The sequence below is a fragment of the Neodiprion lecontei genome, chromosome 3, assembly GCF_021901455.1.
Source record: "Neodiprion lecontei isolate iyNeoLeco1 chromosome 3, iyNeoLeco1.1, whole genome shotgun sequence".
NCBI lineage: Eukaryota > Metazoa > Arthropoda > Insecta > Hymenoptera > Diprionidae > Neodiprion > Neodiprion lecontei.
Window position 1 is genome coordinate 19,986,637 of NC_060262.1, and position 243,793 is coordinate 20,230,429.

At 39.1% G+C, this 243,793-nt stretch overlaps 1 protein-coding gene across 7 annotated transcripts; it reads right to left on the reverse strand.

The window, feature by feature from the left end:
• Positions 1 to 22,294: 22,294 nt before the first annotated feature.
• On the reverse strand, positions 22,295 to 238,506 carry LOC107223203 (limbic system-associated membrane protein). Of its 7 annotated transcripts, XM_046734358.1 has the most exons (8): positions 237,984 to 238,506; positions 174,275 to 174,362; positions 121,029 to 121,580; positions 52,270 to 52,448; positions 43,115 to 43,325; positions 39,885 to 39,996; positions 38,082 to 38,260; positions 22,295 to 24,066 (listed from the first exon to the last, which is right to left on the reverse strand). In XM_046734358.1, exons 3-8 carry the CDS (start codon positions 121,096 to 121,098, stop codon positions 23,957 to 23,959), a joined length of 861 nt encoding a protein of 286 aa, XP_046590314.1. In that variant the 5' UTR covers positions 121,099 to 121,580; positions 174,275 to 174,362; positions 237,984 to 238,506; the 3' UTR covers positions 22,295 to 23,956. The 7 variants fall into 7 exon arrangements, with proteins under 7 accessions (XP_046590314.1, XP_046590317.1, XP_046590316.1 ...); XM_046734361.1 differs by lacking the exons at positions 174,275 to 174,362; positions 237,984 to 238,506 and adding an exon at positions 123,923 to 124,073; XM_046734360.1 differs by lacking the exons at positions 174,275 to 174,362; positions 237,984 to 238,506 and adding an exon at positions 123,910 to 124,073.
• Positions 238,507 to 243,793: the final 5,287 nt, after the last annotated feature.

Here is a 243,793-nt window from a genome sequence, read left to right on the forward strand (position 1 = left end):
CTATAAGATTATTCATAGCTACTGAATTTGTGCGTGCACGAAAAATGAATTGAAATAATTTATTGTAACCGCAACAAGTTTGTAATATTTCAGATGAAATATGATTACAATTGCCATCAAATATTATAAGAATATTAATTAATCAATTAATAATGTAATAAATTGTATAAGATTATTCATAGCTACTGAATATGTGCTTGCACGAAAAATGAATTGAAATAATTTATTGTAAGCGTGACAAGTTTGTAATATTTCAGATGAAATATAATTACAATTGCCATCAAATATTATAACAATATTAATTAATTAATTAATAATGAAATAAATTGTATAAGATTATTCATAGCTACTGAATATGTGCTTGCACGAAAAATGAATTGAACTAATTTATTGTAACCGCGACAAGTTTGTAATATTTCAGATGAAATATGATTACAATTGCCATCAAATATCATAAGAATACTAATTAATCAATTAATAATGTAATAAATTCTATAAGATTATTCATAGCTACTGAATTTGTGCGTGCACGAAAAATGAATTGAAATAATTTATTGTAACCGCAACAAGTTTGTAATATTTCAGATGAAATATGATTACAATTGCCATCAAATATTATAAGAATATTAATTAATCAATTAATAATGTAATAAATTGTATAAGATTATTCGTAGCTACTGAATTTGTGCGTGCACGAAAAATGAATTGAAATAATTTATTGTAACCGCAACAAGTTTGTAATATTTCAGGTGAAATATAATTACAATTGCCATCAAATATTATAAAAGTGTTTTACTCACCCAGCACAAATCCTCGTCCTCCTTGTCCTCCTCCTCGTCCACCTCCGACCACCTTCAACCACCTCAGGTTATACCTTGAATAGTAATAAATATTTTCACTATAAGAACACATCGAAAATATTGTGTAAGGATTAATATAATTGAGTAATTGATTAATTAATTAATTAATAATATAATAAATTGTATAAGCGTATTCATAGCTACTGAATTTGTGCTTGCGCGAAAAACGAATTGAAATAATTTATTGTAAGCATGACTCGTTTGAAAAATTTTAAATACAACATAATTACAATTGCCATTAAATATTATAAGAATAATAATTAATCAATTAATAATATAATAAATTGTATGAGCTTATTCATAGCTACTGAATTTGTGCTTGCGCTAAAAATGAATTGAAATAATTTAATGTAAACATGACAAGTTTGAAATATTTTAGATAAAATATAATTACAATTGCCATCAAATATTATAAAAGTGTTTTACTCACCGAGCACAAATCCTCGTCCCCCTCCTCCTGAATCACCGAGATTACCCGCAACCACCCCTAACCACCTCCAACGAAAACCGCCAACCCCCTCGAGTTATACCTCGAATACTAATAAATATTTTCAGCGTGAGAACAAATCAAAAATAATGTGTGAGGTTTGATATAATTTTTTCATCGACATATTTCACCGAAAAGATTATGAGAAGATTGTAAAGTTATAGAAATTTCATTAGCGCACTGACAGCTACTGAATTTGGGCTTGCGCGAAAAACGAATTGAAATAATTTATTGTCAACGTGAACCAGGAACCACGGAGCGCTTATCCTGGAAGTCGAGTTTCACCGCGTAGCGGACCCGAAGCGCGGGATCTGGGAGGTTGAGAACCCGTTACTCGAAATACGTAGCGGACCCGAAGCGCGGTATCCGTGAGGTTGAGAACCCGGTACTCGAAATTTGCGGAGCGCGACTCTCATCCGTCCGCTCTACTGCGCGGTTGTTTCCCGACTGAGGAATTCGGCTAGCTGATTTCAGATTGGTGACGTCACTTTCTGGACATCCGACATCAAAACTATTGATTCGAACTTTGATACTATCTATGATGATGTATGATGTATGATGTATGATATACAATGATACATGATGTATAATGATTGCAGATCTCACATTACATACAGGAAATACGAACTTCATCTTTGTTGTCGATTCCAGACTCAAGCGGCCAGGCCCTTCGATAGTCAGATGTTGACTAAAGATATATTCTTCAGTTAACGGGTCAGCTAATAACGCTGCCGTTCTCCGACAGTTGGATGATAAACTTTTTGCTCGTACCTCCCGAATGTGTGTTAAAACGTACTAGAAGTTTTAAGAAGCTTCGTTCTTTCTTTCCGTATCACCTCTCCAGGTCTTCAAACCACTTCGCTGTTTTTGCTGCGTTTTCTGAGTTCCTGAGGGTCCAATTAGTCAGATACGGGTCATTTGAATCGAATCCGAAACAAAAAATTTTCCGCCCAAAAACTGAAGAAAAAGTAAGGCTAACCCCTTTGCATTTTTGGCGAAAATTCTGGCGATTTTGAAAAGTGCTGGAATAGAGTTTTTCATGCACTATTCGGACGTGATTTCGCAAGAAAAATCGGTTGGGCGCAGTTCCAATACGCTGCGATCGGCGCGTCCAAAGTTACAGCCAAAAAACGAAAACCTGTGTTTTCTACATTTTTCAGGAAGTGCTTTCTCGCTTTCTCGCTCTACTATACCAGGAACAACCCGAGGTGGTTATCGGTGGTCGTTGTAGGTTGTTGGAGAGGTGGTTGAGCTGGACGATGAGGAGGATGAGGAAAGACGAGGAGAACAAGGTGGACGAGGAGGACGAGGATTCGTGTTCCGTGAGTGAAACATTCCTATAATATTTGACGAAGTAGGATCAGGATCAGGAATAGGAGTGGGATCAGGAGTAAGTGTAGAAACAGGAGGAGAAGTGGGAGTAGTAGGAGTCGGAGTTGGAGTAAGACTAGAAGGAGTAGGAGTAGAAATAGGAATAGGAATAGAAGAAGTAGGAATAGGAATAGGAGTAGAAGTAGATGTAGAAGTAGAAGTAGATGTAGAAGTGGTACAAGTATGCGCGGAGGGGAAGAGAGGAGAGGACAGGAGAGGACAGAGTATGGTAGGGTAGGGTAGGGTGGATATAGTAGGGTAGGGTAGAGGGTGGGTACTTCTACTCCAACTCCTACTCCTCCTACTCCTACTCGTACTCCAACTCCTACTACAACACCTAACACTCCTATTCCTACTTTTACACCTACTCCTATTCTTATTCCTACTCCTACTGCTTCTACTCACCAACTTCTACTACCTTCGACCACCTCCGGCCTCCTTGTCCGCCTAGTCCTCCTCTTCGTCTTTGTCCTCGTCCCCTACGTCCTCCACCTTCGCCTTCTCCACCTTCTTTAGCCACTTTCTATCACCGCTAACTACCTCTGACCACCTCCGACCACCTTGGGTTAGACCTGGAACATTAATAAACATTTTCAGTATGAAAATACATAAAAAATATTGTGTGAGGAATAATATAATTAATTGATTAATCAATAATATAATACATTTCATTAGCGCATTCATAGCTACTCTTGTGCTAGCGCGAAAAATGAGAATTTTGAAAAATTTTAGACACAATATAATTACAATTGCCATTAAATATTAGATAAATGTCAAATTCACCGAGCACCAGTCCTCGTCCACCTCGTCCACCTTGTTCTCCTCGTCTTTATCGTCCACCTCGTCTACCTACAACCACCACCAACCACTACTATCGACCACCGCCAACAACCGCGAGTTATACCTCGAATAGCTATAAATATTTTCAGTATAAGAACACATCAAAAATATTGTGTAAGGATTAATGTAATTAATTACCTTATCAATTATATAAAAAATTTTATAAGCGCATTTACAGCTACTGAATTTGTGCAACCGCAAAAAATGAATTGAAATAATCTGTTGTAAACATGACAAGTTTAAAAGATTTTAAATATTATGTAATTAAAATGGTCATTAAATATCATAAAAATGTTTCACTCACCGTGCACAAATCTTCGTCCTCCTCGTCCTCCTCCTCGTCCACCTCGAACACCCGCAACCACCCCTAACCACCCCCGACCACCTCCAACCACCTCCAACGACCACCGTCAATCACTTCGGGTTATACCTCGAATACTTATGAACATTGTCGGTATAAGAACACATCAAAAACATTGTGTAAGGATTAATATAATTTCTTTATTAACACATTTTACCAAGAAGATTGAGAAAATTATAAAAAACTAGGCCCTTCGATGGTCAGCCGGTGACCAAAGATATATTCTTCAGTTAACGAGTCAGTCAATAACGCTGCCGTTCTGCGACAGTTGGATGATAAAAATTTTTGCTCCTACCTTTCAAACGTGTACCTTTCAACAAATATAAAATTCATAGTATGCATCACATAGTAATCGGGAATGGATCATATAGGTATATTCATATCATACATGGACCGCATATACATATACATATACTTTTTGGTGGCTGATTATTGTATTTCGCGCCTCTTCGTTCAGAGATCAGACTATGTAGTATCCCCACTTCATCCCAGTGTCGCCACGAATCTAAAGTAAAAAACAAAAACCACCTCTTTGACCCTTATGGGGCCTCCCGAGCGTGCCATAGGATGCGCGGTCGGTGATCCTCATTCTTTCGCTTTGTGTCAGCGTCGTCACATCGAAGCTGCAAAACGCAATAAAATGGGAAAACACAAGAAACGAGATCGTTCATTATCGAGGGAGGATACGAACAGGAGGCTATACAAGAGGACGAAAAGATTGATGGCAGAGATTGATCGCAGTTTCAAGGAGCGTTAGTAGCTTTTTGAAAGATGATTAGAGACATCGCTCTTTAACACGCCTAATGGTTAGTTGTGCCAGCGATTTGATTGCTGGGCACCCTGTTTTTGGTTTGACCAAGATCCACGGCTTTGTTTGACAAATGGTTGAAGTTAATTTTGTTCCTTTTTCTCTGGGAGTTTGACTCCAAAAATAACAAATTTTCATTTGATGGAAACAGGACATTTTTGTTTGTATCGCGACTGTCTTGCTTTTCAGGGAAAAGATCAGTCTCTAGCGATCATCGAGATTTTTCTCGAGATCGTCATAGTCGACGAGGTCCTAGTGAGCAGAGACGAGGATAACCGCATGAAGCCGTTACTACTCAGACGTTGTCCTGTTGGATAAAAATAATATTGTCAAAAAGCGGCGTGGATGTAAACTTTTTTACCGCATATAGAACACGTCATGCTGCTACGTCAGCAGCCAAATGAGCGGGTGTAAACATAGATATGATTAGAAAAACGGCCGGTTGGATGAAAGATGCCGCGACCTTTGGTTGATTCTACGACCGGGAAATTGCATCGGATGAAATGCATTTTGCGTAGGGCTTTCTTGATGCTAGGCATTAAGTTCACTTATTATCGTCTGTTAAAAATATACGACTAATAAGTTATATCGAACCATTATTTTCTTGCGGTTTGTTCATTTATTCAATACTTTTTTCTAAAAAGAAGAAACAAATAAATAAATACGAATAACTATACTTGTGATAGTTTTTATTTTAGCCGTAGCTTGCTCTAAACAACTACATAGTCTGATCTCTGAAGGAAGAGGCGCCAAATACAATTTACGATTGAACTTCACTTAGGTAAGTTCGTTTAATCGTAAATTATTTACGATCTATGTATACATTCATCTCTCGGATACCGATACTTTAATTAAATCACTGTTTTGCGACGAATTTTGGAAGAAATTTATTCTCATCATTAATTTCTTGTATCGTCGATAAGTCGGTAAGTTCACACAGGCCTCCCACCTAATAAGTCCCTGAGCGGAAGAAACACTTTAAACGGCCTTTTCTCCCGCCTGACACCTGAATGTATGTGGCTGTATGACGCAAATTTTAGCGCGTTCTTTCAAAATTACGTATGATCGTCACATATGTAACCAATGGAGTGAAGTTCATGAACCATTTTGTAACAGACCATCACTGATCACGATCAATGGCTCGACAAAAACCTCCGAATAATGATTATTTTATCAAAAGTATCAATTATGTTGATTGAAATAACCTCAAGGCGTAATAAAAGGAAGAAGACTTTTAGACGATGGACGATATTCTATAGGATGTCTAGAGTCAAGACATATATATGACTTCGTTTAGACACGTTTCAGACAACCTTCGATTTCTACAGTCTGGTACATAATTTTCCTAGTCAGTTACGATTGAAACGGACACAGATTGTAGTTCTCAAAACCACTGTTTATAATTCCAATATTTTTTGAAAAAAACGTATTCAGCTTTGTGCTACAATTTATTATCGTTTTTTACTGCTAGAAATTTGTTTCTGGCTTCTGGAAGATGTGGTTTGAAACCCATTGCCATCTCGGCAGGAAAAATCGCTCTGGGGAACTCCAAACCTCGTCCCACTAGTCTAAAAATAAGCAGTCTTGGATCCATCTAAAATTCCCACAATATGTTTCCTGACAGCGATCTGACTAAGCGTTTGAATTCATTCGAAAATCCTGTAAATAAAATCCTTAAAGCAACATGAAACCCGATTCAAAATCTAACTTAGAAAATTATATCCCTAAGAAATGATTCCATCTACGTTGAATGATTGCAGTGCTATACGGCAATCGAATTTATTGCCTGCAGGTAAGAATCGTCGCATCATGGAATGCAAAGGGATCAAAAGAGGAGTGTCGTGCTCAGAACAGTGTGCAATAACTGTATATTGCGGATATGCATGTCTATGCGCATTAGCGTATAAGAACATCGATTAATCGTCGGTCAGGACGCGAAACGTGCAGGACAAAATAATTACACCCACACGACATGTCTCGGTGAAGTTCCCGCCCACGATGTACCAGCTCCGAAGAAGGCACGAGAACTGGCTGTCTGGAAAGTGAATGATCGTCCGCTCCTTGCATGCACATGACGACATTATAGAGCTTAACGGGGTTTGTATACCTACCTACTAATTTTGGCAATTTGTATCTCGAGATTAAATAATGCAACTTTATTAGAGGTTGTTTTATTCAATAGTATGGAGATTGAGCTTCGCTTCTCGATTTGTTAATTTTTGTATATTATTATAAATCAATAGGAAGTATCGTTACTGATGATAACGTCAACCGTTTCGATAGGTGACATATATTATTGACCCCTCAACATTTCAAGAACGGATCGGATGGTTGACTTCAAATTCGGAGACTGCATTCTTATGTACTTGATACTCTTTTTCACGTTCCCGATTTTTCAGTCAATATGTTTATTTTTTTTTGTCGATCAAGTAAAAAAGAACAGTCGCGAAATTTGAAACGAAAATCGAATTTCAATTTAAAACCATCTCCATTTTGTAGAACATACAAACAAATTAGAAAAAAAAAATAAAACAATACATCGGATCGCCGATTGAAAAAATGCGTAAGCGAAGCTCGATCGATGTAATTTTGAATAAAACGAACCCCAATCGAATTGAATAATTTGTAGTCTAAATATAGATACCCGAAATTCGGCAACTTTTTCAGGCTTCTGCTCGTATAAATCCTCTTAAAACTAGCTCGCACGACATTCCGCAATTCGCAGGAGATTCTAAAAACCAGATACAATATTTACCGCTTTTTTTCTAAAGAGTCTGCTCGCAATGAGGCAATGGAAGCAAGTGATTAAAGGCCGAGAGACTTGCATGTGACCGTCGAATACTGGAATAGCATGTCTGCGCCTGGGTTCAACTCGTAGCACGGAAAAGTTCACGTCCGAGTCAATACAGCGAGTGGAAAAACTTTCTTGTGTGTTGGTTACATGTACGTATATTAAACCGAACGAAGAGAGAGTTTTTCTGAATTTCATGTCAACGGTGGATTGTAACTGAATTATTATTTTTCGAACGACTATTCATTTGCAGGGGTTTGATAAGTTCTTTTTTAATTCGTCTTGTTTTGTTTTCGGAAATTATTCCAGACAGTTGATCTCTGTGACAAATCATGTTTCAATTCCGGTAAAACTTTAGCGTGATTATTATTCTTTTTTTACAGAAAAGTGAGTTGGGATGAGTTGATTTTGACTAATTTGAAACATAAGTTCATCACAATGTAATTGGTTTTTCAAGAAACATAACTTTCATACCTGTTTGGAATAGAATCAGTGAGGTGGATTGAAGCTTATTATTAGACCTAATGATTAGATTGGTGATAAGATTTTAATTATTAACAATTCTTCAATATTAATTTGGTTGTCACGCGGTACCGAAATTCAGGCCCTCTAATTCTCTAACGAAGTGGCCTTTGATGATTGAAGTTTTTTTTTCCAAGTACTTCAATTTTGTTCTGAATATTTGCAAATTTCGGAAAAGAATCATAAATAACTTCGTTCAAAATAATTTCATTAAAATTTAATCTCTTTTGGTGAAAGGGTCTTTTTTACGAGAAATGAAAGTTCTAAAAATTAATAGAGATTTTATGAGAAAAAAATCCCTTCTTCTGATATATGCGTGAAGTAGAATATTTTAAAGTAATAGGGTCATAAGTTTTCATTTTCGTTACAAACGATAACTGCAGAGTTACTTGCAATTGAATTTCACTGTATTTCATCTAGGTATACGTATATCGGTGTAGCGGAACTCACACATTTTTCAAACCTGCCGATAATTTGCTTCAACTTCGTTTCGTACGTAAAGGGAAAACGAATGACCCAATTATTCTTCTCCAAACAACCTAGAATTTTAAATGCAATAAAAAAAGTTTACAAAAATCCCATATTGAAGCGTGACTAACGATTAATTTTCGTTCATGTGGATCAGTGAAGTATAAATAAGTCACACAAAGCCGAAAGCTTAATTTACGTGTCGCCGAATTTCGCTCGCGGATGTAAAAAATTGATTTATTGTACTGTAAATAATGAGAACGTGACTAAGCCTATATTTTCTGAATGACGTAAATTTACACCTCAACTGATAAAAATAATGTGAATATTTGAATTTTATACACCACATATCCGTACACGCATCACAATGACAAGCTAATAAACAATCGAGTTAATTGTCCTGGAATAGCGGTTTTCAGTCAGTCGCTGAGTAGACAGGTCGGAGAGGGAGTTTTGAGGGTGACTCTTAGGGACGGGGGTGGAAAATTTATTCAAATTGTTAGCGAAATAGAGTCCCGGGAGGATCCAAAGCAAATATACATCTGACATAAATCCTCGCAGAAGGTATTCAGATGCGAGCCGAATCCTCGAGCAAACAATAAATCCTCTCGTCTTCACTCGCCACCGTTATAGAAGAGCGCTCGATGTACAGCTGCAGGTTCAAGTTCGAGTTTAAGTTTTGGAGTTTGACTTAAGCCCTCTGCTCCCTCGAGAAGAATGCTAATGGATCAAGTAACGTAATGCAATACACAACACAAGAGAGAGGAACGCTCCTCTCTCTGTCTCTTCAGCTGTATGAATTTGATTTTGCAATCTCCGGTATACACGTTTTGAGTAATTCCTAAGTTTGACGGTTCTGCCTAGTCGCAGGAGTGAGTTAATTGTGAGCAGTATCTGTTTTGCTTGGTTTATTTTGGTGGCAGCGGTGGGATGAAAGCCTTCGGCGAAGCGTCGACAAAACTGGGCGAGAATCGAAAGGTTTCATTTTTGCAAAATTTATTGATACAGCATGGCACAGAGAAAGTTGAAGTTACCTGCTCGTCTTCAAACAAAAGACACCTATACCTTAGATAAGGCAACACCGAGTTTAGCATTAATGATTGAAGAGCCGCTTGTTCAGTACGCCATGTCATTAGCCGGCGCTATTTCTTTGTTCAATTTCAACGCAGAACGGAATGAATATTCGACCCAAATGCAACAAGTTACAAAAGACAACTTTGATACCGACTCGGAAGTTCTAACATTTTATTAAGTCAAACATTTACATTTGTTTGAGAGAACAGAAGCCTTTCACAAATTGTCGGGATATATTTCTGCATATAGACGGAGACTGCATAAATTAGTTGAAAACCAGCGAGGAACTTACTGCAGTTTGCTGTTTTAAACATTAATAGTCTTTGTCGTTGAGGTAGGTTGTTATAATTTCCCTCAGAATTCTGTGAAGATATTTGTCTAGAAAGATTAAAGCAAAATGAAGACTTAAATTTGTTAACATTGTGAAAATATGGTAAAATTTTACACATTTTGTACAGAACAACTGCAACATTGCGTTAAGAAGTTAATATCACAATTCTGTGACAGTTTTGCTGAGTTTAGTATCAGAAAACTGGTAAGCTGCATAAATCACAAAGAAAAAAAAAAAGAAGAAGAGAGAATACTAGAATAGAGAATGTAACTGAAGAGTGCGATAAATTAGACTAAAAAAAAAAAAAAAATTTGGTTCATAGCAATGATAAAAAAACTATACAAGAATACCGTTACCAAAATAAATCGGTTTTGTTATTTTCGAGATGTCACGAACACCGCAAAACGCGTCAACGACGGAAATTGTCTTTCTTGTCAATAACGATGCTTCCTGTTGAAAATGACTCCCCCCCCCTCACTCGCACGTAAAAAAAAAAAAAATATAAATCAAACTTGACCTACATTTGAAATTTGGTTACATTCTCAGCCGACTGCAGTCGTAGATATATATTTACCCCCTAATCGGTGATTCCGATTCGGAACGAGACATGGATCTAAAAACTGGCTGCAATTCGACCTATTACAACTTAAACCCAGAGCATTAAGATAGAGGCGAAGGGTTTTCTACTTCCCAAAATCTTGAGCCCGATAACCGGAGCAAAAGAGCAGAACCCGAGAGAAGATCTCTGCTGTGGGGGGGCGACGACTTACCTTTTATGTGGCAGATAGTCGGGAGAGAGACCGCCCATCCATAAATCCAACCGCTTTTGCTCCCGGCTTGCGCAACAAAAATTTTATTCTCTGACGGAAAAATGTCGCACTTTCATCCTGCCCCTTTCCTCCCTCTCTCTTTCAGTATAATACCGCTGTATGCCTGCAGTTCTATTCTGTCCGTATCCACCGCCTACCTCGACGGTTTACGGTTATGCCTCGCGAGTTGCAGATCCAGCAAAACCCAAAATGAGAAACGGTCGTGCTTATTTTCACTCGACGAGACGTGCATGTAGCTAAATATATTACATACGTATGGAAGTAATATATTTGTACACATATGTGTGTACATACGCAGGTCGTACATCACACCCCGGTAAAATTAGGCTTCAACCTCACCAAGGCGCGAGTACATTTTCTGAAAATGTACAACACATACGAATTCACCGGTGCGATGTAATTGCTTTCAAAAATTGGCTTAGTTATATGAATTCTGATGAGAAAAAGTTAGATATCTTAATGAGCCAAGTAGAAAGGTTTACACATTCGGTTTATTTTTCCATCGACAAACAGTTGTAACGACGACGTAATATAGAGATGAAGATTATACTGTTTTCCATAAAAATATTCCAACTACTTGTTATGAATCGTAAAGGGTCGTTAACTTTTGAGAAGAGAAATTTTTGTTGCATGAACGCTGAAATTTTTATTCGTAAAACACTTTTACAGAATATTTGTATAAGTTTTTATATAATTTGAGAATTATTTGTACTTTTATATGATCAAAACAGTGCTGAATCAAAGGTATTATTCAAACAAGGGTTCAAAAATTTGCAAATGGAGGTAATTTATTAGTACTGTTTGAGAATTGGGGCGTGTAATTGAGTTTAATTTGATCAAAGCAGTATTCTCCGCAATACGGTAAAACTTGGAAATTACAAATTTCAGCTAAACAATAGAGTTATTCATAATATTAGAGAGGTAACGTAAAATTTACCGATTTTTTAAGGTTGTCATTTAACGAAACAACTCTTTCATACATACATAAGGATATTTATTGTTAGTTAAAATGTGATTAAAATGAAAGAATTTGTTATATCGATTCGTAAAGCTACGGATAAAATGAGCTGGTAAAATTAGTCAACTCTGTATAAAAAATTAGGTTTTGCTTATTCGGAGAAAATAATGACAGAAACGTAAGATTATTGTTGGCGTCGATTGTGATAGATTTTTAGTTGAAATTCGTGCTTGAATATTACTTTATTCCCGACTCGACTATAACGTCAACTTTTCCGACCTGAAATGCGGGACGAAAGTGGCATATTTTTCCTATAAATCTCGTTTTTCCCACAAATGCCGGGAAGAAGTGGACTTTTCTCCCGCAGAAAAGAAGATACAGCTGCCAAGCATTCCTTTTATAAATGTCAGACAATTATTTTCATTGTATTTACAATTTTTTTAAAACTTTATTTTACTTTCAAACACCCCCCAACTCCCCTGTAGTGGCTTCGCAGGGCTTGCAGCCTTGAAACCGCTTCCTCGCCCCAACCTTCACCGACCGACACCCACATACTAATTGTACACAATATTGAAAATGATTTTTTTCGTTATTAAACTACGTTCTCAATTTCGCACCCGATATTGCGAGGGATACATCGTCCTTATTTTCAAGTCAATAATGTGGCCGGAGTTGAGTCGCGAATAAAGCCCTGCATATGTAACACAGGAATAAAAGTCGATTATTCCCTTGGGTGATTACTGGCCGAACGAAGAGCGGGAATAATCTCCGACTTTATTCCCTAGTTACATATGAAGTGTTTTATGCTATTTAGCGAATATCGTTTCAACAAAATTCAATTTCATCGATTTCACGTACACCTCTGGAGCCTAATAGTTTGTGGTTTTTTTCGTTATGATGTAATCATTACACAATCATAATTCAACTAATAATCAGCTGAGATTTTACTATAGTCGATTGATAGTTTTCTGAAAGATTTAAAATGAGTCTTACGAAGTCAAACGAAGTTTATCTCTCATCATGTCCTGTTTAATCAACTCGTTTCCAGAAGTTGATTTGTAATACCGTTTTATTACCCTGGGATAATTCAAGGGATTCGAATGATAAAAACCGAATTAAATTGATCTTTTAGATGTTCTCGAAGAGACAAGAATCAACCGCCTCCCGGGATCTAATTACCCCCGGGAAACAAGGAGGCATTCTTTGCTAACAGGAGGAAATATTCTTCAAGGATCTTGGCTTGCAAGGGAAACTTGTGAATTGAAGGATAAATTGAGCAGGCGGGAAACGGGGGAAGCGGAACTCTAGACGATCGGAAGACGGGACGGAGGGAATCAATTAATCTGATAAACCTGCCGATAGTTACTTGACGAGGGGAAAGTTAATTAAGCTTTCCCTTGGGAATGAAACAATACGGAGCCATCCTACCACAGCGAACAAGCCTGCCGGCTGAAAACGATGATGCAATACCTCTTTCACAGTTGGTTTATAAAACCAATCTTCCTTATACAAATTACGTCCTAGGCAAAACTTCGAAATTTATCAACCAGCGGAAATCTATGCGAATTCGTGTCACCGAACAATTGATCATCTTGTGCACGTTTCACGGCGTACATAAAGGGTGTTTCCAAGAACAAATATCGGTAAAACAGACCTACCGAGTCATAATCACTTTATTAAACTCAAGTCGTGTTATCACTTCAACGTGATTCCGCGAGGCGATCACTGAAACCTTTGCCATAGGGTACAAACATCGAAACAACTGCTTGGCTAAATCCGCACAATTTGGCAGCACACTTGCGAGGACTTTACATGCGTTACCTACCGATTGGATCCGCCATTTTGAATTTCGAAATTTTGAGGTTAGATTCGTAATCAACGACCCAAGAATCTCCCCTGTATTAAATTTCATCGGAATCAGTTTGGGAGATTTACCGTTCTCCGTAAAAGGATTAAATGGGGAAATCAACCCTCCGGCGTGCACGGGTTCGAGTTGAGATAAGAATCTTAAAAAATAAAGCAATCATTTTTGAATCATTTGGAGCCGATTTGGGGGGTGAAATAGTCGAAATTCAACATAGGCCTTTTTTAAGGACCACCCTAATACACATATATATCTAGGCATTTTGAATTTCTACTCTGTCATGCAGAATTAATTCTCGATGGTTAGAAATTTTGATCACGGAAATGAAAATGCAATTTCAACAGCGATTTAAAAATTTTTCAATCCAATGCATTGGAAATTTCAACTAATCACGTACCTATTGAATTAAATCCTTGCGACATTCCTGCACTTGACTGAAATTTGAAACACATATTACAAAATCAGATAATCGCTTAGGAAGAAGAAGAAAGAAATTACGGTACCCTGAGGACAAAAATTTTTGTTCTCATATCGTGGAGTGTTTTTTACTTAGTATTTTTATTTTTTCATACGGGACAAAGTGCCGCGTCTCATCTGCGCTAAGCCAGTTGGGTATATACTTTTCTTTGACGCGTGCAACACTTTGTCCCTGTTTTTTCAATATCGTAAAAAGCGTCATATATTTCAAAGCGTATGAGTGCAGGGGAGGTCCTGCTGCTGCCATGCTGTATCGGATGGGATAAAAATGGCAATTTTTTCGCTCAAACTGCTGGTCTAGAAATTAGATGCGGCTAATTGGCTTTTATATCTATGAATTTTCGATTATACCATTGCAAAACGGTGTGTTTGTTTGAAGATTTGCTATTGTGAAAAACGGCGATTTGAATAAAAGCTATTGCGTTCCAATTTACAGACTGATTAGAGAAAAATAACATCTTCTGCACGTTTTTTCTATCTAAATGGTGAAACGTGGAATTCCGAGGGTAAAATTTTCAAAATTTATTTAAGAGATATTCTTTCGCGAGGATTACTTTTGGCTATATGCAACAAGTCTATCAAATGAAAATGCCGGAAAAAGATTTCGTTAAAAAATGAAACTCCCGAATTATAGGTATTATAGGTATGAATTTTTGTACCAATGCAACAATTTGTTTTTATCGAATTCTTTTGAAATTTTATTACACCTCTTCGCATCTTATTTTATTGGACGATTATTCCCAGCAGATGAAAAAGTAACAAAAATATTTTTTTTTCACACCGAATCATGAAGTTGCTTTACTCGGAGACATACGAATATCAATTATTAATTCGTCGAATCAAAAATTCACAGTCTGGGATATATCATATTTCCATGAATGTTAATGCGATCACGTTTCGACCTCGGCTTTTGGATCCCGATTTTCCTGCAGTCTTTTTCCCGAGCCAGTTTTTCCTGCTCCGTTCTCCATTTCCGATTCGTCTTCATCTCCCAGACTCTCCAGCTGTGCGTTATCGCTCTTAGCCGTAACAACGAACAGCTGTTGTCTCTCTGACTAAGGGTAAAAAGCAGCACGTGGATCAATCAATTTACAACGTATAGATCGCTGATTGTGAGCAAGCCTTTATCCCGCTTCTCTTTCGGCTTACAAGCCGGAATCACGATCGAAAACTCTCTAGGGAAATGGTAATTTGACTTCTTAGGGAATCGCGAAGTGGAGAAAGGCACTCTGGGTGCTGTTTTTGGGGTGGGGGTAGAAATCAGAAAAACCGAAAATCAGAATGGCCAAAATTCCGCGTTTAATAAACTCGAATAGCAAATATGAGAGAACAGATACTATCAGAAATTTTAAGTCCCGAATGGTGCCCGATAAAAAGCTGCAGTTTACATAAAATGTGTTCAGTAGACTTCAGAAAACGTTAATTTGAGAATTCAGAGTTCGCGGTTTTGAGACAGCGTCGGTTCGGTAAAAAGTATGTAGCCACCTTTTCACTATCGGCGTTCAAGTTGAGTTCGAATAGCCGGTACTGATGTGAGAATTGGCTCGGTGGGAAACAGCTGAAAGATACTAGTTGAATTTTTGGTTTAAGCTTTTAAATTTGAAAAATGGTCTGTAGTTTTTTATCAAGTATTTGTTATCACACCATTGATGTGGAAATTGCTCCGTTCGAAAATAGACGAACGATACTAGTTGCGTCTTTATATTAAATTTAAGTTAGGAAAGTGTTGAGAATCGTTATTTTGAATAAAACGAGTGAAAACTTGAACGATCATGGACGATTATTCAGATTTCAAAACTTGAAATAAAAGTTGTACTAGTGAACGTTTATTTACCATAAGTATTTTGGTTTCAAAAATTTACTTTTCGAAGATTCTTCTTATAGAATTTTTTTTAAAGACTTCTTTTGTCTTAAAAACTGCTTTTAATGCGTTTTCTGATTCTCACATTACTGTTGGTGAAACCTCTTCTACAGATTTAAAACTAATATGAACACATATACTACTTTGTAAAGTATTCATTAAAACTTTCACCTCGACTAATTTTACAATAAAAAAAAAAAAAAAAACATTATTAATCGCCCCTGTATTTCTAGAACAACTATATTATTTAACGAGCACTGCAATTATGTTTTGTCCATTTCTCATCGCTTTAAATTCTATGAAAAACTGGTATTTTCAATTCAATTTCGTATTCGAACATGAGTCACTGAACACGCGATTTTTTTTTTCGTCCCAATGCGTTTACAGAATTTTTTGGACACGATATCAACCCAGCAAGATTTTTTCTCTTCCATATTCCCAAATTCAGTCGAAAATTGAGTTAGAAAGAGATTCGCGTGCCCGGTCACGGGGGATGTTTCGGCGAAAAAGCTGGGCGAGGCTTGTGAGGCTCCGTCTAATGAGGTGGAGAACGGGTCATGTTCACCTGCCGATAAAATTCGACGGTGTTCACCGATGGCCAACAAGATATATATGTATATATATATAATACGTGTTATACCTGCGATCCCGTCATGCTATTTTTGGTCGGAATTTCTGACCCATTAATTTCAGGGTGGAATATTCAAGGGTTTTGAATTATCGACAAAAAGTGTTCGTCGAACGATTTTTTTACCCCGAGACACTCTGAACTCAGTAATACGCGAAAAAAGAAAATATATCATGAAATTGGCGAAAATTCATGATTTTATTTTGCTAGGAATGGTTTTCAAGCAGTTTATGTATGGAATTTAGTAAATTTAATGATAATGAATGTAGGACTGGGAAATAGCGACAATTTTTGTCAAAAAATTGATTCAAGTGCTATGAATATTGTAGAGTCACTGTGAGGTGATCAAAAAATGTTGGAATAGTGTTTTGGGATTACAATTTATTTTAACACATCGCACATTCTTCACGTCAGGGAAGTTGTGACTTTGAAAAAAAAAAAAAAAATTCCACTTTGCCGTATTTGCTAGACCTTTATAAAATTTCTATAATTATAATATACAATAAATAACTTTTGACGATTATTGAAGCTAGTAAGAAAAAAAAAATATAGAAAAAATTCAGGAATTTTGGCATCACGTTCATGGATCTAAAATTCCTCGATCAAGATGAATTTCTCGATCAGAAGTAATCGCGAATGTTCGAAGTCGTTTGCCGCAGTAAATCGCAGAAACGCGAACAACAGGAAATCGTAAAAACAGTATACGTTGTGGGAGAACGGAAGTCGCTTTAAAAAGATTCACGTGCCTGCTAATAAAACATATATGTGATATGTATATTCGAAAAGCAAAAATATTAGCCGGATTTGTGTTTCATGCTTTTACGTGACACAGATCTATACAATATATTGCATTATAGACTTTGGCTACAATTTCTGATTCGGCCACGGTTCATGATCTTTTACGATGTAAGCCATAGCTCGGATTTTCGTTCCTCTTTTTTTCATTTCAACAAACGAAATTATTGTCTGCTTTCACAAAACTGCGCCGCAGTCTATAACTGGAACAGACTATCAATTTCCTGTTCACAGCGTAATGTCTCTATTTTCTCACGTTTCAATTAATCTTCTTCTCTATTTATCCACATCTATTTTGCAATTCGTTATATTTTATCACCACACGTCGTATGTTTTGACTTCAAAATTGATTCGACATTCAATAAAGTTCTGACGAACATGCGAATATACTTGATTCTCAACTTTGCGACCAAGTCTTGAGTTATTGATTCACGACTGCAGTTCCATCCCTCGGATATCATTAATTTATTTAATTTTTTTTTAACAAAAAGACACGCAGCAATGTCATTACTATACTTTATAGCAGAGTATTTATTATTCAACAATGAAAAATTATATCGAAATCACTTGCCTATGGAATTTAAGTACCTGGGAGGCAATTACTTACCATCGAGTCACGGTACATTATAGCTATACATATTAATATGTGTATATAGCTGGTCTACACACGCCGAGGTTCAGAGTCGAGGGAGTTGTGTCACAGCTATTGATTTACAATTAGAATTTATACGTACCCGTTCCTACATACTCGTATGAATTACACGCACACACACATATATATATGTATATATATATATAATTGCATTTAAATACAAGTATACAAATATCTACACACCGCGCCAGGAGTTCAAGGTGATAATCGGCGTTCCGTTTATTAATTAATTACCATGTATATCAATTATTTCCTGTTTTCTTCGGTTGGTATTTTCTGCTTGTTGTTTTATTTCTTACCTTATTTACGGTGCCACGTTTTTTTTTCCTCAATTCATATTTGCAGAGCATGAATAATTTCCGACAGTACTAGTCGATAATTATCACCGACATTGTTATAGTGTTATATTACATTAATAATATGCGTATGTATATACATATATATTTTTTCATCTTCTTTTATAATCGTGACATCGTTAATTAACATCTCTGCACTATGTGTCCAGTTTTTCTTTTTTTTTTTTTTCCTCATGTACCCCTTCTTTGTTTCTTATTTTAAATTCATATATACTTATGATTAGATTCATTATCGATCGAGATATAATCACACCGCATTATCAGACAATCTGCAAGTCATCACTTTCAATACTTGTATTATAATCTGAAATGATCACGGTTTCTGACTGTTTTGTGTAATTCAATTGTCCGACGTGAAAATGTAATTGCTATTTCTTAAATAATACAATGCATTAAACATAAAATATATTCGTATCATTAGCATTGCCCGACAGTCACAGTATAAAATTATACACATACATATACGTACGTGTAGGTACAGATGCGTTTGTGTGTTTTTGTGTGCGTCTCATGAGTTACGATTATAATGATGTACGCATGTCGTCGAGAGGGAAATAACGGTGAAAAATAAGAACAAGGGTGAAAAGGAAGGTGGAGTACAAATGGAAAGAGGGACGAAAAAGAAAAAAAAAAAAAAATAGCGAGAGGTTACAACGAAATAATTGAAGAAACATTATTCGGAGTGGCGCAGCTGGTGCTGCTGTTCTACAAGTAGCTTTCATATTTCATTCGTCCTTCTTAATTAGAGCCTAATTTAGACCCTGCTGAAGGAAAAGAAGATGGCCTGCTACGCAGATACATTTAGAACTGCGTTGCTGCCCGGAATTTTGTGAATATATACCGTGAGTATACATTCAAGAGCGTGGAATTTATGTATTTATGGGTTCAGGTTGTATACGTTCCGAGAAGGACAACATCTGATTCGTGGTTTTCAACGATAAGGAGGGAAATCGCGGAGATTTTTGCAGAGTGCCGGATCACGACGAGGATTTTTCACCCCTCGAGGCGCGCCCTTTAAACCACAGCTTCGTCACTGAATATTGTATCCACGTATTCTTTTACCCTAAATTTTTTATTTTTTTTTTTTTTTTTGTTCGCTTTGGAGGATTCGGAAATATTCTTTTACACGTTGTTTTTTCACACTGAAGTTTATTCGCTGAAATAAGATAAGTTTTCGCTCAATATAGGAACTAACAACGAAAAAAAAAAAAAAGATTTTTTACTCTCAAATCCGCGCGATTTTTCATTTCACTGGAAATTACGTATTGTGTAAAAAGTGGGAATATTTTACAAAAATTTGAATGGTATCGGACACGTTTACGAATCAATTAAAAAATCCAATAAACCTCTAGCCGTGAAATTGATGCTACGTGAAACAATATAAAATAGTCGAAAATGATTTGAAAAATGAGGTTTTTTTTTTTCTCTTGACAGCGATAATCCACCAATCCAGACATACCTTATTAAATTTCAAATTTTCACTTTCACGATTGAGAATAAATCTCGAAACAATACTGTAATAATAATGGAATTATTTATTCTACGCAAAGTAGAAAATAGAATATTAATTTTTCTGAGAAAAAAAATTCTTCTCGTACAAATTAAAAATGAAAATCATTGTGCTCTCATTTGTTGTAAAAAAAAGAAAAAAAAAAGTGGAATCGGATTAACATAACTAGGAGACAATTAGCAGCTGAGATAACTTGAATATTTTCTGTAAAACATTGTCTCAAGATCGTATTTTGTCTGCACGATCAACTGAGGAATTAGACTGTAGTTTCTTTCTTTCTTTTTTATTTAATATATATATATAATTTTACGTATTCACAGAAATTATGTAAGGTCTGGCCAATCACAACGTAATCTAATTTAGCATCGTGAAATTGCCGGTGCAATTAGGAGTCGACATTTTCTATACACATACGTACATATATATAGTATATACCTATGTATTCTCACGTTTGTAGAAGACTTATTTTAGGTGTACAACATCGGTTGTTATATTTATTTTAATTAATTGTAGGAAATGTATATTTACAGTGTTACGATTAATGTTAAGAGTCAGCGCGTTAAACCGATTCCTCGGCTCAAAGCTCCGTCCTTAATAACCTGAATGATCAATTTTTGTTTCATTTCTTCGAGTACGTGGTAACTGAATAAATGTAGATTCACACCGGCTTTGACTGAATCACCGTGAAACCCGTTTCAGTATCAAGTAGTTGCTGGCAGAAAACTGATCAAACGTGAGAAGTAAATTTTTTTAGAAAAAAAAATTATATTTAAAATTAAACATCGGAAGGATGTTACTTACTGAATTAACAATTATCCAGAATGATCTCGTACTTGGAGATAGTTTGTGAGTTATTGAAGCAAAAAACTGTTCTTTAGAAAAATTAGACTTTGGAAAAATGCCGTTCAACTTGTTTTTTCACATACCGAGAATATAGGATGCCTCGAAAGTTTCATCTGGAAATTGAATTGCTTCGAAGGGCGATTAATTAAGCAATATTTTTCCAGTAAAAAGAGCGCAAAGCTTCGCATGATAAAAGTTCAGGCGTTTTCACTCTAGGCAGCGTTTTGTAACAACGAATTCGCTGCGTGTGACGTACACACAAACACACCCTGCGTTAAAATTGATAAAAAAAACATGCCGAATTTATTCTCTCTGGCTCGTTTTCTCTCTTTCTCTCTCTTTTATGTACGCTTGTTAATTATCCGCAGCTCGAATTTTATTGAAATTTCCTGCGTAGATCGGACTCGAGGGGTTTGCTTTTGAAGATGAAGGGCGTAATTAATAGCGGCGCAACTTATATGTAACGTTTAAAGCAATGAAACCCGGATTTTGATTCGGTTTATTTTACCATTCGTTGGATCGTATGGTTTGCTGCGAGTGTGAAACGGCAAAATCGTGTAAAAGCGAGAAATAGCGAGAAAAAACACACCGCATTTCACTTATTTTCAGTCCATTTAATTACATTTGATTTCGCGTATTTTGCCCCCGGCCGTTTTTCACTTATACTCGGTGGGTGTTTGCCGAAGGTGATCCGGCAGAAAACCAGCACCATTAACAATTTTTATTACAACATTTTGAACCGGCGAAAGTTGACAGCCAAACGTTCGCTGATTGAATAAAATTAGGTACGTGAGTTCGGATAAAATAATGTCATTTTTATTTGGCCAATTTTTCTTTTCCCTTTTTTTTAAGATCCGTCAGGAAAATTTCACGTCCTCGATATCATTACATTTATTTAAATATAAATGGGGGTTGTAGATTGATGCTGTATATTTTGCAACAAGTGACTCGCCTCAAGGGAAATTTGGGTAAAAATGACAAATTTCCATCGTGAGGTAGCTGGATCGTGAACGATATTTGAAAATAGCGAAGTAGGAATTAAGATTTACAATTACAATATATTTTTCTTCCAGCAACCGAGTGCAACGAGTAAAACATATTTTTTTAAAGATCATTGAACAGTTATATATTTCAGAGAAACTTTACACGAAACTTTCGTGACTCAAATTAACAAAGGCAAAGACGTGGCTGAATTTGATTGGAAAATAATTTCCCTTCAAAGTCGATTCAAGATGACTTTTTTCATCGTGCAATTCTATCATTGTGCAATTTTTTTTATAAAGGAAAAGTCACACCCTTTGTCTGGAATGAATTCTCGATACATCTAACCTGAAACGAATTTTGAATAACATGGATACGTTCATCGATGAAGCATAAGTACAAATCATAACAATGATTTTATATACAAGGTACTTTGGGCTTATCCGCATGAGAGCGAAAAAAATTAATTTCAGGCTATTCGTAGACCAATTTCGTACCTAATGAAATAACGTATAACGCATTGAAATTATGGAAACAGTGGCTTTTTAGAAATGAAAAAAAGTTACGGTACTACATTTGTTCAAAAATTATTCAGTCATCGGTATATTTTTGGTTTCCTTTCCGACTGTTCTCCCAGTTTTCAAGAATACTGTACCCTAATTGTTTTTTTTTTTTTTATCATTCCGACACTGATTCGTTTATACTGCACGTGATAAAGGAACAAAGAAAGGATCAGTACTTGAGTTGATGCGGGCGGGTTGAATGATGATAGCGAATGATTGGAACGCCTAGTGAAATTTTGATGCACTTTGCATGATTACGTAACTTTTCAACAGCATACAAAGATTTAATCACTGCGATAGAAAATTCTCCTTAGACAATCCAGCCCATGAAAAAATACTTACAATTGTATTTACAGAAAAAAGTGCCTCATTGACGAGGCAAAAAATTGGAAACCATGCTCGCCGCTCTTTCAAGATTTCAGTTTTTCCTTTCTTTTTGTATTTCTTTTCTTTTTTTTTTGTTTTGTTTTTTTTTTTTTTGGTTTTTTTTTTTAAATACAGATTTACTCTACTATTACACACGATGGGTAGTCGGTTAACAGCGAAGCCGATAAAATACGTCCTAAATATTACAAACTATATTATACATGGATATGTCATGGTCTCGTGAGTAGTAAAACAGTCAATTTCATATAATTAATATTTATAATATATAATATACGTAAGTACGTAACTCTATGTGTGTATATATATATATAATGTAATATATAATACGTCATACCGTTGGTACACAACACCGCACAGAGGATTGGGATCTTATCGTTATTTAAAGTATTAAATTTACACCCACGTCTGTTGTTGTTGTTGTCTTTTTTCGTTTTTTTTTTTTTTTGTTTTTTTTTTTTATATCATATTATCAACAGTGGAAAACCCAACACAAGCCAAATTCACCAAATTCGGTATATTCAATTCGCATGCGGTATTTGCAGGAAAAAATTACTGACGATACGGAGAGCGGAAAAATGCGGGTTTAAATTAAAAAAAGAAAAAAAAAAAAAAATAACGCTGCTTCGCATCGTAGAACGATCGATTACTCCAGCGTATCGAGCTCGGTCGCCGTACAAGCGTCTCTGCATCAATTCGACGAGATTAGTTATGTAAATGACACGTTAATTAAACTATCATTATACAGCCACTAATTCATACTTTGGTATTCCCTTCGCGTTAATACGTCGCATTCGTTTTATCATCGTACTAACAGTTATCATCGAGGTAGACATATTTACACAATTTTTCGCTCTAAACACTGTCCCTATATAATTAATTCACTTTATCCCGCCGCACGGTCACAAATTTCTCTGCACCTCATGCGGCAGAGCAATAACATTAACAACTATACATATCATCGTAAATTTTACTCATTTATCATTTCAACTACCGTCACTATTCGGTTATTATGTTATAGTTTACAATTATCATTATCGTACTATCTTTACCATTATTTTTATCGTTATCGGTACAATTATTATTATTATTATTGTTATTATTATTATTATTATTATTGTTATTGTTATTATTACTCACAATTTAACCGTTACGATCATCGGGCTTTTTTTTTTCACAGTTACGACGACAAGGAGGGCGCTGATTCGTCGGGCGGTAAATTCAAGGGAAACTGCAGTCGGGGTTCCGTTGACACGGGGTCATCGAAGGGATGCGAATCGGGGGTTCGATGGGCTCCTTGGTTCTGGGCTGATGTAGTCAGTGGTTCAAGCTTCCGGCCAGTCACCTTGCAAACGAACCAGCGTGCAGGAGCAGGAGAAGCAGGGCTAATGTCCTTGTCGCCGCTCCGCTATTACTCGAATTTCCGTGCTGCATAGCCGCCGGATGCTCGCCTGGAATCAAAACGGAGTCAGTGATCATCCGTATGTATAAATGACAGATTCCGAGTTGAGGGATTATCGTTTTAATTCGGGTGCAGGAAAATAATTTGGATCAAAAGAATTTTTTTTTTCCTATTTCATAGTTTGCGCTAAGCTATAGGTAACAGCAGCGAAATTGGTTTCTTAACTGTAACTGTTTGTATATAATTGTTGAAATTGAAACGAAATTTCGTACTCCCGATCAGTGTGATTATAGTTGTTGGTACTAAATTTCTTTTAAATGTCATCATGGGATTAAATACAAAAAATATCGAGTTTTAATTATTTTGAAATTCTTAGTTACAAAATCTTTTCTCAGATTTTGTTTCACCTTAGATTGTGGTTTTCAAGTTCGATAAGATTTGTTTCTATTGGTTATTAGCGAGTACGAATGACACGAGATTCTCTGCCATCAGCGCGAATAATATTGTTTAAGATTTGTTAAATGATTTTTTTCTCTCTATTTACTCACGACTTAGACCGCGGGTCCCATTTATCATGCAATCAAACGATTTTGAATATGTCAGAATTACCAAAAATCCGAAATCCGGGATCAGATATTCTAGAATTACGTCGTGACATTCAGATTCAGCACTTTTAAAGAGCTTTGAGTATATAAATAGTTTCATAAAAATACGGATACACTATCGGCAATGTGTTCTAATATAAAAGTGTTCCATGAATCAAATATTAAATGCATAGCTGTAATCAGTTGAAACACGTACGATAATTTTGTGAGAAAAAATACTTTGCACGTAAAAAAAAAAAAATAATAACGAAAACTATAGTGCCACTAGTATTTTGCACTAAAATTTGCAACAACAGCGGTGAGATTTATATTACTGCGTTTTACACGAAAAAACGTTCGATGTATGATCCAAGATTCTTTTTTTTTACCGTGTTATCTGTACCACCGGTATTTATCATTTTCACGTGGTTCTGCTCAAAAAACTTTGAGCCCTTAACCCGCACATCTTTCAAGTTTGTGAAATCAAAAAGATCTTCAATAAATAAATCCAGGGATGGGGAAGAAAAATAGGGATTCGAGAATTGCATTCGCGCTCAAGAGGTACACAGGTGAGTATCCACTATCTCAAGTTGTCCGTCGGAGCACTTTACGGAAACCGGAAGTACCTACTGCAAGTTGGGGAAATAATAGCCTGTCCAGATAATAAATCGTGGTCAGTCTGCAAACTACTCGGCGGATGTTTACCGTTCAAGCTCGCAATGGTTTTCCAGTGATTCGGTCAAGCTGGTTGGTTGCGAAGCCACAAAATCTACCAGAGGGAAATAAGAGCCGAGAAGAGCTCCGCTCGTCTCTCCAGAGCAATACATTATTTTCAAGCTCCGAAAGTGAAACAGCGCTAATAAAGAGAAAGGTGAAACAGAGGGAATGGGAGAAAGAAAACGTAGAGGGTAGAAAAAACGGAGGCAAGCTCACTTCGGGATGAGAAGATGAATTACGCAGAGACAAGTCACGGAGACACACCGAGAGGAAACGGCAAATTTTATCAGATTCAAGGTTTTGTCAGATCTTTAGGCAGGCTGGTTGCTTCGTGTTTTAGCCGTCAAACGTTATGTTCACGTCAAAGGTTATGTTCAAGTGAAGCGAATTTTTTTAGCTTAAACGGGTCTCGAACAGCCAATGTAGCGATTTGGCAAGGTTTGGTAAACTTTTTATTGTCAATTGACCGACGACTGATTACCGCTACAAGTCATCGCAACATTATTTCGATTCGCCACTTGACGCTGGTGAATTTGACATCTCGCGCTCCGCTTCGGGTAAGTTGGCTCCCTGTCTTACCGATGAAAGTATTACCACCAGAGTTAGATCGTTCTGCGCATGCGTAGTCGATCACACAGCCGGCTAAGTGTCACAGTTTCAAATCTTTACTTTTAACCACAGTCCTGCCAGCTGGGTTTACGTGCGATTTATGAGTTCGTCCAATTGCCGCAAGGACTCGGGGCCGCGACGTCGGGCAAGTGATAATTTTTCACTGAAACGAGCGTCAGCATTCACCGTCGCCGTTATGCTTCGTTGCGGAAGGGAAAAAGAGCCGGAAAATAAAGAGTAGAAGAGAAGGCGAAACAGGAACGAAAACACGAGGTAGAGAAATTTGCTCGTTACGATGTTGTACGTCTCGCTACGTTGGATTCTCCGGCAGCTTATACATGCAAGTTTTTACGACGTTGAACAGCACAAGTTGTTCATTCAATGCAAAAATCGAACGAATATCGAGTTAACTTCGCATCTCAGTACTTGGAAAATTCATACATAATATGAGTAAAGTATGTAATATTTACAACAGTAATTTTCGGATTGACATCAGATGTACAGTTCAGCTAGGATAAAAAAAAAAAAAAAAACAAACAAACAATGTATTATATGAAACAAAAATGTGATGTTAGGTATTTTTGATCGCACTTTTTTGCCCAGACTGTGAATTCAGCAAAAAACGATGCTTATTGTAATAATTTTTTTTAAATCCATTGTATAATCTGAAGCGAAAATATGTTCAAACTGAGCAAAGTTTTGTGAGATCTCGCAAAATGCAACAAATCTGCTTTTTTTTTTTGCGCGACAGCAAAAACTATTTCTTTGAGAAATTGAGTTGATTAGGAGATAATTTTCCGAAATGAATTTCACTTTCGAGATAAATGCTTCGTCAAGATGTAGCATAACAGTTAATGGGTCGTATTGCTGAAACAAAAACCCGATTCCTTTGTCTGAAATAGGCGTGAAGAAAGTTGGATAATAGATATCATTTTAAACTGTATAAGGAATGTCTTAGATTCTATGGCAGTAAAATAAGCTTTATTCGTTTGAAACGCTTTGTTAAATTGAGATGAACTTTCCATTGAGTATACACTCTATATACATCTTTCAAAAACAGCTTACGTCAATCAAAAGCGTTTGGAAATTTCGCATTGAGATGCTTATTTCGCCTTGAATAAAGCCTCAAAGATCCTTTCCGATAAGGATCTGGTGTGAAAAAAAGGAAAAAGGAGAGAGAGAGAAATGTTCTTCAGCAACGATCCGTTTCGATAACGAGGTAAGCGGATAATAACACAGTACTGGTGTGAGAATGCGGATTGAATCAGTTCTCGAAATTCTTCTCCGCAATAATGAGAAAAGGAAATGAAATTGGAGTGAGGTGAGGAGTTAAATTTATATTCGCAAAAATAAATTAAGCATTACAGGTAATCTGTGATTATAACAGTGTCTGAATATAAGAGACGCGGGGTAAACGGAGGCATCCGCACATCGGTGAGTTTGCTCAAAAGAGCTCGAGCAGGAATTAGGAAGGAAGAAAGAAAGGAGTGGGGAGGCGATAAGGGGGGAGGCGAGTAATACACTTTGAGTGAATAAATTTTGAAGGTAATTGGCTGCTCGACTGCAAAGGCGGCTGGATGTCGGTGCCCGAGAAGTAAGAGGCGCACCTTCTTCGGGGAAACTTTTAACATTATACCAAAAAACGAGACCGACGTTGGCCTTCCAACTCCCCGGTAACCGACAAGGGCTGTCAGATCCATTAAGGCGTAAATCACCAATAAACTCTGGCGTACAGCTGGACGATAATGAAAGAAAGCTTAATTATCAATTTTACAAACTTCATTTCGAACCGGAAATTTTGAAAAAAAAAAAAATTTTCATTCCGTGTAGGAAACCGATTGGAGCTGGAATATAAAATAATACTTCGTGAAACTTGACCGATGAATCTCACCCTTTAAAATATGCTGATGAATCACCGAAAACGCGACGGTAAAAAAAAAAAAAAAATAAAAATAAATAAAATAAAAGAAATAAATTTGTTCGGCTTATGCAGGTGAATTAGGGATCTGAGCTGTGGCGCATTTTTTAATCTCAATTCCGGTAGGGGATTAAATTAAACCTTCCGTAAGGATTGCGGGGTGTAAAATACGTTGGAATAAAAGATGAAAAAATAAAAAAAAAAAAAAAATAAAATAAATAAATAAAAATAAAAACAGGAAACAAATTGAAAAAGCTCTTTTGAACGACGGTACTGTTGCCTTATGATGTACCGGAAAAACACTTGCTTCACTCTCTGCTCATTAGGCAACGGTAGCATTCGGTAGTTGCCTCATTATTTTCTGAGATATGTGATAGGGTGGCTAGAAACGCGATGGATGGTGAAACCGGCGCGTTCCAGGCAGTCAATGAGATCGTATTTCGCGGTGACAATTTATCGTTTTAGGTATCGCTTGTGCAGAAAATTGGCGATGAGACGGTGAAACAATTGCCAATGTGTATGGCAATAATTCAAGTATATTCTGAAGTAAGAATCAAATTTGATAAGACAATTACAGCCGATCCTGATAGAGGTGTTGTACATTTCTTTCTTAACTGTATCTGAGTCGTATGTGGGACAATTGTTTAAAAAGAAAGGTAAGTAATAGGTTTGACTAAGCTTAAGTTATACCTTGGTGAAAACTTTTTGTTTTTTCTTTTCTAAGGTTGTTTAAAACTCGGAAAAATTTGTAAACCTCAAAGTTTCAGATAGATATACAATCAAAAGCGATTAGATAATTCAAGGACATATGTGAAATGCCAAAGTAAAGGTTTTCAGATTTTTCGAGGCAACTCAAGAATGGAAGAGCTTAAGTGAAGAAATTATGTTACAGTATTCGAATGTGAAATTGATATAATATGAAAAATTTCCGAAGTTTATCTCACCTACAATTTCTTTCCGAATTACATATCGACTCGATATTAGAGTCTCCCAGTGTAAATTTAAAAGAAAAACATTCATATGGCCAAAAAATGTATAAGCATGAGAATATTTCTCAATTTTCGCGCAAGCTCAGCGAAGGCAACCTGTAAGATAATACGGAACTCATCGTGAGACAACGATAAGAATAGTTCTCTTAGTTATCTGGTATCGGAGTCTTCTTTTATTATTCTCGATCTTCTTTTCTTTTCTGTTTTTTTTTTTTTTCTCGTTTCTTTAGATGTCTTTTTTTTATATTTTGAAAGTGAAGAGGAGCAATCTGGGGCAGCAAACAAAAGAATCATGCCGCGCCAATAAAGCCATGATCGTAAATTATTCATGGGAATACCTACCGGTGAGTAGCTAGACTATCGGCATTGTGTGTAAAAACCGTTACTCCACTCGAGTGTCTGCAGGTAGTTATATAGCAACATAATTTACGTATTATAAACGGTGCTCGAGAGATTCTTTCGTCCGGAAGATAAATGCCGACCATTAACAGTTATGTAGAGCAAGAGCAAGAAAGAGAGAGAGAGAGAGAGAGAGTAAGTGAGGGAGAGAAAGGGAGAGGGAGGGTGAAAAAACCCATGAAAATTGATTAAGATTCCCGTATACATACACGAGTATAATTATCCCGCTATAAAGGGTTGAAAAAAATATCTGGTAATTTTACAACGTGCACTCTGTGTACAGGGTAAAAATGTTAAGCTTATAACGAACATGTTCGTTCATCGTCCGAGGGAGTGAAAAAAAAAAAAAAAAACTACCCAAACCGCTACTTTTTTCAAGGCACTTATAATTTGCTAACTTATACCTGCATTAAATCTATTGTAAAATAGAACACTCGTTATTCATATATGGGATCTAATATTACAAAGTTACCGATTAATGCATTATTCTTCACAGATTTATGAATTTGATTCCTACTTCGGTATTTCATTGTCGTTACTTTTCCGAATTGAGAAATTTTTCATTCAAATTGTCAATTGGACGTTAGCAGTAAGACAAACGCTCAGTTTCGTATTTTCTAAAATTTATATCTCTCATCAGACTCACGATAGCATAGCTACTTCACCGTGTGTACGTTCGTCAGACGCAAAGACGTGCAATTTCGGAAGGATCAAAAAGCGCTGCTAATGTGTAAGCGCGACGTTGCGGATGGGGAAATGAAAAACGTTCGTATTTACCGACCACCGCCGGCACAGAGCGCTGTGAGAGCGAGATAATTGGTTTAGTTATTATACGTGGAATATATCCTCGAAAGGAATTGTGCAAAACCCAGGGAGAATTTCACCGCAGGCTCGCCTCTTTCCCATTCGCCTCAAACTCGGGCAATTCGTTGGGACATCAGTTTGAAAAAAATTCAAAAAAACATGTTTTTTGAATCTCGACTCGGGGTCGAGGGGTCTATTAATCATTTGATTCACCGGCGTTTTTGTGCGGTAGCGAACCGCGTTATCTTTGTAAGCATCGCGCCCGATTACATATTTTATGGCGGTTGTGCGGTTTTACGCATCGTGCAGAATGGCGGAAAGAGGCAAAGAGAAGTCACGTGATGATTACTTTAATCTCGCGGAATGAACGCGGAGAGGGAAAACAAACTCATTAGGGAATCATTTTCCGCGTCATACCGTCATCGCCTTTGTTCCGACGCTCCCGAGCTTATGCCGTGATGAATTTTTTAAATAAAGCTCCCAGAGCGCAGTTCTGCTCTTCGCCCCCCCCCCCCCCCCCCTTGCCCCCCGATTTTCTACTCGGCTAACATGTACCTCGCAGGCTTTTGTTCGGGATCAAAGAACGTTATCCGTTATAACAGACGTTTATTATTTTGCCAAAATCGACCTGCTGCGTTCTGCAAGCTCGCCGATTTGATGGCCGTGCATGTTTCGCTGATGTTGCTACAACGTGGATCACTTTTCTCCGATAAATGGAGATAATATACAGACAGGAGACGGGGCAACTTATTAGCAGGTTGAGTGATTTACCGCGCATGCGCAGAACAATCGAACTCTGTCGGTAATATTTTCGTCGGTAAGGTAGGGGGGAGCCAACTTACCCGAAACAGGGGACGAGACTTCAATTTCTCCCACGTCAAATGGCGAATCGAAATGATATTTTTATGATGTCTCGTAGCAGTAACAAGCGATTAGTTCAGTTGGCAATAAAAGTTTGCCAAGCCTTTGCGAATCACTGCATGAAATATTCAAAGTTTACTTTCCTTGAAAAAAATTTGCATCGAAAACCTACTTAAGCCGCGCTTGAAGCTCGAGGCAGCCAGCCAGTGTAAAAATCGAACAATGTTTAAGCATGCGCGTTCAGATGGTCAATTTGATAAGTTTCAACATATGAACTTCAATCAATTTTATTAAGACTAGGAGGGGGAACTTTAATTTTGTATAAATACTGATATCTGTAGTACTGACAATCGAAGGTATTATTTAACTATACAACTACAATATTCATCCGTCATATTTTTCTTATATTTCAATACTAAACAATCGAAAGCCAAACCTGCGCTAGCTTTTACATGGGATGTTTGAAAGATGTCACTAAATTCTAACTTTGTTGATGTTCGGTAACAGGGTGACTGCAGGGGTCAGGGTAAGGATAGAGTTTGGTAAAGATTTATCCAGGAAACTCTGTAAGAAAAGGAAGAAAATTTGGGAAAAGTCAGCCGGGTTTACCGCGGGCAGGGAGAAGAGGTTGCATGCAATATTAATATCTTTTTGTAAAAAAATCTGTATGTCACGCGGTGAATATTTATTCAGGATCGCAGCTCTAGTTGAGTGAAGTGAACGTGCAGCTTTTATTGCGAAATGTCAAAAACTTTGCCTTCCGGACGAGTTCTGACGCTCGCTGTCAACTCCAAAACTCGAGAAAGAAAATAAGGAAACGTCAATCTGACAAAGTTCCGTACCGCAGCATCTCATAATTGAGGACGGATGGGCCCCGACGCCTGAATCGAAAGTTAGGAAAGGATAAAAAACTGTTTGAAAAATTTCTGATAGTGTTATTTATTGCCTTAATGAAAAAGACAGCGATGGAATGATATCCTTATGGTGTAACTAAAATCAATCTGAGAAAATTCGAACAGTACAAGCCAATTATGTACCAGCCATTTCAGGAGAAGTTACATAAATCGAACGAAACCTTAGTTTTTTTCGTACGATTCTCATGTTCTCAGGTTTATGTTCTGTTTTATCGTACAAGCTATTTTACAACAACCTTGGGTGTAAGTTTTGGAATTTTTTTTTTTACAGAAGCTTTTCGACGATCTCTATGATAAACAAAATGAGCTTAAAATCTTAGAAACGGATCAAAAACGGCAGAGTTTGATCATCTCGAACTTTTCATGATAAAACCTTTCGTCAAATTAATTTCCATTTCACATTAGGGGCCTTGTTTCTATTGTCTCTACTATCACTGACGCACATAATGTTGCTGAAAATTATTTCAACGATTTTTTTCTCTTTTCCTATAACTTGCATCCGAAAGGTCTGATCATCTGTAACTATTTTTAACCAAACTAACCGCGCTTATATTACGTCTCGATCAAAGCTAGTTGAAAGGACCAACAGGATGGAAGAAGGGAAAACAAATTCTAAATAAAATAAAAAAATACCAACATCCGTTTCCGCTGCGCGCAGCTCGCACTTGTATGGATTATTGGTTAACTTCGTTTCATAACACGATTCTACATATCCGGGTGTATTATAATGCATCGTACATTACGGCTTGGTGCGGTTTTAATGATACAGTCGTCTCTTGTTATGCAACGCCACCGGCGCTTAGCTTTTCAGGCATAAAAAAAGCTTCCACATGCTCCCGGATGATTAATTAACGGCTAGTGAAGGATTATATTCCAGATATTCTTATGCCGATGTAAGCCTACCAAGGATTACATCTCGTGCATTAATTATCTCATTATTTCATACGTTATTAATGAACCAATTATTTCTCGTGCGAAAATTGCTAGATGCTCCAGTATGTTCATAATCTGCAGCAGATGCGGTAAAGCGGACAAATTTTACTCATAATTATCGAATTTACGGCATAGATTTTATCTGAATTGCATTTAAAGAAATGCAAAATGTACGCATGGTGGAGAATAAATTCTACATCATTCTATACTCCGATGTTCGGCTCTTTGATCAGTTTCATCCTAACCTCGTTGAGTCGATTTTCTGAAAGCAATGCAGACTTTCGAATACACTTTGAAAAGTTTTCCGTGTAACTTTTTTCTTGGGAAAAGTGATCGACCTTTTCTCTCCCTCTTCACCTTCAAGTATTCTACGTATCGCAGCTTGGTAGATCATCAAAATGCGGGAGGGTCTGCGATGCCACCGATAGAAGACAGTTTCTTTTTCGTAACTTCAAGAAGCCAATAGTTGATAAGACTTCGCTATTTTAAAATGCGAGTATTGTAGTACACCTTCCGATTTCAATTACGCAGTCTAATAAAGATTAGTTTGTGAAATTTGTTGTGAAAATAGCCTCGTAAATTTTATTCTTAGTTTCTGTATTCAGCTCATAAATTTCGGACATCTCTATTTTTACACATTTGCAGGATGATCTTTGGCATATTCCTCGGTTCAGGATTTAATCCAACTCACAAGAACTGTGAATACATGGACGTAACAATCGGTGATAAAGTTGATAGAGAATAAAGTCTGTGCTCGAAAAAGAATCGACACAAAAAATTGAAATGATGAAATTAGCTAGAAAGGAAAAGTTCAAACGATGCAATCGATCAAGCTAATTTGGTAGAGCCGCTAAATTTTTTATCATAGTAAACGAACGAAAAATATTCATTTACAACAATTCGATACACAGTAATTCGGATTTCTTTTAATTCTAATTTCTGTTTTTAACGGTACCGAAACAAAGGAATTGAATGTCGGATAAAATCTGCGTCATGTTAACCCTTTCATGCATGCAGTCTTCCTTACATGCGATTCACTTGAAATTTTGCGTACATGTGCTTCTGGGGTCGTTAATTACGAACCTGAACTCGAAATTCGAAAATTGAAAATAGTGGATCCAATGTGACGGACAAACAAAAACAAGGACAAGAAAAATTTGGAAAGGCATTCGGATTTTCATGGTAGATCGGTAGAAAATGCTTTTTTCTTGTGGAAAAGTACGAATTTCGCCTGTTTCTTTACATGTCCCATCTTTGCAATAAATAAATAAACAACTTTTATATTTTTTTCAGACTTGCCAATGTTTCAGGGTCCGTATGGAACTAAAAAAATTCGGCAATTATACCAAAAAGGTAGTTTAATAAATAAAAAGCTGCAAAAAAAAAAAAAATAATAAAAATCTACGAATCAAAGGTTTCGTTGGTTCGAGCTCATAGAACATGCTTAAATTTTCATTCAATGGATTCTGAGTTTGGCGAATAAAAAATTGCGTGGGCATCGCGTATCTCGAATCGATTATCGTGCAGCTCGACGTCATTTCCACCCGTCAAACTTCTGAACCCCGCAATACTTTTCCTCTCCAACGATATACCGACTCGAAGACTCCGGCTGCAAGTTTCCGTCCAACTTTGGAGTACGGTTCAGGATGAAGACCGAGGGTATTGGCACCCGGTGCCTCCACCTCCGCCACAGTCATCGCCGCCCGTCGCTTGACTCTAAAAGACGCGGGAAGGTACGTGCTTAACTTGAACGAAGCTTTTCACGCGAAAGTGTATGCAAAAATGCAGCGTAGCCGGGGGCTGGAAAGGGGTTGGACGAGGTGAGTGCACCCCGTGCGGAGGGTTTTCGTATGCGATAAGTCGTGGAAAAAGGGGATGAGGAGCCGGAAGTGCCGGTGAAGAGCGGCTCGGTCTAGGGGGTGGCATCGGGCGGAACCCCCGAGTTATTCTCCTGCAAGACGCGTAAGGCACCGAGGAAATAAATCCTTCGGATACGTTCCCCGACTTCTTTTCACCTCCGGGGCTTAAGGGATAAATCAGCCGAGATATTGTCCCACGCAAATCCAACCCCCCTTTTCTCCCCTTTCTTTCCCTTACGCACCGGTATTTTCGAAAGTACCATTCGCAGGATCGTGAGTCGGGTTGTGACTCTTGTATCATTTAACGGAGGTTGATTGGATCGAAATCGATGCTTTTCATAAATTTTTTTACGAGATAATCGTACACTGAGTGAATTCATCGAGTTTTCTTATTTGTGAGCAGCGAAGATCGATTTGAAAATAGTGGAAGTATAAAGAGAGATCCGAAATTTTATTTTGAATTTCATTTTACGATAGCACGTTTTCTGTAGAAGACTATTCTTTACGAATTCACTGAAACACATGATCTTCGTCATATCGTCATCACTGGATATTTAGTTTTAGAAAATTGCACGGAGTCAATAATAATCGTCCCGAAAGAAACCTGTTTCAGTGACTTCATGTAAAAATGTTATTTCAATGAAATAAGCCATTTTAAAGTGAAATCGAACGAATATACTAAATTTCCAACCATTTTAAAGCGATTTAAAAAGAAGCAACGGTATATTTAAGATTTTCTTTATCAGACCAGTATTTTCTATTATTGTATTTTCAAAGAAATCTTCGCAGTTTCCCAATATAATGATTTGATAAGTACTAAATGAACGAATACCTTGTAATGAAATTGTTAAAATTCATCATTTTTGTCAACTAAAAAAGTTCAAACATACATACCTTTAGAGCAATTACGTTAATATATCGCTGGTTTATTTAATATCTAAAAAGCCCGTGTACCTTAAGATCGAATTTTAGCCAATTATGGCTCGGTTTATTTTTCAAGTTATGAACAGCCAAGCTTCTGATATTTCAATTTACGTTGTTTCGTTTTTTTTTTCTATGCTGAGATTATCTACAAGAAAATTGAACTCCGACAGCTCTACTCTCTCTTAATAAGCCCTCATCCTGTCTTTATGTTTGCTTGTTTCATTGAGATCCTATTACTACATATTGAACGTTTTAAAAGTTATGTCGTGAAAGCCATAAAAAATATCAGCCACGAAAAGTAACATCACAGTCCATAGAAATTTGATGGGTGGTAGTTAATTGAACCACATTTGCAGTAATTAGTGCCTAAAATAATTCGCCAAGTAGCTAGTATAAAAACACGCTATTGGATGAATTTTTCTACGTTTACTTATTGCTGTGAATAATATTTGTCGCAGCTATATTGAAATATAAAGACCAACTAATTAGATTCTAGTTTACGAATTTAACCATCACGTTTCCGTTGGAAATACGGCATCTTGATCAATAGCATATTTTTCAATGCGGAGCGCTCCGATTTTCATAGAATTCGGTTTCACAGTTCGTTCAGAGCATATCTTCATCTTCTCCACTGCACACTCTCTAGAAAGCGAGAAATCGGCCCCAAAATAGCTTGAGAAGGTCTTTCCGCGTTAGCCGTGACCCGCGGCTTGCGATTCGTTACGCGACTTATCTCGTTTAAGCTAGGCGGAATTAAGAGGTAGTGCTTTTGCATGAAAGCTATCTGGGGACTTGGATCCGTTATACAATAGACGTTTCAAGTGAGCGCTACTCAAGTGTGTCAAGGCGAAGGGATATCGACTTTCCTTACAACATCTTATAGGACCGAGTGTATAAGCGAATAAAGTACGACAGGCTGTTCTTTTCTTGTTATAGTCTCAGTTTTATTTCTGAAAGCTTTTACTCCGATTCCATTACATTTCATAATTAGGTACAACGAAAGCAATATAACCTGAGACTGGTGAATTCGAATTTCAGAATCACATTTCAAGTTCGTATATTTCTTTCTTCCGAGGACATTATACCGCCGTTTTGTATTCTTTTCAGTAAAGAAATCAAAAGTAACATTTAAGTTCAGAGAATGCTGATGAGATGTTCAGAATTCTTATTTCTCCATTTCAAAATTCGGTTTGTGGTAGCGTTTTATCGATCAACTTCAATTCGTATTTTCCATGATTTCGAATGACGGTAAAACTAATAATCCCTCGTCAGAGGAAAATTGAAAATAAAAATGCATATCTCAATTAAACAAGCTGAATCACTTTACAGAGAAAAATTAATAATTTAACCTGCAGTCGGAATGTTCCGATTTGCATCAAGTAATAAAATACATACATTTGAAATAACCATTTATGAAGTAAATATTTGCCAGTGTCGAATCAAACGAATATGAAATATTTAACATCGACTGTTATTTCACTCACGATAAAACAATTTACAATAGCATATTTTCACGAGTTATTTTCACGTTACATAAACGTAAAACACTTGTAATCAGTTTTATGAATACTGGAGTTCTTTGACTGGCTGTTACGCTCAATAATAAAGAATAAAAGGAAACCAAATACCCAAGAAACAACAATTTTGGGTGTTTTATGAAAAATCGATTCACCAGCAAAGTACGAAGACACGGTTCATCGAAATTGAACGAACGATATGCTTGTTCAGTAAAAAAGAAGAAGTAGAATAATGTGAGTAGAATATCAAGAAGAGTTCTGGATTCAGATTCGTTTACCGAATAATACTTCACTTAAAATTAGCCAAGACACAAACGCTTTTCTAGAATTTTTGGGGGTGGGGGGGATATTACCATTCTGACTGACTGACTTTATCGAACATCGAATCATTGTTACACGACGTTATCCATCATTCAATAATTTCATTGCTTTACCTCGCTGAAAATTTGCCTGCCTTACCACGCTTTTAACCCTTATCGGGTAAAATTCCGGAACTGCATTAGCAACACGCCTACCTTATCGAGCAAGATTGAGCGATTTTACCCGGTGAGGCATGAAACTGTGGTAAGGTAGGAAAACATTCAGTAAGGTAGAGCAACGAAATTATCGTACGATCGATTCCGTCGGATTCGATGATCGATAAAGTCATTCAATCAGAGTAATTATATCCTCTCAGCTGCAAGAATTTTAGAACAGGGTTTGTGTTTTGGCTAAGTAGAGTGTCGGTAACCGAATCTGTATCCAGAACTCTCCTTCATATTTCACACTTGTTCGATTGGAAAAAGTGTAGTAAGCCAAACAAACGTATTTGACGACTATAACCACATTAAATAGTTACTAAATATACCAAATTTCCTTTTGGATAGAACAGTATTCAAACAGTGGGTGTAACGGTATCCATACACTGAGAGAAATTTTTAGTTCCGTTTACCGCTCATTCCTGAACTATTTTCATTTTTCACCACAATCGAAAAATATAGTTCCAGGTACAAAATGATAAAAGAAATACAGGAGTCAGGATAGACGACTCACCCACCATTGAGTACGTGCACCATGACGCTGGCTGACTCGGCCGTCGAGGGTGCGCAGGTGTAGTTTCCCGAATCGGCGGGTAGCGCCCGAGAAATTAACAGCTTCGAAGTCCGCGTCTGTTTCTCCGTTACGACGCTGATTCCACCCCGCTGGCTGTAGTTTATAACGTGTTCGCCCCTGTACCTTTGGGGGCAGATGAAAGGAAGGAATTTATTAAGAGTGACCTCAGGATCGCTCGATTGAGCCTTGCGTGCAAAGCCGTATTGCGCAAATGCGTGAAGTTGGTGAATCGCGTACGTGCAGAAATTTTGCAAACTTGTGTATTAAATGGGAATTCCATTCTCGTACTTTTCCAGAAATTGCCGAGGAGCTATACCTATACGTACATACGCTATACAGGGCGAGATTAAAATTTCCTTTTCGTCTTCCGGCAGCTTTCTCCGGGAAACAAATAGCTTGCCAAAAGTTTTCAAACAAAGTCTCGCTAACTGCTAAAGTTACTTCTCTCTCACCGTCAATGAAGCGGGCAAAGGAGCGCCCCTTACCTTTTAAAAACGATCCACGAGTAAAACCGTACCTTCGCTTTGGGCAGCGATTTCTTTGCTTACTTATTCATTTCTCTATAGATCGTCACGCCGAGGTGAGACAATCGACGTTAAATTACATTCAAAATCGAGGTATTATAAAATACTGATTTAAGTGAGGCGGAAATTCGGTCAGAAATCAATCGAGGCTGTACTCAAAGTCCCTTTCATTCGCTTCAAGTTATATTCGTTGCGATTTGAAATCAGTAGAATTCAATTTGGGTAATTTACATTCGAAAATCCAATCAAAACAAAAAAGTCTCAAGTGAGACTCTATCCCGAAATGATCATCTCCTTATTAAAAATTTTGATCTCGCGTAACTCGAGTTGAAACTTCCAAATCTATGTACGGAATACGGTTTCAAGCAGATTTTACACAGACAAGCAGAATTTCCACAAACTCTAACCAAACAAGCATAATACAATTATCGATGAAGAGAAAGAAGAACTATTTTTAGAAAGCAAAAACAGAGCAAATTGTTTGCGCAGCTCTTTCTTCAATCGTGACCGCGAAGAAAAAAAAAGACCAATCGACGCCACGCGAATAAATTAATAAAATTAAAAGATTAGTGACAAAAAAATATGAGAACAAACTCGTTCATAAATTGTGTGAAACGAAAAAGAAGTCGATGATACGGTGGCAAGTCGAGAGCGTTGCAAGCTCCTCGGGGAACGCTTTATTTCCGTTGGCGGCTACATCCGGGAATGCTTGAACCCGGGTGCGCTGCACGTTTAGTTTGGAGCGTTTGATGTAGTGCAATCGGTGAATTTGAACACGTATACGATTATCAAATCGAAGTATCTTCCGGGGTGAAATACGCCGATTCTGATAGCACATATCAACCTTATAGCCTCGGATAGCAGCGCGCGTCTTAAAGATATTACGATAAATCGGGTAGGATTTTGAAGGTCTTCGAGAGTTGCAATTTTGTTTTTCTCAAAATCTCAGCACTAAGAAAAAGGCATTAATTTTGTTATTGCAGAGTTAACGTGGAGTGGTATAAATTCGATGCAGATTTCAGAGTTAATTATATGTTTGTTTTTTTGTGTTTTTTTTTTTATTGATATAAATTTTTGCCAATTAGTAAAGTAATTGAAAGAAATAACGATGGAAAAAGAAAAATCAGTGCAGAGGCTTATTTTAGTATCAGAGTTTCTTAAAGGTATGACGATGAAACCGTTGAACGAATCCTGATACTTTGAAGGAGTTCAACAGGACTTACCAATAAATGAAGGACGGAGGCTCCGGAGTCTTGAGCACGGTGCACGTCAGGTTTATATCGCTTCCACTTTTGATGTAGAGTTCAGGGTTCCCCGTGATCATAGCCTTCGAAACTGAAAGAAGCCAGACGAAAGGTGTGAGAGCCTAATTGATCCTGGATGAGAAAAGGGCGCTGGTCTGGAGGAAAAAATTGATTACATAACGAAGAATAAAGGGAAAGAGAGATTAGATTTTTTAGAAAGATAAAGAGAGAGAGAGAGAGAGAGAGAGAGAGAGAGAGAAGGGGAGGGGGGGGGGGGGGGGGAGTAGAAAGAGGGAGAGGGAGGATGGAAAAAAGAGAAACAAGCGGATACAAAAAAAAAATTCAATCACGCGGGAGAAAGCCAAGCCCAACGACCCGGCGCGCGCTAATATTATTTTTGCATCCCGTTGGGGATCGAGTTAGTATTTTACATTAAACCAAAATGAAGGGCAGCAAAAGCTCCGACCATATATATGTATACCGTTGCGCCGTTAATGCAATTATAGGGGTAATACGGTTCGGGCTGATCTGTACGATTAAAACTACCTTATGCAAATCCGAATAAGTGTCTGTTCATGTCTTAAAATCCCGTACCCGCTACTCGAAACAACCTAATTTGAAGGTGAGCTGAAATTTTTCCTTTCTTCTTGCTTTATATTTTCGTAATCTCAATTTCACGGTAAAACAGTCTTTATACATCGCAGATCGGAAGCCGGATCGATCGTTGGTCAAGAAGAGCGTTGCGTAATTTAGACTCGTGGTTCCAGCTCGTTGATTTCAAGTGGCGAATCAGCTCCCAATCAGCTAAAAGGTAAAGCAGATCGTTTTACTCGATAATAAAGAGCTGAATTTTGGAATAGTGCACTTGATTTATGACCGATTTGTCTCAAGGGCACTTTTGACTGACGAGAAAAGCATCACGCCAGTTTTTTCAATTTTTGGAATATTTTTAGGTAGATCAAAAAACATGGGTCACGTATTTTCACTTAACAGTGAAATCCATTCCCAAAGTTTATTCCCAAAAATCGGAGAAAACTTTGATCTTCGTGATTTGAACGGCTCAATCAGCGTGTCAAAAAATACGTGTCCAACTGTTTTTGACGTGCGGCAACATGTCACAAAACGAAGAAAATCGGTAAGGGTTATTTCGTTCTTGGGACTGCGAGTTACTGCTTACGTAATTGTCAGTAATATTTATTCGGTGAATAAGCGTCGATACCAATGACGCGTTAGAAACCAGTTGAACCTATTCACCCGGGTTGACATTGCGTGTTTTTCTACGGGTTCTATGAGCGTTGTGTAAAAAGCCTGTCAGTCGATTGATGGAACGGCTTATCCATATATCACGGACTCGTGAACGGACGGTTCAAAGAATAGTAAATCGAGAATATAAAAATGGGGAAAACGACTAGAAGTGGAGTGTAAAAAAGGAAAAGTAGAATTAATATTGACTGATCGTTAGACGGTAATCAAAGCTTCGTACATTGGGACGAACGACTGCAAACAGATTAACCTCGGTTGTACTCGGAGGCTATTCATCACGGGGTAATTGGTTCTGTCAGGCAGCATGGCTTTCTTCCCTCAACGCCGGGTTATAACAGCTTGCGGAAGGGAATGAAATGGGAAGACCAAAATGGGGAAAAAATGAAAAAAGAATGCGGAGAAATAAGCAGATTCGAAAGTGACGAATTGCGGATTTGCCGTCGGAGAAGGAAAAGGAGGAGGCGGAAATCTACTCTGCTTGGTGCACTGCAAACCAAGGTGTACAAGGTGCGAGGCACCGAACTACGGCACGCCACTTGGCGCTGCTTCGCAAGTTGATGTGTGTATTCAACCACCCACCGCGAGTCTAACCGTCACCTTTGAATGGTGCCTAATACCTGAGGGACATGAGAAGTGAAAAGAAGAGCAGAGGCGAGGAAAGAAGAGAAGCGAGGGCGGTGGCCATCCTCGAACCTCAAGCTGCACCTTTGAAGGATATTTTTCTCCAACACATAGCCTCGCCTCAGCTCTTGGGCATCGGTTATTGCTTTGATAACCAGGCCGCGTGTTCACCAGTTCACCCACACACGCCAGACACGTCCTGGAACCGTTTCAAAGCTTTTTCCTACAGCGCAAACGTTTCCCGTCGATTCCGTTTGATGTCGCGGACTCGGTACCTCGTCGTCTAGTCTGGGTGCCTGTTTATTCCAGAGTGAGGGAGTATGCAAATCGCCGACCGAGTTCTGCTCTGCGAACTCACGAGACCAGGTGCTCGGATCGCTTGCTTCTCTGTATTCACGAGGGAATTATGTTATCTGAAAACTCATCGATGACGCTAAGGATCAATTTAGAGCAGGCAGGGTCACAGAGGTCTATAAATAGGCAACGTTTATTTGGCGCCACCTCACTGTTGAACTTGATTCTGTTGGTACTATGCATGTATTCAGTTGTTGAGTTGATTACGAAAACGGTCTGTTAAAGGAATCATTACACAGAACTTCTGAGAAGATTATTGTTTGATCAAAGCTGACATTTCCACACCATCATCATCTTTGCCCATATCTCCATTTAGGCGTAATGGATATGGCGAGAAATGGATCAGTCGATATGTTTCAAGTGTCCAAACATAGCACATCTACTCTGATGGAATCTTAAACTCGAGGATGATGATATGGTCGGACAATATCAGTCAAAATGTGTCGATGCAGAAGAAAGAATTATTGACGAGTCACAGGTTCAGAAGCCGGGGAGCTGTATTTGAATTCAGTCAAGGTGAGTTTAATTAAGTTACCATCTTCCGTGGTATTGCAAAGGTAAAAATTGAACGATCGTTTCTCTTTGAAGTATCGCTCTACAATAGAACAATTTTTCTGCTCAATTCAGAAATTCACTTTCGGATAGCTTGACATTGACATCAAATTATTTTTTCGTACAGTGTACAATCTTGGCTTAACAGAAAAAACAAACGTGCTACCGCAGTTTAAATGCTTCGAAACGATTAGTAGCCTATCTTTTCGTTCGGAACCCAAGTGCTTCAATTTAGTTTTCAAGTCGCTCAAATTGAACTTGACTGACTTCAGTCAATAACAGTATTAGAACCTTTTCTGCAGTTTTCTTTTTCCAGTCTATTGCTTTTATGATTACACTGCACATCCTGATGGGCACAGTAATTTGACGAGAATTTTGGGAAAGGGAAAGAAGCCCACACAAATCTAAAGACAACTCACCGACTACACTGAGGTGGTAAGCCTGGCTGATCTTGGGCTCCGTCGAGACTTGACACTCGTAAACGCCGCTGTCTCGGATCTGGGGTGAACTGATCTTCAGGGTCCACTCGTCGCTACCGTCACTGTGGAGCGACTGAAACCGCTGGTCGTTCGTGTAGGTCAGAATGCCGACCGTCAGAATGTGCAGATCCCTTTTTCTGATCCACGAAACCTGGAAGAAAAATGACGATCGATGGATTCAACGTCAGCGTGATCAATCTATTACATGTATATTGGGGTGGTTCGAAAAAAGTTTTTGACTCTCTCTAACCCCGTCAAATGGTAGGGTTTTGAAGCAAAAAGAGCCTGCCAAAAGATGAGTTCTTTAGCTCCAGTCTCTTGGTTTGCGATCTTGATTTTTATCTCTCGTTCATTCGACACAGGGAAATTCCACTTTTTTTTAAAAGTTAAAATACTAGTGAATTGTTCAATGTGTTTTTAAATTTATGCTTGAAGCTGATTCTTCAAAATTTCCAAATCTGTATCAAAGCATAGTTCTCGTCGTTAGAACACACGTTACAATCACCTGGAAACTGCCAATTTTCTCTATTTCGATAAAAAATTTGAACTTATAAGAAAAAGTGAAATTTTCCAATTTTAACTGAATGGGTGATAAAAATTAAGCTAGCAACCTGTTGGACTTGAGCTAGAGAGCTCATTTTTTGGAGGGATCTTTTTTCTAACGAACACTAACACTTGAGAGGGTCAAAGTGAAAAAAGACTGTTATTTTTAACCATCCAAGTGAATATATTATTTTGTTTCTTTTCTTTCATCGATCTTTGGAAAACATTCTAATTTAGAATATCTACCAATTCGCTGGTAATTTGCAAGTGTCGACATTCCACGCTTTTAAAACACTGCATAAACCAGCGGAGTGAGTAACACAACCTCAATAATTGATGTATGCATAATGGCCTCTGGTAAGAAGCATATTCAGCACTGAATTTTTTTTTGCGTTTCAGCTACGGAGAAAAAAACGCCTTTCTGCAAGTCATATTTGAGTCACCGTATCTTCACAAAGAGCAGAACAAATCGTTTCAGCGGGTTCAGTGGCCTCGTTTTTTCAAATAGAAAGTGAAAAGATCTGTTTTGGAGGTTACGTTACCCGCTCCACTAGTTAAATCAGCTGTTCAAAAATCAGAAAAGGGTCGATTTATATTTGCAAATTTGAAATTATTTTTCAGATTGGCGAAAAGCAAAACAAATTAATTTATACTAGTTTTAAAACACTCGCTCGCTAAACCCCGCTCGGGGTCAAATGCCTAGTGTAACTGGTTTTGGTGTTCGTACGCTTGCTTACTCGTTGTCAGTGTTTTATTAGATGACATAGTTGTAGGGGAGACTCGGGCACGATGACTGCCCAAAAAATTCTGGTATTTGCTTCACAGTATACAGAACGAACACTGTCTTTGTGCATGTGACGCAAACCGAATCTGCCCGTAAGATTTTTTCTATATAATGCTACAAATCACGTTTACACATGCATGTAAGTATAACGTATCGAGATTTTATGATAATAAATTTCGTCAAAAAATACCACAAAACAATGAGCTAAGTGCTGACGGATTTGAAATACTACGCTCAGCAATTTTAGCTCTAATCGAACGACGTTATTTTCATGTATTCCTATGTATACAATGCCAACCACTCACCAATTGCAATTTGTTGATCCTGGTCGTTCGGTTTTTTTTCTGATTCAAAATGTTATCTGAAGCATGCATATTGGTTTGATGGTACAAAACATGACGTTTTCAATAATAAAATTTGTAAACTTGAAAATTAGTCAGGAAGGTTAAAAGTCATCAGGTCAAGGACCTGGACCGCCAGAACTACGGAGTGCTTGTCCTGGAAGTCAAGTTTCGCCAGAAAGCGTACCTGGAACGCAGAAACTACGCAGCGCTTTTCCTGGATGTCAAAAACCACCAGGTGGAGGACCTGGACAGCCAGAACTACGGAAAATTAGTCCTGAAGGTCAAAAGTCACCAATACAAGGACCTGGACAGCCAGAACTACGGAGCGCTTGTCCTGGAAGTTGAGTTTCACTAGGTAGCATAACTGGAGCACAGGAATCATGGAGCGCTTGTCCTGGAAGTTGAGTTCCTGCAGCCAGTGGACCTTGAGCGCAGAAACTACGGAGCGCTTGGCCCGGAAGTCAAGTTTCACCAGGTAACGTACCTGGAGCGCAGGAACCACGGAGCGCTTGTCCTGAAAGTTGATTTTCACCAGGTAGCGTACCTGGAGCGCAGAAACAATTCAGCGCTTGTCCCGGGAGTCAAGTTTCACCAGGTAACGTACCTGGAGCGCAGGAACCACGGAGCGCTTGTCCTGGAAGTCGAGTTGCATCAGGAAGCAGTCGTGGAGCGTAGGATTCAGGAGGTAGAGAACCCGATACTCGAAATCTGTGGAGTGCGATTCTCATACGTCCTTTCTACTGCGCGGTTGTTTCCAGACTGAGGAATTCGGCTAGCTGATTTTCGTCGTCGACGATTACTATAGATCGATGACGTCGAGAGAGAAAAAATTTTTCGTGACGTCACTTTCGGAACATCCGAACATCCAACTGTGGTTCCGAACTTTAATACAATGTATGATGTATGATTTCGTGAATAAGTTCTCGAGTTGCACATATCCTCGTGAAATGAATGCCTAACTACAATCCTACGTGTTTGCCTCGGGCCAATGGTTAGGAAGCCAACGAACCCGATTGGCGTAAACCTCGATCGACTGGCAAATTGTTTACAGACAGGCGGCGGGCGGTGCCTGGACTGGAATGCCAAAGTTGACACCGCTAACGCCAACACCTTGATGAATAAGTTGTCTCGATAGTCCGGACTTCAAGGTGCAAGTTGCCATTTGGCAGAGCTGCTTTCACGGGCCATCGAGTAGATCGTTCTAAATTAACCAAAACCCGGAATTCCGAACTTACGAGTCAATTCCCCTACATAAATTGCAGCTATATTCGACATTTTGCAAATTGATGTGCTTCGGCTTTGAACGTGGTGTGGCAACGTCAAACTGAGAAGGTGTACTGAAATCGATGCAAGCGTTGGAATTTCCATTCACACCAAATAATTGAACTTGATCTCCTCGCTCAGCATCCAACGATAAATACCAGTTGTTGCATGAATCCAAAGTCACTAGCATATCAGTGGGGTTGACATCAATAAATCGGAAAAATACAGTACCACCGTTTCTTGCAACGAGATTTACTGAGATCGTTGAAAAACTAACAAGTACGAATGTAACTTAAAAACTTGAATAATTCCTAGAGCTTATGCATTCGTGCTCGATCATTTTTCAGCTATTCCGCGAGTTTTCAACAACTGAAACGGCGATCCATTTATTATATATCACGATCGCATTGCCAAAGTGAACTATAAATTTTTCCCCAGCACGGATTCAGTCGAGTCGTAATGTCACCGTGAAAAATGCGACTGTTCGAACTAAAATAAAAACCAATCGTACATTTTTCATCCGAAAGTGACGTGAGAATGTTTCGTCGAATGGTTTCGTATTCATGTCGGTACAGTGTGTTACGTGCTCAGTCCCTCTTCGCACTCGCAACTCATTCTCCGTCCATCTTATCTAGAAGCCCCTTCACTTCATTAAACTAAACAATCTCTCGCACATCCTGTGCATACCTGACTATCTCCTCTCAACCCCAGAACCCTGATCACTCACTTTGCTTTGCGCACTCACCGACGCTTCTTTCTGCTCATCCCAAGTCACTTCATCTTCACCTCTCGACCCGCGCACTTCTCATCTACCTTAGAAACTGATCGCTTCGTCTGTATATTTTCGAACCAATCAATAAATATGAATTTCATGTTCTAATAATACCACGCATCTGTTCGACTGTATTGCTCGACTTCCCGGTTGCTATTAAGGATAAAAGCAAAGTTCAACCCCATCGCACTGTATTCCTTACCGCTCGGGAATAAACGACCCTAAAATCGTTGCAACTGTATACTACGATATCAATGGTGAAGCTTTTTTCCGCACTTTTTTTTCTATTATTTAAAATGGTAGAAGAACGAAGTTTCTCAATATTTTGCAACCCTCCGCGTCCCCAAATGAATAAAAATGAACGAATAAAAAAAGTTGGTGAAATTGATATCAATAGCCGTAAATTGCGAGGTCCCGGGATGACCGAGCCCTAAAATTCCGGACGGACATAATAAAACAAGTGTCGTGCAAACGTTTGAACATTTGTTTCCAGCCAGAGATGCGAATACTGCCGTCCAGCACGCAGACACGTTTTATATACACAGCAATTTTGGCATCGAGGGAGTCAGGCGTGTCTGAATGCAGCGGCGTAGATACAGTCGATATGTTTTGATTTATCATCGATGAAAATCAGGGATCAAGAGAAGGGTTCTGGGCGTCATTTGGATGATGCATGAAGCGGCAGATAATAGGCTGAGTCACCTAAATTATACACAACCACAAAGTTGTTATATATTGTACCAGGGACGGTTTTAATCTCGTCTGGTCGGAGCAGAGGGTCGTGATTCTAAAAAAAAAAAAAAAAAAAAAAAAAAAAAATAGAATAAAAAATGGCATAATGGAGTAAAAAATCCACTCGGCTAATGGGAAAGAAGAATTTGACGAAAGGGTAAATAACGGCCTGTTGATAATAGGAGAGTTAGTAGGTTTTGGTTTGTGGACATGAGCCAGCGGAGGGTTTGCACGGAGGCTCGGAGGCGTTACAAAGTTATTATTTCCACTCCTCGCAACTCGAATCTCCATTAACAAGAATCACGATCCTATAAAGTGCATGAAATCGACGAACGTCACGCAAAACGGACATCGCCATATCCTTTCACCGCGTAGAAATTCAACATCACAGAAAGAAAAGAAAAAAAAAAAAAAAGGACGGGCTAAAGAAATATTTGTCGCGATTGCCTTTTTTTAGCTATATATGTATATATGGGTCATTCCATGTCAAATCGACCAATAGTTGGAATCGACCCCCTTCGATTTGGCCGAATTTTGTTCAGGAGTTTTCTTTTATCCTATTACGAAGTTATGCCAAAGGAAAAAAATTTTTTAAATTTTTTTCAAAAGAAATGAAGAACTCAAAATTTCACAATTTTTCCTATTTTTAAACTTATATTTTAAATATCTTGAAAACTGTTGCAAATTAAGAAATGATCAATGGTTAATTTCAAAGAGGATACTTGGGGCTGTAAAAAAAAAAAATTCTCGAAAAAAATTTTGAAAAATCTCAAATTTGTGAAATTTTGAATTTTTAAAAGTTCTCAAAATTGACGCTCGACAATAAATTTTTGACTCAAATTTTTTTGTATACCATCTTGAACCAACCTTAAGAGATCCTGAAATTTTTGAAACTGTGTTTTTAGATTTTTCCATAATATGAATTTTTGAATTTTACTAAAAAAATTATTTTCTTGAAAAAATTTTTTTTTCATTTTCATCTCAAATGTGTTCAGTAAATCATGTTAGTTTGTAATTTTGAACAATCAAAATTTTATTTAGGGGCATAATGATGAGCAATAAGAACATTGATGATATTTTAGTAATGAAAATTGATTCCGATCGATTCCAACTATTGGTCGATTTGACATGGAATGACCCATATATGATTCAACTAGTTTTCATTTTATTCTTTATTTTTGTTTTTTGTGCTCGAATACGCTGTATACTCACGTAATTATACTTAAACTCTTTATAATTTAGCGCGCCCGATTGTTTCATCCAGATTTATACTCGTTGAAATTGTTTGAAGCAGATTTTTATACTTTTCAAACTATTCGAAAATCGAGTCTTATTTAATTTGGATTGAAATTTATATTTTGAACTTTGAGTTAAATCCGGAAAGAGTTGTACATTCGGCGAACTTTAATTTCGGCGAAATTTCGTTAATTGTTTCAAATCTTTTCGAATATATTTTTTATACTTGTACAGATCTTTGGTAGTGACTGACTCCAATATTCCACGTCCATCTTCGATGCTTGAATCTTAAAGAATAAAAAATTCAATACCGATCTCTTATACATCAGTTTCATCCTCAGACACCAATATAATTCGGAGTTACGACGAAGTGGATTCGATGAGTTTGAAAATGATCCATATTCGGATTGTTAGATCGATGGGGCAAAGAAACCCTTCTTAGCACAATCGACCTTTATTTCTTACAGATTCGATTAAATGAATGATCAAAATGTAGAAATGATGACACATGTATCTGCATTGAGAACAGAAACTCTTCAACCGAAATGAACAATTACTTGATTATCAGCAAACAAATATGTGATTCGATCAAGAATCATTACATACGTGATGCTAGTGTTGAGGGGACTGTTAATCAACTAATTACAAATTACGATTTGTAGTTTCAATTGGTAATTATGAAAACAAAATTAATTTGAAATTACAAAAGTCCACCCCAATATAGCGCGGAAATTTGTTATTACATGCGCCCAACACTTCTCGACGCGAATATGAAACGTTATTTGATTTCACAGGCCAATACACAGCATATTGTTCGAATCAGTTCGAATTCAATTGAACTCAACATAATCGTTAAATTCGAAACAAACCAAAATAATATTTTCCCTGCTGTTTCCTAAACTTGATTGGAGTAAGATGAAAAAAAAAAAATGAAGAAAAAAATAACAGGGATCAAACCTCACGCACCTTTTTTTTTTTTTTTTTGAAAACCGGGCTTCGCTATCAAATCATGGAGTTAGTCTATAATGTCTGAGTTGTCGGGGTACGACGAGAGTAATTTTCTAAAACCCGGTTCCGGCCCGAAAGAGACGTGTTTCCAACCTGCAGCGAAAGTGGGTGGGATTCGTTTGCTGGAAGAGCGGAGTTGGTATATTTATCGAAATCGACTTTCCTACATCGGCCGTGAGAGAGAGAGAGAGAGAGAAAGAGAGTGGAAAATGTGTACACGCAGCAGAGGGATCTCGAATGGCTATCGCGGACGGGGGTTTATACGGGCTGGTCGGAGGAGAGATTTGAAAAGTTTAAAAGTCAATAAAACGATTCCGCTGCCAAAGTAACGGCGACCGAACGATACTCGCGTACGTAGACGCGTAACTGCATCCGCTGCTCCGGCTATATACACGGAGAGTTCATCCCTTGGGATCAAAGTTATGGCTGTGCGTTACGTGTGTCTACCCTCATACTTTTCTGATACCGCGTCGCGAGAATATTTGGATAAATATTTAAAGACCGAGCTCATCCTTAACTGCGTAAGTACCCGCGCGATGATCAGAAATAGGTACACGCTATTTTTACTCACGTTTTTAAACTTTGATAATCGATTATGTAAGAAGGTGGTCTCTGTGTTTATAGCTTAGAGGATACACCGCTGGAGGGAGCTGCCATCCGATCGACTTCGCGAAAAATGCAGCCGAAGTGATGCGAGAGAAAGATGTTCATTAGGGTTACTCCGTTTGTCTCATTCCGCATTTGATTGGCTGAGATGAAAGGTGTCGAACAATCAGGTGTGGAGCGAGAGAGACAGATTGTGACAAACATAACCTCACTCCTTTTCACTCCTCCGCTACACGTTCCGTTTACGCGAAACTATCTACGGTAGTTCATGCTCTAAGGTTTATAAGGACCGAGCGCGAGTACAAGGAGCGCCTCGAGTGGCCAAATTTATCACCGTCGGTGGGACTTGCACTAACCTTGACGAGTCGTCTGGCGGTTATTCGTCATCATTTTTTCGAAACAACAAACCATTGTACGAAAAAAATGTCTTCTCTCGGTGTGAGCTGAGTGAACGTTAGTTGTTGCGCTGTAAGTTGTTTCAATAGTTTCAGAAATACCGAGTAAACCGTTATTTACTGTGTGACAGGGTGATTCAAAACGATTGGTTGATTTCGTGACGTGGCGTAGCCACGGAAGATTATGATTGGCTCAGTCATTGGCGTAGAGAGAGGAAAATGCCCGTCGGTTGGGAGAAATACGGTCGATTTGGCGCTGTCGTCAATTTGACGCACGGTCTCTTATTTGTCGTGACGGCTGCTTGTCATCAGACCCCGCAATTGCGTTTTTTACATATTAAAAAGATCATTTAGCTACTGCAAAGCTTGTACGCTATTTGGAATCTGAAAGTATCTGACTTTGATCTGTAAATACGCGTATCTTGCGTAAATATAAAACCCGATGTAATATAAAAACACTAGCATAGCGTTATATTTTAATTCCACACACCTAAATACCTGAGAAAAGCATTATTACTTAAGGGTGAAATGAAGGGTTATACTTGGCAGACCTGTGTTATCAATTTACCATCAACAGCCTGTGATTTTTTGTAAGGAAAAGAGAAAGGAAAGAAGCTTTGGTATTAAGTAATATACATAGAACATATGAAGTGGTACGACGATATAAAATTTTAAGTACAAGTTGTTTTTCCTCAAGATCGATAATACTCTGTGTAAGAAGAAGCTTATTTCTGCGGCAGACGCAAGATTCCAGCCTTGTTATCGAAATTCTTGACTTTTCCTTCACTTTTTCATGCTGTAAGGAATTTCATAAGTTTTCCCGGTTTTCCGATTTTTCCCTGTGCGTACGTACTCTGCACTGAGTTTTCGCATATTTTTCCCACAGATTGCCACGTTTACATAAAACTCAAAAAAAATAAATAAATAAATAATTCGTGAATTTGTCAACTACGGCGAAATAAATGCGGTTCTGATTGATAACCTAAATTATTGTCCTGACAACTTTTTTGTTGAATCAAATAACATTTACGTAACAAAATCTTCCGTTGTTAGGTATTTTTGAATCTCCGACTCCAAGCAAGACTCCAACCATCTCTGATATTCTCGTATTTATTTTTTTGCTCAGTGTGACGCCTTCGATTTTTCTTTGAAAATCAAGGAGCCTACTTTTTCTAAATAATCAAATACGTTTCTCCAAGTTTAGATACTTATTTTAAAAAAAAGTTTATAATTTTTCTTCCAAATCTTTTTCATTCGACTGCCAAGTCCTATCACTTTCAAATTTTACACTCGGTCGTGTTCGAATTCCCCGCAAAAGTTTGTCTGACGGATCGACGCACTCTTCTCTTCTCGACAAAGAAAGGCTTCGCGGATTCGGGTATCGGTTAAAAATGATAGTTGGTCAAACTCACCGCTCGATCACCGAGGTTCCTGACCCTGCAGTGAAGGTAGGCTGACTGTCCAACGGTGGTGGTGGTTTCCCTTCGGGTGGTGTTGTCGAAGTAGGGTTGGCTGAAGGGTGGCTGCTCCCAGTAGGAGGGCTGGTGGTGCTCGACGACGTTGCCCCCGTTTCCGTTTTTCGCGGCGCATTCTAAAACCGAGAAAATCCCACCAATCTGTTAGCAGAAACGACGCCGCATCTATTTCTTTGGTGATTTTCCGCGCTGGTCGGAGAGGCAAAGGAAGATAATAAAATTCGGAATGAGCGAGCAGGCTGACATTTTTCTTTATATCTTTTCCTTTTTTATCTCTATCCTCTACCCCCCCTTCCACCGTTTACTTGTCTTTTTTCCTTTTGTTTTTTTTTTTTTTTTTTCTCATTCACTTTTGCCCCTCTCGGCCCCCTCACCGTCCCGCAGAAATTAATAGCGCAGACGTTACCGAGCTCTTATACGCTTCTTAAGTAGCGAGGAGATGCCGAGGCTCGAGAAAGCGTCCGTCCCTCGGGAAGTGTTACTTAAAATTCCACCGTTCAGCAGTATGGGATGCCGAGTGGTGGAGAGGGCGGGGAGGGGGGGGGGGGGGGAGGGTCTGAGCGATGCCTGTAAATGTCTTCATTTCCTGTAAAAGTCCCCCTAATTCGGTTGGGCTCTGACGCCCAACGCGAAGAAAATTCTGCCGCTCAGGTAATAGACAGACACCTGAGGTGAAGCTGAAGTTAGGGATGTATATGATAAACTGTTAGAAATCGCGGGAAAAAATTTAATTTTTTTGTTTTTTTTTTTTATCCGCTACAAAGCCTATATTTTAGCTAAAGTCTAAGAGTTGCCTCGCTTGTTCATATTTAAAAAATATCTAAATAAGCGCTTGTTCAAGTTTCGTTCAACGGTAGCTTACAAAAAACAAATAAAAAAAAAAAATTAGGAGCAGCTGGATCTTGTTTGGATGTAACAGTTTGGATTATTAAATTGTGTTCAATACTGACGTAATATTTTTTTCACAGTAGAATAGTGAGAAACCAGATACTGAACAGCGTTACGATTTTCGTATCTGTTGTTTAAAATAGACCTAGGCTGATATTCCAAGGTCTAAGAATACAATGTTATTATTTTTGAAGCCACAAACCGTACAAACTGGAATGAGTATACCTTTTTGACAGTTCGTTTGTTGTCCTAGTCGGAAACGATGTACGACGAGTAAGATCTAAACAGTATTAAAACAATGAAGTGAGGAAACGAATGTTCGAAAAATGTCACTGAATTTAGTCTAGCTAGATCTGCATGTAACCGACAAGTAAAAATATCCCTGTCACATGGAGAAAAATTTAAGAACACGGATTTCAAATTGCAGGATTTCATTTTATTCAAAAGATCAAAAAAAAAAAAAAAATCGTTATTCTTCTACTTCTTTAAATTCATATGAAAAATATCGGTCAGAAAAATTCATATTGCTCGTCAAATCTGATGAAAAAAGGTTTATTCTTTTCGTAAATCAATTCTCCACAAATCTTCTCGGTTTGACTTTAAATTAACGATAAAGTTGTTCTTGCTGAGACGTAAGTTTGTTACGTATAAATTATATTGATTGTGCACATATGATTTTTTTTTCATCGACTGTCGTTCAGTAGGAGAAAAATTCTACGTCAGAAAATTTGTAGAGAATTTGTAAATAAAACAAGCGATTTATACCCTTTTTTTACTAACGAAAAATTGCAAGACAATGTGATTTCTTTAAAGTTATCAAAAACGAGGTTTTTACAGTTGAATTACGGTTTTCGCAAAATTTTCGGTCTGGATCACAGGGAACTCTTAATTAGACCTGGCTTGATTAACTTCAACTGTACTTTCACGCCATGTATTGTCATATATTTGCACTGATAAATATTGGGATTCAGGAAATCGAAAATTTCATTTACAATTGTAACATTATATTTAACAACTTTGATGCAATCACGTTACTGAAATCACCTCTCAAACAAAAAGATCGTGCGATTCGATCAATTTTTCCAAATTGGAGCTCATTTAATTCGTCAATTATTTGCATCAAGTCACCGTGACGTCAGGTTCGTTATAACGATGAACCATTTTCTTACAAAGCATATTATTCCATAATATTCAAGAAATAACAATAATTACACTGTAATTATGAGTCTTTTGATCGGTAAAGAAGATTAATAGAAAATATAATTCCAACAGTTTGTAAAGAACTGAGAGTTGACTGTGATTAATTAAAATCGAACGAACGCTGCATTCGTGTAGCATCGAAAAAGAAATCAGCATCCAACAGTGCGGATGTTCTAACGTGATGAATGAATCTTGGTTAAAATTCATGGGTTTCAAAGAACTTTCTACGTCAAGATATTTTCGTAATCAAAATCCGCTTGATTGACTCGAGGCAAGAATGTGAAATTTTTGTCTTGTCGTTTTTTCGTTTCTGGTGTTTTCAGCGAACCGTGAAAACCAATTTTAGGTCAATAAAATAAAAAAAGGGCCGAAACGTCAAGCAATTTGACAGTATTCGTTGACCTAAGACGCCAAAAACCTACTCTCACAGAATTTGGATAAGGTCGGGTAAAAACACTTCAATAACAGGCTAATATTGCACTCACAGAGCTGCGCCAGAATTGGCTCCTTGTTTTTCAATACGACGAAGCAGATTCCACGGTCTTGCTCTTTGAGCGATTGAGGGCGAGTACTTCGCTCTGAATATTCTTCGAGCGTGCATTAACTCAGGAATAAAAGAAAACTCAGAATCCCTACGGGATGCTGCACATGTCAAACGCGAACAGCTTCGATGCAGAGAGAATTCCTGTCGTTTTTCCAATACTTACATTTAGATTCCATCTGTGTTAACGTGGCTTTGTTTTTCATGTTTTTGTTTCCAATGTAGGGCACAGGGTTCGCTGCATCAGTAAACGTCAATTCGTGACTGATCTGTACATGTATACGGTCGTTCGTGGATTCAAGAAGAGGGTGAAATCGGTGAATATTGATGTCTGAATGACACCTCTTGTCGGGAGGAATTTGGAGTTCCGGAAATATCATGCCTTAGATCCTCATTTTAACAGTGAGATGTTTTGATTTATTAAGTTGACCGTAACAGAAAGTCCCAGAGTATATAATTTATGTTCAAACCATCTCCGCGTGATGTTTGGAGTTTTTAATAATAATAACCTAGCAACCGTCATCGACGTCTTGAGAAACTCTCTCACCACATTCGACGATGGATTCGCATACCCGTATAGATTTTGATCGAAACCAACGTGGCACGGTACTCAATTAGCTTCCACCTACGCGCATAAATGGGGAAAAGTATAGTTCGAAGTCCGTGCGCAAGTGTAGAACGGGGTGGAGATCGGTAATTGAGATACCGGTTCAACTCAGCATAATATGCTGCTGTTTGATTTCGGTTGGATAAATTCAGGGAAAGGAGATATAAGGGAGATTTGTTCAGGTAACTGTCGGTGATTACTTGACTAAGTCAAATATAACGGTCAAACATGCCAGAACGACCATTTTCATGCATAAAACAACTCAGCTTTATTTGAAAAATATATAGAAGCCATTTGTTCTCAGATTTCTGTTTCGGGTCACGCGGTGTCGTTCAAAGTAGCAAAAATCTTACTAAAATATTCGTGTAATATAATGCAAATTGAAATGTGAGATTTTCTAACAGCCAAACGATCCGTGCGCCTGATGCAGGCAACCGCGCAGTATCGCCACATTCTATTTTTCATCATTTTCCACATTTCCTAATATTCAGGTTATTTTTACAAATAACGTTTAAAATTTCGAATAGTCACGGTGGGATACGATGATCGACCTGAACACGAGCTGTATCTCTGATTGACTTGCTAAGGCGCACAAATCGTTACGCTGTTAGAAAAAATTACGGTACATTTTTGGTTAGGTAAACGTTTCGATATGCTGTGACAATGTCAGAAAATTGAACACCCAAGTGTGCATGCGACAAATTGATCGTCTGTTTAGATAGGCTGGCTAATTTTATTTAGATAGGCGACGACGCGAACTGTTAATATACGCAAGCTTCTCGAGGTTATGTTGACTGAGATAAAAATTCTTCACATTTCGGTTACCTCAAATTCCCAGCGCAACATAACCTCGGGGCGCCAACGAATTTTGATAGCTATAAACGTCTAGCCGCGTGAACTGAGTTGGCAATCCTGACAAGCAAACAAAAAAATAAAACTCGGCGGGAATCGGTTGAACCAATCAATGAAATCACGTGATTTGACGCCTGCGCATTTGGGTGTTTGGTTTCCCGAAACTCTCACCGATACGTGCCACAAAATTTTTCTTCCTCAGTATTTCGTATTTGCATAAAAAAAAAAAAAAACACTCGATTCCTTTTTCTTTGCGAAACCCCATAACGACATAACTGTATTGAAATACGTATCATCGTTCTGATAATTTGGCGAAAATTTCGCAAAACTAATTGCTTGTAAGATGAAGTGTCCGGCAAGCGCAGCTGCACAAGTGGGAGAAACGATTAGCGTTTGAGGAAGGGGGATGTGTTTTCAGTTGAATGCACATCGCATCGCGTCGACGAGGCCGAAAGTGTCGGAAAAGCTTGCCTGGGTCAAAAAGCTCGCGGCGAAGAGCGGCGAGCGGTGGGGGGGAGGGGGGGGGGAGGTTGCGGCGTTTGCTAATGACGTCAGGGCAAGACTGCTAGGTATACCTATACGGTTTCCGTTTGATGGATGCGTGTGCGAGGGGGCGTTCCTCCCCCTCTCCCCCGTTCCGTGCTTTTCCCCCCCCTTCTCGCTGTATCCACCTTTCGGTTTTCGGAGGGTTCTTCCGCCCCGCAGGAGAGTGTGGTTTGCCGGGGTATTTTTTTTTTTTCTCGCTTTATAAATTTTCCTTCTCTCTCTCATTTTTTTTCTCCTACTTTCTTTCCCTGTTTTTTTTTTTTTTTTAGTTTTTTTTAGTTTTTTTTTTCATTGTATTTGTTTTCTCTACCGCCCCCCTCTTCTACTACGGTTAACTCCCTCGCAACATTTCATTACTCATTCGCAACCGAGCCGCTCGCTCTCATAGCTTAGGGCAAAGAGATGCCGTGCCCTGCGGTCGCGTACCTCATGTCAAAACTTGAGAGGCTACCCTTGCGTTTTAACCGACAGCTGCTCCTGCCGCTGCTGTTGATGTTGATGTTGATGCTGATGCTGCTTATAACGTCCATAGTGGGGCGGAAAGAAGGGAGTGAGGGAGCGAACAAGCCCATGGACAATTATTTTTAGGCATGGCATAAAATGACGCAGCGAAATGGTAGGTACATGATTTATTTTTCATAGATAGCACCGGCATATGCAACGATCAATTTTTAATCCTACGTTTTATAAGCTTTTGCGTGATATAAAACTTACACCTTCGGATTTCTTTCGATACGCTCTTTTTTCATCAACAAATTAGAATCTTATCGAAGTTTATAACTCTTCTGAAATATTGTAATATATGTACCACGTACTTCGAGAAGCTATGTTTAGCTATATATGGAATAAATACAATTAAAACATTTTTTTTTTTTTTTACAATTGTATTCGGAATATAATTTAATGATAACTTTTCTACTCGAGTAGAATGGCAAGCGCTCCACGAACCGCAAGTATTTTATCATCGCTGGTACAATATGAAAGCGGCAGGTAACGTCAAAAATGTTGCTTCAAATTCAAATGTTTGTAGTCCAGAATTGAAGTAGGATATTCAAGTATGAAAAAATTGTTGAATAATGTCAAAATGTCACTCAAGCTCGTATCCAGTTACGTGTGCACGAATCCGCTCATGTAGACGTACATTATGTATTACATTATACATACCCAGAACGGGGATTGTGTCAGCTGAAAATTAAATCCAGGATCACCTCTGACGTCGTTTATTCAAACGCAAGAGGAAATAAAGAAAAATTTCACTGTACGTACGAAATTAAAGATAAAAGAAAAAACCACGTAGATCCTACAATTATATTCGTCGATTGAAGTTATTTTCACCTCCGTGAAATAGCTTGTAAAGTCTCGGCAATTAATATCGAAAATCAAGGTTTATGAATCTTAAGACCATAAAACGTAAAGCTTAAAAAAATAAAGCTTCCCAACGTAAAAATATATATTCTTTAACAGTTAGATTTTTAAACCCCAATTATTATGAGACTTGAAGAAGAATACTCGTGAATTTCGACAGCAAGAAATAAAAATCAATCACAATTTATTTAATCGTTCCCATTGTTTGCTTCAAAATAATCCACTTTGAACTACTAGAGTACTTTTCCTATTTTTATAGAGTGTTGTGCGTTTTTGCGGACACGAATCAATCGACTTGTTTTTTTTTTCTGCAAGTTGGCTGATTCAAAGAGCTTTGGATTTCGGACTTAGAACGAAGCCGCACGCAGAAAAGGCGTCGATGTAGATTGCGACCGCGGCACGGTAGCTGGAAAGGGGGGGGGGGGGGGGAGGGTTTAGAAATAATCCTGACTGACGCATGACGTGAGCATGAATTTTCACAATATTTTTTCCCTCCCGCCGCTGTCACACTTTTTCCTGTCTCTTACATTCTACCGAATTTCTATTGCTTTAGTCTGGTTTCATCGTGTAATTTAATCGTATTCAAAATATATCATATCCGTTGTTCTCTACTTCTTCTATCAATCTACTGAATCATCTTGTTGTCATACGGTGTGTAATTGGAATCAAGGAGTGCATAATATAATCCTAATCAATCGATTGAAGTTTTCTAAGTGGAAATTCACCATTTAAGGTGATCAGTTAACCAAGGATCGATACCGTTTCATGATTTTTTTTACGAGATTGGATATTTGTCAAATCATTATATTCATAAGCAACGAAGATCTATTTAAAAATTCGAAAATATAAAATACATGCTTCATAGACAAAAGTTTGGATGTCGGTGCTATATTTCAAATGTTTTTATATTAAAAAAAAAAAAAAAAAAACCTAGCAGATGCGCCCGATTTCACTTTACGCCGGTTTATTTTATTCAGAAAATTAGTTTCTACAGAATCCACCGAATTAACACTTTCTAAAATCATTTTGGAATCGTTAAACGTTGAATTCTACAACAATACACCGATACTGATAACGATTAATAAATTTCAGTATCGAAATAAATATTGTAAGAAAGAAAATTTGTTCGAATGACTTTAGGGGAAAAAGTATTCCTATATCTATTTCCAGAGAGATTCTCGCAGCTTGGTAATGCAATATAATACTTTGAAAAATACTCAATGTATGAACGATTTGTGATAAAATTAACACAAAGTATCGATTTTCCACCAATCAACCAACCTTCTAATTAACATTCGGCCGCGTCTGACTTCAACGAGCATTTGTACCAACCTTCTTAGGGTTATCATCAACGTTCCTTTGTCTCTCGAAATGATTCATCTTCGAAGAGAATAGCCTTCGGTATCGCAATTGCGCGTACGAATTAAGGCATTCGCCGTCTCAGTCCTTGGAGTAATCGTACGAAGCACGTACGGATGGAGAGTCGAAACTGGTTCAAGTCGGCTAATGAATCAAATTTATACGCGGTTTGCGCAGCAGAATTTCTACTTCCGGGCAAAACGCATCTACCCTCAATGTCGCCGTAGCCTTTCACGGTACACTGCGAGTACAAAACGTGCCTTTCGATGCTGCTTTAGTATAGTTTGAACCTCTTCCCCCCTTTCCTGTCTACCTTACAGCAGGTGAAACTTTCAATGTAGTCAAAGGAATATGGCAGAAATATGTAGACTGATAGTAAAGTAAAAGATTTATGAGAACAAGAGCAGTAAAGTGGAGAAAAATGAACTAAAAACAAGAAATAGAACAAGTCGGACAGAGATATCTGGTTATCACTCTCCCTTTCTCGTCGTTCAATCTTTTACTCAAGAGTGAAGAGTGAAGAATTTCGTACTGGCCATATAGTGTGTTTCGAGGAGGTACGAAATAAGAGATGAAGATGAAAATGAAAAATGGAAGAAAATCAGAGATACCGCGCCTGAAAAGTGAGAGAAAAATAAACTATTGTTAGAACAATCTTCGGGCACTTCTCAAATAATTTTCTATACACCTTACCATGATTTTCCTGTCTCATTTTATACAACTTGATCAAAAATCTTGTGCGCAAGAATAGAGAAGGTAGGAGACCGATGGAAAAAACTACGTATCACGTCGCACATGGCACAATGCCAATTCTGTGATGCTTGAATAGATTTTATATATTTTGCGCATTTTTTCATGCGTGTTTTTCGTACGCAAAATACCCGTTTCTATGACGGTAAAGTGAGTCTGCGAATGCGCATGCGCGGAGTACGGAAAAAATCACTTTCAAGTCGTGGGAGTTAAAAGTGTACTTTTCCGGACTGCGCGCATGCGCTGTCGCGATAAAATCTGACATTACGCGATCCTAACCTCAATTTCGTGCTTCGTGAAAAAACGCGTAACATACTCTTTTTATATAAAGAATCGTATATAAAAAGGCGGCAATAGTCTTTTCACCTCGCGTATTTGCAATATTCGTCTTCGGTTCGCCTGCGACTCATATTGCAAATTATAAATAATCCAAATTATTTCTCAAAATTGTCTTATAACTTATACATCGGTCCAAAGTCAAATAACTACCGAACGAAATTTCCCGACAAATTTACATTCACGTAAACTATTCAAAAATAGCTTAGCTAAATTCGTTCGCAATCCAATCAATTCCAACTCACGAAAAACTGCACCGATTTTCTATAACCGTCAAAACATCGAGATCAAGTGTAAACTTGACTTTTTATTCCCCATTTGACTATCGTAACTTCCTTTTTTTTCTGAACACGTATACAGTGCCAGAAGTAACAAAAAAAAAAAAAACTGCTCCGTATATCATAAAATATTTTGCCTTTTTCGTCCCAGTTTTTTAACCTCTAAATCGTCCTATACGTGGCGCTAGTAGACTTTCGACACTTCTGACACACTTGCGGATGCCTTTGAGGTTATAATTCTGCTCATTCTGTTCATTCTGCTTGTGCGAAAATTGCGAATGGTGAATGTCACGATAGTTCCGATCGTATATTTAGACATAACACGTATAACCCACATAACGAATTCTGAGGGCACCGAGAAAGTTTGCCAAAGAACAACTAGCGCCGCTAGTGGCGGAATTTGGCGAGGAACGTTGCGCGCGCCACTTTAGCAGCGAGTGACAAAGGTTTGGTAAAAACCAAGCAGCCGGCGGATTTCGGGCATAATGCCTGTCTGCCATCGCGATTGCGGAGTCAGGCGATTCGTTTGGGTCGGAAAGTAGGATTAGCGGTAAATGCAGCAATGCAGGACTCGAAGTACTTTGCTGCAGCGGTTAAACGACGCGAGGATTTATATATACCGACTAAGATTTTATCGGTTGGGTCAACGACTGGCCAGCCAGACGGCTCGTAAGAGTCGTAAGTTTGCGCAAAGAAATTGCCACAGGTATTATACGTGTTTTCAACAACACGTGAAATCTGTTTGCAAATCGCAATGGTAATTACTCACACGCGTTTACCGAGCAATTTTATCCCCATTTTTTATCACTTCGATCGTAATACGTTTATTTTCAGGCTGATCAAGTATACGTATAGTTGATGCATGAGTTTTTTCTATCCTAAAATCTGTGGAAAATATTTATTAATAATTTGATACACAAAATGAAGGAACGAAATTTGCACTGAAATTGATTCTATTAAAGACAATAGCTGTATCGTGTACGAAAGAATAAAAGTTGACAAATTTTCTAAATTATCTGTGAAAGAAATATTTTTTCAATTCGAATAAGTTTAACTTCACTTGATAATACAAATAATTGTTTCACAACAATTTTCACAAAAATTATCGATCATTAATTATTGTGACAATTAGGTGGTGACTCGCGTAACTTTTCTTCCCTACGCTCCTCCAATAGCTGTCAAATCTTTTCAGATCCTCACTGCGAGAATCGTAACGCAAAGAGCTTTTCGAAAAAAACCACTTTCTGACGTTATTCCAAATAATACCTGGACACATACGAAAGGTAGTGAAAACCACTTGTTTTCCGGAATTCTATGACGAGTTAAAATTTTAAGCTAATCGAAAAATTCTAGACTTTCACCGACGTTCTCTTTCAACTGTCAGCAAGATTGTTCAAGCTGAATAAAATTATCATTTCATGCTAGTAATACATTATATAATTTACTCCGAAAATAAAGTCCCGCAAAGTATTTCCTTCAGGGCAGCGTGCAAATTTCGCGTTTCTTTTTTAAAAATGAGCAAAATATCGTTAAAGTAAATACCTTGCACCATAGCAATCGACCGGAGCAGCCATATATAATCAGGCGATTCGTCTCTGGAGCATCGCGGTGCAAAAATGAGGGCAGCCGGGCAGCGGGCTTGAAAATGGGGACGAACAGAGGCGAGGAGGAGCTTTCGTAGCTTCGGTAGGTTGGCGTAGGATATGGAACCTGGCCGGTAATATGCGTATGCAAATATCTCAATTCCTATGCCGAAATTTTGCCCATAGAAAAGGTTCGCGGACGCTCGTCGGTCCGGAGGTAGGTATTACTAATATTTTCCGAGTTACGAGCGTCAATATATTCCGAGTGGGAAATGATAATAATAATAATGACAATAGCGGCTCCGGTTACGGTAATAACGCCAATAAGATTCGGCTGATTTATCGGAATTTTTGGGTCCCCCTGCTGCTTATATGTAAAACGCCTCCGGGATCTTATAACAATTTTATTATATCCATGCGCCCATCCATTGAGCGGGGAACATGACTTGCAACGGATATATTCTGCAGGGTACATTATACCCACTCCGCCCAAACCAATCCCACAACTCCTGCATAATAGCTTGCCTCAAAAATATATTGCTTTTAATAACACCGCCGCGCTTCCTTTTTACTTGTATCAATTTCTGCCTAACGTTATGCTTACCACCGGGAAAGAAAACAGGGTTATTATCTTGCGGTACTTCCCCAAGGACGACCGTAACGATCGAGTCACAGAATTTTTCGTGAGTTGGATTTTTTTTTTTCATCGATTTTCGAACCATCGGTTTTATGGAATATGAAAACAGATTCGAACGATTTGTTCGACCTATGTCAATGGTGGTGGGTGAATCGTTCGTTTGATTCAATCTCGAGAAACGTAAAAACTGACGAAAAACGTAGAGAGAATCTGTTCTAAAAGTGCGCGATAGTTGGTGATCACTCATTTTCTCGGAACAAATAAAACTAGGCAATCAACGATTTGTCTTTGACATAAAGTTTGGGCTGGGTTGTTTGTACGGAAATGTTGTCACTTTATTCTTTCCCTATTTCCTATATCAATTAATTTAACATTTTTTCACGAATGTGAAAATTGAATCGGTAATCTAAGTATAGTTCAGATTGTGAAACTTGGTAAAAACGTCATTATTCGTAGCTTATGGTTGCGGGTAAAAGAGAAGGGCGTCCACGAGATAGAAGAATTCTCAAAACACGCGAATTTTGAAATGTATAGGACAGTAAAAATATAAAATTCTGAAGGTAAATAAGAATATAGCAAGTGAAAACTACGATTTGATAGTTTGGATTTCTATACTTCACCTTTCGACATTTTGACTTTTCCATTTTGTATTCCAACTTTCTACATTACAAAATTCTATAGAATAGGTAATGGCGTTTTGGAAAATCGGATACTGTGACTATTCTGTTCTCTAATCCTTCTACATGTTCATTTACACCCATTCCTAATTATCTAAATTTAATGGGTTGATTAACCACAAATTCTCATAAGAATACTGATCACAATTCTCAATTGAAAGGACCACCATTGCGATAGCGCACCTTTTTCAGAAAAGTTTTCCTCCTTCTCGCGAGCTTTCTCGTTCCATTGTGCGGAGAAACAACTCGGTGAAAAAGAACCGGGATTTTCGAGGATCGAGGTTTGACCGGTAGCTTCTAATTAGGGCCAATCCTCATCTAATTATTGTTTCGAGCTGCATGCAGGGTCTTAGATCCAACTTGAAGCCTCTCGCGAGGGACGATGGGAAACCGCAAAAAAAGCCTACGGGTTTCTTCCCTTGTTCATTTCTCGGCTATGACCATATCTGCCGCTCGGAAACTACTCGTATCATACATACTTACAGATTTAGGTATATACCTATGTATACATACCTTATACCTACACGTGCGTGAATGGCACCGACAGTTGAGTCGCGACGTTATTAACCGGCAATCGTCTTATGGGAGTAAAAGATAATCGTGCTTTCTTGATTGAGATTCTTTGTTTTTTACCTCTCTCGATCTCTGAGATTGGTAGTTCAACTCCGCCTTTTTCAAAGCAGACTTATCACGTTTGCAGAGTTCTGTGAGAAACCTAACAACTTGACCGTCAACATTTTTTACTTTTACAAAACTTTGCTAAGCGATGATAGCATCTTTGAAACCCATTGATTTGTAGTTGTAATATTTTTTTCTTGATTGAGTTCTTGGAAATATGTCTTTACATTACATAAAATTTTACTAGGTGGATTATACAGCAAACTTTCAAAAATACAAGAAAATCAGGAAATGAAGAGTTACCGGGTAAAAAAGAAAAATTGAAAGACACATGTCACATTAATTTTGAGTGACGTTCGATTATGGAAAAAATTTTCTTAGGTCTCCTGTTTTTTCTAATCTCATTTTCAGTAGCTGAAAGTAGGTAATAATTTCCATACACATACAGAGTGGATTCCTAACGACTGCGCGGTCCGTCGTTTGCTAAAATTTAATGCGCACGCGCTGCATTTCGAGAGCGATTGTTTTGCCAGGGCAACCAACCGACAATAAGTTTAAACGAGAGTTCGCGGTGTATGTTACCTGAATTTTTATTTCACAGATGTCATTGTTGACCACGACTGCCAGTAACGAGCACCAAAATTTTTGAGGTTAGATACAGTTGGTCACCCTGTCGAACAACCGCTCTCGGATTGTGGCGCATGCGCGTGAAAATTTTATCAGACTTCGAACTACGCGGTCGTTAGGATTTCAATCTGTATGCATATACCTGCTCCACGTTGCCTCAGAGATCAATTCTGAATAGATAAACGCGCGGTGAGCTGCAGGGTGTATTTGAATGAGGTGTAGAATAATCTATGCGATGAAAGCGAGATCAGCACAGCCGGCGTGTTGCATGTCTCGTGTCATTACAGGCAGCGGCACGAGAGAGCGTCGTTACTACGCGAGAGCCAATATCGCGCCCGTTTGTCCATAATCTCGGCGATCGGATCGGATCGTGTCGAAAAAGTAAAAAAATAAATGTAAGAGAGGAGAAAAAAAAAAGGAGGAAAGAAAGAAGAATGGGAGAAAAAGAGTGAAGGAGGGAAAGAGGGGGGGGGGGGGGGGGAGGAGGAGGAGGGGGAGATTAACGAACGACGCTGCTGATATTAGCCTCGGCAAAAGAAGAGGGAAAAATGGGAGGAAAAAAAAAATGGCATCCATCTTGGCCTGGAGGCGATGATCAAATCCTTGAAATAAGCGTAAGCCTTATTTTACGCGTCGATATTTTCAGCTTCGGTTCCGAAAAAATCCTGAAATCCCGCAAAAGCTCAAGCTTTTTTCAGTTCCAGTTTGAGGGGAAACTTTTCCTCTTTCTTACGTCGCATGGAAATCGCCGGCCGTTTGTCATTTATATTCGGTTCTAGATATACGGGTCCGCGCTCTTGAACAAAACGAATTTTCACACACGGCCAACTTTTCCACGTTTCACGCGGCTGATATCAAACTGTAATAACGGAATCGTACAAGTGTGAATAACGTTATGGATACACGAATGCCTAGCCAACCAGACACTTTTTTTCTACCCACACTTTTAAGAATCTGTCAAACGTACAATTTAACGAAAAGACAGTCGATACGAAGATACGGCATCGACTGAATTCAATAGACCTGGAATTTCGGTGAAAAAATATCACGTTCGATCTCGGAAAATGGGAAATTTTCAAATTACGCCTGCAATGGAAAAATTATTAATGTTACTTCAGAGAAACGAAATTATCTTCGATATATATTTGTTCGACCAAATTTGGTTAACGGAACCAGTTCATTTTGTTCGTCAATGAATTCTCGATGAATAGGTACAAACCGGGTTTTCCCTAACGACAAAGTATTTTTTATTAAAAACTTAGGATATTATGTCAAGCCTTTTGTATTAATTATGTTTTTCTATCAGTCACAGGTGAAATTGTAACGAGTCGATCACAAGTTATACAAATTACAAATATAATTTGCTGTCTCAATTAGAAGTACAATTATCGACACTTTATTTTGTTTCGTTTGTACTTTTTTCAAACATACAAATTGCAACTAGCGTGTTTTTTCACTTCAGCAAAACGCACAATTGCAATTTTTATATTATTTTGTCCCAATTTGAAAACAGGAATATAATTAATATTTAATTTCACTAACAAATGAGATTTTTGTTCTTTCTGTCGATTACGTAAAGTAAAATAAATTTCAAAAAAAAAAAAAAGAAAAAAAAAGAAAAGGTTCGAAAATGTGATCTATTCGATAGAAGTTTCAATAATAATTGTGCGATTGTGAACAACATTCGCGATTTCCAAACTTTTCCCAGGGACTGAGTGACATATTTCCTGAAATCGCTTGCATGTTTTTATCGCTGCGAAAATCTACCAACGTGCGGACCAGAAATAGTGAGGAAGAAAATAGGAAAACGGGCTCTGCAGCCACCCCGACTGCAATTTGTCAGAGCCGTCAAGCATCGGGTGTGAAATTTCCTCAGCTGAATATTCCTATGCCTGTAACGTGAGAGAGTTGCAGTGTAGGAGTGCAAAATTACTCGATGTTCAGCAGGGGGTTCAATTACAGTGCGAGTGTGTTTTTTCGAGCGAAAAAGAACGCGGTTGAATCTCTCGTTGCCATCGCTATAAATTACATCGAGTCTCGTCGTCAAAGATTTAAGATTTTTATTTTATTGTGAAATTTGTTTACCTTCAAACTTTTGTAAATCAACAATGAAATGCGCATTTGAATGAGCTGTATATTAACGTGTCAAATTTTTCCTGTATAAAAATATACATTCTCGTTGAATAATTAATTATTTGAGGAAAAAACTTGGGGGTTTCTTTCTCATCCGTATAAGATACGATTAAAAATCGATCGTTTACGTGCGATTGTATAATTGAAAGAGGCAAGACTTTTCGGAATATTTGAAAATCCCGTAGATTGAATAAAAAAGAATATTGAATAAGACCAATTTGCCAGAAAAACATAGTGAAATTTGTTGTTGCAATTCGTTCGTTAATCTTTCCGCTAAATATTTTCTTCCTCCGCTTGAAATCATAAATTGAATCCCGAGCGATTTATATTTATTACCATACCTTCCCACCGATTACTTTAACTGTAATACCGTATTTTTTAAACTCTACTTCCGTACAATTTTGTTCGAAAAAGAGTTTTCTAAATTTTTGTCGCCCTGTAACGACGAAGCACCTCCTCTATAAATACCAGCGTCGTCTGGCGTCTTGAGCCGAATTCGTTTATGATAATCTTATTCAAGATACGCTGCACCTTATTACTTATAATGCATTGAGAAGCGGAGCGACGAGGGATGGAAAAGCACGGGGTGTGCGGAAGATGGGAAAACCAATCACGAGATTATCCATGCGATACGCACGCACACACACACACACACACACACACACACACACACACACACACACACATTACACATATATTACACACCCCCATTATAATCGCATGATGGGCTAGCAGTTGACATCAATTAGCCAGATAATTCGCATGGGCCGAAAAGGGGAGGGGGACTGGGTGGGTGAGGGGGAGGGAGGGGGGGGGGGGGTGGTGAATTGATTGGGCGGAACACGAAGAACCAGGTGTTGTATAAGGGTTAAGAGCGTGAGGGAAAAGGGAAGCATTCTGCGGTTAACGAAGTAATGGCCTGTGCACGTGACCTGAACATTGACGTCTAATGGGTCCGGAAAAAGACGGATGATCGCCGAGAGAACGACCCTTGGAACTCTCTTTTATTCTCCCCAAAACTTTTCCGAACTCCTTGTTTTTGGAATTGTTTTTAGGCGAAGTGTTGACCGCTCTTCGCGATTGATATTTAAGTCAACTTTGAATAGGCGGGTGGTAAACGTAGATGAAGCAAGCGCGGAAAGATACTGGTATTTAATTTTGTTTTAGGTTCTGAAATTCGAGAACGGTCTATTAATTTTCAACATTTTATTCGTATCATTCCCGATGTAATTATTTAAGCCGTGTTTGAATTGAAAGAACAAAAGCTTAGAAGAGATTGGTTGGTTGAAAATCGATACTTCAAGACAATTTCATCATGAGATTGTCACACATTGAGTATTTGTAAAATTAATGGAGTTATAAGCTGGGGAAGATTTTTTTTTTTATGGTTGCTTTAAAAAAAGAACGAATGGTCAAAAGCCAATGGATACGTTTGATTTCACTTGGTGATAGATTTATTATGTTAAGAAAACAATTTTTCGCAAATTCACCGACACATTTTTCTTCTCTCAACAATTCATTCGATTCTGGTAGTTGTTTATAAAAATCAATGTCAGTGCAATTATGAATAATTGAACACTTTGGCGTATTTTGTACTTTCTTACTTTACTTCAATTTAATGAAATTCTCGTTATATTAATTTGACAAATATAAAGTATTTGTGCTAAATGTGCAGTCGTCTGGCAATGAAATTTAAAAAAAAAAAAAACGTCTATGGATTCACAACTAAGTATCATCAAATTTCTGTACAAGTTATATTCGACTGGGTCATAAATGAATCCTTTCTCTCCAAGTGTGAAAGTGAACAATTCGCGTACCCAGATTTCACCCCAACAACGTACGAGGAATGCACAAATAATCAATGTACGTACGCGTGTAGGTACAATAACAAGGTTTTTCGGAACGCGTAAAAGCACCCCAATTGCAACATTCTTTTGCACAGTATCGTAATTAGTCCGCGGTTTCGGCATGCCTATATTCAGTTCCCGTTTCGAGGGGGATGAAAAGTGGTTGGGGATGACGGGAGGGGATGGGAACGAGGCCAATTTGCGATGGTATTTCGTAAGCCTTCGGATGTTGCATCGAGGAATTCGAAGGGAACGGAGGACATCCCATTAAAACTTTCTTAAACGTTATTCCGATGCAATGACTGAAGATTACCGTTGCTAGGTAGTTTTCTTCCGCACCTCGCCGTTTCGCGAGGGGCTTAGCAGGGGGGAAAAAAGGGAAACAAGAGGAACCGGAAAGAGCACGCGGGCTTAGCAATTGTCGTCGATTCGAATCACGGAGCAGGTAGCGAGAGGGAGAGAGGGAGGAATAAGAACTGTCAGAGGCAAACGTTCGGTCAATTATAACTTGCTTTGGCACGTGATTCGCCTTCTAAGAGTGCTTTTCCGACTCCGTGCAATGCGTGATATACATACACATGCGGGGAGGAAAAGCAGGGCGTGCGAAAACTCGGTGCGGGGCAGGTACGTAAGGCCCAGAGGATTTTGAACGTCTTCCGATCTGCGGAAGAAAACGAATTCAGCGTCCTCTTTTTCGGTCCGGTTCGTGATTGCGATCGACTTTCCTTCTCATTGTTAGTTGGAGTCGCGATTGAGGCGCGTTGTGGTGCGGCAGGAAGTTAGGTCGTTGCATTCGGATAGTATACATTGTGTAAGAAGTAGGCAGACTCGGTCTTTTATTTTTCGGCCAGGCGTAAGTTTGCAATGTGAGCTGGAGACGAATGTTGCAAATACGCGAGGGGAAAAGACCGTTGACTCCTTGTTGCGCACGATTCTTTATACAACAAGAGTACGTTACGCGTTTTTTCGCGAAATTGAGGTTAGGATCGCGTAATGTCAGATTTGTTTTCGACAGCGCATGCGCGCGGTACAAAAAATGCCTCTTTTAAAGCCTAGGACTTAAAAGTGGTACTTTCAGTACTCCGCGCATGCGCGTTCGTAGACTTGATTTACTAACATAGAAACGAATACTTTGCGTATGGAAAGCATGCACGAGAAACGCGTAAAACATGCTCGCAGTTTTACACGCCGATAATAATGCAGGCACGAAAAATAATTAGATCATGTTTTTCTTATTTGTATCAGACAAGAGTTGAAGCAAATTTGTGGCGGACGGGAAATAGGTGAAGGTAAATCTGTTCGTTACCAAATTTGTAAAATTCAATTGCTTGTTTAACATCTGTAATGTTATATCTCTGTCGAAAGAAAAAAAAGAAAACAAGGGAAACCCGACCTGATTATTTCGTGTTTCTACGCTCCATAAATTTGTAATTTTTTTTTTTTTATTCTGTCACGTAATGATACAATTTAATCTCACGTGTTGGTTCAAATTGAACACCATGTCATGAGAATTCCAAATATGCTGTCGCCGACGCTGTGATTTAAAGAATGAGTAGGTATAATGCGAAGGAACGTTTCGGTCCCAAAAACAACCGCAACCAAGCTTTCTTGAAATTGTAATAAAATCACAGGAAATTCTTTCAAATTACACGAATGAAATTAAATTTTTGTCAGGAAAAGTAGCTGGAATAAATTAATGAAATCAGTGGCTAGATTATTTGAAATTGGTGGAATCGTTGATATTTTGAAATCACGAGAACAATAGATAGCAATAAAATTTGGAATATTTGAAATATTAATATCTTAAAAATGTTCAAATAATTCAAGTGCTGCGATACCTACACAAATCTCTGGAGATCTAGAAAGCTTGAGAACGTTGAAATCTGGAGAAAAAAAAAAAAAAAACTTCTTCGACATTATTTATTGAAATTGAAGAAGCGTATCAAATACGATGAAATATCTGCCGATAAGGATATCAAAATAAATACGTCTCTGCATTTTTTTTCGACGCGATACAACGAATACTTGCTGTTCGAAGAAATGGTCATACTTGGCGATGTACGTCGCAAATAACACAAGTCGCTGAAAATCCGTCCTGCAGCCGAAAACACCAGAGTTCCACTTTTTCATTGTAGGTTCCTCGAGTCGATTGTAGCCTGCGGTTTGGTTATTTATACCCCCAAGGCGTAACGAAAAACCTCCCCATATTAGTCGACTCTGCTTTATCCGACCCGTTGAGGAGGGTTGATCTGAATAATACCCAACGTCGTAGGGGTGGTGGTCCTAATTTGACATGCGAAACTCGGCCGAATGCGCAGGCGTCCGACTCTTTATGTACACGCGTACGGGAAAAAAGGGTGGGGGTAAGAATCCTGCCGAAATATTCCTTTCTCTTCCGTTGGAATTCAAGAACACCGTCGTCTCTCCGCTCGCTTCAGACAATTTAGAAAGTTAATGTCGCACGCCGATGCATCCAGCATTTCTCAAACGAGGAGCTTAATTTGACTTTCTCAATTAAACGGATGAAAGAGGTTCAAGCGGGATTTTATTTTTAATCTCCCTTAATTAGCCAACAAAACTCACTCTTCTTTCCTTTATCACTTTTAATTGAAAACCGGGGACACTTTTCGTCAATGAATCGATACGTTTTCGTTTCCATATCGCGTAATCAGACATTTATTAATTTCGTGAAACAGATGTTTTTCTATTCCAGCTTGATATTTTTTTATCTTTGTGTCTCGTTTCTATAGAAGCTACCTCATTTATTACATATTTATCGTTTTAACGAGTTGAAAAATATAACAACCAGCAAATCGATTATAATTATATAATTTCACACGTGAATATGGCAAGAGCATTATAAATATATTAATGAATGGAGAATGAAGATAAAGAGCTGCGATTCACGGTCGAGGCTGGGGATAAAAATTTAAGGGATAAATCAAAATCCAACGTAGAATTGTGGTTTAGAGAAAATTTAGGGGTAAAATAGGAATGAAATTGTGCCTATACGAGGTTCTTGAATATAAGGCTTATACAATGTCCATTACACAGGCGAGCAATGTTATTCAAAGGTTTTGTCGTATAAATTAGGCGGGTGTAATTCAATTACTCGCTTCGTAAATTAGCTGGAGACAAAAAACCGGAGGGAGGTGGAGAGGACGGAGTGGAAAAAAAAAAAAGAAAAAGAAAAAAATTAAAAAGGAAAAAGGGAAAAAATTTTCAACGTGCAAGGGAGGAAGGGAGGGCAAAGGACGGCAGGATGTGTAATTAGACAGGCGGGGAGATGTCCTTAGAAAAATTAGAAAAAATTGCCAACATTACACCTGCAGCGCGTTTCGTCGTAATTTGGAAAAAGCGCAAAATTAATGAAAGCGAAAATTCACAAAGACGTGATATTATTTTTGCGAACGAACCGCCATCCTCGACTCATCCCCCTTGCTTTTATTTTCTCCCACCCAAGATCACCGACAGAAAATAACTTTCCTCTCTATCTCGAGAAGGAGAGTCATCTTTTTTTTTTCTCCGACCTCCGGTTTCTCGACTTTACCATCCCCAACCATTATTGCAATTTATTAGACTGATACGTAAATGCCAACGAGATCCCCAACGGGACTCCAAGATTTTTATTATCAGACTACAGGTTTTTGTTTTACTGTCACTGTTTGTCGGCTGTGGCGGTTCTATCGTCCTGAAATCGTTGAAGAGAATATCAAACGTGCGGAGCAGAAAAAAAGTAATCAAGTTAAATTATTGTAATAGAATTGGAAATTGAAAAAAGTAACTGTGTTGCTTATTCGGGTGAATCTTATTAAAGCAATTCCTCTCTGATGCGTGAAGAGAATGTGAAAAATCGAGCATTCAGTTGGTCACAGATTTAAGAAAATTGTATTTATTTTCAGTCTTATTTTTGCAGAGGACAAATTATGTAATATTGACGGACGTTCATTTTCATTGGGTGATTCAAATTATCGGGTGCGAGTTTCAACATCGTTCATAATTTTTTCTCTACGAAGCTTCAATTTATCAATTCAGTCACCTGTTATTTTTTTGTGCATGTAAAGATTTTTCGATTAACTGAAGAACCGAGAAACAACTTTATTCTCGATGATTCCCAGATAATGAATGTGTAACGAATACTCTTTCGGAAAAATTTCTTTCACACGGGTTTAGAAATTGTTGCTTTTCAATGCAGACATTTCCATCATTCATTGTCAGTTGAATCAAGAATTTTCTTGGTACAAATGAGAAATTTTATTCCAAAAAATGTCGATTTTTTTGATACTACATCGATGATTGATGAAAGCTGTCTCGAAAATTCAACACGCGTTACGAAAAAATAAAAGAAACTTTTTTGGAAATTTAAAAAAAATCAACGATTTAAAGATTGACGAAAGAAAATATATTTATAAATTACACTTATGAGTGTTTACAAGATATTTGCGTTCAAGTTTTATCGTTCCTATTGATATAAAATATTTCCCGCATAATCAAGAACAGATTGTTGTCTCACTCAACGTGGCACTGAAAATCTTAAACGCGGTAAATGATAAAAAAAATTCTCTCAACGAATCTTGAGTGTTCTCAAAATGAATCGAATCTTATTCCGCACAGCAATGAGACAATGCCAGCACACGATGAAATTTTCCGAGGCTTTTTTCGGCTGTGATTCAAAACCGTTTCAGACTAACAGTATGACTTTGATACCATGAAAAGCGAGACAAAAAGCCCGCCAGCCGTTGTGTTTAGTTTGTGCTTAGCTGGCATGTATCTACTTGAGGATTAGGCTGCTAAAACACGCAGCGCTGTAGATACTCGCGTCTGCATGTTTATTAGATGCAAACAAAAACAAGAAAACTCGAGTGTTAAAAAACAACGTGGCTGTAATTGACGTGGAAGGTCTCGTTATGTATACCGGGACAATTTCCTGAAACTTGAAAATCAACTGCGCATGCGCGAGTTTTATCGGCTGTTCGCGCAGGCTGGCCACCCCGAGTTTTCAGCCGTAAAACTGTTTCTGGCGGCGATGCAGTTGATACGAATTTTCGAGGTTATAATCTGAAATAATTGAGGCAGTGACACGGAAAGGTTTGGGAGGCGTTTGTTACTGGATCGGAAAGTCGATTCTTCAAAGAACGGTCGGTATTTGATGCTTATGCTCATTGAAAATTCAAACCTAAACATTTTTTGTACGTAGGCCCGTCTGCATCGCAGAAAAAAAATATCGCTGCGTGAAGATTTCGTCGACAAATGAGATTGAATCATTTGGCGCATGCGCAATTGATTTTCAAGTCTCAAGAGATTGTCCCCGTATAAGGATAAATTACCGAAGGCGAGTACCTTTGCCCTGAGGTTATTTTTGCGAAAACCTATTGCGTTAGGTGTTGGAAAGTACACGAGAAAAGGAGGTTCGACGGAGGCGGAGAGCTTTTCCAAATTGGATAAAAAAAAAAAAAAAAGTGCCGACAATGAGAAGAAGAAAGAGAGGGGGGGGGGGGGGGGTGGTTGCTACAATAAAAAAATTTGCTGAAATTTTCCATTAATATTCTCGCATTAAGCGAGTTTCGCTCTTCAATCTTTTCATTTCGTTCGCCGTTTCCTCTGCGTCCCTGCAGCCAAGCCAACCCCAAATCACCCCACGTTTGACTTTAGAAGCCATTATTTCTCCGACTCAGAACCACGTGGCATGTCTTGTTCATTTTTTTTTCCCTATTTCACCTTATTCCTGCTAAGTTTCGCGAATTTTTCTCATTTTCTGGCCGTTCGTTCGTTCGTTCCTAAAAATACACATGAAAATAGTAGAATTGTACATCAAGGGTGGAAAGGAGGCGATGATGAGAAGTGTGAAGTTAGCCGCTCGAGTGAAGCGAACGACAAATCTATACTTTTTCTAAATGAATATTTATTAAAAAAACGAATTTGCAATTTTTTTTTATTTCAGTTTTTCTTTCAAAACTTTATCATTTGGCTGTCAAGTCTTATTAATTACAGATTTTTCACTCTGCTGTTTTCGAGATCATCGCGGAAGTTTGTCGGACAGACCGACAGATTCTTTTCTTTTCACGATGACGAAAAGTATCGCGAAAAAACTAATTTTCCGGCATGTTTCTTTAACTATCGTCACTCTTGCTACATGTTCCTACAACTATTGCGATAAATTGATGTTGGTGCTATAATCAACTGATTTTAAGACCTTATTTAATTGAAAACAACAATATTCAAACCGATATTGTGACGATGCATTTTACTATAATTTTTCAGAAACTACATCCAGCGTAGATATTTATTTATGCTTTTGAATCAACTAAATGAATTGATACGTTTCGACGATTCTCGCTATTCAATATGGGCTATTTTTCCTGTCGATAATTTTCGCTTTTGGTAAAATAAACATACATTATATGTTAGCCTTGTCAGAATAAAAATGCGTGCTTTCTTCAGACTGCCGGGATTTTAAGAGCTTTATTCCCTTTAGAAAGTCACAAAATCTTGTGTCCGTATCTTATAACATGTCAACCGTGCCGATCACAGGCAGAGACTAAGTTCAGACTTGCGGGCAATCTAGAGGTTAAATAGAATGCAAAAATTTTGTAAATATGCTTGAATATGTCGTTGCGAAAAAAAAAAGTTGAAAAAAAAAAGAATCATTCATCTTCGTCGTTATATCACAGCTATACGAAATGTAACAAAATTGAAGAAGCGTTTCAATCGAGTGGAAGTATTGATTCTGAATAAACGGGAATAAAGAAACTCAACATTTCCCGTCACGCATTTACGACCGTCGGAATATGCGTATCGTCACCGAGTGTTCACGAACCGGGAATATTCGAACCATCGTTTTACATCCTGCGGGATTATTTGCATTTACACCCACCGCTGAAATACTCGTAAACTTTTTTTATTCACTTCCCGTTTTTCTCACCACCCTTACTCTTTTCTATTTTTATATCAAATTTCGCATTCCAAAGGACTCAAACTCCATTCCAGTTCACAAGCATCAATTTGAATGCTCCATGGAATACGTACGTTTCCGTTTCGCATATCGGAAAGAAAAGAGTTACTTACCGTGGCAAATGTCTCCTTCAAATTACTTCGTTCAATCTCGAGTATGTAAAAAATATCTTCAGCCTTTTTCGTCAAGGAATTTTATTGATCTGATAAAATATTTCTCAGATTCAGTTCTCCCAAATAAATACTTTACATTGGTCAATCAATCGTATTGCCACAACAAAAAATGTATTCATTTGTGTTAAATAAACAATATAGGGTAAACAAGATATTAGTTCGAATTGAATTAAAATTTGTTCAAATGTACACAACAGTACAAAAATTTGGCGGATCTTAGAAATATGAATGAATTTGAGTGAACTTTTATCTGACTGTGAGTGAATCATGCACAAGAACGTCCGCAATTTGTGCGAATTCTGCGCCTCTGTCGCTCAAGCTGATCAAGAGAGGAACTTTACACCTGCAAGCTCGTTAAGTAATTGAGTTGATGGACGAGCTTGCAGCGTAAATTATCCGCTATTAGAGCAGCGGACTTCAACCTGTGGTTTCGTTTGTTACAGAAACTTGTGGATAATTTTTACCGTCATTCGTCAACGTTGATGACGCGAACGTGCACTCGTGCTGAAAATTTGTTCTTCAAGTATTTTATAAAAAATTTCCCACGTTCCGGCTGGCATCATTAGTATTGTATATACCGGTATTCGCCAATTATCGGCAAATTATATCGGCCTTCTTTTTCCACCCCCCCCCCCCCCCCCCCCCCCTCAACAGGGCATTGATTAAAAGGTACGTCTCATTTAAATTCACCGATCCATTTAGTCTCCGTTAATGGTTCCCGGAAATTCTGAATTACACCGCAGTGAAGAGGAGAACATCTCCTCAGAATATCACGGTTTTGACGTTTCGTTAAATCGAACTTCGAATTCGTTTGTGGAGTAAGAAAAAAAAAAAAAAAAAAAGGAAAGAAAAATCTACGTTATTGATTAAATACAAAAAGTATGAGAATTCTGAACGGTGAATTACACTTTTCCGAAAAACCTCTCAAGAAAGTTCATTATATTTTGAATATGATCTCGCTGAAACATTGAATCACGACTCGATATAAATTTTTCCACCTTGCGATTGACGAGTTACTTTTTTTTACGAACAACTTTCCCGGAGAGAGTATTATCGACTATTTTCAATTTACTCCAACAAATTGTCAGCATAAAAGTTGGAAAAATTTCTCTACCGCTTATACAGTTGATAAGTCATTATAAAACTGCAACAAGTTTCGAACAGTCGGAATCTTAACTTTTCAAAATTGTGTCAAGTTCAAAAGAAGGCATCCGACATAATCCGGGTTTGCTCTCGCTCATTATTCGAAATCTGAAGCAGGGTGATAACCGATAAGCAAGTTGTACTCTTCGCGTTCCGATCCCGATAAGCCACTCCGTCGAACGTCGCCCATTTTCTCGACCCTCGAGAAGCACAAGCTTTTAGGTTTTCTTTGACCGATTCTCCCGGCCAATTTCCTGCCCGCCTACATTTTATTTTCCTTCATAATGATATCATTAGACCGTAAATGCGCTCGCACCCTCGACTACAAAGGAATTCGAATTCGGATACGCCGAGGGCTTCAATCTGCCCTACCAGCCTCTAACCCCGCCTCGTGTCGCCTCGCCCAGATAAGAAACAATATCTTACACCGCGTCTTTCACGAGAGATGAATTGCACCGAAAGCCATGGAACTGGGCCCGATATTCACTCACCGATTTCCTCAATGCGAACAATTTTGAATCGGAGGTCAATTTTTCCGAAACCAAGTCGATTATGCTGCATCCATTTGCTGCTTGGGACGCTAATCGAAGTATGTTTCGATGGTACGAGACGAAGAACTTATCACTGTACTCAAGTTTAAACATCAATAGAGTTACTGTATTGTCAAGTAAAACACTTCCTTTATTCGTCGGGAATGAATTGTAAAACGATGTGGTTTTTATGATTTTGTTTAACTGTTTCTGAGATCAAATGACAAAAAAAAAACGCTGCGGCAATTTATTACACCCGTCATTTAAATCTGGTAAATTTCAGATCCTTTCAAAATTTCAGCTCTTAAAGGCAAACAAACGGACAGACATGTTCCTAGAAACTTGTTTGTGAATTCTGTAAACGTCCAAAATCCTTAATATTTGTTGTAATTAGAAACTAACTAAGCGATTGTTAACACAAAATGTAATTCGATTTAATGAATCCAGCATGGAAATATATTTGGATCAACAATTTGTGTTTTTATTTTTATAATGGGAGCTGAAGATCGTCAGCACTCGGCAGCTGTCTGACCGAAACGTTGAAATAATAAACTCTCTTTCTGACCACACACTGACGAAATTCAACAGTCAATGACTTCCTGATCATGAACTTCAATACATGTAATTAAAAAGTAATACTCTACCGAAACCCACAATTTTTTCGTACGTATCACTGTAACAGGCAATAGAAATCAAAATGTTGATCATAGAAAAACGAAATTTACAACGTAACGATGAAAAAATCCGCAAATCACACATGCGATAATTGAACAAATCCTGTTAGAAAATGTTTATTGCATTTAACTCTTTACGATTATTGAGAAGTTTTGACAAATATACGCGTACAACAACATTGGCGAGGAAAATGCAAGTTTTCAAAAACGTGTGGCTGGAAACTGTGTGTGGTATTAAGGTAGGAAAAAACGATGCTTCTGGCTCGCAGTTTGCCCAAGAAAATGGCGTTTCCCTCGAGGAAGAAACTACCGCAGTTGGCAGTAAGAAAATACCGTTATTGGAGTTTGAATACAGTTTCTTCAATGGATCGTCGATAGTACTTTTGCGTTGTCGACAGATCTTTCCGAGTGTTATGCTGCTGTATTTTACTGCCAAAGTGTAATAAACATACGTTTGAAGTGTTATTACAACCACCGATCAGAATTTAGGGCAATCGCCAACGTGTTTTTCTCCCTTATCCTTATAGTCTCAACTTATCCGTGGTGCCACAGGCTCAAGTTCTACGTCAAAGGCTAGTAACTGATCAGTTTTCACAGTTTTTTATTTCCCCGTGTACAATTGCGAGCTTTAGTTTCGGAATCGCTGAATGCCAGGTTTAGTTTAACGGTCAGTGACGATGACTCGCCAACAAACTCTCGTCACTCGAGTTTCATAGAAACGATGTTTTGTTACGATTTTGGTATCAATCAACAATAATGCTGCTAGTCAAAATTGGGAATGTAAAACAATCGAAGAGGAATCAGATAGAGATCGAAATTAATTTTTTAACGAATGCCGTAGAGGTTGGAAAATAGTTTCTGATTGGGATCAAAACATTTTCAAACGCTCCCGATTTACAAATTTTCCCTCAAATTGCGTTCTTAGAATTGTTTCTCTTTCGCCGAACAAATTTCAACTAAGGATTGAGATTTGAGACTTGCATGTTCAAGAGAAATAACTTTGGGAATTCGTTTTCTACAAAACTCTAATGGCATTATCAATTATTTTCCACAATCAGAACAAAATTGCAAGGTTTTGATTACACTTCGGTTAAAAAAAAATTTTAAACAATTGTGAAACATTATTGGAATGTTCATCGGAATGTAACATTCGTCATTTTGAAATACTGTCCAACTACCGCGTGAAAATATGATGAGAATATAATCTAAAAGTATAAAGAATCGAGTGGAAAAATTTTACAAGTATACGAACAATTCGTAACTACGTATAACAAGTTTTAAAGTTCAATCCAAGACGTCGATCCAAGAAGACCTGCCGTGGGCATAATTTCCGTAAAATCTCAAAAAGCTGAGAAAGCAGATTGCAAGAATCCCGCCTCTCGACTTCCGCCTCTCGGTAGTTCGACGTAAACTAGGCGATGAATTCGGCAAGAATAAAGAAAGTACTGTCAAGTTGAGATATACATACATACAGACGCCCACGCAAAGAACAAAGAAAAAGTAAATGAAAAAGAAGGCAAAAAAAGAAAGAGGACGAGAAAAAAGTTCCGCAACTATTCCGGTCGACAATGAGGGAATGAAATTTGACGCTTCAATTCGCAGCAGTACGTCTCGCTTCCTTTCTCTTTTGCTCTCTCTCTCTCTCTCTCCCCTTTTCATATCCAACACGGTTAGTGTGCCAAGGGTCGAATGACTTTACCGCTCGGAGGTCGGGGGTGCGAAAAAGTTTGATAAACTGAGATATAGCGAGTGGCCATATTGTTTCCAGTTCTCACCAATCCCCCCCCCCCCCACCCCCTTCACGATCTCATGGCCATTAAATGTGTCCCCGTCTGTGCCATCAGGCTTTCTCTCTGAATTCTTTTTTCCCCACACCATCTTCATATTATTATGTTCGTACCCCTTGTACAGGTCGAACAAAAGTAGGCGTACCAAGAACGAACGATGAAATTTACCCGTGGCGGATTGAGCGTTGAACTGCGCATGCGCGAGCTTTTTCATGCAGGCTGGCCACCATCTCAAGTTTTAGTCATCGCACGCGACTCTCGGAGGTTACGTAGGTGATGCGAATTTATCTCAAGTAGTAAATGCAGCGATTCGGAAAGTCTCGGGAAGCTTTTATACATTCTCAACTGACTGCAGACGAGTAATGACTACCACGATTCATCGTATAAACGTAATTTGAATTCGTCACTCGATGCGGGAGAGTTTCAAGTCAGTTGGTTGGCATGCCTTGCGGATAAAAATATTCTTGCGGTAAGATATTGCCGACGAATGGTTTAATCACTCTGCGCATGCGCAGTCGGCCATTCGATGCGCTAATCGCAAGTTTCACCTCTTCCATATATCACCTATAATACAGTTTTCGCTCACTTATATTATACGTTTATTAATTCTTCTACGTCAAAAATGATAGATTCTTCCATCAAGTTAATCGCTCAGAACTGGGTCAAAGGCTTATCTCATCTCTACAGCCTCGTGAATAGTTTCATGAAAAGAGACCGCTGTAATTGCGGGAATGTTCGATTACACTTACTTCTTTTTGGGCAATATGCGCAAAATCTGCGTAATCAATGTGACAGATACCTGAATCAATGATTTATCACACAATTTTGGTCACCCTGTACTTCTTCATTTTCCATTCCAACTCGTTGTTTCTGCCAATAATTGGCTTTCTTTGTCATCTCAGTACGCCTTGGACTTTTATTCTGGTAAGTACGTATATATATATATATACATATTCTTATACTTTTGTCCTTCCTCCTTGCTACCCTTAATTTCCCCGTCAGCTGGGCCGACTCGTTCGACCTGACAAAGGAGCTGCGTTTACAACAATACCGGGCTTTCGTGATTATCGTTACTGTTGTCAAGGTATCATTAGTTCGCGTCTCCTTCGTTTTTCTTTTGTTTGTTTTTTTTTTTCTGTTTTCTTATTCACTTTTTTATTTTGTTTTAGCCTGGTTTTTTTCTTCTACTTTGATCGCCAGACAAAAAACACCGTCAAATAAAAAAAACTGATAAGGGGAAGGAGAAAAGAAGGACCGACAACACGGAGGAAAAGATGAAATTGCCGGTGTGTTTTCACCCTAACGAGCCTCCCTCTTAATTTCCAATTACACGGGAAATCAATCCGATGATCTTGTACGTCGTTACCCGAATCCTCGGACCCCTTAACGCGTTGCTTGGATAAATCGGGTTACTACCGTTATCCACCCGATTATCCCATAGAGTTTGAGGGTGCGCACGCCTGATTGAACCGAGATTAGAAATATATGTATATTGCACATCCATCCTTTCCTCCTCTTTTCCCCTCGTCAGCACGATACTTTTATCAAGAAGCGTAAATTTCGTCGTAAAATATCCGATCAACTGATACATACATATATATAAATATATATGTATATATATATGTATTGTATATCATATATATTACACCTTCACACCATTCCATAAAGCCCATTGCACGATGTAACACGATTCGAGGAGTTTTGGCGGTATCGATTTTATACAGAGTGTTTTCGAGCAAACGCCGCGGCATGTTGGGTTGCCTATCACTGAGGAGCACAAATATCGGTAAAACAGACCTACGGAGTCGTAGTCAGTTTAGTGGAGTCAAGTAAAGACATATAATCAATTTAACGTGACTCCGGAACACGATCGCTGAACGCTTTCGGTATGGATTATAAACAATGGAACATTTGCTTGGCCAAATTCACACAATTTTGCAATACCGGTAGTTCCAGCTAATTCGCGAGGATTTTAAATGCGCTACCTGGTGATGGTTTTTACCGATATTTGTTCCCCTCGGTCGTAGGCAACTCAACACACTGCGGAGTTTATTCGGAAATAAATAATGTAGTGTTTATGTACAAAGAAATTTATTCGATAAACAGTAAGCGAGATGAATTACAAGGGGGTGAAAATCGCTTTGTCAATAAATATGACACGCTTCGCTGAATGCACAATCGATGAGATATTTACTTCTTACAATCGCGTTTGTATTATCCACATGAGTATAATATTGTAAGCTATTTTACAGCGACGATGAAAAACGGCATAACTAGACAATAATTACTTTCTCAATTTTTTTTTTAGAGCTATCACACGAGTCGCAGGTTATTTATTATAACTTATGTTGGCAGTACATTTACTGTATCGTTTAACATGCCTGTTATTTTTTAATAAATGTAGACAGATAGTTATGTTGCGTTCAGTGACTGAAAAATAATGCGAATAATATAAAAATTTGCATTACTAGGCATAGTCATTGATGACACTCACTTCATTTCATTCAATTGGAAAGTCAGTAATTCTTATAATGTCCATTTCGTGTTATATAGTTATTATTTTACTGTCGAGTGAATGATTAATGCTCGTCGTTCAGAACTATCAGTTGTTCTAATTTGTGACTTACTTACATTTTGACCCCCGCACATATTCAAATGAAAATAGTATTCAGCGTTTCCGGTTTCGCTCTGTTCAACTTCAAGCAATACAAAGCAGCGACTTGTATTGTATCGGAACATCTGGGCCGTCTACTGTGGTTACTTAAGGCGAACCCGAGCAAGTTCAGAGCTTACGTTCTGAGAAACTTTACACTCTCATTGCCGAATCAGCGACTGTGAATTAGTCTTTTGCAGGTTCACCGACCCGTTACAGACTGACTTTGGAGTTCTTCGCTTTGAACCTTCGTTTGCTAAGACAGAACTTTACTGTTCCACTGAGGGAATTTATACGATATCAATTTTACGAAAAAAAAGTAACCGCAAACAGCCTCGATTCATTGTTATTCAAGGGTAAAAAAATCAGCCTGAATCTTACTGTGCATCTTTATCAACCTCTGGGCTAAATCACGAAAGAACAACGACAACGTTGCACAGAAAAAAGTTTAGACTTTTAGATAGATCACAGCGTTGCGTATATTTATTTCATATCGAGAAAGAAGAATTTGCGTTAAATATGATGTGGTCAAATTTTAAATAAACACGATCAATCAATAATCGAATTGTCCCGTCATCAAAATAACGAAGCGATGCCCCATTATGGTGTTATTCAAACTTTGATGTTTGCCTTGAATATAAGTAGCTTACTGAATAAATTTTGTGGATAGCGCGTTATCGATTTTTTAAATACTCACGTCAATTTTGCAAACTAACATACATTTTTCCGTAACTGTAACGACTTTGGTTTCTACTAAAAAATCCACGCAATAAAATCAGAAAAAGAGTCAAACACATAAAATCAGACACCAAGAGAAATTGAATCTTTTAAATAATTTTTGGAACTTCTATTTTTTTCATTTACTTCTCCACCCTTTCTTAAATTTTTTATTTTATTGTTACGGTATAAAAGGGACACTATTTGTCGTAGGTCTAACAAACTGTTTAAAAATTAATAAAAAAGATTGTGAGTGAAGTCTTCGTATTCTCTGTATTATATTCCGTTAAAATTTCTACCTGGCCAGGATTTACGCTTCAACTCAGTGTTACGACACGTCTTATATTATCGAACTACGTAGATCTACCAAACCCTGTCGACCCAAACTCGTCTCTCTCTCTCCCTCCCTCTCTGTCTCGTCTCCTATTTCCACTACGAATCGTCACATAACGAACATCGGAATCGTGATATAACTTTTTTGCAAAAGAGCAAAGTTATTTTTTCTCATTGTAAGGCAACGTCGTAATCTGCGTAAAGTTTTTGATTTCGTCGATAAAGCGTTTTGGCAAATAAAAACGAGAAAATAAAAATAAAAAAATCCTTCGTCAAGAATTATTATTTTCCCGAGCGATGTGACGATTGTTGCTGATAATGCTGAACCGAAAAATTTCTCTTTCCTCCTGCGGATCGATCGATGAAAACTAAACAAACTATGACAAGTCTCAGATGAAAAATAAGAATTACAGAAGGTTTCGAATCGAGTTGTGATCGGGGCGTGATTCTCGGAGTCGCGTGGCGTTGGCGAAGGGGGTAAGATAAGGGAGAAAGAGACTGCGGGGAGGGGGGGGGGGGGGCTAAATCAAAGTTTATCAGTGAGAGCAATAAATTGTGCAATTAATTAGACGGGTAATTAAATGCAATCAGATGGTGTACGGATTTAGTATACGAGGGCGTAAATCTTGCGGGTGGCAAGTCGGGGGAATTTCAGGTGGAAAAGGGGGGCGATGCGTGAGCGGCGGCAGTAAAAGTGCGGGGAAACAAGGGGTTGCGAAAAATCGCGTGGATCGCGCGAGTTCCCGAGATGCAAAGGTGCGGGTGCGTGAATCGCGGCCGTTTCGGCGAGTCAGCGACGGGAGGACGTCGCTTCGACGATGTTAAAAAATGCCCACCCGCTGCGAGATGCAGGACGAATTTATGCCCGGCATCGATGCCGACAATGGCGACAGATACGAGGGCCGGAAGAAATGACTAATGGCCGGATCACACGCCGGCAGAAACTGAGCGGCTTCCGGTGTGGTGGTCATATTCGTTTTCAAATCAAGCGAGTGATTTCAATTCATTAAACCTCCGCAGTCGCACTGGGTAGAATCGATTAGTCGATCAGCTTTCGGCCTAAATACTACGCTACTATTTTTCTCTCTAAAAAATATTACATCCAAGGAGTAGCGTATCAAAGTTTTTGTTTGAAGTTTAAAAAATTGTCAATGATGCGATTTTTCACGCATTGTCTGTTTCTGAGTTTTTTACTACGATTTTTTTTCTCAAAAAGATCACGTCCAAGGACTATCACCTCCAAATTTTTGTTGAAAATATAAAAAATTACCATAGTTATGATTTTTTGGGTGAAAGAAAGTCCTCTTTGCGCATTGACATCTTTATGATTTCGTTGTTCTTTGCTATTTTTTTTTTTTTTTCTAAGTATCACATCCAAGGAGCATCACCTCCATGTCTTAGTTGAAAATACAAGAAAATTGATAGTCATGATATTTCTAGTGAGAAAGTGTCCTTTTTTTCACATTGATTTATTTACGAGTTTTTTTTTAACATGTTCTCACTTGATTTTTTATAAATCGATTTTTCGTAGTTATAGATTTCTTACGATCGTTCCTTTAAAAAATGGGTGGGTAAAATCAAACGGTGCGACTGCTGAGGATTCACATTGATTTTGCGTGACTTATGTTGATTTCTACCTTACCATGCGATTTTCGTTGACTTCCAGAGTATACAAAGTGATTTTTTCTAATTTTCCAGCGTTACAGAATATTTTTAATGATTTCTGGATTAGATGTAATCACAGGAAATCAGTTTTGACGCTGGAGAATCATTGGGAATCAATGAAAGTAACTTGGTGAAACGGAAACCACGAAAAGCACAGGATAAGTTGCAATTAAATGGAATATCAATAAATTGAAATCGTTTAGCCTTCACCAAAAATCTTAACAACGATTTCCACAATTTCATACATTTTCAACACGATACCTTCAACGGCATCAAGCAGTATCAACCGATTCGCAACGATTGCAATGGTTTCAGTTACCTCGATTAATTCCTCGTTACTTCAAAGAATGTATCGTCGGCAATAATTATAGTTTATCTGATTTAAAATTTGATTTCTAGCTGATGAATCGATGATTTCCTTCGGTGAATGGTCTCTCGGCTTCCGGCGAAACGGCCGTCTAGCTGGCACTCAATGTTGCCCGACTTTCCGGACACGAACAAGTTTTGGAATGGATTCTCCTCGCCGCAAGTTCAGGATGGGTTTCAACGGCGGATCCAACCTGCACCTGAGCTTGTACGCAACGCAATTATGGGGGGAGTGGACGACTCGCTCCTACTGCTTCTAGGGGATGGAATTATTTATCTCTCTAAGTAGCAGAGCTAATGGATATCTTCCGCTCACTATCCTGCGTCTGTTACAAGCATATTGACGGTGCCAGACTTCCTCGGAGAGAAATTAAATACCCGCCGTGAATTAACACGTTGAGAATGCTCAACGTGATCTTTGATGGAGGTGAAGCGAAGATTCGAGAAATAAATAAACAAATAAATGCGTCAATAATTTTCAAACTCCAGAGCTTATTCGTTAGATTGCTAAGTCTCGTAACTTTGACGTACGCTTTCTACATAGTTTTGTGAAATCTTTAACGCAATTTTGTAACGCTTAGAGAAGTAAATCAATATGTATACGATATTATTTAATTACACAATGTAGTTAAAACTCTTAGTTTAATTGATTTCGTTTACTAAAACAATGTTCACTTTTTGGTTGGTGATAGTTTTCGGTGTTGATAGATTTTAGGAGTTTTTCTTCGAACAAACTCGATTATACGAGAATGTAATAGGTGGGGGTTAAAAAGTAGAATGACCGCAGAATAGACCGAAACACAATATAATTCTCATTCATAGGATTTCGGAACACAAAAAATGAAAACATAGAGCCATTGGAATCTTGATATTTTTGATTTGACGATTCTTCGTTTTGACTTTCCATGTCGCAACTTTTGTTCATTGCTACTTTTCGATAATTCGACTGATTATGCGGTAACTGACATTTATTTTACAGAACCAAGTACGAACTGAGAGAAATTTCATCTGTTACAGTAGCCAGAAGATTCTTGTTAAATGAGTGTCGTGACAATAACGATTTGAACGTTGTTGAAATTACAAGAAAATGTACTACGATTAACCATTTAGTGTGATTATATCTGTCAATGCTATATTTTCTGGTTCTCGCAAGCTTAAATCTGTTTGTTTCGTGACTCACAATTTTTTTAGTTGGATACGACCTTGACATCAAATTGCCGCAACAGTAACAAGAAAATCTATAGTACACTGAGAGAAATTTTTAGTTCCGGTAACCGCTCAGTCTTTAACTATTATCATTTTTTACCACAATCGAAAAATATAGTTCTGGGTAGAAAAGGAAAATTAGTTTTCTAGCTGTTACCAGAAAGTCTAGTATCCGTTACTATTCTTTTTCATTACGATCACCGTTACTATATTTTCTTGCAGCTGTGGCGAAAATTTAATGCTTGCGCAACGATAAATTGACGTTAAAGCCTTGTTTAACTAAAAAACTATAGTAAATCGAATAAACTGACTTTGTTTTTCAATTACGTTGCAATATTCAAACAGTTTTTTTTAACGATACCTGTTTTACTCAATTTTACTAGTTACTATAACAAATGAAATTTTTCTCAGTGTACGAGTGGCCGAAAATAAAAAAAAAAAAAAAAACTATCACGCATCAAATATTCTGGTTACAGCCACAAGACTCATTTTCATTTCGTACCAAAAAATGTATTCTTCGATTACGATGTGTAGTGAAAAAAGTTGAAAAAAAAACTGTATAGAGACCAACACCAGAAATCTTTCTCGACGCGACGAATCAGACTCCACGATGTATCGACGAACAGTAAAAAAAAAATTCCCTCATTGAAGTTACATCCGGGTTGTTCCAGTGCTGCAGGATTCCTGCGGTAAATCATATCCAACATTGGAAAGACCGGGGCACCTGGACCCCGTCCTCTAAACTAGGCCCCCCACCACCGACGGGCACCTGAACTAACGTCGTTAATTAAACCTCGGACCCGCGGTTGAAACCAAGGAACCAAAAGCGTGCTGCGCTCGCCGGGAAACTAAACGCAGCGCAAAACGGGGGCCGAGGGAGAAAGGAGGCGATAAATGCCGAGCTTAGGAGAGACTCGCAGTATATTAGCGGGGCCCGCAGTAAGCTGCGCTTAAAGGAGGCTTCGTCTTCCCCCTCCTGCGGAGGCGCTGAAAAGCGCGGCGCTTCCTGAGCGCGTAAAGCAAAGAGTTAGCGCAACTGGTATGGATCGTAAAATCTTATTACGACTTGCAACAAAGTGCTCGGCCGGAGTACCGTCACGTCGGGCGGTACAGATTTTATTGGTCACAACCCAGCGTTCCATTTTATTCCCCCTTCTACCACCCCCGCTTATGGCCACCCTTTCGTTTAATTGCAGGTACGCAGTCACGGGAGGGATACTCGTTCCCCGTATTTCTGGACTTCGTCCGCCGAGGGTAGGTACTTTTTGTTTTATTTATATGCCGGAGGATCTTCATGCCGTTCACTGCAATTGCAACTCCTTCCAGCTTCCAAACTTTAATTACCTTTCTGCGAGTCGCTTTCTCATCGATTTACACGCCTCCCGAAGAAGAAACTTAATTCTCGAGGAGGAAATGCACGCTCAAGTTTGTGTCTCTGCAGATATTTTTATTACCTTCTTCGCTTCTGCGGATTAGTGAGAAGTTGCACCGTAGAATGCCCCGATTCGAAACTCCAAGGAAAAATGAATGGGTAGCATCCAATGTTTAATTAGGTTCGTTAGAACCTCCCTGCCCGAGGGTCTTGAAATTTCTCGTGTGAAAACGAAAGGGTTTCCGGTCAAGTTACTCGGTGTTAATTCACTGCAATGATGGCTTTGTTGTTGGAAGGTCAGATACTTCTATAATTTCTCTGGATGAGTTGAATTCTGCGAGAAAGAATCAAGGCTTCGAACTACCGTAGTTTCTCAGAGGAAACCCGCTGATGCTGAAAACGGAGAGTTGAAGCATTCGAACATCTTCGAAAACTTACCCCTTATGCGTGTTTACAGCTGGATCTCGGACAGCAAAGCCTTATTAATAAAAATTTCAACAAATATCTCGGAAATTGACTGTGAAAGTAAATACTTGTTGAATCGAGTGAGTCTCAGCCCAATAAAACGAACAGATCAGTTAACGCGAACGATTAACAGCTCTCTCATACTCGCCATAACATTGTCCAGTGAATGTTCAGTGATCACATCGAATGGTATTTCTCCAGTCGCACATTTCATACATCAATCCCATCACCTTCCGATATAAAATGAAAGTAACCACAAAATTCTGCGGTCCAACAGCTATTTGGTTAGCGTGGTTCACTCGCGGTCCTCGAAAGAAGGACTTTGGAAAGAAGGCAACTTTGGTACCGGTTCATTTTCAAGCCTTTTACAATGTTTCGAAGGTACTCAAGCATCGGGTTAACCAGTGACGGGGGTCCGAATATCGAAGGCCGATTCACGGTCCAGTCGAAGCCACAAATGGGAATTGAACGCTCGTTTCACGATGGTAGCCGGAGTTGTGCTCGAGGATGTAACATTCTCGTCAAGAGGCAGCGATCCGTGAATTGGTCACCCAGTTGTCGAGCATCGAGCCGAGGCTTTCGGAGCTGAGGGTGGAGGAGGACGGCAACCGAAAGCGATTCATTTCTTTGATGTTTGTTCACCGGCTTTGACTAACGAACCAGCCCAACGAACCCATGCCCGCAGTATAGGCTTCAGCGATACCCAAAACCGTCGCATCGCTTCGTGCGGATTGTCCTAGCGAAGAGTACCAAAGCTTTGTGCAACGTTCGGCCACTGCATACGTCGGCCTGCTTGTCCAGGGAAAAGGATTAAATCCGCTTGTCGGATATTCTTGCACGTCCAAGTTTCGTGGCAGGTTTTGTGTTCGTCGAGGCTTAAAATCCACGCAATTCAAACCGCGCGGTGTTGCGTTTTTGGCATTCTTTTTATGCTCTCCGTGTCCTACTCCCTATCTTTTTTTCACTTTTCATTTCTTCTTACGGTTTGAAATCGGAATTGCTCGTCGATGAACCGTGAAAGGTTTAAAGTCGGGCCGACCAAAGAGCTCGAACTTTTCTCCGGCTTTGTGTCGGTTACAAAAGTTAAGTGTACGGTTAGAGCTCGCAACCCTCCGGCCAGATTGGCACTCGCGACAGAGTCGCTGTTAAAGGAAGTGCGCTCAAGATTTCTTCCCTCCATTTTTATTTATTTATTTTTGTCCCTTTTTTGCTCACATCTCTACACTGCTCATTTCTTGCTTCTATTTTGCCACGGACGATATTGTGGTACTATCGGAGACATAATTCTACCGTCATGGTTTAATTTCTTCCTCTTTTTACCCTAAAGCTGCAAGGAACAGATGATCTTGCTCGATGGAATGCAACTTTTTCTATTGGGTAGTGTAACATCATGATTTTAATTTTTACCGATTTTCATCTCAAAATTTGTACCAGTCGAAGGAATATTAGAAACTCAAATCTCTTCTGATTGGCACTTACTCGGAAAAGCCATGAATTAAGCAGATTTCTGTGACTTCGCTTCGGTTTCAGATTTCTTCGTTAATTTTTTGCGTCGTTAAACCGTTCACTTCAAATTGAAAATATTGACTAAAAATTCCTTTATTTCAGTGAAGAAACACTATTCGGAAGATCTTGAGATGTTTCGGACATGTTTCAGAAATTGGATTTTATTTTCAAAGTTTACCTTTATCTCGCAATGTGAGAATAATTCAACGAAATAAATAGCGGCAATCGATTTTCGAGAAAGTTTCACCCCTGTTTCATATACTTGACAGTTAGCTACATGCGGTATACCTCGAGAAAATCATAAACAACGGAAATCAAGATTGTACACCATAGCGTACAAAAAAGGGAATGGGTTAAGCGATATCACGGTCATTAATACACGCACTTGCGTCTTGCCGCTTTAGAGCTTGTTCAACTACATTCGTAATTTTTCATTCGTTGATCATTTTCTCGATCGATCTCCTTCACGATTGTGAAACGAGTTTGTTGTAATATTTTTTTTTCGCCAAGCGAAGAATCACACGAATAAATATATTTACAATCTCTGCGAGTCATTCGCAACTTTTGAGTTTGATAGCACGTAACCAAAACCCACACTGAGGAAAATTTCATATGTTATAGTAACTAGAAGAATTTAGTGAAACAGGTATCGTTAAAAAACTTTTTAAACATTGTTGGAATTGCGAAAAAAGAGGTATATCTAATCATTTTGCGCTATCGTCGATCCTTTTTTGATAATTGCAGCGCAAAATCAGTTTGTTCGGTTTACTCTACTTTTTTAGTTGAATAAGGCTTCAACATCAATATATTGTTGCACAAGTATTAAATTTTCGCAACAGTTACAAGAAAATCTAGTAACAATAATCGTAATGAAAAAGAATAGTAACGGATACTAGACTTTCCGGTAACAGCTACAAAACTAATTTTCATTTTGTATCTAGAATTACATTTTTCGACTGCGGTAAAAAATGAAAATAGTTAAGGACCGAGCGGTAACGGGAACTAAAAATTTCTCTCTGTGCAGTAAATTCGAAAGAATGAACAGTGATTCTTACTATAAGTAACACGAATGGATGCTCGATGGAAAACTTGTTTAAGGAGTGTAAAAGCGAGCCGACCGTGCAAGAGAACCGTTCATGTAATTCAACATTGAGAATAAGCACGTTAGCATTTAAGGGAGGTCAAAGGCCAGACGATCAATGGTGACCGAGGTGCTTTCCGTCCCGTGGGAGGCCAGTATAAGCAAGTACTGGTCAATGCGGTTTTCATTGTCGGGCAAAAGTGAGGGTGAGAAATGCCTCGGGTTTCTTGATATCTACAAGGTACAGAAAGCATCGCGATACGCGTTCAACGGACGCGGTTCCGGCAGGTCAGAATGGTAGGAAACACCTCGGAACTTCCGGAAGGCACGCGACTCGGCTGCGAGGTTGGTCTGTGTTCAAGAATCACGTGCACATTCGGCTGCGCGGCAAAGTTGCTTCTGATCGGGATTCCTTGATTCCGCATAAATTAACCCCTCGGTAAATCCCACGAGGAATTTACTCACGCACGATGAAGTTATCAAACGACGAATGCAATGGCCCGAGAATTACCGTTCGCGCCATTAATTGACCCTCGATTATACCGACGCGGAAAGTTGAAGGTGTGTTGCGTAATTGCAGGTTGAACGAAACCGCGATTCGATCGCATTCGGGAAAGTTGTCGCCTTGCTTTCTCTTGTCACGAACATGAAAATATCAGGAAAATATAAGGATGAAAGACCAGAGAAAGGTCTCGCGGTTTAAATTTCTTCAATCTCATACACGTGTTACGGTTTATTCAACCCTTGGATGGAACTAGGAGTGAAAGGGAATGAAAGAACGATTTTTTTTTTTTCGTAAAAATTTAGGAGAGAATAATGATAATGCTTGTAGTAATAACAAGATGTCGGCGGGGTCGAGGTCCTATGCGATATGGCTAACCGACCGAAACCCTCCTCCGCAACGGTTCGGTGGCTACGTGGCACCCTAAACTATTTCGGTTCACAGTTTACACCCAAGGCATTTCTACGGTCCTCCAACCATTTCGTTGTAGTACTGGAGTACCAACCGCATCCATGTTTATGGCCACCGCTCTGACTGTAATTTCGCCTTAAACTTGACGGCTTGTGTATTCAGCCTGCTACAACGACGAATGTTTGGGTTGTAGGACAGAATAATTGATTAAACATGAATCGGTATCGCTGTTTGAATGAAAAGTTGATGGAATAGAATAACTCGTTCTAAAAATCTCCAGCAACGTTATTTTTTTCATCAACGATGAACGTTAACGAAGCAACATTACATATACTATAAATTTGTGTATCACAATCAACTAGGGTATCAACATTTCGAGAAAAGGTCTCAAAATCAGAATGTCTGGAATGAATAAATTCTGATTTTTGTGACATCATTTCAGTGTTTTCGGGTTCATTTTAGACACTGACTAGACTCCTACAAATCGTTAGAAAGACGTTCAAGTGCTTGTGTTCGATTAATTTGTAGGGATAATATTACCGAAGATCTGCATACGGATTCCTCTTCTTTTTTTTTTTTGCTTTCCATTTGAAACGATCGAATCATCCTTAAATCCTAACAGGTAAGCAAAGTTCGAGAAGACAGCAACTATGCTCAACTTCTCGACTGATTACTGGACTGACAAGAATAGTATCAGACTCCTAGATCATAGATTCTGTTGAAACTTCAAGAGTCGTTTCCTTGTTCTAGAATATGAAGCCTGTATGCGATATGTAGTTTCATTTCATATACCTGTCTTTATTTCGCCTAAGATTTATTAAATCAGTAATTTGATACGTAAAATGTCATAACAAATAAAACCTGTCGCACAATTTTGCCTTGAATATCAATTTTCGTTATTCTCCGTTAAAGTCCCGATGACAGGGTCTCATAGATTCAAGTTTAGGTGGATAAATTATTACTTCAGAGTCACAGTGAAGTATGAACTGCGAATTTTTGTCAGTCTGATATTTTCTAAATTGAGCGAAAGAAAGCCTAATAGATGAAACAACGCTTCAGAAGCTCCATATTTTGGGCCGAAGAAACTGCTATACAGAAGTTTCATCAGGAATTATAATCTGAAGGTCTGATATCACGTTGTAAGAGAAAAATATGGTGTATGAATTGTTGTTTAGAGTATCAAATTTGATTTCTGTTTTAACTCATCCAAAACATGGTAGGGGAGACGGGTCCTAGTTGTCACAAGGTCTATATCTCCGCCGTTAGATATCGGAACGAGCGGCGCTACAAATTGAACTTGTAGTTCAATGTTTCAAACAAATGAATTGTATTAATTAGAATATTGCATCATATGCGGCTTCGCAGTGATCGAAAAACTGAAATTGGACCCGATAAGTACACTGAGAGAAATTTCAAGTTCCGGTTACCTCAGTCCTTAACTATTTTCATTTTTTACCACAATCGAAAAATATAGTTCTAGGTAGAAAATGAAAATTAGTTTTATAGCTGTTACCGGAAAGTCTAGTATCCGTTACTATTCTTTCTCATTACGATCACTGTTACTATATTTTCTTGCAACTGTTGCGAAAATTTAATGCTTGTGCAACGATAAATTGACGTTAAAGCCTTGTTTAACTAAAAAAGTAGAGTAAACCGAACTAACTGATTTTGCGTTCCAATTACCAAAAAAGGATCGACGATAGCGCAAAATGGTTACGCGAACCTCGTTTTTCGTAACACCAACAATATTCAAACAGTTTTTTTAACGATAACTGTTTTACTGAATTTTTATAGTTACTGTAGCAAATGAAATTTTTCCCAGTGTAATTATTTCCCACTTTCTAAATATGTTTATCTCATTTTCTTAGTTGCATTTGGATATTTTACTAAAAGCTAATCGGAATCGTGATTCTTGTCACTTTCATTTGATATGTATGTTTTTGACATTTGAATAGCGGATCAGCAAGATATGCACATTTTTAAACAAAATCGTGGATTAGGGTAAGTTGTCACATGTGACAATAATTTCCCAACAACTTGCCCCATTTCGACTTTTTCGTGGTTTTCTGAGAGTCCGGGTTAAGTTTTTCGAGATTTTACGAGTCTGAGGCGAATTTTTTATAGTTTCTGGGCTTTTCGGAGTCTAGGTCAACTGTTTCGTGGTTTCCAGGAAAATTGCAACGAAGGAAAGAATTATTACTTGAAAACATACATTGAAAACTCGAGTTTCTTACATCGAAAGGAAAACAAGAAAAACGAAGGTGCAAAATAAAAAAAAATAAGAAAATCATACATAATTTACTCCCCGTTTTCGTTATTTAAAACACTTGGGATAATTTTCCCCGCCTTGAACGTAAATTAGCACACTCCGCAATTTTTGTCGAAAATTGGAAAATCCCTATTCAGACTTGTTTTGGAACAACCGCGAATTTTCTCAATGTGCTAAAAGGATAATTCTATGTTGCCCCACATCCGAATGAACTAAAATGTTATCCGAAAAATTTAAAAAAATCGGAGACTAAAAATTGTGGAAACCATGATCCGTTTCCCCTACTTTTGACCAATTTTACGATCGTTATTGAATTCTTAACAGCTCATTTTGACTTTAATCGAAGCTTGAGAAAAATTTTCACAATTTTTCATCCGTTCCGTATCGAGTTATGAAATCAGCTGTGGAAACCTTGACCGCAGATTTTCCGTGAAAATTCGGCACCAACTTGATTGAAATTGGTGAATATTTTTGTCTCGCTACATCGTCCCTCCATAACACATCGCGATGCGGGATTATTCGAGGGTGTTTCGCGGCTGTTCGTGGGAATTTTTCACTCTCTCGAAAAATCGCGCCCCGAGCTGAACATATCGGACACCGCTAAAGCGCAGCTTGCCACAGACGGTGTCGTCCTCCACACACATCGAGGCGTAATACACCCTCCGCGTGATCCGTGTTTATAACCTGTCTCGATGCTCGACCGTTCGGAGGATGAGAGAATGCCGCTCTAAAATCCAGGATTAATTACTATCCGCGGCGAGACTTGAGGCGGGGGATTAGCGGGGTATAAGTGGCGGTAAACTGGAGGGCTGGAGGGTGAAAGGGACGAGCAGCCCTTCTCCGGCTCTCGGTCTCCCAAAAGACCACCTGTCACGGTCTAACCGGCAACTGACGCGAACGGAGCTTAACGTTCGCATTTTGGCTGCAGGGCGAGAAACGAAAGGAAATACATTTCCGTTACTTAAACTAGCCCGCTTACTTACGCCAGCGATACATGGGTTATACTCATACACCTGCATCCACCACCCATGCAGGCGAAATCTCGACCGCGGAATTCCTTCGGGAACCAGGGAACAAGGGGGAGGAGTATAAAGCTATTCGGGAAATAAATCACTGCGTATGCTCCAGACGCGATATTAGAAATTATGACCCGGTTATGCAAGGTACATGAATTTGAGTGATGTACGATTGCTCGTATCGTGATTTGTGTTTTTATTAAACTATAAAGGGTAAGAGAGGTGAGAATGGATCGTTGTTAGATGAGAATGACGTCGGTTTACAACGAAAAAGGAAATGAAAAAAAATACACAAGTTGTAGATTCTAGAAAAATTGCGGTTTGACACGCGGACGAAATTTGGTCGTAATATTGAGAGAAAGATACGAATTGCTGTGCAAATTCATAACTTCATTCCAAACAAATAAAGAAGCCATTTTCAGCTGAGAGAATTGGATTCTTTTTAATTTCTCTTGACAATTTCTCAGTAATTTTCTTATCATCGAATAAATTTAAAATTCAAGGGGAGAAAGATCGCAAATTTCATCAGGTCTTCTAATTTTTCCCATATTGCGTGGATTTTAAAACGGCTTTGTTTTTTAATAATTTTTTTTCCCGCCAGATTTTCAAAACTGCAGCCAGAAAAATCGGGGTCTTGTGATATCCAGTAAAAACATTCTGTGCAAAGTAATTTTTTTTTTTTCAATTATGCGGTATGCTATTCGTTAAAATTATAAGAAAATTGGGAAATGTAACAATCCGATGCTTATGTAAGTTGATAACCAAACGAAATCCTCCGACATACAAAGAACGTGTTGACACATTTTTTTTCGGGTAACGTAGTTTTCGCGGTGGAACTTGTAGAAAATTCACAAAATCAATAAACTAAAAGTGATATAAAAAAAAAAAGCGCTCATCTCTTTTTGGGATTAAACAGTCACCGCGATTATCTTTTGAAACTTTGAACGCGGTGCTTTATTGAAAGATAACGGATGAGGAAGCCGTATGACAGCGGAAGTAAAACGTGGGAGAAACAAGAGTAACAAGCAAAACAGAAAACGGAACTTGAAAAACGGAGGGGAGAGAGAGAGAGAGAGAGAGAGAGAGAGAGAGAGAGCGAGAGAAAGAGAGCCAGGCAGGATAAAACGGCTCGTCGTGCTGCATGGATGCCCGCTTTGTCTTTGCTCGTTGCGGCAAGCACTGTAGTATAAGCTGCAACCCCCTGCAGCCAGCCACCCAACTTCCGGATTATTTGCATAAATGCATACACGAGCAATTGATATGCAAAGGGTGCGCACGCGGCGGTGAAGCCTTGTTGAATAACCAAAATAGATATAAAGATGAACAAAAAAGAAAAGAAAAAAAAGAAAATAAAAAATGAACAAATAAAAAAAAAAAAAAAAGACCAAGCAAAAGGAAATGTCAACGGTGTAGTAGAGCGATAATATGCGAGCAAAGAAGAGTTGCTCGAAAGAGAGAGAGAGAGAGAGAGAGGGTGAGAGAGGAGGGGCAGAGGGAGGCAGGAAGGGTGCTCCATTCATTCGGGGATGTTTTATGGAAATTGCTTCCGCTACCGTCGCGTTTCTGCTTTGTATTGCCATTGCCGGGGGTTCGCCGCTATATATACCGATTGTCTGAATGCACATGTGGGTATATCATGCAGCGCCCGCCAAAGGGGGATGTAAGAAAATTGACGGAGAGTTATTGCACGGGGATCGTGGACGATATTCATCTTTATTCGAAAATTGGCCACACGCTCTTTCCAACAGACTCGACTTTTGGATTTTTTCAGGACCTCGGTACGTTTTCGAGGGTCGGAGGGAACGAAAAAAACACCGTATTTTTGTCCTTAGAATGGGAGATGAGAACGCGTGAATAGTTATTTCTTTCAAGATTTTTTGCCGCAATCGAAAAATATAGTTCTAGGTAGAAAATGAAAATTAGTTTTCTAGCTGTTACCGGAAAGTCTAGTATGCGTTACTATTCTTTCTCATTACGATCACTGTTGCTATATTTTCTTGCAACTGTTGCGAAAATTTAACGCTTGTGCAACAATAAATTGACGTTAAAGCCTTGTTTAACTAAAAGAGTAGAGTAAACCGAACAAATTGATTTTGCGTTGCAATGACCAAGAAAGGATTGACAATAGCGCAAAATGGTTACGCGTACCTCGTTTTTCGTAATTCCAACAATATTCTAGCGGTTTTTTTTTAACGATACCTGTTTTACTCAATTTTTCTAGTTACTATAACAAATGAAATTTTTCTCAGTGCAGAGGCGATTTTTTTTCTGTAAATCCCCCCCCTCATATGCCTATGTTTTTGTCCTAAGCTTTAAGGTTTCAGCAACTTTTGACCGGTGGCTGAAGAACTGTTTGACATTTTTTCTTAACCATTCTGATCTTCGGAGTTCTGTCATACTTTTAATCGAAATGACGATAGTTCAATTCAATTTTCAATGTTAAAAAATTGATCAAGCTGCTTCATAAGCTCAAAGTTTGGGGTGTGAACTCTTCTGTTGAATTCATTGCTCAACGAATTATGAAGAGACAATTTCAGCGATTTGCTGGTTTTGTTGGGAGTTTATCATTCTTCAAAATCCACTAGTTTCGAAACTGCGTTTCTTTATCAGCCACAGACCAGAATTGAAAAGAAACATGCAACGAAAATATGACTCGCTAAATATTGTGTGATACTTTTATAACTGTAAACACTGTATCCGTTAGAATAAAAAATTGGTTATACATTCGGAAAGTGGTTTCAATTGTTTACTATCTATAACTGTCATGAGCCGGCGATTTTCACAGAAAACTCCTACTGCAATACAGAAGCACCAAAAGAGAGACCCTGCACGAAAAAAAATCTCCTTAAAAAAAACAAAATGTTGTTAATTTTGAGTATCGTGAAAGATGGCCGCCAGAGGTCTCGGTGAAGGCTTTCACCACCGATCTAACGAACAAAGTTCGGCCATTTCGCAGGTTAAGAGTCGTCGAGCCGTCCAACATCGTTTCTGCCTGCATTGTACGGGGCGAGTGGAGATGCTAGTCAAGAAGGAACTCCTGAATAGCCCATTTCACTAGCTCTTCCGGCTCTAACCCTTTGCCTCATCGTCGTACAGAAGGCGATTTCAGCCGAGGGAGAAATAGGCGCTCGTAAATGATTAGATATATGGATACGAGCGCGCTATGCCAGCGAGAAGCAAGTCGGCGCAGAGTGGATTTGCTTGATAAAATTATTGCTCCGACACGCAACGGCTATTCCTCCGGCTACTCGAGATGCCTACATCGGTCTGCAGACCATTTGTACCGGTGGTGGGCGATAATTCCGCTGTGTCTGTTCCATATTTGCGAGCCGTTTTATGACTAGAGATAAAGTGGCGTTCACCTATTTTTCCTTTCCATTTTTATTCTATCTCTTATCTGTAAGGTATGCGTAGCATATACACGAAAGAAAAATATCTTCGTTCACAACGCGAGCACGTTTTAGGCGCTTCCGTACGCAAAGTACCCGTTTCTGTTACGGCGCATGCGCTGTCGCGCGAAAATCTGACATTACGCAAGTCCTTTCACCTCGCGGAATAACCGAGTTTGTCCGCTTGTTACACAATGTACTATTATAAATGGAATCGTGTGCACGTTCTGACAATTCCAATGAAAAGATATTTCATTCGTTATTATAGTTGAGATAAAAAAAAAAATTCTAGTTCAATTGATATCGTTGGATTAACTGTTTAAATATTATTACAAACCAAATATCGTACAAGTGACTATAATTTGGTGTAATCTCATAGTTGTCGGTACTACATTTTATGATTATTTCAACAGTATATCAAATTTTTTTTTTTTTTTATCGTAAATTTCATAACACAATACAGTACGAGTGATCATGAATAAGGATTAGTAACGTGTACTACATTTTTTGGTTACAGTTGCGAAACTCATTTCCATTGTAAACCCAGAACTATATTTTTCAGTCAGCAAGTAATGGCCTGATTTATTTTTGTTGTGAGACAAGGAATCGATTCGCTTTATCTGCACTAATGCGCATTTCCATTTCAAGGAAATATGACGCTGGGTTTCTTTTAAAGTATGGAAAAGGATAGAAATTTGAAAACAATTGGGACTTTTCGACAAAAGTGATGAAAAAGAAAATCATAACAATTCAACTTACCATCAAAGAAGACACGTTGAAAGGTGCTTTTCAGTAATAACAGCCAAGTGTGAAAAGTAATTTTCATATTTACAGAGATTGCTCAATAATGTAATGGAATTAATGCTGTTACAAGTATGAAAAACCTGAAAACACCTGCAGAGAATTGCTTTATAATTGCCGAAATCGCTCTGAAAATTCCTTAGGGCATTGGTGAGGAAAAAAAAAATCTCATCACGGTAAGTATACAGCCTGTAAAGAATTCGCTTTGTTTTAATAATGCATAACGAGAAAAATTATTCGTTGATGTTAAATAAAAAAAAAAAAGAAAAGAAAATACGTATGTTGCGACGTAAAAATTACAACAATTCTTTTTTCAACTTTGATGTTATGTAATTTCTCATGCCATGGATTTCCCCGTGAATCGAGATGAGAAGCGAAAAGAAAGAAACAATTCTGCAGCTGAGAGGCTTTGTTAGATTAACAAAACTCTTTTTCTGCGAGTCCGATTCCCAGCGTATAATATATACATACAATATACGTACATGTTTATTTTTATACCGTGGGTATATTTTTTCTTTAATAAAATAAACCCGCGTATATATATGTAAGAATCGCCTTCCGCTCTCTCAATATTTGCGACTTGAATTCGCTTGGGGAATTCAAACAGACCAGGACTTTGAAATTTCGTAAGGTTAGGCAAACGCTGTGGAAAAACAATTTCTCACCGTCGATAGCAGAGTTTTTCTCCTTCGCGTTGTCGTTTCCGTTTCCGTTTCTCTCCTTTTCTTTTTCTTTCTCTCATACTTCTTTGACTTATTCATAACACCAGGCGCGTATCGCTGACTTACGAAATGCACCGGCAGCTATAAGTTTCCCCCTCGTCAAATCGCCTGAAACCCTCTCCTGAATCTTTATCTGGTACATGCATGAACTTATTCCGGGATGTGAGGAATCGGACCTGGTTCGATTCGCGATTCCGCTTGCGAATAAAATTTATCGAAGGGAAGGATACTTCCAAGGGAAATCACGAGGTTCAAGGTATCCCGATGTTGAAGTACCGGAATATTGTTAAAAATATCACTTGTGTTCTTGAATATTCAAAATTGCTTTTCAAGTAATTGACTTTGAAAAATATTTTAATTATATTCTGCCGTGTTATATGTTCACTGAATTTCAAACCATTCTAAAGTTGGGAAGTAGCAATTTAAAAATAAAAAATGTAACGTTACATATTTATGTACAATTCTTTTCGGGAGATCGAAATTTTTAAGCAAAGCCAGTAAAATAGCTTAAGTACTACAGTTCAGCATTTGTATGGCAACAATAAATAGCATAAGATGAAGGGAAAAATGTATCACTGAAAAGTTGAATCTTTATTCTTCGTACAGGACAAATCTAATAATGAGATTTATAGTTAATCATTCTTGATAACAAAAGCAATTGTCGATTGGTCAATTATCTCGAACAAATAACGTCGAGCAAAAATACTTCAGGTAATTTTGAACGTACTAGATTATTGATTTCTTTGACGTACAGCAATTTTCGTCATGTCCTTTGGTGGATTGTAAAAAATATTATGCTTATATGCAGAACAAATTTCTGGTCCAGAAAAGATAGATTCTTATGTGGTTCGAATACTAGATCATTATTTTGATCGATAAACAACGAATACAAAACTTATAAAATATATAAAATCACAAGAATTCTGAAATTTCTGCAAAAGACGTTCCAACTGTTCGGCTAGTCAAATTTTCCCTACTTTATTGTTCGTAATGAACAGACGTTCTGTATCGGAAAAAGTTTGAGAGTTTAGTTCCGCGTAAAAGAAATGCGCCTGTTTCAATCTTGTAAAGTGAAATTGAAAAATGTTTCCACCGTAAGTCAAAGAAATACAGCAACGTAATTTTATTTCGAATCTTAACCGGGTCAGTGATTTTTTTCCATTCGTGAAAATTCGGTTAAGGAAATGCAAAGGGGCGGGGAAAAGGTTGACGAAGCCTTCGAAGTTTAGGGATGAAAAGCCCGGGCATAATTTGAGCGGCCGCATCTAATCTGGGAAAAGGCGCGTAAAGAGATATCTGCGTGCCTGGAGACGTTAGTCGAACGTGATACTGGTTCGGCAAAGAAATAGAGAAAGTAAGAAAGAAAGAGAGGGAGAGAGAGAGAGAGAAAGAGAGTGGCGGGATGTCGAATTTGCGGGGCGCGTGTTCCGCAGGATCCGGCAGGATCACCCAGGGGAAGAGAAAGGAAGAGGCGATGGAGCGACGCGCGCTGATCGTTCAGCCGCTTCCTACGTGATCCGAATTGTCATCCGATTGGTGGCGAACGGCTCACGCGCTTTTTTCGAATTCAAAGTCAAGGGGTGGGAAATTCACACTCGCCATGCGATCGAGATGCTCCACGATTATTCGACCCTGATAGAGATTAGGCCGCCGCGGGTATCGGAGAAACGTACACTGAGAAAAATTTCATTTTTTACTGTAACTAGAAAAATTGAGTAAAACAGGTATCGTGAAAAAAAAACTGTTCGAATATTGTTGGAATTACGAAAAACGAGGCACGCGTAAACGTTTTGCGCTATCGTCGATCCTTTTTTGGTAATTGCAACGGAAAATCAGTTTCTGAGGTTTACTCTACTTTCTTAGTTAAACAAAGCTTCAACGTCAATTCATCGTTGCACAAGCGTTAAATTTTTGCAACAGTTGCAAGAAAATCTAGTAACAGTGATCGTAATGAGAGGGAATAGTAACGGATACTAGACTTTCCGGTAACAGCTAGAAAATTTTTTAAATCTTCGAAATACAGGTGATGAGAGAAATTAGTGACGTGTAGTCAGGGCGGCTAGGTGGTCTAGTGGAGTAAGTCTCCGGTAAAGCATCTCTAGATACCAGGTTCGATTCCTGGCTCAACTCAAACCAGCTTGGGCGTTTCTCATTTCAACGATGTAATTGGGTAGAGTTGAAAAGTTTTAGTTATCTATCTATACCGAACCATCCCAAGTATAATTCTCAATTCATAATCAACAAAGAAAAGACGAAAAGCTCGTTCTCACACCAGCGAAGATCACAGCTGATAAGCACTTGTGAAACTGGCACCGATCGCCCCGTAATACGAGTTCTCATGCATACAGATAGAATTGGGTGAGTGGAGAAGAAAGGGGTCGAGGTGGGAGAGGAAGAGATAGGAAGGCGTGGTAAACGGAAGGGATGCCTATTATTTCCGGTTATCGCTGTTAATGGAAAACACATATTAGCTTAATCAGAAAGTTATTCTCGGTCGACAGAGCGGCGTCGGTTGATTGGGGTAGAGGGCGAAAGCCGAACAGACGAGAGTCTGAACACAGACCAAGGGTTCGACCCAGAAATTTAATAAAAACATGCTTCAAAGGAGTGTTTGTCGTGGAGAATGTCAAAAGTTGAATAGCAGCGAGACGGCGGAGGTTTGGCACGGGAATCAAATGAAAACCGAGGCGTGTGCGGAGGAGGAGAAAAAAAAAAAATAAAATAAAAAGATCGAGGCTAAAAACCGAGAGGAGACAAACAGCGGTGAGCACTTTTCGCCAAGGCGAGCTTTTGCGACGTTGGACGCGCGGGGGAAAAGTTTTGGAAGCCGAAGCGAACGAACGCGGTGATAAAGTCCAAAAGTCACGGGGCTTGAGGAAACGTGCCGAGGCGTCGGACCGGTCGGACCGACGTCTGAATAAACGTCAACGTCGTTACTCTGAAAAATTGAACGACGCGCGATAGTAAAAACGGGGCGGAAACGCATTTGAACGCTTCCGCGATCCGCTCCGTTTGCAAACTCCATAACCGATATACTTTTCGCCAGCTCTCGCCGATGGCTAACGACCCCGTCTCCAAAGCCACGAATGGGATTCGTTTCAATTGATTCCAGTCGAACTCACCTACCGAAACCACTTTCGAGATTGTCCAAACTTTTCTTTTATGCGACCCCTTTGTTCGGGGCATCGGGGGTGGTGCTTGCTCGAGCGCTAAAACTGCGCGGACTACAACCCTTGTTCAGCAATTACCTTTCGCAAATTACTCTTATCGCCGCGATACCGCGTTGCCTTGGATTAACACTTTTTGTCAAGAAGAAAAGCTGATGTCTGCACTTTGTGCGGCTAAATCCGCAACGAATGCAGCTTGCAACGAAGAGATAACGGTTGCAACAGAAATCGCAGGTATTGTTCGTCCTCGTTATGATTTCGCAGTTTTCAACGAATCGTGAGAAATTGTAATCGTTTGTACGAAAGTGGTCAAAGTCGGGTGGGATCGGAATGGAGGTCGGCCCAATATCCAAAATCCAACCTTCCAAAACCCAAAGTTCTGGGAACTCGAATGTCCTGAAAGCGTAAGAACTCGAATTTTGCCGAGTTTCGAAGAATAATATCCCGGAAATTGATTACCTCTCTACACTGAGAGAAATTTTTAGTTCCTGTTACCGCTCGGTCTTTAACTGTTTTCATTTTTTACCAGAATCGAAGAATATAATTCTAGGTACAAAATGCAAATTAGTTTTCTAGCTGTTACCGGAAAGTCTGGTATCCGTTACTGTTCTTTCTAATTACGATCGCTGTTGCTATATTTTATTGTAACTGTTGCGAAAGTTTAATGATTGTGCAACAATAAATTAATGCCAAAGCTTTGTGTAGCTAAAAAAGTACAGTAAATCGAACAAAACGATTTTGAGTTGCAATTACGAAAAAAAGGTTCGACAATGGCGCAAAATGGTTAGGCGTACCTCGTTTTTCGTAATACCAACAATATTCGAACAGTGTTTTTTAACGATACCTGTTTTACTGAATTTTCTAGTTACTGTAACAAATGAAATTTTTCTCACTGAATGGCCAAAGTTAACCCAAAAGACCAACAGTCTGAACGATCAAACTTGGAAGGTCCAAAATCCCAAATCTCTGGACTGTGGAATCATCGTGGCTGTGAACAACAGAGTTCCGATGTAGCATAGTTCATGAAGTTTGGTCGATAGGGAAAAGAATGCACCAAAGGTGCAGGATAACGAGCAATTTCAACTAGAATTAATTTACCTCACAATTTCTCGAAGAATTTTTAATCTGCAGCAAACCTGAGGATCCGTAAAGATATCCGTGAAAACTGTGCCGATGAATTTCCGAACGTTAATTTAATGAGGCTGAAGTTTCAACGTTAATGTGAGGATACATTTTGACAAAAAGTCGTGATTTCGCAATTCTAGGATTGTGTGAAAATCGGTAAACCGTAATCAAGTAGAACATCAGGATATATATTCTAGAAACTTGTAGCATCCTTAAAGTCATTGTAAATTCACAATTTAGTGGTTTTGCTTTCTCAATGTTTCATTGGGATAATGTTACACTTGCTTGAACCTTATTCCGTATAGTCAAAATTTAAAGTAGCTAATACTGTTGCAATTTTTTCACAACACCATTGCGTACAAATGAAATTATTAATTCATTATTCTATGCTACTTTTTCAGAAAACTGTCGAAGTAGAATGTGAAAAATTATGGAAAGAATTTTCCGTGCAAATTCTATCGGTCGAATAATTATTCTCGGCCATATTGGATTGGCTATTTTGATCAAATTTTTAGTCTTTATTCAAATTGAACAGCTCTCCGATTTTTCTATCTTTTATCTTAAACTTGACAATTTAAACCGTAATCAGCGACGCGAAAAATGCACGACAATCAATTTGCGAAGATTCAAGTTCGCAATTTACAGTTTCGTGGATTAGTGCACTTGTCACAATATTTATCTTAAAACAATCATGAACACCGCCTCAAAATGGGTTTAGAAATCGATCGGTGCGACGATCAATTATTCCTTACACATTCTAATTATACAACAAAAATACACCGAATTTGAAGACCCAACCGTAATTTCGGATTTTAAAATTTGAACCCAAAGCTTGGAAAGAAGAGTCGACAACTTCACAGTGGCAAAGCAGCAAGTTTTCCTGACCACGGAGATGACGCTGCGCGATCTGAAATCCACGATCAATCATTGCGACGGAGTAATTAAACGCAGGGATTGTCACTTCGGGTTGGATCAGTACCGGGCAAAACAAGCGACGGCAACTAATAGACACGGAGACGGGTTGAAACCTACGTCATGAAAGCATCCGGAGTTTCCCTAACTCGGACTAGGACTAATCCAGGTCTGATGCTGAGAGCAGCGAACCGAATATATTCCACCTCAACGTGAAGGCTCGGGTCATCGTCCACTACCTCCAACTTTGTAGAAATTGAATAATACCGCGGTTATCCGCAAAGATATCCTGCGATAATCACGCGGCGAGATGAACGATGTTACTCGATCACCGCTAAACGCGACTGTTGGAAAGACGTTTTCCTTCGCTGAGAAACACTCGGTAGAAATACAACAGTCACAAGAAAATATAATAGTGGTGATCGTAATGAGAAAGAATAGTAACGGATACTAGACTTTCCGGGACAAAAATTTCCGCAGTAATCCGATCCAGCATTGGTTTGACCAAGATCGTTGGTCTTTCCACGTCGGCTGGTTTTAATCGGCATCGTTTCACTACCATTTCCCTGAATAAAAGCTGAGGAAGAACCTGATCATAAACATGGACGCGATGGTCTCCTTGCCGCACCCGAAAAGCTACGGAAAATCCGCGGATCGATACGTATGGCCTCCGGTTCAACGGTTGATATCGTCGAGCACTTCTCGGATAGAAGGTAGAGGAGAAGGTGGAGAAGGCGTGGGTTACGGGCGGTAAGAATTACGTGCATGAGCCCGTTGTTCATCCTCTGGGAAAACACGTGCGGAAACGCTTGTTATAGTCCTGGAAGAGCGTGGTGCAACGGCGAGTTATCCTCCTCTCAATATCCAGCTCATGCTTCATGGACCATCGCTAGGTACGTACAAGGTAGTCGCAACCCTGCTGCTCGAACTTTCGCAGGGAAAATTGTCTGAACTCAGTAGCGTATGGTTTTCACACTAGCGAATAAACAGAAGTTCGAAACACAGTGCATTATAAAGTTACAACTCTGGCTGAGTGGTTATTGTCTATGCGGGTTTAATTTCTTCAATTATAATTATCACGTCCTTGGTTTAGTCCGCTGGAATTAGGACAATTAACCACCGTTATGGCGTACAAACATAAACGCTACAAGCTATTTGAGTTCCAGCTTTACCATCACTCAGTTATAAAAAAGAAACTTCAAGCCATGCGGTCGTGTTGATATAGACCAAAATTTACTGGTGTGGACGGCTAAAGAATAATCGATGTGGTCAGATATAGTTGGACTGACACCAAATTATACAGTCTATAAAAGTTCGACACTAGAATTCTTCTTAAAGCACACGAACCTTAGGATGGTCCTTCAAAGGATGATTTTTCGATTTTCACCCATTCGGCCCCCAGATCGGTTGTAAATAAGCAAAAACAGAAGAAAAAATTTGCGTAAAATTTGAGACTCCTATAGCTCAATTCGGAGGAGTGTATGTAAGCATGTACCTTTTACAATTTGAATAACATGAGAATCTGTCATACATTCAGCCCTTATTTTTCCGCAAGTGCAATATATACCTATGTAATCTATAATTCTCTGAATCTAATGTAAAAGATTTCTGCTATTTGTCATAAAATTCACAAAAACTACCAACGACACTGTTCATGCTACTATGGACCGATCAACTTGAAGTAAATTTTTTTTTTTTTTTTTGGGGTGAATATATTTCATTTTAGTAGCCAATTTGGATTGTTACTTACTTCCGATTGTGGGCTGATTGAATTTTTCTCAATTTTGAATGCATTTTTGAAAAAGTAAAAAAAAGATTGAGACACAAGTTCATCGATCCGTAGTAGTATGATCAAGGTGGTTGGAGGTATGTGGATTTTATGACAAATAGCAGAAGCAATATACACTGGATCCATAGAATTATAGATTTTTTAGACGTATGTTACACATTCTGAAAAATAATGACTGAAAGTATGAGAAAATCTCATGTTATTCAAACGGGAAAAGGTTCGCGCTTACAGGCACTCCTTCCAATTGAGCCAGGAGGCTCAAATATTGCACAAACTTTTTTCAGTCTTATTTGAAACCAATCTGAGGCACGAATGGATAAAATTGAAAAAACCACGCTTTGAAGGACCAGCCTGGTGAACACGCGAACTTAAGTGGACTACAATTTGGTTTCAATTGACCCCAATTCACCCGATACAAAAATCACTCGGTAGTATCTGAAACTGGCCGATACGAGCACCAAATGAAAAGTGCTCGAAGCTTGCAATGCGCGTTATCAGGGTTCGAAGTGCACGTGTCACGTAATATTTGTGACACGTCAAAAAGAGCGGGGTAAAAGCACCAGGTGGGTGCAAGGTCCGTACAACGATTAGGTATAACCGGCACGGCCCAGTTTGGCACTACAAGTCTCGGTACTCGCTTGGAGAAGTGGCAAGGTGACACGGATAGGTCAACAACATGCCATTAAAGCGCAAAGTTGGCCCGATCCCGCGATTCCACGGTACAGGTTATGTTCGTTCACACCTCTCGGTGTCCGGGGGTGACTTTAAGTTCGCAGGATTGGCTGGTGCCGGTTCGAGTATAGCTTCCGAGTGCCCTACAGTCTCCTTTCAGCTCTCTCTCTCTCTCTCTCTCTCTCTGTTTCCGGTCTCTTTGTCCCGCTAAAATCGCTTTGTTCGTGGTGTTCCCGACGTTTCGCGAGCAGGGATTCCAGGGTGTGTTACGTAGCCGAGTTGATTTTCGCTGAAGTCATGAAAACGATTGTCTTCCGCACAAACGGGGCTCGGAGAAGGTAAGGAGGGTGGTAGGGAGGGAGGGAGGGAGGGAGGGAGGGAGGGAGAGAAGGACGTTGTGACGCTGCTTGTGCCAAGAAGGGTTCCGCCTGTCCATGCAGCGTGCATTGCACGACACACGTTACGGAGCGGAGGGAATATATAATTCCAGATCGAGGCCAGCCTCGAGGTGGAAAATGCTGTACAGCAGCCGGTTGACGATGATCAAACGCAGCACACCGTCGGCGTTGGGGAGAGCTGGCGAAGCAATCTTCTTAAGATTCGTAAAGCAACTGGGTGAGAAGAAATGAAGCGGAAGGATGATAAAATGAACAAAAAAAAAAAAGAAAAAAAGAAGGCGAAGTAGAAGATAAAAAAACAACAGACAAACAGAGGGAGACGTAGGACCGACTCGCTTTCTCTCTATCCTCCTCCGAGATGAGGACGTCTCTTAATCAATACATACTTTTTTCCCTGTCCCCGGGAGATTCGTTTTCTCCTTCATTTGCATTGCGCCTCTCGACTTAAGCTCACAGATCATCTACATCGGCTGTCAATGGACCGGTTCGCTGAAGTTCCATCGAGCCACGGACAGACAGACAGACAGATCGGGAAATAGACTTTCATCTTTCTACACTGAGAGAAATTTTTAGTTCCGGTTACCGCTCAGTCCTTAAATATTTTCATTTTTTTACCACAATCGATAAATATAGTTCTAGGGAGAAAATGATAATTAGTTTTCTAGCTGTTACCAGAAAGTATAGTTTCCGTTACTATTCTTTCTCGTTACGATCACCGTTACTATACTTTCTTGTAACTGTTGCGAAAGTTTAATGCTTGTGCAACGATAAATTGACGCTGAAGCCTTGTTTAACTAAAAAAGTAGAGTAAACCTCACAAACTGATTTCGCGTTGCAATTACTGAAAAAGGATCGACAATAGCGTAAAATGGTTACGCGTACCTCGTTTTCCGCAATGCAATCAATATTCCAACAGATATTTCAACGATGCCTATTTTACTGAATTTTTCTAATTACTGTAACGAATGAAATTTTTCTCAGTACAACTCCACCAAACAAATATTTCTGGATATTTATTCGGGTGTATAAGTTCTATGAGTACGCGAGTTGAGGCAGATATGTACAGTTAATTAATCAATTGTTTATTCACGTTAGTTTGGTTACAGCTTGTGTTTTGTCAGTGTTGTGCTTAGTACGTACTTATTTCAATCGTGTAAATAATCCCACGTTACATATCGTGCATTTTTCAATGATCCTCTTTGATTTATCGTTCGACTATGTTCGTGCTCTGTTTTGTCTTTCGACGAACTTGGCCTAGTCTTGGAAATTATGTTTAGAGTAGTAACGACTTGGGATAGGGGGCGAGATGTATCGAGTTACATGTGGTTCGATATTCTTGCAGTGTAACGCCTGTATACCTATTTTTTGTTTGTCAAGTCTGCACATGAGTTGCCGAAGACGATCGTCGAATGCCGAATGCGAAACGAGAAGTGCTTTCTGCACGTTAAAATCGGTGTCGTGAACACTCCGATACCTGATGTCGTTCAGTCCATTTGTCAATTCGTACGTGCGTGTCTTTCGAGGTGACATATTTCCGTGCGAGGTGAAGCGATATTAATTTTGCTTGGAAAAAGAATCGCAAGCAACAAGCGACCATTGTAGATCGGAAAAGCTCAGATTTTTGCGAGACGCGCTGTTCGCAATTATTCTTTATTTGGGTGGGAAGCAGTTGCAGACCGACTCACATAATCGAACGTAAAAAAGAAATTCTTAAAAAGCTATTCAAATGACGGATAGTTGCATATTGTATTTTAGAAATTCGATTACTAATATCTTAAAGAATGTAGAAGTTACGGATTTTCTAAAAGCTTGATCGTTCTCCGTTTTAAAATCGGACGAGAAGCAGGTCCGACAAAGTTACCAGAATATTTAATTTTCAAGTTTCACTTGTACCGGTAAATTATGTCGAGATTGACACGATCTTAATACACCATTCTTGAGACATTTTGATCATGAATTGGAAAACCCGACTTTTTATGAACTCGTAAAAAAAAAAAAAAAAAATCAATTTTTTTACCGGTGAAATGATCGGGTCTGATATTGTTGATCTTTTTTCTTACCCACAAATCAGAACCGCATTTACCTACATTTCTATCGCATGAATGACGGATTGAATTTCAAGAGATTCTCTTGTCCTCGCAGCAAGTTGTCAATAATGGAATTAAGGGAACGATTTTATTCGACATTTCTTTAACTCCGCGATTGAAATACGAAAGTACTTACTGCCTCTCCGGTAAATTTTTCTATACTCACTTCAACCTCTCTGTTCGTAATACCTCCTGGGAAAAATTCCATCTCAGACAAAAACCGAGATATCAATAAAATCTCGATTTAATTGCGGCCACAAGCCTTGCTTTTAAAACTCGTCGCATTGCGATGGTTTTTTTCTTCTTCTTTCTGTTTTTTTTTATTCTTTCTCTGCAGGTCTAGAATATTGAATTTTATTACGGCACGAGAATAGCTTGTAACGAGGTTTTATTGATCGCTTTATTTATTCTCATTGTGAACCGGGTTACCGAAATAACCCAAAACTTGCGAGTACAATGAAAAAGATCGTAATTGAGTGGAAAAAAAACGAGATAACACAGTAATGTAAACGTGAGAGAATAAATTCGGTACAAACATTTTATAATAACTGTATTACGAACTCATCCGTTGAATTTATCTTCCATTTAATACCGAAGCAATGTACCTGCCATCGCAGCTAGTTGTACAGCGCGCAGTATTATACGAAGTAAAAATATGCGGCTGTCGTTTAGGATGTAAACTTTAGACAGCTGCCACGGCAGCATCTGGCCAGTGGCAAATAAAAAATGATGAAAAAAGAACGAAATGCACGAGTTGCTCATACCGTGGTATGGAAAATTTGTTTGATACGTTGCAATATGCCGCTCTATCCCTGATTGAAAAGAAAAACTAGCCATTTTTTGCTCTATTCACGGGCACGTCCGTTTGATTTCAAAAGAATTAGATGCAGCGAATGGAATTGGAAACAAAAGAATTATTTAAATTATTCATTCAGCGGACTGATTAGTCCATTTCCTCTTAATCATTGGGATCATTAATTTCGAAATACTCCCACTCAGAGAAATTTTTAGTTCGGGTTACCGTTCAGCCCTTGATTACTTTCATTTTTTACCACAATCGAAAAATATAGTTCTAGGTAGAAAATGAAAATTAGTTTTCTAGCTGTTACCGGAAAGTCTAGTATCCGTTACTATTCTTACTCATTGCGATTATTGTTACTATATTTTCTTGTATAACTGTTGCGAAAATTTGTTGCTTGTACAAGAATAAATTTATTTCAAAGCCTTATTTAACTAAAAAAGTAGAGTAAACCTGACAAACTGATTTTGCGTTGCAATTACCAAAAAAGGATCGACAATAACGCAAAATGGTTACGCGTACCTCGTTTTTCGTAATACCAACAATATTCAAACAGTTTTTTTTAACGATACCTGTTTTACTGAATTTTTCCAGTTACTATAACAAGTGAAAATTTTTTCTCAGTGTGGGATCCGATTTTGACTCCGAATGAAAATGTACGAATTTCAAAAGGGTTTTGAGTAATCGTATACCTTATAAAGCAAATTATATAATATGTAATATGTAACGTCATATTTTAACGATAATATATCAAATTATACAGATGGTGAGTTAAAATCTAAATTTTGGCACTAAAAAAATTACCTTTCATTTTGTACGAAATATACAGAAGAGAGATAAAATTTGCTACTGAATTTCAATTCAAATACGTTACAATTACACTTTTTTATGATATATTTGACCCCATTTATTACGTACTGAAAAAACAGTGTATTCAGGAACTGAGAAAGTTTAAAAATTGTAACTCACGAGTATAACAATGTACATTGTTTGTTGGGTATCGCTGAATCACGTTTGATTTTATACATTTTATTACATTACGTATATTGTACGCGCATATTTCGTTGGAAAATGAATTTGACGAGTTTTTTGTGTAGGCATCGGGAGCATTATACACTGTCCCATGAGGTGTAATTTATATTCGCAGGCTACAACCATCCAGGATGGCGTAAAAAGAATTATTCGCACCGTCACGTTTCGAATGAAGTTTCAAAAGTCATGCCATCACGATTCCGGTGGAATATATATATAACATACGGGGCTTTCCACGCCAACTTTGTAAAAGGTTTGATCACGAAATTTTTTAATTTCATCAAGCATTTTTCCCCATGTTAGTGAGACCCTTGAAAATCGTCGAAAAATATATTAAAATTTGCTCAATCACTGATGGTTGCCCTACAAATTTTTAAACCCATCTCAAAAACACCCAAATCGACTTTTGTTAACCAGGAAAAAAACGTTCCATTTTCGGAATAAAACATTTTCATACAAGATTCAGAATGGAAGAACGTTTTTTTTCAGTTTTGTTTTTTTTTTTCAATAAACTATTAAAAACGGAATATAAAAAATGATTTAGAGAATAGAGATTATCATCCTTCTACTCTGAATCTTGCGTGAAGTTATTTTTTATCTTTAGTAGGATAATCGTTTTGGTTGTTTTTCAAATGGGGTTAAAAAATTTATAGTCTTAAAAGACGTGATCGAAGAAGAAAAAAAAAAATTTTTTCAAAGTTTTTCAGCGATTTTTACTAACATGGGAGAAGTCCTTGTTTAAATTGAAAAATGTCATGGTCGATCGTTTGTAAAGTTGATGTGGAAAGCTTGACATACCTGACATATACCCTGGTCAAATTGTCTTTGCAGTCTCCGTGAATTTAAATAATTTTTATATATGACCAATTCACGTACATCAACAATTTGATGACTGAATTTTAAAAAACATTGCAAGTGGGGGAAAATAATTCCGTGATAATTTCATTATTTGAGATTATATTCACCAATAGAAAGTTGCGAAAATTTTGCTATCTCGGATAACCATGATTCCAAGTCGATATTTCTTATAAGGGAAAATTACTTTTTTTCTGTTTATCCGATTATACTAATATTTAATCAATCGAATCGAATCTTATATTGTTAAACTTCACGGTTCGTGAAAATAAGGAAAAAATAATAGTAAATAATATTGTCAAAACGAATCAGTCGAAAAATGGAATTTTAGATCGAGCGTGAAATATTTTTGAGAAGATTATTTTTTTCAATGAAAAATAGACTTCTTTTCTCAAAGACACTAGATAAGAATGATCATCGTTCGATCTGAACAGAATATTTTTGTGATTGTCTCAACATCTTTTTTAAATTACAAAATTCTAAATAACAGCGCAAAATTCCGTTTCAATAGATGTTTTTTATTTTTAGTTAAATCCGTGAACAACAAGTGGCTATGAAATCAATAGAACGTCAAACCAAACAGAAGCGATGCACTAGAGACTCTTCGTCATAAATTATATTCCGGTCATCCAGGCCTGTCAATCACCAGCGAGTTCATTGACAGAGTTTGAATAATGGTGTAAGAATCTGAAAACAATCGCTGAAGAGCTTATCGCGATTTGGGACGAGTTGACCGAGCTTCGATGCATTTCGTTAATTTTATTACGAGTCAGCCGTGCAACGAGTATCAACCAAAATAATGTATCCGTCGGATACGAGGATCTGTTTAAAAATACAAGTGCAAAAGAAGCTCGAATTTTCGACAAATTTAACGCAAAACTTTTCTCCTATCGTTCTTTCATCGTCAAATATTTAAATTTTCCAACATCAAATGGCAATTTACATTGAATTGACTACGGTACTGAGTTACGGGAAAATTTCATTTGTTGTAGTAACTGGAAAAATTCAGTAACAGGCATCGTTGAAAAATCTGTTTGAATATTGTTGGAATTACGAAAAACGAGGTACGCGTAACCATTTTGCGCTATCGTCGATCCTTTTTTGGCAATTGCAACGCAAAATCAGTTTGTTCGGTTTACTATACTTTTTTAATTAAACAAGGCTTTAACATCAATTTATCGTTGCACAAGCATTAAATTTTCGCAACATTTACAAGCAAATATAGTAACAGCGATCGTGATGAGAAAGAATAGTAACGGATACCAGACTTTCCGGTAACAGCTACCAAACTAATTTTCATTTTGTACCTAGCACTATATTTTTCGATCGTGGTAAAAAATGAAGATATTTAAGGACCGAGCGGTAACCGAAACTAAAAATCTCTCTCAGTGTACATTTTGAATAATTATCAAAGCGATTTGGAATAAGGGATCAATATTTAAGCCTTTTGCAGTACGGTTTTTTTAGCATTGACTATTAGTGGTTATTTATTTCTTTGATTTTTTTCAATTACTCGCAGCTTTCACTGAATGCGTGGCTCGACTTTTAATCTTGTCAGGCTGGCTGCGAGCCTCGCAGTTTGATCCCAGACCTCGATAACCGGCACCTCTATACGAGCCTCCGTAAAAAGTGCACCACTAATTATGCTCGCCGGCTAACGAACACGTTATCGCTTCTCGCGCCAGCTTGTTTCGCGAGAAAAATAAACAGGGGCACGAAATTAGTCGTGCAAACATTTCGCTCTGTATGCCCCGCCTATTAGAGACACATTTTTCGACACCTGCTGCTTCCGGATTCCAACAAATCCATTTTGTAAGTGGACCTTGGCACGCTCGCTGACAATTTGAAGCCTCGGATTCCGGGTTGGGTGAAAATAATGCGAAATACCAGAAAGACGCGCGACGGGACAAAATCCCGAAAGTCAAATTACCGACGAACAAAAACGTAGAATGACCCCCAATGCGTGAAATTGTATTGTAGAAAAATAAAAATCGAGGTAAGCTGAAATTCGCAAATAAATTAGAACCGAAATTTTATTTGGAAATGGGTAAGTTTACGAAGGGCAAAATGTTGGATTGCAAAAATAACGAAACAGTCAAACAGCCAACTTTTCAAATCTCAAACTCGTGCATTTTCGAAAATTCATGAATCCGAACTTATCAATAACGACTGCCGAATGTCTCGAAAGGTTAAAATCCCGAAACCCACTGAGACAGAATGGAAAAAAAATTGTTCCTTTTTAAATAAATTTATTTAGAAACGGATTCACTTTTTCCAACGTCATCAGTTTCAGCTAATAGATGGCGTTTCGCTTGTGAAATGACACGACTTTTTTTCTTTAATGACACAGACGATTGTCCAATTGAGCTAATCTTGATAAAACTAGCATCGAATTGACGAATTTCACAAATTCCAAATATTTTTCAGGAACTCCGTTATTTCGTCCTTTTGGGATTCTGATTCCCCTGCATTTTATGGATCGAAATTTTACTCCTTCTGAACTTTGATTTTCGACAAATAATTTTTTTAGTTTTTTGACTGTTCGAAGTATTAAACGCTATCAATTTTTTATTTCGGAACTTTCATTTTTCTACATCCTCACATTCTGTGCTTTGTTCATTCGGAATGCAGACTGTTCTGAAAATACTTTTTCGTATAAAAGATCGTTCGGATAAATGAAATATCGAATTTTCGATCAGTCGAATCTTGGACTTGGAAAAAATGTAGTGCTGATAACGATTCAATATTTTCTTGTACATAAACCTACTTTTATCATGTCGGTAGTAGTTTCTTCGCGCGTTTCAAATCCTTATGCACCGTGAAAAGAGACAGGAATTCGCAGAAATAAACCATTCAATCATATTTGTACCTCACTAATTGCGAGACGATTTAACGACAGTCCTAAAAAATTTCTACACATTGACACCGAATGATGGTAGAAAAAAAAAAAAAAACGGAGACACCAAAAAGGCCTGATTGGCGTGGATTTGGAACAGGGTCCATTACCCCCGGAATCTCTACCTATATCGGATATCGAAATTGAATTATTCGCGATTATAAATTCTCGGAGATGGAAAAGTTCGCTTAAAATTCTTTTTATAAATTTCAACATCAGTTGAATTACCGATATTCGTGAAAAAATAATTCTGTTCTCCGTTACATTAACCTTATACGTAGGTTAACTCGCATGACAAAAACCCTTCGCTTCATATGATTACCGAGATTAGATGCTGTTAATTTGTGGGGTTTACAGCTGAAGTTAATTCGAGCCATGCAGAGGGTAGATAACGGCTCTTGGAGACTATTCAAAGTGAGAGCTGCACGACGGTGGAAAAATATGATACTGAAATATGAATAACACCCGCGAAGCGAGTGATTAAAAGTACACGCAAAACCGGTTCACGAGTATTTCACACGAGCCTTCAACCCTCCCTTTAGCTCTCCCCTGTAAAAAGAATCACTCACATTAATGTCCGTACTCAGCGACAAAGATTATTATCGCTGCCGGTTAAAGTTTAAATTAAAATACAAGCACCGACCGTGTCGCGTTTTGAATTGATAAGGTTTCGTGTTTAAGACAATTTTCGAATTTCAAATCAGAAAAACGTTTATTTCGAATATCCAAAGCTAATTTTGAGATCAATATACTCGTACAAGCCAGCAAAACGTTGTATCTAATAAGAGTTTAAAAATGTTTTAAGACTCGGTATCTTGTGCAACAAATTGATTTAATAACAAACTGTACGAAAAACTTCAGCTGGATCTACTATTTTGATAATGATATGAAATAAGTGGTAATTCATCAAATGTATCACATCGAAATCGCCGGTTTGTATTAGAAAGTATGTTTCACTCGATCGAAAATTTGTTTTTTTCTCCCCATTTCACAATTTCGAAGAAACTATCCGATCGAATCAGGTAATTGTAAAATTAATCGAGTCGTTAACTACAACGAGAAATTGTCCTGCCCAGAAATAATTTTCAAAAAAATGTGACGAGTAATTTATTTGGTCGAAAATAAAAGTCTTCTATCAGCGTGCAAACTCTCAGCGCTGTTCAACCATCGCAGCATTCGGTTCGCGAAACAATGTACATTTTTTTCTCGAACACGGTAGCCACGCATTCAGAGCGAACATTGGAGCGCAAATTTCAATATTCTGTTTTCATTTCTATACGGTTTTCGGTTCCATTCGTTCAATTTTAACGTGGTGGTGAAAATCCCCCCACCCTTGACGACCACAGTCCGAACTTTTGCAGCGGCGCTAACGAAGCGTGATTTTAAAACAAACGCGTATTAATTGCCAATCGGCTGGCTAAACTGCAGGCCGAATTCGGTAGGGCAATTCATAATCAATTTCCGTGTATCGAAGCGCGCGGAACGCGTGTTCCGGAAAGGTGACAATGGGGCGGGGTTGAAATTCGGAATTTAAAAACTTACGAAAGCGCCAAGTTCAGAATTTTTTGGTGGCGGAAGTTCGAGTAAAGAAATCAAACTTTGAATAAATATCAAAATTTCGAATAATTCGAAAACCGAAACTCAAAGTTTCGAAAGGACAAAATGCCGAAAGGGCGTAACTCCGACAAATCAAAGTTTCAATCATTCTGTGAATTTCTGATTCGGTGAAATTTCACCGCTTCGTTCCTTCTTTGTTTTTGATTTTCGATATTTTATGTTCAGAATTCCGGTTATTCCGACTTTCTGATTTCTTCCACCCACTCGTTAAGTAAACTACGCTCTGTGAGTATATTTTAACACTCGGAATTTCACTGTATCGAAATATTATTTTCGAAACTTTGTGTTTTAGAACTTTGAGCCATTGGGTTTCCGAACATTCGAAACTTTGTTGTTTTGTCAAAGTTTGATTTCTTTACTTCAAGTTTCGCCACCAAACAATTCGGAATCGTGCGCTTTCGGAACTTTTCAAATTCAGAACTTCAACCTTGTGCCCCAAAAATGTAGAAAGAGAAAAAAGAAAAAAGAGAGATAAAATATTGCGAAGCAGAGATGGTGATATTTTCATCGTTTTTTTTTTTTCTTCTCCATGTCTCGCCTCTCCGATAACAAATGTTCACAATAACAGCACAGTTGAAGGGACAATTAAAGCACTCGCGAGTTACTCTCGATTCAATCTCTTTGTTGGTCGTATACATCGGCTCACGCGCTTATTTCATATTCGTAATAATACGTTCAGAACATATTGCGAAGCTTAGGATATATACGCACAATATTAAGGGTGTGGAAAGTTTCGTGTGCGAGAGAGAATTGCGCAGCGTTGCGTACCTTGACGATTGGAAAAAGCTTCTCTTAACGAGAGAATCTTTCAGGCGAACTTGGAATGAAAGAAAATGAAATAAAAAATAATGTACCTTGGGTATCTACTGTCGGATAAGATTTTATCTTAACAGAAAAAGAAAGATACAGAATTTTAGAGAGAATATTGAAAGAGAATTCTTATGCGGTAAAAGCGATATTCTCGTAATGGACACCGTGTTTCAAATTTATGGTTTTATTTTACCTTTGTCGCGAAATAAAGTGAATTTTACGGTGATTCTACGTTTGATCTTCCAATTATCCGTGTTCACATTCACAGTGGATAAAAGAATACGTTACGAAAATTCACGGAAGACGGAATAAATGCTACGGCAATTGTTAATCTTCTCACGTTGTAAATAGTGAAACAGATCCGAAGAATCGATATTTTTTTTTCACCCTCGGTTGTAATCCTCAATCGAATTGATGAAGACGAGACTGCAATAAGTAATCGGAAGTCTGACACCAGCGGACAAGCTGACTAAGTCACGTAGACGCGAGAAAATCCATGAAATAGAAAAGAAGAAGATGCTGACGAAAATAAATATCGAATTTAATCGTACAATAATACTTTCTTCATGTGGAAGAAGAATTGCGAACTGAAAGGCCGATGTATTTTTATGAATATAGAAAAATCACGCTTCATGGTATGACTATTTCTAATAGCGAAAATTCCCCTTGACTACAATTTTATAAAAAATTGTCTCTTATTCTGGCTCCGTCGACACGTTCATTTATTTATGCATCACAGTTCAAATGACAATAAGATTCAGTCACTAAAGAAATCAAAGACAAACTTTATTTTTTTAAAGATATTGACAGCTGAACTGAATTCTGTAATCAAATTTGCTTTTTTTTTTTAGTTGCACTTCACGTGAAAGAAGCGCTCGAGATTTTGTTTCATAAAAGCTCACTGAAACTATGTCAGAAATGGAAGTGCAATTTGTATGTTAATCATACTGACCATCCTGATTAAGAAATTTTTTTTCTTACGCGACGTCCATTATTATAAACAAAAAAAAAAAAAAAAAACAAATCAACGTTTCGGTTATTCTTGAACAAATTTCAGTGAACTCTTCTTGTAATGAATCACAAATCGAACAACATCCCTGACGTGCTTAAAAGCTTATTTTTGTTATTTCCAATTCTCTCGAACACTAGTCAACGTTAGAAGAACAGCAAAAATAAGTTTCTGATGCTGGAAATATGCTCAAGGGTGTCGTTTGGCCAAAAGTCGATAAACTTTATTCATTTCACTACGAGATGGTTGTACATTGAGTATCCGTTTGACAAATCATTATATAACGCTCATAAAAATTTCGGTAGAGCATCTCAAATAGAATATATCATTGTTAGTCAAATACGAGCTCTTTGGAGGTGCCTATTTTGTTTTTCTCCATTTTCCATAGATAAAAAGTAAAACCTTCTGAATATTTTTTCCTCGCATACGGCTTGACTTACAAACTATCTAGATACAGATTGCTGCAGGAAGTTTCACGCTCTATAAAAAAATACTTACACCAACCGATTAGGAGATATACAAAATGACTCAATGTGTATAGGCGAATATATCTCAATCGATTATGGTTGGTAAAATTCTGTCAGTACTTTTTTACAGTACGTAAAATTTCCTGTAACAATCTGTACTTAGATAGTTTATAAGTCAAGCGTTTACGAGGTAAAAGAAATTCTAAAATTTTGCAATTTTTGTTTACATGTTATTTAAATGGAAAACGGAGCAAATGAAATAAGCACTTATAAATATCAATATTAAAAGCTCATATTTGGCCGACAATGAAGTATTCTATTTGAAATAATCTACCATAAATATCGATGCGCGTTTGAAGAATATTTTTTTTTTTTTTGGTTTTTGGTTTGAACACCCTGATCTACACGCATAGGAATCACGGCTTCCGTGAACTTACAATTGATGAACAAAAAAAAAAAAAATGGAAAATTCAAAATTACGAACCAGACTGACGAGAAAGCAGCGCCAGCAGAGGCCAGAAAGCGTGGAGCCAAAGGTGTGGAACGGCCTTCATCCTGCAGCGACTTCCGGTATTCCTTCCCGACTAACCGGACTTCCTTTCACCTGCAGCACTCGAGGGCAAAAGCTCTGGCACCCACATCACTGTCACTAGGTATCACTGTCACAATTACTGCTTCCCGACAGCAGCAGCGGCAGCAGTTGCAGCTTGCGGTTAAACCGGACGAAGCTTTTCTTCGATTTGAAACTGCGCTCCGACCAGGCGCGAAGGATGCATTTGATCGAGGCTGATCAGTCACAGTCACAGTCACTGATGTCGTTCACAATCCTGTGTCACTTTTCCACACCGGAACTTATCACACCTTTAACCAGAAACGGGAAGAGTTTCAACGCTCGGTTTTCTCGCATTTAACGGCGCACTTCACAGGGTGATCCGATCCGCGATTAACAGAGATGCGATAATCACCGGGCATTTTTTCACTCGTATCACTGATATCTGCATCACTGTTGCCTCGTCCGTTCGTTCGATATGCGATTCTGGAACAGAAGGGTGAAACAGTTTGCTTAGATTCTCGATGCCAATTAAATTCGAGAGGATCTATTTCACGGTCAACATTTCCCTCCGGGTGAATTTTCCCAACCCCCGTGAATAATAATGAAGGGTGAAATTGAACTTGAATTCATATATTTGAACGGGTGAATTATTCATCAGGTTCTCCTTTCGGCACTGGGATGAACATTTTTCATCCACGTATGTAATCGATTCAATCAACGGGTTCAACGTAAGCCTTGAAATTTAATGTTTCATCCCTTTAGGAGAACGCGGGGCGTCAAATTCATGCCGTTAGGTAAAAACTTTATCAGCACATTTCAAGGGCCTCTCTCGCTCTTGGCGATATTTCAATATTTGATCTGGGACATTCGACGTGCGCGACTGTCGATGAAAAGCTCATCGGGAATAAAATACTCTTGTTTCTTGCCGCGCGTCGTCCCGAAATTTATTTCGGTTAAGCAATTCCCCGAACTTCGAGCTTCTCGAGCATTTTGACGATACATCGAAGTTCAAGGCACACACATGCTCGCTAGTAAATCTTTAATCACCCCGTGGCGTTGGCAAATAGATTCAGAAGTGTGTTATACAAGCGCGATGGCGAATGAATTGATGAATAATTTAGCCCTTAACTAGATCGATCAAAAACCTAGTACGATTTGCACGCAGGGTATAACCGCCATCAACAGACTTCCCGTCGATAGTTATCGAGAAATTTCGTCATCCAAATAACGATCAAGATTCCTCGGCCGCGAATTCGGTGAAATAACCTATTAATACGTAAGTCCGAGATCGATACGGAGAAAATTTAAAGCTCTGGTAATTTTCCACATTTTCAAGAGTAATGAAACGCGTCGTTGAATTGACTTGAGCTAAAAGGAAGCAGGAAAAAAAATAAAATAAAATAAAATAAAAACGAGGTTGTTGCCTAATTACCGAGCCCCATTTTCCCGTAATGAATTATATTTACATAATCGACGCGGCTGCCACGCCAGCAGATTTTCGATTATCATGTTTCCAGGGAAACTCGAGCCGCGATGAGCTTACGCAAGTGAAATTTTTCAAATTGGTAAGACAATGGTTACGGCGGATATTGGTCGAGGTTGTTTACATCCGGCTCAGTATGGATCACCCGATAATTTCCCGGCGGCCCATTGTGCCCACCTTCATCATCCCCTAGAATCCCGTAGCCGAGTTTCTGCTAATGACTGCTAATTATCCGAGGGTGTAACAAGACGTGAAAAAATACTGTCAGCGGGAGGACTTTGTTTTCAAAATCTTGTCGCGACGTTTATCCGATTCTTTTTTCTCACGCTTTAATGCATCATCGGGGCTTGATACACACTTGGAAATTATTGAAAAGAAATGGGAAAGACAATAAGATTACGAAAGAAGTCTTTCGCCAGCGTGTGGTGTAAAAATTTCATCCAACCCAACGGTGTCAATTGGTTTCCAACAAGAAACGTATCCGAAGTGTAGTTCACAGATTTTCTTTACTCAGTGACATTTTACGTAACATCAAATACCAGTAAACATATACGTGTGTTTCCACTTAATTTGGCTCGTTTCAGAGACAGAAACCACCCTGAAAGTTTACCACGTAAAATATGAGGAAAACAACCCGAAACACTGTGATAATTACCGTGTGTTGAGAGTGAATAATGTTCGATTAGATTTATCAAAAAGTTTTACTTCGTTGTAGAAAAATATTTGAAAACCGAGTAAACTTTGGGGATTTTAAGTGCTAAAAAATGAATAAAATCGGTGAGGTACACTTCGGGTTCTTTCCTTACAATTAGTGGTAAGCGAATTCTCGATTCCACGTCGATTAAAACTCATACCCGAACTTCAAATAGACCCAGAATACTCCGGAGGGTGAAGTCGTAAGTACACTGAGATAAAAAATTCGGTCAATTAACTAAATGTGCGGTCACGGTCGGCGGAATGAATATTTATTTGTCTCGACTCAAGATCCGTTGATCTAGCAAAACGTTTACTTGAACTATTTGAATGAACTGAAATTTTTGTCAGGTACCGACAAATCTCGAAGCGCCACAAATAAATATTCATTTCGCCGTCCGTGATCGTACATTTGGATGATTCAACTTCAGACTTCTTTCTCTCACAATCAGTTTGGCAGGCGCGCTTTTGCGAATCGTCGTTTCGTCGTTTGATATACATCGAACCTTCTTGCACACATACCAAAGCATTCTTACGAACATCAAACGGCAATCGTATCCACAATTGAAAAACCACACAGAAGAATGAAAAAAATAGATACAACACGGTCACACGGTGTGGTTGTCGAATATTCACGTCGAGCTGTTACCCCGCGATACTCGAACGATGCAGCGAAAGCTCCTCGGTGGCTTTGACGCTTCGTTGTTAAACTCATCGGGGATGAAATTTGGCGCCCCGCGATCCTCGCGAATTAATCGACGCGTCCCGTTCGGGGGAGAGACACGAGACGACGATATCGCGTGGCGGTTTCTCCGCAACTGAGGGTTTCTGCTCGGTGTTCCTCGTTTGGTTCGAAAATCTACCGCCAGAGCGCCCTCGGATCGGCTTCATCGTCGTTCCACCTCCACCCCCCGTGTGACTCGAACGACAAGCCCTTAACGAATCGGGGGGAAAAACAACCCATCTTCATCCCCGATGCGCCCGGCGTATCGGGACACACTTTTCAAACCGACCTGAACTGCGAGACCGGCGGCTGACCGCGCGCCGACTTTTACTACTAGCCGCGTTTTGGCCGTTATGCGCGATGCGAGATGATGATTGAATTTTATTGGTTATAGGCACGCTTCGGTTTGGCTTTAGTGACAACTTTTTGGAAACTGCTTGTACGGGGGAATTCCATTCCAACACAACCAACGCCTGATTCTCGCAATTTTTGATTTTCTTCAAGATTGTTTCAGCAACTGTCCCGACTCTGAAACAGTACCATGAATATTTTCAGATTTTTTCGATCAACTGGGCAATATTTATAAATACTAAGAGCGATAAGATTGAAAAGGACCTTCTTCAAAATTCTCAAAAACTGTATTTCCTTTTCCAAACATTCCAAGACCGGGCTCATGATGGATCGATTTATAAAAATTTTTTTTTAGCACATGTAATCTTTTCGATCGACTGAAACAACGTTTGGACGGTTTGAAAATTTTCAAAAAATTCTCAAAACTTCTGGCTGTCACTTAAAAAATTTCTAGACCGGTTTCATTGTGTTGTTGATACAAAAAAAAGTCGAATGTGCCATAAAAAAAAAACAAAAAAAAATAGATGTAAGTCACTCCATTTACGAACCGGTCTAAAAATATTTCAAGTGAGAAATAGAAGTTTCAGGATTTTTATGGGAATTTTTCAGGCCGATCAAACAGTATTTTAGCTGACTAAAAAAATTGAAAGTGCTACATGTTTCGGCAAGGTATCGAATAGTTAAGTGTGTGTCTCGCGACACTCAAAATCGTCCGCGCACATGTACGCACACTCGCGTGCAATGTTTACTTGCCGTCTCTGCGTCAAATCTCGCCGCTTGCCCGTGTCGCGACGCAAAACCCATCAGCTGTATCTCATGTATTGTCTACTATCTCGAAATCATGTATGTGTATAATCTATGTGTTCTCTCGCTCTGTAAAATCATCACTCTCTGTAACGTTCTCTTGCGATACGGTTTGTATCGCCTCATCGAAACCAATGAAAATCTCAATTATCGGTATTCACTATCTCTCTCCATCTCAACATCACTTTCGTTTCATTCACACTCGTTCTCATCACTAATTCGCGGATCCCACGTCGATGATCCATATCTTTTTGCCGTCTTTCTAAACACTACATAAAATCGAAAAAATTGACCCATCATGGGCACGGTCTCGAAATGTTTGGAGTAAAAAATACACTTTTTGAGAACTTTTTGAGAATACTAAAAAGGTCTTTTTCAAAATTAATTGGAATATTATTGAATAATTGAGCAGTTGAATAAAAAATCTGAAAAAATTCAGGGCACTGCTTCAGAGTTAGGACAATTACAGAAAATTTTATTAAACAAAATCAGAAATGTTGACGGTCGGACGTTGGTCTGGGTATCACGGAATTGCCCATTAGTATCATATTTCACTAGCTACAGTCACGCTTGACGCAAAAAAATAATTCTTTTCTTTTGTAAACAAATTTTTGCGATGAATCAAAATTTTGTTAATTTTTCAAAATTATTTCGTATAATTTTGTTTTATGTAATGTCACTTCTTTGGTACTATTGTAGGAATTATTGATTGCACGAAGTCAATAAATTTCAACTTATTTCAATCTGATGAAATTATGGAAAACTTCATTGCAACTGATGACAGTAATTTTTTTTGGTCAAATAACGTATATTATAGTCAAAGTGAACCAAATTATTTCATATAATGGAACAGTATTATTGTTTAGGAACGGTTTGAGGTATATTTTTATTACGATTATAATTTCTGAATAGTTTAAAATCTTACGGCACGAATTTCGTGCTACTTATCGGAATTTAGACTTTTTCAACCAGTCAAATTGCCACCTTTTTCAAACTCATGTAAGTTACATCGTCGTTACGATATTTTATCGTGACTTGAATTCAACTTTTCAATGCTAATAATTGAACTGACGACTTCTTTCTACTTGGTTGGCATGATTCAGAAGTCTTTTCTTTCATTTTACAAAATTTTGCTACTCTATTATCTAGTGGCGGCGAAAGCTTTTTAAATTTTGCACTATAGGTAATCGTCAAAAATCATTTCCCAATTTAGAAAAAACTACATCACATTCGCTCTATACATCTCAAAGTAGAATCATTTCAAAACATGTCAAAGAAAGAAAAAAAGCCTCCGAAACAGGCTCTTCAAATTCTAAGTCTCGCTATTCACGTAACCGGTTTTAAAATTCTCCGGCTAACGTCAATGACTCGCACGTCTTATTTTTCAATTCCGATGATTCAATGAGATAGGAAAAAAAAAAAAAAAAACATTCGCCGCACTTGTCGAATTTGCCAAATGAGCAGAACTCGATAAATTCAGACACAAAAAAAAAAAAAAAAAAAAAGCTCAATACTACTCGCAAGATCCAAAAGTTTAACTCTTGAATTTCGATCCCGCGTATTTCAGCTGACACAAAGTTGACATGCCGATTGTCGATCGTCGATAAATCAAGACGCACCGCCGTCCTGCATGATTTACCCGGTGTCTGTTAGTACCTGGCTAGACGATTATATTGGCAGCTGTTGGCTCGTGGGGGCGATAATTAATTGGATGACGTGACGAATTGATGAGGAATGTGCTTCGGGGACGGGACGATCAGGGCAAGTTCGTGCGGATGTAACCGGCGTCACGGCTTAGCCAAGCTTTTAACAAACCCCCAAACACACACCGAGAACGATGTACAATTACGGTATACCGACTTCCCTAACGAATGTTTTCTTGTCACGAACTCGGGGGGAGGGGGAGGAAGACTGGCCGACGTTATCTTCTTCTCTGCATTGCCAGACAGACGATCCGAACCACCCGGCCTATACGGGACGTGAAAGAAGGGCTCGAAGCCCGGCTGATTCCTACCGAATTACGCCCGTTAATTTTACCCAACCTCATTCCTATCGGCCAAAGCAACGCGCCGAAATCAGCTCCTATTTTTCAGAGATTACCTCCCTCTCTCTCTCTCTTTCTCTCTCTCTTTTGCTTCATTCGTACACGCATTCTGTAGTATTCACGCAAGAATGTAGATATGTATATGTCGGAGAGAATTGGGAATGATTTATGGGAACATGGTATCGGGCATGTAGGGGTGTGTACGGCAATTTATCCGATTCAAATTATATATAAAAAAAAATAAAAATTATATATATAACAAACAAGATTTAAATTCTCCTTCCCTCGATGGGTGTGGTTTTCCCATCGAGCTTAAAGTTTGCGATGAAAAATCCTGTGATTTTTCTTTTTCAATATCGAAAAAGAAAAAGTTGACCACAATTCATGCTCTGTGATTTTTTTTTTTTTCACAAATGTACGAAAATAAAACCACACGTCGAGTGAGCTCGAGTAGCGTGACAAACGTTGGCGACGATTCGAACAGCTTTTTAATTCCTCATCAGTCGTCCGTCCGAAGGGTAGCTGTATAATTTAGAATCCCTTTGGACACAATATGTTTTCGAAAGTCACGAGGGTCATAAGCACTCAAGGTCCGCACAAATTCTACGCTCTAACGAGTTCCTATCAGGGTTGCGTGAATGGAACAACTGTTTTCAGCTTTGAGATATCGGCTGTGATTAAAATAATAAACAGAAACTCTAGCTGCGTCAAAATCCATCGTCTGATTACCTTTCCTTCGCCCGATGTAACGATCGAACAAATTATAATTCTTTATTGCGACACACATTGTGCTGTGCTGTAATAATTCACTTTATATATCGAATTACTTCGAGCCCTGAATTACATCATTAGCTTTTTATCAGATTTCCAAAATCAACCGCTGCCCTTGACCCTGCATTTATTTCCTATTTCGTAACTAGACTCAACCGAGATTAAGACTGAAAGATGATCTATGTAGGCTTTTGAAGGCGAACGTTGAGAGTCGATTGATTTTTTGAGAATGAAGAAGAGAGAAATTTTTAATTCCGGTTACCGCTCAGTACTTAACTGTTTTCATTTTTTACCATAATCGATAAATACAGTTCTAGGTAGGAAATGAAAATTAGTTTTCTAGTTGTTACCGTAAAGTCTAGTATCCGTTACTATTCTTTCTCATTACGATCACCGTTACTATATTTTCTTGTAACTGTTGCGGAAATTTATTGCTTGTGCAAGAATAAATTGACGTTAAAGCCTTGTTTAACTGAAAAAGTAGAGTAAACCGAACAAACTGATTTTGCGTTGCGATTACCAAAAAAGGATCGACGATAGCGCAAAATGGTTACGCGTACCTTGTTTTTCGCAATTCCAAAAATATTGAAACAGTTTTTTTCAACGATACCTGTTTCACTGAATTTTTCTAGTTACTATGACAAATGAAATTTTTCTCAGTGTAGTCAAAGTATGGTTTCTTGTGCTTCGTTGAATCATCAATATCGAAGACCAATTGGTTTATTTATACACATAAAAGTCAAGATTGACAGTTTACTACGAATAGAATAATTTCTTTTTCAATTGATTTCGTAAATAATTCTTTTCATACAGTATTCTAAAACCACCATTTCGAAAAATGAAAGTATCGGTGGATCCGAAATAATTCCAGCAATAATCCAAACGACGCAAGTGGAAATAAAGTATTCTACGTAAGATATGAAAATCGTTCTCGGTGGATGAAATTTAAATTAGGGCAATTGAAAAACACGTCTAATAACCCATCAACGGAATGTAAGCGCGCGTCGAGGAAAACGGTTCGAACCTGAAAGCTTTACATATTATAAGCGCGTCTTAAGTTAACGCTCACAATTAAGGTAACTGCGTCCAATAACCCCGGTGTTACCGTACATTTCGACGCGATATTAGACCGAAGATTAGTCAAATTGCCCGAACCATCTGACCCAGTTACATCCCCATTGACCGAGGCGCCGCCTGCGCGGTTCTACTCGAGTGACTCGAAGCCCCCGGGGGGCATCGAATAAAACTAATAAGGGGGAACTCAGCTTCCGACTTGGAGTGCTTGCACACACGCGTGTCACTCGCCCCGAGCATACGTCGAGCTCGTCCCCCTTTCGGCCTCGATAAATAATTTTATGTCGCCGCAAGCATATTTCCCGATACGCGGTTGCGACCAAGCAGTTGAATTCATGGAAGAAAAGTGCCGTCTGACGGGAATTTTAACGGTATGTTACGGGCCTGTATGTGATATGAAAATCCCACGGTTTGTAGGCCTGGGCCCGGGTCGAAGTTCCGATTTTTAAACGTTCCGAAAGCGTCTAATTCCGTATCGTTTGGTGGGGAAATTTGAAGTGAAGAAATCAAAATTTTACGAAATAGCAAAGTTTCAAATGGTCGCAAATCCGATTTATCAAAGTTCCGAAATGCAAGATTTCGAAGAATAAAGTTTCGATGGAGCGGGATTCCGAAAATTGAAACATACTCACACAGCGCAGTTTTTTCAACGAGTGGATGTAAAAAATCGGAAAAATTCACACAACTGATAATCTTTGATCGTTCAGAATTTCGATGCATCAGATTTTTAAATCTTCTCATTTTTGCACTTTTGGAATTTTGAGAGTCGGGTTTCGGGTCATTGGAAACTTTCATGTCTCGTCAAAGTTTGATTTCTTTACTTCAAGTTTCGCTGGCAAAAAATTCGGAATTTGGCGCTTTCGGAACTTTTCAAATTCGGAATTTCAACCCAACCCTGTAGACCTTACCGTAAGCTAACAAAAAACAGTTTGATCAACTTCATTCTCGTTTTTGACATTGACATTTTCGGTTTGACTTCGAAATTTTAACAATCATGTCTGTCGGCGTTTGGATTTTCATTTGACGAAATTCATGTTTGGGTATATCCTAGAGAACTACTATAAAAACATGTTTTTTTACGTTTCGAGATCAGAAGAACTAAAAAATGAATCGTTCTCACTTGATCGTGTGCCAAAGTAAGCATTTTCGAGAAAATCCCGATAGTTTTGGACTGGATTGAAAATTAGATCGTAATTAACGATGAATCGGTACAACTGTTCCAGGTATCTTCTATGTTCTTAGAATATTTGTACCACTTACATATTGCCGGAGTGAAAATAGACTGAAGCTACGAAGGTGGAAATATCAAAATAATATTATTATTAATTGGCAGTTTATGGGAATCTTAAAAAAGGATTTCATATTCCGGCAGATGAGATTTTCTCTCACACAATCCAAATAATCGTAAGAGACACGTGTGATTAAATTTTTTCCGATCACGGGAAGTGCTGAAAATTTGAAGACGAAGGTTCAATTGGAAAACGCTATGAAATTTGTGACTTTAAAGATATTTCAAGATATCTTTAATGACGGGTGGTCAAAAATACGCCATTTAACTTCGGGCCGCCGTAATAAAGAAGGCGATATCGACAGTAGTCCGGAAGTAACCCGAAAGGGGAGAAGACTCGGGGTTGGTATTGAAGTTTAAACTTTCACAGACGAATTAACAAAGTTTTGACACTCGCGCCGGACGAGGATAATAACTTGTTCATCCGCAGATGTTTGAACAGATTTGAGGAGGCGGGTTACGGGATGACTGCATTAGAAATTGCGGTTTGGGATCCGGGATTTAACAGCGCGGGTTTCCGCGGAGAAAGCGCCGTAGCATTGGACGATAAATAAAAAGTGACAAGGAAAAAGTGAAACTGAAAAACGTAATAATATAAAAGAAAAATAAACAAGGAGGACACGAAGAAGAAAAAATTGTAAACAAAGTTTCGACAATTCTGGTATATGGTGTATAACTTTATCGCTCTCTTGTTGGTAATCGCTGGATAGAACGAGGCTTATTACAGCTTACAAGTCCGGCTTGAACTCCGCGTAAACTTTCCACCCTCACCGCCACGTTTATGCCCTCCGGCTTTTTTCCCCACGTGCAGAGGTAAGCGTGTGTTATACTTTGCCCCCCTTGGCTTGGGGGAAAAAAAAACTCAAATAAAACTAAATAAGAGCAATGAAAAAAAGGGAAAGGAATTTACGGGCGAACCTCGAAAGTGCAAGCCGAAACCGAAGTTATCACCTCTACGCGTGAATAAATTCTTATCTCTTCGATGCATTCATACATACTGAGAGTTCTTCTTGAAAGGACTTGCTCGACAATTGCAACTCGTCTAGTTTACAGGCGTGGCTAAGTTTGAAAAGATTTTGCTCACACGGTAGGGGTTGATTACCAGGGTGTCCCATACTTGGGGCTTTGAAAAATTTTTTCAAGCATACCCCCCAAATCAATTTCAAACAATTCAACAACAATTGCCTAATTTTTTCAGATTTTTATCTCAACTCTAAGCCTCACCGACAACAGGGTAGATTTTTCAGTTTAAAATATACGCTTATTGGACACGTTCGCAGTACTTATTTTATTATAAAAGTGACGATGTTCAAAAAAATCTGTAACTGCGAGGATTTTGTAGTCATCAGTGCTGAAATCTGAGAAGAATGTCACATAGTCACGCCATGCAATTGCGACGAATTGCACACCCTAGAAATCCAACTTTTTTGCATTTAGAGGAAGCACAAATTCGTCGAGATTGCTCACTATGCGAGTAAAATTTTGACAAAGTTGGCTAAGCTTATAAACTATACAAGTTGGAATTGTCAAGTGATTACTTTCAAGAAGAACTCTCGGCGTGTACAAGGAGTAAACATGATCGCTGGGGAAATGTGTATAATCAATGTGAAATATCTCGCTACCAGCGAGTGGATTTGACTCGATGAATATAAAAGATGCGATGTGACGTGAGGCGAAACGTCTCGTATTATAAAAAATAAAGTCGTCGAGGTTATACACCATAATTTGTCACAAGCTGTCAAGTGATACTTTTATCTTCAGCTTACTGAGTAATGATTGGAATTCAAGCTGAAATTTCCATCTCAGAGTGAAAATTTTCCAAAAGTTACTTTTTAGATATTTAGCTGGCGAGTATTTATCGAACGGAGACTTACGGAGCGGGTATTTATCGAGCTGAGACTTATGGAACGGGTACTTAACGAGCGGGCACTTACGGAGCGGGTATTTATAGAGCGGGCACTTATCCAATGACTGGTTTGCTTTTTTTTTTTGTTTCTATATCCGTTGACTCATATTTCGTTGGTTATAAACGGGATTTAATTGCTTAATTGCTTTCGTGCTTCTGCAGAAACTGAGAAGACGAAGAAGAAGAAGAAGAAGAAGAAGAAAAATAGCTGTATAAACGGGGACGAATATGAGTAAAATTTTAAACCAGCGGAAATTTATCGCAGCACGGTGTGAAGTGCAAGTTGGCGCAAGAAACGAAGACAAATGCAAGAAAGACAGAAGGCGGAGGGACTGGAAAGCGTTATGAAGAGGAAACACGATAGCTGGTAGACATCTCTGCGCGGCTCTTAGAGCCGGAGGCGAGAAGCTCCTTCCTTTTCACATCTTCTTATTATATGTATTATGTACAATACTCGAGTATCAAATTTCCTGCTTCCACCGCTTTTGGCGAGGGGAGTAAAAAATTTATGAGTGCTTTTCGAAATTGCGATACCGCAGTTGGGGTACCTTAACTGCGACCTGCGACAAACCAATCGGCTGTCTCGAAGCTCTGAAGCCTGCGAAAAAATTGAGTTGATGTGTCATTTTTCGGTTTGGCGAGAAGAGAGAAAGACAAGCTGTCACACCAATTTTGTGAGGAATCGGTAATCCGCCAATTAAATGTCAAAGCAGAAAAATTGTCACTCTGAAGATCTATTCGCGAGTCTGCAAGCTTTCCTATCACCAACTTAATAGCTGGTTACAAATTTTTTTCATCTATCATTCGTTCATTCGATAAGTCAATGAATAGTGAAAAAGATGAATTTAATGAATTTAATGAATTGAAATTTGTATGCTGTGAAGAAATAAATATTTGAACCTCTCTGTGTATCCAAAGTTAAAATTTTCGGAAGGAAAACAGAATTGTTTCGGTCCTTCATGAAAAATTATCCCAAACAGTTAGAATTGAAGGAGAAAACGACGTTAATCGTCTTCCCACTCGTTAACTTAACGTCGATGTAAAAAATATTCATACATTCATCTTTTAATGTATTCATTAATTTTTGACAGCAGTTATCGCCCGTCGAATCTTGATAAAAATCGAAACTCGCAAACTGTTTATTAATAAAAAAAAAAAAAAGAAACAACACAAGCAATTCTCGTTTTCTGATGTGTTTTTAACAACGAAGGACGGACTCCCAAGTGGCTCGTATATAACGCCCCGACTTGACTTACCCATCTAAGTGGGTCACGCGGGGAAGTGAATTTTTTTTCTATTTCTCATTCCTTCGTCAAATTAAGGTTGTGGACATTACTTCAAGTGCCTTAAATTGCTTCGACGAGTGAATTTTTAATTCATAGTACAGCTTTACGTGGATTTGATTCTCCGAAGATAATCGATGAATTTTATTGGGTGTATTTGCTGGCCTGCTCCACGTACCTTACATCACAGTGCTTGCTCTAAACCCGCTCTTCGGCATTGTTGAACAACGACTAACATCACTCATACAGGAAAAAACAACGTAATGATCGCGGTATTCTTTCCGCAGCTGAGATACGACGTAAATTTTAACTTCGCGAATTTCTCGTACCCCTGCAGTGAAGCTGATTCTTTGGATATTTCAAGTGACGTCGTAATCGTCTCTGGGAATCATAATAATTCACACCCAAGAAACGTCTATAGGACCAGACAGGCAGCCGAGCGTGCTTCTGTGCGCGTCTGGCGGATGTAGCCGCCCACGCAGTTATACAAGAGGTAACAAAAAAGTTTATACTGCACTGAGATCTACTGCGTCTCTGTGGAACAACAGCGATACGAGGATACGAAAAAAGCTTCCATCGAAAGCGGAGATAATAAGAAACGTCCGCGTGACCTCTCAAAAACTTACGCCTCGGTTACTGCAGATATTTCCTCATTTCCAAACTCGGGATATTATCCGCCGGAAATTGTTTGTTAGCGTTTTTTTTTTTTTTTTTTCTTTGTCAAACGTCATTACTTTCAAAAAACTTTCGTCCCTTCCTAACTTCATTTTCAATCCTCAAAGTGCTCGTTCTTTATCGCGGTAACAAATTTACCGAACAAATTTTCAGAAAAGATTCGTTGGCCAATGAATTTTCCACCAAGAGAAGGTTTACCGTTTCATGTAAAAAAAAAAAAAAAAAAAAAAAATGAAAAGTAAAAAAGACGAACAACCTCGTAACGATTCACATAGTTTAAATACAACTGTTTTTCATACTTTTCACGAGTAGTTTTTACTGTCACCAACACATGTGTACATCCTTTTAGGACCAATCGCTCTGCACTTCACAGCGTTCAATTCTCGTGGTCCGAGACCGAAAAATACTGTAAACCATCATTTCTTCTTTTCCATAATAAATGCCAAACGTTGAAGCGTTTAGAGGGAAGAGAATTCCGAATCAAATCATCCCGGATGTTCGCCATTTTGATCCAACGGTACGCTTGTCAGGGCGCGTTGTCTCCGCTTCGTAGAGCCTCCACGAATATTTGGGGAAATTGGTCGAGACGGAACACCGGGATTACGCCATCCTAGCCGGCTAATCCAGTTGCACTCGCCATTGCACAGCCGTTTAGCCCCTGGACGGCACATCGCGACTAATTAACACCTAGCACCGGATCCCCGATTCAATTGAACCGATGTTCTCTGATCAGAATGGACTCACTGGATCCCAACAAAAGACGACAATGTCTCTGTTTTTCGGTGTTTGTTTTCGATTAGACTCAGTAATCAAATCCAAGACTTTCATGGCGTTGCAAAATTTGATCGATTCGTGTTTTTTTCCAAAAAGTATGTTCACCATCCGACTCGTATTCTTTCCTCTCATGCTGGGCTCGCATCAGCGACTCGATCGCTCGTTGATGGATAGAGCTTTCCGATCTAAGCCGCATCTCGATCAGGGAAGAATTGGGGCGTCATCGATTGAAACTTTACGGAACAGGTACGTTGATCGTTGAAAAATCCTCGGTTCGTATGTAGCCGCTAATCCTTGCCAAGAAAGCGCTCGTTAGCGAGCGCACGAAGAGGAAGACCGTTGATTGCATCGCTAGGTAGTTTTGGCGGTGTGTGTGCGCGGCTCCGAGGACCTCTAAAGAAATAATAGCTCGTAAAGGAGGACCGCAGCGAGTCGGTTCCAAGGATCCGAGGATCCGAGACTCGGCTGAAGCCCCGAGGGGTAAAGGAACGAGAGAATCGCTGTGAGAATTAGCAAGGAGCCAACTCGGTCCTACGGTAATTGGGAGCTTTCTTATCAGTAGTTAACCGCACAAAGATGAAGAAAGCACAGAGTTTATCCCGGATTGCATCCTGCACACCCTCCGAGCCGCAAAGCTCGCCTCGTTCAGCTCGAGTACCCCTGTATTACGGCTCGTAGCTTGCATATCTGCTCCAATTTTCTCCCAGTTAGGTATTGGCCGATGTAGTTACCGCCTAAGCTTTCTCAAAGTTCGACGCTCGTATTTCCTGCACCTCTAAAACTCCAAGTATACTCGCTTTTTCCAAAACACAGTCTCGTTGCATATATTCAAATGAGTGAATTTATTTGCGTTTCGATCAATAACGAATTGGGTTCAAATGTGAGGCAGGTACACAGGAATGTAATAAATTTCATAATTGTAAATTCAATGCAATGGTTGTTTGGTTTGATTTTTCTTCCTTGAATTACTTGTACGTAGGAATATTATTATTCTTTCACAGTATAAGGTGTGTCGAGGGTTTGGATAAAATTATTTTACAAGAGATACGATGCATGGAAGAAACATAAACGCGCCATTTCAGCGGAGAATATGTATTACGTACTTGAGAAAGTCTGCCAAGTCGGTGAGGTCAGATTTTAGTTTCCTGTTTATCTAAACTCGATGTAAAGTAAAACCTGGAAGAATGTCACGAGTATTTTCCCACAAATCTTCTGTTACATCTTTCATACGTTTGCGGACGTGTCGTGAAATAGTGAAACGGGTTGAACACACCGAGAGAAATTTATAATTGTAATCGCTATGCAGTCCTCAACCAGTTTAATTTTTTACCGTAACCGAAAAACATAATTCAAGGCTAAAAAGTGAGAATGAATTTTGCTGCTTTTACCTAAAAATTCGAATATCTATATTATTATACCTTTTAGTTCAGGCAATCTGTTCGATATTTTTCTGTAACTGTTCCTATAATTTGATGTTGGAGTAGAATAAATTGATGTTAACGTCTTATTTGATTGAAAAAAAAAATGTAACGACATCGGAATAACAATATTCCAAAAATTCAGTATATACAACTATAATTACACTAAACAAAGTAGCGATATTTTCTAGCAATACTAATAAGATTCAAACTACCATTGTAACGATGCCCATTTTATTATAATTTTTCAGTAGATACACTAGATAAAACAAATGAAAATTTTCTCAGTGCTGTAAACTCGATCTGGATAAGTCCCTGCCATCGGGTGATGGGTGTGGAGAGTTCTCGGAAACCGTGAAGTTACGGAGAGTCCACCGTATTCGGTGTAAGCTGGAGCGTACGACACGGATTCTCTCCGTTTGGTGTTACAGAGTAAACTTAGTTCCATCGGATTTTTACCCAAGAGGGTATTTGTCTCAAGTAGCCTAATTAGTTTCCCTGGCACTCGTAAAACTCGAATTCACGTCCTCGCGAAACAAATTCCTCGAGCGATGCCTTTTTTTCGGAAGAGAAGCTGCGTCGAAGAGCCGCAGAATGGCCATAATTCATACCTGGTGAGGTCCGTTATCTCGGGTAAATTTTATCTGTCCCTTGTTATACACAAGGTCATCATTTCCGGCGACCGCCAACGATGACGGACTCGCGTTCATCGCGGGTCCGGGAACAAACAAGCCGCGCATTTCGCTGACTTCCGACCTTTAATCGGCGGCCGCTGACGTTTATACGTCGTCAATTTCGGATTTCAGAGCTTGCGGCTTCGTCGGGACACCACGCAATCAATAACGAATCGTATAAAACTGGCGACTTATACTTTTGGGAAAAGATCACTTTCTACCGTCGAGATAAAGTGGGGGAAAAGTGACCCCTCGGGAATCGGAGAGATGGGTATTAAAAGTTAGCCACCGTATCGCTCTTCCATCCCTCGATTCGACCTACCCAGGTAAACCTCGATTCCTGGCCGTCATCGTTACGCCAACTTTTGATGCGACAAATTTACAAAAATTATTTAACATAATAAACCTTTCGCGTGAGTTCTCTCGCGCAATTCTACTCGCACTGAACACACTTCGATTAATACAGAGTGAATTCATAAAAAGTAAACACTCTGTCGTCTGCTAGAGTTTAAAGCACTTGCGCTGTAATCGGACATCGTTTGTTAGTCAGGCTGAACGACCATTAAAAATCTGACAATCGAGCCCAACTGTAAAAATTTTTGAGGTTAGATACATCGCGACGAACGTTCATGATAAAACTTCAAGTTTCTGATCGTTGGTATTCCTGAAAAATACGCAGTGTCGACTGGCTGTTAGAAATTCACTCCGTACAACCTTATGTACTCATAAAATTATTTTGCAAAACTGTTTCTAACAAAGTAAGTTCTGACTGTCCCAATGAAGAGGTTGAATATCGGCCGAAATCGAAAGCTTAGAGATAAATCGAAGGTTAAGACATAGAAAAAAACGTGAACAAAGCCTCCAACAATTTTATTGGGGCCAATGATGGTGAACATGAATGAAACAACATCCGTGGCAATGGTTTCATAACGAAAATCTTTTGATCGTAAGTCTCTTTCTCCAATTGTCGATATCTTACAAGTTTGTGTTATTAGACAGTAGGGTAGTTGTTTCATTCATAATCATCACCATTGACTCAAATGACACCGCTGATTTTCTAAACTGTTTTTATCTTTTCCCCACTTTCGATTCAGAAAGTAGGACCCATTAATCGTTAGGTAGACTTTTCCGTTCCCATATTCTATCGATTCCAAGGATGCAAGAGTAGACGGACGAGTTTCAGGCGTGCATCGTTGGGCACCAAGCAACAAGTGCATCGTCAGTATGTCCAAGAAATCTTCCCCCTTTACTTTCCGTCCTCGTCAGTCTCACGTGGAATTTCTCAGAGAGTATTTCGTTGATGGAAAATATCAAAGTTGGGGTATCGTGCCTTTGAGTTGTTTAACCAACCAGTTCGGGGTGGAGATGATGGAAACTGACGGGGAGAGCAGAAGTTGGTTTCAATGAGCCGAGGGATGTGTATGGTCGAATTACCGAGCGTATTCGGCGAACTGGCTATTTCGCCTGGGGTCCGTTGACGGGTCCACGAAGCGATGGCAAGAAAGCTTTGAATCTCCCCAGAATGACCCTAGAGAGCCTCTTCCCTGAAGGGCACGGCTTCCTTGCGGTCAGCCCCGAGCTAGACGAATAGCAGTCTAACGACACCCAATAACATTCCTCGTTAATCAACTGGCTACTGCTATTTTAACTGCTGGTCAATATAATGTGCACGATCCTGTTTCCCATCAACTCTAAATTGTTGGGACTGTACCGCAGACCCGTTAACCCTTAACGTTTGAAATACTCTACTATCTTATTCTTCGGCCCAGCTTCTAATTCCAAGGTCTAACTTCAGAAACAAGAATACTTTTCTGGAGTAATTGTTTCCATGTGCCTCAAGTTTCGATCGATAAAGTTTGGTCGAAAAGAGTCATCGTGATAAATCGTTAGACCTATTTACCGTTTTATTCACTCGTCAGCAATTTGTCATCAAATTTCAGTTGCCGGTAGCAGCTTGAGTTTTCAATCAAAATTCACCGCTCCGCAATTCAACTAATTTTATACTCCTCACGACTATGAGTATGTCTTTTCAATGATACGGTAACATTTCAAGCATTGGTGATCGGTATTCCGGTCAAACACTCAGGTGCTTGATATTTAGAGACTTTTTCAAATGTTCAAGTCTTTCAAAGTGGTTCTGAACAATCATATTATACCGAAGCTGCTTTACAATGTCCAAAAGTAAATATACGGTACTAAACAGTTCAGCTCGTGACAGAATAATATTTTCAACCGATTATAAGTAACATTCTCCGCTTCTGTACTTTTAATTCATGCTGATAGATAACTTGGTTCGTAATGCAATTCAACTTGAGATTCTCCTGAAAATGTGTTAATTACACTATTCAGGTATCCTTTCGGCAATAATGTGAAAAGGCTTTTTAGTATCTTCCGTACTGCGTTAATGATCAATACCTGAGATTCTGTAGTGAGATTTTGGTATATCCAACTTAGCGTTTTCAAAGGAAGCAACTATGGAACTAAAAACCATAATTTTCCGAAGATATCCAGCCTTACCATCTGCCGATACATACATCGTTCAGACGAACGAATCCCATTTGTAAATGAAAGTCAATCGTTCTTCATCCCCATCGCATAACAAGATCTACATTTCTCTATAAATGTCAAGAGCAATATAATGGGTGGTTGAGAAGCGAGCAATATTTCGATTAAGGCAGTGAATTTCTCGCATAGCCCGAGTTATGGGTACCTAATGCAACGCGATGATGCAGAGCAATGGGGTCGCAACAGGAAAGGAAAGATAGATAGCTAGAGAGAGAGAGAGAGAGAGAAAGGGGGTGAGTGATGATGGGCAAGAAGGCTCGAGAGGAAGAGCAGAGTCGAACCGGGTTTGCCCGTCCAAGGAAGCAATGGTAGGAAGCAATTAATAACTTTGTCCTGGCAGGTGGGCAGGTAGCGAGCAACGAAATAGGGAGAAAAAGAAAGAGAGAGAAAGCCACGTTGCAATAATTACCGCGTCACGCCTCCCGCCCAACCTAATTAACTTATGCTGTATGCTGGCCGCCTTGTACGCATTACACCATCCAAGGGGGATGATTTTTTTTTTTCATCCAATTTGGTTGTATTTTTTTTTTTTTTTTCTTTAAACCAAAGCTCGCAGTTTTCTATGATGTATATTTTTCTAATTTTTTTTTCTTTTTTTTTCAATTTTTCTTTTTTCTTTCTCCTTTCGGCATACGAACGTTTCCGAAAGTTTTGTAATTGGAAAACGTGCAGCAGTTGCATTTTTCCCTGCATTGGCAGACAAGCTGCGTATTATTTTACCCGTTATCGGAGGATGATTTAATGTCTATGCAGAATAAGGCGAACGAGTAATTCTTCTGTTTAAATATAACCGCTCTAAGCTCCCGCCATTCGCTGTTATAGCAGCCTGAGGAAGCCAGCCTTGTTGTAAAATAAATCTTCACTTCCGCTTGCGGCTCTGAAATATACACACGTGTCATTCATTTTTCACTCATACCAGTCCGTCTGTAAAACATCAATCGCAAGTGTCTGCAAGATGAGGTATGGCAAAAATTCTCTAGTGGCAACAAATATCTTTCAATCACTACTGCACGCAACTCGTGTAGAACATATGCATTCTTATTTGAAAAAACCAAGTTGTTGGGATAAAACTGATTTTAAACGTTGACTCAAATAGTTCACGACGATTCGTAAAAGAAACAAGAAATATACATATTGTTTACACAGAATAAAAATAACGACAAATGTTACGCCAGAGAGATGAGATTTGTTGACAAAGAATTGTATTTTCACCATTTGAAGAAACCGAAAACCGTGAATTCCGTTTCGATGTTCATCCATTTTCGATAAAGTCAAGAAAAATTTGACTAAACTTAGCGAGAGAAAAGGGTAATAGAATGACGTAGACTCGCCGAGTACGAACCATTTTCCCGTACGACGAGCCATGGTCACAGGTGGGGATGACCTGCAGGGAAAGGTAAAAGTTCCGGGTGCGGAAGTTGTAAACAACAGCGCGCCTCCGAGATAAATACGTGAAAATAACCCGTTGTTACCGGGCAGGAGACAACCCGGACTGGCTGTTGTAGGCGGTTTCAATAAATTTCTATTCAACGAAAGAAAACACGGAGGGACAGGTTATGGCTCTCGAGCACGCCACCCCGAGCCCTAAGCCGAATGTAAATCACTTCGAAACTACCGCCGGCTATCTAAACGGTGATCCGCGAGTCTCGTCGAATCGCGAATCGCGAATCGCCTCGATTGCACTCGCTAATTATGCGCCTCCTCGTGGTCCGAGGGACACTGGTTGATCTGGTTGGTTGGACGACGGGCTGGTCCTTAATGTGGTTGTTTTTGAATTTTTATCATTATTTACGTTATTAATTAACGAATTTGATCGAACTTTGAACGATAATTAATATGTGAACGCTTTCGTTCGCGAATTTTGAGCATCGGAGCTTTTTTGTAGAGCGTTCAAGTCTCTACACAAATATGTAGTTTCCAGAATTTTAGGTACATTTGTAAACGATTTATAAAATTTCAGAGAGCAGAAATAGTTTTTCACCTGTCATTTTCATGTGATATTTAGATCACAAAAAGGACTGTCTTAGAGTTGATGTAAAGAGTTCAAACATTCGGGGAATTTTTTTTTTTTTGATATTAATTTGAAAGCGTTCAAGCCCCTGGGAGCATGAAAATTCAAAAACAGCCCTATTAATAATCCTGACAATACTCAGTACCGTTTATTGGTTTTATTTCCAAACGGATATGAATGGAATAATTATTGGATTATTTTATGCGAAAACAGCGAAGATATCTTTAAAAATAATCCAATAACTTGTAAAGAAAAGTTTAGAAATTCACGCTTCGTGGGGAATCGCTTCAAAATTGTTAAAAAATCTGATAGATTCGGTCGATTTTATTCTACGATGGATTATTTCATTCGGAAGACTATCCAATCGTTAACATCATTTAAACCTTATCACTGCACGCTTGAGTCACTTTGCGGAAAAATTGCCACTGTCCTTTACGTTTCTTTCACCCAAATGGAAATTTTTTTATTACTCATAATTACTCATACTTTTTCATCCCATATCTCAGTCTTCATATTCTATAATATTTGACGAAGATGCAATCGACGAGATTAAATTCTTTCGCGAGTTTCTAAGATAATTCTCAAATTTGTTCAGATAGAAATTAAACCTCTGGTATATAAACGTCTGAACTCCAAAAGAATTCCATTGAAGTTCACTAGATTATTTTGTGCATGATTTTTCACTTTAAACATTCAAGCATATTCTTGAAACATGAAACGAGTTCTCATTCTTCAATGTTTTGTCATCTACAGCGAGTTTTTTTGGAAAACACAGCGTATATGGGATATTTATACGCGGACGATGGGAGGAAGCGAGATTCGGATCGCTTGAGAATATACACGTCGACACGTCGAGTCCTATTTACGGAAATGAAGCAATCGTCGAAGGCACTGGGCTTATTGCTTCCTAGTTCCGTCCGATCCCGAATCGTAATACCAGCAGGCAACCGGTTTCCCTTTTCCATCCCCTCCAGCAGCCGATCCTCCGCCGTGCCGGACCTTCGGGAATTCGATAACTGCCCCGACCTCTTCGTTAGTCTTCCTACATTTTCCTTTTTTGTTTCCTCTCCCTTCAGACGCGACCGTATCGCCGTACCTTGGCGGAAAGCTCAGTTTTTTGATTTGAACGAAACCGCCCCTCGAGGTCAGTTTCGTCGCTCGAACTTGTGAATATCCCTTGGGAATTGGAGAAAATGAATAAGGGTGCGTTGATCGGGGTGAAAATGTTCAAAGGTTAGAAAATATGAGGGTTACAATATCGAATTTTTAAAGACACGAAAATCTGTTTCATCGAATTTTGAAATAAACGAGACTCAAAATGTATGTAAAAGGCGGAGTGTAGTAAATAAAAATACAGAAATGTCAGAATTTTGATGATTTTCTAATCAAAAGAATACTTCTATTTACTAAACTATATATTACTCGTAATCGTAATTCTCACTTCCACTCCTTATGGTTCTCAATTTCCACAAGATACTCAAAAGTTTCAGTAACGAAATTTACCTTGTGGGGTGACTTTGTTCGAATCAAAAACCTAAGCCTTTCGTTATAACTGAGAATCTTCGGATCTTTGATAGACCTGTAGAAGTATCGGAAAACAGAAGTGACGATAAAAAATTTTTAAATTGAAAATTTATTGAATAGATTTCGAAAATTTGAAAAATCGAAATACAGAAAAGTCATCGAATACGGAGAGGTCAAAGTGTGAAAGCCAAGATATATACGTATATGATCGATTTTTTTGTCCGACAATATCTCGAGGACAAGTTGCCGAATTTAAATGATTTTGATCTCAATTATCACCGCTTTTCCAAACTTAGAACTGATGAGAGTTTGGCTTCAAACGGCCGAGTTCTTTTCGAGTTCTTGAAATAACATGATCTTAAACAGTAAAAATAATGATATATTGAGATCGGATCAAAATATTTTAATAAATTTTGGTACCTTGACGTTTTTTCAATCGCTGATCACGAATCCGAGGTTAGATTGTAGATATTACAAAATGGCGGATCCAACATGGTGGAAAAAAAGCCTAATTAAATCGATTTGGACAAAACTCGGTGCTCAGAGGTTTTCGAGATCGCTGATCACGAATATGATATTAGATTTTGGAAATTCAAGATGGTTGATTCAGTATGGCGGACGAGAAACGAAAAATATGCTCTTTGGCCTGAAAATTTCGTAACTCGGGATTTTTTTCGGACGCTAATTACAAATCAGATATCCAACTGTTCGTTTTGTGAACTTGAAACCTGCAGTTTGAAAACGGGCTCACGGTCAGCCTCAAGCCGCTTGTTTTTTTTCATTCTTTTCTTGACCTCTCCTTTTCTCAAGTACCTTATACAAGGTGAATCGAACACCGTCCTGTTCCATGGATCTTTTCTCAACGAAATTTATAAGCCGAGAGATCCAAGGAAGGCCCACCAGGAGCAGTTTCTGTTGGAGAAAGGTAAACTAATCGTAAGTAACGCCGTTTGCTCGATCGTAGTCGTATTATAACGTCGGCTCGAAGAGATAAATTTAAGACAGGGCTATCCTCTCGGTGATTTGGGGTGAAATACAGTCGGTCCCGGGTTTTCTTCTCTTTCGTCCCACCGGGTAAAAAAATTTTCTCCCCACCCATCGTTCCTCCATTTTACAAATTTGCGTTCTTTTTTCTCGACGGCTTCTCAAACAGACTCGAAACCAAAGATATGTAAGAAAGATACTGTTAATTTCTCAGCGTTCACCTGCCAGCAGCAGAATTGAGATAACGATCAACTTTCGAGTGTGATAAATTTTGTTCAACCATTTCCGACGATCGGCATCTTTGAGTACCGAATGACGAACAGATTCCTTTTCCTACCCCTTTTTCGCGTCAATTTTTTTTCGCACTGTCTGGACAAGAAACGAGGCGAAGACGAGCGAGCGCGAACGAAGCTGCCGACGCGACGGAGAACAGGAACCGTAGAGAAAGATATGGTACATGGCTTGGAAGGGGATGAAAAAGTGGCAGGAAAAATACGACGGGGATGAAAGAGCGTCCGCTTCCAAACGACGAATTGGACCGGAAACAGGATCTCAGGATGAGACAGGCGAACATGGACACCAGCTGTTTTTCAAAATTCTCTGTTAAAATTCAGCCAGATTCCTTTCGCGGAAGTCTGTAATGATGCGTTTGACACCCTTTTGTACAAGACGCGAATTCCGGCAAGTCGCAGGCCTTCGTCGAATCGTATTGGCTACAAGTGGCACGTTGAATCGGCCTTTTTCCTCTTCCTTAAAACTAGCAACTCGAACACATTCACCCTCTATTTTAAAGATTCGGATTTTTTCCAGCAGTGGCCTTCTTCTTATTTTTCTTCTTCTTATATTTCACTTTCTCCCTATAACAATCAAGCGGTATCAACGGAGTTGGTAATAAAGAGCCTCGATTGGCGGGGGATTCGCGTGAATAGAATTACCGCCATTCGCGGAGGCGAGCTGTGGATGAATAATATTACCCACCTCGAATCGGGCACCGAGCGTCAATTTCAAAATGAGCAGGAAAAACGTTCGCCTTTTATTTCTTTCGTCCCGTCATTCCCATTCTTTCTTTCACGGTTATCTTTTTTTCCTAATCGAGGATATTTTGTCAAAAAATCCGGACACGTGAAATATATGTTTTTACGCCAGTGAGATATTGTCACGTCGAAATGAAAATTAAATGGATCACACGAGCTTTTACCCGAAATGTTTTAACTCAATTTCTGTGAAAAATTCACGCTTGAAGTTAGGAAAAAAATTGAAGCTCTGAATGAAAAAAATTTTGGATAGTAACGCGGTTGAAATAATTCAATTGACGTAACGACATATTTTGTAAAATAGTAATATTTTTCAACTTTTGATTTACTTTAACCGAGTCAAGCTTGCAGAATGTGAATATGTTTTGATACAAATCCCAAACTCAAAAATGCCTCAATTTTTCAAATCATTAAAATAATTATTAGACTGGGCCAAAAAAAACGAAGAATTTTTTTTTAGTGTTTTTTTTTAATATTAATATTAAGGGCTCAAACTTTCAGGATAATTTTTATTTGTCGTCATGAACAATGTTTTTACAGTACCACTAAAAAAAAATTCTTATATATTAATATTAAGGGCTCCAACTTTCAGGATAATTTTTATTTGTCGTCATGAACAATATTTTTACAGTACCATTAAAAAAAAAAAATTCTTCGTTTTTTTCGGCCCAGTTTAATAATTATAGAGACTGGAAAAGATATAAACGTTTTTTTAGAAAAAAGCAATAAGGAGGAAAAAGTATAGGTTTGTCGATAAAACATTGAAAATTGATGTATTTACGGTAGAACCAAAAGTTCAATACTCAACCCGCAAGCAATAATACTTTTCTAACATCACCAAAGATGATGAAAAGTAAAAAATCGTCGCACCAACTTAGCCGGAAATCAAACGTTCCGTGTGATACGGCGGTGAATGTTTTCTTCGAATATAACCAGACCTCGACCACGGCGGTATGCCGAACAATTCTCAAATCCGTCCCACCGATTTTCGCGGTTGAAGAAGGTCTGCGAGAAATGGGCAGACGGCAGCTGTTCCGAATAGGAGAGTTGAATCACGCAAACCTCGAAGATTTGCCGAATGGTAGCCGAGCAAAAAAGTTATGCTCCGATGTAGGTTTCAGCGCGAAATTAACCAACATCCCACACGAGCTGAGTTTCTTTTCACGCTACTGAAAAAATTGGCAACGAATTGCTCGTTCGGTTTCTCAGTTTTACGAATAAAATAAAAAACGCGTTACTTGTCCGCGTCATTTTTCCTTATTTTTTTCCTCGCTGTTTGGCTACTTTTTTACTTACATTCAAATTTTGACTAGTCCTACCGTTACCTGCAAGAAACTGAATTCACAAAACGCAATAAATAATGTATCTCGTATTAATTATTTTTTATACCATCACATGCATGAAGTAAACCTTGTCAAGATTTTTGTTTTTGATCAAATAACGGAAAAAATGATGAACAAATAAGTACCTAGGTTGAAAAATGATAATAAATTAGTCAATTCCCGAAATACCTGACACGGTATTCGATCACTTGTTCCATCCCTGTCTTATTTATTGTCTTCATCTCTCTGTCTTTTTATTAACTTTATTTTTCATACTTTTTTTTTTTTGCACGAAAGGTAGACGCATCCCCCGAAGCAAGTACGAGCGGACTCTGCTATAAACTGGGGGAAGAGAAATGCAAACGGACTTATCATGTGCCGGCCAACTTCTGATCCGAATAAGAAGACTGGAAACAAACTCGACCCATTCCTAATGGCGCCCCGGGGGCCTTTCAAACGGTAAATGTATATCTTCTCGCTCTGCCTTGCAGCTCCTTTTTCACCCCCGCCCAAACTCCGTTTATCCATCCATCCATCCGACCATCCATCCATCTGTCTATCCCTTCGTCCGCGTTCGCGTAGTGCAGTTTATTCCGACACACAACTTCGGCAAAAGTGATGGAATACTCATGAGTGGGAAGTGAAGGTTCATTATGCCTCCCACCCAGACTCGTGATCATTTTTTGCAGACGACAGACGGAAGTCAACTTTAAAAAATCCACTAAATAGCAAATTCGTTGCGTTGTGTTCTAATTATTATTTCAAAATGTACTGCACCTTGGCACTTGCGAAATATAAACAAAATTTAAACTGTAAAATTGGACGAGATGCGGGTCGTAAGGAAATGAACAAGAGACAGTACACGCTACTGAATTTTGTTGGCATCTCATAAGTTAATGAAAAACAATTTCAACTAGAACAATATTCTGATAGTACGACTTGGAGAAAAATAAGAAATCGAATAGAAGAACTAGAAAATTTAATTTCAGTACGTAGTGTAAACAACTTTAGAAAAATCACACTCGCAAAAGAATTGATTGTCCACATTCTTGTTAGTGAATTTTACAGAAATAACTTGACAAAAATTCTTCGTGACATGTTATTTTAAGTTTATTTTGATTATAGATTTCTTGACACTTTAATGTGTCCAGCCTTGAGAACTGAACTAGGTTATTTGATAATCAAAATAATCGAGTATTACTTTTTTCAATGTTTCACTTCTTTTATAGAAAAAGGAAAATAATAACGAAGTCGTTACACAATCACCCAGAAAATAGAAAGCTGAGTTTTTACAAATTCTTACGGTTGAAGGTTCAACGATATCTCGAGAGTGAATCAACCGATTTGGATGATATCGGTTTCAATCGACGAGACTTCTTCTAACTTCGAACTAATTAGATTTTAGGTTCGATTGATCCAGTACTATTCGAGTTAATCAAAAGGTAAAATCGATAAAGAAATAATAAATAATATATTATGATATAATATAATCAAAAGGTAAAATCAAAAAAGTAACGACAAAAATAACGATATCTCGAAAATGATACCTATCAGGGTCAGCCAAATTAACCACTTGTTGATTTTCGTTTCATTTTCTACTTGACTCATTTTATTCAAATCTGCATAAACTGTATCTGAAATATATTTTCGTTCCTGAGAATAGTTCGGTGTTTGACTATTCGTTGATAAACTTCGGTAACTAATATCGACTTGAGTCGCTTCACCGCGTGTACTGCAACCATTGGATCGTTAAAGATTTTTGGACCCTTGCAATTCCTCGACATTCATCCACTCCGCGATGAATTTAGCCGGTAAAAAGCAATCGATCTCTAATAAACGCATATATTAATTTCATCGATCTTGTGTAATTTGTTACTATTCCGGTAACAAAAAATTGATGTTAAGACAGAGATGTGAAAGGTTGCTGAAAAATCTGAATCGTCTATCGGCTTCTTCACTCTCATATATCACATTGGCCGAATCGAACAATACAACTCGTGACTGCTGGGAGTAAATGTTTAGTAATCGTGACTGGGTATCGAAATGAAAAGAAAATACGAGCTCAAGTCGAGTAAACGCGTTGGTGCCGGGAATAAAAGAACGCGGTGAGGGAACTCAACCCCGGACTTGAATCCGGGAGAATAACGAAGCCCGTCGTCGTTCCTGTTCCCGTCGCACGACGCCGACGACGCCGGAGGCGACGAAGACCCGAGGCTTCTTTTTTCCTCCCGGCCAAGTCCCGGAGGCGAACCAACTAGTCGCTGTTCTATACGGAGTGAATTGCTAACGACGGAATGTTCTGTCGTCTGCTGTTGCTTTATGCGCATGCGCCAGAACCCAGGAACAGTTGCGTGCCAGGGCAACCAACTGTCATGAATGTAACCTCAAAAATTTTTACATTTGTCGCTGGCAGTTGCGCTCAACACCGACAACTGTCAGAATCTTTCAGGTTATATTACATACATCGCGGTCATTGGGTTCTATGATAACTGTATTGCTGACTTCGATGCTTCCAGGCACACGGCAGCTCGTGACGATTTGATGCTCAAAAAAGTGATACTAGCGCAGCGATATCCAAAGTTAAACTAACGGGTCACGTGGGTGACAGCCTATCAGAAATAGGTTAGATCACATGGTTGTGTAACTTTAACCAATGATATACATGGTGAATCACGTGATTCGTTAATTCTATTGAGGCTATTGAAGCGTTGGTGGCGATTTCGTCTGCTTTTAATAGACGATAAAAATCTAGTAAATCAGTTTGATTTCTCTCTACAACGGTTCATTTTATTATAGATACTATTTTCTGTAAAAATATTTTTTTAAATAGTACAAGTATTGGATTCTATTACATTAATCGTAGTGTTTTTATTTCAATTGTGATTAAAAAGTAAGCGTTATAATTTGACAGATAATCTTCGGATTGAAAATTAGATAGAAATCTTTGTATTTCAGCTGCTATTCTCGTATTTCCTTTCCTTTGTCTACAACAACAGCATAGATTACCTACATGTGAAAGGAATTACAAAATGAAAATACATTTTCCTTAAATCTGTTCTACGAAATATCGGATTTTCACAACTGTACGATTGTGACGAAATACGGTAAATTAGATTTCCGAAAAAATCTGCAAAAACCTTAGTGGTAAGAAGGAGGCAAAACCGACTCTCCTCCTCCTCAAAAAAAAAAAAAAAAAAAAGGAAGGAAGAAAAAAAATGATTCACCTTCTTCGTTATACTCGGCCAGATTGAATATCTGAATATTACCTCGAGGGCGGAAAGAGGGTTTGTAATACCTATGTATATATATATATATATATAATATGTGTACGTGTATATATATATATACACGCTCACACGTACACACACATATACCGCAAAGACAAAGCTCTCCTCCGAGTTTGCCTGATGATTTAGCGCTCGACTAAAGAAGGATCAAAACCGAACTCGTTCCACGTTTTCAAATATTAATTCCCTTTTAATTAGCCTCGGCTATCCAAGACGGAATATGGAATATAACTCGGTTCCCCGACGAGGTCACAACCGTCAGCAAAGGATGAGTAGAATTATTAAAAAATCGTACGTATATACACATCTCTAATTGGTAAACATCTCGCGGTGGTTTCGCTTTCGTTCGCAGTTCTTAATCTCGTTTGCAAAAATATCTCTGCAGCATCGCAATCTGGGTATCGTATTATCGCATCGATGAAAGCGAGCTTGAATCAACAATCGAAAGGTAAAGGCTGCAGGAATGAGGAGAGTAAAAAATAAGGAAAAAATGCCGGTGAATATATTTGTGCGCAAACAGCAGAGTCTGGTCCAGGGGCAGTTCGATCGGCCGATCGCAGCGCTTTCAAGCTCCGGAGCCGGAGGTCGTGGTTCGCGAAATTACTTCAATCCGAGTTTATTGTGACTGTCGAGACGCCCGCGCCGCCTCCGGTCATTCGGCGACCCCCGGCGCAACCTCTGCAAATAAATTGGGAGAGAGGAAGTTCCCCGAGATTGTGCCCAGATAGACAGCAGCTAGTTTCGGAGCCTCGAGAAGAAGACGCGCGTGGCTGGGCACGGGGCGGGTATAAGAAAAAGACAAGTGATATGGAAACGGAGGAGGAGGAGGGAGGACGAGCCACCCTCATTTCCCATGACTTTTCCAATTTCGATAAAACCGGATCCCAGAGTGTACCTCCGCCGATCGAGTCTCACTGAAACAATCTGTTACGGTTTATTCGCTCCGTACGCGTGCAGTGGACGGGAATCAGGAAAGGGCCGAGATTACCCCTGAGCGGATCCTGCTGATCGGTTATTTGCTTTATTCCCCCAACTATACACGTTGTGTCGATAAATTGGTAATTAACTTTGACATTTTCTTCGGACGGAATCTTCGGAGGTTGCCGGAATCACGTATCGGTATAATCCGAACTGGGCATCCGAACGTACACTCGGGGACAATGAATCTGAGACGGCTGACTTTTTTATACTAGACAGTTATGTTGGCAATACAGACAAACCTACAGCGCCACAGTCGGCCGAGCGCGAAACAAACTCAATCTCAATAAACGTAACATAACCCATGACCGTCGGATCTAGCCTTAGAATACGTGTCGATCCAACAAGTCATTATCCTCACGGTACGTAATACGTAACCAGTTGATAAAAATCGTCGAACTATTACCTGCTATGGTGTATATAATAAAATTGTCGTTATTTGTATAAAATGTATAGAATATGGGTAAAAGGAATATAAATAAGTGTATATGGTAAAGTTATCAACAGCAATCCAAGTCTGATTCTATCCTCGTGTTTGTCCAGTTTCGTCCGTTAATTTATTCGACTACGCTGTGTTGTCTTTCCGTATGGTCCTTCAATATACATATTTTTCCTTTTTTTCTTTATGTGTAATTTAAGTGACTATGCAACTTTAAATTCAGTGAATTTTCAAATACACAATTAGGTTTTTTTTTACAAGCTCACTCCATTTTGATAAGTATATCTATTTTTATGTGTTGACCCATGTTACTAGTTTGGTTGCCGTCGAGGGAGTGAGATCGAGAAACGGTGAAGAGGAAAGTTATAGGCTACGACGGTCAAGCCTTTACATCCACATTAAAATCTTATTATGATTTAGGCGGGCTTATTCGACTGTTACAACACAATGTAAAGACGTCTGATTCAGACAGAACGAGAGGCTGCTACAACAATTTAATTAAAATACAACCAACGTGAAATCTTTTTTATGCGCCAATTATCTGAATTTAAGTTCTGTAATTTATAAGTCGATAACGGCTGACCAAATAGTAGCCCAATCTTTGATTTAATTGTCCTATCTATTTTGATCCTATTGGCTTTTCATTGTTTCACTTTTACTCTACAGGGCCCACATCCGAACGCTAAATAAACTAACAATAAGATGTAAAACCAGCTTTACAGACACGCTTAAATTTTGACACATTATTTACTGCTGACAATGCGGTGACCCAGTTAACGGCTGTTGAAAATTTCCGTTCGATAGAGTTCGCTTTGTAAAATTAATCGCTCTGCAGTGGATCTGTCTGAATATACGATGACACAACATAATCATGAGTAAATAGATAAAAGGAGACAACGAACCCTAAATAATCAGAAGAAGATATTTCCAATAATTCTCTCCAAGTATTCTACGCTCTACTTATTTACAAGAATAATTGAACATTATTTTAGAAATGGTACCGTAAACTTCTTTCGAGTCCAATATAAACAGAAGTTATCGGAGTGGATTAATGGCGAAGTTTTGATCAAGATTTGATAAACCTGCCACGTCCCGGAAACTAATACTCTCAACTTGAATGATAACCGGATTCTGGATCCGCACTTGAAATTCGCCGAGTTGTACATATTCCTGATTGTTAGAAGGACGTGTTTAATTTAGTCCGGAACTGCGGCATTGGTGGTTTACTTATCCACTCACTATTCAAAACATGATCAGGTGTTAGAAATGTTCAAGAAATCCACTTCTTTTGTTTGACCGCACTTTCTTTCGAGCTGGTTCTCCTTCTTTCTCTAGTCTGATCCTCGTCCAACGGTCATTTTAGTTAGTTATGCACAAACCTTGCACAAACGCACTTCGTAATATGACAAACGTGTTCGAAGCATATCTATAGCCGAATTCCAAGCTGCTCAAATCGTATCTATTTTATCTATTCAACTGTTCATTGGCAATGTTTGGTCCACCGAGTAGCACTCGTGGGTAATCCCTTTAATTTTCCATGGACTGAATGCGGTCTGGGAACGAATTACCAATTGGCCTGTTCAGCGAGCGACACTCGCGTCGTGACGGTAAAATGTGTAAATCTAATTATTTTACTCGTTATCCTAGCCAAACAGGGACCTATTCCTTACCAACAAGTGTTCTATTCGTCGATTACTCAGCGAATCGAAATAGACTGTCTACTTCTGGCCAAGTGGTCTGCCAGCCTAACGAACCAAGAGACTGCGAGGATATTTAGCTGGGGAGAATTGCACTGAGTAAAGAAAAACAGGGGACGCAAAGCGACACCTTGCTGATCCTGGCTACGCATCCATCCGTTGCCAGCACTTGAAAAATAACGAGCGTCGTAGCGAGAGGGAGGAAATGATAGCACTATCAACCCAGAGCTCTTCGCGTTTAGTAACTACCAGTCTCCGCGGGTCGGTTGCACTAGGTTAGAAGCCGCATTTAATATCACCGTGTCCACATAAATTCGCGTAATATTTCCGGGCCACTGCTCGTATTTGCTCATATTACACGTAGTAAATGGTATTTATCTGGGCTCAGCCCTCGTAATGGCCGTTTCGCAGTCTCCGCATCTGTTACAAACCCCGGCGATGGAACACGCGGATTACAATTTTATGATTCCGCATCTACTAGGGACGCACAGGTGTCAGAACAACTGGACATAGACAACCCAGCCTTGGTTCCAGCGGGTTAGTCTATGGCAATTTTCGAGTATAACTTACTGTGAGACTGTGATTGGCTGTGGAATTTCCTGAAGAAATGCTGCGAATAAAGGAGAAAGTTGTTGGTGACCCTGCTTCAGAATTCGGAAACTTCGAGCGGGACGAATGAGGACAATCATCGAGGGGTCACGATGTCCTTGGTCCTTCTTTTCCCACGAAGAATAAGTAAAGATTTGAACAAGAACTCGGTACGTTTTCCGCGCCGAATCCTTGGAGACTGAAGAAACGATTAAAATTTTTTTTCGGCATGTTTTCTTTACATTATACGAGTATACCGAGATATTACGTGGATGCGCGCCGTAAGAATCAGTCTGAGCAGCTCCGAGGTCCGCCGTAGCGACATCCATTTAGGTATAAGAACAGAGTAGGGGAAGTATAGGGCTCTCGTGTAAGCGGAAGTGTATCCCTACCAGAAAGAGAAAGAAGATGAAAGGCGGCTACCTTTCTCTCTCTACTGGCGCATGCGCACCGTGATCGCAAGCATCTGAATCGGTGAGCGCCAGTAGCAGGTTAGTTTGTACAGCTTGTTGACATACAACAGTTCGGAAGGTTATGTTTGGAAGATAGTTTCGAATAATGAAATATGCATGTTTCTACAAAAGTCTGGTGGTTTCATTCGGTTCTCTTGCCCGATCTTTGAATGTGCACTACTGCGCTTGCGCCAGTAAATAGAGAAATGTTGATGGCTCTCACTCTCTCTCTCTCTCTCTCTTTCTCTCTCTCTCTCTCTCTCTTTCTAGACGGGGGACATCATAGACTTACGGAGATAGTCTACGCGGTCCGTGTACGAAGCTGAAGCCCTAATTAGAAAGACAGCGCAACAGCGGGCGTCCGACCTCTCACTCTGATCGGTGACTTGGCGGGGGAAACACCTAGCTTATACAAGTATGTCTCCCCCCTTGCCTTACTGCTTTCCCCACTCTTTCGACCGTGCAACAGAGAGGTCGGACTCCCACTGTTACTTTCTCTTTTTAGTTAGGGCTTCAGCTCGGTGCACGGACGGCGCGGTCTATCTCTATAAGTCTATGTAGGTGACACTTATTCTTATACCTCTATAGTCTATGGCGACATCAACCGCTTGCTAGCGGCTTCGATCCAAACAATCCAAGCATCGGAAACTGGGAGCTCTGCTCAGAGTGTACACTGTAGGTGTACCTTGAATTTCACATAATTAGAGATCCTTATAGTGCACATCCGTGTAGTGTCCCGGTATGTACGCATGATATCGAATGTTCAATATATTTTTATGAAAGTCCGCCGATCCATACCCGGAAGAGGAACGTGGTGGATGTTTATTTTGAAATATCAGAGCTTCTGGCTATTGGAAAAATAAATTATGATTTGTTTTCTTTTTCCAACCTCATTTCGATTCTTTTTTTGAACGAAAATTCTTTACAGATATTTTGTTTCTGGTAATATCATAAAAAAAATACGAAACATACGTACGGGTGTTAAAATTTGTTGCATAAATAAAAAAGTAATAATTTTAAAACGCGAGATATGTAAATGAAAAAAAAAGAGATAGAAGCGGAAAATCTCTGTGAGATTTTTTTCAAAGGTTTGCAAAAGAAATCTGCAAAGACTGGTGAAGAAAAAATGTTCACCCGGGAAATTCTGTATACCATTCGTTACCCGGTTATACGATAGGTATTTTCGAAGGCTTGGCTCGTACGCGAGGCGGAAAGGCCGACTGGGGCTTCGAAGCCCCGTGATTGTATATTGAAATCGTATTCAAATCGACTGCGGAATGGAATCGGTTTGAATTATACGCGGATAACACTTATTTACGGGCTCAGAATCTACTCTGGAATTCCTGTACCAGCGCCACGTACCCGTTCCTGAAAGAAAAAAATGGAACCTGACAAAAAAAAAAAAAATGAAAATAAAAAGAAAACAACAAAAGTAAAAATTGCGGACCGCGATTTCGAACGTAGGCGAATTGGAATTGAACGTTATAAGCACCGCCTATCGGTGGCGTCACCCAACTAGCGAGACCTTTAAACGGAGGGCGAGCAACGATTGGTTGGTGAGTTCGAAGACTGCGAGATATAGTTCGTACATCTCGCGGAGGTAAGGCGAGCATTTCCAAGATGAAAGGATGAGCGTGTGAGACGTTCATCGGCAGAAATTGGACACGGGTGAGAGAGGAACGCGTAAAGAAGGAGAGGATAAAAAATATGTACATCAAAAGGATGGAAATAAAACGACCTGAGAGTGTAGAGTGAAAGCATTTTCAATATCGTTGAATATTTGAACGGCTTTTCGGCTGCTGGCCGTGATCGGCGCTCTTACGAACACCGAGGCATTTTTCACGCTCGTTGAGTGAACCTCGATCGAAGGCAATACGTAAACAGGCGCCATGACGCTGCGACGTTTTTCCAGCGGTAGCTAATTCCGCTCACTCGTTACCTCGTTTCCGGTTTCGCGATAAAATAGCGATTTTAATTTTGCCCCGGTGATATTTATTCCCGGTAGTAAAAATGTCCCGCGTCGTACAGCAGTGGGTTTATCGGTCAAGTGGTAAATGATATTCCGGGCATGCGCATGAGTGCCTTTTCAGCTACGCGATTTTAATTGCACAATTCTCGTTCGGATTAATATCACGGGGAATATAACCGGGTAGGAGAAACTGGGGCTGGAAGGGTGGTGGAAGCGGGACTTCATGACGTCGTATACGCCGGTAGGAACCCGCAGAAAACTCAATGAGAAGGAACAGTGAGAAAACGTGAGAAAAGAAGAGATGCGAAAGGAGAGGTGAACGATCGGGGTTTAGTTTGAAGGCGTACTTCGGTAAACGATAGGACGATAAAACGCCCGAAATGAAAAATATAAGTCTATATTATTGTATGGGTGGTTCTTCTGAAGCTCGAGACACTTTTTGACTTTACGACTGCCGATTCTGTTTTCAACTGTCGAACACGTCTCTATGAAATATCGAACGATATATGTACGTTTGACGTGTTTTTGAATCGATTTTCATTTAGTCCAGTAGATTTTATGGGAAAAACAATAACTCAGTAAAAATTAGAAAGAAAATTGACTTTGCCCGAATAACTTTTAGCTATCCAGTAGAGATGTTGAAAAAATTATAAGTAAATTCGTGTTTCAAATTTTTGCGAAATTGTCGTGAATTATTCGTGGAAATGAAGAGAGAAAATCGACTGAGGGAAACGTTTGAGAGATCAGGACTTAGGACTGCGCCCCCGATACCGAAAAAGCTCTTTGAGGAAGGCTCACGTTGTCCGAATCGTCCCCTCGTTGCGAAATAGAACCACGCTAGGCTCTGATCGTGACACTGCGGAGACGATTCCAAAAAGACGAGAGAAAGGGGAGAGCCATCTCTTTGAGATGAAGGTAAAGAGTATTCAAACGCAATCCGAATCATGAGTACGACTGGTACCTGGGTCAACGATTTTGTCTTCAATTTTCTTATTTGTCTCATGTTTTCGCACAAGTGAACTCGACGCATCTGTTTTAATTTCATTTTGTGATTGATAATAAATCTGTTTCTTCAGTAGATTCAATCAGGCCTGCGTGTTGATCGGCGCATCAGAATTGAACAACCCGGTGTGAACGCAAGAAAGAAATTTATTGTCGTTAATCAATGCCACTACGTAGCAAGTAGGAAAATAATTAGTTTGAATACGAACTAGATAGGTCAAATCTCAGCACAAGTAAATTTAAATTATGGTGTAAAATAAAATATTTCAAACCTGTGAACTTTCGTATTAAAAAAGAACAAAGCGATCTTACTTCTACTACCAAATGCAGCTTTAATTTCGATTATTCTGAAAGTTTTGTAGAGATCATGAAGGGAAATTTGTGAATTGTGAAATAGTGAAATTTCCCGGCTAGTTAATATTGGAATAACTCTTCTTCTTGTCACGTGTACAACGAATGCTGAAATTGCTTTTCTGTGTAAAAGGAAAGTAAATAAGAAAAAAAAAAAAAAAAAAACGACCACACAAGAACGGATGAATACGATAAATTGATTTCAAGTTATTAGTCCAGAATTACATATACGATGAGAAATAATTCCAAGAATCGTGAAATCACCCAGGGGAGGAAATTTTTTATTCTAGACGCTACCACCGCGATCAATATTGACGAGTTATTTCCCTCGAGGAAAACAGTAAAATTCTCGTGAGTTTAGCATCTTTTTCGCATCCGTTATTTTTCCACTCGTTTCGCCTTACGAATTATCTATACACAGCTCCGAATGATTTGATTTTTCGAGAAAGTTCCCTCCGCCTACTCGGCTCAGGTTCGCACAGTATATCGCCTAATTAGAATTTGAAAAGGACCTAGCGGTTTTTTTCTCTTAAAAAAAATTTTGGTGGGTGTTGCGAAAAAATATAATTAAGTGATTAAACGTCGATCACGAACGGATTCCTAATTGAACGTGCTCAAAACAATTATAATCTGTAGTGAGTTGGATCTAGGGGACTAAAATCTCTTCAAAATGGAAGGATCGGCGGCCTAAAATGAAGAGGGCACAGGCTGGAGACGAGAAAAAATGAAGGGAAGCTTCTGATGATCCTGTCGTCTTAGGAGAGCGAGTAAAGCAGGACCGAAGGCTTTCATTTCTTCCGCCAAAGAGACTTTTTACCTCCCACGGTAGCTGGGCTTAATCTGCAGACCGCAATCTGCTGAGTGCCGTTGGATATATATTACACCGCTTATGCTGAGAAGGAGCAAATAATCATATCGTGTTTCGCATTTTCTACGACTACTGCAGCCTGGAAGACGACTTCGCTACGCGACATTGCGAAAGCGCAATATATTTATTCTCGCCAAAGAGTTGGGCAGATGTGATATTGCACCTGCTTCCAGAGAAACTGAATAACACGAAAGGGTGACGGGATGTATACTGAAAACAGAAAACAAATGAAAATTTTTCGAGAAATTTCATAATCCCGAAAGATCTTTCTTGTCCAGATTTTGTCGGAGTAAAAAATACAATCGAATTTAGGTAACGGTAGAGATTCAACCGTGAAACGGGATCAAGCCACGCCTCGTTGGCCGCTTTTTAAGAATCCAAGGGGCTTAATTTTAATTGACAATTATTCGATTTAATCTTATCGAGTTATCGGAGATCAACCCTGAAACCCCGACCCTGGACTGTCGACAACAGGTTTACCACCCACCTGAGTTTCGATATCACGGTCCGCTAAAACCTCCCTCGCGTTTCATGTAAATCGTTCTTTTACCACCGCTACCGTTTCGTCGAGACGCCTGGAATACGTCGAGCAGCTCTTACTCAAATTCGAAACTCTCCGAGGGGCACGATAAAAAACTTCCTTGCATTACCATTCTTTTCATTTCGTTTTCTCTCTCTCACAAATATATCATGTACACTTAGGGACAATGAATCTGAGACGGCAAATTTTCACACTAGACAGTTATGTTGGCAACACAGAGAAACCTACAGCGCCACAGTCGGCCGAGCGCGAAACAATCTCAATCTCAATAAACATAACATAACCCATGACCGTTGAATCTAACCTAAGAATACCGCGAGGATAATGGCTTGTTGGATTGACACGTCAATTCTAAGGTTAGATTCAACGGTCATGGGTTATGTCATGTTTATTGAGATTGAGTTCGTTTCGCGCTCGGCCAACTATGACGCTGTAGGTTTCTCTGTGTTGCCAACGTGACTGTCTAGTGTAAAAAAGTGAAAATGAACGATGGAACCACTCATATCCGAGCGTCTGACTGCGCATGCGCGAGCTTTGCCAGAATTTCACGCAGGCTGACCACGTGAACGTTCTGCTTTCAAACGTAGTTTATGAGGTTACGGAGATAACGTGAACATTTTTAGATTAAGTGGACTTCAAATAGTAGATGCAGGGATTCGGCAAGCAAAACTTTTACTATCTGCTGACTGGTGTCTGATAACAGCAACGAATCATCGTAACAACATCATTTCAATTCGCAATTTTACTTGAGAGAGTATGGCGTCTCATGTTCCATTTTGAGTAAGTTGGTTGCCCTGCTTTGCAGACGAAAATAGTGACGTAGTTCGATCTCGTCGGTTAATGGAGTTCAATTATTTCGCGCATGCGCAGTCGGTCATTCGGCATGCTGAGTTTCATGGTATCCTCTCGGTATATCCGTGAACAGAAGAGTGAATGGCGCACTAAAGAGCTTTCATCTGAACTCTCATGTTCGTCGATAATTTAGATAGGAAGGCAAAGTCGTAAAATCAAGATCCAAGCAAGGAGAAAATCACAAAATTTGAACTGCTACATACGTAACGCATTTGACACGGCTATCCAGACTTGACGTGAAAACTGTGTCACCAGTGGAATGGTCTCTGGCCGCTTATGTAAATCCTGAAACGGGGTTCGGTTTGCTTACAGTGAAATTTTGTCGAGTCAGGCTCATCGATCGAATGGAAATTTCATCGGCAAGTTTCTATATTGGTTTTTCTGCCAACCTATTTTTCCAGAATTGTTTTTTGGCCCGGTCTGCACAAAGCGAGTAAAATCCAATATATTGAACCAACACGAGCGTGTGCGATAACATCGCTTGTCGAACGTATCTCTTAAAATTGAAGTGACTATAAAAATTGCGAATGGAAAAGGAAATCCACATTGAACTAATTTCACTCCTTCTAATCCGAACAATGATTATTAGATTGTTGAAGACATGTCACAGCTGTTATCGGTTTACAGAAGACTGTACAAACGAATGCTCAGAGTAAAGAGAAGCAATAAGTAAACGTAGCGTGAGGGATTCAGGGAATAGAAAGTGCTGCACATCATTATCAGTAAACAGGTTTCACTGATCCAATTTTCTTCGCGAGAGCACCGCACGAGCAACAAAAAGACTACGTTGTCTCTGGCTAGAAGAATCTGAAGTGGTGTTGCCCGTACCCCGAGCTCTGACATGTAAGTTACAACCCGATGCTCTCCCGCATCGTTGGCTTCGTACGTACGTATACAACATACGCCCCTGCAGGTTATCCACTCGGAGTTTGCAGAAAGCTAAGCTGGGCAGCTATCAGGCCGGTAGCCTTCTGTAAAATAGACAAGTGCACATTTCTATGCGATATCTCTGCCCGCGCTTTTGAAAAGACCTCCCTTATAAACGTTCGCCATCATCACCGCCGCTCTACGCCCCCTGAGGTACAGTTTGCGGATAAAAAGCTCCGAGGGGGACCTAAATGAAGGCATTTCAATGCTTTCAACTCCCTGCGACACGGGAATTTGCGCCTGTACACCAACGTTTCTGCATTTATTAACATATTTGTCCTCTGTCACGCGCCGTCTGCCTTCCGAGGAAACCCAATTCCGTTCTGTTTTCAGGATCGTTTTCGATTCGTTTCTACCCATCGCCACCGGGTCGCGCTCTCCTGTCACTTTGCAACTACGAAGGTACTCGGGGAAATTTTAAATCTGGGTTTCATTATACGCTCATTTATTCCTCTTTAGCTTCCTACAGCTGGCTGGGTCACTCAATTTTGATTACGAAAATCCGGAGCAGTATATTCTCCATAACTTTCTACCTTCAGACCTATTCGGTAAACTATTTCCAATATTTTTTTCTACAAGTGGATCGTCAAGATCATCATGGTGAGCATAATGAGTTTAAAACATTATGACTGGCTCCAAGATACCAAAATTTCCAATCAAATCACGTTCAAATATTCAATGACTGAGCTCAGCATATTAGAATTCCACCTGACAGATTTCTTACTTGTATTTCAAGTTGAAACGTTGTTTTATTCACCATTAGCGATACTTGTCCTGTGAAAATACCCCTGCGGATGTATGTAGCGACCTCTTCTCTTGTCCTAATTTTCAAGGTGATCGTTGCGACGGGCGAATCCTCAGCAGCGTTCATTGTACCTACTCTACGGACTAAAAAGACGGACGGTCGGACCAGACGGTCGACTCGTACTACTTGCGACGGTCTCATTCAAGACGGCAGGATGCAGCGGGCCGGAAATTCGCTGTGAAAACGGCCCTCCAAGTAAAAGAAAGACAAGAAAGAGTGAAAAAAGGTAGCGTGGAGGAGCAAACTCTCTGATCACTAAATTCCATTTAACGTGGCACGAGCTGCGTGCTTCCTGCAAGACGCGTTAACGCGAGGCGACACGCTAAGTATTGGCTTGTCGCAAGGGCGATCGAATCAATCAACCCTTAGGCGAGTGCCGCGAGATATACGTTGGTCGTAAAAGAAAGACGCCCCGGCGGCGTCGGCGTCGAACAATGTGAAACGGAAAGCCCGCGAAGCTCGACACGCGGCGCGGAGCGAAGGAGTGTAATCCACCCTTCGCCTCATCTTTATACGCTGAATTTCAGCTCCTCTCCAGGTGCGAGGTACTCGTAAATCGCGAACTGAGGCGTCCTTCCCGTTCTCTCTCTCTCCCCCACTCTCTCTCTCACTCTCTCAACGCTCTCTTTTACTGTCAAACGGAAACGAGGTTTGTTGTTACTTGATTAATGACCGGCACTTCCTCCTGCGGTTCTTCATTCATTAACTTCCGGCAATGAAGAACAACTCGAGAGAGTAGGAGAAGAAGGAAGAGGAGGAGAAGGAGAAGGGAGAACCTCCTCAGAGACCACTTAAGACAAACAGGTTGCCACCCTTGCGCTTCTCGGCAGGCAACCTTGCGACGCTTTGCTTCTCTCGATTGAAAGAAAAATTAGCACAGATCTAACCCTCGGTTGACGGTCTCTTTTAATGTAATATTATTATACCATGTACCTTAGCTGCTTGCTCCAATCGTGGTATGGCGGGAAAATTGTTTTCCACCATTTCAGCCCTCAATGAACTCGGCTGCACCCTTTACACATGGCAAACTTCGGCCGAGTGTCGCCCCATTGAAATAACCTAATTTCTATTCACAAGAAGAAACGAAATCCAAGCCCTTTCGATTTACATGGAAATGTTTCATGAAATTAGTATTTTCCTGACTGTTTGTATACGTTGTATGTATTCAGTCTCTTCCTGGATATCAACTTCGAACGACGTCTAAAATTGATGTTCTGCAAAAAGCTCTTGCAATGGTTTCACAGTTATCTTAGTAACGGGAAGTACAGAATATGCCATCCGACTTTCCGTCAGATCAGGTTTTGCAGAGGAACCATTTCACGGCATTTGGGACACAATAAACGGTCGCGATTACGAAACTGCAGAGAAAATATGTGCGATTAATAGATACGTACGTGTATACATAATATGTGAAAGGTATAATAGTTCTTGGACTCTCCCCTGCAAGATGAAAGCAATTTGCAGTTCGTGCTAAGCTATATCTCACAGACGACATTCCTCTTTTTTATCACGACATCCAGGGTGCACTTATATTGGTTCACATTCGTTACGTTTATTTCATAATGAACGACGCACACAGCGCGGTCGTCCAGTTTCCCTTTTGTGAGTCCGCACCCCACGGAAAAAGGAATTGGAGAATTTATTCTCCTCCGTTCCTGCTTCTGATACGACAAACGGCGCGACGGAAGTTTACGTGTCCTCGATAATTGAATTCCTAAGTTTTGGTGAAATTGCTGGAGTGATTTCACAATTAAGGTGGAGAGAAATAGTTTGGGTTGCAGCAACTGACCGCGACATTCGAATTTCTACCCTGGCCTGTATTCAAGATGGAATCATTTGCTATGTTGAAGGTGAACTTCTTCGACAGCAAAATTTTATTGTTAACAGAAACGATTTTGACGATTGAAGCTCAATTATAGAAGAGATCGAGTACTAAGGTTGCCAAAATTTTTTGACGAAAGCTGTTTTTTGTCCGATCAATGTCAATTACTGTATTACAATTATTCACCGAGCCGATAAAAATCTAAATTGGTCACGATGTGACTTCCAAAAAGAATTTTTCGTGTCCTGAAAAACAAGTAAAAATTTGTCAGTTTTTCCTTCTCAAGTCAGCAGATTTCAGAGATCAATCAATAAATCATTTAATGGATACGTCAAATGAGAAGGAACTAATCTTATGAGATCTTTCCAAACGTAAAAAGAACAATTGCATGATCACAGCTCGGAAGCCATCGGTGAAATACATTCCTGAGTTTTTTCACAGGTCTGAGTGAGATTAGTTTATTCCTGAAAAGTTCAGATTAATTTGAAGAATCAAAACTGGAACAATTGGAAGATGTCGAAGGTACGAAAAGCTATATTTTGAAACCGACTCGAATTTTTTCAGTGAGATTACGAACAGCGCAAGTCGCTTCGAGAAAAATGCCAGTATACAAACTTGAATATTCAGAAGTGAAAATGTTAGACCAGAATAGAAAGGTTGAAGAAATATCTAGGTTAATGTAACAATGCGTTCTTGCTCATACTTTGCATACTCCACATCTTCAAAGTTGTTATCAAGTTGAAAAGTAATGAATTTGTCTTCAATGTTCCGCTACGTTAACGTTCCTTACGTCAACCATGTGAAAAGATTCCATAAATTTCTTTGAAAAAACGGAAATGTTCCACTGCACCCGACTTCAAAACAAAAATACTAAATCCTGTCAACATGCGCGTTGAAAAAAAAGCTGTATCTTTTTTCGTCCCTATCCTACGAATCGTATATCGAGTAGTTTGTCGTTCACGAAGTGAATACCCCCCCTGCCCCCCACGGTGAGAGTTACGACGTGATCGCCTAGGGATGCAGTAGGTAGCCAGGAAATAGATCGCCGATGATATTTCTGGACCGTTGAAGAGGATCCTTACCCAACTTCGCGAATGTAAAATATACATAACGCGGTATAAGTGGGCGTGTTGCGGATAGTGGCAAGATGGCGGGGATTGAGAGGAGCCGCTCCTTATCGGTGGTAATTAATAGTCCAATTCGTTAGAGGAATTCCGTGTAACGAGAGACGCTCGGCTCGGCTCTTTATTCCTCGATGGGAATTGCGCTGCGGGACGGGGGGACACGATGTGACAGGTTGACGCGTTAATGAAATGAAACTCCGTATCCTGCACCGACGGTACTTTAAAATTGAGCCGTAAACCCGGCGGCCCTTTCTTATGGCCTTCCGGACGAAGAATACAAATCCATGATGTTTCTGTCCGAGGGACAGTCCTCTCATCTCTCCGCCTACAGCCTCCTCCGTAATCGAATCACGTATCGTTAAGGGTTGCTCCAACGGGCCTCGACCATCCGATCGGAATAATGACACCCTAGAAACACGCGATCGTACGCAATTCAAAAAAGATGCGGCTGTGCCGGTAGTGAAGGAATATAATGACGGCTGACTGGAATAACAATATGGTATGTAGTAATTTGTTCGAGGAACATCGTATACCAGAATTTTATTCAAAAACATCGTGTGTCCGACTAAGTCTTGACTTTAGATACGATGTTATTGAATGAAATATTGAGGTGAGTTGTAGTTTTTGAATATAATTTTGAGGTACGACGTTGTTCTAGTTAGCCGACGAATTAGGTCGATGATGCGCCTCTGACAATACGGATCGCATGATGGCAGTTTTCAAGTCACAATTAGTCTTGATTTCAACACAACTATTTCATTGAGCAGATGATTTACTTTCCGAAACTCGTAAAAGATTCGAAATGATCGTTTTGCTGTTCTTCATCCTATGAACGATAAATTGTAAAAACATAGTGAATATATATATCAAAATATCGCATTATGATAATCTTATTCTGAAAGTTGTAATCACCATCATTTCGTACCCGGAAGTTACAGTCGTTTGAAAAAGTCCAAAACACACTTGTTAACTTACAAAAGGGATAAAATGACTTCTCGGCATATGCACTGTACATTCCATATAAAAAACATCTAAAATAATCTGATTTGATCCAAGATAAAAAATGAAAGATCGTAAAAATCGTTAATTCATCCTTTTTCCAAAAATTCAACTTCACCCACTCAAATGAATACCTTTTTGAGATTTGAAGTACTTTTTGAAATAAATAACCCAACCGTGCTGATGTTTTCTTCAATGTTTTACGTTTTCAAAAGGAGTCGGACAAAAAGTATCGTGTGCACCACGAGCGGATTTTGACTCGTGTGAAGGTCGCTAACTTCACACTCCTCGAAATCGCCTCCACTCAGCCCTTGACACGTGCAGCGTAAAGGTTAAATACGTGTTTGCCTTTTTTATTTTACAGTGAAATTTTCTCAAGTCATTGGTCAAAATTGGCTGAGATGGAAAATTGATATGATGCCGACAATCGAGTTTTTTATTGTTATAAAAAGTAGGAAACGTAACTACAGAAAGCAAAAAAAAACAAAGAATTGAAAAACCCGACGAAAATTCCTTGGAGCATGAGAAATTGGTATGCCGAGTGATTATTATCGGTAAACAAGAAAGTAGGTTACAAGTGAATTACTCCATGGTACCCGGGCAGAGATTTGAGATATTATTCGAGGGGGCGAATTCCCGCGTCAATAATGAACGCGAATCAAAGATAAATATCCGAGTCATACGGAGGAGGGAAAAACGGATCGTTGATTCCGATAGAATCGTGATTCAATTATAAATAATTCTCGTTACAGCGAGATGATTGGGAATATACGCGAGAAATTTGACGGCAGAGAAGAAACGAGGGGCTTCTTAAGCATCACCTAACTTGGGACCGAGTATTTCTCTTCAGTTGGCACAAACTTCGCTGAACCTCTTGCATATCTAACTTGAAAACATTCCAACACGATGGAAATCGATGCCTTCAAACGAAACGCGAAGCATTATATATTCCAAAAAACACTTGACCCGATGATCATTTACCGAGCACGTAGGTATGAATATTCAAATGGAAAGCTGCAAGCCTTCTGAATTTGTTCTTCAACAAGATTCTTTCACTTTTTTCACAAGCATCGGTGCATATTAACGATTTTAGAAGATTGACAGGATTTAAAAAAAAAACAAGGAGATGGCTAAAGATTGTTACACGTTCCCGTATTTCGATTATTATGAGTACTAGACGTAGTTATAATTGAAAATTGACGCAAAAATTATTCCTAACTTGTTCTTATTTTAATTTGATGCAGAAAATAACCGATTATTTGTTCTTCCACTTATAACTGGCGTCAAACGTTCTTCTTACATTTAACGTTCAACGAAATTTCTCTATTTATTTTTGATTGCATTTGCCGCCTTATAACTCTGTCAAAGATTTTTAACACCCTGACTGTTTATTGTAGCGACTCTTCTTCTTTCGTCCCCTGTTCCTTTCTCCTTTGTATCAGCAATATCAGACGCTGATATGGCGGCACACAGAGACGCCAGGTCGGTTTTATTACTCGTGATAAAATTTTCTTCTCTTGGATGTAACGGGATTCTTCGTCCTGGCCGCAGGCACCGTCACCCTTCCAAACACCCCTAATCCACAGTTCCCTGCAATGGCTTTTCAGCCCGTGGGAGAAGGGTTATACTTTATGACCTTTCTTCCAATGATGCGCGACACTCTCTCCCCTTCACGCCTTATGGAAATTTCGTTAAGTTATATGAGAAACCCTAATCATAAAACGGCGGCCTTGGAGAGCCGGACCTGCGGCAGGATTAGGGTTGTTTGAATTTTTTTTTTTTATCCCGCTAATATGATTTGGGCACTGATGATACCCGATTACTTTCACCGAGCTATTTAATTTCGCAGTGTTACTGCATCCGTTGAACAAACTCACGAGTCGTTTCGTTTCCCGTACTTTGAAGTGCGAAAATCTTCGGCATCATGACTTCCAATCCCAACTTCAGATTCCAGCTCACTTACGACAGAGACAGCGAAAGCTCCTTTGTAACAAGGACTAAAGTGAGTACGCGCGAATTATACGAGCTTGACTCTCACAAGTCAGGTATTATCGCTGTATTTTTTGAGAAAGTTACCAGTTCCTAGTTATTTTTGTGACAATACTAAAATGTTAGCAGCAATAAATTTCCACCAATGATAGGGTCTTTTTACCAAGTTCTATGACGAAGACGAAAGATACATACATTATAGTACAGAATTCTCGGCATGCTCTGTGTAACATTTGGGAATCAATCGGTCAGGTTCGAACCCTTTGCTCTCAATCAGCCACTTCATTCGTGTAACTATGCTCATTGCCTGAGAAAAATTTAAGTTTAGATAGAGTTTATGAGCAAATAACTCAATATGATTACAGAATTTGATGTTAAAACACTAAAAAGCAAAGGAACCTGACAATTGCCTATATAATATAAAAAGAAATGAACCTAGATTCTCATTGGAACTTTTACGAGGATATTCACAGCAAACACGAAGAGCCCAAAAACTGAAACAAGTGTTTCACAAATTTCGAAAATTTGAGATACCCGTTTCGTCAATGAATCTTTTTCATTTCTGGTCAGATCGTGAAATTTTATTTGAAATATCGATGGAACCTTTTCAATGAACACGAATAAAATTACCGAACTTACAAAATGATGAACATTTACGTAAGTTAGCCACCGAAAATGAACTTCAACAAAAGGGAGTCAGAGTAACTCCACACTGAATCGAATCATTCACCGAGAGGTTGTTGGGTGGCCGCGAAACGTGCCGCGATATTCTGAAAATTTTGTGTAGGAGGTTGATGGAAGGGTAGCTAATTGAACCCCTATTAATCTCGGATACATATTCTGGGAAATTGAAAGTTTCCTGGCGCCTCTAAGCAGACCTGTCGGTAATTGTGGCCGTGGTTATTCACAAATCACTGCTAATTAACAACAAACTCAGTTGCAATCTAACCACCGGACTTGTTATATTGACTTACGCAGACATCGTATCCGGTTAAGAAAATAACAATCCAGGAATGTTTCTAATCGTTGTCGATTTGAGAAGAACTCATTTGGTCAGTTTTTTTTTTGGAATTTTCTGGAATGCGTTAAGAAATAACCAGAAATACCTGGTATCTTGGACCAACAATTTTACCGTACTTTACAGATTTTTTTTACATATTTTGGAAAGAGACATCAGTTGACAAACCAGTTGAAACCATAACAGAAAATTTAAGTTCGTAATTGAGAACGTGTGATTGAATAAAACAAAAATTGCAATGCTGTTGCGGGCTGCATTGCAAATACAATTTTTATCCTTTTTAATCACTTGACTACCTGCAGTGCGTAATAATGGTGGAGATCCGTGCGCTTCAGGTCAACATGAGATAGAAATGAATTGCCTTCGGTGGCACTGAATGATCATTACAACAAATAGAAATGGTACGTTTTCATCGGCAATCCCCTGAACAATTTTTTTTATTTTTTCATGAAAGCCTCTGACGGAATTGTTTCCTGTTTTGTTTGCTCGTTTCGGAATAATAATGGTGTTTCACATGCCGATATTGCAGGTATCGTGTAATTGGAGAACGGGGAGATTTAATATAACGGAAAGAGTGTTACGAAATGAATATTATCTGTCGAGTATGCGGCACCGGCAAAGGCAAGAAATTGTCAATAACGAAAGTAATTTAAAACAGATTACACTCTGTCTAACCTCAAAGACCTACGCTGTACACCCACGCTCGTACATTTTTCACGGAAAAGTCATCCGGATTTTTCATGTTCTTCGTATATCCGATGGTATTGCATCAGTTTAATGAAAAATCAGACCACTGATCGAATAGCACGAGAATGGAAGTTTCTAAGGTAGAAATCGACAACGTTAAATTGAATCATCGGTAGGGTCAATGCTGGTTTGAGCATTGAACAGCATTGATCGTTAAGCGAATACTGTCCAATTGTTATTTCTCAAGTTGTCACGTTCAAAAGCTTGCAAAGCACTCGGAAAATTGAGGAACATGAGTGGTGAAGGCGGTTCGACTTATCCTTGTTGCTATTTAGCCGAGGCGGATCTCGTTCCGATCGCAGGCCAAATTTTCAGTCTCGCGAGCCGGCGCGTGGGACGAAGATAACGTGATATAGGAGGGCATAAAGAGCCTTAAGAATATTAAAGTGCCGGGTTGGTACCAGGATAACGGGCAGCTCTTTTCGACCATTCTCCGAAAGCCTCTGAAAAGTGGTGGGTGGGGGGGTTGTTCCGGAGACGGCCCTGAGTACGGGATGGAATTTAACTGTCCTCTCGACGCTGGACTTGAGCACCGGACTGTCCTTATCCGGTCGTAGCCATTTGGCTCGAGCAATCAACAATAACCGATTCGAGCCAAAGGCGATCAGGCGTGGAAGGAAATCATCGGAGGATCGGGATGAAAAATTTTGAAAATATACGACACGGACCCTAATACTTGTGAACGATTCACAGGGATAATGACATTATACTGGTACCTGCACGCAGAACACGATTGGCATGATAGTGATACCCAATGTCTATGAACTTGACACACCCAATCTAGGATCAATCTTTGAAGCTTTAGCCTCTCCGAATGGAATTGTTTGGGTACAATGGTTTATCACCGTAAGTTGCTAGCCTTTTGAAGTTTGACCGTGCGAAACTCTACCTGCTACGAAGTGATGCTTTTCCAAGTTACGGAGACGTAATGAAAGTTGAAGCTACGTTTTGTCGAGGGGTTCGCACAAACCGTAGTTTCAATTTCAGATCATCCGTTCAATGTTACAACGAGTTATTTCGGAAAGAATCGGAATTCGGAAAAATCTTTCACGCTCATACGATGAAGCGGTCTTTCATCCTGCGCAATACCAGAGATCATGTATAAGATCGAATATTAGTGCATTGAAAACTATACACACTATTTGCAGAATATTGAAGTAACAAGGTCAGCAAAGTTTGCAAGGTTCAAGATCCCTTAGATAACAGATTACAGGTCTAGCGAAGAGGGTTCAAAGCTGCGCGGCATACTTGAGAAGGGATATTGTTCAAAAGAGACCGAAATTCATCCATCGCGTCGCTCAAGTGTGAGAAGAAAATCGTTCAAACGCGCCAACGATATTAGATAAAAGGTGAACGAGGGACCGGCACGAGTCTGGAATTGTCCTATCAGGTGATGACTTCGAGTCTATGGAGGGTGATCTCGAGAAGAGAAGTAGGAAGAGAGGGAACGGGTGAGGGAAATATCCAGGGATGGTGGTTCGCGGCCCGAGTCGTCCCATCTGCGTTTGCTAATTACTCGGCACCGGAACATTTGCATCCCCGTTTGCGCGAGCCCAGCGTCTGGCGGCGTTAACCTTCTCATTAAACGTAATTGTTTGCAATAATTTGATGCCACCTGTCTGCCTGCCACCCTGCCGACAGTCGCCTGCACGAGCTGACACTTCGCGGGCTGTGAACTCCAACGAAATACAGACACTCAGGTGGAATCCCCGAAGGCCGGAAGACTTGTTTGCGTCTACGTCACACCAGTTTTTTTCCCCCTCACTTTTTGTTCGTCGTTGAGGAGAGTTACTTCGGAAGGGTTGAGAGAGGCGTGAAGACGCGGACCGATCGAAGTTACCTCTGCAACTTCTACCGTGAAACTCTTCCCGTATAGCATTACCACTGTGACCTCGATAGCGGCGCTTGGAGGATCCATCCGAAAGTTTTCGCCCCTACGCGACCACGGCTCAATTCCCTTAGTGCGAAAACAATCGAGAAACCTTTTTTCCCGACATCTGGCACAGCCACGATTGTCCGATCCCTCGGGATGAGGTGTCGCCTTCACCCTCCCCTGTCACCGCGTTATCCATTATTGAAAAATACTGTTTTCCTTATTTCTCTTCACCGCACGCTTATAAGCCAATGCCATTTTACCTCAGCCGATGCCACTTTGGCGTCCTATTTCATCGCATGGATGGGAAGATGATTGACAGTCTGCTACGCGTTGCTATCGACCACTGTGTTGCAGACTATTTTATAATATTCAGCAATGCCAGACAGGCTGATAGAATCAGACTCGACTTCGGGATTCCAAAACACTTTGAAACACTTTTCTACGAACTTGAGTCACTTCGAAATGTACTTTAGGTTGTACGGAATACCAAAACTGACTTGAAAAGTGTTCAAACTAATTACTACTGAGCTCTATTTTCACACGAGTTTCGGTGAATTCGAATGACCTGATAAATGATGCGCTGAATGAATTTAAATGACTTTACGACCAGAGAAGCGAATCTCAGTTAACGTCGCTTGGAGTGTCTTTGAAGGACTTTAGACGATTGGGTATGACCTGAATTAATGAGTTCACGTAACACCAAAGAGTTTTAAGTAGTGTCGCGTGAAGTCGTTATACTTTCTCCAAAGTGTATACCAAACTTCAAGTCTGTAACCAAACTATTACTAAATCTTTAAAAATTGCTCCACTCAAGTTCAACGATCATGTCACTTCGTTAATGACAAACGTAACCATTGCGCTCTCTTTCTCTTCGTGATCCTCATCCAGCGTTTCAATCAGAAACGTACCCTACATGGTCTTTACTCCCACTTTGGCCATGGGTTGAGAACGAAACGTGGCAATGACCTCCGTCGGGTTCCGAGTGGGCCAAAGTACCGCTTAAAAACTGGGTTGTGGAATATCGTAGGTGAAGGGTGTGGGTCTGGGAAGCGAGGTACATTCGTACAAGACCATCCTAAGCGGCTTATCTGGGCGTTGATGATGCACTGTATTTTCTCCTAATACCCACCCCTACGAGAGTCTCATCCCGACCGAGACACCGGAGTGTTCCGGGGTGATAGCGCACCGTCGTTCTCGACGTAGGCGTCACCCTCTACCCTTCCCCGTTCCCCACCTCGAGCTTCCGGTGCCTTTTTCTCGTCTTCGTAGACTGTTGGACAATTTCTGCGATGCGCTCATTATATGAATACCTGCCCGCTGGGTACCCGGCAACAGAAATCCGGGAAATGTTTATTAAAATGTTGAAGAGGGAGTTGCTGGCCGGCATTTCCAAGCGTCGCGACGCGGCAGCTCACTGCCAATTAGAGACTCCCGTATTACCCGTGTGCACAAAATGCGCGGCCGGAGGCCCGCTTAGTTTTTGCCAGTCGTACCGAAAACTTTATGGAAAGAAGCTCCGGAACGACCTCGTATTTTCCGAAAACGCGGCGGATGTCACTCAACCGAATTACTTATCCACTGCAGAGCTTTCACCGGCACCCTTCATCCATACGGGGAATCAGCGCCAATGCTAATTCCGTTCTTTATGCAGGCACCGGAGAGAGAGAGCTATTCATTTTCGCGATTGTGTACCGAGCGTGCATCGCATGAGGGCTGCCTAATAGATCTTTGATTAACAAATAACTGCTAATTATAACAGGGCGCTGAATCAGCTGGTTTCGATTATCGGAATGCACGGGCTCTGCAACGAGGGGTCGTCGATGCAATAACAGAACTGTGCACCGGAATCTAATTTTAACCAGTGAATAGCCATTTATCTGTCCATGCCACTGATTACCCATTCCAGTCACGCGCTATTGGCTGTTGCCGGAATTGCTATACGCGTCGGGTTTGCAACAATGTCAATACCTAATCAATGCAAATGCGGGATTGGCGCTTTTGACGCTGAGCCTACGGCTTCCCTTTGTTACGCGCCTGGGGGACCACGTTGACCGCCTGATATATCCCTACGGGAGCAGGAATCACCCAGACCAAGTTCTCTACTCCTGTTTTGTCTCATCGGACATGATTACTTTCCACCCGGAGGTGTGCCTGTCGATTGGCAAGTCTATTTCGATCATTCCTCGTACACTCACCAAGGAGAAATTCTACTTCGAGTGTGAATTCGTTTATGGTGCACACTGTAGTAAAGTTTTTCAAAACCGTACAGTCTTCGGCCACTCACGTCCTTACAGAAAACCCACTTGAACAGTCACTCAGAAATCCACGTACAATTATAAGCACTTTGGAATGGTTGATTTCTTTTGGAAATTTTGGAGAGAGTTTGATCCTGATTAGAAATGCAACTGACACATCCACTGACCCCAGTTATTTCCGTCGCTGTGCAAGTGTTGCGTTAAAAAATTAGAGCTGTATAATTTGATCAAAATCGCTGCATCGCTGCATCAATCAATGCCTCGGCGCAATGGGTAAATTTATACAACGGCAGCAAACCGCGTGCATGATTCTGGTTCAGCAGTTGTCGGGATGAAATTTTTCAACTTGTTTACCGTCGCCTTTCCATTTGATTGCTTCATTATTTTCGTTCGCATGTGGACGGATAAAATTTTTAGTCAGATATAAACGGGACGACGGCCATGCAAGCTCATCGAGACCAAGTCCTCGTGAACATAGGGAACGCGGCTGGTGTGTACCTCGGTATTTAATGCACGCGGTCTGCGAAACGATAATAGATCACACCTGGAATTTTAGCTCGCGTGCAGTCTGCTCACGGTTATAGTTTACATGCGGATTTGAGGGCGCAAAATTTTGTCTAACAAACTTGTGATCTATGGATCAGCCGGCTTAGCCGAACCAACGCCATGAAGATAACCCGGAGTACACGAATGCTTGCTTCTCGTGCGGTGATTAATATTCAAGCTATTTTCATAGTTTTAGAAACTCCAAGAAGGTCTTAAAAAAACTTCAATCCATGTTTACGGCACAAATGACATTTTTTAATTAAACGTACGTTTCGACTTGACTTTAGGGAAATTTTTAACTGCGAGCTTTTTGTTCGATTGATGTTTGGACTCAAAACTCATTTCGCAATTGAGCATAAAACTTACTACACAGATTTCGAGAAAATTCATTACTATTTGATTAATATTTGTTTATATTTTCTTAGACTACTTTCATTGATTGGTGAAAACTTTGTTCAACCTTTACCGTAATTTCAAGAATCACAAGTGAGTCAAATTATTTGAAAAAATAAAAGTCGTTCGAATTTCTACGCAAGAAGAAAATAGAAATAAATAATAGAAATAGACTTCATTACCGTAATATTTACAAATTTCTTTGAAGCGTGGCAACTGTTGAATGAAATTCAATTAGGAAAGTACTCACTAGTTTATCCACGATGTAATAATCGATACAGCTACTGATGCACGTCGTTCGATCCAAATGCTGACGGCAGCCTTGAGTATCCGTAATTCTGAAAGATTGAAGAATGAATAAAAAATTAGAACACATATTCCAGCAATTATGACCGTGTGTAGCTGTATCCTATAATTAGATACATATCGGCGAATGTAATTATATTTTACACGAAAGCATGGCTGCCTCGTTGTGTTCCTGATGAGCCTGCGTGCACGTGCGTTCCTTTTTACTGTTTGAAAAAGGACTAAAACATGAAATAAAAAATAAACCACTCCACGATCGATTCAGCGATGTCCCGCAAGCGATCCGCGGCTACCTGCATATTTTATAATCTAGTTTATGCACGGCGCCACAGCTAACGGTTGTAAATTACAGCCCATGCATCCATACGGATATGAAGGTATTAAGTACAATTTGAGCCAGCCTTTATCCAGTCATGATAATGTCTATTTTTGTAATTTCAGTCTCTCTCCCCTCGCTCATAAACTCCCTATGAATAATAAATAAGCGCAGTTCCGCTTCACACGTGTAATTTTTCTTCATCAATCCCGTGTATGAATGAAATTATTTCAAAGCGCAAAAAGAAAATTGTACTTTCTAAATTGCGCGTATAATAGTTTCAGCTATAAATCGAGCGTTTGACCTGTTCATATAAGCGAGCCCAAAAAAAGCAAGATGATCCATTTCGTGTTATCCAAACATTCGCTCTGTTGCTGTGAGTTTCGTTGCACAATTTAAAGTGTTTGAACTTATTCGAACTTGGAGTAGCCACAAAAACCGTTGGAAATATATTTGGTGTCCGTCTTTGGTCGATCCATTTTGCGATCCCAGTTCATCCGCATTGTGGGTGAAAAAAAAAATAGAGCAAGGTGATGAGAGAATTAAAAAACCAAATAGATGCAATTGAATACGTGTACGCATACTGCATGTATGGGGCATTCCACGTTAAATGAACAACCTATGTACCTCACCACCTTCGATTTGCATCACTTTTTAGTGTGATGTTCTTACCAACCCAAAAAAGCATCAGGAAAGAAATAAGAAATCGCAAAATCAATTCCGAAATCACCATTTTCCAAATTTTGAAATAATTCAAACTGATTTTATAGTTTAAATTGTGGCTTTTGAGCCAGGGTTGTACAATTCTTAATAGAAAATGATACGTTAACCATTAAGTTTAAATTTTTAATGGAACCGCCAATGCATTGAAAAAATTTAATGCATAATTCAAATCTCTGTTTTGAACACCACGTGATAATGGGATCTCAATACTTCCTATTTCTTTCGCATATTTTTGTTTTTCCATATCGTATTTGTATTTTTTTATACATGCCTCGATCCAAATAGATTTTCAGAATCACGTTATTTTTATGATTCCGTTATCTACTTAGATCGCGGAATATAATAAAAACAAAAAAGACTCCAATTCCGGCACAAAAAAACTGATTGAAATCGAAAGGGGTGAGGTACATGGACTTATTGACATGAAATACACCATTTGTATATATATGGGGTATTCCAAGACAGCTCGATCTCAATTCTACGTTGATTCTCAGATTAGCTTTATAATTTTTCGTATGAAATTGCATGACAAAAAACGCAATCGCAATTTTTGTCAGAATTTTTCGACCCAGCGTATCTGGATTACGATTTAAATACTTGAAACAAAAACACCCGCTTTCTAAGATCTAAAAAAATTCAGAAAAATCTTATGAAACATAAGAAAACTTTTTACACTTATTAGAAGATGAAGATTTTATAACTTCTAAAGATAAATAAGAAAAATGAAAAATTATTATTAATCGATTGCATTTTTGACATAAAAAAAAACATGTACACAAAACGTGCATTCTTAATAATAATAATAATAATACTTTTTTTATTTTTCTCATGTATCCTTTGAAGTTATAAAATCTGCATCTTCTAATGGGTGGGAAATTTTTTTTTTATTTTTCACAAGTTTTCCCTGAATTTTTTCAGATTTCACAAAGTGTAGGTTTTTGTTTCAAGTTTTTAAACCATACTTCAGATACGTTGGGTCAAAAAATACTTAAAAAATTGCAACTTCGTTGTTCGTCATGTACTTTCGTACAAAAAATTATAAATCCAATCTGATACACCGAGATAGAATCTCGATCGAGATGTCATGGAATACCCCATATATAGGTATATACATTTAACATCAGGATTAAAGAGTACACGAAGCGGCGTACATATATGCGTACCCATGGCTGTATAACATGCATAGACACAGACGCGACGAGGGGAATATTTTCGGGGTGGTTTGATGAGGGTTGAGATATTCTGGAAGAATGAAACGGCGAGATTACACGACGATGCAGAAGAAATGTTTTTTAGGTAAATTCGGCTACACCATCGTGCAGCAAACGGAGGATTACGTCGTCGAGACGCGGATCGTCAGGCCCACGTAGGCTCTGCTCCTGGAATATCGAGGCCGCGTATATACTTCCAAGAGTTTCATTCGGCCTCAAAGGAGCACCGAAGGGGGTGAAGGAAAAGAGCGAAGGAAAGGGAGGGGAGGGGAGGGGAGGGGGGGGGGGGGGGAGAGGTTTTAGATAACAGAGAGGGAAAAGAGATGAAGGAAATCGGAAGGAGGGGGAAAGAAAAACTGAGGAGGGCAAGGCCGAGGCGCGGAGTGAAGCTTGTCGAATTTGTGCGGGGAAATCAGTCTGGAGAAATGCCAAAACAATTTGGCGCCGCTCCGTCAATGCTGCCGATGGATTGCTCGCCGACGAACCGAAAATACGGGGGAAGATACCAACGATTTGTTTATGGCATCGCACACTCACTCCTGCCGATCATTGCCTCGGGCTTGATTGACCTTGCTTTCACGTTTCAAAGAATTCACAATCTCAACCAATTGTGGGTGCACTGTTTTTGGGTAACTTCTTTTGCATTTGGAGGAAAATGTTAATGGTGACACCATTTTTTTTTTTTTTTTTTTGCATGGAATTATATAAATTTCAATTTCTCTGTTCGACGCTGAATTCAATGAAAAACGAGACGATGCCGGTTCGGATTTTTTGACTCGGGCTATTGAAATAACAGTTCTTTCGAACTAACCGTGAGTCGAGGCATGAAATCAAATTTTATTCTCGGGTAAAATCGTTTTGAAGATTGTCCCTCAGAAAACCCTGGCTTAGGCCTGCAATAGTCAGGATTTTTCTTTTGCATGAAGAAATCCATGAAAAAGTTAGGAAATTTCTACGAACGAACTATAGTTCCACTCCTACGTCGTTGCAAATATTATAGACCCGGTGAAATACTTCGCATATAAGTACGTGCGGTGCAATATGCGTGATTCAGTTTTGATTGACGATTTATTATTAGATATGAGAAAATTAGTAGAAACAAATTTCAACGATAAAATTATTCCTAATGAACAAAGACAAGGGGCACCTAGAAAATTACAATTTTGGATCTGGGAAGTTTGGAGAAGTCTTGAAGTCTTACAATCCAAACTTAATGGCAAGTCTGCGTTGTTTAAGGGATAGAAGTCGTGTTAAAGACGAATTTCCAGTAACATAAAAAATCAATTGCGTAGGCATCAATCGAAACAGAGCGTCTTCGAATACAGCAAATTCAGTTTTCGAAAAAAGCTTTTTCGAAACCAGGAAAATGTCTCGAAGAAAACGAACTATTAAGTAAACCGATGTATCGTGGGAACTGCATGATTACCATAGATTGCTGATATCAATTTTTTGATAGAACACACTAAGTTCTTGAAAGCTTTATGAAAATTCAAAGTTGATGTTTATTGTTTTAACATCATAGACTACACTTGACACGATTCGTTCATTCATACCCAGCCTAATCTAACCTAACCTGAGCTGACCAGTGTTACAAGATTAGGAAAAGTCCTCTTGAATTTAAGAATATTTGGAAGCTTCCGGAAAAAAAAATAGATGGAAAAAAGTTCTGGCAGTTTTTTCGGGACCAATTTGAGGAATTGTCACATTTACGCTTTGCTCTTCAATTTTTCAGTTTTTACTGGCCTTGTTTGTTATTTTCTATGCAATAAGTACGGTGAGCTAAAGGCGACCACTTGAGTTGGTATGAGATTCTATCGGTAAATTAAATGCCAGAATTGCCGGTAGGTTGAAGCATTCTGGATATAGAAACAGCTTGTTCTAAAAAGTAGACTGTATTGCTACATGTCAACCATATACGTGACATTGTACAAACTTGATTCAATCTTGCTTCGTCGTTTAAAAATTTTCTAACTAAATTCAGGAGGATTTTCTTTCTGGCTTAGGAGAATCTCAAAATTATCCTAGATTTGTCCGTCAGCCTTCTGGCAACACTGAAGCCAACTATATTCTATAATAATTAGTTCCTACGACATATTGATTTCCTTAAGCATCGATTTGGCTATTTTCACGACTTTCCGGACTTCTGGTATAAAATTACGGCGTCCTTACCAGCCGCCAGTGTGAAAATCGTGGCGTTTAGCAAAGTCGGCGATACGACGACGGTCGAAGTTGAGCTGCAAACAGCACAAATCGGTTGTTATAAGGGTCACCTGACGCGAGTATAACCAGAGAAGGGTACCGACCCGGTATAAATTCATTCAAATAGGTGATCGCACTTCCGATGGGCACGTATTGTGAAGTTGACTTTGGCGGAACAGGTTCGCCCCGTGTTTGCTTGATGAAATATTCATCCCCGATCCAACCGGGCTTCGAAGCCGCTCGCTCGGGGCGCGAAACGGGAAAGAGAGAGGCGAGAAGAGGAGTTTGTATAATCACGGTTGGCCCGGCGCAGCTTCGTATATTTCCTAATCTCGGGCGACGCGGCTTTGAACGATTCGCTGGCCTGCAGACTCAGGGCTTGGGATAGTACCTACGTAACGCATGTGTGCCCAGCCACATTTTACACGGCCTTCAAGCATGGGAAACGCGGGGCGCAAACATTTGCCGAAGCCTTTTTCGGACCCCTGCAAAGCTTCGCCGTCTTACCCGTCAAGACAGCGATCGAAGCGTCGGTGTGTAAGGGGAATTTCAATCAGGCGAATCCCTCGTGGCCATTCGTCACGGCTTATACATTTCGCATGGGATTCCAGTTTCCCGAGCTACTTCAAGCTGCGGCACGAAAAGTCTTCCGGAGCTTTTTTCCATGTCATTTATACCACATCGATACACTTTTTTTCGTTTATGATTTCTTAATCTGTGTGTGTGTGTGTGTGCGTGTGTGTGTGAACACAATGTTTCCTTTCGTGACACTGTCGTCACACCTCAAAATCTGTTTTCCAGCCTGATGGATCGTCTCAACTGAGGAGATATTTTTTGTGCATTAATAACCGGCTATCCGTGCGACATCGATCACTCGAATGGTCCGATTAGAGTGATGTCGATGCGAGCATGATACGAGCTTCTGGCTATTACGTAAAGGCAAGTTCGAGCTTCGTCGTTTAGCTGGATTTCACTGTTTCAAGAACTAATGGTCGAGGGAATATTTCAACTAAAAATTTGACAGTTGATAAATTCTCGTGGCGAGTCAAAATGTTTGACTACCGACCATGATTACAATTGTTGAAAGCCAGATTAGCAGTCACTTAAATTAACCATTTTCAGTCGAAAGCTTTGGATTATTATTTTTTTTTTTTTGGTTGAAACGAGGTCCGAAGATTGGTTTTAGCGGTACAAAAAAATCTTTCAGAGATATATGATTTTGAGCTCAAGACTGTGCGAGTCTTTCTCATATGATTAATTTGTAAAAAAAAATATACAGATGCAGCGACTAAAGCAGCAGATTTTACTTCAAACTGGACGAAAATAGGGATATTGCAGGTTTTTCGGTAAAATATACTTCGTAAAATGCAGGATTTACTCTAAAACAGTAAAAACCACTGTGTGCAGACTAAAGTCTGCTACATTAAAATGGTAAAAAACATATTCCACTGGGATATTTTTTACCAAGAACCTGCATGTGTCCCTCTTTTTTTGCGGGTTTGAGTAAAATCCTCTTTTCTATTATCTTCGCGTACGCATTCCAGTTTCTTCGCGGAATTTTTCAAAATAATCATGCAGTTTTAACATCGTTACAAAGGGTGAAATCCCCCGTCTTACCCCCCTTTCTAATGATCTAGAAGTCACCATAAATAAAAGATATACAAGAGTTCTCATATATTATGAAATGAATAAGGTCGCTGCGTCAACCAACATTATTGTAAAAACAGTCTTGTTACCGACTTTAAACCGTAGACACGCATTTTTTCCATTAAAAGCATTTTCCTTCAAACATTTAATTTCGCTACCTGATAAGTCTCTCAATAAACTCGCGAACCCGATTATTATATTCTGTAACGCCCACTCCGTTACGATACAAATGATAGCGTATTTATTGTAATCAACCTCGAAAAATCGGTTTCAGTTCGTCATTTGAAACAACAGTTACAAAGAATCCAAATTCTGCTATTACATGATTGCTTGTCTGCAAAGAAACTGAAATAAGTATATTTTTTCAACGAATCATTAAAACACTAAAAAGTCACAGCCTGTCAGTCATCTCTTAAGCCGGTCTCAGACACGTCGTTAGTATTGTCGAGTTTCGACATTCGGCCTTTTTCTGATCGCTGTTGGTAAATTGTCGCGAATCAAATGAAAATTTAACTCGTTGTCGTACTCGTGGATTAACTGCCAGACTACTCGGTAATCCTCGCCATCCTTTGCGTATGCTTGGGAGCAGGACAGTCGAAAACGAGCGAATAATTACGAGGCTACCCAAGTCCAAGTACACACAAGTATCCACGAGTGGTGTGGGAAGTTAGACTTGACATCAGCTATACGCGTGAATAATTGCACTTGCGGATACTCGGAATGTGTCTGGGACCGGCTTTAGACTTGATCTAGAATCCTACATTTCCCGAAAGATTTTTCGTACAACAGAAACCAATGTTCACATCTTGTCACGGCCGATAAAAAATGTATACCGGGACAATCTCTTGAAACTTGAAATCAACTGCGCATGTGCCAAATAATTCGATCTCATTGGTCGGCGAAATCTTCCCGCAGCGATAGTTTCGTCTGCGATGCAGGCGGGCCAACGTACGCAAAATGTGTACGTTTGAATTTTCAAAGAGCATAAGCGTTAAATTACGACCGTTTTTTGAAGAATCGACTTTCCGATCCAATAACAAATGCTTTCCAAACCTTTCCGAGTCACTGCCTCAATTATTTGAGATTCTAACCTCGAAAATTCGTATCAACTGCATCGCCGCCAGAAACAGTTTGACGGCTGAAAACTCGGGATGGCCAGCCTGGGCGAATAGCCGATAAAACTCGCGCAAGCGCAGTTGATTTTCAAGTTTCAAAAGACTGTCCCGGTACACACAACGTGTGTTGCCCTATTTTGAAACAGTCTACTACGTCGTACGTTATACTGTTCAAATTTCGCCAGTTTTGCAAAATAGTTTTTCGCATCCACGGGTAATTCCTTACTCAATCGTTCAATATCGATTACATTCAAGCGAGTAACAGTCACGTCGTAGAAACTGTCGAACCACTTGTTTCCTAATAACTTGAAGTAGAAAATTGCAGCTCGATGCCAAACTTTCAGAGCTTCAAAACTGCGCCCCACAGAAGCAACGAAAGTTTCGTAACGAGGGTTGGGGTGAGTAGGCGCAAACGAGAGGAGACTGGTTATTCCACACGCCACGTCGATCCGCCGTCGTGTAGCACATTTCTCCTCCTCTTTATAAGGTTGAATCAATTTTTAACGCCCGTGGTAAAATATAACGTTTGCAACGAAAAATCTACTCGTATCAGCCGTTGTCCTGAATCAATTGAATCGCGATTAACCTTTCGCCTGTGTTTTATTAGTTCAGGGCAAATAAACACCACCCTTGATAGTTATGATAACCAATTATTCATCCCTTGAAGCATGAAAAATAATCATTTATCATTTTGCTCTCTTCGATTTTTCCAAATTCGTAACACAAGTTCCTTCACTTCAACAACAAGATCCTTTACGAATAAATTACCAAGCCTTGGATTGGTGACTATCATTTTCGAAGCACGTTTCCGACTGTACCAATTTCCGAAAATTCCTTTCTTCGAAGGGATGACAATTAAGTGTGGAAAAGTATTCGATATTTCTAAAATAAAAATACGGAGGTGCCAGTCGATGCAGATAAGATTGCTGGGTATTAGTTTTAGGGTTAGTTTCTATCTCTCTGCTTTTGATCCAGACGGTACAGCTCGTTTATACCTAATCCCGCAACGTGAAAATTTCCGAACGTCACCAAGCTGCTGTCCATTCCGAAAGGTAAGCACGTAAATCGCGTCATCAATGTCCCCGTATCTTTGTAAAGAGAATGAAAAGCACGGCAAATTACACTTCAACGCCAAACTACGTATCACCCTGACGTTATACGTACACGGCGATGATATGAACCGTTTCCACGGTCAAGAGAGTCTAGAGAGAGGTCACAGAGCTCTGTAACTGTAGGGTAAAAAGCGTGTCACACTGGAAAGGGGCGGAAAACGACAAGGCGACAGCAACGGAGTCCTGGATGAAACTTAATCAACGTCACGTACGTTTTAGCCAACTTTTGCGCAAGCTCACCAACGCCGTCGAGGAAAGCTTTTGACACGAGGCGCGTCCTATGGCGAGGCATTCCTCCAGTCTGTAACAACCGAAACGAGGGAGTCAGCGAGCGAGTGAGGGGAAAAACGGTGGAGGAGAAGAGGAAAACTAGAGAGAAACAGAAGGAAAGTTCGTATCGCGTTTTACGAAGTTGACACCTCGTAACTCGAGTCAAACCTCCCGGGTTTCGTTACCGTAAAAAGTCTAGCCCGAGCTTTTGTCTTCATTTCGAACAGGGAATTTCGGAATTTTACGGCGACGTGGATCCAAGGCAGGTAAAACTGCGAATCAGGGTGTTACAAAGGTCGAACTAATCGTAATAGAAATCCAAAAATCTTGACGCATATTTTTTTCAGCCTCTGAAAATACTTTCAGATTTTGTATCGATAAGTTGAGATTAGCTTCGTTTCGAGATTTACTTAATACACCTCGCGATAATCGTAAATTCTAACGAAAAGGGTCGAGTACGAAAATGGGTCGACTAAAAAAATTAATACCGTAACAGTAGTTTGTAAATAACTTAAGGAATATTGAACCCGGTTCTTTTTAAGTGTAAAAATGCAATGAAAACAAGATTATTACGAATATTCTATTGTCGATCGTGTATGTTTTATCACAAAATTTTGCAATCATTTGCGCTGTTTCATTCTTGAAACTAGTATAGAAATGTAATTCTATAAACAGTTACACGGGTCGAACGAATCTTGCGGTAATTCAAAATCAGTACAATTACAAAATATCCCTGAGTCTTTAAATTGTAAGAGAAATTGAAATTGTGTCGGACAATTTGATTGGATAATATATTTGAGATACGACGAGCAAATTAAAAACAAGAACTGTACGAAGGTTCAGAGAAACTGTAAATTTTCCTGTCGTATTCAAACCCGTCTTTACAAGCCATTAAAAAAAAAAGTATTTTAGCACAATTTTTTCACTAATATTCACAAATAGTAAATAATATTAATCCAAATATTCAATTTAAATCACTACTGAATATATTTTATTGCCACATATATAATTCGCACTTGTATGAAAATAAAACACGTGTTGTGACTGTAAAAACTAAAACCATGTGGATAAATATTATAAATAAATATGAAAACAGTGATCAGAAGCGATAAGCGTACCAACATTAGCTTTTTTTCGAGACTTAATGAATTCGGTTGAGTGGGCAACTTCATCCTTTTAATTTTGTGTTACAGTGATGCGCGCGCATCTTGAAATTTCACTCTCATCAGTTTTTCATAACGCGCCTAAAGAAGTATAACTTCAAAAAAAAACCGCACTCTTCACAGCAGAGTCGAAGATTTGGTCAAAACCAATGCAACGCCAAAAGAGCAAGGTTTAGAAATCTGACATTGAGGAAAAAACCACTGATTGATTTCCGAGCTGACGATGATGTAAGCTGAAAAATGGTAAGCCTGCAAACATTCCGTGTATCATGTTACATCAAAACGCGTCTGCGGCTTGCAGGGAGAGACGAAAAGAAGGAGAATGCGGGTGTCTTGGCGATAGGTGGACACGTGAAACGGATATCGCGTGGCTCGGGGAGTATACGGCATAGGTGTGGGTGAGGCTAGCAGCGGGAACAAGGAGCACTTGGGACTGATTTGGCGAACTGCCCAACGTCCAAGCAACCCGACGCTAGGCGACGCGACGCCCCGTCGTTCGTTGTGTAAAAACCCGTTGCGATCCGACCCGCATTCCACGTCGCATGCCCGCAATCCTCTTCGTGTTCAACGAGACTTACCGTGGCAATGTTCTTTTTCACCCTCGTCCCTCCGCGCCTTAGTTTTTCTTTTTACATGTTATTCCGTTCCCTGCTTGCGACCCCCGGCCGTCGAGGAGTTTACGACTGCAGGGTGTCCGTTAATTTAGTTACTTTTTTCATGATGCGCCAGTTGAATTTCCTAACTGTTTCCCGTCTTCGCGTCGCCAGATGTAAAATCGGCAAGGAACGTGATGGAATTTTTATATCATTTTTTTTTTTTTTTGCTTCGTATTTAAACAAGTAATAAGTAATTCAAATGTATTTTATTTCATCGAATTTTATCATGCTTTAATTGACTTGGTCGAAATATTTCTCCCAATGATAGTGAAATAACAAATTGTCTTTTTCAATGCAGAAAATTTTAACTGACAGAAAGAAACGAGTCCATTCCGGATTGTCGATGAAATATATTTTATGAAGCAATTTCGTAAGTTTAATGGAACTTGAAGCAACTTCATTTTAATATGAAGCTTAATATAAAGCGATGTGAATATTCTACGAGTTTGAATATATTATAAGGTAAGATCGACTAAATATTTTGTTGGTAGTCTGGAACGGATTCGTGTTATTAAATCAAATCGTATGACGTTGATTCAATTAAGCCATTTTTAGTTTCATAGTTACAAGTGAATTGTATTTCTTCGGTCAAACAGAGTGTATTTGAAAGTAGGCCACTTCGTTAAATCAAATAAATGCAGGTCAAATGAGGATTTTTCAATTTTTTACTCAATGTGGGAGCCAGGTTCGTGAATCTGAAAGTGAATCTGACGAATTTCAGATCCACATCATGGATAAATCGAAATCTCACCGATACGTGCCACAAATATCAACCATTTTCGTAAAAATTATCGTCATGCAGTATTTTTTCTATGATTTCAAATTTGACTCTCAGCATATTTTTCTGATTTCGTATTATGTTGAATAAATTCATATTCTACCTACGAATAATTGGGAAATTTTTATTTTATTCCGCGCACGGCTGAAAAAGAGTAGAAAATTTTTTAATCTCAGAATCGAAAACCGGTTTGAAATAGGTATGTAATTTCGTACACCAAAATGGCATAAATCTTGATTGAATTATCCTGTAGGTACGTATGAATTAAGACGAGCTTTAAAACGAATGAGGGAAATAAATTTCTGCCCTTGGCTCACTTAACCAACGATATTACGTACACATGTATGATGTATATAAAACCTACACCTGCTTCGTTGTAACAGTAAGGAACGTCAACGTTCATCAGTCATTTTATCTCCTCCCCGCAGTTTAACTCAATTAATTGCCGTTCACTTGACGGTTAATTTAACAACAAGCTTAGCTTTGTGAACAATTCCTCGCAGATACGCAGCTTACCGAATTTCGGTGAATAAATTTTCACGTTCTCTCCCCCTTCAGTTTCCTCCCTTATTCTCTGTCTGTGTCTGTCTTTTCACCCCTCTTTCTCAGCAGACAGTCGGTAAAATACAAAGATATTGTCGAATTCCGATTGTATAATCCGAGTGTAATATAAGGTAGATGCGACCGCGAGAATCGAGTGATGTGAAGAAATAACAATAGCGGCAATATATTGCAGGAGGAAAAATATCAAGGTGTAAAAATAGGAGAATAAAGTGTTCGTTCTTCTTATCTTTCCTCTCCTTTTTACTCCGCATCAAGGCGAATATGAGAGCCTGGAGAGCGATTCGCGCGATAACGGAATCATTTAATGTCAAGTGTAGCGTGCGGTGTGACGCGAATACACGCTGATAAAAGCTAAACCCGTACGAACACCCTGCAGCCAGTCAGCTTGCACACGCAAACAGACAAGCTTCACTTGGGGAATGGAATAAATATAACGGTAAAAAAGTTTTGGAATAAATTGCTCGTGAGGAAACGACTGCAGCCTCGATAAATCACTTCGGCTGGCTATGCTATGTTATAGTTATACACGTATATATATGCATTACGTGTACATTGTACGCGTTGTGTAAACGATGTGTGAAATCGCGTCAGATGCTGTGAAAACCAACCAATTCAGTTTCAACCGAGCCAGTCGGTGAAATTCTTCATTTTTCCTTCTTTTCATCTTTTATACACACCAGAAATTTCATGCAACGAATGCATGCAGAGAGACAGCCAAAGACCGTTATACTCTAGCCCCAAGCCACTTCGGTTTTACCTCGCGGATTTACCACTCACAGTGAAGTTAGCTGCGGTCCGCCCTCTCCCTCCTCGATTTTCCGCTGAATGGCTGCCCCATCTGCAGCCTGTCAGCTTTCGCGCAGAGATTGATTTGAAATTGTAATTTCATAGCCGAAGCTTCCCGCAGGACCGCCGAGCGAGAAGGAAGGGGTGGCGCTGATACACACCGACAACTTCCACACAACCATGCACAACTCGAAGGCGGCCACGGTTTGCCCGTATTCAAATCGAACCGAATTGCGATAAGGAACAGCCCTTCGAATCAGACACGGCCTATAGCCAGTAAAATTATACCCTCACAGATAGGCGACAAGTCCCTGAATTTCGATAACGGTTAAGCTCCGGCTGCGGTAACGAGTATGATCGTGGGGTGGTATAAAATACTGCGCAGTAATGAAATTAGTAACTGGGATATGAAGTGGCGAGTTGAAACAACAGCAACTATTGCAATAAAATTGTGGTATTCGCAAGTTGAAACAAGCAACGGAAGCGGAGGTAACGATGGTAAAAGTATAACCATATTAGACATCGTAATACCAAGAAACAAGGCAGTGAGCACTGCGGCACGAATAGTTTGATGAATTTGTAGAGGAGTATAAAGTTGTAATAGTTTGAAAAAGTAACAGTATCATTTCGTAATGAAGCTTTGCAAAGAAAATTTTCTCATCAGAGAAAGCCTGAACTTAATTTAGCCGGAGCTGGTTGCAGCAGCGGCAGCACGGTGGAATACAGTGAATTGCAGTATAGAGATAAACTTGACAAATGAAACTGTTCCCATTTGCAGACTTCACCAAAGAGAGAGGTGGACGAATAGATAGCTTTCGAAGCTTGGAAGATACAGGGGGAGAGAGAAAGAGGGGGAAAACTGGCGAGAGAATTAAATGGATTCCTATCTTTCGCCCGAGTGAAAAGATTCCTCGCTTTCACCCAGGCGGAGTCGCTTATATCTACATGTATACCCAGCGTGCGACTAAGGAACGCGATACTCGCTGGAAAAGGAATCAACAAGCTGTTCCGTCCCGTATCTCGCAGTACGTAAGCCGAATCCTCAAATACACACTTCCGCTAAGAGTTCGCTAGTGTGAAATGGACTGTTTCCATGCTGATTTCAAACCAGCTTCGAATGAGCTTGACAGTACCCACACGGAACATTTACTTCCGATGGATATACCACGGACATCGATCATGGATATGCAATACCTCTGATAAGTATTCATGGTAACCGAAATGAAGTACAGTCCAGTTCCATCAGAGATCCAAACATCCGCCTTGTTGTATATTTAGCAGAATTCTACTACACATATCCAAATAGATGAACATCGGAGATATGATGGATTTTGTGGGGAAGAAATTTATATTTATATCATCTAATCCTGTTTACGTTTCATGAAAAATATGAGAATCTATCATTTGCACATTTTGTTCTGCCCTAGATAAAATGTCCAAGGCCTAGGCTAGATAGACTACGAAATACGTAGATACCGGACGAAATTCAGAGTAAACGAAAGATCTGAATTGCTAGGGGTTTGTGTAATTTGGTGCTCTCTTTTATGGCGAAAGAGGAGAGCCATCATTCGCCGCCCAGTGGTTATCTATAGTACCTCCACTTATGTGCATGAATATTCATAGACGTCCAATAGATATCCATCAGCGACTTTAATATGACTATAAATATAGTGAATTTCTGTAGTTGTCTGTTAGAGATCCACCATGGATATGGACCTTTCATGGAGCTGTGGATTCTGTACAGACCTCTGATAGATGAAGTATTCCGCGTGTTTATCTTCCCCCCAATTTCGCACCTGGTTCGAAGTATAACGCGTTTATAGTGCGACGCCTTCTGCTGTATAGATTGAAAATTGTTCTGTGTTGGATGTACATAATTGTTGCATTCTGATCGGGCTCAAGATGAGAGAATATAGAGCTGCACCTCTAAGGAAATTAAGGTAAGCAATATACTGGAGCATTAATTCAAGACGAGGGCTAGATATTGCCATCGCCCCACTAAGCTCTCATTTCCCATTCAATTATACCAACGGCTGTTGAGCAGGTAAATGTTTCAAGTACTCTCCAAACACGGTTATGCGGAAACTGTTTATCGGTTCGTCGATCTTGGTACACGGTAATCGACTGACGGGGAACTAAGCTCATGTGGTTAACCTTGCCAAAGTTCTCCCGCTATTCAATCACCCAATAACCCCCTCTGAAGTATTCTGAAAATCATCAAGTTACCGGTATGAAGACTTTACACGAATCCTTGTTTCGTGGCGCAGTTTATGACTTCGTAAAAATTGGGAACCCCACTTGGGCTCCAGACGGTAAGTACATCAGACAATATTCTTTCCATCCCCGCTACGTGCGACACATCCAAATTCCAATTCACCCGTGTACGATGCAGAAGATGAGGGATGACAAGTGGTGGTGAAAAGATCGAAGAGCGTAGGGTGAGAGATGCCGTGGTAAGAGACGCTTCCGTGAGTTCATTTCTCAGTTTCATCTCAAAACGAAGAAGTGAGTAAGTAAGACGATGCTGGTGGCGTGATCCCGGGTGCGATCGGGCCGCGTTGTTGCGACAACGTTGGCCATGAACTCGTGCTGGCAAACACGTGTCACTCTCTGTAACTGGTGAAAAAGCACCGGACCAATTTTTTCCACGAACACATGGTCTGCGTACCTGCCAGCGTATAACGTCTCAGGTCAGCCACGCTGCGTCTGAAGAATGAGTGTGAAAATCCTGCGTTGGAAATGCTTTACGGCCGCTTAACGACCCGCGTCCTAGGGGAACGTTTAGATGTCACATCAGCGCCACGCTCCGTTGGAAAATCTTCATCCCTAAGCTGAAAGAAGGTCGTTCCTTATCCACGCCTCGAATGAATCTTGCATGCCGATTGTATGCGCGTGACCGGATCGACCAAAATCCGATTAGTGACTAGGTTGGATTGATTTGAACAAGAAAATTTGACAATCTTTTGGGCCAAAATAAAAAAACCCGTGTACCGGTGTTTCACTGAAATGGTGATTTGTTTTCGATATCTTTTGACAAATCATTCGGCGATTCTTTTGAGAATCTTCTCGAAATCATGCATCTAGATCATTTTTACAACTACTTCATTTTCGCGAAATATTTTACACCCATCTTAACCTAGATGTTTGAGTAAGTGGACTACTATAGGAGCTACAATACTTGGGACCTGTAAGTTACGACCCATTTTCATTTCACAGTGACATTGCTCAAAGTAAAAAAAGTTATTACTTAGCCAACATTTATTGTGAAGTTGACCTGTCCTATTGCGCGACATTTCCTAGCGAGTTTGCGTAGTTACGTATTTGCACTCGAGCATGACCGCAACGACGGGAAGAAGTAAACATTTGATCTGATTAAAAGCTGAATTCTATCACGCTCCGAATAATTCGGTCTGGTTCACCGGATGTCGATGGAGAACGACGCGACGCCCACGCCGGTTAAACCACTTGCGATGAAATTGAACCGTGATTCAAGTATTGACCAGTCCCCAACCGTTCAACCGTAGCTGCACGGATCTGTGTTACTGCGCTTTATGTGCTGCCAGGTAAATACACCTGCATTCGAACTTGACTCGAACCGCGAGCAACGCATTTCGCAAGGACATATATTTAACCCCGACAAATATGAGCGAACCTCGCGCCGCGGGCAATGGGATTCGAATTTTGTGATGATAATACAATCGATGAAAGGAACTGGACGGAAATAATCGTGACAAAATCTGGAAGAAGCCTGCAAGTTCAATTACAATGCAATCGAATTTTTTACTGGTCATAGTTTAGAGCGCAGATGCTAATTTTCGGAAGCTTGTGGTGTATGTGGAATCGGGAACTTTTATTTTGTGAAAACTTTAATTAACAAATTTTATCTTTTCGCGACCAGTTCGAAACTGTGGTAATCGACATTAGACCAGCAACGAACTTGGAGGAACAGGAAAGCTCGTTGATCGTTGCCGCATTCTAATATACGACCAATATTCTTACTCCAATAAATTGTAGCCGGTTCGAAAAAACTTGAACATTTCTCTCATGAGACTAATCTTCCGCTGTCTGTGTGAGAAATTGAGTTCTCCTGTCGAAAAAATGATTGCAACGTGACTGAATCTGTTACACATTTTCCCAATTCTTCAAAATTGAAGCTCAGAACGGTTCCTTTGAATTTCGATTGAAGATCGACCGAATGAACCGATTTTGTCAGCAATTTATACGCCTGAGAGATGTGCGTGTATAAGGGTATGGAAAAACGATGACTCCGCCTCTCGCTGGGACTAACGTAAAGATATTCTTCAAGGCGGTTACCAATGGCGTACAAATCACGTATTACTCATACCGTTTTTGCCATCGCTATCTCGCCTGCAACCCTCGAAACAAATATTACTTCGCAATGTTTTCCTATTTCTTTTTGATATCCTTACCCAAAATTGGATTAGTATATCTGCCTACATTGGTTCGTGCAAATGGTCAAGCTGCAACCATGAAAAATGAGCGTCGTCTTGACTGTAGGTTTATTATGAGTTCAGTGTGGTTTGGTTGATTGAACCGAACTGATAACTGTTCCATGACTTGAATTGGTCCCGATGTTTCCTGAAGGGTTTCGAACGAAAGATTGAAATAGGATGCGTAGCAAAGGTTTAATTATGCATCCAAAAAGTTCGTTCAACGTTAGAATCTACTTTTGATGCAGAGTTTGTTCGAAACACGTACATATTACTATGAGTTTCACTGAAGTTTTCGTAGTCTCTTACCTTACCGGGTGACAAAAACTGCACGGTATGATTAAGTAGATAGACTGCAACTCGAGGCATTCGGAGCACTTTCTCGAATGAAAATGCAATCAATACGCGTGGAGGTGCATCCAATTCGTCCGTGAATTGCAAGGCACGATGTCGATATACAGAGAGTGAGTAGCTAACGCTCGAATGATCTAACGCGCATGCGCTAAAATTCTAGAGCAAACATAGTTGTTTTGTCAGGTTGACCAAGCGTCATAATTTCAGATGACAGATCGCCGCGATGTATGTAACTTCAAAAATATTGGCGGCATTTGTAATAGATAAAATATTTTGGCCGTTGGAGCTGTTTTTGAAGGTCAAATGGGCAGATTGTGAATGTTTAGTCGTGAAGATTATTAATCTTCGGGAATGACCGAAGTTGAGCACAACTGCCACCGACAGCCGTGAAAATTTTTGAGGTTAGATACATCGCGGCGATCTGCCATCTCGGGGCCTATTCTCGAACTCGATCGATAATTACCGCATGTGAGAATTATCGTTAGATATATATATATCTATTTCATTATTCTGTTGGTAATCCGTGTTCATTTCCGGGTCCATGATAAAGTTTTTCCGGAGAAATACGTAATTATCGTATGTTAAGTTTGTTGGTCTTCGTGAAATAGTACATTTTACAATAAAAGATGATTCAAACTATCGAAATTTATCGCATACGATTCGCAGTGCCGCAAGGTCTTACTCAGTCGATAACGAGTGAAGAATAATTATCGTATGCGATTAAATAACCGAAGCTCGAGAATAGAGTTTCGTATACCGCATTTGATATTTCAGACCTCAACTCGACAACAGAGCCCCTGAACTTTTGACCGTTGGTCAACCTGACAAAGCAACTGCTTTTGCTTTACAATTTTAGCGCATGCGCATTAAGCAGTTCGACTGTAGAGCTACTCACTCTGTGAATTTATGAGTTCGGACGAAAGCACCGCCTCCTATATTTGTTGGGAAATGGGTTAGGAGAGCGAATCGCGATGTGCATATCTCGTGATTTCCCAAGGGATTCTCTATAGTTACTTCACACTACTGCAGCCACACTGTTAAATAATACCTCAAATACCGATTTCATCCTCCAGCTACTGCAAACATCCCATTCCTGCCGAAGTGACTGCGTACAAACATGCGGGTAATTTTTTAACCCATTTTCTATATCCTCCATTTTTTCTCTACCAACACTATTTTTCGTACCCATCGAACAGGAACGAAACGCCATTCGCACCGTACTCGACTGTTTCGAATGATTTGAATCCCGAATCAATTTCGACAGGTGGCGTTAAAGCAAGGAGCAATTAATCAATCATCGCACCGCACCAAAGAGGTGCAATTTATCCAATCGCAACGAAAGAAGTATGTCGTCAACGGTTCGAGTGGACGGCTAAAAAGTATATTGGATTCTGGGTACTCATATGCCTCGATGATTAATCATTCGATTCGATTGGGTTTTGTTTTGTTTAAAAGAATCTGGGTAAAGATATGTTTACGTATTTTTTTAAATCTTAATCAATTGCTTCTTTTTTTTTTTGATGTTTTAAAATTGATAATATTGATGTACATGGTTCAAAACTTCAAATATTGCTTCTAATGTCTTATGAAATATCTCATTGAATAATGATAAAAATTATTTAATAGTAAAAATTTGCAAATTAGGGTAATCAGAAGTAGTGAAAATAACACCGCCTGGATTCTGGATTGTAAGTGTCAAATTCTTAATTGTTTCACGTAACTAACAAATGAGAAAATAGTTTTATTTGATAAAGTTTGCTTTTGTAGAAACTACATCGGTGTTTAGGACGTTAAGAAAAATTACCTATCTTCTCAAACATTTATTGTAAATAACAACTAAACAAGCTTCAGTTACGCATTTGAATCACTTTTATTCAAGAGTAATAATTAATAATAAGCTACAAATGTAAAAAAAAGTGATAAACAAAGTTCAATAATTAATAATTTTCGTACTTCTTCGATGTTTGTATGGACTTTCTCGTATTAAACCCCAAACGTAATTTCCCGTAATGCTCTCATTATACTGCCCCTGATAATATTGTTCAAAGTCCATCACATCTTTTTCAAAACGTTTTCCTTGTTCTTCTGAATAGGCACCCATATTTGCGAACAACCAAAAACTTCAAGTCTTATTTACCAACGTAAAAAAACGAAGAAGCAAACTTTATCATATCAGTAATAAAAGAAGTTGGTTATTACTCGATGTATAGAATTAAAATTTATTTATTTGAATACAAACTCAAAATAAACTTTTTTTTTTTTTCCAAACCTGTGAAATAGATCAGTATTTTTCACGATATTTTTTACTCTCAAATTTTTAATTTCTCTCCGGCTCTCGATGGAATATTTTCCATAAATGATTTTCATTTGATCGTGAAATAACTCACGAAAACCGAATAACGTGAAAAAATTAATTAGCGTGTTTTTCAGGTTCTGCTACACCAAAAAAAAAAAACAATTTTGGAAAAAAAAATACAAGGGTCGGACTGGGTCGAAGCGAAGTGAAAGCCCCCCCCCCCCCCACACATGTAAATGCAGCCAAATCTACATACTTTTGAATAAAACAAACTTCAAGCGAATCGAATAATCGGTTGCCGGGATACAACTTCTCAAAGTTTACCCACTTTTTTCAACCGTCTAGTCGTACGTATACCTTCTTCGTTCCTTTAAACGGTAGGAAAAGAACTGGCGAACTAAGGTTAGGTAATTCGGTACGATGCGTGGCAATGGTGAGCAAGGGTCGAAGGCACGAACCCTGGAAGCTCTACGAATACATTGAGAAGGAAGAACGTGTTGCGGGACCGAATTATAAAGCAGGCAGAGAGCTGCGGGTATCGCTCCCAGAGGAACATTGGTAGGGGAAAGGTCCTGGAAGCGAATGCGAGGCTCGAAGAATACGAGGTAGGGGAAGAACTCCGAGTTGGGGGGAGAGCCTTGGGAATTATCCGAGGGTTAATGGATTATTAAAACAATGCTGAACCGAGGCTCCTTCTCGGCTTGCAAAGCGTGCGCCCGTTCGGTAACGGGGCATAACGTACCTGCCGTCTCTCCTTTGGAATCCGATTCCGGCATTGAGATATTTCACCCCATGTAGCCGAATACCTCGTTTGGCAAACAATATGTCATACCCGCAGTTTACATCGATCTGCCCGACCTTCGTGCCGCAGAATTATAACTGGAACCAGTCCGACACGGTCTGTCAATGTTCACCGGATTTCTCGCATTATCGTAGAAGGGCATGGGAAATCCACCCTCCTGCTTTCTTCCGCGGTAAATATTTATCCAAGCGATTTTTTCTTTCTTTTTTTTTTTTTTTTTTTTGTCGTACCCGTTGCCGGTTCTGCACGCGATTCGACTTTAATTGCACTAACTGGGGCTTGATTGAAAAAAAATGTGTTGACAGTCTTGTACAGATAAAATTGCTTCGGTTTTCGTTTAATCGTCAAACAAATATCCGTGACGGTTTAGCTTTGTCAAATTGTATCGAATATTTGTCGATCGAAATTTAATCGCATGTCACATTTCACGGACTGCTTGCGGATTATAGGAAAAGCTCTGTTTATAAACGGTGAGGACAGTGAGAAATGTGAGGTCCAGCCCATTGGAAATTATTTTCACAACACTCCGTTAACCGCATTGACAAATAATGCACCGAAGACAAATTTCCGTTTATGGTCACCCTACAACCCTAAAGTATTTTCATTTTTCAACATTAGTGAAAGGCATGGATCTGAGTAGAAAATTAAAATGAGCTTCGTAGCTGTAGCCGGACGATGTGGTATTTTTTACGATGCTTTTTGGATACATTTACTCACACTATATTTCTCACAGTAAAAAAACTACTCGTATAAAATTTTCCTAGAAGTATCGCAATACTCAAATGTTTAATAAATCCTTCGTTTGCGAGAATTCATTTTTCTTTGATATTCAGGCAACTGTATCAAAATGATTTTCACAAAAAGCGCCGCGCTCTTAACGAACAATGAGAATTGTGGAACTCGTAATTACGAAAAGGATTATTTTACGAAACAGTTGCGATTCTCGACCGCGAATCGTCGGCCATGGTTGGCATCCCGAAGCTTCGGGATCGTGATCATCGTCGTATCTGCAGGCTCAGGACATCCGTTTTCCCTTTGGCAGGAGGGGCATGAGGTGGTCCGATAATTTCGTGAATTATTCAAGGTGGATCAGTCTCTCGGTCTCACTTTCTCTTGGCCGTAGCTATCGCAAAACGCCACTGGTGGTAAATCCTGCTCGTTTATCCGTCAGAGGCATGTCTGCAGGGTTGATAAATGTGGGCATCGAGTATAAAACCAGGCGAGAACGTTCGATCGATTAGAACGAAATCCGACGGATTTTTTTCGCCTCGCTACCTACTCCAGAAACTTTCCAAGTTACATGCCCGGAGTGAACGCTCGCTTTGTTCTTTCAACCGTTTCGTGCGATCCGTCCGGCATTGCAGCCTCGAAAAGTAGCCGGCGTCGCACAAATCCCCGTAAAACTAACCCCTAGATTTTTGACGGATTGTCTGTCAGGTGAAAAACGGTTCTCAAAAGTCTTACTGACTGCTTGATCGGTTCGATTTTGAATTTGAATTTATCGGAGATGGGCTGTGCAGAATTTTTTCCATGTCTCAGCTGTTTTATACACTCGATTGAAAAGGTACGGGGGCCTTAAGAAAATCCTCGGCTTACTCGGGGGCAAAAGCTTTTGCGAAAAGTTGTTCTTGCGAGAAAATTCAATTTTTTTTTTTTTTTGTTTTTCACCTTCAGCTTTTATACTTCAAACGTGAAATATCCTTCCTTCTCACGTTTGTAAAAAAATTAGTTTTCAACACCGTTGAAACTCATTTTTGCATTAAAATTTCACAAACATTCTCTGCCCTGCAAGCACTTTGATTCACTTTCGTTTTTCTCTTCTTCTTCTTTGTCGTTTCCTAATCTCAGAAAAGCTTAGATGATTACACGACGCCAAAGCTACAGCCGCTTTCGACGCACAAATTTTTTTATTTTATTTTTTTTTATTCCGTTTCAGCAATGACTCAAGGTAAGTAAGAACGTAAGAAAAATGGCGATAAAACGATCGTGCAAGGATCGAAATACAACAATGTGTTTGGCGGATAGTAATTGCATTTCCGTGTTTCTATCAAAAGGATGCGATAAATCGAGAAACGGAATTTCGGTAAGTGTTCGAAAGAAAAACCAATTCCGTTACTTTACGAAAGTTTTCCTGATCCTCTACCTATTATCTCCCCGCATTTTAACTTTTCACCCTATTCAGTTCGGCGTTATTCACTATATTTTATCCTCTCCGACAACTCGACCTAGTTCTTATCGAAATATTCAGGTAAATATACTCCGGATGATACGGTTATACAAATGTCGCCGACAATCAGACGGAGGAACGTCGTTTCGCCTTCTCGCACGTATGCGCGTTTATCACAAACTTCGCGGCAATTTTTCGCTTCACACACTCTCCTTTATCCATTTCCATTTCCATTTCCTACTCGAGAAAATTAGAATCTAAATTACCGACCGTAGATTCGCAGTAAGAAGACCTTCGTAACTTATCTCAAACCATAAGAATTAATTCGATAGTCATTACATCATACCCCAATTGCCATTGGCGTGTAATGGGATCCTCATAATCAAGAAAAACCCTCGAGGATCCTGAACTTCGCGGCACTTAGGCACCCAATTTCCGACAGTAAACACGCACGAGGTTCCAGGTACCGGTTTAGCTTTCGGTGTATTAATATATATGTATAGCTATAAACGATAAAGCTAAACGCTTCTGCTTATAGTTGCAAATTTGCTCCCGCAGTATAATCAACGATCGGAAATTATCGAGGCAAGTTTGTTCTCAATAAGCCTGAACTAGCGGTCAGAATTTCGGATGACAGGAAATGTCTTTTGATCTTACGATTAGGATATTTGATGACACTGATTAGGCAGATCGGCTCTCACGAATCTTTTCGTTTACTTTTTGAACACATCAATGAAAATATCACGCTCTACCGTACAATTGATTCCAACTACACTGATTTTACAACGGCGTTTGACACTGTTAACGTGGACTCGCTATTGCAGAGGAAGTTTCTCAAATAGGTTTCATCTTTCTTAAAGGAGAGTCTCCGGTAAAATTTTTATCAAATCAAGTTTTTCGTTTTTGAAATGCCTGAACACAAGACGTCATCAAGAATTTCTTCCGGCAAAATTTATTTCCGCTTACCATATTCTGATCAGCCTTATTGATAGCCCTGACTTTCTCTATAAGTTTAAATTTCTGGTACTCGAACGTGTGCTTAGAAATCATAATTATTACTTCTGTGTTAACGTCAAACCTGATTTTCGTTCTCCTGTTCACCGTACTTCGTTACTTTGTAACAACGGCATTGATTGGTTTTAGTTTCATAATTCCTGTCAACATATAATTAAGAATAAGTGTAAAATTCAATTAGAATACAAACGAAATACTCAGCGACTGTATACGACAGCGTCATAAATACTGAATATATGTTAAACATGACTCGTATCATGAGTAATCTTGCACGTTTGCGTCAATAAATGAATAAATAAAAATAAATTACATACATATATGTATTGATGTACGATCATAATTTTACAGAAATTTATAATGAGTGTTATCTTTTTTAAGATATGAAAAAAAGTACGAAGAAGAAAAGTTCAATTTGAGCAGCGCTTCGTTAGATTCGCATTAACGTGTATAGTCAAATATTTTTAACAAGGGTTTAGAAACAATGTTTGCAATAATACGATATCAAGACGCATGATCCGATCTCGTTCAAAGTTCTGCACGTGACAGCTGGCGCAGTGATTGTAAAATACATCTTACAGCACGACAAAATATAATCCATTCTTTCAGATGAACGTTATAAAAAAAACATCGAGCAGAGAAATGAATTCCAGCAGTGGGGTAATTATGGGGTCACAAAGGGGAGTGCGATTGTGGGTGATTTCCCACGGTAGTAGGGCTGTCCGTGCAATAAATCTTGAAAGGTCTTATCGTATACCGAGAAAAATCATGATTTACGAATACACACATATGTGTACACGATGCACACATTCATACCAACGTGTATGCTTGTATATTTGATCCCGATGTATAATATAAATCTTTGGTGTGGGACACGTGTGACAAACGTTCAGCGGCTACAACTTCCATCTTTTTCGGATAATATTATATCCCCCTGCAGGCACTTCGCGTCTCATTCCACCCGAGCTTTTCAAACCCGTCGGACGCCATTTTTAACCCTCCGTATCCCTCGCGTGCCTTCAGAGGCGGAGCGTAAATTTAAATCTAGAATTTCTCCGAAATAAATGAAGCGAATTTTATTTTGTATTTAAAACACATCCTTTGAACGCTTGACATTAAAATAACGTCTGGATGATGTACCAGACACTCCGAGGAGTAACCCTGATTTTTTTCCAACTTTTTGAAAGCTGAAAACAATGAAAACCGGGATCTACGGTCAAAGACCCACGGGGCATGCCGAGGGTCTGACAAACAACTAGGGACACGGAGGGTTAATATTTAAAAGACAATCGGCCTTCGTGTCGTTTGCAGATAATGGTGGCGCAAAACTGGTCACCCATTTTTCGACCTTCTAGTACGTCTATCGTATTTTACCAGGCCGAAGCCGTTCGCCATTAACAATATTCTTTTTGAAAATTCCCCCGGACAAAATTTTCCCTTTTAAAATCCCCCTTCCAAAATATTCTAACACATGTTTAGAAGAAACACAAAGACGCCCATGAAAAGAGGACAGAATCTTGACTAAAATCAATCAGAGGTGAAAAACGAAGCTTTTCTTTTTGACAGAGGTGGTGTTACGTTCCAGCCGCTAATCGTGACTGCGCCGTTTTTGCGCCATTGATTACCGACGTGCAATTACCGTAACAGCGTCTTACACACTCTTACCATAAGTTCTTAGATCCATATCGATCGACACAGTTACCACCATAGTGTACAACATCGCTGAATTCATAATTCTTAACAATCTGTTATCAAGCAAACCAACTTGAAGCTACGCAATGCTAAGTAGCGAAAATATATTTTTTTCACATTTGAACCGCAAATCATTTTCAACACTAGAGTGCACACAAGATGCATAATCTCAGACTCGGATTAATAAACTCTTGCAACAGATTTTGGACAGACAAAAAGGTAAATCTAAATACCGAAACGCCAAGAGCTTGAGACAGGAAATTCGTAAGCATTTCATCATCCTTTACTCTTACAATGCGAATAGACGAAACGTCCAATCATTTTGCACTAAATTACCTAAGAGCTAAGCTCACCGATGAAGAGCTCTTTCTCAAAATCCTCCTACTTACACTTCTCCAGAAATCTCTAAAGACATGATATAGAACGTAATTGAACGTCAAAGAGTAGAGAACATAATTAGACATCGTACATTCAAGAATCATTCCAGACAACAGAACATGAATTAACATCGAAGAGTATGGAACAAAATTGAACTTAGAATCAATGCTAAATTGAAGTGCAGAGCAAATAAACTAAATCAAACAAACTTTTAGATTCAGAAACACCGAGCTCTCAAGTATTGCTGTAGCGACCGTAAGTAACAACTTTACGAGTGAATAAGACATTGTTAAAACCTAAGGCTAAGCGTTGCTCGAGAAGAACTTGTTATTTGTTGATAAATATGTAATTTAAATTAAAGTGTTCCTGTGAAGAGAATTATTTCAATCAGGCATAGCGATATTTGGCACGAGTAAAAATAACCGAACTTACAGATAGGCAAGAGGTGAACGAAAAACCTAAACCAACCGAAGATCGGAGTTCGCAAACATGAACTTAAATTTGATCTGAATCAACGAGCGAATCGAAGATCGCTCGCAGAGGTTCTAAGATCACTGATCGATGCGTTACCATTCCAAAATCAGGCTGATTGATTAAATGTACAAAAAGCTGTACACTTTGTTACTTAAGTCGCGCTTGAAGTTGGCTGAAAACGAGGAGTGAAAATATTGAGCACTTCTTGCACTTTGCTCGAAAATTGCAGGTGATTAAACGAACGCGCGCATGGAGAGCATTCGCGCTTTAACATTTACCGCGATTGCACCGAGAGTGTATCTCGTAGCTTGCAGAATACTTGGGACTCGTTGGCGGATGCCTGCAGGTTCGGGGATTCGGAGGAAAGACCGCGAAGCGCGACCGGCTAGCTGGGTACTCTTGGCAGACAGTAAACACCAAGTCAGTTTCACAAGCCGCAATAATCCTTGTACCTTAGACCATCTACCTGCAGGGGCAAACAATCATCCTAAACGCCCGCCGGTCGATTGGGTGGATGCCGGGCCCCGAGGGTTGAAAGTGGAAAGCGGGAGAAAGCTCTTTGAATCCAGAGAACCCTCCCCGACGACCAGAATTCACATAATAGCGAACTTGCCGTCCGCGACGCGACTCTAATGGGGACGCAAAACTGGAGTGACGAGACCTTTTTATGTTTCAGAAAATCTGTGTGTCCTGGATGGTTTGACACCCAAGTTGGGTCAGAATAATTTCAGCGTAAGAAATTATCAAACAATTGTTCAGAGGCATGCAAATGAGGTTGATATATTATTTTTTCGAAATAAAATATAGTGCAGATGCACCATTTATGATCACGTTTATAAAATTCCCTATTTTTTTCATTTCAATTTAACCCTCCTTATTCACACTGGGTAGAATCGACTCATCGATCAACTATCGGCCTAAATACCATACTACTATTTTTTCCCTATAGTATCACATCTAAGGTGTTACTCCGGTGTGAACTCTTTTTCACTCACATTTTCAAAATTACGTGTATAGATACTAAGCACGACAACTGCAAAACATGGCCCTCGATGCATCAGTATTTTCGGATGTGTAAGTTCGTATCCCACCGCTGTCACCAGTATTACGTCCGTTATGGATAATTGATTTTGACAAGGGTTCTTTTCTGCTTAACGTGTGCCTACGCCTGGAGGGTTGATCTTGATTCGATGGGGATGTTGGTAGGGTTACTCATTGATTATTGATATTCGACGAAACGTAGTTTATTGAAGAATTCTAAATTGATTGTTGTTTATAGTTGGAATTGAATGAAGGATCAGCAGTGTGTTTTAAGAGAGGTTTCCTTTTTTTTAAAGACTTTTGGTTGAAGTGTGAGTGAATTGTGAAAAGGAGAGAGGTTCAGATGATGCCTGAGATAAATGGAGGTCGAAGACAGCTGATAGCTGAGTAACTACATTACAGCTATGTGTAAGTTCGAGACAACGTGAAAGATAGAAGGACAAAAGGAAAAGTATGAGGTTCCATGGTTAAGAAATGATACTAGCAGTCCGGAACGTTGCCAGATGTAACAACTTTTTGCGAATTGACCTCTTTACGGATTTTTCAATATGTTTTCATTCGATTTTTTATAAATGGATGTTTTCCGCTCATGTTCTATAATTTTTTTTACTTACATCGGACAAATAGTTAGACTTAGAATTCTACGTTGAAATGAAACTATGGCTATAACTGATACATTTACTACACATTGAACAAATTTTTCTCAATCCGCATCACGACTAATACTTGCAGATTAGGAAAAACTTTGAATAAATTAGCATGTTTCGGGATCCAATCGAACGTCAATTTTTTATTCATATCGTTACTAAGTTCACTTCCGTAGTACCAGAATAAATTTTCTAAAAATTGTCTCACAACAATTTTTGCATCACGTTCTCAGTAAATGTGAAAAAAGCGATGTATTACAGCGACGCAGATCGTGAACAAAGCAAGCTGACATTATGTTGGAAAAATTATTGTTACAAAAAATCCGTTCAGTATGTGAAAGTTCAAACACCTATATCTTGATCATTGAGAAAGTTTAAATCACTTTCACTTCGTGAAAAAACATTGTGACAACGGTCATTGTAAATAACGAAAGAATGTTTCGAGTATCAGGTTAAAGTTTCACTGTCAAATTAAAAAAAAAAAAAAATCCAGCAATCGTTATCATTAGAATTCACCAAAAATCACATCTTGATTTGAAATTTAATTTTAGAAGTTTGAAACGTATTCTTAAGCCTCGTGGGAATTTCTTGGTAGCAACAAAAAACTGGCGCCTCTTCCTCCCCGGAGAATAGAGCATCTTTACGAAGTACGTAAGGTGGTTAGACGGATTCAGGGAGAAACCAACGTCGTGACGAGGTGCAGGAAACATTTCCACCGATTTTCCGTAAATTATTGATGCATGCGTGTTTGCGAGAGCACGTTTCTACGTCAATGGGAGTGTATTTCACATGCTCGAGATCCCCGTAACAAGAACACAATTCCTGCTCGCGTTGGCAGCGATCATAGAAATGGTGGGAGAGTCGTGAACTGTGATCCTCACTTCCGACGACGCCCGATTTTGCCCCTCGTTCGTTCCCCTTCTGCACCCACGCAAACGGCAATTTACTTTCACGTATAGACTGTGTGTGTATGCCAGGTATTTCTGAACCTGAATACACGCTCGGGAGGAATTACCGAGTCGGTAAACAAGGCGATGCGGCAGAGTCTGGATGCGGAGGTGGGTATATATGTACTTATATATGCGCAAAATACCAGCCTATGTGCTATTCGCGAATCTTGGCGGCTCGTTGTTCGCTATTCAATATCGAGAAATCCTCGAGCAGAGGAACTTGCATTAGGCGGAAAACTGGGAGTGAGGATCGGATGAAATGCTGTGTGTATAATAATAATACACTCAGGGAAGAACGAAAACAAATTGAAACGATGCGTAATTGGCAAAATTCTAGTGAAGTCGGGTTTCGTTTATTATTTTTAGCACAAAATTTCATTCGTTGGATTCATTTTTACATCGAATTTACTTGAATTTACAGTTTATTTATTACTGCCGAACGTGGATTCGCTGTTACTTTTTTTGAATAATTTTCAATCTAATTTCGACTATAAATTCCAACGAATACACCGTCTGAAACGAAAATCTGTTTCGAAATATCGCACGTCGTTCATGATGGTGTGTTTTTTTTTTAAATCAGCGATCGATGGATGATCTGTGATTTGATAAATTTCTGTACCTTAATACGGAAAAAGTATGTACCCAACAATTTAGCAAACTATTCATGCATCGTAACTAAAATTACAACCCTCTTAACTAACTAAATTTCTGTTTTGCTGTGTCTATTGAAGGAGCTGGTCACCTTTTCACACTTAATTTTCAAACAAATTTTAGATTAGATAATACCGATGGGTGAAGGTTGGCGAATATTCATGTGGTTATAAAGGTTGAAGGTACAAGATTTATCTCTGTTTTGAGCTTCGATATTGCCATCATTTAAAATAAAGAAGCCGGGTATTTTCAGTTTCAACTCACTCGTAATTACCTTAGGAACTAAAATGTCTAATATCGTCGAGCTACTTTAATTCTTCATTACGCCGCTCGTAATTTTATCGACTTTCAGCTCGTCTTCAAAGTGTAAACTCGTAAAGTCTAGACGTACATAAATTATTCTAGTTCCCGCAAAAACGTATCGGAATAGAAAAGTTACCAAATCCCATCAGTATCGTACTAAAACTTTGAAGTTATATCATGTAAAAAGTTTCGAAAACGCGTCGACCCGAGTAAAATGAATGATAAGTTAAAAAACTAAGCATACGCATTATAATTCAGCATTGAGGCTCGAGATAAAAATAAAACCACTACCCTGTACCCAAGTCAATAATATCCATTCGAAGTTGCCGAAAAAAATTGAGCGCAAAAGGTTGACTTTAAAGCCTAGCCCAGTCCGTCTTTTGTGCCTCATATCCAGCCCCACTTTTATAAAACTTCGTGCCAACGAACACCAGGCATAGTTTTCGTCACCGCTTGATTGAACTTGGAAACGAATTACCGCCTCCACATTTTCATTATACTCAGGTGTAAGGTGAAACCAGATGCCGCCGCCTTAAAGACGCGTATTTCTTTCATACTCTCGACGCGTTTCAGGCAAGACCTAAATTTTCAAGCTCCTCGGCTCGGCCTCCCACGCATATCGACGTAACGGTTGAATCAGTTCCAGCCTTCGGCCATCAGCACCCCGGAGTCGACGAAAGCAGCCCCTCATCTCTCTTTCACCCCCCCGATGACAAATACGCTTTCCACCGTCCATTCACGCGGCTATTAATCAAGATTTCTCGCTCGTTTCGTACCTACAGTTCTCCATCTTCCTGGCTCTTATCAAAATCGCTCGACTTGCTTAACTGCCTTCTTCAGGATTTACACGCAGCATTAATCTCGTAGCAAGTGTCGGAAAAATAACTTACACAGAGAGTGAAAACAAATTCCCAGCTGGAAAATGCATTGGTATATTATAACAGTCATTGACTGTCACCTACTCTAATTTTTTCACTGCCAAGAAGAAATTCACGATATTCAAAGTACGAGATCAAAGTAAATGTTTCTGTGTATTCATTAATTGTCTCTGTTTTTCTTTTAGTACGCAAAAATCGATCAAACTGCATTTTTCTTATCCTTGCAATGTAATTCCATGTTGCTTATGAAAGATTATAGTGATGTTACGTTTATACTTTAGTAGACCGATTTCGAACGAAATATTATCAACCTTAAGGTAACGGTGATCGTACTAAACTATGACTATGCGTAATGCTGTGTCGATTCCTGAATAACTGCACTGAGAAAAATTTCATTCGTTACAGTAACTGGAAAAATGCAGTAAAACAGGTATCGTTAAAAATACTGTTTGAATATTGTTGCAATTACGAAAAACGAGGTACGCCTAACCATTTTGCGCTATCCGCGATCCTCTTTTGGTAATTGCAACGCAAAATCAGTTCGTTCGGTTTACTCTAGTTTTTTAGTTAAACAAGGCTTCAACGTCAATTTATTGTTGCACAAGCATTAAATTTTCTCAATGGTCACAAGAAAATAGAGTAACAGCGATCGTAATGAGAAAGAATAATAACGGATACTAGAATTTCCGGTAACAGCTAGAAAACTGATTTTCATTTTCTACCTAGAGCTATATTTTTCGATTGTTGTAAAAAATGAAAATATTTAAGGACCGAGCGGTAACCGGAACTAAAAATTTCTCTCAGTGTGTAATTCGAATTTGAAATACTCCTCTACAGTATAAGAACCTCGGCTGGACGTTGACAACGCGCAATGCGTTGCATCGAGAGCTGGACAAACATTCCAATGTTCACGGTCCCTGAATCGGACCTCTGAAGTGGGATATCGAAAATTTTTATTTTTCATTAGAGCGAAGAATCGTACCTCGCTCAAGTTGTCGCATCGAAGAACCGAGGGTTTGTCTCCGTCGAACTGCAGTGGGTACGTAAAACGTACATAACTGTGCAACGAAACGATATTGCGAATCGAACCGGAAACAGCTGCATGCACGGTATAAGGATAGTTACTGTTCGCCGGTTGCATATGCAGTAGCCAACGTCGGGCAGTAGTTTTCTCTCGCAGCGAATAACACGCGATTCTAGAGGACGTTCGATTTGAAGTAAAATTAACGATCCCGATTCGTTACTATCAGTTTCGAGTGATTTTCATTGATTTTCGACGATTTCCCAACGTTCCATACGGTTTTCAACGACTGTCGGATTGAATAGAATGACAGGAAGTCATAATAAATCACCTAGAACGCTGGGAAGTTATTGGAAATCAACGGAAATCACTCGGTAAACTGGAAATCACCGCAAGCACGTTATTAGATGGAAGACTATGAATTGATCAGTAAATGAATGCTGATGAAATGAAACGATTTAGCATTCGCCGTAAGCCCTTCTTCAGCACTGTAACGTGATTTAAACTGATTCGCAATGACTTCCAATGAGCTAGTTATCTCGACTGATTACTCGTTATTTTACGAAATATTGCAGCTGAGCAAGTCCTTAAAAGGACCTCGCAGAATCCTTGTCTAAATTGGCTGTATTTTCGGTATGTTATAACGTACGCAGCACGTATCCTGCCGATCCAAAGTTGTCATAAACACAAGTCCCAAAAATGTGTACTTTCTGAGATATAGGTTTCGGAAGGGGGGTGTATGGATCTTTCGATACCAATGGATTGCGCCTTTTTTACGAATTACGAAGCTTTGAGGGGGACTCGGAATCAGAGATATCACTCAAAAACTGCACATGCGATTCGCAGAGACTCCGCGCACGCGTCAAAAACAGGACAGGTCGATTATTGCAAGTGTCGGAGGGTCTCGTTCTTCACGCGAGATCCGACGTTGCGCTTCCTTCAAGCGAAGCAGCGAGTTCATGGATGGAATTTATAATTCTTCTAATTTTACTTTATAATTCATGAAAATCACGAAATCCGTTGGTATAAAAAAATCTGGACACCTTGCTTCCGAAGCCTGTATCTCGGAAACTACTGATTTTTGAAACTTGTGTTCATGAGAATTTTTGATCACGAGCATGTGCACTGTGACATACTGAAAATCCAACTAATTTGACCGGGAGCCAATTTCCATAAGGATTCTGCGAAGTCTTCAATTTGATTTCCCACTGTTAAATTCACGACTTATTTAATCGAGTGCAGAACCATGCAGGAAAAACGATGAACTAGGAAGAATGAAGGAGAAAATCGAGACGAGAACGTACATAAGAGAAAATATCGATGATTTACCGAGAATTCCTTTCGACGACCGACCGTGCGACGGTCAACGGTTTTCATTTCTGTGCTTTTTGTAAAAATGGTGTTGTTTACTTTTCCGTTTTCCCCAACGGACGGAAATGATATCACTGGGTTCGAAAAAACACTGCAGGAATACGGATTGTTGTGGAATTGTGAAAAATAAGTCACGGGGATTGGGCTGCTGATTTTATCGCGGGTGAATTGAGTTGCAAATAAATACCGAACAGAGCTGCAGAGCGACGTGTCGGCTGGAGGACACGGATACGGCTGATAAATCCTGTCAGCCAGCCTCAACGGGGGCGAGGAAAATCAATTTTCTGCGTTACTTTTCCCCAGTCGAAGTAGACGCGAGAGAGAAACGTCACGTATTGTGCTCTCCGCTCGCTAGTCGCAGAAACTGCGATTGGATGAACGAATTTTCAAAGCGAGTTGGGTCACTCTTGTAATATGGAGATACTTTACAGCGATCGGAACAAACTGCGAAGACACTGCACCAGTTTTCCGGCATTGAAAAATTATTGTAGCGAAATTTCATACACACGATAAATCAAGTGGAAAATGTTTTTTTTTTTTAATTTTTTTTTAAAATATTTTTACGTGTAATCACTGTATTGGCATGTTTTAATTTGAAGAAAGTATGCTTTAGAAAATTAAATGATTCGTTAATCTGCAGTTTTAAACAAAGATTTTGATGTAACGTTTGTGAATTGATGACAATTTGTTGATGACTGCAGGAATTCGAGATAAACGTATCTGAATTGAATAATATTTATTGGGACAGAAATCTGTTTGGAATACTCTTCTTCACGTGCAGTGTGTAAAGAATCCTGAATACATGCCAAATTGATTCTTCCAATTGATTCAAAGCCTTCGTTCAAATATTTCACTCGAAAATATGCAATCATTTTTCAATTCATTGAGTGCGAATTGAAAGCTCTTTTAGTTACGAAATCTATAGCGAAAAAAATATTCTTTTTTTCGTATATTAAAGTTAGAGAGCAGTTAATTTCAGGTATTCAACGTTCCAAGCCCAATAGGAGAGAGAGAAAAAAACTTTGTAAGCCAAAATTTTAACACAAAGTCTAATCATCGGGGAATTGCTAAAGAGAGCCTGATTTGTTTGAGAACTAATTATATGCAGGACAGAAGTTTTTGAAAAACAAGCTTCAGCTTGTGACTATTCAAAGTATCATTAACAATTATTGGATGGTCAACCTTATTTAAAAATCATATGCGAAATTGAAAACGATTTTTGTATTACAAAGAGGATACGATTTCAAGATTTTAAATTCCGCAAAACCGTAGTAGTTTATTACCAGAAGATATAAATAATTTTCAACCGAGTGAACAATTCGTTTCACCAAAGTTCGTTTTTTACAACTTTATCGTTGTTAACGAACAGACAGAGATACGTATTTTGTACGACGTTTTTTAGGTGCCCAAGAGATATGTTTTAATGAGCTATCTCCATCATGACGTCGAAATTATAATCCTATACTAAAAATCTGTCCTCAGATTCAAAATCACACGAGAAACATGCTTACTGATGTATCGATCAAATATACAGTCCAATTTATAGACAGAAATACAATATAAGGAAGCTTTGAAAGTGGAACTAAAGTTGACCGAGTTGAATTCAATTGAAACAACATTCTCCGAATACTGAAAGCATTGAGAACCATAAATTTCAACCATATTTGTACCGTTGCACAATTATCGATGAGACTTTGCAGAGATGACATAACTGAATCATTTCTACTAGGAAAAAATCGCATCTTTTGACCGATTTCAGTGAAGAATAACAAATTTTGTCCGCGAATGAATTTTTTACAAACCTACAAAGTGATATTTTCTGTTTTGATTTTTAGTTGATGAAAAGAAAAAAATAACACGATCAGTGAAATCATCAGAAGTGATAAATCGTAAATTTATCCATAATCTGATCTAGAAACCGTTTGCGAAAAAAATTGGGGACAGTTTATTGAAACCGATAAAGCGATGCGATTTTTTCATAGCAGAATGAGTCAATAATAAAATCATCCACTACAATTGTTCAATTGTATCTGAAATTACATGGTTTTTAAATTTCTTCCGTGTCAAGGTAATATTACTTAACGCCAGTTTTACTTTTAAACCTACACGTACTTTCGGTTCATTCTTAAAAACGATTCAAGTACTGACAAGTTTCTAGAAAAATTCAACGACGAAACGTGAAAATATCTGAGAATTTCCCGAATACAGTCATCGTGCTTAATCTGCGTCCATTTATTGATGATGGGGCTTATCATTGGGCTTATCAGAGTAGTCCTTAGGAGGGACAACGGGGGTCGTTACAGAGGAGAACTAGGCCTTTGTATATATATGACGGACGAAACACGTTGGTACACGTTGTACACAAGTCCGCGAAATTGCTAGAGTAGAGGAGGATACCTATGGCACATACGAGAGAGAGAGAGAGAGAGAGAGAGGGAGGACAAGGACGAGGCTAGATACCAGCTACATCCTGGTAAACTTGTACAACGAACAGCTCGTAATACACTACGAGATGTAGACCGCGGTTTGGGAAACGTAATAACATCTCTCCTGTCCCACTGACTTCCTTCCGGCACTCTAGACTTGTGTAGACAGATATGCGAACCGGCTCGCGTTTGTGTAAACTGAATTATTTGTCGCTGTGTTTTACCGCAAAAAACCATCCGATTCTACGTTATTGCTGGAGATGTAATGTGTGTTGGGTTTACAGTCTCAAACACGGGAATGTCGCGACGATAAAAAAAAAAAAATAATTTCGAATCGACATCTTGGGGGTGAAGAAAAGAAACCAGGCTTGCAAATTTTAATCAAATTTTAACCCTTTGAGTCACGCGTTATCGCAATGAGTCAACTGTTGTAACAAGATAGTATCTTATGGTGTGTGGGCTCGCTGATTACGAATCTGAAATCGGATTTTGAAGATTCACTGGAAATAAATTATCCGTTTATTAATTAACGCGTAACCCCCCATTCTTTCTTCTAATATTCCTTACTCACAATCATACTGTTAGAACAATTAGTACCCTGCATTCTATTAAACTTTCAGTTTTACTTAACAAGAATTTTTTCAAGCTCGGGTCGAGTGTTCTGGAATTTTTCCAATTTATCCAAGCTCTAATAATGAGAAATACATAAATAATATATAAAGATAACAATTTCCGTAAATACGAATCATTCTTGTTATGAAATTGAGGAAGAAAAATATACAAGAAATTTGTAGAACGTACTAATTTTGAAAGTTGTAGATTTTACCTTTAGTTCGTATACTTCTCTTGCGATTGTGGATAATTTAAACAAAGACTTTTGGAAATTTCAAAGAACGAAAATTAAGAATTCAAAGCTGGATTAGGCGTATGAAAATCGATCGGGATCGACAACTGCTTGCGGGTTAATGAAGAATCATGGTTCGAAGCACCGACATCCTTTGACACAGTGTTGCGGTGCCATTCGATTAACGAGAACACGAATTCGGTTTCAGAGCACGCCAACCCCTGCCGGGATCATCCATTCAATCATAAAGAAAAAAAAGAACGAACGATCTTTTCCTCTCGACTTTTTCTTTCGTCCTTTTTTCCCTCTCACCCTATATTTTTATTTCTATTGGTATTTTTTCGGTTTTTTTCCCCCTCAATTCTAGACCCGTCGAACGTAACACCCAGATCACGATACCTGGCAATCCCCATCATTGTGCGGCAGAGAGAAGAATAAAGAACAGGTCGAGAGAAAGAAGTATTTTTGGGCCAAGGTAAACATCCGAGAAAAACTTACGTGGAAACTTTTCCCTCGTTAATTAAACCGTTGAAAGAATGTAAAGAAACTTGTCGCTATCTAACATAAATAAGAAACAAACTGAAATCAAATATTTCGTCATCCAAGATCAGCAGGATCTTGATTCTTTCCCCGCTTTCCTTGACGGATCTTTGATCTTGCGGCGTTGTATTCAGAATTTATACAAAACTGCTGGCAAGACTTGATTCGAAAAGAATTTACCATTCGTAAAATAATTAAATTAATATTCGTTATTCAAAATGGCGATGAAAACTTTGCATATGTGAAAGAATTGATAAATACTGCTACATTGAGAAGTAAATTCTACAACATCTATTACGAAAAATCAAATTTAAAAAAAAAACAAGAAGTCATGTCCTCCGAAACACGTACCTTTCAATACATAATGTCTAAAAAAAATGCACCAAAATCGAATAAATAAATCAATAGTATTTCACTCACGTCGATTTGTTTCGTTCTGTATTTTCAGTCCGGCTCGGTAACAACTTTTCAGAAAAGCGAAATCGCTGAATACAAAATATATACACGTAATGAAAAAGTCACATAGCACGAAGTTTACCGAATATAATAATCTGATGAAAGAAAAAAAAAAAAAAACTAGAAATTAAACAAAGCTACGTTACATATTCAACAAGAAGATCTCATTTTTGAGCCTAACTTAAATTAAAAAACGATGTAATTTCACTGGGGAGATAGAGAGAAGAATAAATTTCAGAGCGTGAACGGTATTTCGATGAAATGTGCGAACTGGGAAGGATTACAGAAACAAACAGGCTTCTGATGAGAGGCTGTTGAATAATAGGTGCCTCCTCGGTTACTTACGTGAAACCCTCAGGCGTTAAGACTGTATCACTCAGCACTATCGCCGCATGCACGGCGGGCATAGATAGCTGGGTTAAACTTCCGCTACCCACTTACTTAGCGCGATAGCTGCTTACTCATTTAGTAACTCACTCACTTACGCGCCTGCCTGCTTGCTTACTTAATACACGCGTAGCTGGGCTGGGCTTTATGCGGGGTTTTATTCTAATTGGCGAGAGAGAACGAGAGAGAGAGAGAGAGAGAGAGAGAGAGAGAGTAAGGCGCGTGGGGCGTAAAGCGCCGGAAGACTCGTCTAAATAACAGGATAATTACAAAATCCGCGACGATAAGTAAGCGCGTGATTAAGGAATTTTCACCATACTTTGGTTGCTCTCCACGCTGCAGTTTCGAACACTCGTTGGCTCGCTGAATTCTTTCCTTTCATTAAAATGCACCGAAATTACTCGTTTAGCTCGATATCAGTTTCCATTCCGTTTTGAATTATACCCCATTAAAAAATTATCTACCTCGTACAATGCGAGTCCCGGGCAGAGATTGCGCGGAGCCTGGTTCAAAAATTAGATAACAATTGTACGCGCTCTGTTGTTTTTCATTTTTCACACACTGCTGTGTTCCTATACACACAGCGCTCGACGCTGAAATCCGCTTGCGCTTTAACGAAATTCATTCAAATTGCTGCAATAAACGAGCTGGTTATACGCTTTGAATGTAATTAGACGGTTATTACCCCTCGACGCGAATCTAATACCTGTAGCAGTGTGTATTATACATATAATACAATGTTTCTCTCGTCTTCTGTCTCATGTACTCTCTAGTTACCGTCTTGTTCGAGAGAAATTCTCTACAATTATTTATCCATGGCTTCCAATTTTCGTACAAGAGTATACATAATTTACCGTCAACTGCTCGAGGCTGTTTTGTATAAGATCAATAATTTATCAGTAGCTGCGTGTTTGGCAAGAAAACGATTGAAGTAAACAGAAATGTTAATCGTTTGAAAAGTTTTATAGGAGTGGACTGAGTTGAATTTCACCGAAAGAATTATTTTTCATAGACAAGGAAACAAAAATTGTAAGTAACTTGCCAATGTTTGTTTGTTGATATAACTTTAAAAAGATTGCATCTTTACCTCGTTTTCTTAATGTAAAAATTTACTGTACCACTTTGTCTGATTTTTATATATCACGGAGGCTTGATTACTTAGTTAGTTAGTTAGTTAGTTAGTTAGTTAGGGCCAATATGTTTTTCTCTTCGCAAAGCACAAGTTCAACAATTAAAAATAATAATTTTGCATGCAACGTTATTCTTTTCAATTTAGGATCTACGATTCATAATTCGTAGAATCTAGAACAATGGATCAAATGAACAATCTACAATGTGTTAAAAGCGGACATTACAAAAGTGTGATTTTACTAAATTTCATAATAACGGACCGATTTGAATTTAACCTCGTATTTTTCACATTTGTTTTATATGAAAAGCAGATACATTCTCTTACAATAAGTCGAGTTTTCTCGATTGATTTTAGTCACAGCTTCATGTAAGCCTCTCATATCTTAAGATTCTTTTTTCTTTATTTATATTTTCATAACGATACTATTTCGTTCTGACACTTCGCCGAATATGCTTCCAAAACTAAAAGCAAACGTACTATTTTCTTGCATAATCACTCGTACTAATAGAATTTGGAAATTTTGCAAAGTAACTATTTCATGAAAATTGTTGTAATCTTATACGTAAAAACTTGGGATAATTAGATGTTGAAAAATCTGCGTTTTTCAATTTTTTCTGATCTGTATATTGTCCTATGTTTGAACACGAGACTTTTGCAATTAAACCCGATGAAAGTGTACAAAAAAAAACGAGTCAAGCTGCTTTGCAAATTAAACACACACGAAAATTTTTATCTTCTGCTACACGATGTAAAATTTCTAAGAATACAAATAATCTTTGTCAGACTTCAATCCCTGTTGAAATTCACGAATATAAAGAGCTGAGGTTTTTCCATAGTAAAGTTATACATCGCAGACTTGAGTCGAGGTCCGTTCTTTCAATTTCACCAGCGAATGTTTTATTCCGCGAAGGAATTTTAAACGAGCGATTAACGCTGCAGGCAGATTAACAGAGTGGAAATCGAGAGTCGGTGTTTAATTTTCCGTATAAATTGGTACGAAACGTGGGTTGCAGAGGCTTACTCCGTCTCTCATGTAATTTTCGATTTAAATTTTTCGCCAAGAAACGTCTTTTCCAACTAAATACGTGGCGCACCGAAGGTTGTCCAAATCATATTCGCATTAGGTTGCACAGGTACAAACCTGCGCCAGCCGTTACGCGAGCAGAACGCAATTCCCCGAGTGTCTTTACGCTGTGCACGTAAAACATGTAATACAGATGTACGCGAACATGTGGAAACACGCACACAGACGGGGAGGAAAGCAAATTACGGGGTAGTTACATTCTCGTAAACATTTTTAATCTCGGGTCAGCGGCAGTCAACCACCCCTCTGCCCGAAATTAAGTACGCTCCCTAGATGGCGGCGTTACGCTAGCTAACGGAGAAAGGATTGTTCTGCGCCGCCAGTTTTACATGAATTTGTTCTACAGATTCCAAAGCCATGCAGAGAATATCCCAGAGGATCTTTTTCGAAGGAATTTCATTCTACATAGGACGGTTCTATCGAATTAGAATTCGATGCCGATCGATTCTACGAAATACAGTTTCTTGATGAATATTCTATTCGGTCTTGTTTTTTTTTTATTGAATAATCGAATCATTCTACGTCACATCTTTCGACAGAAATAGATTTAACGTGAGCTAAGACCTCGGGTTCTACAGGTATCTGTTCTACGGAGTTTTGAGTCATAGAGAAAATATCCCAGAGAATGTTTTTACCCAAGATATTTTATTCTACATACGATGGTTCTACCAAATTGAAATTTGACACCGATAGATTCTGGAGGGTTTACTTCTGTAAAATAACATTTCGTTGAAGAATATTTTATTGTTTCTTTTTCACCGAACAATTGAATCATTCTACATTATAGAGTTCTACAGAAATATATTTAACGTGAGCTGAGACCTCAGGTTATACACGAATCTGTTCTACAGAGTCTCAAGTAATACGGAAAATATCCCAGAGAATCTTTTTCGAAAATATTTTATTCTGCATACGATGGTTCTACCAAATTGAAATTTGACACCGATAGATTCTGGAGGGTTTACTTCTGTAAAATAACATTTCGGTGAAAAATATTTTATTGTTTCTTTTTCACCGAATAATTGAATCATTCTACATCATAGAATTCTACAGAAATATATTTAACGTGGGCTGAGACCTCAGGTTATACACGAATCTGTTCTACAGAGTCTCAAGTAATACAAAAAATATCCCAGAGAATCTTTATCGATGATATTTTATTCTACATACGATGGTTCTACCAAATTTAAATTCGATGCCTGAATATATTTGTCATACACCTCGAAGACCTGATATAAATGAAGCGAAATTGTACACCGAACGGAAAAATATATGATATAGATTTTACATCTGTCGTGGTGAATATATGGACGTCACTTTCTTGTAGTCAAATCTACATTAATCGTGGTAGATCTACCTTAGCATAATGCAACTATTACTATTTATTGTAAAACTCTTATTATCGGTTTTGTAAGTCTTGCCGCAACTACTGTAGATTTAACTCCAAAAAAGCGTTATCCATACATTCACCACGGGAGATGTTAAATCTACATTACATATTTTTCCGTTTGGTGTTCAACTTCGCTTTACTTATATCATTTTCAAGGTATACAACAGATATATTCAGACATCGTATCTAAATTTGGTAGAACAATCGTATGTGGAACAAAAAAAAAAATGAAAATATTTTTGTTCCGTGCACGAAACGGGCATTAAAATTCACGCATGACTTGGGTAGATGGAAATCATTCCTTAGCGAAAACTTCGCAAGGCATATATGAGGGATTCTCCGTCAACTCGGCCACTTTTTTTTCGACCATCTCAGATCTGCCCCATAATTGGTTACATCAAAGTACTACTAAAAGTTACTCCATGTGAATTTTTTCAGATTTTTTAATTCATTATTTGAGAAATTGCCGTTTTTTTTCAAATGAATATATCTTGGAAATTTGAAGTAACTGAAAAAAAATGACCGTGCATAAAAGTTGTAGTTTTGTGTTAGCTTTCGAGAGGAATTTTTGAAAAAATTTTCACGTTCCGGTAACGCTGATATTTTACCAAAAAAGGAAGAAATAATTTTTTTTTTTTCAAAAAGGACCCTTTTTTTTGCTGAAAAAATTACAGGGTCTTCCAATATGTGTGACAATATCGCCAAAAAATCACCATTTTTTTCCAGTGACTTCAAGTTTCCGAGATATATTAATTTAAAAAAAAAAAACGGCAATTTCTCAAATAATGAATTAAAAAATCTGAAAAAATTCACATAGAGTACCTCTTAGTAGTACTTTGATATAACCAATTATGGGGCAGATCTGAGATGGTCGAAAAAAAAGTGGCCGAGTTGACGGAGAATCCCTCATACAGGCGCTTAGAAGCCTCCAAGAGTGGCCCTCGAGTGAAAAAGCAGTAGGTATAAGGTAATATTTACAGCGTGTCTGCGGGGAATTATCTACCCTGCACCTCCTCCACCTACGGCAAATCCAGGTATAACATACGAGTTCACGGAGTTGATTACAGTCGTAAATAACGCGATCGGCCGTTCACTGCACCCCGCGATTCCAACTACGATGATGCATTTCCTGCAGGAACATATGTATCCGGTGCATCCGAGACTGCAGAGACTGCAGTGGATGCGCTTCGCGGGCTTCTGCCCATGTTTCGAGAATATCGCTCCGCTCCGCGAGTAGACCGTATATCCTGCAGGACCAAGTTAACTTTATTCAATTTGCAACTGCGACTGCAGACTGCGTTTCTCGCTAACCATCTTGGATTCCCCCCCCTGATGCTTTCTGATTGAGTTTGAAAATCGGAGTGTATTCGATCACGTGCGATCTAATCGTCGTTAAGATGGCAACGGAATCGTATCTCTTTTATGAAGAAAAGGAGAAGAAAGGACACTGACTTATGTTGGCGGAGGCTGGTAATCAATGTCGATTTTCGAAAATTATTTCTTCTTAATTCGTATTTTAGAAAAATGTTTCTGCACGGTTCAACCTTTCCAAGAATCCGTTTTTGATCGGTTTGATAATTATAATTTTCGGAACTCGGCGAGTTTAAACTTAAAACTAAATCGTTGGATGTTAAAACTTGCATTCGTAAATTTTAGTACTTTCGTGTGATAAAGCGAAAAAGAATTTCCAGCAAGTTACGTCCTAACGGAAAGAATTTTAACATTATTCCTATTTGTTTTTTCCTGTTTTTTTAAATGATTATTTTCGTTTTTTTTCTTCTCATTCTTATCTTATCTACTATTTAAGACAGTACTGCATGAATTTATGAATTCAGACGTCGATTGAACTATCGATGCCCTCTTTAATTCTTTATTATACGATGTCAACTTTGCAGTGAAAATTATTTTAACACTAAGCGAACAAATCAATATTCAATTGTATCAGTGAGTGACCAAAGTTGGATATGATAACAGCGGTGAAACAAATTTTAAACGGGAATAATTCTGCACATCCAAAATAAAAAGATTTCTACCTCTTATAATAGAACGAATACGATTATTAACGTAAGATTGAACCGCAATTTCATTTCAGTGACTTCGATTTTTTTTTTTTTTTTTTTTACCCTTAAACGTAAATTAGATAAACTTTCATTGAAATAAAAATTGTTGATAATTGTTGAATCGTCAGAATTTTTGTAACCGTCTGCTCGTGAACACGACTACTATACATTACGGTAAAGAGGTGTAAGAAAAATAAATATAAAACTGAAATAGTTGCAAATCACGGTTGAATTAGCGCCGCAGGCGTTGCCATTGTGAAACGGGCTCGGTTAATTGTTTAATGCCCAATTTTCGTCGCAGCGATAATCTAGCTGTGTAGGTGTTGCAGCCAGCGTAGGAATTCCGGCATTATAATTCTATCATTAACGTAGCTTATCTCAGCTGTCCGGTTAAAATTAGGTCACGATAATATTGTGCTTCTAGCGGTCTGCCAACTTCCAGTACGTCCATGATTTTGCTTCCTAATTACACCTGTGTATCCACGTATGTACACGTGCTTCTAGCTGACCACCCACCCTCACACTCCACCCTTGTCGCAGCAGCTACACGATGATACATAGTACACGGTGCTGTGTGGATATGCGCGGCAGCTGACGCGTAAGTTAGGAACACACACATCGACCGATGCTCAGGTACGTACGTAGGTGTCAGTGCTTGTGTTCCGCACACCCGAAACATTGGAATACGAACTCCACGTTTCGGACAAGTCTGAAACCGGATTTGTCCGTATGGAAGAGTCCGGTATTGATCTTGACCAGGAACTGTAAGAAAGAATTCAACGCGTTCAAGCACTAAGATTTATCTCAGATATAAAAGTCCAAACGGTATCGATGCTGAGCAGGATTGGTGAGAACTGATTAAATTCTCGAAACACAAGCTACGATATTTTTTATATTGTTATAATTTGAAAAAGTCACCGTGGCTTATCGAAAATGTAGAAATTTTTAAATGTATGCAGTAGCTACCTTGTTCAGAAATTGCATGAAAGAATCTTTCGAGCACTCAGCTATGAGAGAGATTTAAAAGTCTGCAGCTTCTATTCCGAATTGGCCAAAACTTTTCAAATACATTTTTCTCACACTGACGATCTAGATTCTTGTTTGGAAGCGTCACCGAGGTTTCTCGACAATTAATAAAGTCCGCTATCGAGCTTGTTCGGGAAATAAAAGACTCTCAAACGCCAAAACTGAAGTTGACAACTTTTACAGCGACAAGAAGAACTCTGACTCGAGTAATTATCACTGCATGGTGTACGCAAAATAAAAGAAATCCGCTGTCGAACTTGTCCAAAAGCATCGGTGCATGGTCCAAACTTGATGTTCGGTAATATTCATCAAATGCCTCAACGTTACGGCTAACTTGTTTTCGATGCCGAAAAAAAATATGAGTTAGATTCTGTACGAATTACGTGACAATGAGTTCCGATGCAGCCAGCGTAAGAGATTGGAAGCCATTGTCGCGTAACTCGAATAGAATCGTACTCGCATTTTGTTTCGGACCGAAAACAAGTTAGCCGAAAGGTTAAGTCGTTAATAAATATTACTGTACCGAGATGCAGATGCTAATTATTCTAAGCTAATTATCGCTCTGAAATTATTCTTCTCGTAAAGAACAAGAGCAGTGACTGGCGGGATTCTCAATAATAGGCTGATGTCTTGTGTATTATTCGAGCTCAATTAAAAGTTGGACCAGGGTACAATGATCCGATTTCAAAAGACCGTATCTAGGTCTGCAAGTTTACACACGAACGCGACGATTATTATTACACGTAGCGTAAACTCATCTCCGTTTCGTGTTCCGTTACTCTTTGCGCGTTATTTGACGCACCCTGACTCGACTGTGATGTTTTGAAGCGACGATGACTATCTTAATTGCGACTAACACGTGACATTTTGCCAGCAAATAAAATAACCCTCAAATATAACAGCGATTAGCAGCGCAGGGCTGAATTTCAAGGCTCGAGGGAATCGGATTTTCGCTTGTTCACCACGCCCAATCATTATACTAAGGCTATGATAATGTACAGTTCCATAGCTGGTGGGGAATGAGATAAGAAAGACATCGCGTAATCAACTGCCAGTGAGGAATAATAACTGAGAATAAGAATACTAACGCGAATATATTTTTATACATACGGTATATAATAAGAAAAAAAAATTAAAAAAAATATACATACGGTAATTGAGGGCTTTTATGCCACTTTCAACTTTGGTAAATGTAAGTTTGTCATCCTTTTCTTTCTATCTTGGTTCTGTCGTTGTGTATTTTTGAGTTTAATAATATATGTGTTGGTTGGTTATGTTTTAATTAATCGGCCCTTCACATTACAATTTTGTATTCACATACATTTGGACAGTTCTTTTTCAATAAATTTCTAATCTGACGAGCCCCCTCCCCCAAAAAAAACGTCAATACGTGTTTTTTAATCCATAACGACCGATGACACTAAGAAACCCATATGCATTTTATGGGAACCTCGTCGAATTAGTTGCAATTGGGTGAAATCGCACCTGCGCAACGAGGTCCTCTGAATTCCGTGAAAATACTAGAGTTCGTTTAAAATCCCTCGACCTTTTTTTGAAGAGTTTAACCCCACGACGATTCCTTGAGGAGTAAGAGTTTGGGACCGGCATAACGTCCTTGAGCTGCAGATTACAGTAGATATGCGGTAGTTTTGCTGCTTTGTGCCGGTAGAACGTTCTTCGCTCGAAGGCCAACCGTACAAAGGACAAAAAACTTTTCGCTATTTCGCGTCGAAAAAAAAAACATACAGAGCGAAGGACGGAGATTTTTAAAGAGTTGGTACGGCCACCGCGTATCTTACAGAGAATTCCCAGGCCTCAAGATAAGAACTTCGCATCGTATTTTACAGTGACTTATGATAATCCAAAGAGAAGAAGGTCTTAAATCGACGCTTTGTTTTTGCCGAGGGCATAAACAGACCAGGAAATCGATCAAAATCGTCCGATCGCATTTCTTCCGGCTCCCGCATAACTGTGAAATTATTAAATAAACGCGACGTAAATCGTTACCTCTGACGAGGGTTCGACGGCGCTTAACTCGCAGTGGCGATAATCGAAACAGGGATAGCAAATGTGAGAACGGTAACAATTTTTCCCCAGCAACCGTTCATCGTGGCTAGGACCACGTATTCGATACCTGGTGGACACCCCCGGTCGTGTACGTAAATCGATCTGTTTGCAGAGCTGGACAAGAGACAAGGACCGAGAACCAATATGGACTTCCGTGCAAACAGGAGGCACCGGCTGGATCCGACCTGGACACACCTCTGTTACCCACCTCTTTCCATCCTTCTGCGAAGCTCTGGTAACCTTTATTCGTAGGCACGACACTGTCTGGGAGCTGGATGGTGTAGGAGAATGCGGAGGAGTGTGTTCAACCAGACCCCATGATCCAAGCACCGGATTCCCACCTCGACAGTCCCGACTACCTTCCAAATGACAAATTACAGCCGCAAGGTACTGCAGCCCTGCTCCAAGGTACCACTTCTCCTCTCTCTTCTACCCGCTTTCAATTTTAGAAACGACTATTGCACTGCAGGCATTGTACCATGCTTCTTGTTACCGTTCTTGTTCTTGCTACAGGATCTTTGTTTGAATTATTCAGGAAAGATTGTTACACGATAAACCTGCGGAGACTGTCATGCGGTGTATAATACGACTTCGGAGGGGTAACGATATGGGGATTCTATTCGTTTTACCAAACTGATGACGTCCGGACGTTGATTACGCCGATTCAACTTCGCTGGATATTGTTATTTAGGATCTATTCAAGGATCTGATACTTGGACAATACATAAAACAACTCTTGGTAAAATAAAATTTTGAATAACAAAAAAAAAATATATATATATGTGTATATACCATACATCAATGTAACGGAAAATGAATCATTCTACTCAAAAAATCTTGACTCACTAAATCTTTGATATTTTGAGCTGAGAATTGACTATAAAATTCTCAAGACACAGATATTTATCTGAGTGAGTGAAGTTGAATTTTTGGAAAAAAGAATGAATCAACGATTTTTACGATATTTCATTATTTGTATTGTAATGATTGGAATATATCCGCTAAGAGAGCAAAACGAGAGCGAATGAGAGTTGACCCATGGAGTGGGACACGTGGTGTGTGTCGTCACCAATTTCGAATATATTCAGAAGAAGAGCTCTTGGTCAAGGACTCTCTTGAAGAGAGGAGGTGCGGAGGTTCCGGTCTCACGTGATCGAACATGAGATACCGAAGATCGACGAACGTCTTATCAATGCAAAGTTACCACAAAGATAGACACTTAAAACTCAAACAGTAAAAACTCCAAAAGCTGTATCAAACTTAGAGAGAGACGATTTAAAAGGAAGAAACAAAATAAACCAAGTGAAATCCAAGAGTAAAGTGCATCGATGAAAGACAATTATTTACAATTTCAACAATATACACCATTTTAAAGAACTTGCACGTGAAATGAATAAATGACCGAATGGATGAACGAATGAATTTTAAACTTAAGGACGGCTCGTGTTTTATATATCGATAAAGAAAAAAATTTGTGCTATGTTCGTCGTACCTTGTGAAATATGCGTAAAGTTTATTAGTTAATTGAGTGAATAAAATTTTAAATTTCCATATATTCTTACAGTCTTGGATCAAACCGTATCATTTCGGCTGTTTTTCACATGTAATTTACGGTCAAGACTCCGTAGGGTCGTTTTTACCCTTGTGCGTAGCGCAAGGATTAAAGTTTCATATATTTCGTGGATTGTCGAATGCACCCTCGGTGAAAAATATTATAATTTACTTGGCGTCAGTGGCACACGTGTGTCGCAGCAGCGGGTCCATTCGTTCGAGTCGATTTCGAAGCGACACGCTAGTGCAAATATGTCCAATTTAATTCGAAATTCATTTCAATCCGCCGTAGCAGCTATGAATACAGGTATGTAGATTTATAATCTACAATTACACGAGAACAGCAGTGCGACGTGACGACGTGACGGTTATGACAACATTGCCGCCTGTACACCGGCTGCTTTCACCTCGCGCATAATGTTGTTATGTTTACTTTAAATTATTATTGCTAAAACCGCGGTGTGTTGTTTCAGCCGGTCTCACCTACGCGTGAGGAAAATTGTTATTTACGATTTCCGTTACAATCTGCTACGGGGTGCGAGCCTCGCAGATTTCCGCAACAGCGACGTTTTTTCACCGCTTGCATACCTGCTCTGCGTTATATTCCCGAAGTTCGGGGACTCTAATGGGTATAAAATAGTTATATGCACTCTGTCGCGAATAGGTTGTGCATGGTATTATAACCGACCAAAATCCAGATTCATTATCCTCGGAGCTGCGGGTGAATCAATTCGCACGGATCTGGTACCAAGCGTATTGACTCTCGTGCGGAAATTCGAGAACACTGGATGAAGAGTTACGTTGCTTTGTTGTAGTTGTTCTCATTTTACCAGTTTCAATTCATTACATCCCGAATCGATAGTGTAAGTGATTTTCCATTATTTACACCACAATGTTAAAATTAATTATTACCGACTTTTGGCGAGACGAGTCATAATTCAAAGGCAATTTTTGTCTGATGTAGTATTTCAAAATCCTCGTGCATTTTAAACTTAACGCTTTATTGAAATTCGATTTGACGAATGATGGATGGTGGAACTGTTCGGGGTAGAAAAATGTGTAAATTACAAATTTTCATATCGCCTCTTCTCGCTCAAAGTTATTATATTCAAAATAGAAATTAATCCGAGCGACACAAAGCCGCTGTTGACACACCATATTAAAGCACGAGTATAGTTATCCGATCAACCAAACGATTTGTATTTTCAAACCACTTGCAATCTTAGAATTAATTCGACAGCGATCCTTTCCATTAAAGATAAATAATACCCGGCAATGATAAATTGATATTCCAAACTTATACCGACGTGTAAACATTCTTGTCGTACAAAAATTTGTTCATTCTCTTTTTACTTTTCGTTTCACGCTCGGCTATTCTCGCCCCGTTCAAATTCATTTTTTTCCTCAAAAATCATAATGTCAACGATTGTAAAATGCATCATTTACAATAATTATAAACCAGTCAATGCGTGAGTTAAACTTTCAATTCCCAAACGCTGAGGGTAAACCGAAGTTCGGTGTAGTAGCGACCCTTCGTTAATACAAGTATAAATGCGGGGTACGTGTAACGTATGCAAAACTAATACCGCCATCCTAACAAAATTACGCTGCGACGTATATATAATAGTTTCAATGCGCACCAACTCACCCCTTTTCTCTTAGATATCCGTGTGTACGTCATAAACACCGTGGCGTACATGAATATATGACAACATGTACGCAAATCGTACCTGTGCAAAGACCCGTGTGTGTGATTTCTGGAACCCAGCGCAGCGCGCCAAATCCCTGAGGACTTTGCGGGATGAGGAAGTCAACGGAACCCGGAAATTCGCCAGGTAATAAGTTTAGCGATACGCTACTTTGGTAAACTGTGATAATACTTGTTCGGAAATTTGCCGCAACGGGAAATCTGCTTCGAAATTTTACTACTTTGGATGCGGCAAGCGCGTTCATTTTTTCGGATTTCAGATTAATGTCAGTCAAGTCGGATCACCGCAAAAAAAGTAAGAAAAAAAAAAATATTCAAGGAAAAATTACAAGACTATTCGAAATTCATGAATAATATAAGTCTGACTGATACTCCCATTTTGAAAACAAAAGTAAGTTGGATCCTGCGGAAAGAGTGTGTGTACCAAGATTTCGTGTAACAAAAATTGAAGTATCGTTGCCAGAGATTATTTCAAAATTGTAACTGTATTTACGGAATAAAATTATTGCTGTCGGATATCCCCGCTTGCGTATTGTAATTTTCAGAAGGTTGGAACAATCTTTAAGTTGGTGAAAAAAATTAAAAGTGCTAAAAAAATAAAAATAAAAAAAATAAAAAAATAGAAAAAAAGAGTTCGGAGCAGCACGGGACCGGTCTTGAATTGTTTGGAAAAGAGAATGCGAGTGTTTGACAATTTTAAAAAAGATCCTTTTCAAAATACGAATAATCACATGATAATCAGAATCATTCTTCATATTTATGAATAATTGGCCAGTTGAATAAAAAATGTAAAAAAATTCAGGATACTGTTCCAGACGTGGGAAAACTGGAGAAATATTTTTGAACAAAATCAAAAATGGCGAGGGTTAGACGAACTCGGTGGGTTTGAATTCCCCCTGTACAGGTAGCCGTAAATGCCATTACACGCATGATCCTCGTTACTCTCATCCATCACGGAACTGGGTCAAAGTCCAACTGCGGTTGTTTTTCGATCATTTTTACAACGAGATGAGGGTATCGCGGATTTAAAAGTGATTTCGGGCACACTTTGCCCTTTGGGAGGTGAAAGAAAGTACGCCGAATCGTCGGACGAACTGATCCTGATCGAATTCGAAGGGTCAAAGGAGTGAATGTCGAAAAGTAGAATGGTCAGACAGTAGAAGGGCCTTTGCTTCGTCCTTCGGAGAAGAGAAAATGAGAGTTGTGAATGGAAGTGTATTCGATCGGCAGAGACTAACGATCAGACGGAACAGCCTGTTCGGAAAATTAATTACCGTCAGGTACCTACATTTTGAATCATGGAAAACTGTTTTAGGTCTCTTGAATCAGGCATGAAGTACCTCTTTTTATAAAAAAGATTTATACCTCTGTTTCGAAGTTTCGGGAAAAATAGATGTTGATCCTTTAAGCCCGACTCCCACTTGACTTCAGTTGACGAACAGAATTTTTTTATTGAGTTGCTAAACATGTTTCTGAGTCAAAGTATGTGGAAAATATGGTTTCTCCATTTTTTTGTGCCTCAAGAAATGTACTCTTTAAGGAATTTCGTGTTTTTATTTAAAGATTTCTTCGCAAGGCCTGAAAACTTGTCGAAATTTTTAATAGTAGGTATTTCTTTGTTTATTAAAGTTGACCGACATATTCAGAAAAATAACCATATGTATATGGAATTTAGCCAATTATAAGTAAGTGAACGGGTGAACAAATTTCGATTCGACTGCATTCAAATGTTTTCCAAAGGCGGTTGAGTCTAAACTTTTGATATTTGTACGAAAGTATATCTGATAATATATAAAAATTCTGAGATTGAATTTTGTAACGTTGAGGAAACGAACCGTTTGGGAGGCAGGATCAGTATTTTGCAAGTTTTAAGTGATTTCCAACTAGTCGAGTTTTCAAAATATGGAAATTTTTTGTATTTTTATAATTTAAAGCATTTCGGAAATTTTTCCCACTGCGAAATAACGATATTTTTCGAAACGTGAAAAGCTGGCTTCACCTAGCCGCTAAATTGAAAATTTTACACCTATCATCATGACTTGCCTGTAAAATTGGCGTAATCATCCGTACCGCTTGACAGCTAAAAAAAAAAAAAAAAATAGTCGCTACTCTCCGCATCGAATTTTCAGTCATTCCTGTGGTTAAATGTTTCTTCATTCAACCCCCGTCCTCCCCCCCCCCCCAAAACGTCAACGCGCCGAGGGTTATCGTATCACAGGGCGTCCAACATCGATTCGAAGCAGCTGAACGTGGCCCTTGGTTCCATCCGACCCTTCGCCTCTCCCATCTCCTCTGCTTATCTGTATCCAGGGGAATAATGGAAATTCTCCGAGTCACGAAATTGCGACCTGGAAGAGGGAAGAATGGAAGGCAAGGAGAGGAGGCGCGTGTCGGAGGTCTGGGATATCTCGCCGGGGTGTCGATCCACCCCTCAACACGCGTGCTACCAGCGTTCGTCTATTCCGGCTGGAACACCACATGACGCGTAGTTACGTATCTTATACGTATGTGCCTAAGCGGAGGCATTCGTACTCGTGTACCAACCGTGACTGATGATATCGCGATTTTCGATGGCTTCTAGCGGCGAATAAGAAGAGCGGGAGTCCGGGAAGCCGATCTTGATGAAATTTTTTTCGGGGAATATTGGATCGAAATAAATACACACGTGTCTCGGCGTTTCGTTGAATGAGACCTTTTTTTTGCTAACAAATAAAATATATCATAATATAGATACGGTAGGTACGATTTATACGAATTCGTATGTAGGTATACGTAGATCAATGGAGAGAGAACGAATTTCATCGAAATAAATAAAACAACGGTCAAGATTGGGGAAAAATGAATTGCAAACAAGAAAAATTCAATTGTCGGTTACGGATAATTTTCTTCCGTTTTGTTTTTTTCTTTTTTTTTAAAAATTTTATTGCTCATCTAGCAATCTTTAACATCAGTGTGGTATATTTCAAAGGTTACTCTCGCCTGTCTCGGCCAAATTTAATCCCACAGGAATTCATACTGCAACGAATAATATTCATTAATGGATAATAAGCTTTTAAATTTCTTTACATCATACGCTTCTCGTTACGAACTGGCGCCGGTTGTGCATCGGCCGTAGAAGGTTGATTATTTAGAGAGAACGCCTCGTACACATACCGGGACAATCTGTTGGAATTTGAAAATCAACTGCGCATGCGCGAGTTTTATCGGCTGTTCGCGCAGGCTGGCCATCCCGAGTTTTCAGCCGTAAAACTGTTTCTGGCGGCGATGCAGTTGATACGAATTTTCGAGGTTAGAATCTCAAATAATTGAGGCGGTGACTCGGAAGGGTTTGGGAAGCATTTGTTATTGGGTCGGAAAGTCGATTCTTCAAAGAACGGTCGTAATTTAATGCTTATGCTCTTTGAAAATTCAAACGTAGACATTTTGTTTACGTTGGCCCGCCTGCATCGCAGACAAAAATATCGCTGCGGGACTATTTCGCCGACCAATGAGATTGAATTATTTGGCGTATGCGCAGTTGATCTTCAAGTTTCATCCCGATATGCGTCTAACTTGTCCATCGAACCTCATCCTAACTATTTTGCATTCAGGTTACAACATCGGTGTCTACGAACATAAGTTTTACATGAACAAAGGCTATTATCGACTTTCGTTACAATCATTTCTGTTTTATTCTACATAAGTTAAATGGCGATTTTTTTTTTCAGATAAGGTTAAGTTCAATGGTAATGAAATATGCGAAAAAGTCAGAATTCGTAACATGCAAGCCGAAATCTACAGCATCGTAAGAATTATCCGACCAGTTTCAAATTGTTTTCCAATTCGCACACAGCCCGTTTTTTATTAAGTCCGGTCTGTTCGCCAACCCGTAAGTGATAAGCATCATTCCAAGCCACGAAATTTTCCCCTCTCGGCTCCGATATCACCATTGTGCAAGACATGTAAAGTAGATTATATCCTGCCAGCTGCCAGCTGCGTATGTGACAAAGAATGTACGGGTATTGGAGCGAGAGTTTGGGAAAGGCGCAATTCTGCCGATGGGCAAGTAACGATCGTACCGGAAACCGGAAACCCGAAACGTGAAACGACTCCCTATTAAAACAGCGATATCAGCTTCCAATTATCGCGAAAAACAATCAGTTAAATTGACCAATAAACGGCGCTCGACGATTTTGCTGTTAACTTTCCCAACTATGAATGTGAATTAGTGTCTTGTTTTTCCACTCCAAAAATGGAAGACATAAAATTTATAAAACAGATTTTCCTAATTTCAAAATTTTCATCAAGACCTTGAGAGAGACGCTTCGGTGAAATTTATCATTTTTTATTTTGTTTTTATTGCTATGGCAAGAAACGTCTGATACAAAATTAATTTTATAATTATTTAAATTGGTACAGATTTTTTACTCGTAGACTTTTTGATTCTACAAAAGAACATTGTAAATGAGACATTAAAACCATTTTCAGTGTAATGTGTTTTTCCTTTGAATTTGCAAATTCTTTTGAAACGAAAAGAAGAAATGTTAAGATCTACCGTGAGTGATGATGATATTTTTTGAAAGTATATTAGACGAGAGTAAATAATTATGCAATTAGCCTCATGCCGGCATTCAAGGAATTCTAAAAATGGAATAAATCTACTTAAACTGCGTTTCGGGAGAGATTTCAGCAAGAAACGACGGTGAAACATAAATGAAAGGAATCAAAAATAAATTATTGCTTAATAAACACAACCGGCAAACGAGAAAAGTAAACGGCTGCTTACGTCTGGAGGAGAAGAAACGACGCAGTAGATTCACACTCGCATACATATTACATACGTGCAAACCCCCACGCATTCCACGCGCTGCTAAGAATATCGGGGGTGTAAAAAGTTTCGGAGGGGTTGATGATATAAGGAAAGCAAAAAGAGGGAGAGACGAAGTAGGAGAAGAAAAAGAAGAAGAAGAAGAAGAAGATGATGAGGAGGAAAAAGAGTAAAAACTGTTCATATACCTACAGTGGAGTGACTTTTATGTGGGTGACTATCGTGAATAACGACTTTACTGATTCCCGGGTTTCCGGCCTAATAAAGACATCAAACGAACGATGTATGGGTTCCTGAATTTTTTATTCATCTTTTAAAATTATAGCATTACGACTTACGAACTTTATTCTTTATTCTACTTCGGGCATGGTTCCGACTTTCGTCCTTGTCGTACACGCATACATACAAAACGAGCTGTACCTACGAGTTCGAAGAAAATTCACAGCTATTTAAGGTAGAGAAAAATTTTTCCGATACGTCGTCGGATCGTAGACAAATAAATCGATAATATTATTCTGCAGCAATTGTATTCGGATGGAGAACAACAAAGGAGCGAAGATAAGTATAGAGATGTGGAGAACAATTTCGTGTTTGGGGGGGGGGGGGGGGGAGGGACAAGAAAATTAAGTGTAGATTTTACAAATGTGCAGTAAGTATTGTGGCAAAAATAGTTTTCGTAGGATGTACGGCGATTGGATTTAACCAAAATGTAAAACTCGGTAATAAGAGTGTAGATTTCACCACAATTGCCGTAAACTCTACTGCGAATTCATTGAGAGAAATTTTTAGATCCGGTTACCGCTCGGTTCTTAACTATTTTCATTTTTTACCACAATCGAAAAATATAGTTCTAGGTAGAGAATGAAAATTAGTTTTCCAGCTGTTACCGGAAAGTCTGGTATCCGTTACTATTCTTTCTCATTACGATCACTGTTGCTGTATTTTCTTGCAACTGTTGCGAAAATTTAACGCTTGTGCAACGATAAATTGACGTTAAAGCCTTGTTTAGCTAAAAAAAGTAGAGTAAACCAAGCAAACTGATTTTGCATTGCAATTACCAAAAAAGTATCACTGAATTTTTCTAGTTACTGTACAAATGAAATTTTTTCTCTGTGTATACTGCTGGCATAATTTTACGATTTTTACGTTATTATCGTATAAAAAAAAGTAATAATAATAACTTTCAATCAAGGCATGGAAAGATTGAGAATAAGTGAAATTTGAGAAACTGAATCTCGTTTTTATGCCAGCCGCAAAAACTTATTTGTTTCGATTCAAACAAGCCTTTTTCAGTTTGGTTGAATCAGAAGAGCTTCTTTATTCCTCTTTTTTCCCCAGGAAATTATAAAATTTTTCACGAAATATCGAGAGAGAGAGATTTCAATTTTACTTTCTCGCTGACAAATGCCTATTCAATGAAACTCCGAATCATGGGACTTCTTAATATGGCTCGCAAGTGTGTCAAATTACTTGTTGAAATTGGTTTTCTCCATTTTAGAACTTCTCTTTGTCATCAACATTACATACGTGAATAAAATTAGAAAACTCTTCGTGCTTCTCGTACAGGTACTGGCATAAAATGAATATTCGATTGTTTTGGAAACGCGTTCGAAAGTTGACAGGGGCGGCTTTCATCGGGCAAGTTTTTCCGTACATTCCGACGTATATGCATATCAAATCCGTTGCAAATACCTCTGAACCGGGAAAAATTTCTCGCAGTGATTAGTATAGTCTTTAAATATTTGTTTTTTAAACGTAACGGTAAAACACAGTACTGGGTACGAAATTAAATCGAATTTTGTATAGCTGCGATCAAAAAATGTCTAGTACCTATACACGTTACAATTTCTTGCTTCGGTTTGATTTTGGTGTAACAATAAAATGATTTTGAAGCCCCATTTAGCCAAAAAAAAAAAAAAATGTAACGAACTAATTAGACAGATTCGACGTTACGATGACCAGAAAATGTATCGACAATAACTGAAATCAAACTGAACAGTAGCTTGTAAAATATTTAAACCGTTATTGTAACGTGTTGCGTTATATATAAATAAATTAAATGAACGATTTTGGAGAAGATAGAAATTAAACCAGGGACTTGTCATTCATTGATAATTTTGTACTGCATATCATTTTGTCATCAACTCGTAATAATATTGGATCAGACGGGTGGGGTACAAAAATGGGAAAGACCAAAACGCGTCGACGCGATGAAATCCCGAAAGTCAAATCATTGACAGTTAAAAACGTAGAAACACCATAAATACGAAAAGACGACTCGTTGAAGAATACAAATTGAGAACGCAAAAATGTATAAATAAATTTGCACTGTCATTATTTTTCTTTTTTTTTTTTTAGAATGGCCAAGATTCGAGGGGCAAAATATTGAATTACGAAAACACCGAACAGTCAAAGAGTCGAGTTTTCAAATGTCAGACTCGTCCTTTGTCGAAAATCTACGAATCGGATTTTATCAGTAACGACTGACCAAGACTCGAAAGGTCAAAATCCCGAAGCTCGCTAACGACAGAATGGCCAGAATGCCGAAAGGTTAAATGACGTCAGAAACACATTTATTCTCTGCAACGCCACACGTAGATATCCAACGGTCAGTGCCTTCTGTCATCTGGCACAAGTCTCCATAACTATGACAACCGTACCGCAGCCTTTCGAATTTCTGGCGCTTTTACATTTTGCGGATCGTAATTTTGCACCTTCTGAATCTTTGATCGTCGACAACTAACATTTTCGGTTTTGCGGCTGTTCGAAGTATTATCCGATCTCGATTTTCAATTTCGGAGCTTTCATTTTTCCGTATCTCCACGTTCCGTGCTTTGGTCATTCGGAATGCCGACTGTTCTGACAATACTTTTTCGGACAAGAGAGCGTTCGGTTAAATAAACTTTCACGTAAACATTTATTCTATCGCGTGATCGTTCGTTGTTTTAAAATTCGTATCTCGAATATTCCGGGTTTTCGACCAGTCGTCGACTTTCCCGTCTTTCGGGATTTTCATCCTAACCCGATCAAATAATTTTTTATGAATTTTGCTTACATCAGAATCGCACATCGATAAATCGATACGCGGTCGACGCGCGATCCGTCGATCACCACATAAGATCGCGTGTTGACCCGCGTAATTTAAAACGGCACTTAGGCTGGCTGCATATAATTTTCCACGATAATAAATGAAATTTCGCTCAGTGTTATCGGCGAGCGTTCCTCTCCGCGACGATAATAACATTCCTCCCACAGACATCTCGATAAATTTGCAAACGATATTGCTTAACTCAACGGGGGTTTCCTGCTTACACCCGTATAAGGTACGACAGGCGATCAGCCGCGGCTTTGCGTTCTGCCAGCGAATGCATATATCGAGTGAATTATATCACGTTGACACGAATGAGTTGTCGCGGCGGAATGCTCGGAGTCAGGCGAATACCGGGGGTTTCAATCCCCCCAAGAAGACAGGGTGTCGGCAACGAAGTTCGCGTGCAAACGCGCATAGCTATAAGCCACGTGAAACGACGCGGTCTGTGCGCCTCCGGCGGTAATCAAAGCCTCGTTTGTACGCCGGTTTTTACCCAGCGAACAGAATTTTTGTACGACACGATTCTAACTTCGCACCAACGACACACGGATTTCAGTGACTGGGCATAAAATAGAACAAGTTTGCACGCGCTCGCGAGAATTTGTCCGAGATCGTTTTCATGTTGAAATAATTCAAGTCTCTCAAAAAAATTATTTAAAACCAGCGTAAAATTCGGCCGTCGAGGAAAAACATTTTATATTTTATCATCGAAATGTACGGACCACATGTAATTGTTTATTTTTTCATCAGATATTTTAAAATACAAAAGTTACGCGCACTTGAGTTGCGTTGTTAGATCAGGATTTGACACGGTGACTTCGTTATTCGATAGTTTGAAACTGGGAATGACTCTTGTGATTTTCGAAATTTGCAAAATTGAAAGACAATTTACAATTTAAACTTAGATACAATCTTCCAAAATGTGCAAAAGAAACGTAAAAAACGTGACTATTTCCTACTCTCCATTGCCATTCTTTATTTGGAGTTAAAATCACCTCAGTCATAAAAAATCTTTAAAAAAAAATACATTTTTCATTGAAACCTCAACCTTTTCGCTTGTTCCGAGTCCTAGTTATGAACGAATATACAAGTTTACTATTTAGATCTTTCAGTTATTAGTATTCTCCATCGAGCTTGATCGATTGAAATTCCAGGTATTCCAGAAATGACATTTCAAAAACTTGCATTCTAATCAAATTGCGACGTGAACTTCAACGTACTACAATTTACCGCCAATTCAACACTGTCCAACACCATTATCGTACATCGTTCAACACCACAATTTTCGACGTCTTTTTGCAGGTGATTAGATTCAATTTTTCTTTCAAAAACCAAAGCTGGCTGCACCGATGAAGCCTTAACGTTCCGCCGTCGTAACAGCCCGACGCGATATCCGCGTCCGTGAAACCATCGGATAATTAAGCCGCGGTTCGTTAGCCACAGATCTAAGTGTCAAGGAGTAAACACACGACGCTGCATGCAGTGAATTGTTTGCGCGCAACGACGTAAGACGGAGGAAGATACGGATACGGGTGATAGCTGCTGGTGTCTCCTTATATATACATATATATATACATATATATATGTATAAGTATATACACCCTCGGCCTTGCCTGAGAGAGAGAGAGAGAGAGAGAGAGAGAGAGAGAGAGAGAGAGAGAGAGAGAGAGAGAGAGAGAGAGAGAGAGAGAGAGAGAGAGAGAGAGAGCCTGTTTTTATATCAGTCGGTGAAGGATCTGGTGGACGCCTTCTCTTCCCGCGGGATGGAAGGAGAAGAGTGACGCATTGTCCTCCCGCTTTCTCTATATCTGCGGCTCCCTCATCCCTTGTCAACGGGAGTCTCTCCTCCTCCTCCTCCTCCTCTCTCTCTCTCTCTCGCTCTCTATTCCTCATTCACTCCGCGCAGCTTGCTCTATTTTTCTCTCCATTCCGCTTTCTCGGATCCTCAGGCAGCGCAGCTCCCGGGATCATCTGGCCCATTGTTGCCAGGTAAACAATTTGCTAACACTCAACCCCAACCCGACACAACTGCCGCCGTTGGAGATCAGAACCAGTCGAGTGACGCCGCTACTTCACCCTTGCTTCCTTCTCCTTCCTTCTCCTTCTCCTTCCTCCTCGACCCCTCTGCTAGGGAAACCCTTTCGTTCGCCCTATCTTTTTACGTCACCAGCACATTCGGGGGAACCACTAACTACCGTCATCCTTACCCAAGACGAATCTATCTTACACCCCGCGAAGGAACGATCGCCGTGAGTAAAGAGGTGATGTGGAAATCACAAAAAGGAGAAAAGGAGACGGGAACAAGAGAAGAACAAAGCGTGCTCGATAAGAAGCGAATACTCAGATTATCCTAATACATCTTGGATATTGTTGGTCCAATCTTGAGGAATTAATTAAGACTCCTCCATTCGTCTCAAAATTGGTAAGTATCATTCTCGAGTCTACGTGACAGACGTTATATATTGTTACGGTTTCCCCCTTCGAAGATGCATGTATTTATTTGATTAATCAAAATGACAACGAACGACTTTTGGAATCAACGAGCAGCTTGCGGGATTCCTGAAACGGACTTTAAAACGTCACGCGTCTCCTTGTACTTTTGTCCTAAGATAAACCGCCCCAGTCTTTTTGAATTCTCCTGATTATTTATTTCGCCCTTTTACGTAACAATATTTATACCGACAAGCATAAATTTCAGTCTGAAGTGAGCTAATGAAAATTGACTCAATCGACTCAGAATTCATCAGATCCATATATTTTTTTTTTATTTTTCTCGCTTCCTCTTACTACGACAGCTTGTTGAAACCGTGGTTTGAGAATTCGGACGGGTACGGGTCAGGAAATAATTCTCTGACCGTGTTCGGAGAGGGTCGGAAAATCGCAACGTACACTAACAAATAATCTCCAGCATGAATCGCATATATATTACGCATACCGGCCGATAAAAACGTTACATCGCACAATACACGAGGAGTGGAACTCTTGAAAGAACTGATTTCCACTCGTTCCAACTCGGAGAACGCGGAGCTTCCAGTATTTATTTACCGAACTTCTCAGCCGCCTTCACCTCGGCATTCACCGGCGAATCTCTTGAGGAATAAAAAAGGGGGGAGGAAATATTCTCGTACAAGCGGTTCGGAGGATCGAGTGAGACACTCCAATTACTGATTTGTACGTTCATCTGCTGCCGATAGCCGATGAAAAAAAAATCGGAATCTTTGGAGTTCTCTTCACGATTTTTGAAAACGCGATTCTAAATATATGATACCTGCATATCGTAGGTGTAAAAAAGTGTTACGCACGGCTGTGTTTGGTCGAATAATAAAGGAAATCTGCGAGGTGCGATGCCACCTGAATCTGAGCTGCTCGAAGATCGAAGAAAAAGAAAAAAATCGAAAAGAACAGGGTGAGTTTGGGCCGTAAAGGGGGAGATGAAGGCCCAGCCCGCCATCCCGATACCCACCCCTGTTATTTCATCTCATTTTTCCCCCTCGCCGGTATAATTTCGCATCAGTTTGCCGGCGGTATCCGCTCTTCACACGCTTAACGAGCCGAAAGTCTGTACGATAAGAGGAGCAGACGATTTAATAGTCATTAAGGAGCCCCGACGCTCCCCTCAGCTCGCCGGGACATCGAATATCCGGCATAAACCGCCCCCTTTGCTCCACATTTCGACAAGCTCTGGGTCGCGGATGGAGAAAGGATTTACCGCCGTAGCCGATCCGGTCCTTTAGACATTTCAATCGACCACCGGCCTGGCTTAAGATCAGGGTTAAATTGAAATTTCCCAGCTGTTGCGAACCACGTGGAGCTTTGGACGGTAATCGTCGAGCGAAATATCAATTTCCCACCAATTCATGAATCCAGATTGTTCGTTTGCCACGCGCGTTGCAATTCTCATGGGATAAAATTTATTTAACGATTATATATGGGGTTGATGTCTGACGAAATTACAATATACCGAATATAATTTTTGACAGCTTCGCGGTTGAACATTATTTCGTTTTCGTTCTCCGATCTTGCTTGACGTTCAAGATTTTTGTTTTTCATCTTTTGTAGTTCAGAATGCCCGGCGCGGCCTAACAAGTCACTTGAAGAGAAAAAAATCCTCTCATAAATCTCCCCGGTTTCCAGTAGCAATAAGTTATATTTTCTTCTTCATTTTTTCGGACGTGAAATGTCATAATTCATGTACACTGTAATTAAGAATTTCAACGTTATACCGTCCTTGGTGAAAAAAAGTTTACGTAATTATAATTCAAGATGCAAAAATTTGAGAAAAAAATTATTCAACATGAATTTAAATTTTCAATTCCAAATCGGGTTATCATCACTGGGAATTTTTTTACCTCAGGAATAGACAAATTTTTTCAAATTTTACAAACTTTTTCTTTTCAAGAAAATGAATTCGCCGTATATCAATCATTGAAGAGATTACGTGTTCTTTTTACTAATCGTGAGCCGAAAGTAATTAAACACTTATTTGATGATTTTTGAACGCCTAAATAGCCCGATGAAAAAAATCTTCTGCAGGTGGTTCAAGAGGAATCTATTCGAGAAAAAATCAACTTTTCATGATATACGAAAAATTCGATTCATAGTACGATGTTTTTGTTTCTTTTCGTCCCGAAAAAGGAAGTGCAAAAAATACTAATCACCGCACGCTATCGAACGACTAAAAATTGTTTAATTTAGATTTTTTCTTTTCTTCTCTTCCTGTTGCACCTAAGAAGGAATAAGCTACTTGAAAAAGTCTATTTTCAACATATTCTTATATTTTACCGAGTCCTGCATATTGTTAGCATAAAAGTTTAGACTTTTCTATCGCGTAGTTTATGCATAATTGAACAACATGGTATATCTAGTCGTAGCATTATGCAGTTCTTTTGAAAACTTGATATGTATCTATTCTTGCGGGAGCTGTTTTCACGTCCGCAAGAAGAAGAGAGGCAAAAAAAAAAAGAAAAAAAGAAAAAAAAAAAAGAAAAAGTAAACCAACAACCATTCTAGCCTACTGCAGTACGGAGGGTGAATAATGGAGGAATTTGATTTGGCACACGTCGTGCCAAATTTGCATAGATAGACGAGCGAAGAGACGGGATGTATGTGAATACAATGAACAGTGAAACGCTTTGTTGGTTGTGATATTTGTCTGAAACTTTTGGTGAAAGATGAAATTTTGATTACTCTGTCCAATTTGTAAGTGAAGTTTGCACAGTCGTTGTTTATTTATTGATCGTTGTAGAAATGTGACTCGAGTATGTGTCAAAAAAAAAAAAAAAATTACAAAAGAGTAAAAAATGTTGTCAAGTTTTGAAAAGTAACCTTTATATAACCCACCCCGTTACGATCATGATCTTGTTTTTTCTTTCGTGCTACATTTCCATGGAGCAAAATTCACGTGGTACTTGAAATATGATTACTACCGCACAGAAATGCGAATACGAAAGAGAAAAAGTAATCAATCGGACTGATTATCGTGTGAAACGAATTCATGGATAACCGGAAAAATTCGCCCGAAATGACATTCTTTTGCTGATATCGGTAAGACAACTGTAAGTGAAAATGCTTTGGAATGAAATAAACCTTGACCTCTTTCTTTCGATCCTTAAGCACCCTCCTGCGAAACGAGGGTTGAACCAAATTACTTTCAATATCCGGAACAAGTGAATATTCGTAATGATTGTATAGCCGGCTGATTGATCGTTGCGTCCATTAAAATCGACTCTCTAATTCTCCTCTGAGCAATTAAACGGGCAAATATTTACTCGCCGGTGGAGAATATTATAAAATATCGAAGAAGAAAAAAGGTAACATGATATTTCATTGCTGTAAAATGATGTATCTGCATAAAATACAGTCATTCAAGATAGACAAAACAATTCAGAACATTATCGGTTCAACCAGCTCCCAGCCAATTTATCGGGAAATTGTTTTGTCGGCTGTAAAGCGTGAGCCAAAAAAACCTCAAGACACCTAGTCCGCAGTTTTTTACTGCAGATGTGAAACTGTCGTGCAAATGTGAGCAAAAGAGTAGATTAAACGTGTTCTACTCACCCTTAATACAGCGTAACGACGAAGTATATAAACCACAGTCCGTAGTCGTCTGTTGCACAGGTAATGAAACAGCAGGATCGAGTTTGAAGACGAACGAAGAGTCACAAACAACACTTGTTATCAACATATATCACGACATTCACACGATCAACAGATTCGGTTTGTATACGAAGAAGCAACACGACGCCGACCAGAAATGACACGGTAGAAAATAAACATAGCGAACGCAATTTGGCCAACCCAGTTAATTACTGTAAATAGTAAATCATCGGCGATCCAATTAAACCGTTTAACCGTAATTTCCTGTCACTTCCGGTGTTTCAATTATCCCGTCATCGTTCCAGCTTATCGTTATCGCATCAGAGAGAGCAACAATTGTTGCTGTAATTTTCGCCCAGGGAATAGCCAATCTGCAATAAATAAAGAAAATTTAGTGAGGATTAACGGCGCACAAGAATTTTCAATTTTCCTCAATATCGGCGAAATACGCGAGCAACTATCGGATCGCGATACGTCGAGCGGCGAATGTCGGCTTCGACTGAATCCTAGAGCGTGGTTTGCTTGCACCCGCGCAGGTCTCGACACCTTAACTTTGCCCGGTGGCCCGAGGCACCCTCCAGCGGTGTGTTTAGATGGGGGAAAATTCCGCTTGCTTGTATGTAAGGGTGCGAGTGTGTGCGAGACGGATGGAAGGATATCCGGATGCGCGACGGTGAAACTGTCAATGAAAACTTCATACGTCAATCCTCCGTTTCGTTCGTCGCCCACGAATCTCGACTCTGCGCGTCTCTCCAACGATCACGGCTAACCATTTCACTTGGCGCGCATATTTATGTCGGCGATAACTGTGATCGTCGAGAAATAAAAATGGTATATCGACTGAATTACAGATGGGATCATTTTTCTCGACGATCCACACGTTTCAAATTTCCCGCCATCGCGCATGCGCGCCTGTCAAGTGTTTTTGTGCATTATGATTGCGTATATTTTCAATTTTCTTTAACCGTAAAATCCTCTCTGAAAGCTAGTGGATCGGCCCGTATACAAAAACTGATGTCTAATTTATAGATGTCTTTGTATAAATTTCTTTCAATGACGGAATTATCATTATCCGACGGAAAACTTGTTTGAACGCAATTGCGATAAGCTTGTCGAAAGGTTTTGGGCAATTTTTGTCTTCCGGAATGTTAAAATTTGATCGAAAAACATGAAACGAAATACGCTGGAGATTGGGACGATATAAATTATTCAGTCAACGGAGAATCTGGTAAAAATAGTAAGAACCAAAAAAAAAAATAAAAAATTGTAGAACGAAGAGTTTGAAGGACGCATTGGTCTAATATTTTTCTGATACGAATGAAGGGCAATTTTGAATTTGTTTTTTTTTTTGTTTGAACCCACCAATCTTGACTGAATAATCCACGTGCTGCTAGATTTTAAAAGGCCGTACGATTATTGGTTGATTTAAAAAATTTCGAAACGTATACTTTTTAACCGATTCGAATTGATTAAATGTTGCCAAATTTCGTGCTACATAACAAAAAAATTTAACAAAATATTGAAAACTTTCGACGCAACGGTTTAAAGTTGGAAGTGTGAAATGCTTTTCAAACTCCCGTATAATCGTTCAACTTCATCTAATGCGAAGTGAAGGAGAGGGTTTATGTTTTAATCCAAAAACCACCCGCGAAAAGCAAAGTTCAAACTAATTTTCAAGTCCGTAATTTTGCTTCGTATTAAAAAGAAGTTCTTTACTTTTCCCTTTGTTCTCTTCGGGCTTTCATCAAATTTCATCCGTTTCCGAGTCTTGCGCTGGGAGCTTTATGTTATTCACATTGTTGGCAAGCATCAATTTTATATGTATACATGTGTACCGTACGCAAACGAATCGATAATGTAAATATAATCATTTCACTCGGATATCCAGAGAATGATTCAGCTTTGGGTATCCACTTTAGGATTGGCACGATGTTTTCTTTCACGGACAGGATATTTGCTCACAATTCCCTTACCCTCGGAGCACATGGCTCCCGAAGAACGCGAAACCACTGTGTGATCACAGTGAAGCAATTACTTTTAATTTTGCGTATGAAAATATACAGGGCGTTCCATGGAATATAGTATGAACAGCTCAAGTTGTATGCTAATTCGTTGATCCAGCTTTAAGTAACTCTAACGAATGAAAATATATGTTTGCAACTTTGCAATATCTCAAAATTCTAAACCTTAGAAAAACTTCTTCGTTTCCACTCACCTCACAATCAAAGAAAAGTGTCTTAAATCGCTTCTCTAATTTATATCTTTCGTGCCAGCAAAAATTATATTCATTAATGAGACGTTTGTAGTTTTTGAAAGCAACTTTTCAATGCCGTAATATAAGAAAAATGAATGTCGATTCGCAGTGAAAATCTTTGCGCAAACCCTGGAAGAGAAAGTGTTCTTATTTTTTAATTAAAATAATTCATAAACTTAAGATCCAATCAAATCAGTGACGGTTGGGATCTGCGACTGACTGCATTGACAAGGAATGTCCCCTACGAGCGGGTGTGTGCCTACATAAATAAACAAATAAGGAGCAGCGTTCGGTGCCTGCAGCAGGGTTTTCACATACTTACCGGAAATCTTGTTTGAACCCCTGATCTCAAAGCTTTAGAGATAAACTTCAACTTTATATGTATAAGGCGTATATTTACAGTATAAAAAGCGAAATTGTATACAGAGGTATCAAATCGTGCAGTGTATAAACGTGCACAGAACGGCGGTAAAATCAGGTATAACATACACCTCAACTCTGAGGGGAATTCTCATTCGGAATATTACAACGAGAAATCCACGTTTTTTTAAGCGTGTATACTAAACATCACGCCATACATAATTTACCTCAGGGGTCAATAAAAATTCGTACCGTTGTAGAAATATTCCATCACATTCGTAATGAAATGATTTCTTTTACGGTGCTCCAATATCTTCTAGGAAAAAGAAAAGAACAGTCCAAAAACGTTCCGTAAAAACTGTACAAATTTTCACAAATATATTGAGAATACATAAGTATCCTATCACGTCAGGAAATTTTTCTACAAGTGTTCTCAACGTACGATACGAGCGTAATTGTTTTCATTTCAATCAACGGACAAATGAATATCAAAATTACATCGTACATTCGATTCCTGTTGCCGTTTATCTTGCGGGTACATTTTCAGGATATACCATCACTGCAAAGTACCTGCCGTACGAAAATGAGTTACGTGAAAACTGCTTATAAAACGGTCAGTCGAGTCGGCATCCACAAGTACACTTGGGCTCAGAGACTCTGAGACGAAAAATTTCTTGGACAAGTCCGTTACGTTGGCAATAAAGAATCACACCGCAGCGCCACCGACGGCAGGCCACGAAACAGGCTCAATCTTTGTAAACATAACATAACCGATGACCGTCGAATCTGACTTTAAAATACGAAATTCTATAGTCAACGGTTGATTATGTTTACAAAGATTGAGTCTGTTTCGCGGCCTGCCGTCGGTGGCGCTGCGGTCTGATTCTCCATTGCCAACGTAACGGACTTGTCCAAGAAATTATCCGTCTCGGTGTCATTGACCCCAAGTGTACACGTTCACATTCAACTGTGGCATGAAATATTTCCATCGAAGACTACACTGCGAATATTATTCGATAACCGAGCACAACAGTAGTGGCAGAAATTCAGCCAGATTCGAGACTCGGCACTCGAATCGTTTCGTATGTAAATCCAATGATGTCCAGAGAAGCGTTCTCCAAACCAGTGGTAAGGAATACTGACAATTGTATAATATGCATTATAGCTGTGGCGCAACTCGTACATTAACTCGGCACAAAATATCTGCAGTGCCCGAGGTTCGCACAAATTAATACCCGTGTCGATTGCCCGATGTATTCAAATATCTGGAATAATTTCCCGACCGAATGAGGTCTAGGACATATATCTTCGTATTGAAATAGTACGGATGCGTAATATTTTGCGAAGCTTGCAACGAGCTGCTCAACTCTCGGGACCGCATATCGGATCCTGAATCTGCGAACAAAGCTATAACATTGTTGTTATAAGCATACACTCCCATCGACATACGCTCGAGGTACAGTAACAACCTTTTGTTATTGTTTTCATGTTTATACCGAGTAAGCAAAACTCCTGTCAATGAATGCAACACACCTTGAAATTCTCACCGGTTTTCAGCCAACGCTTTTCTACGAGGTCAAATTATTTTGTACGTTTCGTATCGATTGCAGTATTATACGAATCCACTTGGAGATCAAATGTATCATTCCAATTCATTGTTGTTGATTTCGAGTGATTTTTAGTGCATTCGACTTGAACATGATGTGATTTTAATTTATTTCCCCTGTTATCCTCGATTTCCAATGATTTTCGAGTGTTACAGGTGATTTTTAGTCGTCTGTAGATTAGATAGAATTGCGGAAAATCACAAGCAATAGGCGGAAATTGCCTAAAATGTTACGAAATCATTGAAAATCAATAAAAATCTCTGGGTAAACTGAAAATCAACGATGGCACATGATAAGATATAAACCAATAGAATGTTAGTGAATTGATACCACTTATCATTCGATCAATATTCAAAGTCAGTCGCAATCATTTCCGATGCTTTCAGTTATCCCGATTGATTTCTCATTATTTTGAAAAACATCTTAGTCATTCGAGTTCTTTTGATTTATAATTCGATTTCCAGCGGTCGAAATAACTTCCTTAAGCAAGCAACCACTGGATCCAAATCGTTTATAACCTCCGAGTTCGAATTGTTTCGCTAAATTTCTCTGTGAGATTCGCGTGTAGGAAAAAATCAGAACTTTGAAAAATGTCTGAGCCGTAAATTAATAATCAGATACTCATAGTGTACGTAAATTGATATTTACTATAAGAGGAAGTCACTGTCTCTCGAATTCTAAACGAATGTCGAAAACTGTATTAATCATGCCGATTCGATCTTGGAAGTGACGTGTCTTCCGTATCGAAACTCGACTCGTGCAAACTAAATTTTGTCCCGTCCCACAGCGTCTGATTGACGCTCATGTTAGGCACAGTAAACAGACAAGGATTGATCTAAATCGAAACCGGATACAAAGTCAGAAATACCTATCATCAAGTTTGACAATATCGCAGAAAAAGCATGTATATAATTTTCTGTACGCCAATAGGACAAGAAAAAACAAATAATAACAATAATTAGTAAAGCAGTAGAAAAAAACTTATCGTACGGAAATCCATCTTCGGTGCATGATTGCTGTGAAAAATTAAATATCACATAATTTGGTGCATAAACGTGAAATTGAACGTGAATTAGCTTTTGGAATAAAATTTGAGAAAATAAATCAATGGATTTCTTATTCGAAGAATCTCAGTTTAGCCACGAGTGTGTTGGTAAATTACATCACCAATTTTTATTTCGATTGCCTCATGTCGCCATGAATGCCCGCAGCATACAACAAGCAAGAAAAATCTGCGATATCGTATGGCAGCGAAATGAGGGGGTGAATGAAGACGATGCCGAGGAGCGGGGGCGGGGATACTTTATTTAATGGGCGGCGGTATTAGGCTCAACGTGTTTTTTTTTTTTTTTTTTTTTTTTTCCAGGGTTGCAGCGACAGCGTTGGAAAAAATGTACCGGCTTTAGGGTTCATAATGACAAACAATTTCCCAGTTTTATTCATTTTCACCCGGCGAAGGTACCGCCATAAACCGCCTCTGCTGGCCGTGATGCTTGGGTATTACAATCATCGGAAGAGGCATAAGGACGTTAAACTCAACTTAGGGTTAA

Excerpts from the sequence above, each read along its gene's own strand:
- LOC107223203 (XM_046734358.1), bottom strand. The coding sequence starts at position 121,098 with ATGAAGGCCGTTCCACACCTTTGGCTCCACGCTTTCTGGCCTCTGCTG. Across the intron at positions 38,261-39,884 it reads CCTCCGTCCTTCATTTATTG|GTACAGGGGCGAACACGTTA; the intron begins GTAAGTCCTGTT and ends CTGCCCCCAAAG. Across the intron at positions 24,067-38,081 it reads CATGGTGCACGTACTCAATG|GCGAGCATCCGGCGGCTATG; the intron begins GTGGGTGAGTCG and ends TTTTGATTCCAG.